This window comes from Malus domestica, chromosome 12 (genome assembly GCF_042453785.1).
Source record: "Malus domestica chromosome 12, GDT2T_hap1".
In the NCBI taxonomy this organism is placed as follows: domain Eukaryota; kingdom Viridiplantae; phylum Streptophyta; class Magnoliopsida; order Rosales; family Rosaceae; genus Malus; species Malus domestica.
Window position 1 is genome coordinate 9,290,044 of NC_091672.1, and position 285,777 is coordinate 9,575,820.

Sequence of the window (285,777 nt, forward strand, 5' to 3'; positions counted from 1 at the left end):
GTAAACATTAGATAAACTAATTTTTTTTATACAATATATTTCGATGTACTTTGCCTTCTTCATTTAGGTACATTAAATTCATAATAATACATTTCGGTGTATACATTTAGGTACACACATTTCGGTACATACATTTCAATACAAACATTTAGTTACATTAATTCAATATAACACATTTCGGTGCATACATTTTGGTACACATATTTAGGTACATTAATTCGATATAATACATTTCGGTACTAAATTTTGGTACATTAATTCAGTATAAATACATTTCGATACTAATATTTAGGTACATTAATTGAGTCTTTCAAGTTTGAAGAATGCTAAATAAAACTATTAAATTAAAAAATAAATTGGTCAAAAAATAAATTAAAAAGTGTACATTAATAAATTTAAATATTTAATGGGAGATTGAATAAAAAACATGTTAATTAATTTGAATTAAGGACACATCAAGGGACTATAATCCATATGTAATCGAACACTAGGTTTTCATCAAATTTCAATCTTCTTGAAGGACTAAAGTTAAAAAACCCCTTAAAAAATATTTGTACAAATAAATTAAAAATATGGGTACATATTAAAATTCAAAACTATGGGTACAAATTAGATTGAAAATATGGGTACATATTAAAATTCAAAATTATAGGTACAAATTAAAACTAAAAATATTGGTATAAATTAAAAAAGGATAGAAATTATAAATAGAAATATATGAAAAAAAAAATACTAAAAAGATTATATTTGAAAATAATTAACAATTTTTCATTTTTAAATTGACATATAATGACTTTTAAATAATATAATATTCAAATAATGATATAAAGAAAAGTTAAGTGACCTTGATCAAGAATGAAAAATGAATAAGGTTTCAATTAATGAGAATAAGAAATTAGGGATATAAACTTAATTTCTCCAAAAATAAATAAGTAACGATTTTATTTTATTTTGTATATTTTTATGACACAAGCTACACATGTTAGTCCTTTCGTTTTGGTCACGTACACATTTGAGTCCTTAAAAATCCATGTTCAGCCCACACTTTATACATGTGTACTCGGGGGTAGCTTTTGCATCAACTCCAATCACTTTCGTCCAAATTCAATATGTGGGGTTATTTGAACGTATTTCTTTTTTCGGCAATTGCACTATTTCAAAATTGGTTGCTTTCATTTTCCTGTTGATTAGTAGGTGAGAAATATAGGTAGCTTTTGCATCAAGTCCAATCACTTTCGTCCATCTTCAATACGTGGAGTTATTTGAACAACGTGTTTCTTTTTTCGGCAATTGCACTATTCCAAAATTGGTTGCTTTCACTTTTATGTTGTTTAGTAGGTGAGCAATCAATTTTAGAATAGCCCAATTACCGAAATATATATATATTTCTCACTTACTAATCGACAGAAAAGTGAAAGCAACCCATTTTAGAATAGCGCAATTGCCGAAAAAAGAAATACGTTGTTCAAATAACCCCACATATTGAATGTGGACGGAAGTGATTGGAGTTGATGCAAAAGCTACCCCCGAGTACACATGTATAAAGTGTGGGAATCTCGCGTTGGAGCCCCTGCGATGGTTTCCTTTTCTTTTTTTTTTTGTACTTTTGTGGTGGTGGCATTGCCACGAAGGCACATTTGGTGGCTGATAGTTTCTATTCTAGTTTAGGATTTTTTTTGTTGTTATTCAGCTAGTTACTTTTGAATCTTTTTATTGTATTTTTTTTTGGTTGCTGAACTTGTATTTAAGTTGTGAACAGTCTTTTGAATTAATTTTTCTTTATACAAGTCTTTTTATTTAATGGAAGTAATCTAGTCATTTTTTTCAACAAGTATTCTTGCAAAATGCAATCTCTAGTTCTTTACAGACTACTTACTTGACATCCGCATGCAGTCATGCTAATATCTCGTCCGGGCACTTCTCCTAGTTCAGTTTATGTGAATCTGCTAAGAAATTTTTCCCTATAAGAAAATGATTTTCGCATCCCATTCTCTCTTTACACGCTCTTAAGTTTTCAAACGTTAAACTAATAAATTAAAAGAAAATCAAATGATAAAAACTAATACAAGTGTACTAAAAAAAAGTGCGAAGATCATTTTCCGTTCCATCCAATACCAATAACCAAAAACATAGCGTGACATGTGGGTCCTCTACAAGGTACTATTATCACTGTATAAATTAAGATTCTAAGTTTGATGTGATCTAGGAGGATCCTCTCCTAAGTCTCTTTATGAGGATCTTAGGGATCCTCAAATCGTATCCGTTCATCGTATATCGTGCGGTCAGTTTTCTTCAGATAATATTCATATTTAATTTAAAATAAAAATATTTAAAATGATTTCTGACTGCACAATGTACGATGAACGGACACGATTTGAAGATCCTCAGGATCCTCATTATGATGTGATAAGTTCATCTTATCACTGTTTTGCATGGTGGACCCTTAATTTTCCTGCAGGCAGAAAATAATGTTTTTCTACGTTCAGAGAAGCAAACTGTATGTTGAGAGACTGGTTGGTCCGGACAAGGACGTTGAATGACCAATTATTTGATAAATAATGCACAAAAAAGTAAATAAATCTGGATTTTGAGTAGAAATATAAATGGGACAGGATTGTAAAGATGTGGCAACAACTAAACTTGTGTTTAATACTTTGTAATGGTGGTGTCGAATTGGTTGCACCGTTGTAGATATTTCAACTCAAACGTTTAAATAGTTGTTACGTGCACGAACTTACTTACCATGCTAATAATGAAGGATGTGAAAGTTTACTAGAAGTTTATTCTTTAAATATTTTGTCGCATCATGTTCTTAGAGAGGCAATCATTGTCGGTAATATCATCATTACACGGTAGATGAAATTTATTGCATGTCACATATGTTATGAGGTGAAACAACGTTAGACACACCAAAAAGAACTTCAAACTTTTACGTAAATCCCACAAAACTAGTAAAAAATATTTATGGAGAAAACTAGACAATCACATATAAAACTTAATAACTTCTCATACATTTTTTTCTGTATTATCCTTGAGTCCATACATACACAATATATGCAAGCACATGATTTCATACAACCTAAGAAATATATAATAAGGGAAGCCGCGAATAGCTAAGGTGACTACTGAGAATTTCGTTTTCCACTATTTATGATATTGCCCAGCTCAGGAGCAAGTTCTCAAAAAATCTCCTTCACACATAGCTTCTGAAGGGCTAACTTGATAGCTAATGCAGTGGCTATACTTGGATATCAGTATCATCATAATTGCCACTACAAAAACAAGCTGATAATCGTCATTAGTATTATGGCTGGTTTGGTATTGTTGTGCTTTAAAAAAAAGCTGCTTCTGCTGTGCTGTGAGAATAAGCAGTTGTTAAATAAAGCAGCAGAGTGTTTGGTAAACTTTTTTGTAAAAGTACTTTTGGAAAAGAAAAAAACAGTATGATAGTGTTTGGTAAACTTTTATGCAAAACAGCTGTGACGGTGTGAAATGACCAAAACCAAGCTTATCTATCTATTACATTTTTTTCCTTTTCTCTTTTCTTTTACTTTTCTAGAACGCTCTCTCTAGAATCATCTCCATTTTTTTCTCCTTCCCGTCCAACTGCCTCTCTGTCTCTCTCTCTTCACTTTTTCTCTCATCACCAAATTCCATTCTTTTCGCCACTTTCTCCCTCATCATCAAAGATCTTTGGTAGAGATGAAGCTAGGAGGAGCAGAAACGGGATAATCGAGATGAAGGGAGAAGCTTCCTCCGAGAAATGGGAGAAGCTTCTGGAATTTCGAAGCTGATTTCGTACAGCGATGATCTGGTGAAGGTGTTGAAGGACCAGAGGGAGATCAACAACTTGGCGCAGTGTCTCCAGCACCGCAAGGCCTTCCGCTCCTCTTGCGATTCTGATTTCAATGAAGTCCAGAACTTGCTTCGAGGTTTGTTTCCTCACTTGGGTTCTGTTTGTTTCCCAAGAAAATTTCTGACCCAGAAAATTTTCAGTTAGTCGCTTATACTTTTTTCCACTTTCAAGCAAGCTAAAGTATGCCTTAGGTAAATCTGGGATCGTATAGTTTAGAAACTTACTTTGTGCACACCCGTAGAGAGCTCCACCTCAAAATGTAGGGTTCTAACCCATTATCTGGGAAAATGTTTTCTTAAAGAGGGGGACATAGGGGTTAGGTTCAATTTTTTTTTTTCTGGTTGATTCTCGTATTTCCCTTGCATAAATGTTTCTCAGAAAGAACATATTTGGTTGGTGATGTATGTCGATACGTGCATTGATTGATGAGTTCTTATATGAAGCAGACTATGAGATAAAGGGTAGGATTGCCAGAAACTTTCATTAAAGGGTCATTGTTCACCCGTGTTTTAGAGGTTTATGCAGAAGCTGAAAAGTCAGTTTTTCAAAGCTGTCTTTTGCTGCTTCTTTTTTTTGGCTTTTTTCACCTAAAACTATGAAAAAAAGCTGAAGCTGGAAGTTTACCAAACACCAAAAACTCTCCCAGCTTTTTTTTAAAATCACCTCAACCCCAAACCATACCTTAGTGGCTAATGAAGTGGGTAAATACGTATTTGTTGATGCACAAAATCAGTGGGGACTTTGCTACAACAGAAAGTGTTAAGTTTGTGACTTTCACTAGATTGCTCCGGTCACTAATGTGGATAAGTATGTAAATGGATAGAGACAGGGAAGCAAACACAAGATGTAAGTAGTTCACCCAGATTGGTTACATCCACGGAGTACAGGAGTTCTCATTAATTGTGAAGGGTTTACACAAGTACATAGGTTCAAGCTCTCTTTAATGAGTACTAGTGAATGATTTAGTACAAATGACATTAGGAAATATTGTGGGAGAATGATCTCCTTTTATAGAAGAGAGTTTCTAGCTTTGTTCTGACATTGACACGTGTTGTGTTGTGATTGGCTTCTGATGTTGACACGTGTTGCGCTATGATTGGCTTCTGATATCGACACGTGTCTCACTGTGATTGCCCTCCTGGTTGGAGGGAAACTCTTCTGGGTCCTTGATGGTATAACATTGACTGGTGCTCAGTAGTTTCGGGATTGGTCAAGTATGGTACAAACAGTGCTCCCCTAAGTTCCCGAGTGAGGGAAGCTCCTTGGTTAGGGATTTGCAAGATCCAAGCCGCTGAATAATCACGAAACTTCTAAGTACCGAAGTGTGGTATCGTTTTCACTTGCCTTATTTGTCTCATGGGTAGATGTGGCATTTACTCTGGAAGTACTTTTCCTCCATCCAGGGGTGGTATCTTTAATTGGTGGAAATGCACAAGGTAATGTATCAATCCCACTTGAAGCTTACTTGTAGTTTTAGGCTTGGTCAAGTCGATACAAACCATGTAGTAAGAGTCTCCCAAGTCGCTGAGCTAGGAGATTTGCCGAAAGAGGTGACAAATAAGGTAAGCAATCAGAGCTCCCAGCAATCAGACCCAAATTAGAAGTTTGATTTCAAGTTCCGGCTGATTGTTCTCATTCTCCCTATCTTGCAGGCAGCAGGAAGGATAAAGAGAAGAAAAAGGAGAAGAGATGATATAAGATACTTTTGCTTTTGAAGAAGTAACTTTACACATGGTTATTCTTGAACTGGGCTGGAGGGTTTTTTGGTTTCCTCCAGAGTATAAGGCTGACTCAAGAATTTGACGGTCAAAACAAGTCCATCAAATCAAGAGTGCGTTCGACCTTGATGATATGAGATACTTTTGCTGTTGACAAAGTAATAGATGAATCGACAGGTGTTCTGTTGCGCTTGTCTCCGCATGCTTCCTTGTATCATTCTCACTTGCCCTATCTGTTCTTCAGGTAGATGTGGTATCTTTTCTAGAAGCACAAGATGTTGAAGATGAGTACTCGAGAGCAATGCCAGGTAAGTAATCAGGCAAAGGGTTCCAGGCAGTCAGTTCCTGACTGGAAGCTTGATTCCAAGTGCTGACTGATTACTCTTTTTCTCCTTGTCTTGCAAGTAAGAACAAGGGCAAAGGAAAAGACATGGAAAAAGCATGATATGGGATACTCTTGTTTTTAACCCTGATGATATGAGATATTCTTGCTCTAGTGTAGCTTGTTTGCAGAGGTATTATCGAGGGGGGGGGGGGAAAGAAAACTGAGTATTTCAAGAGGCTTCTTTGAGAGTGCCCTCTCAGATATGAGGAAGGGTTGAGCATTTTTGCAGGTCTGCCTGTCTGTGGAGGATGGAGGTCGACATATATATGAGTTTCCCTAACAACAAGTAGTAATGATATTCTTTTACCCTTCTTGGTCATAGCAATGTAGTGGAAGCTGCAAGCTTCACGTGTTTTAACTTTGTCAGAGCTCTTTGAAAAAGTGGTCTGTGGTATCTGGAAAGCTGATGTTGCGTGTGAAGATTGCAGACAAATTTTATCTAAGGAAATCTGGCTCTTGAAGTTCGAAAGCGATGCCTCTTTGGTTTTCGAACAAGCAATCCTATTAGGGATCTAGCTCTCGAGATTCAGAGAGTGTTGAGCAATCCTATTGGGGATCTGGCTCTCGAGATTTGGAGAGCGGTGCCTCTTCGATTTTTAAGAAAGCGATCCTGGTGGGAGTTTGGCTCTCGAGATTCGGATAGCGATGCCTCTTCAATTTTTGAGAAAGTAATCCTGGTGGAAGTCTGGCTCTCGAGATTCGAAGAGCGGTGCCTCTTCGATTTTTAAGAAAGCAATCGTGGTGGGAGTCTGGCTCTCGAGATTCAGATAGCGGTGTCTCTTCGATTTTTGAGAAAGCAATCCTAGTGGGAGTCTGGCTCTCGAGATTCGAGGAGCGGTGCCTCTTCAATTTTTGAGCAAGTAATCATGTTGGGAGTGTTTTCTCAATGTGAGTAAAGGTTGGGCATTTTTGCCAGTCTGCCTTACAACGGAGCACGGAGGATGACACACATAGGGACTTTCCAATTATCAAGCAGTGGTGATGTTCCTTTACCCTTGTGGGTAATGGTAGGGTAGCTGGTCCTTCAAAGTTTATGTGTTTAAACTTTGTCAGAGATCTTTGGTAAAGTTATTTGTGGTACCCGAGGAGCTGATGTTGCGTGTGGAGATTGTCAACAGATTTTACTCAAGAAAATTCGGAGAGTGGTGTCTCTTCGATTTTTGAACAAGCAGCCATGTTGCCCTTTCTTTTATAAGGGCACTAATTGTGTGCAAGAAGTACGTTTAGAGAGTTATTGCTTGCAGGAATTTTCCCCATATTTTTGTACTTTAGAGATTTATTGCACCTCATTTCTCCTTCATCATTTCTGAGAATGTTTGGCCCATCCGACCTTCGTTTTGACTTGAAATTTGGTGAAGAGGCAGCCATGCCTCCTCAAGACAACATATGGCGCCCATCCTTCTTATCCCCTACTGGTCATCTTACCGTTAGGGACTCTGTGATGAAGAATGATATGACTACTGCGGTGGTGGCCATGAACCTTCTCACTCCCAGAGATAACAGACTACTTTCCAAACGGTCTGATGAGTTTGCTGTTAAATATTCTCTGGCTCTTAGTGTTTAGTGTGCAGGTTCTGTGTATAATATGGTCCAACACCTATTTGCTTGAACCCGACAAGTTGAATCATTGGCAGCTGAAGTGATAAGTCTCAAACATGAGATTAGAAGGCTCAAGCATGAGAATAAACAGTTGCACAGGCTCACACATGACTATGCTACAAACATGAAGAGAAAGCTTGACCAGCTGCAGGAATCTGATGGTCAAATTTTACTTGATCATCAGAGGTTTGTGAGTTTGTTCCAAAGGCATTTATTGCCTTCATCTTCTGGGGTTGTACTGCGTAATGAAGTTCCAAATGATCAACCTCCGGTGCTTCATCCTTCTGGGGTTCTGCTCAGTACTGAGGCTCCGAATGATCATCCTCCGGTGCCTTCTCTTTCTGGGGCTTTGCCGACTGCTGAGACTTCCCATGAGCAACCTTTGTGAAGGCTCCCTCTTGTTTGTTTATTTTGATTCATGTATATGTACATATCTGTAACTTATTAGATATATCAATAAATAAGCTTTGCTTCATTTCAGCGTATTGTGTTAAATACACTAAGGCATACTTCACTGAATTCTTTTAATTTCCTTTTGTTGAGGTTTGCATGTTGAAACTTTGTGGGTGGATCCTGTAGGTTGAAATAGTGCTACCTTAATTTTCCGACTAAGGAAATTTTCTCGGTTGCAGACTTGAAAAATCCAAGTCACTGAGTTGTCATGAGACTTCCGAGTATCAAGGTGCAGTAGCATATAGTAGCAGTCCCCCAAGTCTCCGGTCGAGGGAGTTGACGAAGGAGGTGTCTTGCTAGTGGCCATGTTTCCAAAGTAACAAAAATTCACCATTTTCCTTTCTAAGTGGTAGCTCAAAACTCCTCTTTCATGTACATTTGTTATGAAAGTTGTTAGGCCCAAAGAAGGGGAGGCCTAGGCTCTCCTTTTTTTTTTTTTTTTGAAACTTTTTTTCTTTCGAATTTTTGAATATATATATATATATATATATATATATATTTTGAAGCTTTGTAAGTGAAGCTTTGGTGTTGAAGCTTAGTAGGTGAAGCTTTTGCAGGTGAAGCTTTGGTGTTGAAGCTTTTGTAGGTGAAGCTTTAGAGTTGAAGATTTTGTAGGTGAAGCTTTGATGTTGAAGCTTTGTAGGTGAAGCTTTGAAGTTGAAGCTTTTGTGTTAGCTTTTGTGTTGAAGCTTTGTAGGTGAAGCTTTGGAGTTGAAGCTTTTGTAGGTGAAGCTTTGGAGTTGAAGCTTTGTAGGTGAAGCTTTTGTGTTGAAGCTTTGTAGGTGAAACTTTTGTGTTGAAGCTTTGTAGGTGAAGCTTTTGTGTTGAAGCTTTGTAGGTGAAGCTTTGGAGTTGAAGCTTTTGTAGGTGAAGCTTTTGTAGGTGAAGCTTTAGAGTTGAAGCTTTGTAGGTGAAAATTTGATGTTGAAGTTTTGTAGGTGAAGCTTTGAAGTTGAAGCTTTTGTAGGTGAAGCTTTGGTGGTGAAGCTTTGGTGTTGAAGTTTTGGTGTTGAAGCTTTTGTAGTGAAGCTTTTGTGGTGAAGCTTTGTTGGGTACCATGAATTGATTTTGCTTCACACTATCTTGATCAAGATAGTGTGAAGCTTTTGAGAATTTGTAGTTGCCCTCCATTTGTTGAAGCTTTTGTTGGTGAAGCTTTTATGGTGAAGCTTGTAGGTGAAGCTTTGTTGGGTACCATGAATTGATTTTGCTTCACACTATCTCGATCAAGATAGTGTGAAGCTTTTGAGAATTTGTAGTTGCCCTTCATTTGTTGAAGCTTTTGTTCGTGAAGCTTTTGTGGTGAAGCTTTGTAGGTGAAGCTTTGTTGGGTACCATGAATTGATTTTGCTTCACACTATCTTGATCAAGATAGTGTGAAGCTTTTGAGAATTTGTAGTTGCCCTCCATTTGTTGAAGCTTTTGTTGGTGAAGCTTTTGTGGTGAAGCTTTGTGGGTGAAGCTTTGAGGTTAAAGCTTTGTTGGGTACCATGAATTGATTTTGCTTCACACTATCTTGATCAAAATAGTGTAAAGCTTTTGAGAATTTGTAGTTGCCCTCCATTTGTTGGTGAAGCTTTTGTGGTGAAGCTTTGTAGGTGAAACTTTGAGGTTGAAGATTTGTTAGGTACCATGAATTGATTTTGCTTCACACTATCTTGATCAAGATAGTGTGAAGTTTTTGAGAATTTGTAGTTGTCCTCCATTGATGAAGCTTTGTTGAATTTCCCAATTTCCTTTTTTTATTTATTTTTTATTTTTTATTTTTTGGGAAAACTAGAAATTTGTTGAATTTCCCAATTTCTTTTTTTTTTTTTTTGGGAAACTAGAAATTTGAAAATGTGGGAGAGACAACATATACAAATTTTGCTTCCACACTGTTGAGTAAGAGATTGTGATGCAAGCCACACCTTGTAGTAGTCAAAGGTTTGGATGAACCATATAAATTGAATTTGCTTCGAACAGTCTTGATCAAGAGTGTGTGAAGCTTTCTACGAGTTGTAGTGTTTGCATTGTTACAGAGGAGAAATGTCTGAAGCAGATGCAAAATGGTTGAAGAGCTTGATATTCGTATACCATGCACTGAAGCCGTTGTTGGCTTGCAATAACACTTTGTTGGTGACTATAACTCTTGTTAGGCATAAGTGCTCCCCTAGTTGAGTTGTAAAGCTTGAGGGTTTTTGATTATTTGTGAATGCTAGGAGTTCACATGTACAAGTTGTACCACTCGTCTTCTGGTTGGTGGAATGAATGGTGAGTTGCTTTCATCACTTGGTTGGTGGTACGAAGGTGAGTTCATTCATCACTTTTCATCACATTTCATCACCTAGTTGGTGGCACGAAGATGAGTTCCTTCTTCACCTGGTTGGTGGCATGAGTGGCAAGTTGCCAAATGATATTAGAGTACGGGTTGTACATTTCATCACCTGGTTGGTGGCATGAAGATGAGTTCCTTCTTCACTTGGTTGGTGGCATGAGTGGCAAGTTGCCAAATGATATTAGAGTACGGGTTGTACATTTCATTACCTGGTTGGTGACATGAAGGAGAGTACGGGTTATACATTTTATCACCTGGTTGGTGGTATGAAGATGAGTTTCTTCTTCACCTGGTTGGTGGCATGAAGGAGAGTACGGGTTGTACATTTCATCACCTGGTTGGTGGCATGAAGATGAGTTCCTTCTTCACATTTCATCATCTGGTTGGTGAGAATAAGGGCAAGGTGTTAAGGCACATTGTAGCAAATGTCGAATGACACAAAGTATGTTGAACCCTTTCAAAGCATAGTTGGCTTATGTATGGATGTGTTGGAATGTATGATGTTTATGTATGAACGTGTTTGAATGTATGATGTTTATGTATGAATGTGTTGGAATGTATGATGTTTATGTTGATTGACATGAGTGATGCTTATGAATGTTTTGCTATGCATGAAGGGATTCATGCTTTCGATATATGAACCATGTTGGTTGTAACACTTAGTATCACATACTTTGTGTCAAAGTACGCATGTTGAAGCTCTGGGTTGGAGTATAGGGGTAGGTCAGTGTAGACCAAGTGTTCCAGTGCTAGGAATGCAAAAGACTCAAGAGAAGTTGTTTGAATTCCCTCTTCTTTAAATATTTGCCAAATGGCTTGTGTGACAAAAGATCTCAAGCGGTTGAGGGTCAAAACATTTGTAATGTGTATGCCTTCTTATAATAGCATTTCCTTCAGTACCTAGTCCTCCACTTTGAAAGAGTGAGGCTTGGTCCCATAGTTATAATGGTCGACGGTACGTTCACCCCTGGTTGTCTTGATACGAACTTTTATCCTTCTTGTTGTAATAGGCTTGCTAAGAGTAAAAATCCTTCCTCTTACCAAGAGACAAATACGTTTGGTGACTTAGCAAGTAGCTAAATGAGGCAAGAGATGATGCAATGGGTGTCTGAATGGTCAAGATCTCCTCACTTGGTAGAACTTGACTTCCATTTCCCACTTGTTGATAGGGGTTAACCATATAGGGGTTCCCTTGGTATGTCCTTGCTTCGGCGGAGGCGTGGTTGTAAGCTTATGCCATCACCTCAGAGTAAGTCCTCCAAGTGTTGGCATTAATCATGTACTTGAAGAAACAATCACGTAGGCTTGCCGTGAAGGCCTTAAAGGCGGTCTTGTCATCTGCTTCAACATAGCGAGAATACTCATGGCTGAAGTGACCGGCATACTCTCGTAGTAACTTGTCCGGCTTTTGGCTAATAGTGTACAAGTCATCAATTTAGAGCTCCGCCAGAGAGGGTGGAAGGGAAGAGAAGACATCGCTCTTCGTCTGTGTGCATCTGATATGCCATGGTAGACTCAAAGATGTTAAGGTGTTCAATCGAGTCTTCCCTTCCAGTATAGAGTTGTAAACCAAGCTTTTGTTTTGTCTTCGCTTGAAGAGGGTGTCGAGGATCCTTCTTGTGAGAGGGCCAGGCCTGGATTGGTTTCAGTCAGGTATCTCGGCCTGACGTTTGGCCTTCAACTTGTTTACTTCCTTAATGAGTTATAGGATAAGGGGGTCCTGAGTGGAGTCATGTACCACTGGAATTTTCTTCCGTAAGTCTCCATCGCCTCTTGGAAGTAGGAAAGTTTGAGCAAGAGCGTGTGGTTTTTCCTTGGACTTGCCGTATTGACTTCTAAGGCGAGTCTGTCGGAATACCTCCGAGTCCCTTGTACCTTCATGTTTCTCTAGGACATGTCATTCCTTCCCTAGATTGACAGCTGGCCTGGGTCGTGGGAGGGGACCGAGTCTTTCAGAAACCCTTGGGTCATTGATTTTCGAGCTTATGTGGAAGGGATTCTCTTGACGTTGCTTTAGGAAGTCTAGGCAGTCACGATAAACGGCTTTCAATCCTTCTAACCCTTCTACAATGAGATGTCTTCCTCCACTTCTCTTGCTTCGGATCGAAGCAGCTGGGTTGAGAGAAGTCTCATGTTGATCAATGTTTTGATGATTAGCTCGCTCCTTATCAGGGATACCCATGTCAAAGGAAGGTGACCCTCCGTGTTGAGGGGCACCCAGATGATGATTGATGTCCACAGGGGCAACAAGCTTGCGTGTTTGAGCACGCCTAGTTTTGTGGAGCATCTCGAAGAGCTTCTCATATTATTCCTGAAGGATCTCATTCTCTATTGCTATCTTGTTGTTTTGAGCCTCCAACTCACCGACTTTAGCTTCAAGAGCAACCTTTTTTCCTTCCTTCTTTCATTGCTTCGCACTATGTGCAAAAGGGGTGTCATTCTGTGTGTTGTGGCTTCCTTCACTCCCCATGTTAGAAAGGGATGCCTGGTCAAAAGAGAGTGTACGAATGGTGGAAACCAACTTGACAAAGTTGAAGAAAGTGGGAATAAGTGTCGTTCCCACAAACGGCGCCAAATGTTGATGCACAAAATCAGTGGGGATTTTGCTACAACAGAAAGTGTTAAGTTTGTGACCTTCGCTAGATTGCTCCGGTCACTAGTGTGGATAAGTATGTAAATGGATAGAGACCGGGAAGCAAACACAAGATGTACGTGGTTCACCCAGATTGGCTATGTCCACGGAGTAGAGGAGTTCTCATTAATTATGAAGGGTTTACACAAGTACATAGGTTCAAGCTCTCCTTTAGTGAGTACTAGTGAATGATTTAGTACACATGACATTAGGAAATATTGTGGGAGAATGATTTCCTTTTATAGAAGAGAGTTTCTAGCTTTGTTCTGACATTGACACGTGTCGTGTTGTGATTGGCTTCTGATGTTGACACTTGTCGTGCTATGATTGGCTTCTGATGTCGACACGTGTCGCACTGTGATTGGCCTCCTAGTTGGAGGGAAACTTTTCTGGGTCCTTGACCGTATAACGTTGACCGGTGCTTAGTAGTTTCGGGATTGGTCAAGTATGGTACAAACATTATTCATTTTTTTGAAGCACTTATAAGGACTTACTCATCTCATTTTGTACAACTGAAATCATTGGAAGACTCTGGTTGTAATTCCAAGCTCGTTAGAAAAAAAATTAAGCCGATGACATATAACATCAATTTGAAGTTTGTTATACCATATATTGGGCCTCAGTATTTGGGCTTCATGACTTAGCCCATGATTCATGTAAAAGGGGAGGAAGCCATTATTCTATAAAAAGGCTCCCTCACACTTACTTAAAAGAGGGGAAAAATAGAAACGGGAGAGCAAACAGAAGCAAAGAGAGCAAACACTGCCTCTATAGCCTCCATGTATATTCAATTTTCATTTACATAGTGAAACGGAATCGGCACTAGTGTGGACGTAGCCTCAACTTGAGGTGAACCACGATATATCTTTGTGTTCTTGTGCGTTTGTGTGATTCATGGTTGGATTTACGTTGGTTCAAAATCGACCCGATTTTGTGCATCCACATTTGGCGCCTTCTGTGGGAAATGATACGAAAAGCTATGTCGGTTCTCTCTACTTTTTTCATCTCACCACCGTGAAACCCTCACAACCTCCACCGTGAATCTACAAAACCCAAAAACCCATAAACAGGATCCCTTACCTGCGAGTCCCTCTCCTCGTTTCTCTCACGATGAGAGGCTTAATCTCAAACGTGAAGCTCCTAGCAAGCAGCAGGCCATAGGCCTCATCTCTGCGCAGCTACAGCTTGATTTCGATGGTCATTGAGCACTCATCCCGAGGGGAACGCGCGTACGATATCTTCTCCCACCTTCTCAAGGAGCAGGTCATCTGCACCAACGACCCCATCAACGACGACACTTCCCACGTCGTCGCCGCGCAGCTTCTCTTCTTGGAATCCGAGAACCCATCTAAGCCCATCCACATGTACCTCAATTCCAACCATGAAGAAGTGCATGGTAGTTGGGTTTAGTTACGACGGGATGGTGGCGTTTAAGCTAGCCGAGCTCTACCTGGACCTGGTAGGAACCATGGTAGTGTCCGGTTCGATCCTGGGCATGACTTGCTTGTACCGCGACGCTATCATGGAGAGGCTCGGGTTCTCGTCGTCGTCAGAGCTTTTACTGCCGAGCTCGGTGAAAGGGCTCAAGGCTCTGCTGTCTGTTGCTGCTCACAAGAAGCTGTATTTTTTTTATCAGCTTCACAAGGACTTCCCTGAGTCGCCGTGCAGCGCGTTCCCATCAGCAACCTCGTGGTCGGCGTCGACTTGGTCCCTATCGCTCCCTTCCTCTAACGCCATGAGAAACATGCACCATAACTATGCCAATGCTGCATAGTTGTTCACAAGCTTGGCAAGATGGATGAGTGGGTTATTAGATTGTATGCGTACTATGGTGCAGTGTGCAACATGAGCATGACAGCATGGCGCTAGAATGAGGGTGTCGACCACCAACATGGAAGAAGATAAGAACTTTATCTTTTCTCAAATGATTTGTTTAATATTATCACTGTTTATTTAATATTTTATCATTTATCTTTAATCATTCCTCACCACTACATTCATTATTTCAGTTACATTCATTATTTAAGTGTTAGAGTGAAACTTCAATCATTCATGACAGGTATAAATACAAAATATAATATAGTCCCACTATCCCACTATTTGGAAAAAGTCTTCCTTTACAGCTCGTTGTTTAATATTATGTTGACCAAAAACATATCACATCACTTACCATTTTATTATTTTAATCCATTAGACACAGGGTTGGGTGATCACATTCACCAAAAAACCCTCTTTAATCAGTACACCCACTACACCATTTACATTATTTAATTGTTTTATCACATTACAATTACTATGCCGATGCTGCTAACATCATGATTATTCCACAATATGGTCCATACTTGTTATTATAATGCAACTTTATCATGATTATTCCCCAAGTAGAAAGTTTGACCACATCACATATTTTCACTTTTCACTATTAGGGCACGGTCCCTATAGTCATCATGTGTAAGACTATTATACTCAGATTGTTTTCCATTATTTTCACTAGTGACATGTATTTAGCCCAAGTACTTGTGCAATATTTATTCATTGCCTAGTGATATGTGATTGCCTTTAACTATGTCACTTATACAACATGTGATTTACCACACAACTGAATAAATTATTTACTTGTAGTAGGCACATAGTACAATATTTTGCCTTGACAAACTTTGTCAATTTGATTTATTTATTATGCATTCATACTTATACAATCATTTATTGTCAGGAATTATTGAGCAACTAGCTCTATTGATCAACATTGTTACTGATTAAAGAAGCCTACTAACACTATTGATCAGCCTATGGATCACTGAGCCACATGCTTATGGTGACAAAGATTTAGTCTGAACGGTAATCTCTTGTCTGACCGGACACCCACTTGCTTGGACACTCGCTCATTTGGACACCTATGTGCTTGGACACCCTTGAGCTCGAACCCCGACTCACGAACCCAACTTGTGGAATGGCCCCAACTCAAAGACCCCACAAGCGGACCCAAGTCATGTCAAGAGTTAACTCATAATGAGCGCACGCTGACGTCGAGTGCATACTCACAATGAAGAACGCCACAAGTCGAGCTGTCTCGCAACGAGCACCGCCTCAAGCCGAGCAACCGCCTCGCCGAGAGCATTGCCTCTAGCCGAGCAGCCTTACAACGTGTGCTACCTCTAGCTGAGTATTGCTTGACGTTAAGCACCGTCTCATGTCGAGTACTAGTTCTGGACGACATCTAGTCACTTTGGCCCACTCATGGATTGGATTTGAAGTCTCTAGCCAAAAGACTCTCTTGACTGAAGACTTGGGGGGACTCCTGTTATACCATATATTGGGCCTCAGTATTTGGGCTTCATGACTTAGCCCATGATTCATGTAAGAGGGGAGGAAATCCTTATTCTAGAAAATGGCTCCTCCACACTCACTTAAGGGAGGGGGAAAACGGAAACGGGAGAGCAAATAGAATAGCAAAGAGAGTAAACACTACCTCTATAGCCTCCATGTATATTCAATATTCATTTACATAGTGAAACGAAATCGACACCAGTGTGGACGTAGCCTCAACTTGAGGTGAACCACGATATATCTTTGTGTTCTTGTGCGTTTGTGTGATTCACGGTCGGATTTACGTTGGTCCAAAATCGACCCGATTTTATGCATCAACAAAGTTAAATTAATGACATAACATTAATTCGTAAGAGTAAACATAGGCTTTATGTTAATACACTTAGCCAAGAACACAAGAATTTACTAACTAAATCACAACCAACGCATCAAATATGTTCTACATATGCAGATACAGAAGTAATATTTGCAACACATACCTGCAGACTGTTTCACAAAGTCTTTCCTATGTGTGCTATCAAAAGACAGCAGATGGTGCTATTCCATTAAGCCAAAGGACGATGGGTTTTCGAGATGCATCATCTTGGGCTTGAAAAACTAGTAGAACAAGGCTTTCCCAAATTGGGTAGTCAGACGTAGCTGGCAATTAAGGATGATTTTGATGGAGACTGGCCTTGAGAGAATGGCCATGACTACACCCTTTGGAAGTTGTTGAATTCTGCAAGGACCTCTGGGTTGCTACCATTCTTTTTTCTTACGGTCTATCCCTGCTCTTTTTATTGCTACTCTCTTTCTTAGCTTGAATAACTTCATGTTTCATGACATTGATCACAGGAAAGAGTAGTACTAGACACCATATCATAACTATGTTCGACAAACTTGGATTAAGAGCCATTGGAGAAATCTGAACACAACCTTCTCCTCTCTGCAAAACTCAATGCTCTCCAAGTTATAGGTAATTGGAACAATAAGAACATGTTTTTGTGAGAACATGGGCTTGTGGTTTTATCCTATAAGACTCGGATTGCCCTATAACAATCCTACAAGGAATACAGTACTGCATTCCTTATATCAGTATGAGTCCTATAAACAAGCAAACACAAGAGTCTTCAATATACCAATATGATTGGATTAACTATTGTCAACATGATTTAGACTTCTTTATAATATCAATTATCCCAAGACTTGTAAGAATCATACACATATTCTTACACAATTTACACACACATGTATATATGTGTAAATATATACAGTGTGCTGATCCTAAAAATTACAATGCTTACGTGGCGTGCAAGTCGAGTAACTATGAGTTAACTACGTCTTTCTTGTAAATGTGAGTGTGCTAACTTGCAATTGAGCTCGGTTAAGCGAGTAGAATAGATGTGGTGGTGGTGTCAAATGTGATGCTGACTTCTGCACTTGAGCGATTACGACCGAGGAAGAAACATGTATGGGCTTTGGGTTCTAGAACCTGAAAACAAGGTTGTCAGATCACTGCGAAGTCCAATAATTGATTTAGCTTTCGATGTGCCGAACACAAGATAACACCTCACTTCACCGAGAAGCTAATAAGGTGACCTCTTTAGGCGAAAGAATTAAAAACTCTTCACCAGCCAAGACTTGGATAGATAACCAACCAACCAGAAACAGTGTTGTTTACTCGTCCAAACTAAAGGTGTTGTTGAATCATCTGCTTTTTCATAGTGTTGTTTACTTATCCAAACTGAAGATGTCGTCGGTTATCAATACAATGCTGCTTACTTATCTCCAAGCTGAAGATGTGTTGATGAGAGGGTTAAGATAACTAGTGTTTTTTCTCATGGGTGTAACAAGAGTTTCGCATAAAGCATTTGAGTTGGCCGAGTTCACACTCCAAAGCGTGCTTTAAATATATGGATGTTCGTCGAGTCTACGCCGAAAAAACGCTCTGGAAGATATGGCTTAGGCTTCATTATCTTCTTTATCTTCCTTTTCAGCCATACCTTCCTGAGATTCGGAATGGGCGGGCCTTGTTGTCTTTTCAATAGACATCGCCAATTACTTCTAGCCGCCAAGAGTTATTTCAACCTTTCAATGCGTAGTGGGGCCTGGTGTGACGACAATACAATGGTCATGTTCCAGTTCTACACTGATTGGCACAATTGCCTGGTTTTCAAACATATAATTTGTAAATGCCTGATTTGCAGATGATTTCCTCATCATTATTTTCTTCTTGACAAAGAAAGTTTCTATGATCTTCATAGTTATTTTAGCACTAGTGCCACTGAATGTGCCAAAATGTTGACTCTAAAATTACAAAGCTTACATGGCGCATATGCCGAGTAACTATGAGTTAACTACGTCTTTCTTATGAATGCAAGCATGCCAACTCACAACCGAGCTCGGTCAGGTTGGTAAAATAGATGTGGTAGTAGTATCGAATGCGCTACTGACTTCTACACTTGAGTGATTACAGCCGAGAAAGAACACGTCTCGACGTTGGGTTCCAAAACCTAAATACAAGGTTGCAGATCACTGCAAAGTTCAATAACTGGTTCAGCTTTCAATGTGTCTAACACGAAGTAAACTGGTACCACTTTACTTCGTCGATAAGTTAATGAGGTGACCTTTTTAGGAGAGAATTGGAAACTCTTCGCTCGCTAAGACTTAGATAGATAACTAACCGACTAGAGGCAATGTTGTTTACTCGTCCAAAATAAAGATGTTGCTTAATCATTTGGTTCTGCAGATCCAATACTCCTTACTTATCCAAATTGAAGATGTCGTCGGTTGTCAACAAAGTGTTGTTTGCTTATCCACAATGTTCTAAAAATCGATCTAGACGGTACCTGGCGGTGGAGCTCCGATTCGAATTAAACCAAAACGTTAAGTTAAGGCGGGGAAGATTTAGGCGGCCACCTAGACGCTTGCTAGGTGCTCTCGACAGCTTTAATCTCGCTACAACTCCTAAACTCGTTATAACCCTCACACCGGATCTGCAACTCCCAATCTCGAATTATATCAGCGGAGCCTCAACAAAAATTCTACAGCTCACCGTTTGTGCATAGAAGGAAAACGAGAATGCGAAGAATATTCCACTTTCCAAGGGTCAAAAGGTTGTAATTAGATGTTGGTTCGTTATCGATTACCATAACTAACTTTCGGTTTGGCAAAATATGTGCCAAACTTTCAGTATACTTAAATTTGGTATACCAAATAGTTCGGTTGGTATGATATGGTAGTGGTAATTGTTATTTATAGCACGTTAAACATAGTTATGGCATGGTAACTGACAACATCATCTTGTTTGAAGACATGTTTATGGCGCTTGGCAATGGTGAACCCAATTATTTTTTACTTATAACATCCAGATCACACCTACTCCTTCCATATTACAAGAAGCTTCATAAACCCAATTAACTTTAAAACAAAACCAATTACAAAATTAATTAACAGATATGGATGAGTGTAGAGTCAACGACGGAATGGGAAAGTGTTCAAAGAGAAAGAACCTGAGTTACTAAAAGGTTTTATTTTCTTTCTTTTATTTTCCAGTCATTAGTTAGGTCAGGTGGGGGGCAATCAAAGCATACACATATTGTAGATAAAATTATAAACATATATATTATATGTTATATAATTTATAAATTTTGTTGATGCACAAAACCGGAGGGGTCTTGGAACAACGTAAATCCGACCGTGAATCTGCAAAAAAGTAAGGAACACAAGATGTATCATGGTTCACCCCAATGTTTGGGCTACGTCCACACTAATGTTGATATTTTTGCACTCTAAATGATGAATATACAAGAAGGGTAGAGGCAGTGTGCTCTCTAGCCTATTTTCTCTCTTCCCATGACCTAAATGCCTAAGACTTGGCCTCTCCTAATGAAGAGAGTGAGGAGTCCTTTTATAGAATAAGGGCTCGTCACTTATTACATATTTGCCCCTTCATTTATTACATAATTACATTTGAGTCCCCCGGGTATTTATACAATGTCTAAATACAGAGGCCCTAAGTATGGTACAAACAGTGGTCCCCCAAGTCTTCAGTCAAGAGAGTCTTTTGGCTAGAGACTTGAAATTCAGTCCATGTGTGGGCCGAAGTAACTAGATGTCGTCTGGAACTGATACTTGATATGAGGCGGTGCTCAAAGTGAAATGATGCTCAACTAGAAGTAGCACATATTGCAAGGCTGCTCGACTTGTGGCTAATGTTCCCTTGGTTGGCTCGGCTTGTGGCGTTGAAGGTGAGGGAGTCCCTTTTATAGAATAAGGGCTCGCTCCTCAATACATAAATGATGGGCTAGAGTTGATGCTCGCGGCGAGGCAGTTGCTCAGCAGGCAGCGATGCTCTCTAATGATGGTGATGGAGTCCCTTTTATAGAATAAGAGCTCGCTCCTCAATACATAAGTGATGGGTTATGAGTGATGCTCGCGGCAAGGCGATTGCTCAGCTGGCGGCGATGCTCTCTAATGAAAGTGAGGGAGTCCTTTTATAAAATAAGGGCTCGCTCCTCAGTACATGAATAATGGGTGCTCTTTAATGAAAGTGAGGGAGTTCTTTTTATAGAATAAAGGCTCGCTCCTCAGTACATAAATAATGGGCTAAGTCCCCCAAGTATTTTTCATGAGGCTCAGTTGATGCCCAATATATGGTACATAATGTAGTCCCCCAAGTCTTCAGTCAATAGGGTTTATTGGCTGGAGACTTCAAATTGAATCCGTGTATGGGCCGAAGTGGCGGTTGTTCGGAGATGGTATTTGTATACCCTGCACTGAAGCTTTGTAGGTGAAGCTTTGCAAGTGAAGTTTTGAAGCTGGAGCTTTTGTAAATGAAACTTTTGAAGTTGGAGCTCTCGAAGCTGAAGCTTTGTAAATGAAGCTTTTGAAGCTGATTGACATGAGTGACGCTCATGAATGTTTATTTTGATTGACATGAGTGATGCTCATAGATCTTGACATGAGTGATGCTCATGAATGTTGACATGAATGATGGTCATGAATGTTTATGTATGATTGACATAAGTGATGCTCATGAATGTTTATGTACGATTGACATGAGTGATGCTCATGTATAATTTTGGAGTACTAGACGTACTTTTGATCACCTAATGGGTGATAATAGCAGTAGGCTGCTGAATAATTTTGGAGTACTGGACGTACTTTTGATCACCTGGTTGGTGATAATAGCGACAGGCTGCCGAATAATTTTGGAGTATTGGGCGTACTTTTGATCACCTAGTTGGTGATAATAGCGGTCACTTGGTTGGTGATAATAACGGCAGGCTGCCGAATAATTTTTGGAGTACTGGACGTACTTTTGATCACCTGGTTGGTGATAATAGCGGCAGGCTACCGAATAATTTTGGAGTATTGGACGTACTTTTGATCACCTGGTTGGTGATAATAGCAGCAGGCTGCCAAATAAGTTTTGAGTACTGGACGTACTTTTGATCACCTGGTTGGTGATAATAGAGGGTGAACTTTTAAGTGGAGGGATGGAGGTTGGAGTTTGACTTGCTTTTGGTGCACCTGGCATCATCATTACTTCCTCTTTTCTTTTTTATTCCACTCATTTTCCTTCTTTTTTTTCTTGCTCTTTCTTTTTCAAAGTGGTGTCTGGCACTATAATTCCATTCCCTTTTTTTTTTTCGGTGCACCTGGCACCATCATTATTTCTTCTTTTCTCTTTTTTCTTTTGCTTTCTCTCTGTTCACTACGTATTCTTCTCTTTTTGCTTTTGCTTTCTCTCTGTTCACTGCGTATTCTTTTCTCTTTTTGCTTTTGCTTTCTCTCTGTTTTTCTTTCTTTTGGCAGATGGCAGACAAAAGGAATAATAATAGACTGATTATTAAGAAAGCTTATCTTCTTCTTCGATCTGGTGGTCGGTTTTCCATGCTGGATGATGGGAGTTTTGGGAGGCAGCATCCATTGAGGAAGCAAAGGTAGCGGTGAGGAGAGGTGAGACTCCAGCATTGGAGAGAATGCCCAACCACACTGTGTAGTCGCATCAGAGATGAACTTCGCAGCCTCGCTCTCACCTTGTGCCCGGATAATTGTAGCCCGCCTCTTCCCTCCCTAAAACCTTTCATTTGCAAACTCCCACCTGTCCTGATCAACCTTTCTGAACCCATAAGTGTTGAGCTGGCGAATGAAGCTTGAGAAATTGTTATGCTTGAAATGTTTGGGCAACAGAGGCTTGGAGAATTCGTACAAGTCCCAAACAATGAAGCTCTGCCGAGCATCACTCCATGAAACGATCGAATTGGTTTCTGGGTCGTCCACCATCTGAAATGTCTTGTTCAAGAACAGTGGTGGGCCCGCCTCGTGCAAACCCTTTATGGGTTTAGGTAGCTCCATGGAAGAAGATGAAGAAAGCAACCCAAAATCACCACCGCCACCGCCGCCGTTGATGATCTTGCAATGATCTCCACCCTCTAAGTCATTGTCCACAACCATAACATCTACAGTTTCTTCTTTCACCTTTAGCAATTCGGCCGTTGGGTTCAGCGGAGTGGTGGAGGAAGAGGAAGAGGATGACCGGTCAAAGTTTCTGCCTTTGGAAAAAGTCACCGCCTTTTCCTTTTTTTTTCAGTTCAGTCACTTCTTCTTTGGCACAATCAAGCTCGTTCTCAGCTTCTTCTAGATCTTTGGCACAATCAAGCTCGTTTTGTCAACTAGGTTTTGCCTCATGAATGTCAACTGGGTTCTGATCATACCGTCACCATCACTGTCGACGCCGCCGATCATCTTCCGGCACTCGTCGATCAAACATTCGTCTCCCAAGCTCCGGAGCACTTTGTACAATTCCTCCGTCGAAATAGACACGTTCCTATCAATGTCGTAGACAGAGAAAGCGTCTTTGGGATTTTCGAGGGCCTCGACAAAGTCGACCCCTTTGGTGTTGAGCTCAACGAACTCTTTGAAGTTGATGAAGCCGTCTCCGTCAGAATCGACCTTGGAGAACATGCTGTTTGAGCTCCTCGTCGAAGGACGACTGCCCCAGGCTGCTCATGATGGCTCTAAGCTCGAAAAACGAGATCTTTCCGTCGCCATTGACGTCGAATTTCTTGAAAACTTGGTCGAGCTCGGCGATCTAGGCGTGCGAATGGAAGGAGGGGGTTCGCAAGTGGGCTGAAGTGGCGGCGGGGTGGGCAGTAACGGCGAATAGCAGCTTGTCTGAGTTGGGGTGAGTTGGAACAGAGCCGATTCCAACCGAGTTGAATACTTCATCTTTACAGGGAAGTGGGTCGGGAAGGACTGAGCCCAGGGTTTTAGAACCAATACAGGAAAGTGGGATCAGGGACTCTTTGGGAAAACATGGAAAGCTCAAGCAAATTTGTGAGGAAAAAATGGGCTCAGAGATAAAGGATGATAAAATTTTAGATTAAACCCATAAGAGAAAAAAAACGTGTCAGCTTAAAAAAGTGAGCTTTGTAGACTGAAGAGAGAGAGAGATAGAGTATTTGGTTTCCTGGGTTTTTTGCAGATTCACGGTGGACAGAGGTGAAGTTTTCACGGTGGTGAGATGAAAAAATGAAAGAGAACCGACATAGCTTTTCATGTCGATTCCAACAGACGGCGCCAAATGTTGATGCACAAAACCGAAGAGGTCTTAGAACAACGTAAATCCGACTGTGAATCTGCAAGAAAGTAAAGAACACAAGATGTATCGTGGTTCACCCCAATGTTTGGGCTACGTCCACACTGATGTTGATATTGTTGCACTCTAAATGATGAATATACAAGAAGGCTAAAGGCAGTATGCTCTCTAGCCTATTTTCTCTCTTCCCATGGCCTAAATGCCTAAGATTTGGCCTCTCCTAATGAGGAGAGTGAGGAGTCCTTTTATAGAATAAGGGCTCGTCACTTATTACATATTTGCCCCTTTATTTATTACATAATTACATTTGAGTCCCTTGAGTATTTATATGAGATCTAAATACGGAGGCCCTAAGTAAGGTACAAACAAATTCTATATTATTATATTTTTCGATACGATAGGGTAATATTGTGGTAATAGTGTTGAATATAAAAAATGTACGATAAAATTTTGGTTCGGTACAATACCATGCCATTACTAATTGGCACAAAATCAATATGATACGGTTGGCAGTTCGGTTGGCACAATACTTCGATAATAAAATCCATCCCTAGTTGCAATGCAATGGGCTCCACTGTTTGGAAATCTTGGGTGACATGAGAGAGGTCAAATGGGTTATTGAATAAGCATTTGTTTTTAATTCTTTAAGAAACAACCCACTACGTCTATGTTTATGTGGGGTTTATCCCTTTTAAAAGCTTGGGATATTGTATATATGTGTTATATATGTACTTATATAAAAATTATTTGGATAATGTTTCTTTTTTGCTTAAAAGGGGGGATCGCGAGTATTCTGGAATTGATGTGGCGAGTCAGACTGAGGAGGGGGTTTAGGGCGTCGTCAGCGGGCTCGGTGAAATCGGTGGTCCAGAAGACCTCGGCCTCTTTGAGGTCCTCGTCGTCTGTGAGGGATGAAGGCAGAGAGAAGGAGAAGAGGCTGAGCAGCCGATCCGACAACAGCAATCGCTGGCTGCATAAGCTGCTGGAATCCATGGTTGGGATTTTTGAGGGGATAAAAAGGGGGGGGAAATGAGGAGATTTATGGGTTTTGATGCGGCAGAGGGACGCAAAGTTTGGTAGAAATTGAATAGAAGAAAAGAGAAGGAAGGAAGGGCACCTAAAAATGTTGGGGGTGGGAGTTGCTTTCGGGAAAAAAGAATGTGGTAGGCGATGTGGTGTTCCTCATTGGCGTGGAGATAGAGGAAGAGAGGGTAGTGGTGGGGTGGTGAAGGAAGGTTGGGGGAGCACGGGAAGAACCAAATGAGGGGTTGTAGGGGTGGGTCCCCCATTTAAAAAAAATTATTAAATAATTAATTTTATTTTTTTAGTTTTTATTATTTAATTATTTTTTTTATAGAAAGTGGGTCCCGCTTCAAGCCACGTCAGCATTTAACGGAAGAATTGACAGACAAACTGACAGAAGGTATGACATTGAAAAAATTCGTAAGATAATGTATGACATTGAAATGTTTTAAAGATGAGGTATGAAACTGTGGTTGACCTAATAGTTGAGGTTGTTTTATGTAATTTACCCTTAAAATAATTATTCAATGTTTATTTATATATTATAAAGAAAATTTAATTAATTTATATTATATACTACTTAAATTCGCCTAGTCCTACCTAGGTGCCTAAGCGCTAGGCTTCTGCCGTCGCCCGATTAGCATCTAGCGTATTTTAGAACCATGCTTATCCAAGTTGAAGGTGTGTTGACGAGAGGGTTAAGAAAGTGAATGTTTTTCTCAGGGGTGTGATAAGAGTTTCACGTAGAGCATTAGAGTTGGCCGAGTTCTCGCTCCAAAGCATGCTTTAAATGTCTGGTATGTTCAGCGAGTCTACGTCGAAAAAACACTTTAGGAGGTATGTATGAGGCTTCATCGTTTTCTTCATCTTCCTCTTCGACCGTACCTTCATGAGGTTCGAAATCCACGAGCCTCGTTTTCTTCTCAATAGACATTGCCGATAACTTCTGGTTGCCGAAAGTTATACCTCTCGACGCGCAGCGGGGCTTGGTGTGACGGCAACAGAATGATAATGTGCCTGTTCTACGCCGGTAGGCACAATTGCTTGGTTTCAAACATTTGATTTGTAAATGCCTGATTTGCAAATGATTTCCCCATCACTGTTTTCTTCTTGACAAAACAAGTTTATGTGGTCATGATCTTCATAGTTATCTTAGCACTAGTCTCACTAGGTGTGCTAAAATGTTGACTCTAAAAATTATAATGCCTACATGACCTACATGCTAAGTAATTATGAGCTAACTATGTCCTTCTTGTGAATGCGAGTGTGTCAACTCGCAACTAAGCTCGGTTGGGCATGTAAAATAGACGTGGTGGTAGTGTCGAATATGCTACTGACTTTTGAACTTGAGCAATTACAGCCAAGGAAGGAACACGTCTTGATCTTGAGTTCTAAAACTTGAGACAAGGTTGCTAGATCACTACAAAGTTCAATAACTTGTTCAACTTTCAGAAGCTTTGCCTCCAGTTGTTTGATTCTTTTGGGGAACTTTCACGGTAGACTTAGGAGATGCACCACTGAATCTCATATGTTTCTTCTTGTCTGATTTTGGAGATTCCTCAGTCTGAATCTAGCGAATCCCCTTCTGAACCTCTTCAGTGCTGATCTAGTCTGGATCAATGATTGGGGATTTGGAGCAATAATATCATTGCCATGATCCACAAGCTAAGTAAGAGAAGTTAATCACTTCCAGTTACAATGTTTAGAAGGAATTTAGAAGGCACGTTCTATCAACTCCTGACGATAAAGTCTAATGTTTTTCACATCGTTGTCTGGCCAAAGATTAGTCAAATAGGCGTTCTTAACTCGTACGCTAAAGATGCCACCCTTCCAATTTCCATCCATAACGAGGATGTCCTTGTACCAGTCTTTGTCTTGCCATGGAAGATTTGTTATGTACACCCACCATACAAGGTTGGGCCTTGGTTGGAATAAGTAGTAGTTGTCTGAACTTTTTCGCACATTATACAACATATAAAACTCTTAAAGCCCAAGGCAGCCTCAAACCATTTGTTCAACAATTCGAAGCAGGAAATGACTCTAAACCCTGCAGGAGCCAATTTCTTGAGAGTCATGTCATAACTGATTAAGTTTCCTTTTAGGAAAGCTGACAATGAAAGTTTTAACCATACGTCCAAGTGCTAAGGATGAATTCTGATACATGGATGTGGGGGATTAGAAGGTTTAGGTAAGTTGCCTGAGTGTTGTAACCAGACCAAACCTTCCATTCGTTAAGAAGGTTCCGAAGATGTTGTACAAAGGCTTCTCCTTCCTCCTTACTATGAACCCTAACCATTGAAAGGTCGTATTGAGAGTTGTAATTGGCAGTTAGGGCAGGAATGATGCTTGATGAAGCATATATACTTTGTGGATTAAAGAATTGAAAAAAAAAAGGTTGAAAGAGCAAAGGATTTTAGATGAGTAGAGAAGAAAATGTTCTGAACTTTTTCTTAAGCTACAGACTTAGGGATTTTGAAGAAGATGGAGAAGGAAATCCGATGATATTTTAATATCATCCTACCGTAGAATTAGGATCATCTCGCCTCGAGATCAACAAATTCGACGGCCGAATTTAATTGTGAAAGTAACGGACAGTCCCTCGTTCTCCGTGCACACAAAACTAAGACATCATCATCATTGTGATATTAATGGCACGTCTATCAAGACAAGATGCCTGAAAAACGTCTCGATTGCTTTGCGGCATTCAAAAGGTTGAATAACCATGCGTCAGAAGATTTGAAATAGTATGTATTCCAATTTACTTTGAAAGACATAAGCTTTAGATAACTATCCATCCTCAATGGGAATTTCAGATATATAGTTAGGGGCTATTGCGGGACGAGATTTTTCAAGGTCCAAGTAAGGTGGATCATAATACAAATACCTCAGAAGTCCGGTCATGTACTTAACAGTTCCCACAACCATTGTTCTAAAAATCCCCACCTAGCCCCGCCTAGGCGCTAAGCGGTTAGTCATTGCCCCGATTAGTCCATAGGCGTTTGAAAATTAAGAAAGTGCTCTTGGACATGCTTAGGCATTTGTCTAGCCTGCCTAGGCGCCCGCCTAGGTCTTGACTCTCAATTAGACAGAAAATCGATAGAGACTTGTTGAATACTTAGATGAACACTTATTATATGCTTGTTCCCTATGTTTTCAATATGTTATGTACTTTATAATATATGTCATTTTATTTTGCAATTTATGTATTCCAATATAATTATGTGTCTTTTTTTTAAGTATAAATAGACACTTATTTATACAATGCATAATAAATTTACTCAAATCAGCACAGTCCCCCTAGGCCCTCACCTAGCCGCCTAAGTGCTAGGCGCTAGGCCCTAGCCTGCTGCCCGACTAGCGCCTAACGTCTTTTAGAACCTTGCCCACAACGGAGCTACACAGACGGAGCAGCAATGCTACCATTATCTTGTTTGAAGTAGTGTGCGAAGTCTGATGACTTCGCTGAGATTGACCATGCTTGTTCCGCAAGACACGAAAACCTAGTCTAGTAAGGAATAAACAGGTTTCCTATATTCTTAGAATCCTTACAATATAAGGATTGGCATGCGCGGCAAGTAATTACACTTCTAAGATGATGCAATATTTACTTTTATCCTTTGGGATTCTCCTAGTTTAATACGGATTTCATATCCTAAAGGGCCTTTAGCTCTGGTAACTTAATTGTCACACACTTAATATTTTGCCTACTGCTTGAGTCTCAAATATTTGCTTACTAACTTGACTGTCGAAAAGCTTTTGGTCGGCACCCCCACCCCCCCTCCAGTCCTTGGTTACTTACGATTGCTTATTCCTTTACAGATTAACGAATTTGTGCATCATCATTCACACACGATGGTGTGCGACTTTGGTTTCAACAATTGGTAAGTCCATGCTCGGATTATGACTAGTCAAAACTAATTTTTCATTGTCAACAATAAATTCAGGAATCCAGATCTTCACCGGATCCTCTTTGTAAAGATCTCGGGGATCCGTCGTGTCCGTTCATCATACATCAAGCGGTCAGAAATTATTTTAAATATTTTTATTTAAAATTAAACACAAACAGTATTTGACAAAAACTAACCGCACGATATACAATGAACGGATAAGATTCACAGATCTCTAGGATCCTCACAAAAAAATCCGGAGAGAATCCTGTTGGTAAATTCAGCATCTAATGTTATTACACGTGTCATTATTTATAACCTTTAAATGAGATATTTGGTTGTCGGGTTAATAAATGTAACGATAGAGAATATTGACTATTTGGATGTAATGGGAAATGTGGCCTCTACCATGATATTTTTTTTTTTTTTTTTTGAAGGGAACCTCTACCATGATATTTTGAAACATTAACCGTTACACGGTTTAACTGAATAATGCTGACGGAAAAACATTTACCGTTATTCAGGCCATCTATCAAACGTTTGTGCTAAGAGTCACCAACAAATGCGACACGCCATTGATTACCTTAAGCATGACAGTGGCATTCAACATGAGCTCATGTGCATGAGCGCTGTAGTTACCTGGAGCCATGATGTTAATAAGCTCCTGCATCTGCATTGCACTACCAACGCTCATGACAAACGCATAATCCATCAACCAGACACAATCCAGCTGTTCATGCATTTGCCTTCAATCGCTATGTCAAGATTCAACGAGTCCGAATTCCCGCTCGTGTTTCTCTTGTTCTGACATGACTTCAAATTCGACCTCAACCTCACCTATTCTTGATATTCCTGCTTTTGCATCGAGCGGGAAGAAGAAGAATTGATAATCTGTTTGGATTCTGATGTTGATGATCTCAACTACAGCGAACGGACATAAACAGTTGCAACCCTGGAGGAAATGAATGAATGTATGGCTTATCTATGACAAAATATGAAATTATTTACTGAACAAAATTTCCTTTAGTAAAAATAGAGAAGTAGGAAAACCTACCAACATATCAAAAGAGCCTCCCTAGTTATTTTGGGGGTCAAATGAATAAACCTATGTTGAACTGAGGAGATTAGCAAAAGTAGACAAGTTGTACAAAAACAATGCAGGATCTGCTTCAAGTAACTTGAAGAATACAAATATGCTTTTAGCAAAGATTGATGTTAATATGTTGTTGGTGTAGCGTTGACTCGTGTAATATAAAACATTACCAAATCCAGGTATCAAGGAAGAATTGGAAGTTCCACCTTGTCAAAGGAAAATAAACTCACAATCCCCTGCTCCACATGACAAACCTTCACGGGAATGTTCCCGCATCGTCTCTCGAGGGCTTCTAGGTCTGCTTTGGATGGTGGATGACCCCTAAAAGAGAGAAGGCAAGCGTACATTTAAATATAATTACATGAGAACGAGACACTTATCGGATCATTCAATAATACAGAGAATTAGGAAAGAACTTTTTTTAAGAATGTTGAGTTCCAACAGATTTGTTCGGGCAAATGTTCAATTCCCACCACCTATTCATATTGGGTGAAGAATCTAAACTCTTCAAATATGATAAACAGGGATCCATTAAAACTTTCAAGATGGCAATATCTGTTAATTACTGTTAATTACTAAACATGTTTTTGTATTTATAAAGGAATTATATGTTCATACTCACAAAATATTAGTACTCATTTGGATGTGCTTTTAAAATGACTGAAAGCGCTTTTAAAAAAATTATTTTTGGGTTCTAAAAGCACTTGAAGTGCTTTCTGCAAGAAGCAAATAACTGGTGCTTCTTCCAATAAGCACTGCACTTTAAGTGCTTTTCCAGGATTTACTTGCATTTTTACTAAAGATTGGTTCTAAAAACATTTTCATCAAAAGCACCTTCAATCATTCTTTGGACTATTCAAATAGTAGGCATATCTGATGATAATGATTATCAATATCTAAAAGAAAAGGAAAAATGGCAGCTAATCACAAACAGAATCAACTTCGTTAAATTCTTACGATTTACCAAAATATGAATACCTGGTAAAGCAGAGCACAAAACTTGGGTCACCAGGAGAAGACTTCCTGAACTTGCTGTTTGGGAGATAAACATCAAAAACCAGCCTTACTTCATTAATTTGCATCTCATTGAACAATCCAATGACAGACCTAGACTCTTCTGAATCCAAGTCCACTGCCTCATCATGGTCACGGCAACCATAAGAAGAAACAGATTCATGATTACTCTTCACAATCTTCATAGACCAGGGGACACCATGCCGCCCAACAATGTAACCAAGAGATTTGAGTTGCTTATAAGCTTGAAATTCCTCCCAACTGCACCCGTGCTTTCCATTTGAAATCTTCACATACATGTCTTCCAAGGAAAGGCTAATATCACCATTATCCATGAGAAGCAAAGCCCCTATTTCAATCAAAAACCTTTAAAAGGACTGTTACAATTTGCTAACACTTCCATTTCAATGGGACAATGCACAAATTTCATGATCATTACCAGAATTCACATTTACATCATGCTGACAAGAGATGCTTTCAATTTGGTGAATTTACAACATCACTGGCTTGCCAATAGATGGCAAGGCAGTGATTGCCAAACATGTAAACGGCATTAGCTTTTGAAAAGGCTTTTGGCAGAGTCCCTAAGGCGGATGAGATTTATTCTAATGGTTTGAATTTTGTAATTTCCCATTCTATATTATTTTGTACCTTTTGAATCCCTGTCATTGAAGTTTTATCCTTAATATTAAATTGTGGTGTCAATCGGTTTGCTCTCTTTAGGTATTTGTTTTTTGGCACACAATACGGTGTTTAGGCAATTATGTGAAACTTATAGAAAATCATCTTCTAAAGGAACGATCAATGCTCCCGCAGTGATCAAGCATTTTTGCTCATTATTTGAGAAATAATCATACTCGTGTTGATGTGTTGATGCTGAGTAGTACATAAATCTTTTGAGGCTATTAACAGAAAAGATGCAAGTCCTTCGAATTTAATCTCAATCTTCTTTTTTTTTTCTTTTTTTTTTTTTTGATTGCTTATCATCATTTGTTTTATTTGTATAAAATTTGTTTCGTAGATCTCATAGGAGTTGTATCGACGGTTTGGAAAAATTTCAACGTCCGTCACAAATTTGATAAACTTTCATATTGTGGTCCCATACCAAGCAAATCGCTTTCCCAGACAGTTTTGGAATTTGACGAGATAAAAGAGATTGTTGTTTCACAACTAGTTACACTGCACCCCTTTACCAGACCATAATATGAAAATTTATCAAAACAGTTACACTGCATCCCTTTAAGACCAACCTTAAAACTTTCCCAAAACCCCAATATGGGGTCTATGAGTAATTCGAAGCAAATTATATACATATAAAACCAATAGTAATAGGCAATTAAAGAAAAACAATGAGAGATCAAGCTAGCATACATCTTTTCAGTTAATTATCTCAAGATTTCTACAATGTCAACATCACCATGAGCATAATTATTTCTCAAATGGTAACCAAGAAGACTTAACCAGTAAAGGAACAATGACCAGTTATTTGGGAGATAATTTTCTAAAAGTATTGCATAATTGGCTAAAAGACCTGTAGACTGCTAAAAAAATACCTAAGAGAGGAAATTGTATGACACCGTAATTTAATATTCAGGATAAAATTCAGTAACAAAGATTCAAAAATTACATAAAAATACAGAAAAGTGAAATTACAAAATTCGTTACATTCGCAAGGGCCCTACACCCCATGCATATGTTCTAATTTCTAAAATTTGATCCAACAAAGTAACGTGCATAGGCCATGCCAGGTGTAGGAACCAGTACTACATACAACCCTAACATATTCCCTAATTTTGTTTCCAATCCGCATCAGAAACTTTCCCAAAAGCCTTTTCAATAGCTAATTTTCCGTTCACATATTTAGCAATCATTACCTTTTATTGGCAAGCCAGTAATGTGGTAAATGTCTTACAAGCTCAACATCAACTTCAATTCACCAAAACAAAACCATCACTTCCCAGGCTGATAGATGTGCAGCTCAACATTAGTTTCACTACATTTATTTAAATGTCCCATGTTTTGATAAATCTGCTGGTCAATTGAAGCTGGTATTAAAATACGCAGCCTAGACTTGTTCCTTTTCATTCAAATACCAATACCTTTTTAAATCTTGCATAAAATTATTGAAAGGAACAATTTCATAAGGTAACTATTAGGCTATCAAGGCATTGAAAGGCATATATTCAGCTACAAACAGCATGTCCAAAATCTAAGGCTTCTCGAAGCAGAAAGTAAGACAATGAAATGGAAGGAAATCAAGATTGTTATAGTTGGGTTACTTCAAGTCCAATCTATTATATTTTATGGTTTTACCTAAACAAAATCTTTCAGTGATTTGCATGAAACCCCGCATACATTACGACAACAATCAAAATTAAAATATAGTTTTTTCACTTACAAAACTTCCTCAATGGAGAAATAGAGCTTGCTACTACGAACAATTCCCGTGGTCCTCCAAATTGTACCCTTTTTATCTACAACCTCAGCCATGCCCGTCTCATCACTCCAGCGAGCCTTCAATGTCGCTTTCCTGAAAATAAAACTCAACATCAGAACTGTACATAAACAAGCTATTCTCTAACTTTTTCATAAAGTTAATTAATTACCTGAATTGTGACTTGGAAGAAGACGCAGAAGCATAGTGATCTTCTTGTTCATCAATGTCATTGGATTTTTGTGAATAGGCCTCAATAACACCCTCTCCTAAATAATTCTCTCGGTCCGTGACCTCCATTATACCAAATTCCAACCCAGAAGTTTGTTTTTGAAGTATAATTCTGAGAAAATAACAGTTCTAGCACTTTAAGAATTAGCATCATTATACATATTGATCAACTGAAAAACAACAAATGCCTTCCCATTTAGTGTTATCAATCTAACATGAGGAGATTAAAAGAATTAATTGTCTATGGTACCTGACAGTTGCCAATGTTGCTATTGATGCCGTCGGCCGGTGAATCTTGGACGGCTGCCGGCGTGCAGGGGTTGACAGTCGACAAACCTGCGCCACCCACCCCAGCCGAGCAACCAACTCCAGACCCCGCTTAGAGTCTTCAATGTTTTGGAGATCCTTTCAAGTAATTAAAACTTCTTACCACATCCTTCCCTGCTGAAATCAAAAGGTAGGGAGACAAATATATACGTATACAGATAGAGAGAGAAAGTTTTTGGGGGACGGAGGAGGAGATAAACAAGGGTGGGAAGAGTAGATATAAACGCCAGGGGAGGGGTGGAGGGCGGGGTAAAGAGACTGAAAATGGTGGGGTGGAGGAAAACACAGCGCCGGGGCGAGACGGGGGAAGAGTGAGAGGAAAAAGGATTTTAGGTTTTCTTGGCGGATTTGGATCCCATCCGGATCCGGCACCTAACGTAACTTGGGAATTGGATCCTCTCATGAGCACAAGCTCAGGATACCGGTTCACGTGAACAGTTGGATTTTGATCCAACGATTACAAATAGAAGATCTCTTTAAAAATTATAATGATTGTAGCCGTTTAATCAAAATCCAATGGCTCACATGGGCTGGTCAGAGGATCCTGAGCTTGTGCTCAGGAAAGGATCCAATTCCCGTAACTTGACCGCACGATGTGTAATGAATTAATAAAATGTGAGATCTAAGATCCTCACCAAGAGAATTCGAAGAGCCTCATCCCTCTTTTGGCTAATATCGTCTTCTAAAACGTCCAAGTTTTGATATAGGAGCTATATTTTTTAATTTTTTTATTAAACGTTTGCTCTTTTTATGAATTTGATTAAACATTCTTCCTCCACCAATTAAGGTGCCACATATTTTATATGTAATACTTTTTAGAGATATTTTGATATAGGCGCCTCAGTTTTGAATTTTATAGATCAAACATCCATGTCTTCTAGTGATTTGATTAAACTTTTTTTTGTCATAATTTTGGTGCTATATGCACATTATATTGTAATAAATTTCCTATAATCTAGCATTTTGATTACACTCTCTACCGTTAGAGATAATTGTAAAAATAAAAAATAAAAAGTTAGATTGTTGTAGGCATAATTTACTGAATAATTATGGAGGCCAGAGAGAGAGTGAAGGTGAGGCAATAGTAGAGAGAAAGATAGATGTGTAATTGTGAATGTGTTCTATTCCACCTCATTATGCCTTTATTTATAGTAGTAGGATAGGTAAAAACATTTCCCTTTAGGATTACAACATTTAATAGGTAATCAACTCCTAATAGGAATATAAGAGGCATTCCAAGATATACTAGGATTTACAAAACCACATTCCTAATCTAATAGGACTGCAACACTCCCCCTTGAGTGTGTAAATACTCAAGTAAATAGCACATCAGGTCTTCAGTGATGAAGCAATATAGTTGATGAAGTCGTCGGCACAATGAGCGAATGCGAGTCTCAGATCAATGGAAGAATGCATAAAAAGTAAAACTCACAAAACCTCGCTATGGTAAAACCCAAGGTGGGAGAAAAACTCATAGTCTAAGGAGAAAAGTGAAAAGTTGCATTAAGTCAAAACTATACGTGTTTTGGATGCAAGTAGAATAGCTCACAAGGGTATGATCAGCCCAGGATGGGTGCCTCGTTAAAACCTAGTTAGGTAGCAAAAACTCAGTAGGAAAAGTGCTCCTAATCGTAGGGAAAAAGAGTACATTAAGATCAAGTGAGTATACTTCTGGATACTCCCCCTGAGTTTGACATAACTTCCAAATGAGAACTACAAGCATTGCATATGATAGTTAGGCATACCAATTCCTCGGACAAGCTTCTAGAAGGTTGACTTCGGCAATGATGTCGTGTAGAGGTCGGCAAGGTTGTTTGGGATTGGCTTGTATGACTTCAATCTCATGATGCTTTGCTGATGTAGATGTGGACGCAATATGTCTCGACATTGACTTCGTTGAAGTATCATGGCTTGGTATGGTTGATACATGCAACATAGTCTTCATGGATCGTCGTCAGGACTCAACGATGGATGAAAAACACAACAAGTACTTCGAATATGCTCAACAAGAACTCCTAACCATGTCTCACTTATGGCGTAGTGAAGTGAGGTGAGTCTTGGAATGATTCGAAGATTTCGCAACTAAGGTCATATCGTGGACCTCCAAGATATTGCGATATCCCTAACGGTAAAGACATAACCATTTGGGGATTTTGCCTTGTGCGAGTTTGATAAGTAACCTGCGTCAGCATAACAAACAAGGCAAACATCATTTCGAGGATCAGGGGGGTTGGATCCGCTCGAGGCGTTGGGATTTGCCCATGTAGTACCTTCAGGGTACGTCTTTAATACCAATTCAGTGGTTACGTGTAAGCGCGGTGCTGCATCTTTACCAAGATCAACAACGAAAGAGATGTCATGTCTAAATACAATGAGTTATGTACAATAAAGCGCAAAGTTGAACTTTAGATATGGAATTTCGAATTCCATAATCTCTTCAAGGGTCTCATTTGCATATAACGTATGGATGATCATAGGTATACTTAAAGGTAACACATTTGGGGTGTAGTTCGACTAGTAGACCAAAATACCATCAGAACAATGCTTCAACTTCAAGTCAAGGCATAAATGAGTTTTCCCAAGATCCTTCATCTCAAATTCCATCTTCAGGTGCAAGGCAGTTTTCTCAAGCTCTTCTAGAGTCTTAGTGAGATTCGTGCCAACGACATAAACTGTAACTCTAGCAATTTGGAATAAGACTTCATAGTTTAACACCCAAAGGCATAATTCATATCCCTGACTGATCATCACTTAGACGGGTATACCACATCCGTCGGATTGTAAGTGAACGCCTCAAACAAGTTAATAGGGTGTTCTGTATCTATATCCCCATGGAGAAAACACTAACCACATTTCATCATGTTGTTATCAATCACAGGACGTTTTGAGAGAAACCTTGCGTCGTAAGGCGTGCATCATATTGCATTATTTCATTCATCCCATAACGCTTCCTTTCCCACTGGTAACACAACAGGGTTATCTTGGGAAATGTAGGGACAACAGGTGCAATACACACTTTGGTAAAGAATTTGACCTGGATTGTAATTTCAATTGTCCAATCAGTTCTACATTGTCACTTAATCAACGGAACACGGTTTGATATCGTCGCTTTTCATTTATGTCGGTAGCTACCATATAAATGATAACATCATCGATGATAATCTCATTTCAATTCCATTTAGCTCATCCAAACTAGTATACTGGACCAAGAACTTTAAGTCTCGGGAGAAATCCGGATTAATAATGATTTGAGACAGCGATCGAGTTTAGATTCATTGTTGTGTCGTATCTAGGGAAGTGAATCTTACGAACCCAATGATATGTCGTGCTTCAGGTTAAGACAGATTGATTGGCTATCTGCCGGTGTACCAGACCGTCCAACAAGGGTGTTTAAACCGTCCAACAGGGACGACACACCCTCCAGGGATGTTGACTCTACGTCCATTAAGTACGTATATCCTTACAGGCATGTTTGCAGCTGGTATATAATCTCGTCACTTTAGTTAGATCAGAGGAATGCTTCTGGAGCAACATTCTGAAATCTAGAATTTTTTGCACTTGCTTATCATACTTATGCAGTATTGGGATCAAGATGAGACATAGTGGGCAACGTCCACGCAAATTCGCGCCATTCTCCAAGAACGTTGACGTTCTTATCTCCCCTTAATGGCGGGAAGACTGTCTCATTAAAGTGACAACCCGCAAATGAACAATAAAGAGATCACGTGCAAGGGCTCTAAGAGAGCTAAGGTGAAGGAGAATCATGATCGACAAAAGATGCATATCCTTTTTTTTTTAGGACCCATGGTGGTACGTTGCGGCGGCGCAACTTAGTGCATGGTGTCATGCCCCGATCCCGACATACGTCCAGGATCGACACGTGACGTTACCAAATACTTGTATATCTCACATACCCCATCTCCGGGATATGGCAAATCACAACTCGAAAATCAAATTGCAAAGTAATTTTTCGTTTACTTTATGGCTGCATCTAACCTCCTCGTTAGACTGCCTACATAACCTCAATAGGGATCAAGTCATTCGTAGTTCACTTATCACAAAATCAGACGTTTATTCCACTAAATTCAAGCAAAAAAGCATACCATTCCTCAATCATTTATTATAAACTGACAACATGTAATTCCTGGACTCATGCTACATAACCAACTCCCATGAAAACATGATTTCTCTCCTATCCAACATATAAATCATTATGTCTCATCATGATATCGTAATTCACAACATACATCATATTTAAGAACCGACGAAACACAAAACCATTCTCTAGCCGCATTAATTAATTAATTTGATCAAAGTAATAACAATTATTCTCATATCTTCTAAATTCATACCTTATGAAATCATAATCGAATCGTAGAAAATCTTGAAAGAGTCACTCAGACGTCCAACATCTTTTCTAACTCAATTGACAAGATTCTCGAAACCATTGACACAAATATGTATAAAACTAAGGCTAGAGTGACACAGTTAAGCCAAGCCTTCTCCAAATAATGGGTTTTTAGACTACTCCACAAAATTCAACAACCTCGGGTTACAGACCACTCAACGGAACCAAACTAAATATGATCGCCTATCAAATGTACCAAGTACAACTAATCATCATCACCTCTAGAATGTGTATGGTCCCCCATCGCGGATATACCAAGCGGAACCATAAGCATAATCTCATCGTGCAGGCAGTGATCACCCATCGCGGATATACCAAGCATGATCACCCATAACAGTCCCCCATCGCGGATATACCAATCAGGACTGTATCATATAGCTCTAGGTAGTGATCACCCATCGCGGATATACCAAGCATGATCACTCCTAGCATGTGTATGGTCCCCCATCGCGGATATACCAAGCAAGACCATCCATGTACCACTACTACATGGTGCAATCTCATCATCACACATTATACATAATTATACGCATACATGCTATCGACTCCCCGTATCAACCAGCATCTAGTCATATGGAGCACAACACAAGGAATTCCCTTAATTACTATTTCTACTAAAAACCTAATAAAGTACCTAACTCATCTCCTGACTTTCATCTCCATCTCATGCTAGGTAGTAATGCCAAGTTCAAATAGGTATTCAGTTGGCAATCATATCTAAATAATTATCAAACAATATTTAGATCCCATAATTGTCATAACATTCATCATAATTATCAATCACATTATTAAAGAGATAATTAAACACATATATATCACAAACATCATCAGTACACAAGCCAAATCCTATTTAATAAGCATAGGTCTATGGCTAAATATATAAAAATCACATTTCAATAGAAATCATATTTATAAGACCAAATCATATTCACAAATGATACCAATATAAGAAATTAAGATAATAATCATATCTCATATATTCAAGTCACTATCTAACCAATATAAGCCCACTAGACTTCAATTAGTCTCGTAGTACTAATTTTATTATTTAGAACGTTTCGAGACATGTTGACCACAAGTCAACTCTCAGTCAACGATAGGGTCCACAACTCTACGTAATTTGATCCTGAAGATCCGCATATCGGATTTCTGATCCATAACTTCCCAAAGTCCACATTATGCTTCTAGAACAACATACTAAAATTCCATCGCGATCCGACGGTCGGATCTTCGCCAATTACTAGAATTAAGTGGCTGTCAACAATTTATTTTACAAACTTAGAAATCCAATTAGGGAAGATCCGTACGTCGGATTCCTGATCCGTAAGTTTCTATGATCCACAAATATTATGGTCTAACACGCATTAAGGTTTAGTGACGATCCAACGATCGGATCGTTGATTCATATTTTGACCAAGTAAGGTATCGTAATGAAACTAAGTCCAAACAATCAAATTACGTCATACGGATATCAATTATGAAATCAAGGCATCTACTTGAACTTAAAAGGACATCGTCGGCCCACTGGCCAGGCCGCTGCCGCAAGTGGCGGTTGGCCGCCCCGACTTGCCGGAAAAATTCAACCATTTTTTAAAATTACCAAAATTTACAGAAATGAAGATCTCAATGAGTAGAGTAAGTTTTATACCTGTGGCCAAGTCCAATTTTTCTGGGAAAGGCCCCAAATCAGCTCGCACCCGTTGGAAACCCTAGAATGGGTGAGCTTCAATTCGTCCACTCCGGTGTTCCGTCGCCCCTAAAACTGATTGGGCTTTGTTCCATGGCTCAAGGGGAGTCTAATGGTGGTGTAGATCAACGGGATTACATTCAAAAATGGTGGATCGCCATCAAACCCTCCATTGAACTCCGGTAATGTTCCTCGTGAATTTGGACCTAAAAACCCACAATCTTGGGCGGAGATGATAGATGGGAAATCGTGGAAGAGGTTTTAGGGGGTGGATGTGGCGTTTCAACGAAAAAATGGCAGGAGGAAGCCGGAATCAAGTCGGGTTGAAACCAGGTTGGTGGTGTGTGCACGGGTTGGAAGGGAGATAACCCTTTTTTTTTCCTCCCTTTTTCTTATTGGTCCTTCTTTTCCCCCTCCTTTTCTGATTGGCTCCCTTCCTTACTTCTAATTGGCTACCTTAAACTCCCACATGGTGGGGGTTTATCTCATTTAAAAACTATAGTTTAGTAGAACAACTTCAAATGTTTGTAACTATACCGTTATAATCCAGACTCGCAAACGGCTTTCACCTATGCGTTCGTGGTTTCGAGATCTATTCGACAATATAAATTGAGACCTCCAAAGGTCTACAGATTTTAAATAATTAATTTCCAAACTTCAACTTCGTAACTAGTTTAATTGAAATCTAAATTCAAATAAATTAATATAAATTCTCGAAAAATAATATAAAATCTCAATAATACAAATACGTAGATTATAACAATGAAATCCAAGAACGAGATTTCACACATGGAATGCACACCCAAATGCGTAAATACGAAAATCGTCAAGTTCATACCTAGTAACCAACTATAACGTCATATAGGTTGGGTGGCAATGGGCCTCAAGGCAAACCAATATAACTGCGTACAAGATTGCATAGCCCTAGGCAGAAACTGAAAACTTGGTACGTTTACCAAAATTCGGGCGATCATTTAAATTCCACTTTATGATCGTTAGGCGAGGCTATTTGGGGTGAATCATGGGAATTTGATGTTCAATTATAAACCCAAAATACATGCAATATGTTATCGAAAATCGTCGATATAAACTCTCCGGCATTATCCAGTCTCCCGGACCTTAAGGGATAAGTAGGGTGGTGAACCCTTAATCGGTCATGAGGTTTAGCAGCAATGTGTGTGGACAAACATGTGACCAGTTTGTCGATTCATGATCGGATCATATTTATATATTTTTTTACTTCGAATTCACTCGTCTTTTCTTAGTTAGTTCCTTATATTTTTGAGCTATTTACGTTATTTTTGTGTTTATAGGATTTGTTATGCAAAGAAAATAAAAATAGAACAAATGAAATTTTATGTAATAATTTCGTCAAAACTGTCTGTGTAGATCAGCTTTTAAATAAAATAAAATAAAGAAAAATAATAATGATAAGTCATGATGATGTTTGAAACATCATCATGATTCATGTTTTGTAGAAGAAGAGAGACACGACAGACAGAAAATAATGGGATGGAAGTAAGGCAAAAAGAAAGGAAGTGAGTGGAGAGAGTGGAGGGTGGTTTGAAAAGAAAATAATAAAATAGAAAAACAAGGCAAGGTCAGAGGGCAGATAGAAGGAGCACGGGGAGAGAAGTCGGAGACAGCTACGGGAGGACACGGATTGGAAGGAATAAAAAAAAAGCTGTCTGAGTAGTTGGAGGAGGATAGACGGAAAGGAGAGAGCAGGTCAGAGACTTGCCAGGCGATAGAGAGCACGAAGGCAGAGAGGAGAGACTGACAGAAGTCAGGTGGCGAGCAGCTGGAGGTCAGCGAGAAAGAACGAAGAAAAGGCACAGAAAAATAGAAGGCAGCAAGCTGCCTTCTCTCTCGGTTAAATCTTTCCAAACTTATATTTTATTTCTGTTTCAATAATGTGTAACTAAATTTATTTTGGCTAGAGGTTAATTCAAAGCCATGAATATATTTGTAATATGAATTGATTACCTTCAGTTGTGATTTCTGAGTTGTGATTTAATTTGCTTAACTGTTTGATTGATAACTTATTTTTGTATGTCGATTAAGAATGCATACTTAATTTACATGCATGAATTTGATGCTAGAATATAAGTGAATTTCACCTAATCGTTATGAACTTATATTCACAAGTAGTGAAGGTTGTTATCCACAATCGTGTTAAGTGAATTCTAGGCTGGATTAACATGCGTATTCCATAGTTATGAATGCCTAGTCAATGTTTATGATTTCCGTTGAACTTAATGATCTTTGTTGAATGTCTCTATCATGCGTATTCCATAGTTAGGGACTTTGATGAGGAATAATTTGGTTGTAATGCGTATTCCATTCAATCCAATGAATCTAGGGAAATCTAAGAGTTAATTTAAGCGGACCTAATTAACTTGGAACATTGTCATTCACAATTTATTGAAAGAACAACTGAAAATCAATTTAGGTTGCATATGTGTCATGTGTGGAGAAGAACCCTCTAGCTAGTCTGTCACCTATCCTTTCACCTTAATTTCATGCTTTTGTCAATTCTGTAATTTATTTAAGTTTAATTTACTTCTCGTCAAAACCAAACCCCCCCATTATTAAATATTATTTTTTAGTTAGTTTTCATTGTTGTTAGTCTTTTAATTCAATTTCCGTCCATTTCAGTTCTTAGTGTCTAATTTGATTGTTTTCATTATTTTGAGTCATTCTAAGTGTGTTTCGAGTTATTAGAGTTTTTAGCCTAGTTTTGTGTCCTTGAGTCTTGTTTAATATTTTTAAATTAATTTAGAATAGATTAGCAATCCCTCCTAATCCCCGGCCTAGAACGATACCCTACTTACATCTATACTACAATTGTCAAAAAGAGGGTTTAATTTGTGTGTCAAGTAATTTTCGCATCAATTCATCAACTAAAACCATAAGTATTTATATGGTCCGCATTTTGGTTAGATTAGTCCACATATATTCCCTTGAATCCACTGTGAAAAAAAAAAGGTGATTTCGTATCTTTGGTAGGGATGATTTAGAAATCAAATTTCCCAAAATGAGTGGGTTTTGGCAAAGTGTGCTTTTAGGCACAAGATCCTTCCTTCGGGTAAGGAGATGCGTCGTAGCATCATTGTGCGACCTAAGTGTCCCAAAAGGTCGTGCCAAAACAAGTAAACTGCTAAATCACGAAGCTCCAGGCCAGCCACATGTGGCGTGTTTCCAGTTGGGAGACAATCCATTGTCCCCAAATCAAAAGTTCAGGCTCATTTTTGGAGGTGGTGCAAAGATATTTCACTCTATTTTCTTCAGTGGTTTCATTTATAATCATTGTCATCTCGAATATCCTTAAAAACTCAACGTCAGGGAGAATTTAAGGTCCCTTAAATGGTGATTCAATACCATTCATACAACGAGGAGCGTGCCAATGCTCTTAATCAAGTTGGATAGACCTGAAGTTGTTGTTAGAGATGTGATTTAGGTGTAAAGTTAGGGTGCGTAGTACACATTCATCCAGACAACTAACTTTCCCACATTCCTACCTAATCACGTGTTTCATTGAATCGGTCACATGTATTAAGAAACATGATTCAATTAACTCATATTCGAGGACAATATCAATAAGATTATCCGTAAGTAAAACATACACCAAACTTGAATCCAAGAACATGGAAAAATGTTCACAAAGTAAATGGTTTACTAAGGGGATTTGACCAACAAGGCCATCCATGTCAAAATTCTACTCTTCCAACGATGTTTGGTAGAGCAAAATTAGTCTCACATATTGACTACTAAAATGGTACTCCTTAACAACATTGGCAGGGGCACAAACAGGTGCATAACCAATGGTTTATTGCATCAAGATAGAAATAGATTCTTCTTCGGTGAAGGTTACCCCTAACCTCCAAGGAGGACCTGCAGCATCGCCAAATGAAATACTTCATTTTATTTGGAACCTCCAGTCTCCAAATCTCCATCCACCGTTTGTCTGGTTCGTCCCTCCGACTACAACCCCCGGTTCCTTTCCGCCCTAGTTCACCATTTTCCTGCATTTCCATTGCAATACCATAGCCGGTCCTTACCGTGTAGTCGCCATTGCTAGTATGGTGCCAAATAATTCTGTCATTGCAACCCTCCAGGCTAGTTGGGATGCCAAGGATAATATTACTCTTCTCCTCCTCAAAGCACCCCTTAACTAATTCGACCATCCAAGAGCCCGTCACAGGATTGATTAGATCCTTTACCATCACCGGCATATCCGGGTGTTTTGATATAACTCGAAAGGTATGAGGTCTTGGAAGCCAGGGGTCATTTTTCACCCGAATGCTGCTCCCATCACCAACCCTCCATCTTCTCCCTCTTTCCAAGATCCTTTTGCCTTGCATAATTCCTTTCCACCCCCACGATGATCTTTTCCCCACCTTTGCCTCCATGAAAGAGCATTCAGAAAAGTATTTTTCTTTAAGAATCTTGCCAAGCAAGCTAAGAGGGTTGGTTAGAATCCTCCATCCAATCTTGGCAAGGTAAGCCAGATTAAAGGATAGAATGTCCCGGAACCCCAGCCCTCCCACTTTCTTTCTTCTCTTCATTTTTTCCCAGCTAATCCAATGCATCCCATTTTTCTCCCTACTGCCCCGCCACCAGAAATTCGCAATATTTGATTCCATTTCTTTACAGAGGTTCACTGGCAGTTTAAAGCACAACATCGCATAATTTGGTAAAGCCATTGCCACAGCTTTAATCATCACTTCCTTCCCAGCAGGAGATAAGAATTGTTCCGCCCATCCATTTATTCTTCCATCTAGTGCCTCACGAACTCCTTCGAAAACAGCCTTCTTAGATGCGCCAAAGTCTGCACTAAGGCCCAGGTACCTGCCGAAAGTCTCCTTTCCAACAAAATTAGTGCAGGCCTCAATCAACCTCCGTTGATGCCGTGGACACTGGTTGCCAAAGTACAGGGAGCATTTCTCTCTATTAATGATTTGTCCAGAGGCAGCTGCGTAGCATTTCAACACTTCCAATATTTCTCTGACCTCCACCTCAGTTGCCTTACAGAAGATGACCGCATCATCTGCGAAGAATAAGTGGGAAATTTGCATCCCATCAGGCGTGACTCTTATCCCGTGTAGGGAGCCTTGCTTCTCCCTTTTTCGAAGCATCGCCGATAACCCCTCGGCACAAATTAGGAATGGAAAGGGGGACATGGGGTCTCCTTGTCGAAGGCCGCGTTTTGGTTGAATAAATCCAGTTGCAGAACCATTCAGTAGCACACTATAAGACACCGTAGTTATACACTCCTCAATTCTCTTACAAAACTCATGAGGGAAACCCAGAGCCCTTATCATTTCCAGTAGAAAACTCCATTCAACCTGATCGTAAGCCTTTGCCATGTCAAGCTTCATGGCAACACATTTCTCCTCCCCGTTTTGTTGGTGGTTCATTGAGTGGAGAATCTCATGCACAACCAAAATATTATCCTGGATTTGTCGGCCCGCCATAAAGGCCGATTGGTTAGCACTGATCAGATGGGGAAGGACATTTTTCATGCGGTTCGTAAGAATTTTGGCAATCACCTTATACACCACATTACATAAGGAGATGGGCCGTAGCTGAGACATATTCCTCGGGCTGGTTACTTTAGGAATGAGAACCAGATGAGTATGGTTTAATTTCCTTAACATTTTTCCGGAGATCCAAAAGGCCTGGACCATAGCCACAATATCACTGCCAACCACATCCCAGAATTCATGATAAAAACTACCTGTGAAACCATCCGGCCCCGGAGCTTTGTCCGCCGGGATTTGGAACATAAAGAGCCGCACTTCTTCCTCCGTTATCGTTTGCATAAGCCTTTGAGCATTTTCCGATGAGATCCGAGGTTCCACACATTCCGTAATTCCCTGAGTACCTCGTGGTTGACAGGTGCGGAAGAGGTTCCTGAAATACCTCACTGCTATCTCATCCACCTCGCTAGGTCCCGTGCACCAATTTCCTTGCTCATCCTCCAACCCCACAATTTTATTGCATCTGCGTCGCTTCATAGCCTGAGCATGAAAAAACTTAGTATTCTTATCCCCCTCTTTCATCCATTGGTTCCTAGATTTGAGCTTCCAATATCTTTCTTCCTCCCTGAGTAAATGTTTAAGTTCCCCCTCCATGTTTCGAACAACCTCACTAGCAAACTTGTCCGACTTGTAAGTGTTCCTCAGGTCATTTTTCAGAATTTCAATCCGCAGTTTTGAGTTTCTTCCACTTGCTTTACTCCATTTTTGTAGCCCTTTGCGAACCCATTTCAATTTCTCCACCACTCTAAATGCTTTGGATCCCACAAAATTATACTTCCAGTTTTTTTCCACAATACCGTGGCAATCCTTTTCCCTATTCCATCGGGAGTCGTAGATAAACCGTTTCCTCCTTTTAAAGGGAGTGGAATCAGTGTCCAAAATTAGCATAGCATGGTCAGAGCCTTCCAAAACTTCATGCAGAATTTTAGCCTCCGGATAGGCCGAGACCCATCCTTCCGAAGCTAATCCCCTATCAAGCCTTTGTTGGATGGGTCCCTCATCTCTTCGATTTCGCCAGGTAAATGGGTATCCCGTAAAGCCCAAATCAAGCAGCTCATTGCCAGAAACGAAGTCACGAAAGTCCTTCCTGCTTGCCACAGATCGGTAATTCCCCCCTTCCTTCTCAGAGTCATCCAGAATATCATTGAAGTCTCCAATGACAACGCAATTCACCTCCGCTACCCCCAACCGTTGAGATAAAATGCGCCACTGGTCCCTTCTTTTCTTATCGTCCGTACTTGCATAAATCGCAAACAATCTCCACTCCTCATCCTTGAGCTTATCACTGATACCTACCTCAATGAAAAAATCCGAATATTTGACAAGCATCACCAGGTCGTAGTTTCTCCAGAAAATACACATACCTCCCGCAATGCCTCTTGGTTCGACCACGTGCATGAAATCCATCCCAAGTCGCTTCTTCAGGAAAACATAGCGATTACTCCGATTTTTTGTTTCTAGGAGTATCACTATGTCAGGGGTGTGGAGTTTGTTTTGCTCCATTAAATTGTCAACTGTCAAGTCACCCCCGATACCCTGACAGTTCCAGCAGATTAGCTTCATGGATTCCTGGAAGACCCCTCACGGCTGGTCTCCTCCGCCTCCGAAAACACAATCAATCTTTGTTTTCTCCCTTTTTGTGCCCAAAGCTCCCCTGTATCCTCCTGCTCCACCTCTGAATACTGCCTTTTTTTTCCCTTTTGTTTCCCTCATTACAGCTTCTATAATTGGGTTTAGCTCAAAGGGATCGTCCTCTATAGTCCCCTTATCCACAATCTCATCCTTCTCGGTGCCCTGTTGGTAGGGGTGGGTTCAAAAAACCGAAAACCGAAAAAAACCGAAAACCAAACCGGACCGAGGCCGAAAAAAACCGAACCGAAAAAAAACCGAACTGAAACTGTCAAACCGAACCGAACCGAATCTGGTCAGTTCGGTTTCGGTTTTTGAGGTTCGAAAACCGAACCAAACCGAACCGAACCGAATTATATATATTTAATTATTGTTTTCAATATTATAAATAGTTTATTCATACAATCATAACAAAACAAAACCTGTTGCCAAGTTGGTTTCAGGGAAAATTTTGAAGTTGCAGCGCAAGGGTTCGAACCCTCATGCCTCCAACATTTCAGAAACGTTTTTTAATTTTTTTGAGAAATCCCCTTTAAGTTAGCCCTAGCAGCCACACCTTTTATTCATTCCCCTCTTCTCTCTCTCGTTCCCTTCCCTGCCTCCAGTGTAACCCTAACTAACCCAGTAACATTCTCGCGCAGCCGAGCCTCCTCTCTGTCTTTCTCAAACTCTCTGTCTCTCTTGGTCTTGAATCCCAGGCGACCCGCGATGGTGCGACCCTTCTCACTCTCAATCTCTCACACCTCGCCCTCGTCGTGTGCTTCGGCGACCTCGAACAAGTGAAGGCGATGATCCTGATCCAAGTGGAGCTCACCAACATGGACCTCAAATCCATCTCCTCCAGGTCCTTGCCCGACCTGCATACCCTCCGAAAGTCCTCTCACCTCCTCGGCCCCAAAGTCCTCCAGGTATTGACTCCTCTCCGTAATTTCTCTCGTGAATTTTCTAGGTTCTCTTTTGTTGCTGAGAAAATAGATAAACAGAAAGAAAAATTAGGGGCTCATCGATACATAATGTTGATGCCAATGTTGAATACTGTTATGTGATCAAAACAAAATTAGGGGCTCATCGTATTCTGATGGGTGCTGAAATGGATTGCTGTGATTCAACTGATGATGGAATGAGATTTTATGTGGAATTAAAGACAAGCCATGAGGTTGAGATCTGTTTTTCTTCACTTTCCGTTACATGCAAATTTTTTCTTCTCTGAGTTTTCTTATGTAACTGACTGTAATTTCTCATTCAATTGTGCAGTTGGACAACCATAAGATAGAGTACGAGTTTGAGAAAGAAAAGCTCCTCAAATTTTGGGTACATTACTGTTTTAAAGACAAGCCATGAGGTTGAGATCTGTTTTTCTTCAATAGCTTTTGTTAGAGATTGACATGCATAGTTGTAATTTTTCGTGAGAAACAGCCCCATAATTTGGGTTCTTCTTGAAAGTAATATACTGGTAAAAGTTTTTAATGTAACCATACTTCTACCTTTAGTTTTACATATTGCATCAGGTACTGATGGGCTTGATATATGTTGATCGAATATTGAATGACACTTATGTATTGCTTAAGAAAAGAACCTTGATTTGTTATTTTTTGGTTGATTGCTTGCATTACATTTTAGGACAATTGGCCCTGCAATGCCATCAGCTGAGTTACTTGCAGCAGCAGCCAAATTGACGAAGGCACAGGCTGAGCTAAGGTATTTTATTTGACAGATTATTCAGCTAGCAAATTATTTTGAAACAACTTTGCAATTACTCTAGTCTTGTTTATTTTGAATTACAGTTATAATTTGGGTTACCTGTTGACGTGGTGGTGGATTATAGTATTTTCTCATTGTGACTGCTTGAAATGTTGTGGTTTTTATTACATATGTACAGAGAAGCTGAGTTGGAAGAAGATTCTGAATATTTTATAGGACCTCCACCACCTGCCGTGGTTGCTGAAACTGAATCAGCTAATGAAGCTGAGCGGTTTGAAGAGGTATGGTTGTCTTACCTCGCTGACACTTAAACAAAATTAATAAGGAGATTGTATATAGCCTTAGGTTGAGTGAGAGTTCATTTTAAATCATTACATTCATCTCTTCTTAGCCTTCAGTATTGTCCTTTATAGCGTTATGCTTGTTGTATTAATCTTACCTGTTTTACATGGTTGTGAACTTCTGAGCTTATGCAATTTGTTATGTTGCCTCCTAGGCCGCCTATGCGATGAGCTTGAGCTTGAAGACTTGGAAGATTTTATTTGTGCAAGACATGAAGTGATGAAACCTTGAAGGTTTATTTGACTTGTGTGATGTTTAAATTTGGACTTTTTGAAGACTTAAACTTTGATGTTTAATTTGGACTTTTTGAAGACTTAAACTTGATTGATGATTGATTCTATTTCTAGTTGGACTTTAAATGTTTATTTTCATTTTTTGAAGACTTTTAGTTTTATGAGACTTTATGTTTTTAGATTAATTAGTAAGTAGTAACTTCCCTCATGAATATTGAAAAACCGTCCTGGAGAGATGGAAACATGTCATATTTTCTATTTCTATCTTATGTTGTGGTTGTTTTGCATTTTTTGGAGGAAAAAAAAAAAAACCGAAAAAAAACCGAACCCGAACCGAAAAAAACCGAAAAAAATATGGGCCGAACCGAACCGAACCGAAATTTCGGTTTGGTTTCGGTTTTGGCAAAAAACCGAACCGAAAAGAACCGAACCCAGCCCTACCTGTTGGTTCTGCCTTCCCCTTCCGTTCACCGCATGTCCATCGGTAGTATCTGCATTTTGCAGTTCCACATTTAAGTCAATGCCTATGCCCGTTCTGTTTGGTTTGTTAGCCTCATATTGTCTGTCCTCTAGTTCAGGAAGTTCTTTCAGAATAATGTGCCTTGCCTCCTCCGCCATCACTCCCCCCGGTTCTATTAGTCCTGCATCGAAAGCGGCCTCTCGTGCCCGTCTTGCTTCCTCGGCCCTCATTTTTTGGCATCGAATTTCCCCAGCTAGCGTTTTACCCCTACTCCCTTTTAGAGTTGAAGAGGCTCGCGGTTTACTTGGCGAGGATGCCGTATCAACCACCTCTTCTTCCCCCCGAGCTACACTTTCCTCGCCGCTGAGGAGGCTCCGGTCTCTAGTTTGTGCCAGATCTCCTATGCCTGAATCCAAAGATGAGCGAGAGCTTCTTCGGTTCTCATCTCCGTCGTCGATCCGCTCTCTCCTCCATCTTCCTTCGCTTTTTCTCCCGCCGTTAGACCCAACGGAAGCTTTACTGCGTGAGTTAGATCCCAAAGGTTTCCCTCGGATATCAGTTTCTGCTTCCAACCCACGGTATGCAGGGGTATCATCGATATCCCCCTTACCATCCCCATCTGTTCTTCGGTCCAACTGCAGTTCCTTGCAAACCCGGGTAGCATGTCCCAGTATACCACAAATGAGACAGTATCTTGGTAGGAATTCATATTTGAAATCCACCCATACAGTTCCTTCATCCGGAAACTTCACAAAGGTCCCTCGCATGAGAGGTTCCCGCATATTGAAGCAAATTTTGACCCGCAGGAATCTTCCGATACAATCTCGGCTACCTGATGCATCTACCTTTCTAACAATGCCCATTAGTCCTCCAATGGTTTCCGCTACCACCGCCGTCATGCTTAGCGGTGGTACATTATGGATCTGGACCCATAACTCCCCGCTAGATAGTGGTGCCCATCTATTCTGTCCTTTCCCCGTTCGGTCAGCTACCAGTACCATATCGCTTTTGAAAGTCCATGGCTGGTCCACCTCTAGCACCCTTTGTAGATCTCTCATCCCAGCAAAACGTGCTAAGAATCTGCGCTCTCCAATGTCGCGGATTGATACTCCTTCCTGCCCCCTCCATAGTGACGAGAAGCAGTCAATGAAGGCCTCACTACACACCTCTTTGGATGTGAGAACTTCCGCAATTAGGGTGAACTGGAACCCTAACAGAGCTCCTTCGACAGCCTTTCTGTCGATTTTTCTCCCGTTCCTTATCAGACAGTTTTAGTCTTGAACCAAATCTTGCCCCCAACTCCTCGAGATCTCGTTTTTCGTCTCTCTCAGCCATGGAAACACCTCGCAGCCCTTCCCCGAGCCTTCCCTTCCAGATCTACCCTACACCCACCCTTCCTCCCCTCCTCACCACTCAGATCTCCGCGCCGCCGCGCCCTGCCGGAAGACCACCACTGCGCACCCCTGTACTTTTACAGCAACCCGATTTCCAAACCTAGCCACCCTCCGAATTACACCTATGCCCTTTCCTACACCCCTGCAGGACTGAAGCACCGAGACAACCTAGCCAGTCTCCTAATCAGAGATGTTTAGGCTCCTCCATGGTCGGCCGCTCAATCGCACCGAAAAACCTCCTTTCGTGGCACGCTCGTGTAGCTTTCGTACGCTTCCTTTGTTTGTTATTTGTGTGGACTAACTTAAGTGGGATTAAGTTTCACTCACCCAGATTGGAGGCCTCACTAAACGGTCTTAGCGAGACCCCCCGAAATTCATAGGACTGCTAAGACCGTCTCTCTCTCGCATTCTCGTCCTCGCCTTTCGAAGCTACTCAACATCGTCGTCTTCCTACCGTCCTCAACCATTTTCGACCGCGATGACGACGACATCCAATAAATCAGAAACGTCTCTCTGTCAACGCACCTCCCCTTCACGATCTAGCAACCACCAAAAACCCTAAATCTTCAAATCAGATAATCCTTCGAATTCCCACTCAATCCCTATCAGACCCTAACTGAATGGTCGAGCCCTAATGTTCAGACAGAATGGCCTTCGCCTATTCCTTCTCCGCTGGAATATCTGAATCTGCAATTGGAGAAAAACTGATTTGCATCTAAACCAAAGTATGAGGGAGAAGAGGAGGATGAGAGGGTTGATGGGCTCGAATCGGTGGTCGAGTAAACAAAAAGGGATTGAAGTTTGGATTTATAAATTGAAAATTATAAGGAAAAAAGGCTTGGAGAAGGAGAGGGGAGTAGCAACTCTCCTTTGTTGCTGATGCTTCTAATTTCCAACGAAGAAGAGAGAGTCCTGCTTGATTTTGTTGTAAAATTTTGGATTTGATTGTGGGTCAATCATGTTATATTTTCATTATCGTGCTTGGTTTTGTGGTTAAATTTCTTCTAGGTTCCTTGATTATTGTAGTTTTGTTGCTAAATTTGAAGACCCAGTTCTAGTTTTTTGTTCATGGGTTCTCTGTAGCTCTGTGAAGAAGCAATGTGGAAAAGGTAATGCCTTACATATTATGGGTTTTGCTTTAAAGCTTGAATATTTGTAGTGGGGGTAGTCTTTACAGAGCCACATTCGTGTGATTTACTGCTTTGAGCTGTGTAGTATGAAATGGTGAAATAATTTTTGTTTTTCTTTGAGAAAGAGAATCTGGTTCTTTGAAGCTCTTCAAAGTTCAAAGATCTTTTTTGTCGGAATTTTTTAATATTATTGTGATGAACGTTTGGGGTTCTGGATGCATGTTTGATTCCAGTTGTGATTGCAGAAAGTCCGAAAATTAGTTGAGTTTATATCCTCTCATCTTAGTCCGACACTGCACCAAACGTTTCACTAAGTTAGTCTAGCTTAGTCTATTTTAAGCCAGTCCAGCTTAGTCCCTAAAATTAATCAAGTCTGAGATAGTCCGATGCAACAAACGCACCCTAAGAGGCAACAAACGAACAATTTTTTTCTTCTTGCAAACAATCAATACCAACTAACAATCTGAACACAAACGACAACAGAAACAAGCAAACAGATACCAACCCGAAGCAGATTAAATCCCGAAGGATCAAACCTGCTCTGATACCAAGTTGAATATCAGAGTATGCAACGAACAAGACTAACAAAATAATAGGAATATTATTAAATAAACGAGAATGCCGAAACGGCTACAAAACCCTAAGAGATTACATTGTGACTAACTTGATTCTCAAACTAAATTACAAGCAATATTTATAGAAAACTAAATCTAAGAAACCCTAACTCGGATGGGCTAAGCCCAAATCCTAAACTAACAAGCAAAACCCAAATACTAAAATAAACCTAAATACTAATATTTTCCAACAATATTCACTTCCTTCATATTTCATTTTATGTACACCTCTTGATCTGAGTATCTGTACCAAAGGGTAAGTTTTTTGTTTTGGCACACTTTATACCCATCTTTCCATCCTTTTCACATATATTTGGGAAATAGAATTTAGTGGTACATTTCATTTTAAAGGATAGCTTGAATTGTGTACATTTCAATTTAGCCGATATGTTGGTACGTTTCAAGTTGGAATAGGTACGTTTCAATTTAGCATTAGTATGTTTCAAGTAGGAATGGGTACGTTTTGATTTAGCATTGGTATGTTTCAAGTTGTTTTTGGTACGTTTCAAATTGGCATGGGTACTATATGATTAACAAATGATCTCATTTTTTAATATTTTTTTGTAGATATGATCATTACAGGATAATTTATAATATAAACCGTTTCGATCATAAGAACAAAATTTCGTAAATCGATAAGACATATTAAGGAGGTAACATCTCATCTAATTCCAAAATTAATAAGTAAACTTTTGAAAAACCAAACGCACGTAGCAAAAAGAAAACACTACCCGCTCACTCAATCAGTCAATCTTGCGGTTGCATTTGGTCACTCCACTCTAACCTCTTCTCCAAATTCGTTTCATCCCAGCAGTGCAAGTTTTTAATTTCCATTTTTTCATCTTTTTTTAGATAAACGATACAAGAATCTACAATAAACTTTGGGAATTGGGATTCAAACACAAGACCTCGGGTGCAAGGGCGAATGTTAATAATCAACTGAATTACAAGCCACGTGCTCCATCTTTTCGTTATCTAATTGTGTGTTTGTGCACTAGATTATGGTTTTAGTGCTTGTTTAAGTTTTGTTGGTAATCAATCAATTTGCTGATCGTAATTCTTTTTTAAAATGCATTATGGTCGTTCAAATCCATCAAATTCGACAAGGAAGTGATTTTTACATCCTTTTTAGCTTCTCACACACTACCCTTTATTTCTACCATCTGATTAAATAAGTCAAATAAATTAAGCTGGAGTGTATAAAAGCTTAAAAAGGGTGTGGATTTATCAGACCAAGAAAATGGAGGCGCATCACTCCTTGCCGCTCCTCGTATCGTATGATTATCCTTTAAATTTTACTTAGGAGCTCATTTCGGGAGCTAATTAGTGACGCTCCACGAGAATAATATTAACTTGGTGAGAAAGCGATCAGGAAGGGAAGCTGATAGATTAGACTTAGGAATAGTTATGGATAATGCTAGAAAGATCAAATGACGTTAAAGAACACTTAAGTAATAATCCAATCATCAACCACCATGTCATTTGGTTCACAAATTTGGTTTAAAAATTTGGTCTCCTAGCATTACCCGTTAGTTATTCAAATCCTTTCGATGTAGCAGAAAGAGATCAATACAAAATCAGGGTCATTTTTTTCCGAACATATGCTATAAAATTGGGAATGAGGGTGACTTTGGTGCTCATATTCCACATGACAAATCAGACCCCATCTCACTTCAGGTCGCCCAGTTGAATTCAAAACAGAGGAAACCGCTAATATCGAATTAACAATTCACTCGTCAAAGTACAATTGCTACTTCAGATTGTCTTTTACAATTGGTAACACGCGTTGTACTATCAACCAAACCGTACAGGCGTCTTCCATCTCTCGTGGTTCATCGGCTTCACAAGCTCCGTGCAACTTTCTCATACAAATCACGAGGCCAGTTCCTATTGGAATTGTTTGCAATGAAGCTAGCAATCTGCATAAACCCAATGGACAGGATACATCATGAAACAGACAACAATACATATGTAACGGAAGATGATTTCAATACAATTAAGCTTCTAATCCATCAACTTTATGAGTATCCGAAGTCACGCCTTAATTTTAACAATCAAACAGAGAATTGCATTATTTTTTACCAAAACAGAAAACAGGCATAGATTAGGATCTCATTAAGGTCTTTTATTTTGGGTGGCGGAAAAAGAATACCTTAGCCCTCAAGGCACGGAGAGACCCATCAGAATCCACCATGTTGTCCAGACAAGTGAGGGCGACCTTCAAGAGGTCTGGAACACAGGCTTGGACATGTGGAGATAAATTCTGGAAGACATCAGTGGTAACATCTGGTGTCCCGGGAACTAAGGGAAGAAATTGAAGCCTGGCAACCTCCCTTAAGGCATCAGCGTAATGGCCTCCTCTTGCCAACTTATGGATTGACAGTACGGCCTCGAGTTGTCTTAAAACAATGTACTGCTCTGAAACACTTTCCCTCTCTTGAGGACTGCACAGTACACTCAAATGACTCTTGCGTCAGAAAAATTGCATACACAAAGAAAGATTATCAGAAATCATCTGAAAAGAGTAAGTACGGTATGATTTGAAAATCCATCAAAAGATACAGTTTCCAAATTTATATTCTTTACAAAATAAACACGACCCTTTGTATGCACTTCACGTTCTTGATGATGTTACAATCTAAAAGTAGGAAAAACTCCAAATAGAAACTATTTAAATAGGATAGTGCTATACACACACCCATTTTTACTTCTCACACACCCTTGTTAATTTTTAGCCATTGATCTTCGATTCATTCGGTGAAACGGCCGAAAATTGAGATGGGTGTATAAGAAGTAAAAATAGGTGTGTGGATAGCACTACCCTTAAATAATTAATTGACTAGAACTGAAAAATATAAAGGGCCCAGGGTATTTTTTCCAATATTTATGGTGAAATAATTGCCGGTCATATGAGTAAGCCAGAGAAAGACATGTTTATTTCAATCATATTTTCGTAGTTATTGAAATTAGATTTACATATTCAAAGCATTCCCAGTTTAAAAGACCAACCTCTACATGAAGGTCCGTCGTGCTAAACTATTTTTATTACCAGAATCCATCAAAATTAGCACCAGTATAAACAGAAACATTATTCAACCTAGCTGAAGTTCAGACTAAACATAAGATGTTGAGTGTCAAAATGACCTGAAATCAGGAAAGTATTTATGCATTTCCAAGATCTCGTTTCCAGAGTGAATGAGGCCAGCAGTTCGACTCTCACCATCCAATCTACCACGTGAAAGGGCACAAATTGCTTCAGAGAGGCACTTGTTAATAGTATCCAATGCCATCGAGAATGCTCCTATTCGTTTCTGAATTTCTATAGACTGAATGGACAGAGAAGAGGGGGAGAACACAAGATTCAAGAAAGAGCAAAAGTAATTAAAGCATCAGAATATTTTTTTTCTTAAGAAAGAAACAGCATATCAAGAAGGAAGTACTAATACAACAACAACAACAACAACAAAGCCTTTTCCCACTAAGTGGAGTCGGCTATATGAATCCTAGAACGCCATTGCGCTCATTTGTGTCATGTCCTCCGTTAGATCCAAGTACTCAAGTCTTTTCTTAGGGTCTCTTCCAAAGTTTTCCTAGGTCTTCCTCTACTCCTTCGGCCCCGAAGCTCTGTCCCGTAGTCACATTTTTTAACCGGAGCGTCAGTAGGCCTTCTTTGCACATGTCCAAACCACCGGAACCGATTTTCTCTCATATTTCCTTCAATTTTGGCTACTCCTACTTTACCTCGGATATCCTAATTCCCAATCTTATCCTTTCTCGTGTGCCCATACATCCCACGAAGCATCCTCATCTCCGCTACACCCATTTTGTGTACGTTGATGCTTCACCGCCCAACATTTTGTGCCATACAACATCGCTGGCCTTATTGCCGTCCTATAAAATTTTCCCTTGAGCTTCAGTGGCCTACGACGGTCACACAACACGCCGGATGCACTCTTACACTTCATCCATCCAGCTTGTATTCTATGGTTGAGATCTCCATCTAATTCTCCGTTCTCTTGCAAGATAGATCCTAGGTAGCGACAACGGTCACTTTTTGTGATCTTCGCTAGATTGCTCCGGTCATTAGTGTGGATAAGTATATAAATGGATAGAGATAGGAAAGCAAACACAAGATGTACGTGGTTCACCCAGATTGGCTACATCCACGGAATAGAGGAGTTCTCATTAATTGTGAAGGGTTTACACAAGTACATAGGTTCAAGCTCTCCTTTAGTGAGTACAAGTGAATGATTTAGTACAAATGACATTAGGAAATATTGTGGGAGAATGATCTCGTAGCCACGAAACTTCTAAGTACCGGAGTGTGGTATCGTCTTGACTTGCCTTATCTGTCTCATAGGTAGATGTGGCATCTTCTCTGGAAGTACTCTTCCTCCATCCAGGGGTGGTATCTGTAACTGGTGGAGATGCACAAGGTAATGTATCAATTTCACTTGAAGCTTACTTGTAGTTTCATGCTTGGTCAAGCGAGATACAAACCATGTAGTAGGAGTCCCCAAGTCGCCGAGCTGGGGGATCTGCTGAAAGAGGTGACAGACAAGGTAAGCAATCAGAGCTCCGGCTGATTGTTCACATTCTCCCTATCTTGCAGGCAGCATGAAGGATAAAGAGAAGAAAAATGAGGAGAGATGATATGGGATACTTTTGCTTTTGAAGAAGTAACTTTCCACAGGCTTATTCTTGAACTGGGCTGGAGGGTTTTCTGGTTTCCTCCAGAGTATAAGGCCGACTGAAGAATTTGAGGGTCAAAACAAGTCCATCAAATCTAGAGTACGTTCCACCCTGCTGATATGGGATACTTTTGCTTTTGATAGAGTAGTGGATGTATCGGCACGTGTGCTGTTACGCTTGTCTCCACATGCTTCCTTGTATCCTTCTCACTTGCCCTATCTGTTCCTCAGGCAGATGCGGTATCTTCCCTGGAAGCATAAGATGTTGAAGATGAGTACTCGAGAGCAATGCCAGGTAAGTAATCAGGTAAGGGGTTCCAGGCAGTCAGTTCCTGGCTGGAAGCTTGATTCCAAGTGCTGACTGATTGCTCTCTTTCTCCTTGTCTTGCAGGTAAGAACAAGGCCAAAGGAAAAGACAGGGAAAAAGCATGATATGGGATACTCTTGCTTTTAACCCTGATGATATGAGATATTCTTGCTCTAGTATAGCTTGTTTACAGGGGTATTATCGGGGGGAAAGAAAGCTGAATATTTCGAAAGGCTTTGTTGGGAGTGCCCTCTCAGATAAGAGAAAGGGTTGAGCATTTTTGCAGGTCTGCCTGTCCGTTAGGGATGGAAGTCGACATATATAGGAGTCTCCCTAACATCAAGTAATAATGCTATTCCTTTACCCTCCTTGGTTATAGCACGGTAGTGGGAGCTGCCAGCTTCACATATTTTAACTCTGTCAGAGCACTTTGAAAAAGTGGTTTGTGGTATCTAGAAAGCTGATGTTGCGTGTGAAGATTACAGACCTGTCGGGGGTCTGGCTCTCGAGATTCGGAGAACAATGCCTCTTCGATTTTTGAGAAAGCAATCCTGCTGGGGGTCTGGCTCTCGAGATTCGGAGAGCGGTGTCTCTTCGATTTTTGAGAAAGTAATCATGTTGGGAGTCTGGCTCTCGAGATTCGGAGGGCCGTGCCTCTTCGATTTTGGAGCAAGCAATCTTGTTGGGAGTGTTTTCTCGAATGTGAGTAAAGGTTGGGCATGTTTGCTAGTCTACCTTGCCACGAAGCACAGAGGTTGACACACAGGGACTTTCCAATTATCCAGCAGTGGTACTGTTCCTTTACCCTCTCTTCGATTTTGAGAAAGTAATCATGTTGGGAGTCTGGCTCTCGAGATTCGGAGGGCGGTGCCTCTTCGTTTTTGGAGCAAGCAATCTTGTTAGGAGTGTTTTCTCGAATGTGAGTAAAGGTTGGGCATGTTTGCTAGTCTACCTTGCCACGAAGCACAAAGGTTGACACACAGGGACTTTCCAATTATCCAGCAGTGGTACTGTTCCTTTACCCTCTCTTCGATTTTTGAGAAAGTAATCATGTTGGGAGTCTGGCTCTCGAGATTCGGAGGGCGGTGCCTCTTCGATTTTGGAGCAAGCAATCTTGTTAGGAGTGTTTTCTCGAATGTGAGTAAAGGTTGGGCATGTTTGCTAGTCTACCTTGCCACGAAGCACAGAGGTTGACACACCGGGACTTTCCAATTATCCAACAGTGGTACTGTTCCTTTACCCTTGTGGGTAATAATATGGTAGCTAGACCTTCAAAATTTATGTGTCTAAACTTTGTTAGTGTTGTTTCTTTGCAATTCTTTTACCCTTCTTGGTCAGAGCGATGTAGTGGGAGCTGCAAGCTTCACGTGTCTCAACTTTGTCAGAGAACTTTGGCAAAGTTATCTGTGGTACCCATGAGCTACTGTTGTGTGTGGGAAGTGGGTGATTGAACAGTACGATTCATGTGCTTTCTACTTCGCCAGAAATCTTCGACAGAATGCCCATAATTTCCGCAAAGCTGAGTGTGCGTGTGACAGGTGCTGACAAGGCTGGAAAAGTAGGTGCCTCTTCGATTTCTGAAATCGGCCCTCGTGGTCTCTGAGCAGCCCAGCTTTTGAGAAAGCAAGCCTCTTCGATTTCTGAGATCGGCCTTTGTGGTCTTTGAGCAGCCCAGCTTTTGAGAAAGCAAACACCTCTTCGATTTCTGAGATCGACCCTCGTGGTCTCTGAGCAGGCGCCTCTTCGATTTCTGAAGCTTCGTCGAGTGCAGATTTTTATAGGGGCTGACATTTAGTTCCAAAGCACACTTGAATATCCACCAGTAGAAGCTCCATTCTTGCACTTCTAAGATCTTGATTTGTCCGACCTCTTCTCTCTTCAACACCTTTGAAAATGTCTGGCCCCTCCGACCGTCGTTTTGACTTGAATCTTGTTGAAGAGGCAGCCCCGCCTTCTCCAGACAACATATGGCGCCCATCCTTCGTCTCCCCTACTGGTCCTCTTACCGTTGGGGATTCCGTGATGAAGAATGATATGACCGCTGCGATAGTGGCCAGGAACCTTCTCACTCCCAAAGATAACAGACTACTTTCCAAACGGTCTGATGAGTTGTCTGTTAAGGATTCTCTGGCTCTCAGTGTTCAGTGTGCAGGTTCTGTGTCTAATATGGCCCAACGCCTATTTGCTCGAACCCGCCAAGTTGAATCATTGGCGGCTGAAGTGATGAGTCTCAAACAGGAGATTAGAGGGCTCAAGCATGAGAATAAACAGTTGCACCGGCTCGCACATGACTATGCTACAAACATGAAGAGGAAGCTTGACCAGATGAAGGAATCTGATGGTCAGGTTTTACTTGATCATCAGAGATTTGTGGGTTTGTTCCAAAGGCATTTATTGCCTTCGTCTTCTGGGGCTGTACCGCGTAATGAAGCTTCAAATGATCAATCTCTGATGCCTCCTCCTTCTAGGGTTTTGTCCAGTACTGAGGCTCCGAATGATCCCCCTCCGGTGCCTTCTCTTTCTGGGGCTCTACCGACTGCAGAGACTTCTCCTAAGCAACCTTTGTGAAGGCTCCCTCTTGTTTGTTTATTTTGACTCAAGTATATGTACATATTTGTAACTTATCGGGGATATCAATAAATAAGCTTTCCTTCATTTCAACGTATTGTGTTAAATACACCAAAGCCTTATTCGCTAAGTTCTTTGAATTTTCTTTTTTTGAAGCTTGTATGTTGAAGCTTTGTGAGTGGAGCATATAGGTTGAGGTAGTGTTCCCTTAATTTCCCGAGTGAGGAAAACTTCTCGGTTGGAGACTTGGAAAATCCAAGTCACTGAGTGGGATCGGCTATATGAATCTTAGAACGCCATTGTGTTCTGTCCTGTGTCATGTCCTCCGTTAGATCCAAGTACTCTAAGTCTTTTCTTAGGGTCTCTTCCAAAGTTTTCCTAGGTCTTCCTTTGCCCCTTCGGCCCTGAACCTCTGTCCCATAGTCGCATCTTCTAATCGGAGCGTCAGTAGGCCTTCTTTGCACATGTCCAAACCACCGTAACCGATTTTCTCTCATCTTTCCTTCAATTTCGGCTACTCCTACTTTACCCCGGATATCCTCATTCCTAATCTTATCCTTTCTCGTGTGCCCACACATCCAACGAAGCATCCTCATCTCCGCTACACCCATTTTGTGTACGTGTTGATGCTTCACCGCCCAACATTCTGTGCCATACAGCATCGCCGGCCTTATTGCCGTCCTATAAAATTTTCCCTTGAGCTTCAATGGCATACGGCGGTCACACAACACGCCGGATTAAATTCATCACCAAGGCCAAAAAATAAACTGAACAACGAGTAATAATTAATGTCCGTTTGAAACCATTAAAACAGCATATAAATGGAACAGGAAGAAGATATTTAAATAAATAACTAGTGTAAACAGGAAAGAGGATTAGTTCTACTTGCAACTTCTCCATACAAAACTTGCAAACTAAAAGCATGGAAAGCAGGGGAAAAAATATTACCTTTTCATACAACCCAGCCTCCTGACATTGGTGTGCAGCTTCAAGAAGAAATTGTTGCCTTGTTTTTACATCAGTCAAAAATCGCCCCAATTCACCTTCTTCTCCAGCACCTCTTGATCCAAGTAGTAGATAGATCCCACCATCCCGCAATAACAGCTCTGTAAGGAGCTGCTTCAGCATCAAATTTCTCTGCCTTTGCTGGTCCACGTTGCCTCTTCCAGACCATGACAACTCCCCACCACCAACCGCAGCAGCAGCTTGTGCATAATATTCTAATGCCACTGATAGATTACCAAGACGTAAATATACAGATCCATACTGCCTGATTATGCTCGATGCCTCTGCGTAACCATCCATCAAGCCCATTTTCTGTCCAGCACCAGCACCTTCAGAAAGGAACCCATGGTCTGCTAGCACAATTGATATGTGGGCAGCATCAATGTTATATCCCTCATCTCCAGTTTCTTTGAACAAGTATACCATGCCCGGTATCAACTGGATGCTTAAAAGCAAAACGTATGGGTACACAAGGGGGTCCTTCCCATTTTTTGTATAATATGATGGATCGAATTTATTTAAGTACATCTGCAAATCATCCAATGTGTATGGTACCAAGCTCTCATTCATAACAATGGGTGCAGCTCCACCAGGGCAGTCTCTTACAGCAGACAATTTGAACCACAAGAAATCCTCTATAGTGTTGAAAAGGGTTGGTAGATCTCTTAGTAGGCGGTCGATTTGCCTACGAGAACCAGAAACAAGAGCATATAGTAACAACTTTTTCTTGTCATATGCAGCTCGGCCCACACGATCACCCATTCTTAACATTTTTTCACATTCTTCTGAAGCAGAAGCTGCAATCGACGCAGGCACCATACCTCCAGTATTAATCCACTCCGTAAGCTGTACAAAAATGAAGCATGACTAAGGCACTGCATTTGCTATAACATTATATGCATATGCAAAAGTCTTTACCAGAGGAGCAAATTGGTGTGAAGCACGAGATGACAGAGCAACAGATCTTGCCTCATCGTAATACCCAGTTCTCAAGCAAAAGTAGATCTGCCACATATAATAATAGAACTTAGTGAAAATCAACTTATTTGGATAAAAAATGACTATTTCACAATAAAAACTACGATATATGTCCAATTAATTTTAATAAAGAAATTTTTGAAGGGAACAAAGGGAGCAGTTAAACATTCTATTAGAGATTCATTTTCTGCTTTCAAATTACTACTCACAATAGCAGGGAATGAACAACCCAAAGATACATTCAATTAATCATTGCGCCTTCTCCAAATTCTTAAAACAACTAAATGAATAACAAGAGGTAAAAAGATAGTAAAAGGCCTAAACAGTGTTAAGAATAAATAGAAGTTAACACCAACAAACAAATGAGACACTGCTATACGAGAGAATGAATATCTCCGTCAGCGCAAGATAGCCTCAAGGATCAAAAGGGCACAAGTTCCTATAGGATTCTTCATCCTATATACATAGCAAACATTTTCGTAGCATTGAAGACAAGGGCAATGAGAAGACTCTGACATAAGATTTAAACAAATGCATACGGGCAAAGTTTTGTCTAAACATTTGATTTTCAACATGCCCTTATTCTACATAAAAACTTTGTCGCACAAAAAAATTGATCAAATGACATACCTACAATTTGATCTAAGGGATGATTCAGATTTATGAAATGTGTACATACAACTTGTAAGCTGATATATTAGTTATATTGAAGTACATCTTCATAAATAAGGTCGACGTAAACAAGAAAGGAAATTGTAAGAAATGTAAAAGACAAAAACTGAAGACCTGCTGCCAAGTGGTATCAACAGGAGGCTGCCTGCGGGCATCGCCTGCATCAAAATCTAGAACTCCATAATCTCTTAAACGAATCTGCAGAAACAAACAAATACTGAATTGCATGATAAAGATTCTACAGGATAACAAAACGCGTAAAACATGAATGGTATCAAAGTTTATAGAAAAATATGATTACAAACCCGAAGAAAGGCACGGATTCTTTGTAAATTTCCAACAACTCCTCCAAGGGCGGCCTGCAATGAGATCAAGAGGCGACCATGAATTATGATGGTTATGATGAAAAGTGAAATGTGTTACAGACAATGCAAAGGAAAAAGTTACTGCAGAAGTATAATTGTCACAATAAAATTTATAGATCAGAAAGTCCAAGAAAGTAACAAAAGGATAGCATGTAACCATTGGGACCAAGCAGATAAAAACACATGTATTAATCTGTTTCACAACCAACATACAGAAAAAAATTTAGTACCTGCCCCGGATGACTTTGAATTGTATCCATGATGTATTTTTCATGCCCCCATTCTAGGTGCCGCCTTGCCCCAATAACTAATGACATCCTTTTTGAAACACTACGCGGTAGGGTTATATCTTCACCCATCAATGTCTGTTAACATAATGAGTATCAGATTGTCAACTGTTCATTATCTAATGAATATAGCTGTGGAGACCTCCCTAAAAAAATAAAAAAATAAAAAAATAAACACACACACATGCTAACATCCAGCAGATTAGAAGAGCACATGTCTACAAGTATACCTGAAGAAGGTGCCATATCTTCTGCATGTTAACTGATTTTCCACCAGATACATCAAGGCCTAAACTCTCATAAGCACCCTTGAAAGCTGTAGCAGGCTAATGAAAAGAAAATAAATTAACAGCAAACATTTATTGCAAATCTCATTATTTCGTAACATACTAACATCACACGCATCAAATAAAATTTGTAGAAGGACAAAGCCCACCAAACTGAAAGGTGAATGCATTCAAGTCAAGTATGCATACTCTGTCGTTACATTATAGTTTAATAATTCGAAGCAGACTCTTGGGCATTTATCAAACAATGGAGCATGATCAAATTCACTCGAGCTCATAATTTCAGATTCCTCACAATATGATAGAAAAAGAATTTTAAGCTTAAGAGAAAAACTTACTTTAAGCTCATAATTTCAGATTCCTCACAATATCATACATTTAAAAAGAAAAACTTACTTTAAATGGTAATCCATGCTGCCTTGCATTGTTCAGAATTTTTACAACTTCAGCATAGACAGAGGCTTTCTTGTCACGGATGGGCTTGCTAGCTAAAGGCACAAGCTCCATGCTAGATGGAGAAGATGACACTTGACGGCTAGAAGTTATAGATGCTATTTGACCAGAACGACTACCACTGCTGCTAGTATAAGTCATGTTGGTCCTGGGTAATGTCGAAATCTGGCTTAAGCTTTGAAGGAAATCACGTTTTTCCTTTTGCCAATCCTCCTGACAAATATCAAATTCCACCATAACCAACTTTGAACATAGAATGAGCGTAAATAATCATTCGACTGATTTAAAACACTTTGCCAATTCTTTTCCTTCTCTAAGTAACTACTTTTTGTCAAAACTAAGGCAACAGGATCTTTAAACTGAAGCAGCTTGCAATCATTCATTATGTTGTCCAACAATAACTAAAAAGCAACAGAAAGAGGGATTAAAATGATTCTCCAAGGATATCAGAGCATACACAGCTATGAGAGCGGCCATATATAAAAATAAATAAATAAAAACTAGTAAAATTTTAAACAAGGGAAACCCAGTGAATATGATATCGCAAAAATCCATTGGGGTACACTAACCTCCAAAACCTTTAACATGTAATCATTAAAACTTCTAAGGTTATCCTTCTGAGCTTCTTGGAGAGCCGAGACCATTGCCATTTGATGGACCTAATGAGGAAAAAAATTGTATACATTAAGGTCAAGGAATCACCATCAATCTCTAGACATCAAAACGGGTAGGCCTTAGAAAAGTGAAACAAAGCATTTTAAGGTATGAAAGAAAACAAATGGGTGCAACCATATTATATAGACCGTGCTCATACACCAATGAAAAATTAAACGCATGTCTCTAACAACATTATAAGGTATCCAAAAGAAGGCAAATTCGTAAGGCCATATAAATCATTAGTAAAATTTTTTAGCTGCACTCAGACATCACAATAAATAAATAAAAACTTGTGTATATAGCAAAAATAAAAAATAAAAAAAATTAGCTGACCAAAAAAAAAAAGTCATAAAGAAAGAAAATTAAGAAAATGAAAAATAATGAAACACAAATTTATCTCAATTATAGATGGAAATATAATTTCTCTGTATGAAGGACCATTAGATGCCCCAAAGACAAATATTCAAAAACGAAACACAAGCATTTTTCTTGGAGAGTAAATAAAACAAATGTACATAGATTTTTACTTTAGAGAATGAAAACATAATTAGATAAAAATATAAAACTCATCTAAATGGTCCAACATTCAGTTTATCCATACTTCATTACATTAATTACAAAACCTGAGTCCAGTCAATATGTACGGACGCAAAATAATAATTAACCAGTAACAGGCATGATGAATAGTTGTATATGTTGGAGTTCCATCTTGTAATACCGACATTAATAGCCAAATTTTCTATAAGAAAATCTAGCTAAATAAATGCATAGTTTCTAATGTCTATCACATTAGTTCCATCATGTTACCCCACAAGATTTAAAGCATGTATCAAGTAAAATCATCTTTCAGAAGATCAGGGAGGACCCAATGTTAAAGTAATGAAAGAAACATACAGCAATCTAATCAGATCATTAGTAAAAAGTTATAGAGTTAAATCTACCTGCTGCAGATACTCTTCAACAGTTGTTGCTTCAGACGGAAAAACATCTTCAAATGTTGTCTTTTAATGAAGAAAGGGAAAACAACAGAAATAAATTAGTATAACAGGATGAGGAATGAGAAAGTTTTTCAGAATCTAGAAAAATTGCAAGAAAATTGTTCTCTGGAGGCATAAACCCAGGATTTCTAAGCAGCCATTGACTTCACCTAAGAAAATAACTCAAAGCAAGTACAGTTAATTTTGAGCTAAGAATTCCTTGATCACTATTGGACTTAGACAATAAATGAACTTTGTGTGTTAGTATATGAGGAGATTCTTCTCAATATTAATTCTTCTTTTTACATAGTTCTACTACTTAGCTCTCTCTCTTACAAATATTGTTGAACACATGGAAATGCCTTGAGATTCATGAAATAAAGAAAGTTTTAAAATGTAGCATCCAAATTGAATTATCAAATGATTTAGTACAGTTGACAAATTTCAAGAAAAATTCTGATGACGCACATTTCTACAGAAAGTAGAATGCGTAGATATTGATCATATTAGTACCTTCAATTCAAAGGACTTAAGGTCGCGTGCAAGCTGCTCTGCATTTAGTCCCTCACGTGCAAGAAGCCTGTAAAAATGAATAGGATAAAGTTGAACACATATACTACCTAATAAATTAAGCACAGGACACAAAACACAGAACAGAACTTGATATATACCCTCAAACTTATCTGCAATATCAAGTTTTGATTCACATTCTTATATTTTAAGAGCAACTAGAATTAAAGTGACTTACGAAAAGAAGAGATTTATCAACATGAAGGAAAGTGAATCTGAGAAATACAATATATTTTTGAGACAGAAATCATTCTAGTACCTTGTGGCAGCAACGGATTGTTGAGGAGCCTCATTTCGTAGGGTTTTTGCTTTGAGTTTCTTAGATAATGTTTCTAACTGATCTAAATTTCTCTGAAACAGATAAATATATCAAAACAGAGCCCATAAAAACAAGATAATTGGATCCATAGAAAGTATATCTCCTTTTGGTCTCATTGTTATAATGTACAGAAAGTTTTACTGTTTTTAGTCAGGATCATAGCCTGATAGCTTTGCTAAGATTGTGAACAAGAGTGGGGAGTGAGAGAGGGAGGGTTGAACCTGACCGCTATTTTTGGGCATAAATCAGTGGTTCTTTATGTCCTCTCTGACAATTAATTCTTTTTATTTATTTAACAAATAATGTGAGACTCATAACTAAAATTCAAAAGAGTTGAAGTCTCAATTTATTGCTTTCCATAGGGTTTTTTCAGCTGCCTAATGAGCATAAATGGAAAATAAAAAAGAGAACCTAAAAATTTCAATATAAATGTATAAATTTGTTGAATTAGCTGAACTAAGAAAGGACTATTAAAAGATTCAAAAACTCATATCATGTCAGCATTTTTCAGCAATAAAACAAGATAAGAACCTCGCTATTTGTATCCTGCTAGTTTTCTTCCTCACAAAAGTGTTTCAGCAATGAGAAGAAAGTTTTCAAAAGAACATCTCATTCAAATAGACATTTATACATTTTCAGTCAAGGAATACCGCATACGAGAGAAAAAGTCACAAACATAAATTTCCATTCAGTATTGCATTCCCGTTTGCGGAACACTAATAAGTTGAACCTTAATACATTATTACTATAGTAAAAGAACTTAATTTTGAGTCCTTATTAACAAATTAAGTGCATTCGCAGCGAACCTTTATAATCGCATCAGGCTGAAGATAACTGTATGCTCAAATTTGAGTAATGAATCATCCAAAATACAAATTTATCAAAACTCCCAATAATGAAAATCAAACACTACAAAATGAACTTTCCTCTCTTTTCCCGAATTTTCTAGGAAACCAAACACTGCAATTACAAATCTGAACAGTGGATTGACAATGACTAAGCGGATTAACTACTTCCTCAATTGTTAGAGAACCCTAACACTAGAAATTTCTCACCGAGTCCTCAAATTCCCTTCGTTTTCTCGGTAACAAAACAAATAAAAAGTAAAAAGAGAAAATGGGAGAAGCTGAACCTGTAGCGGAGGGAACTGAGCGGAAGGCGCCGCTTGTTCGAGAAGCTTGGTGGAGGAGTGGAGCAAATCGGTCCAGCTACTCATGTTTTGCTCCGTCGCCATGGCTTCTCCGAGAGAGGTAAAGGGTTTAGGACTTTTTCAAGGCCCTAACGAAACGAAATTTAAACAGGCACTGTAAAAACTGCAGACAAATTCGGAATGTTTCCAAAAAAAAAAAAAAAAAAAAACCTTTCGGAATTTGTTTCATCCCAAAATTATTATTGGGAAGATTTTAAACCAAATTTTGTAAATTAATAATGGTTGATGATTGGATTATTAAGTATTAAAGTGTTTATTTTTCATTAGTGACACATTTAAGGATGGCAATTCAAACCCTTAAACCCAATAACTGAAATGGAACGAATTTGAGATGTAAATTCGGGTATATTTCAGATTTTCTAGAAATATTATCTAGTTATCGTTATAAGGGTTTTTAATCTGTATCCGACTCCGAGTCCAATCCAAATAACACACATTATGTATAGTATAATATAGTATTGTATAGAATATATGTATTTTCATGGAACTACTTTTGAGAATAACAAGTTACATTATGTGAGAAAGTTCAAAAAATTTGAACCAAAACCAATGAAAATTCAATGGTGCTTACAAAAGGGATCAAAAATCAGGCAACGTCATTAATATTCTAAATTCAAAGCTCTAATTTTGTTGTCGCAAATTCTAGAATTATTTGACAGTGATTGTTTGCTTTTGTCATCCTTTCCTTTTTTCATTAGATCAATTTATGATATTTACTTATCATGAACAACTACAAAAATCAATGTTTTTTTACGATTGGACATGGATATCTAATAACGAAATTAGTATCTATTGTTGCAATCCTAATTAGGTTAGAAATGTAATTATGTAAATCTCAGAAAATCCTTACGGGATTCTACCATATTTTATACTTTAAATATTATCATGTTAGAGTTGTAATCCTATATGGGTAAGGAATTAACATTTCCTGCTACTATAAATAAAGGTGCAATGTGGTGAATAAACACACCACAGAGATCACGCAATGCTTGCTACACTCTCTCTCTCAATCTCTTTATAATTCTTCAATCAAATAGGCATACAACATGTTATTAGCACGCTCTTATGTTGTGTTAAAGAGAGTTTGTTCATATTCAATCAGGGGAGTATTATGTTTTAATCATTTTTTTTTATGATGAACTTATTATTTTATTAAATTGGTCTACATGCTATTGATGCAATTTGCTTGTTCTTTGTTGAACGTGATAGGATGCTTTGAAGATGAAATTCCAACTTTCCGATAAACATCTCTTACAAATTCAAAGGCTCAATTTGTTTTCTACCAATCAGGTTCTGCTAAAATCCAAGTTTGATATTTTCAACGACCATGATGTTTGAACCCCTTACTTTTATATTTTTTTCGACAAGCAACGATATTTGGTATTTCATTAATCAACCGAGAGTAATACATAGGTGCCAATTGGGTGCAATCCTCCAATGACTAAGAAAATAATCTTGAAGAATTTGCGCAAATGAGACAATAATAGTAAACCCTTAAGCAGCTACCACATGTATGAGAACTTTCCACAACACCCATACAAACTTGTCACAGAAACGATATATAACATATTTGTATAGGTGATTGCAAACAGTTGCTGCCAAATAATGTGGCCACATAAAGTCATCGAGGGAGCGAGACCACATAAAGTCATCGTTAGTTGACGAGACCACATAATACAACACTTAAAGCGAAAACCCAATATAGCCATCATTGCAGTGAGGCCACAATAGTCACTAGGCGAGACACTAGAGCTAGACTAAACTAGCTCAAAACTAAATTAAACTAAGATAAGCTAAAATAAAGTAATTCGAGAAGGGAACCACAAAATGACACATCCGATGGAATGATAGGACCCTCAGGCAAGGAACATAGTCGTGCCACGACACATGACAGGTCTAGTCGCCATGCCTCAAATCCAGCGGAGTGGCAATGAATCACAGGCGGCAGAGATTCCAAATGTAACCACCAACTAGAAGCCCAGACATAGCCGCTGCCAGATTTGAACACCCAAACCAAAGTAGCACCACCAAGGAGGCAACGCTCTAATCCGAACGTGGATTACAGCAAGTCCACCGCATCAAATTAAAGTGACGAAGTGTGGCTCCAACCCACCAACAACCCCAATCTAAGCCCAAATCACACGTCGTACCCTGAAACAAGGAAAAAGCCTTGAGTAAAGCATAACTCGGATCTAGGAAGAACGCGTGAAGCTAAGAGTCAAAACGGTGGGAGAGAAGGTCCACTTGCATCCGGAAACCCACACCTACACCCAGAGCACAATCGGCATAACAAGGTGCATCTTAAAAAGACAAGGTTCAAATCTGAAGGTTGGGAGAGAGACATGGGAGGGGGAGAGGAATGTGATGGGTTGAGAAGGCTGAGATGGGGTAAGACGACGTAAGAAAATAAGGGGGAGGTGGATGGCTAGGTGAGAGAAAATCTGGGATAGGAGGGGGAAAATAGAGGGGAATAGAGGGGAAAGAGAGAATGTGAAGAATAGAGGGAAGCTAGGAGGAGAATGAGAAGTTGCCATCGGCCTCCAACCTTAGCTAGAGACCGACAGCCATGGAGGAAACTAGGGTTTGACACGGAGCGAGAGGGTTTCTAAAAAGAGTTTTTGTCGAATGGATAGAGCATATATTTTGCTCTAGTACGTCGATATTTATATATTGTATATTGCATATATTTTCAATATATATATGTATTCATGCATACACAATTTATAAATTCACTGTGTGGAATTTGTGATCAAAGAAACATAAGAAAATAGAGGCAAAAACTAGGGTTTTGAAAACACTAAAAGCGAAAAAAATTAGAAAAATTAAAAAAGATCTAGGTATTTTTCACGGCTTCAAGTTGCGCCTTCGCTGAGCAGAAGCCAAGCCGAGCTAGCTGCTCAGGCCTGGGCTTCTGTGGACTTCAACAATCCTCCGTGCTGTATTGCGCATGTAACGAACCAGGCCTTCGGCCTTGGTTCCTGCTTGCTAGGTCTATAGCCCTCCAGCCCACACCTGAAGCGGGCAAGCTTGTTGGGCTTCGATTTTCCCTCAAAAACCCCTATCATAGCTTTGATTTTTATTTTCTCACTAAGAGATTTTTTTTTGGCCAAATTTGAATGGAACCCAATTCAGTTGTTCAATTTTTCAGCCTATGGAGTTTCTGAAAATTTTAACCTTTTAGCTGAGTTTTGAAATTTGTATACAGGGGTTAAGTCCAAAACTGAAACTTATGAGAAAGTGGTAATGTTTACATCCCCTAAATGCGGGCAAGATCTTTTCTCTGATTATCGGACCAAAATATAGACTATCTTTTATGGCGTGTTTGTGCATCTGGAATGGAGATAGAAGAAAGGGAATCAAATTCTTCCGTGGATGATTCTGGCGTTTACCAAATTTTGGGAATGCAAAATATTAGTGGGCTCCACCCAAAGTCAGGAATCAAACTCCTAATATTCCCATAATTGAATTACTGACTTGGCTGAGATATTTGAATTCCGGATGAAAGCCAACATCCAGAATCAACCCCTTCGACTGAAACTACCCTTTCAGATTCAACCCCTTCCATCTGCCTCCCGCGATTCAACCACCCAAAGCGCACCCATCCCAACCCTTGAACCAACACACACCACCGCAACACCTCCCAAAATGCCAAAGTGCCAATACCCATCACCAACCCACCCTAAAAATTCTACCCAACAGACCCAAATCCAAACCCGAATGGAGAGAGAGAGAGAGAGAGAGAGAGGTTAAGGTTGAAGTGTCAGGAGCAGCAAGAGTTGGTGTTTGGGGATGATCGGAGAAACACATTGAGGAGGATGTAGATGGAGAGTTTAGAGGGTTCTGGTGGAACCGTGGAGGTTCCAAAAATTTATGTTGAGTTTTAACTCTTTAAAACACATATACTAGTGTGAAATTGTTTAAAAAAAGGTAAAATTTGTCTATTATAAATTAAGGATATTTTAGTAATCATACTAGTTTTCATTCTAATTGAAGTGAATTAGTAAACAATTTATATAGATTCAACATCATTTCGACTTCAATTCCAGACAATTTTAGTAAACAATTTTAACAGAAATCTGATTCTGATTCCACATCATTTCAATTCCTTCTCAATTCAATTTCTCTCAATTTGATTACGAATTAGTAAATATGCCCTTAATGTTCTGCAACCCGGTTATGGGACCCATTTATACAAAAATAACTCGGTGGAGGGGAAGAAAGAAGATGATCTCATCTTCTTCTTTTTTTTTTTTTCCTTTTTAAAAAAAAAAAATTATAGTATAATATAATAATTTAGAAATATAGCCATTTTAAAGACCAATTATTGAAAGATAGCCTACATCTTTTATATTTTATAAAGCTAACCAAAATTAGAGTTGAAATGACTTAAATTATCCTTAACTTTCTCTTCCACTCCTGGCTCCTGGCTCCTGTTGTTGTCTTTGAACTCATCTCCAACTAAAACACTACCTCTAAACTTCTCTTTACCCAGATGCAATTAAACCAAGTGATCACGCCAAGCACTAGCTCCATATGAATCTCCTCGGCGCGCCTCCAATGATTATCTGACGAAGACTCCCTCTGATCCCACCTCCTCTCTTCCGATTTCCCTCCTCATTTTTTCCTTGATTACCTCCCCAAATTCATCAACCTATAAATCCCTCTACAAAATCAGGTAAAAAGATTTGATTTTTTTTCTTGTATTATTTTGGGTTTATATTCAGCTACCACTTTAATATGTAAATTAAAAAATTCAGCTACAATATGAGAAAATAGCGTCCCATCGGACGGCGGTGTTGAGGAAGGAGAGTCAGGTTGTAGAACGGTATTTTAAGCTCTGGGATATGGAGACTCGATTGCCTGAAAAGACACAAAATGTGAAAAACTCTTTCTGAGCTCTCAAATAATCTGAGCAGGATCTGGTTCTTCTGGGAAAACACATTTTGAGGATATAATAGTACTTTTATATCAAATTATGTTTATAATTATCATAAACATAAAAAAATAGCTATAATTCTATACAGGATTTAAATTTGGGTTATTTTTCTAATTTTTTTTTGGTTTGTGGATCAAGTTATATGTCACATTAGCACACAAGAGTTTTTTACAGAATTGTGACTGAAGTACTATATTGATTTGCGATGCTCATTTTCAAAAACTACATTGATCGATTTTCAATTCCAATAATCATCTTGATATAGTAGATTAATTTCGAGAACCATTTATAATAAAAAACCCAAAATTGTATATAAGAAAAGGTTTGACAATATCCTAAATTTATAAAATATATGTTATTACATTCTAAAAAACCGAAATAACTCCAATCCAGAAAATTTCAAATTTGAAAATTCCGCTCCAATCCGAAATTTGTATAACAAAAATGGGAAATATTGTTTCTAACCAATCCTTCCAAAACTCACCCATAATTAAATATTTACATGAGATCTTAAAAATGGATTTCTAATTTCACGGCATGTGTACAAACTAAGCATTTGCATAAAGTTAATTATCACTTAAAATAGTCATACGTCTTGGCTTTATCATGCGCGAAATTAACATGGGTTGGTAACACATCTTAGGCAAATAAATAGGGTTCATAAGTCTATTTAAATGGAATATGTCATGAGAATAATCTAGTCAAAAGATTTGGTAAGTGCGGTATGGTGGTGGGCTGTTCTCAATTATAAATTCAATTAAACCTTGGGCTGCCTCTATATTAGGCCGGGCATGAAAAGTTGAAAACCATGAAATCAAGAAACCAAACCATAACAAAAAAAACAACCCAGAAAAACCAAGTTTACCAAAAAATTGAACTTTATTCTAAGAATTGAGTTGAACCGATTCAGATCGGTTCCACACTTCTTCTCTCTCATTTTTTTCTTAGCCTCTCCCCCCCCCCCCACCCCCCACCCCCCAAATACATTATCACCCTATCTCCCTTTTCCTTTTCCTCTCCCAGTTCTTCTTCCTCTTTTTTGTGAGTGAAACGCGTGGCAAGAGAGCTAGATCGACTCGCAAACTATTGAAAGGTGAACAAACGATCGACGTGCTTTCTCTTTTTTCTCTCTGCTTACACGTCATAAATCTTACATGGCATGAACTTCACAAGTTTGTTGTTTGCAGGTTTGTTGTTGAAATAGTAGGATCAAGAAGAAGAATATATAAAATTTTGGTTCAAAATCAGAAACTGGTCAAATCAAACCGGAATCGTTGTAAAACGAATGGTGCGCTTTATAAATAATTTTTAATATAACAGGACCGAACTGAACTGGTTAAATTAATTTAATTTCAGTTTCAATTCAAGGAGTAAACTAGACCAAATAAGATCGTCCCACCCCCACTTAATACGGAGGATAGAGATTTACATGACACCGAAACACGTAATGTGGCGGTGTTTTAAACCAATTATGTGTTAACATGTTCCGTCAAATGACTAGTTTGAGTCATCATCCCATGACATTCCTGCTTCATAGAGAGAGTTTTTCTTCGTCTTGGTTAAAACAAACCTTTGTTTTATCATTGCTCTTGGACTTCGAACGTAATCTTTTTTTTTTCTTTCTGAAAAAAGGGTAATGCTAGGGAGACTTTGTAAACTAAATGATATAAAAGTTGATGGTTGGATTATTCCTTAAGTGTTGATTAACGTGCTTATTTCTTATTGGTGACATATCATTTAGCTTGAAAATTTAGTCTACCTTCCATTACCCCAAAAAAATTACAGCCATGTTACACCTTGGACTTGATTTTTGCTCCACTTTGGTGGAATTTCATCTATTATGTCAAATTGACGTTAAATATGATGACATGTAAGGGTATACTATATTTTTCGCCTAATTAGTACCTTTAGATGAAAGCAGATCATCTCCTAATCTAGACATCCGGAGCCCAAGGATCCAATAATCCTGACCTTTAAAACGGATCCTATTGCCAAAAGCAAAGAACTTATTGAAAACTTTTGAAAATTATAATAATTTTTTACTGTAAGATCCAATTTTAAAGGTCAGGATTAGTTGATCCTTGGGCTCCGAATGTCTAGATCTGGAGAGGATCTACTTCCCTTTCAGACCACTAAAGCTGTCAAAACAGCCAACCAGAAGCTACCACGTGGTCCCTTCCCACGTCCTCAACTCCCACGCTTCTCTTCTTCTTATTCTCCAAGCTGGCTTTGAAGGCTTCAAAGGTTTGGAGCTCCTCCAATGGGAGATTGGAGATGATAGTCTCCAAAAGCTCTTTGTTGACTCTTCAAAGCTAAACATGATGATACGTCGGGGACAGAGGAAGAAGACAAAGGCTTTTGATTCGTTCTCGAAATTCTAGGAATAAATTGCTTGATGCCGCCATCGTTCTCACCACTTATCCTCCCTCTTCGCCATGAATTAAAACTACAAATTAAGAGCTAGCATATGAGATTTGATTTGATGGGTTGAGATTTGCAAGCAGTTTGCAAGGTCTCCAACATCTTCTTGGGCGAGATCCAAGCTTTGCAGTTTGCACCACACAATCTCCAACTTATGAGATAAAGTTTAAAATATAAGCTTTAAATTTCCTCCAAACCATCTCTAACCATTGGGTTAAAATAAGCCTTGCGGAAAATATATATCTTTAGGCTAGATTCCCCCAAAAAATTAAGCCTAACTTAAATTATTTTGGAGCCACCAAACTATCATATTTCAAACTTTTTTTTTGGTTTTTTACTTATAATCCAACGGCTGTGACTTAATAAGATCAAACCTAACGGTAAAAGATTTGACGACCCAAAATTAAATCTAACGTCGAAAATAATTTCACTTAAAACTTTATAATACCTAAGTATTTGTATGATTTTTAATTATTTATCGAAATTTAAATATTTTTAGGTTAAAATGTTCATAAAAATAAATTAGGATAAACTACATAAATTAAATCATTATTTAATAATTGTTGGCTAAAATTTTAAGCCATAACCATTGAAGGAGAAAAGTAGTTTTTGGGTTATAGCTTAAATTTTTTTGGCTTAAATTCTTAAGCTTTATCCCCAGGAGTTGGAGATGGTTTAAAAAACATAAGAGCTTTGACATTAGACCTGACATCCGTGTCGTGTTTTTCGTATTCGTGTCATTTTTGTGACATACCCGATATTTTAACGGGTCGTGTCGTGTGACACCCGTTAATATAAATGGGTAATATGACCGGACCCGAAATTGACCCGTTAATATTATCAAGTAATATGACTCGACCAGACCCGTTAAAGAAAATATATTTTAAATCAATAATTAATGAAAATGAAAACATAATTTGACCCCAAAAAAATGAAGAACATAATACTAAATTAGTATATGCATACTATATCATCACAATAATATTACTTCAAAACATAAAAAAAAAACATTTGTCTTTCAAGTATTACATACTCCAAAATATGAGCCTAATGAAAACATTAGTACATTACTACAAAATACCAAATGTTCAAGATATGCAAAAAGAAGGGAGTTGTGTTTCGTAAGACTTGGAGGGTTTTAAAAATCTAAACGACCATGTAACCATCGTAAACGTAATGATGCAATCACGAGCGTTTATATGAGATTTCACATGTTTTAGACTTGTACGTTAATGATTATGAACTTAGTTTATTTTGAACTCCCTTAAAAAAATAATATTCATGAGGGTTTGTGACACACCCCTACTCGGAATGTCCACTAGGACTCCGAATCGAGCTGTGTTGGCCTACACCTGGAAGGTGACAAAGCCATAAAGTGAAGTGATGTGGAAAATGTGAATCAATTTAAACCTAAAAGTGCCTAAATACAAGAGTGCGCTGGTGAGCGGGATTGAACCCATTTCACAATGTCATAGTGAAATGAGAATTATACCATCGGAGGTAGTCTCCAATACCAGATTTGCCAATAATCCTCGTCGATACAAAAGTTCAGCTGCTAAACCTAGAGGGGCGAAAAACAAAGGTGAGTGGGCCTAAAAATAAAGTTTTACAAAAACATTTTCGAAAACATAATAACCTCTCACTGTAAAACAAGTATAGTTTCCAAAACATACATACTACTTATAGTATAAAAATGCTTACCAAATCCAGCAATATTTCAAGGATGACATACGTCACAACTTTCGTAAATGAGTATATGACATCCGTAATCACATATTTTCCCATAATTAAACATATCACATCGAATGCTCATCGACAGATGCTGACACACAAGTTCATGTAGAGATATTCTGACATGAACAAGACTGGATGTAATAATGATATATACTCTAGTACTACAATCACGTGAAGACTGGTGCTATGTGCAACACATACAAGTCGGAGTTGCCTATTGCAACCTGTACGACAGGAATGACACCTACAATGGAACCAAAGTGTGCGTATGGTGCAATGTGCACATACATGTGAAAGACTGACCCTGGCCCGGGTGAGTAGTAACACCAATGTAGCAGTGATGAGCAAATAACTTCAATATAATCATGCCATAACAATTCAACAGTTTTAGTCAATATATATTAGTATTCATGACCATAAATATGATTAAGGCATCCCATAAGATTTATAATGACTTCCTAATTCTATATATGGAAACTTAAATAAATATGTGTATATACCAAAGAAAAGACCCACTCACAAATCATGTCGCCGAGTCAAACCCGCCTCGTAACATCGAGAGTTCTTGCAATGTGTTTCGCTTAGAAACGAAACCATTTATGTAAATACGTAACGTATTAACGTATAAATGCATTTTTGTACAAAGTACAGCTACTAAAGGAACTATTTTAAAATGATCAAATTTTGGAAAACGGAGGGCGGATTCGGGTCTGGCACGTCAAGAAACCTAAGGAGGGGCCTCAGGTTTCTCCACGCACCGCCACAAGGTGGTTGCACAAGCAGCCACGCGCCGACCACTCCACACGTCTACGTACACCCACTTGTCTGCGAGTACATATGTACTTGCCTTCCTCATGAGTTTCTGCAATTTTGCAGGTTTTTTGTCCAACTTTTAAAGCTCCAAATGAGCTCATTTCTCAGCCAAAATCAGTGATTCAAGAACCAAATAAAAGCTAGGAATGTGAGGAACATAGCTATACCAATTTAAGGCTGAGACGAGGTTGGCGTTGATCAGAAAAATGGCATGAATATGGCTTGATGGCCACGGTTATCCTTGAAAATCTGGGGAGTTTCTTTCCCCGAATCGTTTCTATACGAAACCTTACCAAAACAGACATCTAGCGTCAACATGACTTCTGAATCATTACAAGAGAGAGGGCAGAGATGATCTAAGGCTTACCTTAATCATAGAACTAGAAATCTTGCCGAAGTTCGCAAGATTGGGTGGCGGTGGTATAGTACATCCGTGGACCGAGAAACAAAAGAACAAGAAAGAGAGTTTGTAAGGGAAGATGGCGAGGTGAAGGACGAGGTGGTGTGATTTGGCTCGCCAGAATGGCCATCGCCGTGAGTGGTTGGCGGTGGTGTTGGCCATTGCAACTTCTCTGTGTTTCACCAAGAGAGAAGAGAGTTAAGGAGAGAGGTCAAGAAAAGATGAAGGAGAATGAATGAGAATAGACGAGAAAGAGACAGAGTGGTGGTGACCTGATGACTTGTCGGAGTACGCATCAAACGGTGATGAGGCTCGTTGCCCTGAGTTGCACAGAGAAAGAGAGAAGATGGAGCTGAGATAGGAGATAGCTGAGAGGGTTAGAGGGAGAAAAGAGTGATGTGGCAGTCATCTAGTAGAAGAGTGAGATGAGTGAGATTTGAAAAAAAAAATGAGAGAAAGTGTCCCAAGAGATAGGGAGACACGGGAGAGGTGAAGGAATGGGACGTGGGTCCCACATGTCTCACAAAATAATACCAAATATCTCTAAGCATGAAATTACCAATTTGCCCTCGATATTCGATGTTTCATAAAATATTTATCGTAGCTCCAAATTCGATTTTGCTTGCGCCTATGCGTTCGTATTGTCGAGTACTTCAAGAATATGATGAAATAGTAGCTTGTACACGTCATGAAAAGATGGTCAACGAAAGTCAACATCTTAGCATCTAAGGGCATTTTCGTCAATTCACTCATTTAAAATTTATAAAATCGTAAAATTAGGGACGGGTCGTCACAGTTTGTATGGTTTTAAAAATTCAAACGATGATGCACCCATCCTCAAAGCATAGAGAATGCAATCACGAGTGTTTGCATATTTTGTCGTATTTGTTAATTATTATAATATTTTTAATGTATTCAGTATTTTTAATTTACTTGATATTTTTATTTTTAAAGTGTTTTATAATTTTTTTTAATCTCACTCTTTGCCTATAATATACTATATAAAAAAATAAAACTTAAAATTTTAAATTTATATAAAATAATAATACAAGAATACACATTTAATATACAATATATATTCACACAATATGGCTATTGTAGTTTATAGTAAGTTTTTTTAGTAGTTTAAAAAATTAAAATCATCAAAATAACTTTTTCCTTAACGTGTCAAAAATGGTTACCTGCATGTCACTCTCGTGTAAACATGTTAAGGACCCGTTATTAACGGGTTCTTATTGTGTAACTCGATAACAACGCGATTAGTTATCGTGTCGATCCGAAACCCGTTATTTTCATGTCGTGTTAATGGTTCATGTAAGAAATTACCAAGTCTATTTGAGATTAGATTTGGAGATGGTCTTACAAAAAGATTTTATTTCATAGTTCGAGTCCCTGATACATTATGATTCTGTCGACTGTAAAAACATCCTACATATTTGCATATCAACAAACCCAGTTCATTTTTCATTTGAGAGCTGCTAGACCCACTTCATTGTCTTATTTTTTCACCCACCTTATAATTTCACTCACCTTAGAGAGTAAAAAAACTAAAAAGTTATTTCCCCACCCACTTTTATTCCCAAATAACCTTATATATATGGGTGGTTTTGGTACGATTACCTTACCAAAACCTCTGTACCGATTACCGTACCAAATATTTGGTATGCAAAATCTATTACTATTACCGTACAAACTTTCGGTATACCAAATAGTTTGGTTAGTATGGTATACCAATGGTAATTGCCACTTTATTTTAGGTCACTTAGTTTGGCCAAAATCTAATATTTTTCTAACCTAATTCAAGGCCCAAAAAATATACACAGTTAATGTATTGGTCTTTACAAGTCAATGAAAACCACGAAAACATAAACATGTTAATAAAGCTTTACAGTTTCAAGTGAGATTAACACAAAACTCACAAAACTGCTACTGCTGCTGATCAACGAACAGCAGCATGCAGCCGTATCTTCAACCTCGAGCTTCGACATATATCCAGTTATATAAATGTAAACAAAAGCTACAAAGCTACCCTAGTACTACTCACTAAATAATTCAGCTACACATCATCATCAATGTTTCTTTTGCTGCACTTTGCAAAAAATAAGCATAATAATACTGTTGCAGAGCTACTTCTGCTACTTACCATGACATGTGAGATCCACAGTATAACTATAACACACGTTTCCAATCCATAGAAGTTACAAGCCAAATCAAATAGAAGTTAAGTGTACAAACTAAATGAAAATTGAAAATTCGAATAGTAGTTAACATTTCAAACTAAATCAACTTAAAACTTTAAAAAGTAAAAATGCATTGATCAATTCTTCAAGCTTTGAGATATAGATGCATTTGGAGGAGACATTGAACTTGTAGAAGATTGAGGTTGAGCTTGTGTCAAGCCTACATTACAAAATACATATATATATATATATATATATATATATATTAATAAGATTTAGAATAAGAATTAAAGTTGGTAGGTATGGTATACCACCAATACTGGTTTTGAATACCAGTACAGTACCGAAACAGTATGGTACAGTACAAATACCGTACAGGAACATAAGTATGCGAATTCAAATTAAAAAGTTTGATGGCAAAAATATGTACTAATACTAATCGTAATATAGTAGGCAAAATCAAATATAAATTCAAAGCCACCAAGGTATGCAAATCCAAATGGAAAACCACAAAGGTATCCAAATTTAAAAGAAAAACTTCGACAACGACAAATTCAAATGTACAATGCAGCAAATTCAAATGACCAACACCCAAAATTATTCTTCTACCTCTTCAATAGAAATATAATCTTCAACCTCTTCCATAGAAGCGTCAACTTTTACCTCTTCAATGAAATAGTTATCTTATGAGTCCATTATTATTATTTTGTTGTTGTTGTTGCTTTCTTTGAAGGAAAGGAGATGGAAAGATGAGTTGCGGTTTAAGGTAAACAAATCGTCTTTAGACGGAGCGTGGGAGTTATCATGCCCAACTGTTTGTTATAAAATAAATAACACAAAAGAAGATAATTAATGTCCATATCAGTCATTTGAAATTAGAAAATTCATTCAAAGGTGAGTAGGAAGATAAGACATCGAGGTGGGAATAACATCACTCATTCATTTTTTTTAAATTAATAAATTACAATAGAATTTGACAGATATACCCATCTCATTTTTGCCATATGGACGCGCGTCAACAAATTTGATGGAATAGACAGAACACCGCTAAAAAGTGGAACACAAATTGAGTTCAAGAGTATAAAGCGGCAATACTTTTGTTCCACGAAGGAAATGAAATTAAGTTTCAGTTTCAGAGAGCATTGAAAAAAAAAAGCCTTAAAGTGAATTGAGGAGGAACTCCTTCTCAATCATAAGCAACAAGCTCCTCTCATTTACATATAGAGACATGAATTGCAAAAATTTTAGGAGTAGCTCTTTAGTTTTGCCTTCCAAATGTCATCCCCTCAAGATGGTCTAATAAACGTTGGGTAATGCTAGGGAGACTAAATTTGAAAACTAAATGATGTGTCAACAATAAGAAATAAGCACATTAATTTAATTAACACTTAAGTAATAATTGAACCATCAACTTTCATGTCATTTAGTTTACAAAATCTAGTCCAACAAAAAAAAAAGTTTACAAAATTTAGTTTACAAATTTAGGATACAAACTTTCTTCTAGTTTAGGAATGTTGTCACTTAGTGTAATGCTATTTTTCTTTATTTGTAAGTGAGAGTTTTTGGTTCAAATCTCGTAGATGTTGAGTTCGTTACCAATTTAGAACTCATTTGAAAGTACCTTTAAAATGATTGAAATTGTTTTTAGTCATTTATGCAAGAAACACTAGTTATGTGCTTGTTCGAGGAAACACTTTAAATGATTTTCCAGGATTTACTTGCATTTTTACTAAGAACGGGTTCCCAAAATATTTTCACAAAAAACACTTTTAGTTATTTTAAAAGCATTTTCAAACTAACTCTTATTTTTCAAATTTAATATAAATATATTATTGTATAAAAGAAAATGGCCAGGTGGAGGAGCGGCAGCTCAAAAGATAGTAGAAAGTGGGCCAAACCAGGCATTAAAAGTGTATGGGGATGGAATAGGATGCTTTCATCCAATTCCCAACATTTGATAATGTGTTACAAGAAAATTTCTTATCTCATTAATGTTTGTCCAAACTTTGGATAGGGACATTGAGGTGCCTTTCCCTATCATTTTTTAATCACGTATCATTTCGTACTTTAGGTTAACGGCATTCCGCCCCTCTTTCCAAAGTTCTTTTGCTAAAGTGTAAGGACACTTCCCTACTTAAGACAAACGTGGTACAAATTACACTATAAAAATATTAAACTACAAAGAAAGGTGTACCTTTTTAATTTGTCTATTTTTTAATAATTTCTTTTTATTGAGCATCTCTAAAAGTGATGTCAAAACTGTCACATAGAATTTGACAGTAGCTGTCAAATTTATTTTTATAATTCTTCAATAAAGGTGAGGCAATATATAATAAATGTTGGGTGTTTTAAGTATTTGATTGGTTGCGTCAATAATTGGACTCTACAAAGAGATGAAAAAAAGAGGATATTTTGGATGTGATTATTAATTCTTAACATTTTTTTTATTAAAACCTTAATAATATTCAAAGTTTGATCAAAGTCCCTTGACTTTGTACACCTCATTATATTACTATTAATATTTATAGTTTTATAGTTTTGACATTAATTGTTTGATATTTTATGAGATTTATAATCCTATAAATTTAAAATCCCTCATTATAATATTATTAGAAACGGTTACAATAAAAAAATTCAAACATTTTGATTGAATAAATGGATAAAAACTATGTAAAAATAAGAAATAATAAATGGCAAAAGAATGTATCCATAGTGTTAAAAAAAGGGTACATTTTACAAAAAAAAAGGGTACATTTCACATATAACAAAATTGTACATTAATAAAGAAGAATGGATACATTATAAATAAATTAGGGTACATATAAAAGATTAAAAATTATGAGTACAAATGAATTTTTAAAAATATAGGCGCTAAAAGAAATTAATACATGGGTACAAAATAAAACTAGAAAGAAAATACTACAAATTAAAAAAAAAAGTTGCAAATTAAAAGTGGGTACAAACTAAAAATATAAATATATGATACAAAGTTTAGGCATAAAACATAAATATACCATATGTAATTTTTCTATCATTGATTAAATATACAATGTCACATGACGATATACACATGGGTACAAACACAAATAAAACTTTAAAAAATATGGGCACAAAAAGAAACTAATATATGGGTACAAATTAAAAAAGAAAAGAAAATTGGTACAAATTAAAAAATATTTGCAAATTAAAAATAGGTACAAACTAAAAATAAATATATATACTAAAAAATTTAGCCATAAATATAAATATACCAATTGTAACATTTTTAACACTAAAGGAATATATTTAAAAATAAAAATATTTTATTATTTAAATAATTAATGATGTTATTAATACCCAAGGACCTTGATCAAAAATTCAAAATGAATAGGATTTTAATCAATGGAGTAACAAAAAGAAAGATATGAATCTAATTTTCCCTTTTAAATATTAGGATAAAACTAAAATGTTATACCGAACTTGTAACAGCCCGTCCCAAAATATTGGAATATTTTATTTTCTAATGGCGTGAAAAGACGATTTTGCCCTTGGGTTAATGAATTTTGTTGTGGCGTTGTATGGCTTAAGTTGTGAATGTGGACAAATAGGTTAAGTCCCTAATATTTCGGAACCAATTAGGGACGTAGACTTGAATTATTTTTGTTGTTGTTTTGCCTTGGTTGGCTGGATCACGCACGGACCACACATTCACCCACCCGTTGACCTTTTCTCTCTCCTCTCCCTTTCGATTTTCTGCAACGTCCGTACAAACGTACGGACGAACCTCAAACCAACCCATTTATGCACAGATCGAGCTTGTGATTAGTACCATCTCCTTCCTCTCGTCATCGCGAACTCAACCATACCAATTGTTGGACGTGAAACCGTTGAAAACCCGAGAACCCAGGCACCCCGAAGAAGGCACTGCTTATACTCTTGTGATCGTGGGGGTTTCAGTTGATTCTGAGCTTATGGGAAGCTTTAGATCACCCTCATGATGCTCGGAGTACCATTTTCACGAAGTTTGGACGTCGGGATTGTGTAGAACCAAAGAACCCAATATTTGGTACTGTTCATGTGCTCGTGGAATTAAAGGTTTCAAGGTATTTGGAGCTCATAGGGAGCTTAAGGACCTCTCCACGAAGCTCGGAGAGGAAGAATGAGGTGATTTAGACGTCTGGAGACCGAGATCGAAGCATCACGGTTTGGCCGGAATTATCGAAGGATCTCTGGCAAATTCTCGAAGGTTTTAGGTCCAAATCTTGGTAAAGTTTTGTTTCTTATGTTGTAAGCTTCATTTTGGTGAAGATTTCATGAAAAATGGTTAAGAATTGACTGAAATACGAAGCCTGGAAAATTTCCAGAAACCGGCGAGTTGCAGCGGCACCGGCGACGGTCTCCGGCGAACCAAGGAAGAAGGAGGAGTATACTCCGTCAAGTCTGACGGAATATGCTAACGGCGTCAGTTATATTAAACGGTATATTCTGATTTTTAACGGAATATTCCCTAACTGCCGTTACTGTTACCGTTAGGGTTCCTCGCGCGTGGCGGCGCGTCTTGCCGTGCACTCGCCGGCGCGTGGCGGCGCGTGGGTGGTCGGAAAATTTTTCTAAAATTATGGGGTTGTTCGTGAGGTTGAGTAATCACTGTGGTATATTCATATACCCAAATTGAGCAACGTATGAGAAGTTATTTCCAAGGTTTTGATTATGTGCTTAAATAACGTTATTTCGGTTACTTCTCATATAGGCGAGGCTTATGCGGACGATGAGCAAAGTTAAGGGAGGCTCGGGGGCTACGACCCTTCGACATATCTGTGTGTGGGCAGTTTTGTTTTCGTATTACCTATATACTACTGTTTTCCCATAAAATACGTTTATATGAAAATATGATTTAAATTGCCATGCATGCAATTGTTGAGATATTTAAATTGATAATTGATGCATATATATGTGAATTGACGCGGTGGACGCACAGGTGAGTCTTTACATTATTCAGACGATTTATTTTATGTGAATTGCATTGGAAGCTCATAACCTGCACCCTAGGTGTTAGTGCTTATATTATTCACCACACCGCACGCTCGCCTTGGATCCAAGTAGGTGGATGTCGTACAGACCACTAGAGGTGGTTCCGACATGCCAGTCGTACAGACCATTAGAGTGGTTCCGACTGGTGGGTGACCTTAGATTACGTGCACAAATGATTGATGAGAGAAGCACTAGAGCGTATTATTACACCATTATAGTCGTACAGACTACTTTAGGTAGTTCCGACTTATGTGCAGTGTAGCGCCGTATAGGTCACAGTTGGTGACTCCGGCAGGGCAGTACAGGTCACAGTTGGTGACTCCGGCTGGATGAGATTTTGAGCTATAGTTTCAGCCGTACAGGACCATTGTAGGATCTCCGGTTGATTTATTTTTCACCTGATTTATATTGATGCATTCATATTATAGTTTGGCATGGCATGGCATATTTTTTTCCGAAAAGTGTTAAAGAAATGAGTTTTGAGATTTATGAAAGTATATTTGTACATATGCTATTTTTCTGGGAAAGTACAAGTTTTACGGAGAGGGGTTACAACGTTTTGAGAAATGTTTTGTCTTGAAAAGATTGGTTTTACTGACCCACTCAACTTTGTTTTTCGCTCCTCCAGGTTCGAGACAGAGCAGAGCTTTGGTGGCCACGAGGAATCCAACGGTGTTCTGACAGAATTTCAAAAACGTAGGTTTCACTTTCGGGTATTATACATTAGTATTTATGTCTTTAAAGCTTCCGAACCGTGTAAATGGTTACGTCACTCTCACGTGATGGCCAACATACCCTCCTTCGGGACGAGGTGTGTCAGTTGGTATCAGAGCCCTAGGTTGCAATCCTGGACATCTTGAGAATTCCCTAGTGTCTTCTGTCAGAACTATACCACCTCGTAGGGAGCCACGCCATTTAGATGAGCTTAGTTTCCCTAATTTAGCAGTTTAGGGGAAACTATTGCTATTGTGATTCAGTCTATTATCTAAGAAACCCTTTGAGACTGGTTATAAGTTGAATTTGAATCACTTTATGGAATTATGAACCTGAGGGAGCAGAGTGTTGGCTTACTCACTTGGAAAAGACGTTTTGGATTATGCAAGTTAAAGGAATCTTCCTTCTGACAGGTGGGTCGAGACGACTACCTGGTTGTGGGTTATGAATTTGTATCCTGGTGGAAACAGGAGTATTATTCGTTGTCACCGGAGGAAACAACCGATTGAGAATTGTTTAAGGAATTGTTAAAGAAAAGATTTATTCCTCCGACATATTATGATGGTAGTAAGCAAGAGTTTGCAAATGTGAAACAAGGAAGATGACAACAAATGAGTATTATAGAAAGTTTTCAGACTTGCCTCGTTTCCATTCGGATATTGTTGCTAATTTGGTTGAGTTGTTATGTTGTTTTAGGCTGGGTAATAAGAAGAAGTGGCATTTTTGGGGACCACTATCCATTGTACTGATTATCAAGAGTTTACGAGATGTTGTTGAAAATTGAGGATTCTGAGAATATGATCAGCTAGAGTAAAGAGGAATAAGAAAAAAAATGGGAATTAGAAGAAAGACGATAAAGATGATGATCCGTCATATCAAGGACCTCGAAAGATTCAGAGTTCCATAAGTGAAGCTAGAGCGAATTCTCCCAGCTGAGGTTTTAATGCCACTGGTCAGAGGTGAAGTGATAGATTTATTGGTGATCCCAGATCTCAGAGACAAGGTGATTTGAATAAGGGAAATGTACCTTTGTACAGCAGGAACAATATTAGACACTTGGAGAGTGGGAATCAATGAATGTGTCATGTGGACAGGTGGAACATAGAGTTATGTGTTGCCCCTAGAATCAGTTGTTAACCAGCAGTTTTCCCTGACACCACAGTATCGATCCAGCAGGTTTACGGACTTAGTAGTTTTGGTCAGATTGACCGTGGGTACATGGATAGATGAGTTATATGTTCAGCTGTACAGGCCATAAGAGGTGGATCCGGCTGACATATTATTTGGATAGTTGTTGAGTAAGTTGTACAGGTCACTATAGGTGACTCCGACTTAATCGCTAGCATGGATGGTTGAGCTTGAGAATCAGCCGTACAGGTCATTCTAGCTGACTCCGGCTGATATGTATCTTATTATGGATGATGTTGCCAAGGAAAGTAGCGAATGAGCACGATCGAGGCGTGAATATGTATTTTTCCCTGTGAGGAGTAAGATGGTAATGTTGCACCCTTTGGAATTGTTGCTTACTTACCGAGACAACGATAATTTATTAATATTGTGGGCTGCAGACCGTAATATTAATAACTTATTCGTTGGATCCGTTAAGCAAGTAAACAGGTAGGTTACCCTACATGAGTTTGGTGTTATTAAGAGTGTTCAGTGATGGTCGAAAATATAGTTATGCCAGTGAATCTTATTTCGTTGGAGATTTGGATGTGATTTTAGGCACATATTAGTAGCATTAAATCGTGCCATCATAGATTGCTACGAGAAACTAGTTACTTTCCATTGATCTGATTGACTGGAGTTTACTTTTGTAGGTATGCAAAGTGGAGCGAGGCATGTCGTTAGTTGCTGGGAGAGCAAATAGATTGTTATCGAAAGGCTGCCAAGGATATTTAGCTCATGCAGTACTAAGAGATGTTGCTCTGAGTAGTGTGAAGGATGTCAAGGTGGTTGGACATTTTCTTGATGTTTTCCCTGAGGAATTTCCTGGATTACCATCAGGCGGAGATGTGGAGTTCATTATTAATTTGTCTCCAGGTACGGACCTTATATTATAGATTGATGTCTTCTGAGTTAAGGGAATTGAACAAGTTCAGTTACAAGAATTGATTGATAAAGGTTCCATTCAACATAGTTTGTTGCTTTGGAGGACCCCAGTTTTGTTTGTAAGGAGGAAGAAAATGAACGTTAAGACTATACATTAATTATAGGAAACTGAATCGGGCAAATTTTGAGAACGATTATCTATTGCCACGCATGGATGATTTGTCAATCGATTTGGAGGTGCCTGCGTATTTCCTAAGATGGATTTGAGGTCTGGTTATTACCAATTGGAGATTGAGTGACGATGTTCCTAAGATTGTTTTCAGGACTCGTTATGGTCATTATGAGTTTTAGTGATGCTATTCGGACTGACGAATGCGCCTGCTGCTTTCACGAGATTGTTAAGACTTGATCAGAACATATCGGACATCTTAAATTGGTATTACAAAGATTGAAGGAACGTCGATGTATGCTAAGTTTAGCAAATGCTAATGTTGGGTGAGTCATGTAGCATTTCTGAGTTATGTTATATCTGCTTAAGGTACTCAATTGAAATCTTAAAATGTAGCAGAATTGGAGAAATTGGAACAACCGTGAACCGTGGCTGAAGTTTGAAATTTTCTTGGCTTAGTAGGGTGTTATAGATGGTTTGTTGAGGGTTTTTCAGTTATTACCTTGCCATTGACGAGTTTGATAAGGAAAGAGGTTATGTGTGAGTGGGAAGGAAATTGTGAGTAAAGTTTCCAATAGTTGCAGTATTTCCTCACTCATGCGTATGTTTTAGCACTTCAAGACGTTAACGGTAATTATGAGGTCTTTAATGATGCTTCTTTGAATGGTATTGGATGTGTTAAGGCAAAAGTGTTAGGGTAATTGCCTATGCTCCGCGACAAATTGAAACCTCATGAGATAATTTACTCTACTCATAAGTTAGAATTTGCACTATCATCCTTACTTTGAAGTTATGGAGACATTACCGCTATGGTGAGAAATACAAGATTGTTATGGATTATAAGAGTCTTTAGTATCTGTTTACACAGAGGGATTTTAATCTTAGACAACGAAGGTGGATTGAGTTGCTTAGTGTTTATGATTGCATGACCAGGGTGATCGTGAAATTTTTATAGCTGATGCACTTGATAAGAAGACTGCAGTGAGGATTAATGCCTGGTATGTTTGCCATGTTCATCTTCTTGTGGATTTGAGACCTACTGGAATAAAGTTGAGAATGGAAGATCGGGAATAAGCCGTACTTGCTAATTTTCAAGTTAGGCTTTTTTGGTAAATCGTACTCGAGACTCAAGCGTTTGACGAAGAAATTCAATTTAAAGCAAGGAATAACGGGAAAAAGAAAGATTTCAGAATTCGAGAATCGGATGACATGTTTATGCAAGAAAACAAGACGTATGTGCCTAATGACGTGGAATCAAAGAAAGCAATTTTGGACAAAGAGCACTATTCAGCTTATGCAACGCATCCTGAAAGTATTAAAATGTATCATACCATTCGACAATTTTTCTATTGGCCGGGCATGAAAAGAAAAATTACGGAGTATGTAAGTTTGTGTATTATTGGTCAGCAGATTGAAGCAAAAAGAAAGAAACCTTTGGATTGAGACAGCTATTTTCTGTTTCGCAGTGGAAGTGGAAACAATATTACTTTAGATTATGTGTACAAGCTTCCTCGTACACGAGATGGTCATGATTAAATTTGAGGCTATAGATGGTCGGTTTACCAAGTCAGCGCATGTTACGCCAGTGAAGAGTAGCAACCTTTCCAGACAGTGCAACAATTACTTATTTGTTTATGGAAATAGATTTGGACTTACGGAGCTGCGGAGCTTTTAAGTGTGTTGGTTACGTCAGTTTTCCGAAAGTAGCACCATTAGGCCCATGAAAACAGTGTCATGTGTATCGATTTTTGTTAACTTGTGGACGGAATGTTTCTGGGGAGAAAAAGATTCGACCGCGAAAGGTACAATAGTAGAGGAGACTACTCAGAACGCTCAAGTACTTAAGCCTAACCGACTGACATGCTATTGTTCGAGTATGCATGGTTAATGATTTGATATTTTTGAAACTTTCACCAAGGAAAGAGATAGTAAGGTTTGGAAGAAAGACAAGCTAAGTGCTAGTTACATCAGACCGTTTTTTATCACTGAAGGAATCGATGAAGTTGCATACAGGTTTGAGTTGTCTTCAGAATTGGCTAAGGTGCCTAATGTATTTTTGTTTTGATGTTTCGTCACTATGTAGCATATCCGTCGTATGGGATTCCAGTTCAACCTTTGGAGATTAATCGAATTTGACTTATGTTGAGGAACCAGTGACGATCTTGGGTTGGAAAAAAGAAAGTTCTGAGAACTAAGATAGCGTACTTAGTAAACGTTTTGTGAAGAAACCATTCAGTGGAAGAAACTGCATGGGAGACAGAGAATTGGATGAGAGAGATGTATATCAGTTTGTCTTATGTTTATTGGTGGATTATGATCGTATGAAATTTCGAGGACGAAATTTTATAAGGTGGGTAGATTGTAACAGCCCGTCCTAAAATATTGGAATATTTTATTTTCTAATGGCGTGAAAAGACGATTTTGCCCTTGGGTTAATGAATTTTGTTGTGGCGTTGTATGGCTTAAGTTGTGAATGTGGACAAATAGGTTAAGTCCCTAATATTTTGGAACCAATTAGGGACTTAGACTTGAATTATTTTTGTTGTTGTTTTGCCTTGGTTGGCTGGATCACGCACGGACCACACATTCACCCACCCGTTGACCTTTTCTCTCTCATCTCCCTTTCGATTTTCTGCAACGTCCGTACAAACGTACGGACGAACCTCAAACCAACCCATTTATGCACAGATCAAGCTTGTGATTAGTACCATCTCCTTCCTCTCGTCATCGCGAACTCAACCATACCAATTGTTGGACGTGAAACCGTTGAAAACCCGAGAACCCAGGCACCCCGAAGAAGGCACTGTTTATACTCTTGTGATCGTGGGGGTTTCAGTTGATTCTGAGCTTATGGGAAGCTTTAGATCACCCTCATGATGCTCGGAGTACCATTTTCACGAAGTTTGGACGTCGGGATTGTGTAGAACCAGAGAACCCAATATTTGGTACTGTTCATGTGCTCGTGGAATTAAAGGTTTCAAGGTATTTGGAGCTCATAGAAAGCTTAAGGACCTCTCCACGAAGCTCGGAGAGGAAGAATGAGGTGATTTAGACGTCTGGAGACCGAGATCGAAGCATCACAGTTTGGCCGAAATTATCGAAGGATCTCTGGCAAATTCTCGAAGGTTTTAGGTCCAAATCTTGGTAAAGTTTTGTTTCTTATGTTGTAAGCTTCATTTTGGTGAAGATTTCATGAAAAATGGTTAAAAATTGACTGAAATACGAAGCCTGGAAAATTTCCAGAAACCGGCGAGTTGCAGCGGCATCGGCGACGGTCTCCGGCGAACCAAGGAAGAAGGAGGAGTATATTCCGTCAAGTCTGACATAATATGCTAACGGCGTCAGTTATATTAAACGGTATATGCTGATTTTTAACGGAATATTCCCTAACTGCCGTTATTGTTACCGTTAGGGTTCCTCGCGCGTGGCCGCACGTCTTGCCGTGCACTCGCCGGCGCGTGGCGGCGCGTAGGTGGTCGGAAAATTTTTCTAAAATTATGGGGTTGTTCGTGAGGTTGAGTAGATCACTGTGGTATATTCATATACCCAAATTGAGCAACGTATGAGAAGTTATTTCCAAGGTTTTGATTATGTGCTTAAATAACGTTATTTCGGTTACTTCTCATATAGGCGAGGCTTATGCAGACGATGAGCAAAGTTAAGGGAGGCTCGGGGGCTACGACCCTTCGACATATCTGTGTGTAGGCAGTTTTGTTTTCGTATTACCTATATACTACTGTTTTCCCATAAAATGCGTTTATATGAAAATATGATTTTAATTGCCATGCATGCAATTGTTGAGATATTTAAATTGATAATTGATGCATATATATGTGAGTCTTTACATTATTCAGACGATTTATTTTATGTGAATTGCATTGGAGGCTCATAACCTGCACCCTAGGTGTTAGTGCTTATATTATTCACCACACCGCACGCTCGCCTTGGATCCAAGTAGGTGGATGTCGTACAGACCACTAGAGGTGGTTCCGACATGCCAGTCGTACAGACCATTAGAGGGGTTCCGACTGGTGGGTGACCTTAGATTATGTGCACAGATGATTGATGAGAGAAGCACTAGAGCGTATTATTACACCATTATAGTCGTACAGACTACTTTAGGTAGTTCCGACTTATGTGCAGTGTAGCGCTGTACATGTCACAGTTGGTGACTCCGGCAGGGCCGTACAGGTCACAGTTGGTGACTCCGGCTGGATGAGATTTTGAGCTATAGTTTCAGCCGTACAGGACCATTGTATGGTCTCCAGTTGATTTATTTTTCACCTGATTTATATTGATGCATTCATATTATAGTTTGGCATGGCATGGCATATTTTTTTCCGAAAAGTGTTAAAGAAATGAGTTTTGAGATTTATGAAAGTATATTTGTACATATGCTATTTTTCTGGGAAAGTACAGGTTTTACGGAGAGGGGTTACAACGTTTATATAAATGTTTTGTCTTGAAAAGATTGGTTTTACTGACCCACTCAACTTTGTTTTTCGCCCCTCCAGGTTCGAGACAAAGCAGAGCTTTGGTGGCCACGAGGAATCCAACGGTGTTCTGACAGAATTTCACAAACGTAGGTTTCACTTTCGGGTATTATACCTTAGTATTTATGTCTTTAAAGCTTCTGAACCGTGTAAATGGTTACGTCACTCTCACGCGACGGCCAGCATACCCTCCTTCAGGACGGGGTGTGTCAGAACTCATGGATCATTCTAGCTAAAAAACCTAATTTTTATTTACTTAATTTTGTTATTATTTTATTTGCAGGGATATATTTGGAATTTAGCATGAGAAAAATTTGTTGGTTTTTATTTGAATTTTTGAAGAGAAACACTTGTTGGTTGAATTTACTTCAAAATTGGTTGCCAATAAAGACTCCGTATGTAATATAGTACCGTCGGGCGTCCGCCTAGAAAGTCAACCATGTGATTGTGAAAAAGTTTTACAACTTTTCACTTTTCAGGCCATAATGTGAAAAGCAAAATATTTTCCCGTTGAATAATATGCCTATAACACGTGTCCTCTACTAATTGGAGGCAGCAGCACATATCTTTTGCGCATACATGTATGGAATCTTCGTCCTCAGTCCTATCCACGCTTTTGCTCTTCGCTCTCTTTCTCTAAGTAGATGTAGCTGGTGTGAGAAAAAGAAGAGAGATTAACGTGTGGAAATGGAGAAGTTCTTGAAGGACTTCGAGGTGGAGAACAAGAATCCATCGGAGGAGGCTATAAGGAGATGGAGAAGCGCCGTCGCGCTCGTCAAAAACCCTCGCAGAAGGTTTCGATTCGTCGCCGATCTCGCCAAGCGCTCCGAGGCCGAAAAGAAGAAGCTTCAAATCCAGGTCTCTCTCTCTCTCAAATCAAAACTGCACCGTTTTAATATCTAGAACCGGTAACCTGGTATTTTGAGGCGTTTTGCTTTCTTGATTGTTTGGCTGCCGAGAAAACATGCTCGGAAAATGAAAGAAACTGAAATGATTTTCAGCATTATGCTTTTGCTTGATTTATTCTTGATTCCTGTTTACTTTTTCTTCCCTTTGAAGCCAGTTGGAGGATCAGTACTGCTAATTAAGACTGATAAAACTTCACTAATCGCTAGTCTTACATTCTTAATTCAATCGTCATCGTTGTACTGAATCGTGGGTGAGATTTAAAATAGTATTTGAATTTAGGGCGAAAAAAAAAAAAGACGAGTTTAAATTTCTTTGTTTTTTTTGCCCCCAAATCTTCGTCGTCCGGTTTGTATTTTCGGTACACTTCAAAAAATTTCGCCTATATTCTTGAAACAAAAGTATTCTCCTAAATTTTGGATATACACAAAAAATTAGCACATGCTTGATCAATTTTGTGTTTTTGGGAGCTAGTGATTTCTTCATCACGTGATTGATCAATTTTGTAACAATTGAGAGTATCGGCGAACAATGCGTTACGCGTTCGTGGTCCCACGCTCGTCTGAGTGTGTAGGCGGTGATTTCTAATTTAAAAAGAGATCAGCCTGCATTCAGAAGATTCAAACTTTAGGAAAGATAATTGTTATTGGTATTTTAAAAATTTTATTTTTTTTTACTTTAAATTTTTTATAATTAGTAAGAAAATTACACTTATAAAGGTGTAAAATGAGATTTTTGAAATGTTAATAACAATTTTCTTATAAAAAAACTTATAATCTTTGAATAAACATTTTTTATTGTCCAAAGTCCTTGAAGAAACGTTGAGAGAGGCGAAATTTGCTGCGGATGCCGTGTTTTGCTAGGCCGGCCACTTTGGTCCCATTTTCTGTTGACAACTGCTTTTCATTTGGTCTATTTGGTCGGTCTTTGTTTTATTGACTTTTTTGTTTAACCGTATTCTCTAATTTATCAACGGCCATAGATTTATTATTAGAGCTTCAAAATCGACAAACTTTCAGATTTTTTGATAGGAAATATAGGCTAATTTCTAGTTGCTTGCTTAACATGGAATTTGCAAACTTGCTGGTCAGAAACGTTAAAAAAATAAAAGGGGTTTTCTGTTCCTTTTTGGTTTAAAACAAAATTGTTATACTATAGAATATAGATAGCTACGTTGGTCCTAATTTCAGCTAGCAGTTAGTGGGTACGAATATAATAATGCGACTTTCTGACTCCATCTTCCAATAACGACAACGCAGGAAATTTCTGGGAAATTTCGTGTGGGACCAAATGGACTAAATTGAAAACAATGACTTAGGGTAGGGGCAATTAAAAATGTTGGATTTACCACGAAAGTAGTGGATGGTGGCTGTTAAATAAGATTGACTTGACTCCCTTTTTTAAATCCTTGGAAAGGGTCAGGCCAACAAATGGGGTTATCATGGGCTCCTTTTCCTACCTCATTCACCCCACCTGGACACCCGAAATATTAGGATAAGTTTTGTTTATGTTTTCATCTCGTAAGTGGATGATGGACCATATTTTGAAAATAGATTAACGTTATGCGATAGATTTTGTCATCTAACTACTATTTAACTAGCATATGCGAACATTTAAGGCCTGGGTTGGTTCCAGTCAGGTATCTCGGCTTGACGTTCAGCCTTCAACTTGTTTACTTCCTTCAGGAGTTGTAGGACAAGGGGGTCCTGAGTGGAGTCGTGCACCACTGAAGTTTTCTTCCGTAAGTCCCCATTGCCTCTTGGAAGTAGGAAAGTTGGATCAAGATAGCATGATTTTTCCTTGGACTCGTCACACTGACTCCTAGAGTGAGTATGTCGGAACATTTCCGAGTCCCCTGTACCTTCATGTTCTTCTGGGACTTGTTGCCCATTCCCTAGATTAACTGCTGGCCTGGGTCGTGGGAGAGGACCGAGTCTTTCAGAAACTCTTGGGTCATTGATCTTTGAGCTTATGTCGATGGGATTCTCTCGACGTTGCTTTAGGAAGTCTCGACAATCGCGATAAACGGCTTTTGATCCTTCCACTCCTTCTGTGAGGAGGTGTTTTCCTCTACTCCTTCTGCTTCGGGTTGAAGCAACTGGATTGAGAGAAGTCTCATGTTGATTATCACATTGATGTGTAGCACGATCCCTATCAGGGATATCCATGTTGGATATCGGTGACCCTCCGTGTTAGGGGGCATTCAGATGATTGTTGACCTCAGCAGGGGCGACGAGCTTGTGTGCTTGAGCATGCCTAGCCTCGTGAAGCATCTCGAAAAGTTTTTTATACTGCTCCTGGAGGACCTCGTTCTTCATCACTATCTTGTTGTTCTGAGTTTCTAACTCATCGACTTTAGCTTGAAGAGTAACTCTATTTCCTTCCTGCTTTCGTTGCTTCATACTAGGTCCAATGGGGGTGTCATTCTGTGTGCTATGGCTTCTTTCGCTCCCCATGTTGGAGAGAGATGTTTGGCCAAAAGAAAGTGTACGAGCGGTGGAAACCAGCTTAACAAAGCTGAAGAGAGTGGGAGTAAGTGTCTTTCCCACAGACGGCGCCAAATGTTGATGCACAAAATCAGCGAGGACTTTGGTACAACAGAAAGTGTCAGGTTTGTGACCTTCGCTTGGTTGCTTCGATCACTAGTGAAGATAAGTACGTAAATGAATAAGGACAGGGAAGCAAACACAAGATGTACGTGGTTCACCCAGATCGGCTATGTCCACGGAGTAGAGGAGTTCTCATTAATTGTGAAGGGTTTACACAAATACATAGGTTCAAGCTCTCATTTTGTGAGTTCTAGTGAATAGTTTAGTACAAAATGACATTAGAGATTATTGTGGGAGAATGATCCCTATTTATAGAGGAGAGTTTCTAGTTTTGTTCTAACATTGACACGTGTCGTGTTGTGATTGGCTTCTGATGTTGACACATGTCGAGCTGTGATTGGCTTCTGATGTCGACACGTGTCGCATTGTGATTGGCCTTCTGGTTGAAGGGAAGCTCTTCTAGGTCTTTGATGGTATAACGTTGACCGGTGCTCAGTAGTTTCGGGATTGGTCAAGTATGGTACAAACAATATATATATATATATATATATATATTAATAAGATTTAGAATAAGAATTAAAGTTGGTAGGTATGGTATACCACCAATACTGGTTTTGAATACCAGTACAGTACCGAAACAGTATGGTACAATACAAATACCGTACAGGAACATAAGTATGCGAATTCAAATTAAAAAGTTTGATGGCAAAAATATGTACTAATACTAATCGTTATAGTAGGCAAAATCAAATATAAATTCAAAGCCACCAAGGTATGCAAATCCAAATGGAAAACCACAAAGGTATCCAAATTTAAAAGAAAAACTTCGACAGCGACAAATTCAAATGTACAATGCGGCAAATTCAAATGACCAACACCCAAAATTATTATTCTACCTCTTCAATAGAAATATAGTCTTCAACCTCTTCCATAGAAGCGTCAACTTTTATCTCTTCAATGAAATAGTTATCTTATGAGTCCATTATTATTATTTTTTTGTTGTTGTTGTTGCTTTCTTTGAAGGAAAGGAGATGGAAAGATGAGTTGCGGTTTAAGGTAAACAAATCGTCTTTAGACGGAGCGTGGGAGTTATCATGCCCAACCGTTTGTTATAAAATAAATAACACAAAAGAAGATAATTAATGTCCATATCAGTCATTTGAAATTAGAAAATTCATTCAAAGGTGGGTAGGAAGATAAGACATCGAGGTGGGAATAACATCACTCATTCATTTTTTTTAAAATTAATAAATTACAATAGAATTTGACAGATATACCCATCTCATTTTTGCCATATGGACGCGCGTCAACAAATTTGATGGAATAGACAGAACACCGCTAAAAAGTGGAACACAAATTGAGTTCAAGAGTATAAAGTGGCAATACTTTTGTTCCACGAAGGAAATGAAATTAAGTTTCAGTTTCAGAGAGCATTGCAAAAAAAAAAAAAGCCTTAAAGTGAATTGAGGAGGAACTCCTTCTCAATCATAAGGAACAAGCTCCTCTCATTTACATATAGAGACATGAATTGCAAAAAATTTAGGAGTAGCTCATTAGTTTTGCCTTCCAAATGTCATCCCCTCAAGATAGTCTAATAAACGTTGGGTAATGCTAGGGAGACTAAATTTTTAAACTAAATTTGAAAACTAAATGATGTGTCACCAATAAGAAATAAGCACGTTAATTTAATTAACACTTAAGTAATAATTGAATCATCAACTTTCATGTCATTTAGTTTACAAAATCTAGTCCAACAAAAAAAAAAGTTTACAAAATTTAGTTTACAAATTTAGGATACAAACTTTCTTCTAGTTTAGGAATGTTGTCACTTAGTGTAATGCTATTTTTCTTTATTTGTAAGTGAGAGTTTTTTGTTCAAATCTTGTAGATGATGAGTTCGTTACCAATTTAGAACTCATTTGGAAGTGCCTTTAAAATGATTGAAATTGTTTTTAGTCATTTATGCAAGAAGCACTAGTTATGTGCTTGTTCGAGGAAACAATTTAAAATGATTTTCCAGGATTTACTTGCATTTTTACTAAGAACGGGTTCCCAAAATATTTTCACAAAAAACACTTTTAATTATTTTAAGAGCATTTTCAAACGAACTCTTATTTTTCAAATTTAATATAAATATATTATTGTATAAAAGAAAATGGCCAGGTGGAGGAGCAGCAGCTCAAAAGATAGTAGAAAGTGGGCCAAACCAGGCATTAAAAGTGTGTATGGGGATGGAATAGGATGCTTTCATCCAATTCCCAACATTTGATAATGTGTTACAAGAAAATTTCTTATCTCATTAATGTTTGTCCAAACTTTGGATAGGGAGATTGAGGTGCCTTTCCCTATCATTTTTTAATCATGTATCATTTCGTACTTTAGGTTAACGGCATTCCGCCCCTCTTTCCAAAGTTCTTTTGCTAAAGTGTAGGACACTTCCCTACTTAAGACAAACGTGGTACAAATTACACTATAAAAATATTAAACTACAAAGAAAGGTGTACCTTTTTAATTTGTCTATTTTTTAATAATTTCTTTTTATTGAGCATCTCTAAAAGTGATGTCAAAACTGTCACATAGAATTTGACAGCAGCTGTCAAATTTATTTTTATAATTCTTCAATAAAGGTGATGCAATATATAATAAATGTTGGGTGTTTTAAGTATTTGATTGGTTGCCTCAATAATTGGACTCTACAAAGAGATGAAAAAAAAGAGGATATTTTGGATGTGATTCATAATTCTTAACATTTTTTTATTAAAACCTTAATAATATTCAAAGTTTGATCAAAGTCCCTTGACTTTGTACACCTCATTATATTACTATTAATATTTATAGTTTTATAGTTTTGACATTAATTGTTTGATATTTTATGAGATTTATAATCCTATAAATTTAAAATCCCTCATTATAATATTATTAGAAACGGTTACAATAAAAAAAATTCAAACATTTTGATTGAATAAATGGATAAAAACTATGTAAAAATAAGAAATAATAAATGGCAAAAGAATGTATCCATAGTGTTAAAAAATGGTACATTTTACAAAAAAAATGGGTACATTTCACATATAACAAAGTTGTACATTAATAAAGAAGAATGGGTACATTATAAATAAATTAGGGTACATATAAAAGATTAAAAATTATGAGTACAAATGAATTTTTAAAAATATAGGCGCTAAAAGAAATTAATACATGGGTACAAAATAAAACTAAAAAGAAAATACTACAAATTAAAAAAAAATTGTTGCAAATTAAAAGTGGGTACAAACTAAAAATATAAATATATGATACAAAGTTTAGGCATAAAACATAAATATACCATATGTAATTTTTCTATCATTGATTAAATATACAATGTCACGTGACGATATACACATGGGTACAAACACAAATAAAACTTTAAAAAATATGGGCACAAAAAGAAACTAATATATGGGTACAAATTAAAAAAGAAAAGAAAATTGGTACAAATTAAAAAATATTTGCAAATTAAAAATAGGTACAAACTAAAAATAAATATATATACTAAAAAATTTAGCCATAAATATAAATATACCAATTGTAACATTTTTAACACTAAAGGAATATATTTAAAAATAAAAATATTTTATTATTCAAATAATTAATGATGTTATTAATACCCAATGACCTTGATTAAAAATTCAAAATGAATAGGATTTTAATCAATGGAGTAACAAAAAGAAAGATATGAATCTAATTTTCCCTTTTAAATATTAGGATCAAACTAAAATGTTATACCGAACTCATGGATCATTTTAGCTAAAAAACCTAATTTTTATTTACTTAATTTTGTTATTATTTTATTTGCAGGGATATATTTGGAATTTAGCATGAGAAAAATTTGTTGGTTTTTATTTGAATTTTTGAAGAGAAACACTTGTTGGTTGAATTTACTTCAAAATTGGTTGCCAATAAAGACTCCGTATGTAATATAGTACCGTCGGGCGTCCGCCTAGAAAGTCAACCATGTGATTGTGAAAAAGTTTTACAACTTTTCACTTTTCAGGCCATAATGTGAAAAGCAAAATATTTTCCCGTTGAATAATATGCCTATAACACGTGTCCTCTACTAATTGGAGGCAGCAGCACATATCTTTTGCGCATACATGTATGGAATCTTCGTCCTCAGTCCTATCCACGCTTTTGCTCTTCGCTCTCTTTCTCTAAGTAGATGTAGCTGGTGTGAGAAAAAGAAGAGAGATTAACGTGTGGAAATGGAGAAGTTCTTGAAGGACTTCGAGGTGGAGAACAAGAATCCATCGGAGGAGGCTATAAGGAGATGGAGAAGCGCCGTCGCGCTCGTCAAAAACCCTCGCAGAAGGTTTCGATTCGTCGCCGATCTCGCCAAGCGCTCCGAGGCCGAAAAGAAGAAGCTTCAAATCCAGGTCTCTCTCTCTCTCAAATCAAAACTGCACCGTTTTAATATCTAGAACCGGTAACCTGGTATTTTGAGGCGTTTTGCTTTCTTGATTGTTTGGCTGCCGAGAAAACATGCTCGGAAAATGAAAGAAACTGAAATGATTTTCAGCATTATGCTTTTGCTTGATTTATTCTTGATTCCTGTTTACTTTTTCTTCCCTTTGAAGCCAGTTGGAGGATCAGTACTGCTAATTAAGACTGATAAAACTTCACTAATCGCTAGTCTTACATTCTTAATTCAATCGTCATCGTTGTACTGAATCGTGGGTGAGATTTAAAATAGTATTTGAATTTAGGGCGAAAAAAAAAAAAACGAGTTTAAATTTCTTTGTTTTTTTTGCCCCCAAATCTTCGTCGTCCGGTTTGTATTTTCGGTACACTTCAAAAAATTTCGCCTATATTCTTGAAACAAAAGTATTCTCCCAAATTTTGGATATGCACAAAAAATTAGCACATGCTTGATCAATTTTGTATTTTTGGGAGCTAGTGATTTCTTCATCACATGATTGATCAATTTTGTAACAATTGAGAGTATCGGCGAACAGTGCGCTACGCGTTCGTGGTCCCACGCTCGTCTGAGTGTGTAGGCGGTGATTTCTAATTTAAAAAGAGATCAGCCTGCATTCAGAAGATTCAAACTTTAGGAAAGATAATTGTTATTGGTACTTTAAAAATCTTATTTTTTTTTACTTTAAATTTTTTATAATTAGTAAAAAAATTACACTTATAAAGCTGTAAAATGAGGTTTTTGAAATGTTAATAATAATTTTCTTATAAAAAACCTACAATCTTTGAATAAACATTTTTTATTGTCCAAAGTCCTTGAAGAAACGTTGAGAGAGGCAAAATTTGCTGCGGATTTTGCTAGGCCGGCCACTTTGGTCCCATTTGCTGTTGACAACTGCTTTTCATTTGGTCTATTTGGTCGGCCTTTGTTTTATTGACTTTTCTCTTTAACCGTATTCTCTAATTTATCAACGGCCATAGATTTATTATTAGCGCTTTAAAATGGACAAACTTTCAGGTATTTTGATAGGAAATATAGGCTAATTTCTAGTTGCTTGCTTAACATGGAATTTGCAAACTTGCTGGTCAGAAACGTTAAAAAAATAAAAGGGGTTTTCTGTTCCTTTTTGGTTTAAAACAAAATTGTTATACTATAGAATATAGATAGCTACGTTGGTCCTAATTTCAGCTAGCAGTTAGTGGGTACGAATATAATAATGCGACTTTCTGACTCCATCTTCCAATAACGACAACGCAGAAAATTTCTGGGAAATTTCGTGTGGGACCAAATGGACTAAATTGAAAACAATGACTTAGGGTAGGGGCAATTAAAAATGTTGGATTTACCACGAAAGTAGTGGATGGTGGCTATTAAATAAGATTGACTTGACCCCCTTTTTTAAATCCTTGGAAAGGGTCAGGCCAACAAATGGGGTTATCATGGGCTCCTTTTCCTACCTCATTCACCCCACCTGGACACCCGAAATATTAGGATAAGTTTTGTTTATGTTTTTATCTCGTAAGTAGATGATGGACCATATTTTGAAAATAGATTAACGTTATGCGATAGATTTCGTCATCTAACTACTATTTAACTAGCATATGCGAAATTTTTTATTCTTGTTTTTAAAATTGAATGAAAGAGGAGAGTGAGAGAGAATGCGGGAGTGGGGGAGAGAGGGGACATGTTTAATACGTCTAAGGGTGACAGTTCTTAACAATACTTGAAACCAACATGAAATTAACATATTAGGGTTGAATATTACTTGACACGAAACCTGTATATGACATTACCCGCCAACATGGATTATTTTGACATGACATCCATCTAACAAGTAATATAGAAAGAAATGATTTATTTTTTTCATTTCTAATACGTTTTGTAGGAATCCTTATAGAATAATAAGTCATTTCTTATGGATTTGTTAGTAGCAACGGCAAACCAATTTACTCTTATTTACTAATGTATTGCTAGGTTTGGTGTAAAATTATATTAGCTTAGTTTCAAGTTCTACTTCTCAACAGTTGATCTCCGTTTGGTGATATCAATTTTTTGTTAAAACTTCTGTCAATGTTTGTATTCTCTTAAGTTCCTTGAAGGAGGCCATGTTTCTCATGTATAGACAGCTGAGTTGCATTGATAGTAGCCATATCTGATTTCACAACTGATAATGTGACTTCATTAAAGATTTTATTTAACGACTATATGAGAAAAATAACTGCATATGATGTGTGTAGAACTGCAGACACACACATGTAGCTATAAGCTATGTATTTTTTAAGATATGTATTCATGTATCTATGTAGGTAATCCAGCCGCCGGTTACTATTATTGTCAGTTGAAGTTTTTTCACCTTTTAATTGTTCCTGCAACTATAGGTCTGTATGACATGGTTATCATTACTTTTTTTGACTTTGTTATTCTTATTTGATTTACCAGGAAAAGATTCGAGTTGCTCTTTATGTTCAAAAAGCAGCACTGCATTTCATTGATGGTATCGTCTTTAAATTTATAGCTCAACTGAAATTTCATTGTGTGTTTGCTGACCTCATATATTGAATCCTTTTTCTCTCTTTGTTTGGTGATGTTGTGAAGCTGGTGATCGTGGATCTATTGAAAAGCTTGGTCAGGATGAACTCAAGCTGTCAGAAGATGCCAGAATAGCAGGTTTCAGCATTCACCCAGATGAACTTGCATCTATTACACGTGCCCATGATATTAAGGCCTTGGAAAGCCATGGTGGAATTCATGGGATTTTAAGGAAAGTCAATGTCTCGGTAGATGAAGGTGTCAAGGATAGTACCATACCAATTAGACAAAATGTTTATGGCTTAAACCGTTACAAGGAGAAAGCTCCCCGAACTTTTTGGGTGTTTGTATGGGAAGCACTACAGGACTTAACATTAATAATCCTTATGGTCTGTGCTGTGGTTTCACTTGGAGTTGGAGTTGCCACTGAAGGCTGGCCCAAAGGCACGTACGATGGTTTGGGAATTTTAATTAGTATAATTCTAGTGGTTATGGTTACCGCCATTAGTGACTACAAGCAGTCTTTGCAATTCAAGGATTTGGACAGGGAGAAGAAAAAGATTTTTGTTCAGGTCACTAGGGATGGAAAAAGACAAAAAGTTTCCATTTACGACTTGGTTGTTGGAGATATTGTGCATTTGTCGATTGGGGACCAAGTTCCAGCTGATGGACTTTTCATATCTGGGTACAGTTTGCTGATTGATGAGTCAAGCTTGTCAGGTGAGAGTGAGCCGGTGAATGTATCTGAAGAGAAGCCTTTTCTTCTTTCCGGAACTAAAGTGCAGGATGGGTCAGGTAAAATGCTAGCGACTACAGTTGGTATGAGGACTGAATGGGGAAAGTTGATGGAAACTCTGAGTGAAGGAGGAGAAGATGAGACCCCACTGCAGGTGAAGCTTAATGGAGTCGCTACAATTATTGGTAAAATTGGTTTGACTTTTGCAGTGTTGACATTTTTGGTATTGACAGTAAGATTTTTGGTGACAAAAGGACTTAACAACGAGATCACTGATTGGTCTTCAACTGACGCCGTAACCCTTTTGAACTACTTTGCTATTGCGGTAACTATAATTGTTGTTGCAGTTCCCGAAGGATTACCATTAGCAGTGACGCTGAGCCTTGCTTTTGCAATGAAAAAATTGATGAATGATAGGGCACTTGTAAGGCATCTCTCAGCATGTGAGACAATGGGTTCTGCTAGTTGTATTTGCACAGATAAAACTGGAACATTAACTACAAATCATATGGTAGTTACCAAAGTATGGATATGTGAAAAAATTGTAGATGTAAAAGAAAATGACAGTAAAGAAACATTGATATCAGAAATATCTGGAGCATCAAGCATCCTTTTGCAGGTTATATTCCAAAATACGAGTTCTGAGGTTATTAAGGATGATGGAAAGACCTCCATTTTGGGAACACCAACAGAGTCAGCACTATTAGAGTTCGGTTTACTTTTAGGTGGCGATTTTGATACCCTGCGCAGAGAGGTTAAGATTCTTAAGATCGAACCTTTCAATTCTGTCAGGAAGAAAATGTCTGTGCTTGTAGCTTATCCTCATGGTGGAACACGAGCTTTTTGCAAAGGTGCATCAGAATTAGTACTGGGAATATGTAACAAGTACATTGACTCTAATGGGGAATCTGTTCATCTCTCCAAAGAAATGGTAGACTATATCACGGATGTCATAAATTCTCTTGCCTGTGAAGCATTGAGAACTCTCTGCTTAGCTTTTAAGGATATAGATGACTCTTCTATCGAAAATGTTATCCCAGATGATGGCTATACATTGGTAGCAGTTGTCGGTATTAAGGATCCTGTGCGCCCGGGGGTCAGGGAGGCAGTTCAGACTTGTTTAGCTGCTGGAATCACTGTACGTATGGTCACCGGTGACAATATAAATACAGCCAAAGCCATTGCTAAAGAATGTGGCATACTCACAGAGGGTGGTATAGCAATTGAAGGACCTGAGTTTCGTAGCATGTCTCTAGAGCGGATGAAAGCTGTGATACCGAAGATTCAGGTTAGTAAACAATTGCTTGAAAAATTCACCCTCAATATATATCAAAAGATGCTTCAAATTTTCTAAATGTTCCGTGTTGATACAGGTAATGGCCCGGTCTTTACCGTTGGATAAGCACACATTGGTAAAAACTTTGAGGGATGAATTTGGTGAGGTTGTTGCAGTGACTGGTGATGGGACTAACGACGCTCCCGCTTTGCATGAGTCAGACATTGGACTTGCTATGGGCATAGCTGGAACAGAGGTTTGTATTCTGCCACATGATCCTTTTCCTTCAATCCTGTGATGTTTTGCTTCTAATTAATTCTTTTTTTCCTCTTTCCATTTCCACATCCATTAACATGTAATTCAGAGAGCCTAGTTAAAAATCTCCTACCTTTCGAAAAACTCTCTTATTTTACCTCTTACTGTATAGTTTTCACTATTTATTAATGGGTTTTACTGAATACTAAAAGTGCATAAGATTAACTGCCATTTTCTGTCCCATTGCTCGATAATTGAATGTTTTCAATTCTAAATTATTCATGGATATGTGTACAGGTTGCCAAGGAAAATGCTGATGTCATCATATTGGATGACAATTTTAAAACTATAGTAAACGTGGCCAGATGGGGACGTTCAGTGTACATAAACATTCAAAAGTTTGTGCAGTTCCAGTTAACAGTTAACGTTGTCGCTCTAATGATCAATTTTGTTTCTGCATGTGTCTCAGGTATGTTGTCCAGCAGATTTTTCTTATATGAAATGCCGTTATATTTGTTTGGAGCTGAACTGACACGAATAATTACAAATTCCCCCCCTTCTCTTTCAGGATCTGCTCCCCTTACAGCGGTGCAACTGCTTTGGGTGAACATGATTATGGACACTCTTGGTGCTTTGGCATTGGCAACAGAGCCTCCAAATGATGGACTTATGAAAAGGCCCCCAGTTGGGAGGGGTACCAGCTTCATCACCAAGGCTATGTGGAGAAATATCATTGGTCAGAGTATCTATCAACTGGCTGTCCTTGGAGTTCTCGATTTCTCTGGGGAGAAGCTACTAGGACTTACTGGTTCAGATGCAACTGAGGTTCTCAACACTGTGATATTCAACGCATTTGTGTTTTGCCAGGTACATATTACTGGTTTAACCAGTACCCTAGTTTCATCCGTGCTGCCGTGCATCTTCCACATGGTTAACTTTAGTACTTACCAGCATATAACTTATAGTTTTGATGTTATTATTCCTAATTACGCAGATGGTTTTGGGCCTGTGGTTGTTATCTCCCCTCGTGTTTGTTTTCCGATATCGAAAGAATGCTGCTGAAAAGCTTGTATTAGTAATACTCAAGTCCCACGCATGTATGATCTTGGCTTTCTTTTGTTCTAACAGGTGTTCAATCAGATAAACAGTCGTGACATAGAGAAGATAAACATATTCCGTGGAATGTTCGACAGTTGGGTATTTCTAATCGTCATGGTTTGCACAGCGGCCTTCCAGGTTATCATAGTAGAGTTCTTGGGAGCTTTTGCTAGCACTGTGCCACTAAGCTGGCAACTATGGTTACTCAGCATTTTACTTGGAGCAGTTAGCATGCTTGTTGCAGTTGTTCTCAAATTAATACCTGTTGAAAGGACAACTAAGCACCATGACGGATATGAAGCGCTTCCTTCCGGTCCTCCAGAGGGCATAGTTTGAATAGGAGCGTTTCAGACGCCCTTTTTTCCTTCCCAAGGCTAGACGACGTCTACTGACTGAAACTAGTACGCCCTGAGATAGTCAAAAGGCCGTTTTAAGTTGCAGAGTTTTTTGTGTTGTTGAAAGTGACGGTCCTGTGAAAGCTCTGCTCGGTATTTTGTTTTTGTTTTCAAAAAGCTAGAAAGGTTTGGTTCAGTCAGTAGATTTGGTAGCATTTTTCCTTCTACGAATTCCCCACCCACAAAGCAATTTGAAGCACATTGCGAGGCTTGAGATCTTCGAAATCGTTGTTTAGAATTTTCGGTTATCTGATTGAACCTCGGTATAGTTGGTTAGAAAGAGAAATTTATGCTGTTCTTAAACGCATGTGTGAAGGTTTTACGCGACGCCATAGTGCTTACAGTTGCAGTATCTATCTGCGTATCATTTGTATTTCAGTGAAGATTATAAATTGAAATTGTGTTCATATAAGACAATGAATTGTGTTGGAATAGTTTTGTGAATCTTTCCTATTTGACTGCATTCCTCTTCGTTTGTAAATGAGAGATCTAAGCTTTGAATTTCATGTAACTTGAAATCATCAAAACTCAAAAAAACTTACCTTTCAAGCGACAAGAGGTAATAACGAACGCAGTTCGAAGAGTTTTACTTGGAATGAACCGGAGAGACCGGAAATACATTAGCTCTATGAATAATTAGGATAGAATCTGGTACAAAAGGAGTTGCTTGTATACATAATAATACACCACCACAATGGATTCTCTTTCTTTCTCTAATACACCATCACAATGAATTCTCTCTCTCTCTCTGCTAAAACATTATTCGCTACGAATCTACGTGCACATAATCTCACTAACAAAATACTTAAGCCTTCAAAAACAAAGAATTTGGTAAATGTCAAGGATCGCTTATCTGAGTCTCCGTTTTGCTTCTCCATAGGCAACGACTCCCATAACAGTTATCATGTAACCGCCAATGCCGATAGTAAAAGAATTGAGATAACAACAGCCACTGCGCCTTTTGCATTGCCTAATACCTGATTGTAACATAATTACCATAAAACAAATTATACGAGTCCAAGAACGAGCCAAAAATAAATAAACATGTTGTTTCACCTACAAAAAATTGATTCGGCTGCATTCGAAATGTGTTTGTACTGCATTTAAGGCTTATGATTATGTGCAGACAGAGTTGCCATTTGACTGGCCTTTTACACTACGAGCTTACAGTCGTAACTAGCTTCAACTGGCAGCAGTTTAATCAATGTTTTGATCCTATTCCCAATAGAGTTGACACTTTACGGGTGTACAATCACACTACAAGTTGGATTTTAGGTTTTGATTGCCAGGTTTGGGGTAGTCAGTGTTTTTCTACAATAAAATTCAATTCTACTTTAGCGGATTTTTTGCGAACGTGTGAATTGTGGAGTAGCTTCTAAGATGAATGTTTGCATTCTTTTCGAAAACGAGGAGTCTGGTCATAATCGAGCAATGCTCAAGCTGCTACACTGTCAAGATGGACAACACATTCAAGAGTGGCATCTACGACATTGGGCTCCATTATAAGTGCAGCAGGCAACAACACAAGAACAGCAATCGGAGACATGTACAGCAGCAAATTCATTGAGTTCAACTTCTCCCTGTTCAGTGCTAAGACATATAAACAGAACAAGTAGTAAGAAAACACCACAGCAAGAAAATAGTGAATTAATTTGGCTTGGGATAAAGATGGAACGAAACTGAGAAACCTACAAACTGAACTTATATCACAACTATTTGGAAAATTATAGTTTTGATTGCAGCGTGTCCGTTGTTTGCCAATCAAATAAAGCAAGGGGAGCATATCTAACACGTATGTGTAGGCTCTAGTAACAGCCTTCAAAGAAAAAGTTTACAATTAAGAAATAGAATAACAGCCTTCAATATTAAAGAGAATGTATCTAACACGTATGTGTGGGCTCTAGTAACTACTAAAAGGTCGTACCCAGTGCACAAGGCTCCCGCTTTACGCATAAGTAACAAAATTAAATAAGCAATTAGGAATACAACACTTAATGGTTTATATTCAAACACTCATTGCTTTCTTTACCTAAGAAGAAAAATTCACGCTTGAGGTGGTCTAGCCCTCATCCTAATTGTAAAAGAGGTCTAACAGCGTGCGATTAGTTATTTATTTCAGTCTAACCAGAACCTTTTTGGACATCTATATTTATGTCCGTCCACAAAGAGATGATTTACATGATTCCTACAAGTCTGAAATCTCTGTAACTACAGCACAGGGTGTAGCATTCACACAAGGAAAGAAGACACGTAAGCCCCCGTATCTTGACAATGGCTTTTTTGAGCTCTCTCTTTCTACTGATGATTGAATTGTCCACAATGGTTTCCAAATGAAATATGAGTTTCAGGACTCTTCGGGGTTCAAGGTAACCAAGAAAATGGCTGTGCATGATGAAACTATAGAAATCTCCATTATCTCTGAGATCAGCCTTCATAAGTTATTACTTATTGGAATCAAAGCACATTTCTGATATAAAAAGTTAAAACACAGAATACAATATAAGCCAAAACAGTAAACTGAAAAAACAGGCTGTTACATTCTTAAAATTCATTAGATACATATATCATATGCCAACACAAACTTTAAACACCAGCCTCGCATAATAACAACAATATCCATGCATGGTTTTGGATATGAATGACCCCTGATTTCTCGAATTGCTTACTTCTGCCACGATAAAAGTAGCATTGTCCATTATTAATTACAACTACAAGTGACACTGTTTTAAGAGAATGGTGCTTCTCCGATATTTGTAATCTGTCTATACCAAATCTCAAGCCAAAGAACACTTTCTAGTGGCATTCCAAGTAAAAAACTGATGACTCACTACCCTCCAAGTGCTTTCGGGTAAGAATAAATTCGCAACAGTCGGGCTAATTTGCCTATAAAAGGAGGAAGAGGCCTCAAAGACAAGGAGACTCAACCAATCAAACAAACAAACATACAAACTCGGCTCTCAAGCTAGATTTGCATCCAAAAGCTGTAATCAGCCCAAATCTCAGATCTTCTTAGGATAATTCCCTACAAAAGCCATCTTTTGTCTAGTTTAAAGCTCTGCTATCTCCCTCAGCGGCGTAGTATCGATTCCCTTGTGTAAACTTGTTTACCATCCATCCTTTTTAGCGTATAAACCCTTGTTAGCTCAAAGAGAAGCGATTGCAAGAGGTTCAACTTTGCCAGACAAGGTGAAATCTTGATCGAGTCACTTTGTTTATTTGCTAAATTGTAGATCTATTACTTAATGCATTCTCCAGTATGTGTTCAAGTCATATTCACCTATTTTCCTACTTTAAAAGTCTCATTTGCATCTGGATCTGGTTTTGGTTAGTTTAAAGGATATGTTATCATTAAAATCAATCAAGAACCATGTAAACGGCTTAAGGGGCTCTAAACTCTCCTCCTTCGAACATACAAGACTATGAACTAAAAGTCTTTGTTTATAAGGCAAGAAAAAGAACTTAATGTGGACTTAACCCATCCACGACAATCTTTTGATAACAAGAAGTCTGAGTAACTTGGGGCACAAGTAATGGACTAAACACACTCTTGTTCTACATCTGCTATACTGAGATAACAGTGGCACGCCTAGCACTTAATTAGTTTTGATTGCGAGCCTCAATGCCTACATCTAAGGCCCCACAAATGTACCTTTCAGAACTAACTTTGTCCTCTTCTTGCAGCACATCAGCAAGTAAGAGCCCGACTACACATCCAAAATGCCAATCCCTTGGGGAACTGTGCTGAGTGCCAAGGAACCCTCTCAGGAGAAATCTTCGCCCAAACAGTTTGTTTGGAGGAACAAGTGCTTGGAAGCCTTAGATCATATTTGTTTGGAGAAGAAGCTTTGCTCTGAGCTTCAATGGAAAGTTATTATTTTTGCACTCTTGGTTTTGGATTTTTCTTTTCTTTCCTTTTTTTAATTTTCTTTTTTCATTTTGTGTAATTTTAATTTTATATCTTTCTTGTTTTATTATTTTACTAGCCTCTTACACACGCACACACATAAGTGTTTGGTATTAGTCTTTTTATTTTTAATTTGTTTATTTAAATAGCTAATTTATATTTTTATTAAAAATTATTCAAAACAAAAAACATGAAACATAACCACCCACTAATGTTGGATTTTTTTTTTCTTTCCTAAAGTTTTAATTCCATTCAAAATTAAAATGTGGTGAATTAATTTAACTTTTTTGGTTCAATTTGTATTTCTAAAATTTTGTAAGGGCACTTTATGATATTTTGAATGTTTTATTTTTTAGGGTGATCAATTCATATATAATAAGATTATTGTTATTTTTTTTTTCTCACTTTTATACTTCTATAAATCGAAGTTTATCAAGTGCTCATGAGGTAACAAAAGTCCTATCACGTTAGTAGTTAATAAACAAATTAGTGGTCAGACCAACTAAAGCTTAAAATAGTAAGAAAAGTTAAAGTTTAAGACGAAAATAAAATAAAAATAATATGAGTAGCGAAACATAGTAGTAAAATGGAAATTACTGTTGTGGCCTATATTTAATTGAGGGGTGTGGCATAGGGAAGAAGAGATTGGAGAATATGCTTGAGGAATTGTTTATTAATTCCCTAGTCCTTGTGCCTTTATTTATAGTAATAAGGAGAGAAACTTGCTCTCCAAGTAATACAAAGTCTATTAGGAAAGATCTTCTAGATCCTAAAGGATTCCTATTCTATCTCTACTTAGGATTGACACAATCACAATAATGATAAGAACATCACAACACTCCCATTTGAGTGTGCATATACTTAAGTAGATGGCGCATCAGATCTTCAGGCAAATGTAGAAGCAGCTGATGAAGTCGTCTCGTTTAGTCGACATAAGTAACGAATGCATGTCTCAAAACAAACGAAAGAATGCATGGGTGGTAAAACTCACAAAATCTCGCCATGGCAAAACCCAAGGTGGGACAAAAGCCCATAGTCAAAGGAGGAAAGTAAGAAGTTGCATTAAATCAAAACTATATGTCTTCGGGACCCAAGTAAAACGTACACAAGGGTTTAACCAACCCAGGATGGGCGCCTCATCAAAACCTAGTTAGTAGCAAAAATCTAGTGGGAAAAATGCTCCTAATCGTAGGAAAAATAGTACATTAAGGTCAAGTGAGTATACTTCTGGATATTCCCTTTGAGTTTGACAAAACTTCCAAATGAAACTACAAACATCGCAAATGAGAAAGTTACGCATACCAATTCCTCAGACAAGCTTCTGGAAGGTAAACTTCGGCAGTGACTCCGTGTAGAGGTCGGCAAGGTTGTCTGGGATCAGATTGCTTAACTTCAATATTCTGATGCTCATGCTGATGTAGACATAATATGCTTGGCGTTGACTTGTTGGATGTATCATGATTTGGTTGATACATACGACGTTGTCTTCATTGATTGTTGTTGGGATTCAACGATGGATGAAAATCTCAGGGAGTTTGAATATGTTCAACAAGAGTTCTCAACCATATCTTTCATGTGATGGGACAGAGTGAGTCTTGGAATGATTCAAAGGTTTCGCAACTAAGGGTCTATCTGGTTGACCTCCAAGATATTGCGGTGTTCCTTAATGGTAAAGACTTAACCATTCAGGAACATACCTTGTGCAGTCATATAAATTGTCTGATTCAGCGAATCCCACAAGGTAGACATCATTTCGAAGATCAAGGGGGTGTGATATATTATGAGATGCATAGGGATAGATAAGCCCAACTTTGTAGTAACGGAAAAACGTCTTTAACACCAATTTGGTGATGGCGTGTAGGCGCAATGCTGCTTATGCCAAAAGATTATCAGCACATAAGATGTTCAATTCTAGTGCATTGAGCTAAATACAACAAATGCCAATTGTACTTAGATATGGTTGCCTCACGTTCCAATATGGAACCTTATGCTTCATACCCTCCGTAAAGGTCTCATTTGCATCTAGCGTATAGACGATCAGGGTATACTTGGATATAACACCTTCTAGGTCTAGTTCGACTCGTGGACCAGAATACCATTAGAACTAGTTCGAAACTTCAGGTCGAGGTAATGTCGAGTTTTCCCAAGGTTATTCATCTTAAAGTCTGACTTTAAGTGCGAGTCAGTTTTCTCAACTCTATCAATTTCGGATTTTGTACACGTAGGGGCAGGGGCATATATCCCTAATTGATTAAATATTAACTTAGACGGGTATACCACATCCTATCGGATAGTTCTGTATCCGCAAAGTGAAGGCCTCTTGAGAATCGAGAGGGTGTTCTTGCTGTCTAGAACTATTTGAATCAGTACATGTAAGTCATTTGGAAACTCCATGTAGGTTCGTATCAGGATCCCAAAGATACTACAACCACATTTGTAATGCTGCAATCAATCACATGGTGTATGAGAGAAATCTTGCGCCACAATGCGTCATATTGCACTATTTCATTCATCTCATTTGTCATGGATTTCGAGCTGACCAATCAGTTTTACGTTGACATTAATCAACGGAGTGCGGTTCGTTATCGTCGTTTTTCATTTATGTTGGTAGTTACCATATAAACGAAACATCATCTATGATAATCTCATTTCAATTCCATATCTCATCCAAACTAGTATATTGGACCAAGAACTTCAGGTCTCAGGAGTAATCTGGATCTAATCTCATGAGATGAAAAAGATTAAGACAGTGATCGAGGGGGCAGATTCGTTCATGCCATGTTCTTCCAATTTTAGGGAAATGAATCCTCGAACCGAGTGATTTGCCATGCTTCTAGCGCAATATAGATTGATTGGCTACATGCCAATGTATGAGGGGTCTACGTGAAAATTAAAAATTCAAATTTTTTTATTTGGTCGTCTTCTACCTCCCTCGACTTTCCCTTCCTCCCTTATCCCTTCATTCTCTTATTTGCACCAACCCACCAAACCCTCATCTCCTATCCTCTTTGACTTGTCATACATCCACCCTTCCCTCTCCATCTTTGACTCCACCCATCCACCGACCCACCCAACCCTCCTCTTCTCTTCAACGACCTTCATGAGCTCGAACCTCCGACCCTTATCTACCTGATTTGACAACAGTGGAGAGCCACATGGTGCTAACCAAAACTACAACCCCTTCGCCGCCAATCTTCTGGATCCTGAAGCTCCTCCGATTGCAACTGGTTCCGGTGTCTTCTCCAAACCCCAAGAACCACCTCACCTCCTCGTATGAACCCTTCGATCTCTTCCTCTCCTCCGCCAGCAGCATCCAAATCAACAACACCACCTTCTTTCATTCCATCTTGTCGATGTCACAGACTCTCGATAGCTACCAAGAACAATATCTCCCCTCTCATCCCGTACGGAAAATCCCATTTCCCCAAATCCAATTGATTTTACAACCACCCAATCCTTTTTTTTACTTAATTTTGTTATTATTTTATTTATAGGGATATATTTGGAATTTAGTATGAGAAAAATTTGTTGGCTTTTATTTGAATTTTTGAAGAGAAACACTCGTTGGTTGAATTTACTTCAAACTCTCTATGTAATATGGTATCGTCTGGCGTCAGTCTAGAAAATCAACCATGTGATTGTGAAAAGTTAAACAACTTTTTCAACGTTTGGATAATGCCTATAACAGCAATAACATTACGCTTGTCCTCTACTAACTTAATAATGCCAAATATGTGAAAAGTAAAATATTTTCCCATTGAATAATAGAAAAACTAATGAAAAAAACTTAAAAACTTTGAATTTTAATGATAAGAACAAAATAAAGGATAAAGTAAATAGTACCATCATTAATTTTTTAGTGTAAAAATATGGTTTTTCGTTAAAGTAAACAATATCAGAGTTTTTCGTTAAACTTCGGATGAATAATGCCTATAACAGCAATAACAGTACACGTGTCCTCTACTAATTGGAGGCAGCAGCACGTATCTTTTGCGCTTACATGTACGGAATCTTCGTCCTCGCTCCTATCCCTGGTCAGCGTTTGGACTTCTGCCTATACGATGACAAAGCTGTGAACAGTATAAAGGGCGAGACTCACATTTTGCTCTTCGCTCTCTCTTTCTCTCTCTAGATGTTGATGGTGTGAGAAAAAGAAGAGATTAACGTGTGGAAATGGAGAAGTTCTTGAAGGACGTCGAGGTGGAGTACAAGAATCCATCGGAGGAGGCTATAAGGAGATGGAGAAGCGCCGTCGCGCTCGTCAAAAACCCTCGCAGAAGGTTTCGATTAGTCCCCGATCTCGCCAAGCGCTCCGAGGCCGAAAAGAAGAAGCTTCAAATCCAGGTCTCTCTCGCTCTCAAATCAAAACTGCACCGTTTTAATATCTAGAACTGGTAACCTGGTTTGAGGCGTTTTGCTTTCTTGATTGTTTGGCTGCCGAGAAAACATGCTAGGAAAATGAAAGAAACTGAAACGATTTTCAGCATTATGCTTTTGCCTGATTTATTCCTGATTCCTGTTTGATTTGCTGTCATTTGAAGCCAATCACTGATCGCTAGTCTTACTTTGTTAATTTCATCGTCATCGTTGTACGGCTGAGATTTAAAATAGTATTTGAATTTAGGGCAAAAGAAAATTTCCTGGATTTCTTCTGCTCTCATCTGTATTCTCGGTACACATAAAAATTTTCCACCTACATTCTTGAGACACATAAGTATACAAAACTTTACCACATGCTTGATCAATTATGTATTCTTGGGAGCTAGTGATTTATTCATCAAATGCTTGATCAATTTTCTAACAATAGAGAGTATTGGTGAACAATGCGTTACGCGTTGGTGGTCCCACATGCATAGGAGAGACCCCATTGCACTTGCAGTCACATTTCCATGTAAAATAGTTTTGCATTGCAATGACAGTTTGGTAATATTTCTGTGGCCTGGACACTTGACTACACACAAATATGAGGATTAACTAACTAAAAGCCGGATGGGTAGTTTTTGTTATTAGTTCTAATACTAATATGGGGAGGTGAAACATTGTGAGAAAACCCTGGCTTTAGCATTTTCTTATGTTATCCAAGGGTGACAATTAGAGGTCGCACTTGGTGCGATGGCAAGTGCCTTCGCCCATGAGCGGTAGGTCTCGGGTTCGAGACTTGGGAGCAGCCTCTCCATAAATGGGGGTAAGGCTAGCCGACATTCACCTCTCCCAGACCCTGCGTAAAGCGGGAGCCTTGTGCACTGGGTACGACCTATCCAAGGGTGACAATTCTTAACAATACTTGAAACCAACATGAAATTAACGTATTAGGGTTGACTATTACTTGACACGAAACCTATGTATGACGCGACCTGCCAGCATGAATTATTTTGACTTGACATCCATCTAACTAGTAATGTAGAAATCCTTGTAGAATAACAGGTCATTTCTTATGGATTTGTTAGTAGCATCGGGCAAACCAATTTACTTTTATTTACTCATGCATTGCTAGGTTTGTTTACAATTATATTAACTTAGTTTTAAGTTCTAGTTCTCAACAGTTGATCTCCATTTGCTGATATCAATTTTTTGTTAAAACTTCTGTCAATGTTTGTATTTGTAGACCTGAGAACAACTTTTATTACCCTGTGTACGAAAAATTCTCGTAAGCTTCTTAAAGGAGTATGTATAGAAAGCTGAGTTGCATTGAGAGTAGCCATATCTGATTCAACAACTGATAATGTGACTTCATTAACGATTTTATTTAAGGACCATATGAGAGAAATAACTGCATATAATGTATGTAGAACTGCAGACACACACATGTAGTTATAAGCTATGTATTTTTTAAGATATGTATTTATATATTTGTGTAGGTAATACAGCCACCGGTTACTATTATTAACAATTGAAGTTTTTTGGCCTTTTGATTGTTCCTGCAACTATAGCTCTGAATGACATGATTATCATTACTTTTTTTTACTTTGTTATCTTATTTGATTTACCAGGAAAAGATTCGAGTTGCTCTTTATGTTCAAAAAGCAGCACTGCAGTTCATTGATGGTATCGTCTTCAAATTTATAGGTCAAGTGAAAGTTCATTGTGTGTGTGCTGATCTCATGTATTGAATCCTTTCTCTCTCTTTGTTTTGTGATGTTGTGAAGCTGGTGATCGTGGATCTATTGAAAAGCCAGGTCATGATGAACTCCAGCTCCCAGAAGATGCCAGAATGGCAGGTTTTAGCATTCACCCAGATGAACTTGCATCTATTACACGTGCCCATGATATTAAGGCCTTGGAAAGCCATGGTGGAATTCATGGGATTTTAAGGAAAGTCAATGTCTCGGTAGATGAAGGTGTCAAGGATAGTAATATACCAATTAGACAAAATGTTTATGGCTTAAACCGTTACAAGGAGAAACCTCCCCGAACTTTTTGGGTGTTTGTCTGGGAAGCACTACAGGACTTAACACTAATGATCCTTATGGTCTGTGCTGTGGTTTCTATTGGAGTTGGAATTGCCACTGAAAGCTGGCCCAAAGGCACGTACAATGGTCTGGGAATTTTAATTAGTATAATTCTAGTGGTTATGGTTACCGCCATTAGTGACTACAAGCAGTCTTTGCAATTCAAGGATTTGGATAGGGAGAAGAAAAAGATTTTTGTTCAGGTCACTAGGGATGGAAAAAGACAAAAAGTTTCCATTTACGACTTGGTTATTGGAGATATTGTGCTTTTGTTGATTGGGGACCAAGTTCCAGCTGATGGACTTTTCATATCTGGGTACAGTTTGCTGATTGATGAGTCAAGCTTGTCAGGTGAGAGTGAGCCAGTGAATGTATCTGAAGGGAAGCCTTTTCTTCTTTCCGGAACTAAAGTGCAGGATGGGTCATGTAAAATGCTAGTGACTACAGTTGGTATGAAGACTGAATGGGGAAAGTTGATGGAAACTCTGAGTGAAGGAGGAGAAGATGAGACCCCACTGCAGGTGAAGCTTAATGGTGTCGCTACAATTATTGGTAAAATTGGTTTGACTTTTGCAGTGTTGACATTTTTGGTATTGACAGTAAGATTTTTGGTGACAAAAGGACCTAACAACGAGATCACTGATTGGTCTTCAACTGATGCCGTAACCCTTTTGAGCTACTTTGCTATTGCGGTAACTATAATTGTTGTTGCAGTTCCCGAAGGATTACCATTAGCAGTGACGCTGAGCCTTGCTTTTGCAATGAAAAAATTGATGAATGACAGGGCACTTGTAAGGCATCTCTCAGCATGTGAGACAATGGGTTCTGCTAGTTGTATTTGCACAGATAAAACTGGAACATTAACTACAAATCATATGGTAGTTACCAAAGTATGGATGTGTGAAAAATCTGTAGATGTAAAAGAAAATGACAGTAAAGAAACATTGATATCAGAAATATCTGGAGCATCAAGCATCCTTTTGCAGGTTATATTCCAAAATACAAGTTCTGAGGTTATTAAGGATGATGGAAAGATCTCCATTTTGGGAACACCAACAGAGTCAGCACTATTAGAGTTCGGTTTACTTTTAGGTGGGGATTTTGATACCCTGCGCAGAGAGGTTAAGATTCTTAAGATCAGACCTTTCAATTCTGTCAGGAAGAAAATCTCTGTGCTTGTAGCTTATCCTCATGGTGGAACACGAGCTTTTTGCAAAGGTGCATCAGAAATAGTACTGGGAATATGTAACAAGTACATTGACTCTAATGGGGAATCTGTTCATCTCTCCAGAGAAATGGTAAAGAATATCACGGATGTCATAAATTCTTTTGCCTGTGAAGCATTGAGAACTCTCTGCTTAGCTTTTAAGGATATAGATGACTCTTCCATCGAAAATGGCATCCCAGATGATGGCTATACATTGGTAGCAGTTGTCGGTATTAACGACCCTGTGAGCCCGGGGGTCAGGGAGGCAGTTCAGACTTGTTTAGCTGCTGGAATCACTGGTGACAATATAAATACAGCTAAAGCCATCGCTAAAGAATGTGGCATACTCACAGAGGGTTGTATAGCAATTGAAGGACCTGAGTTTCGTAGCATGTCTCTAGAGAAGATGAAAACTGTGATACCGAAGATACAGGTTAGTAAACAATTGCTTGAAAATTTTCACCCTCAATATATATCAAAAGATGCTTCAAATTTTCTAAATGTTCCGTGTGGATACAGGTAATGGCCCGGTCTTTACCGTTGGATAAGCACACATTGGTAAAAAATTTAAGGGATGAATTTGGTGAGGTTGTTGCTGTGACTGGTGATGGGACTAACGACGCTCCCGCTTTGCATGAGTCAGACATTGGACTTGCTATGGGCATAGCAGGAATAGAGGTTTGTACTCTGCCACATGATCTTTTCCTTCAATCCTGTGATGTTTTGCTTCTAATTAATTCTTTTTGTGTTACCTCTTTCCATTTCACATCCTTTAACCTGTAATTCAGAAAGCTTAGTTAAAAATATCCTTCTTTTGAAACATTCCCTTATTTTACCTCTTACTGTATAGTTTTTTACTAATTATTAATGGGTTTTACTGAATATTAAAAGTGCATAAGATTAACTGCCATTTTCTGTCCCACTGCTTGATAATTGAATGTTTCCAGTCTAAAATATTCATGGATATGTATACAGGTTGCCAAAGAAAATGCCGATGGCATCATATCGGATGACAATTTTAAAACTATAGTAAATGTGGCCAGATGGGGACGTTCAGTGTACATAAACATTCAAAAGTTTGTGCAGTTCCAGTTAACAGTTAACGTTGTTGCTCTAATGATCAATGTTGTTTCTGCATGTGTCTTAGGTATGTTGTCCAGCAGATTTTTCTTATATCAAATGCCGTTATATTTGTTTGGGGATGAACTGTCACGAATAATGACAAATTCCACATCTCTTTCAGGATATGCTCCCCTTACAGCGGTGCAACTGCTCTGGGTGAATATGATTATGGACACTCTTGGTGCTTTGGCACTGGCAACAGAGTCTCCAAATGATGGACTTATGAAAAGGCCCCTAGTTGGGAGGGGTACCAACTTCATCACCAAGGCTGTGTGGAGAAATATCATTGGTCAGAGTATCTATCAACTGGCTGTCCTTGGAGTTCTCAATTTCTCTGGGGAGAAGCTACTAGGACTAACTGGTTCAGATGCAACTGAGGTTCTCAACACTGTGATATTCAACGCATTCGTGTTTTGCCAGGTACATATTACTGGTTTAACCAGTACCCTAGTTTTATCCGTGCTGCCGTGCATCTTCCACACGGTTAACTTTAGTACCTACCAGCATATAACTTCTAGTTTCGAATTTATTATTCCTAATTAAGCAAATGGTTTTGGGCACATGGTTGTTATTTCCCCTCGTGTTTGTTTTCTGAGATCGAACGAATGCTGCTCCAAAGCTTGTAGTAGAAATACTCAAATCCCACATATGTATGATCTTGCCTTTCTTTTGTTCTTACAGGTGTTTAATCAGATAAACAGTCGCGACATAGTAAAGATTAACGTATTCCATGGAATGTTCGACAGCTGGGTATTTCGAATCGTCATGGTTTGCACAGCAACCTTCCAGGTTATCATAGTAGAGTTCTTGGTAGACTTTCATAATTTAGAATATCAGCATTATCAAAAGGTTTATAAGCCGAATGCATGTTACGAAATGTTGTGATACGGAAACTCTTTTTATGGTTCTAATCAATGTCTCCAGATAGGGCTCCACTTTGTGGTTCTAATGCATTTAACGGATTTAAGTAAATCTATTATATTTGGTGTAAATAAGTGTCTGTTTATTCTTAAAATATATATAATTTCATCATAATCTACAAAATAGAATGTCATATATATTATGAAGCATTGGAACATAATGAAAACATGGGGAACAAGCATATAATGTGTGTTTATTTAAGTATTCAACAAGTCTCCTACAATTTATTGAAAAGAATAAAATGCAAAATGAAAGTTATCTATTTTCTGTCTAAGTGAGTCACAACCTAGGCCGGTTCCTAAGCGGGTCTGGACGGGCTAGGCGGGTGCTTAAGTGATATAGGCCGGCGCCTCAGCAGGTCTAAATATTTGGCTCTATAATTTACGTATAAAGTTATTGATATTACAATTGTAATATTATTTCAATTTTTATTCTTGCCGTTTCTGAACTTTAATTATTGTAGATTTACCCTAGACCTGTAAACAGACCCAATTTGAATCTATAATCAGATCTATTTATAATCGGATTATTGGATTTGGATTTCGTACGTGCTTAGGTTATTGAATATGACTTGTCTATCCATATTCGTTAAGCATCTGATCCGGATCGGATTATTGTATTCTGATCAGATGCTAATTTGGATTATTTAATTTTTAAGTTAAAAAACCTTGAATTATGTAGAAAATAGTGTAGTTTGAATGCTTGGAAAAACTTATATTACTGTCTTTATTATAAAATAATATAGAGAATATGTGATATGTTATTGAGTCACGTCCGATTATTATTGGATCCCCCTGAAACCATAACTGGATTGATAATCCGATTATCGTATTCTGGTTGTATTCAGATTATTGGATTGCAAGTCTAAATCCATATTCTCTTAATTAAATTGGATTCAAAACAAATCATGATCAAGTTCCAACCTATTTACAAATCTACTTCAATAACCTACTTTTCTTCCATCCCTCTTTATTTTTTATTTTTATTTTTTGTAAATATCATTTCTTGTTTCGTTTTTGCTTTTCGGTAAATTGAATCATTTCTTATTTCGCTCGTTAGTGGGACCCAAAAACTCACAGGCCAGCAAGGCGAGAGCTTTCTCCGGTCGAGCAAAGGGCAGTGCCCAGAACACCCAGAGAGAGCTTTCCTGAAGCCAGTATGCAGACCAAGGCCAGCAAGGCAGGCAAGAGCTGGTCGAGCAAAGGGGCAGTGCCCAGAGCACCCTCAGAGAGCTCTCCTGACACCAATATGCAGATTGATATCTCCTCAGGTTCTATTCTGTTAAACTTTCTCAGTATGTATTAATTTTTTTAATTTTAGGGTTTTGATGGGATGCAAAATTCAAAAGTCTATTCTGTTAAACTTTCTCAGTATGTATTAATTTTTTAATTTTAGGGTTTTCGTGGGATGCAAGATTCAAAATTATATTCTGCTAAACTTTCTCAATATCTAGTAATTTTATAATTTTGGGGTTTTGGTGAGATGCAAGATTCAAAATTGTACTGTTGGATTATTTCTCACAGATTCCAATGGAACAACCTGTGCTGTCGTTCGGTATAAAAAAGGATTCCTTTTCGTTACTGATGGACGCCGCACAAAATCTCTAGAAAATGATGAAAGAAAAATCATCTGTGATGATGTCATAAAATTCAGGTATGTTTGCAAAGATCAGTTTGGACACGACATATGTTCTGTTTCGGCGGGATCGGTAAAAACGATAGGCCGTCTCTGGAAACGTGTGCTAGAGTGTGAATTGAGTCCTCGTACTGTTTCTGAAGTAGTAGATCTTGTTCAGAAGACACTGATGACAGTATACAGTCTGAAGGATTTCAAATCTGGTGAAACGTGTTCAATAATCATTGCTGGAGGACTTGGACAAGAGATTTTCCATGTTGGTGGTCGCTTAGCAAATATGCCTCATTATATAAGTTGCGCCTACCATGTCATAGGTTCAGGATCCCGATTAGTAAACGCTGCATTGGAAGTACTTTACTCTGATCAACATGATGAAGGGACACTTGTAAGGACTGTTGAGAAATCATATCTGTTTGCTAGTTTGCATGATCAATCTACAGGAGGGTTTATTAAATTTTATAATGTTCATGGTGAAATACATCAGCACCTATTCACTAAACACACTCTCGAATTATACAGAGACATATATGCAGATCATATTAAACCGGACGAGGTAGCGGTGCTTATCTTCTCTAAGGACTTTGATAAGAAGCGTATTCATAAGTGTTTCCACAGGGAGACAGTTTTGAGGCACGCTCATGTGTTGGGCTACGTGAGAGGCTATCAAGTGAATAGAGTGGTATTGAAAAGGACAGATTATGAGAACCACCTATGTACTGTTCGGTTTGTAAAAGAAAAGTTACTTAGCAGTGGATATGTACCTGAGTGTAAAGATTCCGTGATTAAAGATTTCAATTTTTCTTTTTACAAGCTGAGCCAAAAACATAGGAAAGGGCTTTACTATTTTACAGAGGTTTCTAGGGATATATTAAAGGATCTGGTTCCACAAGGGATGGTGGAAGGATTAATTGGGAGAAATGCATATCACCCTGGAAGAGAACAAAGTCTAGAGAATGTGGAAAGACGACTTGTGGTAAAAACTGGTCCTAAAGAATCCCCAGGGCTAGAGGATGTGCTGAATGAATTTCTTGGAGAAGAACCAATGCCAGAGGAAGTGCCAGGGGATGTTTATGATGAACTGGAAATCAATCAACTGGAGGTCCCTGCTCGTGCTGGTAATTATTATACACGCACACGCACACCTTTTTCTTTTGCCAATAATTGAGCTGTTTGATAAATTACTCTGCCACTAATGATTACTTAGTTCATATTTCTGCAATTTCAGCAAGGTGTTGTCATTATAGCAACTTAACTGTTGCATTGCCCTAAATCTGCAGCGAGCATTCTTTAATTTTGAGAGAAAAATATGTTTACAGCCCCACAAACTGCGCATTTGGTCACACTTTAGTCTTCTTATGACATAATATCAATGTGTCTTTATGTTCAGTGTCATGTGGTCGCAGTACCTGGTTTCATCATCACCTTTTCTTTTTTAAGGAAGGGATCTAGGCTACCATCTATATAAACATAAGTTAAGGTCCCTGTTACGCTAAACATACATGCACGCACGCACGCACTGTTAGGTTTTTCTAGCTCATGATAAGTTGTCCCAAGTCTATAAGGAATTATAGTCTTAGAGGATTAAATTGTTTTCCCAATTGGAGTTAGTTTCTCAATTGGAGTAGGATTCATAACTAGATTCCAATTAAGATTAATAATCCTTATTGAAGAAGACCTTTATTATGTCTATATAAAGGGGCTATTGTACTAGTTTTGAATTTAAGAAAACAATAAATTGTATACCACTCAAGGGATTAGAGTGAGAGAATATTGTAAAGTGTGTGCAAGAGAAAAGAAAAGAGATAGTGTATTTCTTGTTCTTTCAGGTTTTTCATCAAGTCCTAGTTCTAGAGATTTGGCAAGATTATTGGTTGTACTCATTATTGATATAGTGAAAGATTGTTGTTGCTGACCCGTGGACATAGGCACGTATTGTCGAACCACGTACATTCTTAGTGTTATTTATCTTGGTTATTTGTTTATGATTTTTGGAAAGAAAGAAAGAAAGAAAGAAAGAAAGAAAAATATGTTGTAAATCTAATTTGCAATTAATCTTCTGTAGGTTACTGAAGTCGATCTCTATCGTCATTTCCGTGATGTATCTGATGTTGGAGATGGAGATGTTACAGAAGTAAAGGAGTGCAACCATGAAGATAAACATTATGGGTATCTTGAATTCAGGACAAGAGATGCGGCATTATCGGCTATGGAGAAGGTGTTGAAAAACCCGCACACTAGACCTTGTTCTTTAATGTAACCAACGACAAAAGACTAAACTAGCAAATATTAGAAAACTTAGAAACACACAAAGAATTATATTGGTTCGGTAGAACTTTTGCCTACATCCAGTTGTGATTTCTCTAGGTAGAGAAATCACCGCTCCTTTGTTTAATAATAGAGATTACAGAACTTTTGCAAACCCTAGAACTAAACTCAAAACTCTTGGTTGTCTGGCTGTTTTCTTTCTCTATAAAAATCAGTCTTGCCGCACCCTATTTATAGACATAGGGTTGGCTTACATGTCCCAAGGTTGATTGAATTCCTATTTCTAAGTGGATTAGGAAATTATACTTATCCAAATCCAAATAGACTTCTATAAATCCAAACCTAATTTGAATAAGGAAACTAAAATTCTTTCCTAATCCCTCTAGGACAAGAATCGGTATACCTCTAGGTTTCCTAAAACAATCCTAAACCAACTAGGACATATTTGACTAGCCAAAACCCTAACAATCTCCACCTTGGTGAGTTAAACCAAGTCTTGATCATTGCACCCTAGAGTATCTTTGAACCTTCTTGAAGCAACTCTGGAAATCTTCAAGAGTCTTCACCTTGGCAATCTTCTTCTTGCCTCATTGCACCTCAAGTGAGGAGGTGCTCCACTTTAATCAATCAACGAGATTGATCAAGTTCAAGCAATGCTTGAACTTCTTGGCCAGCACTATCTTTGTAAGGAAATATGCGGCATTGTCATCCGTATGAATCTTTTCAATCCAAATTTCCTTAGACTCCACCCAATCTCTAATTCTGTGATACCTTGCTTCAATGTGCTTTGATCTTCTAGAAAAAACCTGATTCTTTGCCAAGTGAATGGCACTTTGACTATCACACTTAAGCTTCACACAATCTTGAGTGATTCTCATTTGACTTACCAAGCCACTAAAGCCAAATCGCTTCCTTTCCAGCTGCGGCCAATGCAATATACTCTGCTTCTGTGGTCGACAAAGCTGTAATTGGTTGCAGTAGGGCCCTTTATTTGATTGGTCCTCCTGCGCATGTAAACACATAACCAGAAGTTAACCTTCTCTTGCCCAAGTCCCTTGCATAATTGGCATCCACATATCCTAACACCCCTGCACTTTCCTTTTGCCTCTCAAACATAACCCTTTGTTGCCAGAACCCTTCAAATAACACAAAATCCACTTTACTGCATCTCAATGTTGCTTTCTTGGATTTGCCATGTATCTGGAAACGACATTGATGGCTTGAGCTATGTCGGGACGTGTGCATACCATTGCATACATCAGGCAGCCCACGACATTAGCATAAGGCACCTTCTTCATTACTTGTTGCTCTTCCTTGAACGTAGGACATTGTTGCCCACTTAACTTGAAGTGAGCCGCCAAAGGAGTTGAAACTACCTTTGCTTCTTGCATGTTGAACTTCTCAAGAACCTTCTGAATATACTTGGCTTGTGATATCTAGATCCTTCCAGCGGTCCTATCTCTCTGAATTTCCATGCCAAGGATCTTCTGTGCAGCACCTAGATCCTTCATATCAAACTCCTCGCTCAACATCTTTTTCAAGTCTTGAATTCTAGACTTGTCTTGACAAGCAATTAGCATGTCATCCACATATAGCAATAGCAATATGATCATCCCATCTTGGAACACATGATAGTACACGCAACAGTCATATAAACATCTTCTAAAATTGATTTTCAGCATGAATGAATCAAACCTCTTGTACCACTGTTTTGGAGACTGATTGAGGCCATACAGGTTCTTTCTTAGCTGACATACTAGGTTCTCTTTCCCATATTCAACAAACCCTTCTGGTTGAGCCATGAAAATCGTCTCCTCTAGATCCCCATGAAGAAATGCTGTCTTCACATCCATCTGCTCAATCTCCATGTCATGCTGAGCTGCCATAGCTAAAAGTAATATGATAGAAGTATGCTTGACTACAGGTGAAAAGATCTCATCATAATCCACCCCTTCCTTTTGTGAGTACCCTTTAGCCACTAGCCTTACTTTGAATCTCACAGCATCTAGTTCATGTAGTCCTTTTCCTAAATACCCACTTGCATCCAACTAACTTTCTGTCTTTGGGCTTAGGAACCAACTCCCAAACAGAGTTCTTGTAAAGAGACTCCATTTCTACTGTCATAGCACTTATCCAACTATCTCGCTCATCACTTGCTATAGCTTCTCGATAAGTAGTTGGATCTCCTTGACTAATGTTAAGAGCATAATTAACTTCGTCTTGGTTAAACCCAAACCCGTCAGGTTTCTTCTTCTTCCGCTTAGGTTTGTCTAGTGCTATGCATCTCTGGAATGCAGGTGGATTGTTGGTTGGAGTTCGAACCCTTTGGGATGTCTGGCGGATTGGAGTGCTTTCAATCTGTCCTGTTTCTTGCTCCACCTGATTCCTAATTGGTGACCAATGTTGATTTACTCCACCTGAGCTTCTTCTTCTTCCTCAAAACCATCAAATTTGGCCTCTTGCTTGATTTACTCCACCTGAGCTTCTTCATCTGAACTGATTAATGGAATCTTTGTTGCTTCAATTTCAGCATCGTCCGTCTTCTCCCTACTACTCTCGACTTATTCAGAGGCATGGTTGTCTCATCAAAGACAACATCTCGACTGACAACCTTTTTCCTGTTGTTGAAATCCCAAAGCTTGAAACCCTTAACTCCTTTCTCAAAACCTAAGAATATGCAATGTGTAGACTTCGGTTTGAGTTTGGACCTTTCATCATTTGGAATATGTGCATAAGCACTACAACCGAACACCCTGAGCTTGAAATAGTCCATCGGCTTCTCAGACCATACCTCTTCTGCATTCTTAAAACCGAGAACTGTAGATGGTGACCTGTTAATCAAATAACTTGCATGATTAACAACCTTTGCCCAAAAACTATTAGGCAATCCTGCATAAAATTGCATGCTCCTCTCTCTCTCTCTATAAGAGTACGGTTCATCCTCTCAGCAGCTCCATTTTGTTGGGGATTCTTCTTTACTGTGAAGTGCCTTATGATGCCTTCCTGCTTGCAGTAATCGGTGAACTCATTACTTGTATATTCACCTCCATTGTCGCTTCTCAGGTACTTGATCTTTCTTGCAGTTTGATTCTCGGTTTCTGTTTTCCATTCCTTGAATTTTGCAAAAACCTCGGATTTCTGCTTCATGAAATAAACCCAAAGCTTCGTAGAAAAATAATCCATGAAAGTAACAAAATACCTGGCTCCACCATTTGATTTAGTTGGTGCAGGGCCCCAAACATCTGAGTGAATATAACTGAGTTGCTCCTTACTTCGGTTATATGCATTGCTACTTGCGAATGATACCTTTATTTGCTTTCCGAGAACACAGTATTCACAAAAGTCCAGTTTGCAAGATGACATGCCTTCCATCAGGCCTTGCTTGTGTAATTCTTGCAACCATTTCTGGCTTATGTGCCTGAGCCTATGATGCCAAAGTTCAGTCTTGTCTTCTACACTCTGATTTATAGAAACAGCTGCTCCCCTGACTATAGTGGTCCCAATTAACTTATACAACTTATTGGGTTGTAGGTCACCTTGCATTACTACTAGCGATCCTTTGGTTAACCCGAGTCTTCCTTTTTTAGACTTGTACCTATAACCGGCCTCATCTAAAGTACCCAAGGAAATCAAATTCTTTCTTAGTCTAGGGACATACCTGATGTTCCCCAAAGCTCGTATCATCCCATCAAACATTCTGATTCGAACAGTGTCGATTCCTCTTACAGGACATGAAGAATCATCGTTGCTGACTTCTTTGTAAGTATCGAACCATTCTCTTACTGCACACATATGAAAAGTGCATCCGGTGCCTTGGAGCCTGATGTTACAGAAAGAAGCTCCCCGTTACTCTCATGCTCGGTGACTACACTAGTTGAACCTGAGCTTCCTTCCATCTTGGCTTTCTTCTCTTTCCAAATCTTGTAGTTCCTCTTCCTACCTCTATTGCCGATTCTCTTCCTTTGTCTTTTCCCGCCCCCTCTCCTTGCCTTTGGCATAAAGGCCTTGAGAGCTTTCAGTTATATCATCTAGTTTAGCATATGACTGAAGAGCTTGAAATACGTCTTCAAGCTTCAGGGACTCTTTTCCAAACATTAGAGTTGTTCGAAAGTGCTTGAAAGACAAAGGTAGAGACCTCAGCAAAATGATAGCCATATCATCATCTTTGTAAGTTTCTTCGACCTTCTGAAGATTAGCTATGCAATTCTGGAACTTGCATACATGATCTTCAATATCACCTCCTCCTTCTAGTCGAAGCCCGAATAGTTCATCCTTTAGAAAAAGTTTATTGGACATGGGTTTGCCCATATAAACATTCTCCAACTTTTCCTATGCTTCCTGGGCAGTAGTTTTTTCAATGATGTGTGACCGAACTGATTTTGTGAGATGGATCTCGATGGAACTCTTGGCCTTCTTGAGAACCTTAGTCCATGCTGCTTCTGTCATGTTTTCCGGCTTCTCACCATCGAGTGCATTGTCCAAATCCTGCTGTATCAGTACGTTATTCATCATCCTTTGCCAATCCTTGAAGTCATCCTTGTCATCAAAGGGCTTTTACGCAGGTCCTTGATCTGCATTCATCTTCCCTTTTGAACACCTTGATCCTAGCTCTGATACCAATTGTTGAAAAACCCGCACACTAGACCTTGTTCTTTAATGTAACCAACAACAATAGACTAAACTAGCAAATATTAGAAAACTTAGAAACACACCAAGAATTATACTGGTTCGGCATAACTTTTGCCTACATCCAGTTGTGATTTCTCTACCGCTCATTTGATTAATAATAGAGATTACAGAACTTTTGCAAACCTTAGAACTAATCTCAAAACTCTTGGCTGTCTGGATGTTTTCTTTCTCTATACAAATCAGTCTTGCCGCACCCTATTTATAGACATAGGGTTGGCTTACATGTCCCAAGGCTGATTGAATTCCTATTTCCAAGTGGATTAGGAAATTACACTTGTCCAAATCCAAATAGACTTCTAGAAATCCAAACCTAAATTGAATAAGGAAACTGAAATTCTTTCCTAATCCCTCTAGGACAAGAATCGGTATACCTCTAGGTTTCCTAAAACAATCCTAAACCAACTAGGACATATTTGACGAGCCAAAATCCTAACAGAAGGGCATCATACTATTCTGTGTGTCAAGAAAATCAAGGTACATAGAGTCTGGTTGGAGATTATAGTTAACGGTCTAGCTGCTTGTTTTTATTCATAGTATGCCGGGACTAGATTATAATTAATTTTCGAGTGAAGCAAACACATACAAATTATAATTCAAAGACAGTTATAGCCCGTAGCTAGCAGTGCATGCAAAGACAGTCATTATATATTTTCACACGATGATATACGTGGAAATAACTTTGTAACTGATCTGATCGTCCAATATTAATCCCTTTTTTTTTCCTTTTTTTTTTCTTTCTGTTGCAGTGCTACCCTACCTCATTAGTGAAGGAAGATGTGGAGATTTATAATTCCCTCCGCCTCCATGAAGTTGAGGAGCAGCAGCAGCTTACATGCCAGCCAGAGGCCCGCAATTTAGTATTTAGGAGGACGTCTAGTTTGAAGTTAATTTCCATGTGTTGTAGTCTTTAAATGGTTAGATTGTATCGAATATCTATCAGTAATCATGTCCTGACTGACTGCGTGCATTAATGAATGATTATAATTTCGGAGCTTTCAGTGCAGGGCTGTTAATATTTTTTCCTGAACTCTTGATTATTCTAACGATCCAGGGCAGGGCAGTGCAGGTGAGGGCCGATCCGCACATAAATTCTTGTACTAGACAGTGTTTACTTGAGTAACTAATCTACTTGACAGTGACAGGAAGCTAACCAGGAATCCAACAGCTTGATTTTTCATCCATGATAAAATAATGTTCCCACCCCCTGATTTTTCAGCCACGAACCGAACAGCAGCATCTATGGCTTGTCCTACTGGGAAGCATCCAGGTCAGTTAAAAGATGATGTAACATCACCTGGTGGAACTACCATTGCTGGCGTCCATGAGTTGGAGAAGGGTGGATTTCGTGGAATATTGATGACTGCAGTCCTCGCTGCTGCCGAGCGCAGCCAAGAATTTTCTCAGAGCTAGGCATAGATAGTGACTTTCATATTTCAACACATATTCATGACATTGCAATGAAATCCAATTTTTGTTCTCTTCCGTAGCTTAGGGGATAAACAAATCATTTTCAGAGAATATTATTAGACTGCATTCTTCTGAATTGAAGGTTGATTGAATTACAGGTAAATTTACCATCGCACCAGTGTCTGGAGGCTCATATTCTCCTGTCAAACCTCAAGTTGGTATTTCTACTTTCCATTATCTCAGATATGTTTGAAAATTTACTGTTTTATTTTGGTTTTGTTCTTATTTGCCGAATGATTGAAATTCTGTGTGTTGATTGAAAGATATATGGGGCATGAATGATTAGGTGGTGATTTTGTGGTTGTTTACTAGACAATGATATCGTTGCGGTTTTAATTTCGTGCAGTTAAAATGTAGTTTCAGTGGAGGCCGCTTCTTTCAAGAAAGAAACTGCTTGTTTCAGTTGTTGCTGGAGTCAAATTGAAAGATCTGCAGGTCTTTCACTTACAACTCTTCTTACTTTTATCCTGATTGACTCTATGAATTGCCAAAAACCCTGTATTTCATTTTTGAACCTCTCGTTTCCAATTAATGTGTTTATTTTGATTGTTTTCTATTCCCTTTTTGTGGAAAATCATGTACTGAATCTGTTACATGCGTCAACTGATTCAATTGTTGTACGCTGTGTAGCCAAAAGTTTTTAAATAAGCTCTATTCTTAAGTGCTACGTAAGAGTAGATTCACTTGGCTGTGGGGCACAAACAAGAAGAAAACAACGAGAAAATATGCAATGCAAAAAGTAGCTAAGAGTTGGGAGTGAATGGCTTGTTTACACATTATCGCAGCCACATTTGGCTAGCCGCAGTCCACAGAATTAGCTCCCCTTCTCTCTACTATTCCACAGTGGCCAACCCTCTTTCACTTCTCTGCCCTTTTGCGATTCTATAGAGTGAATATGAGCGGCGGGGTCAGAGAGTGGGGTTGCGGAATGACAGAGAGTAGGAAGTTTTTACTTTGTGCAAAGGGGGAAGGGAGGACGAAGAGCTGGGCTGGGATAGATAATGTAAGTCTTTCATGCATATGTAATCTTTTTGATTCGTAGTTCTTTCTCTGCCCTCTGGATCTTAATAGAAGTTGACAGCAAACGAGGACAGTTTTTTCCCCAAGTGCGTTGAGGGTCACCCTTTTATTTATTTGTCTAAATCCGTAGGTGAATAAATATATTTTTCTGTTCAACCTTTGATTTCTGCAGTGTCAAGTGAATGGATTATACGATGCTACTGTTTACCAAATTTTAGTCATAGAAAAGAAAGTAGGACTGGCTTTTCTATAGTTGGTAATTTTTCCCAGGTATTCTAGACATTATGACTGAAAATAAATATTGAAGTTTGAGAGATGTTGACGAGGCATTCATCTCTTTGCACATAGTGAATCAATTGCCAGACTTATAACAGTTAGCCACTCCCAAGTTTATCCCCTTTTTTCACCCTTCAAGTTTCTTATCCTTTTAGTTCCCGAAAATCTAGAGCCATTTTAGTAATTTGGGGTTACGAGTTTTATGATTTCAGGAACAGAATAATTTGTTTTGGCCCGTGCATGTTGAAGTAATTATTAGGGGTGGAATTTTTTCCCGAAAATCCCGAACCGTCCCGATCCCGTCCCGAAATTTGATCGAAAAATTCCCGAAACATTTGGTACTTGAAACCGAACCCGTCCCGAAAGTTTTGGGTTGGGATTCGGCTACAGCTTTGAAAGTTTTCGGTAATCCCGAACCGAACCGATTATTATATATATATTTATTTATTTTTAACTTTTAATTAGAAATTACTTGAACCGTTGGATTTGTTAAAATCTAATCCAACCGTCCATTAGTTAGGTCATTTTATTAGGTTGGTGATCAGATCTCTCGTACTCACTCACTCTCGGTCTCTCCGCTCCGCTCTCGCTCACTCTCTGCGCTCCGCTGTCACTCACTCTTTCCGCTCTCTCTTGCTCACAGTCTCAGTCTCCCTCACACGCACTCTCACAAACAGTCTCGCCGCCCGTGCTCCCGCCGCTCTACTCCTCCGTCGAATCCACGCTGCTCCTCATCCTCCACGACTCACGTAGACACAGTAAGGAACCAATTGAGTCCCAAAATCCAGGTTAGGGTTTTTAATTTTCACTGGGGTTTTGTCCTTTCTCTCTCTTTAACTCTTCAGACAGCATTTCACAGAAACCCAATTAAACATATGAAAATATACAAGCAACAACCTGTAAAATTTAACATAAAAATTAACATAAAAATTGCTCACACAGAGAGAGAGAGAGAGAGTTCTTACATGAGGTGCTGCAATTGCTTGAGAGAGTTCTTACATGTGGCTTTGTAGCTAGTGTGGATTGTGACCTACTTATTTGTGTGTTTAGATACGCAAGCTAAGTGTATCTGTTTGAGATTTTTATTTTATTTTATTTTGCTGTCATAATGTGCAGGACAATCCCAATTTCGAGGGTGAAACATGTAGGATATGCATGAATGCAATAATCGACAGGGGTGTTCTCGATTGCTGCCAGCATTGGTATGTGCTCTAGTGTGGCTTTGTGTGTGTGTGAGAGAGAGAGAGGAATTTTATTTTATGACATGGGTTCATCTTGGGGTTTTCAGGTTCTGTTTCTCATGCATTGACAATTGGGCTACCATTACAAACCTCTGCCCGCTTTGCCAGAATGAATTTCAAATGATCACATGTGTTCCGGTGAGTGATGCAAATAAACAGTTATCGCTTTAGTATTATTTCTGTTATGATTGCTATGGATTATAGAATGGTATTAATGTACAACTAGTTTAAAGCACAGTTGTTACTTTGATTTCTTAACTATCTGTTTTCAATAGTTTTCTTTTTGTTGCAAACAGAATTTTTATTTTGAAGTTTTCTCAAAATAGCGATTTGATGCTGGTTTGAAGTGGCACTAAATCATAAGAGTTTGATTTGTATGTGAAGGTATACGATACTATTGGGAGCCGCAAAGCGGACGAGGACTCAACTTATAGGTACTTTCATAATTATGGATAATGTGTTTAAGTCTATTGGTGAGGGTTCTTTATTCACATTTATATGCGGCACATGTTCCCAATTTGGAAGTTTGGTTTGTAAAACTTAACTTATTTCATTTTGGTTGCATGCACTTTTAATTAAATAGTTTGGTAGACAAATACAATTGTGAACTTAAGCTTAACTTGTTAGTTGCTTCCTTTGTATGAAAATTGAAACATGTGGTATTGTGATATTCATATTGTGGTGAAATTTCTTCTCAAAAAATATTGTGGTGAAATTGAAACAGGTGGGCTGGGCAGTGGCTGTGTAACCTTAATATTTTTTTTTTGGCAGTGGCTGGCTGCAATCTTAAAAGCACAACATTTTGGGCTTCAAGGCCCAATCCCGAAGTATCCCAAAAATCCCGAAACACTTTCGGGAATCCCGAATTTCGGGAAATGCACATATTCGGTTTGGTTTCGGGATATAAAAGCCCATTCTGAAATGTTTTGGTTTGGAATTCGGGAAAGGAGTTTCGGTTCGGGATCCCGACCCGAACCACCCCTAGTAATTATTGGAGTGCATGCTTTTAATACCACCGGGGAGGCATGGTCCGGGAAATGACTTTTGAGGATCTAATTGCTTTTGTTCTGCTCGTACGAGTACATTCTTTATTTATTTATTTTTCCCCTTTTCTGTCTTTCGTGCATTTTGTTCAATTTTCTACTTTAATACTTTTGAGCTGTTAATCTTACTTAATTAAAATAAAAAGTTGAGTCCATGGCCTCCAGTTTTTCATCTATTTTTTTCAACAAAATTATTCCATCCTTTTCAGGAATGGGCCGGTCACAGCCCATTTATTAGGGTAATGCCAAACACTCCTTCAGCTGTCGGTGCAGCAGCCTCAGGTACTTATGTTATCCTTTTAGTATTTTACTAAAAATTAGGCCTGTGCGTTGTTGCAGGAACTAGCTATTTCAAATGTAATCGGATGGATAAAACACATTTAAGTTGAATAAATTCAAAACAATTATGAACAAATAGAGGAATACATAAGTGAATGAGGTCGATAAGATAAACAGTTTTGTTTTTATACACATTTAAGTGAGTTGGCATATAAACATATTGCACAATGAGTGGGAAGAAACTGCATGTGTTTGATTAGAAAGAGATGGTTTCGAAAAAATATTTGTTTGCTTAAGAAACAGAAGAAACACATATAACATGCGTCCTGGCAGTGTAGGTAGCTAGTTCAACAACAAATTTAAAACATAAAGTGTTGAGGACTTGTTCAAGTAGCTAATTTTAGAACCACAACTGTTCAAAAAAAAAAAAAAACAGAAATATCTGTTTTCATATTAAACTGAAGAAACAGAAGCAAGCTGCAGTTTACACATATTTTGCCCCTGCAATTAAGATGGCAAAATATATGCTCTACAACCTACATACCTCACTTAGCAGTTAGCAAAACACAGGAAAAGTGGTGTTTGAGCAAGTAAGTCGTCAACCATAGATGTTAAAACAAAAAAAATATGCAGTATGGTGTGCAGCATTCGATCACTGAGGGCATGGCTGTTCACTTTTTTGGGACCGGACATCTTCGACACTACAGCAAAAAACATCAATCATAATGTAACAAAGGCAACCATTATGAATGCTATTCAAGCATGCGTGCAAAAAACAAATTGTAATTTACGTATCTTTATTTTTTTGGGCTGAGTTTTTGTCCTGAGGGTGGCAATTGGAACTTTGTCGACAAGTTCAATCTTGGAAACAACCAGATTGTGGAATTTTGCAGAAATTATGACAACATTTGTTGTGGTTTTTTGCTCGGTGCGAGGTTTTTTGCTTTGAATGAAGCCAAAATTGATAAGCGTAAAGATAAAAGTGATAGTTATGGAAAAGAGTGCGAAAGAGCGGTTGACACCTTTTCATGATTACAAACATATAACCAAGAGAAGCAAGAGCGGTTAAATAAGATTGATAGATAAGAGCATTACTCGGAAGGAAAAGTTTACATGACAGATGTGTTTGGTTGATCAAGGAACAAGGTTCTTTTTGAAGTCCTAGCAGCTACAATTGATCGAGGTTGTTGATCTAACAGTTGGGAAGGCATAATGGGGCGGGAGTGACATGATTGATAATTATTTTTGCTATGGTAGAAGCAGGCGTTTGTGGTTTGATTGAGGGGATTGTTGGCTCGGACAATGGCTTATCTTCAAGCAATCCGTGAACGATAAAATCTATCTCTTTGAAGTTGCTGTTCTGGTTTCCAAAAGAGACTCGAAATGTTTTTGATTGGCCTACTAAATTTGCAAGAATTGGTGGTGCCACAAAAGGATCCTCATATCCTTCTTGCATCACCAAAGTGTGGCAAGAAACACGAAGTATTTTTTCGGCGTGTCTTCCTATCATGAGGAAATTGTGTTGATTCGTGTTATCTTCCACAATAACATCAATTTTGAACCAGTGCAAGAGAAGGATATTCTTATGTTTGACAACCATCACTACTAATATCAACTTTGTGAGCAATCTAGAAAATTCATTAGAATTGTCGTAATGTAGGGTATGTATGAATAGCATGGACATAAAGACACGTACATCATTTAGATGGATATCACTCAACATGAATAAGTTGTGCAACTAAAGAGTGTTTATTGAAAAGTTTTAGCTGACGAAATCTGTTACAACAAAGTACACAACATTTGTTGCCTAGTTTTATAAAACCAAAGCAGAAACGGAAACAATGCTTCTCAAAGCCTGCAACGTAAACTCCACAGTTGCAAGGGTCAAACAACAGTCAAAGTGTAGTGGGGATGGAGACTACCCCAAAGTTAATTGCATGCATGCATTGAGACTGTGAACCAAAGTTCAATTAAGGCATCATATTTATTGCAAAAGCATATACCAGCTAGATAAATATTTGTGTTAGCGATTTTACATAAAAGTGAATTGGAGATACCATTTGACATACAAAAATTAACGATTTATAAACATAAAAACTGTAGTTTCATGACACATTCACAGTATTTTTATAAAGTTGAAAGAGATATGTAACAGTAGGTTTGTCACATGTTGAAATTTGTTGCTGCATAGAATATTATAAGCATAAAAACATTATTTTGTATGAATTTCATAACCATTAGAAAAAAAAAATGGAGTCGGCAAATTAGTACAATGAATGGATGAAAAACAAATGCGAAAGAATATTACCATGGTTTAGGTAATTTATTTAGTAAACCATGTTCATTGCACTCAAATGATCCAGATGTCTTTTTTACAGCTTTATGGCAGGATGGACAGGACTTGTACCACCATCCCTTGCCTAAATCAAATCCAACAACAGTCACTTGGCATGCGAAACTTTCATTCTGTTATCGTATCACAGGTTTTCAAATCATTAAACATATATAATCGTCACTTCGCAAAGATGGAGCATAAGCAAATAGAGAAAGAAATCAAGAAGCAACCAAGGTAGATGCAACAATTTTTTTCTTGTAAAAAAGAAGAGGTAACTTCTATTAACATGTTGATGACGAGAGACTAATCTCGTGCAATGTAGGATCAAGTAAAAGTAACTGGTCGATTGTTTTTTACTTAGAATTAGCGCCGATGGTACGACTTGTATACATGTCAGCTGAGGTGGGCAACATCCGAAGAGGTGATCTCAGATGCTCAAACCTATTTTGCGTATGTTTAGGGTGAGAAAGATGAAACGAATATATAAAAATGTAAACGTTATTAAAGAATGGTTGTGTATTTACTTGCGTTTATATTCAGAGAGTTGTGGAATATTTGGATTGAAAAAATAAACAGTTGATCCTGTGGTTCCAAGAACAAGCTTTCCTATTGATAAAAGAAAATGATCAATAAGGTGAAACTTTAAGCAGCTAAATAAAGCATGTTGAGGTATAACCTAGGTATTGCTTCACTTTGAGATTTGTCAAAGCAATAAAGATGGGAGGTGGCAACGATTGATATCCACTGTCTTCAAAATTGGTGGCAATCTCTTCCCATAAGGTCACCCTAACAGTTTCACCCCTGTAATTTATTAAAAAATTGGCAGTTAGCTATATGAGTCAGTACAGTGCGATATGTAAAAATAATAATCAGAATTTAATGTAGACTTCACCTAATATTTTGTAGGTTAAGATTTATCTTTTTTTGCAATTCTTGTGCATTGGATAGTCAGCTCTTCAATCGGCTGCACAACCGTCAAGCAACCAAATATATCTACAGATGATATTCATCAGCGATAATCAGTGTGCACAGAAGGCAATAAAAAAACTAAAATGATTGTCTCAGTTTATGAAGCAGTGCTTAAAACAAAATTTGTTACCTATAAGTTCAACATCCCTATCGATTATTTCATAAAGCTGTTCAAATTTAATCAAATTGAACCACTGCATCGGAATCTCCTGCGTTGTTTTTTGAACTTGAATGATTGTGGTCTTCTTGTTAAACTCAATGATCGCATCATGAGGTACAACCTTGTTTGATGCCCTGTTATGAACAACACGGTATTTGTTGATCTTGTACACATCACCGACCCTCAGATGGTCCAAAAAATATTGAATATCTCGAGCATTTGTTGTTACATGAATCGCATCCCCCTTTCAGAAAAAGGAAACCAAAATAAGACAATACTAAATGAGCAGGAAAGATTTAGCACAGACGGTGATACAACCACGCAAATAGTTAAGATAGGATGATTGTTTGTACAGAGATAGCATGTAAGATCACATGCAAGATAATAACGAAGATTGTTTTAAGCAAGATACCTGCATCCATCAAATCAACATTGTAAAAAGATATTCAGTTTAATTTGCACAAGTGCAAAAAAAAAAAAAAAAAAAAGAAGGAATAGAACGGTTGATAGTTGATAATCTGATGGCACGTGTTTGTGCTGCACTTTGATTATTTGTTTTTAAGAAAGAAATTGATCCCAAAGCATGCTATTACATGGAGAAAATGGAGTGTTTATTTGTTGTTCACACTACTCAATGATTGCTACAAAAACGAAAAAATTCAAGAAAACCAAGAATGGAACAGCAATGATGTGCTTCTTATAAAAATAGATACAAATAGCTAATGATCGCTATAAATATACAAATTAAATTTGAATACGGATGGGGAGGTAAAGACATAAATGGCTAGTGAAGAAAGTTACGAAGGATTTAAATTGTAATGACAATAAATCACATTGATGAGATAACAACCCTGAATTAAAACATATGCAATTTTAAAACGATTTTTTAAAATTAATATCTGATCAGATTGTATAGCAGCTTAAAGCCTCATTAAATAAAGAAAAAAAATGCAGAGTGACAGAATACAACAACATAATCAATCAAGCCGATGTATATTTCATTCAAATTGTTGCATATTGCAATCAAGGCTGATTAACAACAGAAATTCAACGATGTGTCAAAAGGTGTAAGAATCAGACCTGTTTATCAACGATAACATAGTCAAAACCTATAGGTTGAGGATCATCTTCGATGCTCTTTGCGACCCACATCCTACAAACTCTAATCTGGAGTCTGCTCCTTGGTTGGTAGGGCTTCAGAAAACGAACCGGCGTCAGGTCCATCAATCTAGAGAAAATAAAATTTAAAAGCAAATTAAATTCAACATCAAATAAGGTAATTCATTAAAGAATAGCTGACCCATATTTCAAAAAATAAACAAAAGCACATAATGTTAATATAAATGTATACTGTCATGCAAATGTTTCAAAACATCTTTATAAACGATGTTTTTTGTATAACCGTGAGGCATGTCAGTATCGTGAGCAATAACAATTTTGAGACCTTTTTCTGAGGTGCTCCTGACAGTACATTGGAACAAAACATTCAAACTGATCTACAGAACCTGCAGCGATGGAAACAATAGCGCGCCTTAGATCGAAACTCAATTGATGTATTTGACAACCACTACCTTTAGATCAGCACTTGTGGATTAACAAATTCCTTTGATTGGATTTAAATTTTCAAAAGGTGTGCGTCAATGGGGTACACATTTTAGGTACCATTGGGTCTCATTGCCCAAATAAACAACTCAAAGTCTTGACGTATGACTCTTAGGCCTAGTCAAAAGATCTTATTCCATATCCAGATGGGTTTTCTTCAAAAACCAATCTCTCAGTTATCCTTTTCTTTTCTTCTTTCAAAAGTCAAATCAAGCCAGAGTTTCGCAGATAATTTATACCCAGAAAAATAAAAAGGAAAATTCATGTGTTTCATAACTGAACATCGGGTCGATGTTGAACCTTTAAAATCTGTAAACCCAGCGAATCAAATGAGCAAAGAAAAAGCAATGGAAATCCTACTGTTTTGAATTCATTTTTTCTGTTTGCTAATCTAAAGATGAAGGGAAAGTTTTCATAATTTCATAAAGATGAAGGGAATGTTGGAGGAAGCTGTTTTAGAAGGGAAAGGAAGTTCTTCCAAAGTAAGATTCTAGTTATTACTTATTCTAAAGTAGGGGGGAGGGCATGCACTATTCACCTTTGTTTTGATTTTGCTTTATTTACAACAATACCAGCCGAATGTGGCTGGGTTGGGGGGTGATTCTCAAAAATTCAGAGGGTGATTTTGTCTTTTGAGGTCAATTCCTCCCCCCTCGATTTTGCTTTATTTACAACACAACCGTGTGATTTGGGGCTGGGTTGGAACGTAGTTATTAAATGTTAGGAGGGTAATTTTGTCCTGTATGCTTGAGACGGATTGGGGTGGGTTTGGGTATGCTGTCATTCAGTGAGGGATTCGGGGATGGGAGGCCATGCCTCCGATAGAGAGAGAGAGACAGAGCGAGAGAGAGGGAGAGGGAGGAGTGGGGATGTCAGTGCCATTGCTGCAGATCCTCGATTTCATGAGTGGGAGAGGGGGGACAACCAGAGAAAAGTATGGGGGTACTCCGATCTCTCTCTCTCTCTCCTCCGTTTCTCTCTCTTAATTTCCTTTTGGTTTTGGAAATCTCTGACCTTTTGGGTGAGTGAGAGATTATTGATGATGAGAAAAGTATGGAGGTCTGACCTTTTGGTTTGGGTATGCTTTCATTCCTCAATTTTCTCCATCCGAGCAATGAAAAATCGAACTGGGTTTTCAGATTATTGATGCACAGGGATTCACGGACAGAGAAGGGAGAGAGAGAGAGTTGATTGAGGGAGTTGGTGAGTATGGGCTTGCACAGAGGGAAGATCAAAACAAACGTGAAAAGCGCCTGCCCTCCCTCCTAAGTGGGAAATGGCGAGCGCAGTGGACCCAATTTCATGGCAGGTTGGTTTAAAGCAATTCCAAAATTTGGGATCGTTTCGTATATTTTTAGGTTTTTCAATTTTTCTGATTCATTATATTTTAATTTTTATTGAATTCAGGTAACCATCTTCAATTTTTCGGTTTGATTTAAAGGAATTTTTTAGGCAGAAAAGCTATGGCTTTCCGGTGAGTTCTTCGGGTTGTACATCCGGGTGGCTTTAATTTGTTTAAATTTGGGGCTTTTGTGATTTGGGACTTATAAATGGTGAAATTTACGTTTTTCTAATTTCAATTCCCACTCAGAAGTTTGTACTGCCTCATCATTAGAACTGTTTCTTTCTGCTCTTCTTCTCGAAACAAGGTCGCAGATCCACAGGCCATCAAGGTATGTCATTTAATTATATATTGTATATGTATGTATATTTTCTTTGAGTTCAAATATATTTGTTTTTTTTGTGATATATTGCCGATGCCAAAATATCATATTTACAAGGACAAAGATAGCAAGGTTCTAAATCAAATTTGTATCCTGGTTCTGCTGCTAGGTTCACTATCAGTAAAAGGCACATGAAATACGGTATTGATTTCAGAGCCTTTGATTTCTCAGATTGTCTTTGTATATCGAATGTCATCTTAATTTAATTGTAGTTAATTTGTCAAAGTGTGTTGTTGTTTGGCTTTTTCAAATGGCAGTCTTAGTATTTACCCAGTATTTTTCAGTAATTGAATTCTTCAATTGGATTTTTCTCTTCCAGGGGCTCCCTAACTCATCTTTTAATAAAATCGCCCACCTGGTCTTTGTCAAACACTTCAATTAGTTTCAATTTGTGATTAATCCTTTTATTAAATTTAAGTTTGATTCTATCAAAAAATATTTATACTTTATGTGCAAATACATATATGATACTGTCTGTATAGATTGTATAATGTTGGTAAGAATATTGAGTGTTTTTTGTGTGCGTACAGAATAGACAATGTGTTGTTCAGGAATACGAAACATGAGACGTGGTTTACTTCATATGGCATAGACAGGTTAGTTTGATTGTAATTGCTTTTTTCGTTTCATTGTAGTTGTTTTTGTGATTTTGGGTTTGTAGGTTTTTCAGATTTTGGGTGTTTGTTTGTAGGTTGCAAAACCCTCTGTTCTCAAGGTAAGTAATTTAAAATTCTGGGCTTATTCTATTGAAAGTTTCAATTTATAGTTTAGTTTTTTTTTTTTTATAATTGGAGTTGAGTTTGGTATTTTCTTTGTGTTTGATTATATATTGAAATTGGAGTTTCAGAGGATTTCTGTTTCATAGTTTAGTTTAGGTTTTTTTTTTTAATCAGAGTTCAGTTTGGTATATTGTTTGTGTTTGATTATATTGAATTCAGATTTCAGTGGACTTATGTTTGGGCTTGATATTTTCCTACAGGTCGTGATTGAGGGGAGTTTGAAATGGCAATTGGAATTAAGGTCATAATACATAGTAAGTGTTTGGTTTTTTCTTCTACTACAAAGTAGAAGTTGAAAAGTCCTGTTTTTTATTTTACTCATCTTTCGAGATAGTATTACGGAATATATGATGTTTTTTTTTTTTTCTATTGCAAAGTGGCGATTTCAATGCCACAACAAGATATGGCTTTTGAGCCAATTTACTGGTATTGCCAACCAGAAGCTAATGGAGTGGGCAGCCAAGATATGGCTTTCCTCTATTTGTATATGTTTTTGGATCCAGCCTTTGATTGAAAAATATCATCAGATATAAAAGTCCCCATATTTAATTTTATTTCTGCTGCAAAGTGGCAATATCAATGCCACCACAAGATATAGCTTTTGAGCCAATATGCTGGTATTGCCAATAGAAGCTAATGGAGTGGGCAACCAAGATATGGTTTCCTGCATTTGTATATATTTGTGGATCAAGTGTTTTACTGAAAAACTTAATAAGATATAAGTTTCCTAATTGCGTTGCGTTCTGTACAGTGATTCATTTTTTGTAAACTCTTTTGTGATGAGCAAAATGTAAAAATTAACAAAAGATTGACTATAGAAAACTGACAAAAGAGTTGACCTAATGAATGTAATTTGACAGCCATGGACATTGTGAAGTATAGATGAATTCGATTACAGCTTCCCTTTACATTTCTAGATGGAATGCCATTGAAAGTAATCATTCTCACATTCATATGAATAAATAATGTTTCACATGTTATGCCTGGTACACAAGTTTCCAACACTGAGTCCTAAGTATAAGAAGTGATAAGCTGTCAAGGTTCTTATTTCTTCACTTATCTGACTTCTTGCATATCGCTTAACACCTAAACCCGTATTATCTCATCTACAACGTGTACATTACATTTTGTTTGTGCTTAATGAAATGTTGAATAATGCTCAAATGCATGGTAAGTTTATATGAATTTACTTTTAACACTCAGGTCATTTGCAACCAAGTATTCATATTCAACTTATGCGTGGTTTACTCTTCTTCAGCCTATTTTTTCACACTTTCAGTCATCAGTAGGTGGGCTAAGGAATTCCCACATGTAGCATTGTAAGATGATCTTCTGTTCAGTTTTAATAAATTATTTGTCAATCATTTTAGTTTTTAATAATTTTGATATTATTTCTTATTGTGCCTCAACATTAGTTGACATAAGATTTGTTTCTTGATGAAAGAATTGCAAAAGTGTCTGATGGTGTTTCTGTGATGCAGGTAAGTTTCTAAATACATGCAGACAATGTGGATTATTATGTATGATCAATGGTAATTCATTTGTTTAATTTTTTTTCTTAAATGTCCCAAGCTTTGATCACAAATTGAGATAGAACTGAAAGAAAATAAACTAAGAGTTGAAGACGCTCTGAGGAAATTGGCCTTTCCTGGTCCGTTTTGCGATCACAGATACTCACGCCTAAATTCTCTATCGGTTTCATCGGTACTCTATCCCTCCCTTTCTATATCAATCTCCAAATATATACGTTTCTAAGATATACATATGTATACAAATTAGCTAGATTTTGTTTTGATTGATTTGGGGCTGTCCAAATTTTGCAGAGGACATGAAGACTAGGTTAATGAGAAGGTTTGTATCTCTCTTTTTGTATATCCATGGAAACCAATACTTGGGTTTGATTAGTTTACTACAGGTGTTGAATTCTTTTAATTTCCTTTTGTTTTACAATCTACAATTTACTGTAAAGTTGAATATTTGGTTGGTTTATGTTTTAGAATCCATAATATACTGTGATTCTTTATTGTTTTTAATTTCATTTGTGTTAGATTTTGGAATTTACTGCAAAACTAAATTTTATTGTTTTTTCGCTTGGTGCCTATTTCGAGCCAGACCGTGTGAGCACCCAAATTGTTGTCCGTACCTCGGTTAAGGTCTATATTTACTTTTTAATGCCGAGTATTAGTCAAAATAAGAAGTTTGTGTTTGTTATATTCATGTGCAGTCATAATACATAGTAATTGTTTGTTATATCAGTTTTTGCGGTTATTGAATTCTGACTTTTGTTTGGTTTTTTATTATATTGGAGTAGAATTTTGTTTTTGTGTGTGAGTTTGATTATATTGAAATCAGAGTTTTGTTTTGGACTTTCTTTTGGGTTTATTTATAATTTTCTATGCTAATTAAATTTGATAACCCCAGCATCAATTAATTATGGCTAGGTTTGACAAGCAAATTTGATAACCCCAGCATCGATTATTGGTTGGGTTTGACAAGCGAGGGAGGGAGGGAGGGAAATCGAGGTTTGTCATTTAAAATTACCGGTTAGGTTTGCAGTATCCAGTGTGTACATAAATGCAATAAAAATCAGATAATGTGGTGCTCACTACTTTTAGGCACCACAATTTCTAAATTAATGGTACCTGTACTTTCAGTTCTGTATCACATTCCATTTTAATTGATCATAAATGCAATGAAAATCATATAGTGTGGTGCTCACTGTTTGTCATGTATTTTCTGATCAAATATTGCCTGTGGTATTCACTGTATCCTTACCTGTGGTGCTCTTTGTCATGTTTTTTTCTGTTCAAATTTCGTTACATTTGGTTTAATTTGGTTTTGGTTTCAACTTCAGGAGTTAAAAACACTTTTTAGGGTTGTAAATAGATTTCCACATGTATGTAATTAATATTGTTTTAATGGTTCGGGGAGTATGGAGAATATATTTCAAAATTAAAATTCAATGGTAGTTTATTGGTGTAAATTATGTTACTCAAATCATTTTTCTGTCAATTTTTGCAGTGCCTTTTATTTTTTTATAGCTTAGATAAAGCTCAAGGCTTACAACTACGTTCACTATTTATTCTGTTTGATGCATTTTTAGTCTTTGTAGCTGATGGAATTACATCATTTCCAAAGTTGCAGATAAGGATTACAAGGTTTTTTCTGTTATCTGTTATTCATTGGTTGAGTTTGTTTGCAGCTGAAAATGCTATCTCAGTTAAGACTTAAGAAGAACAACATATTTACAATATATGTTCAAGAATGTGTGGTTGGTTGTTTATAATGTTATCATTTCTTATCAATTTAAAAACTGTGGTCTGTATTTTTTAGTATTGTTTTAGCATTTTGGCCTGATGGGTTTTCTTGCACCTAATTGCAAACCTTTCATTTCCTCATGATTTAGTAATTCACTAAGTATTGATGCTTAAACATAGACTTTAATCAATTTTTTTCCAACATGTTCATATGGGTGAAGATTAGAAATATGCCGATTGTTCTCCATTTAACTTTGGTAGTCTTTTAAACATAATTATTCATGCAATTTGTAATCGCGCAGCAGAAAAATGCGGTGTTCATTCTACTCTTACATTTATTGTTTTGCTCTCTGTGGTTGTGGGTTAATCTGTTGGTATAACTTAAAAGCAAATTGAAAAACCTTGACAATGTCTATTGCTTTAACTTAGAAGGAAATTAAGAAACTATGGTTATTTGTTTCTCGACTTCTTAATTGGTGATTAATTTGTGGACATTTAAATTTAAATTTGTGTGTATTAAACTTGGGCACAATTTTGTCTATTATAGCTGTGAAAAAAGGAAGATGGATTTTTTTTTGTTTACTGAGAAAAAGGGGGAAGATATAGATATAGCTGAAATTATATTAACAAATAGGGATGGTGGATTGTAAAGTTGCATAAGTTAGGGTGTTCCGTTGTCCATTACAAAGTATATTTTGTTCAGTGACAGTGAGTTTATGTCAAAAATTAAATATGAACAAAATAAGTTGCTTGATATGATGATTTGTTTGGTGGAAAAAAAAATTCGAATTTGATCCTGTTCTTATACTTTGTTTGTTTTGTTATTCATGGTTGTGCAATTGCAAATATAATGTATTGTTATAACTCTAGAAAAAAAAATTGAGGAGATTTCGTGATTTACTTCCAAACATTTTAATTTCCTTACTCATTTCTTTTTGTTTGCATGCATTAATCTAGGATTTCTCTCTTCTTTTTTTTTTTTCAATTTTTATAACATGTCGTTTTCTGCAATGTAATTGCATCTTTCAAAAACAGAAACATGACCTTTTCAATTTAGCAACAGAGAAAGGGAGGGTAAACACGGTGGTAGATTATCTATAGAAATAAGGATGTTGGGTTGAGATTAGTATATTTTGTTGCGAGGTATAGTCTATAGTTGGATTAATTCTGTTACCAGTTCCATTCTTCCGAATTTTTTAGTTCGAAGCAGATCAATTTTTACATTTTTATGTTTAATTTTGGGAAGAAATGAAAATGAGTTTTGCCTTTTTGAGTATTTCATCAGTACTAGCTTGCTGCATATGCTGTTCTCCGGGTGTAAAGATAATTCTCTTCTAAGCAAGCTTGCTTATCTTTGAACTCTTTAACTGATTTGTGGCTGCAACAAGATTTTTTTTTGGGACTTTTTACAGTCTTTTTAACAGTATCAGGTCTTTGTCTTGCATGTCACTAGGCTTATTCATTTTTCAATTCACATTGATCACGGATTTATAGTTGATTGCATTTCATTTTGACTGCTTTAAAGGGGTTTTCATCAGCATGTCTGAAATGATAAAATCTTTTCTATTCTAAAGTAGGGGGAGGGCAGGCACTGTTTTATTTATTTATTTTGCTTTATTTACAACAAAACCATGTGATTTGGAGATGGGTTGGAAGGTAGTTATTAAAAGTTAGGAGGGTAATTTTGTCTTTTGAGGTCAATTCCTCCCCCTTCGATTTTGCTTTATCTACAACAAAACTGTGGGATTTGGGGCTGGGTTGGAAGGTAGTTTTTAAAAGTTAGGAGGTTAATTTTGTCTCGGACCAGATTTCAAAATATTTACGGTTTTACCAGGATTGCTCTGCTTCAGAAATTTTTTATTGTGTTGAATGACGAGACTGCCCATCTCATCTTCAGATCCCACGGTGAGGATGATGAGATGGAGGGGTAGAATCATCTTTTTATCATGAGACTGCCCCGTCACTTCGTTTTGTCTTCGGCACAGACAAAGCCATGCCAATCCTGGCATGGGTGAGTGGGAGGGCGACAGTGTGAGAAGGAGAGATTTCAGGTATTTGGGGGTAGGGAGAGTGATTTCAGGGATTGGCAATCCCATCCCGTGTTTTCCTCTCATCTCTGTCACACTCCTCTCTCTAGCCCTTTCTCTTTCACTCTCTTTCAAAGTCTCCCTTTCTCCCAACTCTCCATCTTTCTCAACTTTAGTCCTAGCCCTAATTTGTTCTTTCATTCCTCAATTTTCTCCATCCGAGCAATGAAAAATTGAACTGGGTTTTCAGATTATTGATGCACAGGGATTCACGGACAGAAGGCAGAGAGAGAGAGAGAGAGAGAGAGAGTTGATTGAGGGAGTTGGTGAGTATGGGCTTGCACAGAGGGAAGAACGCAGAGAGAGAGGTGAGAGGCATGGTTCACAGAGGGGTTGATGGGTTGCAGGTGGAGAGGGGGGTTGACAGGAGGGTATTAATCTTGGATGTTTTCATTCTTGGTTCATTTAGTTAGTGAAGGTATTAATCTTCTGCAGATTACGACTTACATTTGGTTGTTCATCTGGTTTTGTTTTTCTTATTTGTAACACACCCTGATCAGTGGCTGCCAAGCTTACTTGAAAGGGTTTGGCATTTTAATTACCTTAGATATAATTTGAAATTTATGTTTTATACACCAATATTCCGAATATATATTCTGGATTATGATTAATTTTCTTCTCCTTCCACGCTTGCTTTATATGATGGACAATGTGCCCTTTTTTTTCTTAGATAAACTGTCTTTTCACTATCTTGCATGCTTCGGCAACAAAGATTAATAAAACTGCACATCTATTATAGACAGAGAGATGTAGGGAGAAGTTGGAATTGGAGAGAGAGAGGGTGAGGGAGGGATGGGGTTGCTTTCCAAAGATTTGTTTTGAATTGTTTCTCCAGTTCTTTCTATTTGTTTGGGATTGTTTCTTTTTTACTGATTTATTTTGGTCCATGCCACTAAAATATGATTTATGCTATTAATTGCTACTTGAATGTGACTTTTGGTATTAATATTTTACCTTTCATGTTTATGCTGCGTTTGGATTCCATTCGAATCAAATAATGTAGTTAATCTTGATATGAATTCTCTCTGCAACAATAATTAGGGACTTTAGTTTAAATTATCACTAATTTGTTCTTGCTTTGGCCTTGAATCTTGGTTAATTTGGACTGCAGGTGGTTCTGATATGGAGGAGAAGCTGCAAGAGCTTATGATCTTGCTGCACTTAAGTACGACTGTTCTTAAACTCATATAAACTTTTCAGTAGGGTTCAAACTGTTAAGAGTTTTATGATTTTGCAAAAGCTTTTAGTAGCAATAACTTGGTCTATTTGCAGTTGCATTATTACACTATACAAAACTAGCAGCAGCTTAACCCCATTCACAAATACATATTTAGTTCCTCCCTCATTTTTCAGGTACAGAGTGGTGCTGAAAGTTTTCCTCATTAAGCTCCTATGCCCAGTTGGTCGGGTGTATATGACATGCAGTGAGCACAGGGACACAGATAGGTTAGTTTATCCATGATGCTGAGCAATGTCTTGAATGGTATCTGGGTTGCCACGTTTTAGATGCTTAGATATGTGATTGAAGTGTTATATGTAGTTTCTCTTTTTGGAATTCATAATGTTTGCAACTATAAAAAATAATATTCTTTTATACCTGTGTTTCTCTTTTCTTTTTTTCATGAGAAATTAATTGTCATTGGTAGCACTATAGAAAACCATCTTTCTGCATTATTCTCCACTTCATACAGAATTACATGATTTTAGGTTTAATATCAGATGTCTTATATGTGTAAAATTCATGTTGCTTTTGTTTCTCAGGGAAGCAGAACATTTTTTACAATCACATTTTTGTAATCAGCTTGGTTGAATGTATATAAAAGCTAAGTTGTTTTTCTTACTAACACTGTTCACTTAGCTATCCCTTTTGTTTGTTCACGATTATATTGAATTTTTTTCATGTTAAATGTGTCTTATTCATGTTGTTAAGGCTGGTGCACTCAAGTCCCGCAGCAGCGCGCGGGCCTATTACTAGTTAATCCTGTAATGATTTAGATCAATGGGCAGAACCGATTTCTAATATGTGATGGACTTGTTATTTCTCTCCTGAGTCATGTTTTCTAATGATTTTGATCAATGGCTGATTGTCCAAATTGTAATGACATTCAACTTTTGGGGCCTATGTAAACTTGGGGCAAAAAAAAAAAAAGTCAATATACCGTGGCTTGTCATTTTTCAACCAATCCAATTCAAAGTAGCACATCTCTAATTCAACATATCCAATTCATGTCGGCACATATTGAAATTCCAGTTCAATAAACCACATACCCAAATCAATTCAAACTAAATACCTAAAATTCAATCACATATCCAATTCAAACAACATGGCTGATATTCAAGAACATGCCCAATCTTTAAGCACATTTACAAAACAGATTTAGAACACTATAAAATCCTCTTAGTAGCAGAACATAAACATCAAAATCCAACAGAAAGACAAACCAGCATACTAGTTCTCTATCTTTTATGCTATTTTCGATGGATCTTCCCAACTCATCCCAAAAAACCGTGCATATAGTTCACTTGCAAGCATCATCCCACAACCAGAGTTCATGAAATTTCCAAAGAAAATAAATCCGTTAGCAATTTAGAGAAATTGGAGGACCAAATCATATTAAATTTGAGTTAAATGAGCAAAGGTACACCAATTAAATGAGATACTAAACACATTTTGAATCTATAAAATAGAAGAAGAATTTAATGAGGACCAAATCTTTTTCCTCTCCCTTCTCTCTCTGTCTGTTTCAATTGCTTTCAAATGACAGACAAATACAACCAGCGCAATGCTTTAGTATGCTCGTCTCACTATTGAACACTACTGGAGCAATAAAAGACTTGCAGTGTTTAGTGTGAGCATGATGCATAGGTTAGTTGTAACGATGTGACAATAACATCAGGGATTGAGTTTAATCGTAAAAATATGACCGCATGAAGCTTTATCTGGTAATGTTTTAGTTGAAGATGATATTAATTGGTGGTGGTGTCTGTGTGTGTGGGTGGGGTGGGGCAGAATTTTGAACGGACACTTACCTAGTAGGATAATAATTTATAAGAGTACACTTTTTAAAATTTCTTTGATGTTTTATTAACTTATTTCACAAATCAGAACTTAATTTTTGTTAGAAATAAAGAGTTTGAATAAAAATTAAAACATGAGATGAGTGATATAAACCGCACTAAATTTGAATACTAATTAGGAGATAAACAGACAAATTCCTAATCAATCAAGTTACGAAGGTCCTAAATCCTAATCCCATGACCCCACTTTCTTTCCAAATTTTCCAGCAACCAAACAGACCCCAACCTAACCCTAATTAGCAAATTTCTCAATCAAACACCACTCAATCACCCATCAAAAACCAAAGAAATTCAAGAAAATGAAGAATGCAATAGTTGTAAGGTCTTGTTTCTTATCAAAATAGATCCCTCTTAAGAAAGTGAATGAGGCAATTCTGAGAAGCAACCGTTGGGTAAGAGTACAAAATTGCATGCTTTTCATTTTAAAATTTAAAGTTCAAATTTTCATTTCTATTTTGAAGATCAATATTATGTATCGTCTCATCTTTTTCATGCATTTAGATACCTTTTGAAAGAAAGTCCCATGCTATTTTATTTCCATTTTGTGGTATTCTAATCTTTCAAAAGACTCCACACAAGCAGCACTTCTTCAAAAGTGGAAAAAACAGGGAAACAACGCACCCAGTATGATTTTAAAGTAAGTTTGAAAGTCAGTATACCTCCTGTGAGTTCCTCCTATCCTCACTTGGGCTCCATATGGAAAGATTTTCTTGACATTTCCTTTTAAAAGTGTTCCCTCCTTAAGTGTTGAGAATATCGCATTTAAGAATGGGAAAAATAAAACAATCTTCGGAAATAAAAAACAAATGACCAAGATAAATAACACTAAGAATTTACCTGGTTTGGCAATATGTGCCTAGGAACAGCAACAACAATCTTGCCAAATCTCTAGAACTAGGACTTGACGAAAAACCTGAAAGAACAAGAACAAGAAATACACTATCTTTTCTTTTCTCTCGCACACACTTTGCCCCTTCCAATATTCTCTCACTCTAATCCCTTGAGTGGTATTTGTTTGTACCATACTTAGGACATCCGTATTTGGATCTCGTATAAATACTCGGGGGACTCAAATGTAATTATGTAATAAATGAAGGGGCAAATATGTAATAAGTGAGGAGCCCTTATTCTATAAAAGAACTCCTCACCCTCACAATCCTCAAGCCTCATATCCCCAAATAGAGGCTCTCATATTCATAGCAAAGCTCTCTCAAACTCTCTCTGAGGGACTCCCCCTCACATTTGTAATTCATGCATACAGTTACAGAGAAACAATATCAACATCAGTGTGGACGTAGCCCAAACATTGGGGTGAACCACGATACATCTTGTGTTCTTTACTTTCTTGCAGATTTACGGTCGGATTTACGTTGTCCCAAGACCCATCTGGTTTTGTGCATTAACATTTGGCGCCGTCTGTGGAAAACGACACGAAAAGCTATGTCGGTTCTCTTTCAAATTTTCATCTCATCACCGTGAAACCTTCACAACCTCACCACTGTCCATCGTGAATCTGCAAAATCCAATCGACTAGCTACTGCTTCCACCATCCCAAGCTCCTAACACCCTTTATTTATTCCGACCTATGGATCTACCATTTCTCAGCAAAATCCAACTGTTGGGTTTTGTTGTGAAGATCAAAGATACCAAATATGGATGCCTTCTCTTCCTCATTTCTATCTACATTTCCCACTCAAAAGATATCAATCTCTCATGCCATAACATCCCCCAAGCTCAGCAGCATTTCTGCTGTCAGAATTGAAGAAAGACCCACCTCTCAACCACCAGCTTCAAGGCCGCCACCGCCACCTCCTGAAAAGCACTCCACAGCCTCTGTTAGAGGTGAAGACAGATCGTGCACTTCAAAACAACGCTTCAACTTTCACTGCGGCAAAACATATAGCTGTGTGATGTGATTGGGTCTCAATTTTATGGTGAAAAACTTCAGATATTTCCGCATTCACAATTTTTCTGGATTTTTCAAAAATTCAGATTCTAAAGTCTGAAATTAAGAAATTGTATCAAGGTAGCAGCAGAATCCGCAGCAATGTCGAGCGACGGCGACAACCTGGACGAGGACGATGACTCCAAGTCAAACCGACAGCTCTCCGACTTGGTGGGCCCACTTCGGCTCCGGCTCCGTCTTCTTCTTGCTCGGGACTCCCTCACTTGCATCTCCGGCTCCGTCTTCTTCTTGCTTCAGATCTCCGCCGAGCTCAAGAATCTGACCGACCTTCAGCCGCAGGACGGCTACGACAACCCAAACTACTCCTATCTCTTTAAGCGGAAATGTGAGTGGTGTGGAGAACTGAGCCCGAGAGAAACTTTTGTGAGCTTAAACGAGACTATTACTCTTCCAGCCCGCTGTGGGGATTTATGAGAGAAGACCGGTACTTGCAGACCTTGGATGGTGCTTCTCCTTTCCCAAATTGTTTTCTTCCTGCTTAAATACACGAAAAGTTATGTCTATGGCTTCTCCTCCACAGCATCCTGGAAATATGGTGACGATGGGGCGTTTGTAACGTGGGAAGAGTACAGTGCGAAGCTCAGATCTCTCTCTCTCTCCAAAAATCATTCCATCATATTGACAGAGTAAGCTTCAACTTCACTAACCTCCTAGGTCCCACTTGCCATCCCGATATTTGATGATGAATATAGATAGTGGGAGCAATGAGTTTTGGGACTCAAATCAAAACGGTGCCAGCACTGATTCGTGCTACCAGAGAATGATGAAATTTTCATGATACAACCCACTACTCGATCAGTCTCAGAGATCATTGCAAACTATCAGACAGCTCAACCACTCCCACAAAAGAAAAAGAAAAAGAAAAAGGATGTCTGGAGAAAAGAATAAAGAAAAGCAGAAAGTAAAAACAGAAAGCAAAAGCAAAAAGCAAAAGAAGATAAAAAGAAGCAGACATAATTGCTGTGGTGATGGCATGCAGAAAAGGGAATTATGGGCGTGACTCATTGAGCAGAGGGTCAGATTTATTTTTGAAAGATGTGATTTATTTTTCTTATCTTTCGGAGACATCTGTATAACCCAACCAGAGGGTAATCATAAATAAAGAAAGAAGAGAGCATGCCAAAAATAAAAAAAATAAAAAAAAAAAAAAAACAAAAAAACGGCAAGCCCAAAATAATGGGCTGGATTGTTATGTGGAGGGCGAAAACCCATATGTCCAAAAGAGCCAGGTCTTATGACTTCAAATTCCAAACTTCATCCCTCCACTTAAAGTTCACCCTCTATTATCACCAACCAGGTGATCAAAAGTACGTCCAACACTCCAAAATTATTCGACAGCCTGTCGCTATTATCACCAACCAGGTGATCAAAAGTACGTCTAGTACTCCAAAATTATTCGGCAGCCTGTCGCTATTATCACCAACCAGGTGATCAAAAGTATGTCCAATACTTCAAAATTATTCGGTAGCTTGCTGCTATTATCACCAACTAGGTGATCAAAAGTACGTCCAGTACTCCAAAATTATAAATGAGCATCACTCATGTCAATCGTACATAAACATTCATGAGCATCACTCATGTCAATCATACATAAACATTCATGACCATCATTCATGTCAACATTTATGAGCATCACTCATGTCAACATTCATGAGCATCACTCATGTCAACATCTATAAGCATCACTCATGTCAATCAACATAAACATTCATGAGCATCACTCATGTCAATAAGCTTCGAAAGCTTCATTTACAGAGCTCCAACTTCGAGAGCTCCAACTTCGAGAGCTCCAACTTCGAAAGCTTCATTTACAAAAGCTCCAGCTTTAAAGCTTCACTTTCAAAGCCTCACCTATAAAACTTCACTTTCAAAGCTTCACCTACAAAGCTTCAGTGCATGGTATACAAAGACCGCTTCCGAACAACCGCACTTTGGCCCATACATGGATTGAATTTGAAGTCTCTAGCAACAGACTTTATTTACTGAAGATTTGGGGGACTACACTATGTACCATATATTGGGCTTCCGCAACTGGGCCTCATGAAAAATACTTAGGGGACTTAGCCCCTTATTTATGTACTGAGGAGCGAACTTTTATTCTATAAAAGAGACTCCTTCACTTTCATTAGAAAGCACCTATTATATATGTACTGAGGAGCGAACCTTTATTCTATAAAAGGGACCCCTCACCATCATTAGAGAGCATTGCCGCCTGCTAAGCAACCGCATCGCCGCCTGCTAAGCAACCGCATCGCCGCGAGCATCATTCCTAACCCATCACTTATGTATTGAGGAACGAGCCCTTATTCTATAAAAGGGACTCCCTCACCATCATTAGAGAGCATCGTCATCTGTTGAGTAACCGCCTCGCTGCGAGCATCAACTCTAGCTCATCATTTATGTATTGAGAAGCGAGCCCTTATTCTAAAAAAGGGACTCCCTCACCTTCAAACGCCACAAGCCGAGCCAACCAAGGCAACACAAGCCACAAGCCGAGCAGCCTTGCAACATGTGCTACTTCTAATTGAGCATCATTTCACATTGAGCACCGCCTCATATCGAATATTCAGTTCTAGACGACATCTAGTTACTTCGGCCCACACATGGACTAAATTTCAAGTCTCCAGCCAAAAGACTCTCTTGACTGAAGACTTGGGGGACTACTGTTTGTACCATACTTAGGGCATCCGTATTTACATAAATGAAGGGGCAAATATGTAATAAGTGAGAATCCCGTATTCTATAAAATGACTCATCACCCTCACAATTCTCAAGCCCTATATCCCCAAACAGAGGCTCTCACATTCAGAGCAAAGCTCTCTCAAACTCTCTCTTTCTCTAAGGGACTCCCTCTCACACTTGTAATTCATACATACAGTTACAGAGAAACAATATCAACATCAATGTGGATGTAACCCAAACATTGGGATGAACCACGATACATCTTGTGTTCTTTACTTTCTTGCAGATTCACGGTCGGATTTACGTTGTCCCAAGACCCCTCCGGTTTTGTGCATCAACAGTATTCAATTTATTTTTTTGCTCCCTTCTCAAAACTAGTACAATAACCCTTTTATATAGACATAATAAAGGTCTTCTTCAATAACGATTATTAATCCTAATTGAAATCTAGTTATGAATCCTTCTCCTATTGAGAAACTAACTCCAATTGGGAAAACAATTTAATCCTTTAAAACTATAATTCCTTATAGACTTAGGACAACTTATCATGGGTTGGAAAAAACCCAACATTAAGGTATAATAGTTCCTGAAACATTATATGGCAAACCAATGTCAGTTCTTATGAAAAATAAGATCACAGAATATCAGAACAAACAATGAGAGAACATTGCAAGCAACAAAAAACATGAATAAATCAAATGTCAAAATCCAATTGACCCAAGCTTTTTTCTCACTCAATACTAAGTCATTCTTAGCTTCGTCTATTCGAGTAATCTGCACATGCATCCGGCAACTCACCTACACCATTAGGAAACATGTGTAAGAAGCAGATTAACAAAACAAACATATGCAACTATCAAAGGGAGGAAAAAGTTAAACAATGAAAAGTTGTCAGTTGAGGTAAATCATACTCCACAATGAAAATTAGTAAAAGATTAAAGTACAAAACAACTGAGGTAAATCATACTCCAGAACAACAAATTTTTAGAAATACAAACTTAAAATATTACCCATCATGCTAGCCACTTCTTCTAAACCCTAAATCATACTCCAGAACACAAATTTTTAGAAATACAAACTTAAAATATTACCCATCATGCTAGCCACTTCTTCTAACATAATTACTTTCACCTTTCTAATATCATAGTTTTTTTTTTTCATTTCTTACCCCACTTCAATATCGTCCAATCTTTGAATTTTCCAATAGTTGCTGTAGAGTGGGTCACTTATAGCAAGTTTAACATAATGAGTTAGAACACTACAAAATCTACCCAATGGCAGAACATAAACACCAAAATCCAACACAAAGACCAAGCAGCATACCAGTTCTCTATCTTGCATGCTCTTTTCAGCTGGATCTTCTTAACTCGCTTAAAAAAAAATGTTCATATAGTTCACCTGCTAAGATTATCACACAGCCAAAATGTAAATATATTTGTACCAAGGAATACATAAGGAACCAAGAAATGAGAAAAATATCTACCAACAGAGGGATGAGAAGCAAACACCATCAAATTATGAAGAAGCAGAGAAATGAGCACAATGAAACCCAAAAATTCAAATGATGGTTTTAAGAACAAAACAATAAAAAAGGTTTTTCAAACAGTTTATAACTTGTTGAATCAGAAGAAAGAACTGACAACCCATACCCTCCCACACGTCCCTCCGTCACTCGATCACTCAACCTGTGCACCAACCCATTAATTAACACCCAAAAATGCACACATCCATGCTTTCTCCTCTCTCTCTATCTATCTCTATCTCCTTGTCCATCTCTCTCTCTAAAATGATAAATCCCCCAAAACTAGACCTAACATACTAAACAATTCCAAAAGCTAAGCTACCATTAAAGAATAAAAAAAAAAAAAAAAGGTCGTACCTAGTGCACAAGGCTCCCGCTTTACGCAGGGTCTGGGAGAGGTGAATGTACAATAAAAAAAAAAAGAACTATCTTTGATTTGAGGCATGCAGCGCAAGATCCGGCACCCACTCTTAGCAGGGTTCGTTCATGACCCCTACCCGTTTCCCTGAAATCCTAACGACCCATATGGTCTTCTCTGACCATACCCACTCTCCCACTTGTGAAATCCACCTGCAGCAACAGTGCCGAGAACCATTCCCCTCCCCCTTGCTCTCCTTCCATCGCCATCTCTCTCTCTCTCTCTCTCTCTCTCTCTCTCTCTCTCTCACAGAGCCTTCATCCCCGAAACCCTCATTCAACGACAACAAATGAAACGTACCCGGTTACCCCTTATCTGGCCCAAAACCGAAAGGACAAAATTGTCCCTCCCGATACACCATCCCCACCATCGAACTATTATTTTGTATGGGCAAAATTGTAATTTAAAAATTTGGGCTTGACCGAGGGCCAGGCTTCTCAGCTAAAATCAATACATTTGGGCTTGGCTGCAAGCCGGGCTGCTCACCTAAAGGCAACACAAAGAGCAATGGCATTGTTGTAATTAAACTGAAATTCGGATTGGAACACTATTCATTTCTACAGTGCCAATTGAGAAACTTTCTTTAGACTAAAGTAATAATGCCAAATACTCCTTCAGCTGTCGGTGCAGCAGCCTAAGGTAATTATGTTATCCTTTTAATATTTTAGTCTTTCATATTGAATGTTAAAAATGTATGCTTTATTGTTTTCCCTTATGAACCTGTAAACTGTGTTGGCTGCTCATCCAGCTTTCCTATTTGATTGTAATCAAACGGGTTGCCCTAGGGGCTTTTCTCTTTAATTTAGTTCTTTCCTTTCCTAGCAAAAATAAAAAAGTAATATTTCTTTATGGCGAGCCTTTTCTAAAGTAATATTTACTAAGCCTTATGTTGTACTTCTATCGCCCTGCCCTTGGAACTCTCCTTATACAAAAACTATCAGCTTTTTACATACTAAAGACAAGTATATTTTCCAGTATTAACTAGATAAAAGCTTGGAATAAGATATATGTGACCGTGGTGACAAGACTTGTGAAATGCCGATTACTTATGTTTAGTCTATGTATTTTAGAATTCTTCAAAGACTCCCTCCAGCTTATGCACATTTTCCTTGGATTGTTTTCATATTATTTATAATTTGGTGTGCCAAATTTGTATACAACAACAACAACAACAACAAAGCCTTTTCCCACTAAGTGGGGTCGGCTATATGAATCCTAGAACACCATTGCGCTCGGTTTTGTGTCATGTCCTCCGTTAGATCCAAGTACTCAAGTCTTTTCTTAGGGTCTCTTCCAAAGTTTTCCTAGGTCTTCCTCTACCCCTTCGACCCTGAACCTCTGTCCCGTAGTCACATTTTCGAACCGGAGCGTCAGTAGGCCTTCTTTGCACATGTCCAAACCACCGGAACCGATTTTCTCTCATATTTCCTTCAATTTTGGCTACTCCTACTTTACCTCGGATATCCTCATTCCCAATCTTATCCTTTCTCGTGTGCCCATACATCCCACGAAGCATCCTCATCTCCGCTACACCCATTTTGTGTACGTGTTGATGCTTCACAGCCCAATATTCTGTGCCATACAACATCGCTGGCCTTATTGCCGTCCTATAAAATTTTCCCTTGAGCTTCAGTGGCCTACGACGATCACACAACACGCCGGATGCACTCATACACTTCATCCATCCAGCTTGTATTCTATGGTTGAGATCTCCATCTAATTCTCCGTTCTCTTGCAAGATAGATCCTAGGTAGCGAAAACGGTCACTTTTTGTGATCTTCGCTAGATTGCTCCGGTCATTAGTGTGGATAAGTATATAAATGGATAGAGATAGGAAAGCAAACACAAGATGTACGTGGTTCACCCAGATTGGCTACGTCCACGGAATAGAGGAGTTCTCATTAATTGTGAAGGGTTTACACAAGTACATAGGTTCAAGCTCTCCTTTAGTGAGTACAAGTGAATGATTTAGTACAAATGACATTAGGAAATATTGTGGGAGAATGATCTCGTAGCCACGAAACTTCTAAGTACCGGAGTGCGGTATCGTCTTGACTTGCCTTATCTGTCTCATAGGTAGATGTGACATCTTCTCTGGAAGTACTCTTCCTCCATCCAGGGGTGGTATCTGTAACTGGTGGAGATGCACAAGGTAATGTATCAATTTCACTTGAAGCTTACTTGTAGTTTCATGCTTGGTCAAGCGCGATACAAACCATGTAGTAGGAGTCCCCCAAGTCGCCGAGCTAGGGGATCTGCTGAAAGAGGTGAAAGACAAGGTAAGCAATCAGAGCTCCTGCTGATTGTTCACATTCTCCCTAGCTTGCAGGCAGCATGAAGGATAAAGAGAAGAAAAATGAGAAGAGATGATATGGGATACTTTTGCTTTTGAAGAAGTAACTTTCCACATGCTTATTCTTGAACTGGGCTGGAGGGTTTTCTGGTTTCCTCCAGAGTATAAGGCCGACTGAAGAATTTGAGGGTCAAAACAAGTCCATCAAATCTAGAGTACGTTCGACCCTACTAATATGGGATACTTTTGCTTTTGACAGAGTAGTGGATGTATCGGCACGTGTGCTGTTACGCTTGTCTCCACATGCTTCCTTGTATCCTTCTCACTTGCCCTATCTGTTCCTCAGGCAGACGCGGTATCTTCCCTGGAAGCATAAGATGTTGAAGATGAGTACTTGAGAGCAATGCCAGGTAAGTAATCAGGTAAGGGGTTCCATGCAGTCAGTTCCTGGCTGGAAGCTTGATTCCAAGTGCTGACTGATTGCTCTCTTTCTCCTTGTCTTGCAGGTAAGAACAAGGCCAAAGGAAAAGACAGGGAAAAAGCATGATATGGGATACTCTTGCTTTTAACCCTGATGATATGAGATATTCTTGCTCTAGTATAGCTTGTTTACAGAGGTATTATCGGGGGGAAAGAAAGCTGAATATTTCGAAAGGCTTCGTTGGGAGTGCCCTCTCAGATAAGAGAAAGGGTTGAGCATTTTTGCAGGTCTGCCTGTCCGTTAGGGATGGAGGTCGACATATATAGGAGTCTCCCTAACATCAAGTAATAATGGTATTCCTTTACCCTGCTTGGTCATAGCACGGTAGTGGGAGCTGCCAGCTTCACATGTTTTAACTCTGTCAGAGCACTTTGAAAAAGTGGTCTGTGGTATCTGAAAAGCTGATGTTGCGTGTGAAGATTACAGACAAGCTTTATCCAAGGAGATCCAGCTCTTGAAGTTGGGAAAGTGGTGCCTCTTCGGTTTTCGAACAAGCAATCCTGTCGGGGATCTGGCTCTCGAGATTCGGAGAACGATGCCTCTTCGATTTTTGAGAAAGCAATCCTGCTGGGGGTCTGGCTCTCGAGATTCGGAGAGCGGTGTCTCTTCGATTTTTGAGAAAGTAATCATGTTGGGAGTCTGGCTCTCGAGATTCGGAGGGCGGTGTCTCTTCGATTTTGGAGCAAGCAATCTTGTTGGGAGTGTTTTCTCGAATGTGAGTAAAGGTTGGGCATGTTTGCTAGTCTACCTTGCCACGAAGCACAAAGGTTGACATACAGGGACTTTCCAATTATCCAGCAGTGGTACTGTTCCTTTACCCTCTCTTCGATTTTTGAGAAAGTAATCATGTTGGGAGTCTGGCTCTCGAGATTCGGAGAGCGGTGCCTCTTCGATTTTGGAGCAAGCAATCTTGTTGGGAGTGTTTTCTCGAATGTGAGTAAAGGTTGGGCATGTTTGCTAGTCTACCTTGCCACGAAGCACAGAGGTTGACACACCGGGACTTTCCAATTATCCAGCAGTGGTACTGTTTCTTTACCCTTGTGGGTAATAATATGGTAGCTAGACCTTCAAAATTTATGTGTCTAAACTTTGTTAGTGTTGTTTCTTTGCAATTCTTTTACCCTTCTTGGTCAGAGCGATGTAATGGGAGCTGCAAGCTTCACGTGTCTCAACTTTGTCAGAGAACTTTGGCAAAGTTATCTATGGTACCCATGAGCTACTGTTGTGTGTGGGAAGTGGGTGATTGAACAGTACGATTCATGTGCTTTCTACTTCACCAGAAATCTTCGAAAGAATGCCCATAATTTCCGCAAAGCTGAGTGTGCGTGTGACAGGTGCTGACAAGGCTGGAAAAGTAGGTGCCTCTTCGTTTACTGAGATCGGCCCTCGTGGTCTCTGAACAGCCCAGCTTTTGAGAAAGCAAGCCTCTTCGATTTCTGAGATCGGCCTTCGTGGTCTTTGAGCAGCCCAGCTTTTGAGAAAGCAAACGCCTCTTCGATTTCTGAGATCGACCCTCGTGGTCTCTGAGCAGCCCAGCTTTTGAGAAAGCAAACGCCTCTTCGATTTCTGAAGCTTCGTCGAGTGCAGATTTTTATAGAGGCTGACATTAAGTTCCAAAGCACACTTGAATATCCACCAGTAGAAGCTCCATTCTTGCACTTCTAAGATCTTGATTTGTTCGATCTCTTCTCTCTTCAACACCTTTGAAAATGTCTGGCCCCTCCGACCGTCGTTTTGACTTGAACCTTGTTGAAGAGGCAGCCCCGCCTTCTCCAGACAACATATGGCGCCCATCCTTCGTCTCCCCTACTGGTCCTCTTACCGTTGGGGATTCCGTGATGAAGAATGATATGACCGCTGCGGTAGTGGCCAGGAACCTTCTCACTCCCAAAGATAACAGACTACTTTCCAAACGGTCTGATGAGTTGGCTGTTAAGGATTCTCTGGCTCTCAGTGTTCAGTGTGCAGGTTCTGTGTCTAATATGGCCCAACGCCTATTTGCTCGAACCCGCCAAGTTGAATCATTGGCGGCTGAAGTGATGAGTCTCAAACAGGAGATTAGAGGGCTCAAGCATGAGAATAAACAGTTGCACCGACTCGCACATGACTATGCTACAAACATGAAGAGGAAGCTTGACCAGATGAAGGAATCTGATGGTCAGGTTTTACTTGATCATCAGAGATTTGTGGGTTTGTTCCAAAGGCATTTATTGCCTTCGTCTTCTGGGGCTGTACCGCGTAATGAAGCTCCAAATGATCAACCTCTGATGCCTCCTCCTTCTAGGGTTTTGTCCAGTACTGAGGCTCCGAATGATCCCCCTCCGGTGCCTTCTCTTTCTGGGGCTCTACCGACTGCTGAGACTTCTCCTAAGCAACCTTTGTGAAGGCTCCCTCTTGTTTGTTTATTTTGACTCAAGTATATGTACATATTTGTAACTTATCGGGGATATCAATAAATAAGCTTTCCTTCATTTCAACGTATTGTGTTAAATACACCAAAGCCTTCTTCGCTAAGTTCTTTGAATTTTCTTTTGTTGAAGCTTTGTGAGTGGAGCATATAGGTTGAGGTAGTGTTCCCTTAATTTCCCGAGTGAGGAAAACTTCTCGGTTGGAGACTTGGAAAATCCAAGTCACTGAGTGGGATCGGCTATATGAATCTTAGAACGCCATTGTGTTCTGTCCTGTGTCATGTCCTCCGTTAGATCCAAGTACTCTAAGTCTTTTCTTAGGGTCTCTTCCAAAGTTTTCCTAGGTCTTCCTCTACCCCTTCGGCCCTGAACCTCTGTCCCATAGTCGCATCTTCTAATCGGAGCGTCAGTAGGCCTTCTTTGCACATGTCCAAACCACCGTAACCGATTTTCTCTCATCTTTCCTTCAATTTCGGCTACTCCTACTTTACCCCGGATATCCTCATTCCTAATCTTATCCTTTCTCGTGTGCCCACACATCCAACGAAGCATCCTCATCTCCGCTACACCAATTTTGTGTACGTGTTGATGCTTCACCGCCCAACATTCTGTGCCATACAGCATCGCCGGCCTTATTGCCGTCCTATAAAATTTTCCCTTGAGCTTCAGTGGCATACGTCGGTCACACAATACGCCGGATGCACTCTTCCACTTCATCCATCCAGCTTGTATTCTATGGTTGAGATCTCCATCTAATTCTCCGTTCTTTTGCAAGATAGATCCTAGGTAACGAAAACGGTCGCTCTTTGGTATTTCTTGATCTCCGATCCTCACCCCTAACTCGTTTTGGCCTCCATTTGCACTGAACTTGCACTCCATATATTCTGTCTTTGATCGGCTTAGGCGAAGACCTTTAGATTCCAACACTTCTCTCCAAAGGTTAAGCTTTGCATTTACCCCTTCCTGAGTTTCATCTATCAACACTATATCGTCTGCGAAAAGCATACACCAAGGAATATCACCTTGAATATGTCCTGTTAACTCATCCATTACCAACGCAAAAAGGTAAGGACTTAAGGATGAGCCTTGATGTAATCCTACAGTTATGGGAAAGCTTTCGGTTTGTCCTTCATAAGTTCTTACGGCAGTCTTTGCTCCTTCATACATATCCTGTATAGCTTGGATATATGCTACTCGTACTCCTTTCTTCTCTAAAATCCTCCAAAGAATGTCTCTTGGGACCCTATCATACGCTTTTTCCAAATCTATAAAGACCATGTGTAAATCCTTTTTCCCATCTCTATATCTTTCCATCAATCTTCGTAAGAGATAGATTGCCTCCATGGTTGAGCGCCCTAACATGAACCCGAATTGGTTGTCCGAAACCCGTGTCTCTTGCCTCAATCTATGCTCAATGACTCTCCCAGAGCTTCATTGTATGACTCATTAGCTTAATACCCCTATAGTTCATGCAATTTTGTACATCGCCCTTATTCTTGTAGATAGGCACCAAAGTGCTCATTCGCCACTCATTCGGCATCTTCTTCGTTTTCAAAATCCTATTGAAAAGATCAGTGAGCCATGTTATACCTGTCTCTCCCAAAACTTTCCACACTTCGATTGGTATATCGTCTGGGCCTACTGCTTTTCTATGCTTCATCTTCTTCAAAGCTACAACCACTTCTTCCTTCCGGATTCTACGATAAAAAGAGTAGTTTCTACACTCTTCTGAGTTACTCAACTCCCCTAAAGAAGCACTTCTTTCATGTCCTTCATTGAAAAGATTATGAAAATAACCTTTCCATCTGTCTTTAACCGCGTTCACTGTAGCAAGAACCTTTCCATCCTCATCCTTGATGCACCTCACTTGGTTTAGGTCCCTTGTCTTCTTTTCCCTTGCTCTAACTAATTTATTGTCATGCACCTCTAATCTTCTGGTGAAATAGTTTTGAGCTTAGGAGGAGGTGCAACAGAACAAGATGGGGACCTCATAGCTAAAGTATTTGGATCAATACGCAAGACATGGAAAGCTGATGAAAAATACTTTTGACGCACTTACTGGCCTGAGGTTTGTGGCTTTGTGTCTATTTGATTCTGGGGTGTAGCCCACACGACTAAGAGTATCCTGCGCAGTAAGTTTACAGAACAAATCCAGTTCCAAATAAATGAAAAAAAAATAATATTGAGATTATAAAGCCCCATATATCATAAAAAGCCAGGAACTTGGATGAGAAAATGCATTCTTCTTGTGACTTTAATATGAAATTTCAATACACTAGCCAACAGAGACAGATGAATTAATTTTTACCATCCACCAAGCAAAAAATTTTACTTGCTACATTTCTACCTAAATTGTGATGGCTCTCAAACTAAGCTATTCTTGGTCAATCACCAAAAGTAAGAATTGCTTAAAGCTGCGACAGGTTGAAATCCCATATTTTCTATAAAGGCGACCATTAGCAAAACTCACCTATTTTATGATCAAGTCAATGCAGATGCTTTATGAAATGCACATTTTGTCAAAACCCTGAATATTTCTTTGTTGCAGCATTCTGGAAACATGGACTTGCATTCACAAAACAACAGTATAATTTGTTATTCAAATTCACGCAACTTGAGCTTAATTATTTCCACAGCCGTAGAATTTGTAATTTTATAGGATACAGAAATACATATCTCAATTCTATACATATCTTTTCTTTCTCCAACTCCAAATTTTCTTCACTTCATAGGAGGCATTTTCTTCATTTGTATAAAACCCTCTTCCTCTACTATCACTGCCCAAAAACACTTAAATGCAAACATGAATATTATGTGTGTGTGTGTGTGTGTGTGTATTCACACTACTTCACTAAAATGGTGCTAAGGTTTATAGCTTCAGTTTGGACATATAACAAGATAACTCCTCAGATATTGCAAAATGTTCTATACTCTTCTGTACTGATGCTCAAGTAATATCCATCCAGATGAACTTGAACATGCAGATTCCATTGAGTTTTGTGCCACCAGTCTGGTTATATAAGTGTCTTACACAGAGCTTCATTATGCTCACCTTCTAAAAACCACCTCTTACTTACTATATACACACCTAAACACGCAAATAGTGCCAGTACCATCTACTTATTTCAGACTCACCCATTTCATGTTACTTCATCATAAATCAATTTGATTTGAGTGCATGCAGAGAACTATTAGATACCTATGGCGCCCAGGCAAGAGTTTCCAATACAAAACTTTAATGTATCACTTTTCTATACTTTACCAAGCACAATATCTATGGGATTACCAGAATTTAACTCTACATTCAATCAATCAAGTTAACAGGACAATGTTGTCAATAGTTTGAGACCTAAATTTTGTTCAACAATATCATCCTCATAAAAGGCTATCACAGGTTCTTTCTCCTCTAAAATAGTGTTTTCATGTACCAATAAGTTTCATCTCATTTCTTCAGGTCTCATTCGTTTTCTAACAATCATTAACCAAACTGTGAGACCAACAAAAAAAATGCAGGAACCGAAAAATAAATACCTTGAAACGGACGGTCTCTTGATTGTATTGTTTCTCATTGCCAAGCATCAAAACCAAATTGTTCTTCCAATGCTCAACATGCTCTGGCTTCCATCATCTTCTAGTTGGGCAAGTGTTCTACCAAAGTTTGAAAACTTAACACACTCAGAAAAACCAACATCCCACATTAAAATCCACTCTTAACTTTACAGTTCTTGGAACGTATCCAACAAGACCATACCTTTTCAAATAAGTTAACCTGGATATCGCCTTTCGAGTATAATCAAGAAGAACATTAGACTCTTTTTGCACTTTAGCCCTCTTCTCCTCCACACCCGTCTTCCTCAACGATATATCCCCCATTGCCACAAGAAAACTAAAACCCAATTCTCTTATGTCAGTCCGGCATTCAAACAACAATGTACAACCCGCATTTCATATGGCATTCAGAATTCAAACAACAGTGTAAAACCGAAATTTCTTATAATTATTTAAGCACAACGGGTCAGTATTCGAAGCACAATGTAACACCCAGGATTCAAAAACACACACCTGCTGAGCTCAATGTCTCTTATATTCAACAAATTGGCTACATTGGCTAAAACCTGAGCTGAAGACACTACGTTCGAACCCAAACCCTACTGTGCCAAACCCACACTCCCCAATATCTCTCTGATCCTCGCAGCTAACACCCACAAACACAAAAATTCAAATTTTGAAGAGAAAAACTCATACAGATATACAAATTCAACAACAACGTATCTAACATGGACTCTCCCTCCACGGAAACAAACCCGGAATATTTCAGTTTTAAACAGATAAAGCTCCAGAGTTTTTAGAGCTTGATTTGTCACTTGGTTTTGTGTAATTAATATGAGCCCCGCCAAAGTGTCCTTAATCTGAGAATGTAGCCCACGAATCACATTAACCTTCACGATACCAGGGCCACAGTAAATGACAAGCATCTGCAATTCAAAAATTAATCATAGATACCAATTGCTCATAAGTTATTACTAGAAGATCATGTGCACCAATTTCAAGTGAAGAGCATAGCAAATACATCAGTGCCACTGTTTATGCCTTTGTCTACTATCCATGCATAAAACATTAAAATTTCAGCTGGATGGTAAGTGGGAGAAATCACATTGACCTAAGTGTAAGTGGAAGGGTGGAAGCAACCGAGGTTAAGCAGTCACATTCTGGTCTGGATAAAGTCTGCATGCATATCACTAACAACGTATCTAACATGGACTCTCCCTCCACATCCCCTGTAAGCTGTAAGGAGGACCTTCCAGCAGTTCCGAGGTATGTCTAGTATGCAATTGGCCACATCATTTACATTTAATTAGAATATGACACTAGAGAACGATACCAAAGCATGACAGTATACTAATACATCCACATGAAGCATTATACAATACGAAAAATTGTTTACTCCACATGACTTTGTTCATATGAAGTCAATCAGGGAAGTTGTAACTTGTAACCACCGCTTAAGATGCAATTCTAAAGACAAATCAGAAATCTATTACCAACTGTTACATAGGTCTGTCCAAATGAACAACCGGTTTGGGGATAAAGCATAGATAGGGATAGAAGAACAATAAGAAGAATACAGAAAAATACATTCTGAAGTTTAAAAGGAATCACTTTTCTACATGATATACAGACATTGAACTCTTCGACAAAAGAATACAGACATCAAACTCAAACAAGCTTCTAAATATGAAACAAACACTGGAAACTACGCACGTGAGCTGCTTGCCAAACAACAAAAGGATGCTAAAACACATTATACAGATCTAATCGTAAACCTCAATTCTAACATCAAGTAATTTCATATCCTTCAAAGGAAAATCCAGCATCTTTTATTTTCACAAGACTTTTGTGAATTCCTTAAATCTTATATCATTTATTGTAATCTTCAAATGAAATTACGCCATCGGTGGCCTGGTAAGAATCTGGTTACAACTAAGCATGCATGCATAGGTTGCATTGAGATTTATCAAAAAACAGAAAAAGGTCATCGCACCAAAGAAGTCACAAGCACTGAATCAGCCTTGCTTCTTCTTTTAGGACCATAGATAAAAAAAATCTGAGACGCATTCATGAGTAGCGCAATCATACACATATTGCTAAACCCCATTGCAGCTCAAACCTTAAAATTGCCAAATTCGTGAACGCATAAGATTTCGAAACTCGACACAAAATTAATCCAAGTGCAAGAATGAAGAAAAAGAAAACAGCCCAGAACCCCGAAAGTCTTGTTTCTTTGATTCTTCGTCACTAGATAAAGCAGTTATATGACATGCAAAGTAAGATTTGCATGAACATTTGCTTTTATTGTGTTCCCAAACTGAGATGGACAACATTCATAATAGTCACCAAAACAACATACCAAATAATTTTAAGGACAAGACACATATTGCCAAAATCTTAAACCCTAAACCTCAAAATTTCCAAATTCGTGAGCACATGGGTTTCGATATCCGACGCATGATACAAGTACCAGAAATTCCTCTATCTTTGATTCTCTTCCATTTCCAGTAAATAAAAATAAATAGAAAAAAAATAAAATTAAGGAAAAACAAGGCATGAATTGGTTACCCTGTCAGAAGGGTCGGTGCAATGAGTGGTGGAGAAGCGGAGGCGCCCGATATAGGGAGTGGGGCCGTGGAGGAAGCGGAAGTCTTGGAGAGAGAGGTCGATTTCAGAGGCGGGAACAGAATAGCCTCTGTCCCTCAGCATCTCCAGCACCGTTCTCCGTGACAGGTAGTATCTCTGGCTCTCTGCGCTACCTTCGTCTAATGTGGCTGGTCAAGCAAGGCCCCAGAATTTCCCCGTTGCTTTCCCCATTCGCTGGCTCTCCCTCCACCTCCATCTCTCTCTTTCCACGGTCCACCTGTCGGTGCAAGGCAAGGGTCCGGGCCCTAAACTTGCCCTCCAACCCAAAAACCATCCTCCACCGGTCCAGTCCAAATTAGAAGGGCAAGTGATGGGCCTATTAAAGTCCGGCCCTGCACCAGCGGGCAAGGCTGTCAGCCACGTTCTGATATTTATTTGTCGTTGGCGCGTGAATGCACACGTGAACTCGAAAAGACTACCAAGGTTATCTTCCTAGTTCTGATGATCCTCTTGCAACCAAACTATTGAAAAGAGTAATTTAACTTCAACAATAGCAATCAAACATAACTGGAGCCATCCTTTGACGTCGTAAAAAAACGGTAACGTTCCAAAATAAAAGGGCCAATCGTCAAAGTAAAGGTAGATGGGATTCAAATGAGGTGGCTAATGTACACAAAATTGATAGCTGCCTAATTGTGTAACCCATCATTACCCGTGTTGTGACTCACCAAATACAAGAAACAATGGCCAGTTACAATCTCAGTTTCTACGGTAGCTAGGTTATTGGGATTTCTTTTGTATATGGATAAAGGCACTATACCTACAAACAGCCTGCTTTCCAAGGATATCATGTGTGCTAGGTAATAGGGATTTCTTTTGTATTCAGGTGAGTGCTTAACGGATTAACCCATTAATCTTCCGTTAAATAACCGATCATTTTGGGTCAACTCCTTATTAATGGATCAACGTGTTAATCCCCGTTAAATTGTTAGTGGGTGTTAATAGGTTGAGTTTGAGTCCCGTTACCTTAATAGATTGGATTCCAGTGACCCATTAACTTAACGAGTCAGATGAAACCCAACCCATTTACTGGTCTAGTTTCTGGATATGGTGAGCTTATGACACGCCCCGACCCTGATATTCCCCGAATACCAGTATAGACACGTGCTGGCTGACACCCGAGGGTGACGAAAGCCATTTATTGATTACAAGAGAAATGATTAGGAGGAAATATTCATGAATAAACATTAGAATCTAGAAGTAATAAACAAGGTTTAAGGAAATGTCTAGAGTGTACAGAACACTTTCTGAAACAAGATCACAAAAGGAAAGATCATTACAGGATATCACATAAGTGAGTGATAGATTGCTACTGGTAGGGGAATGCCTCGTACGTCGTGTCGTAGTCCTCGTTTCTAAGACTTGAATGGAGGTGCAAAACAAAGGTGAGTGAACCAAGTTCATATATACAATAATAATAAAACAGTTATCAAGATACTAACCCTCACAGTTTATATAAAGAAAACTACTAACATAATAAGTGATGGTTTTACTGAAAATCCTAGCATGCCAAAAATATCTCAAGAGACATCCGTAGCTAGGGATTATTTCTCCCGGCCTATCTGCCAACACCAGATCCTCGCCCCAGACGGCATAGTGTTCACTAGGTACGCACAAAGAGTTACGCCTCTAAAAAATAATCACTTCATAGTATAAAGTCATCCATCGTTTATACTATAAAAAGGGGTTTCGAAAACATGTTCTAACATCCTATCGTCATCCATCAGATAGTCTACCAGTTTATGGTTTTTATAGAAAATACGATATATTAAAATATAACTCAATATAGGCTAACAATTAATTCCTCACCAAAAACGCAAGACGAGAGTCAACATATTAAATAAACATGCTTAACATAAAATCAAATTATAAACTCGTAAGACATGCTATTCATTTATGAAATTGAACTATAAAATCATGAAAATTTAGAAGGGGTCCACTCACAGTACTTCTCCATCGAAAAGCCGTGAAGTTAGCAAATATGCAAAAACCATAATAATTGCCCCTAAACACAAAAATGGTAATAAATAAATAAAAGGGGTTTTTAAAGAATTTGGGCTTGAATTAAATAAAATAAAGGATTTAGGTTGGATGGTTAGAGCCTAATGAGTTTAGGGCAAAGGGTTTTTGGGTTAAAAAAATTTAGGGTGCAAAGGTGGTTTGGGCCACACAACCAAAAAAAATTTAGGGTGCAAAGGTGGTTTGGGCCACACAACCAACACACACATACACTACACTACACACACACATACACTACACTACACACACACACACACACGCACTACACCATGCACACACACACATACGCACTACATAACACACACACACGTGCATGCACATTACACATGCACCCACCTGCACACACATATGCACACATAGCACAACACACACACACACACGTGCATGCATACACCCACACACATGCACGACAAACACATAACACACACATGCACCATCACTAAAATCTGCAGAAGACCCAGATTACGGCCTGAAGGCCTGGTGCTCACCGGAGAAGAACACCGGAGCTTTTACAGCTCAGGCCGACAGCGAACACATGACTTAGGCTCTTATCTAGGTACTAAAATGTAGAGGAAGGTAAGAGGAGTATTTCTATACCTTGGGCTTGCCGTAGAATGACTAGAGGTGATCGGAAAACCTCTTCAATGGTCACGGTTCGCCGGAGATGGGTGAACTCTCCCTGTGCCGATTTCATTCTTAAAACCTTGATAAAAACAAGATGAAACCCATTAAACATCATGCATGCATCATCAACAACGATTTAAAAGGAGATCTAAAGTTTCCCCAACCGGAAAATTTAGGAAAACTCGTCGGAGGTTCATTTTCCTGGGTTCGCCAATCTCGTTGTGACGGGGGAGAGAGACAAAGGCTAGGTTTGACAATGATGATGATGTCCTCGAGCATATGCAACTGTGGGTGTGAGTGTGCGATCACGGTGAAGAGAGGGAGAGAAGTATACGGGAAAGGGAAGAAGGAGAGGGAGAGAGAGATGAGTGAACTGAGAGAGATGATGGCTCGGGGGAGCAAAAATTAGGGGGTGGGCCCCTTGGGCTCACCAAATAAGAATTAAGACTATTTTTTTTAAATAAAATGGAGGGGTGGAGTGTTACAATCTACCCCTCTTAAAAGAATTTCGTCCACAAAATTTAAAATCAATTACTAAATTAAAATAGGAAAAAATAGGAAAAAGAATGTATGTATACATATAAAGAGAAATCAAGTTAGACTGGGTGCACAAAAGAGAATATGCCACACCGTCACGAACGGGTTCCAAAATCCTCTATCATGCCTCAAAGCTCACTTTCTTCTCCATAAGTGTAAAAGTAAAAAACATACTTATAAAGATATAAAGTCGAAAACACAAAATAGCTTAAGGTCAACAATAAGTACGCAAAATACGATAACGTCAAAATATATATTTGATAACATATAGGTCAAAAACTTCATGCTGAACTTAAAATTGAAAACGGAAAACACTTTCCTCAAAACATTTGTAACGACAAAAACAAATAACTAACTAAAGGAAGTTAAAATACTTGTACTGAAACACATCGCCTAAGGGAGTGATCCTTAAATATATATTCTCATTTTTACCTAGCATGAGGCATTTTGGGAGCTCACTGGCTTCGGGTTCCCTTGGAACTCCGAAGTTAAGCGAGTAGCGCACGAGAGCAATCCTATGATGGGTGACCCATTAGGAAGTTCTCGTATGAATTCTCAGAAACAAAACCGTGAGAACGTAATTGAGGCCCAAAGCGGACAATATCGTGCTACGGTGGTGGAGCGATCCCAGGATGTGATGGATCATGGGTCGGGCTGTGACAGATTGGTATCAGAGCCAATCCTGGACCGGAAATGTGCTGATGAGGACGTCGGGCCCTTAAGGAGGGATTGTGACATCCCACATCGCCCAGGGGAGTGATTCTTAAATGTATGTTCCCATCCCTACTTAGCATATGCCTTTTTGGGAGCTCGCTAGCTTCGGATTCCCTTGGAACTCCGAAGTTAAGCGAGTAGTACGAGAGCAATCCCATGATGGATGACTCATTAGGAAGTTTTCGTGTGAGTTCCCAGAAAAGAGAGTGCATTTTTGCTCACCACCATTTAGTGTGGTGTATGCTCACCATCCTATTTATCACCGTTAGATGAGTTTGAATTTCGAGATTCGTGTAGTAGATAAGTACAAATCTCGAAATTCAAACTCATCTAATGGTGAGCATACACCACACTAAATGGTGGTGAGCAAAAATACTTCCCAGAAACAAAACCTTGAGGACGTACTCAGGGCCCAAAACGGACAATATCGTGCTACGGTGGTGTAGCGGGCCCGGGATGTGATGGACCCCGGGCCCAGATGTGACAAACCCCAGGCCTGGATGTGACAGCTCAAGGTCCCGTGTCTCTGGTTTATCCTATGTTGACTCCTCATATTTAGCAACCAATACCATTTGCCAAGTCCGTTGGTGGACCTGTGCTTTTCATGACAAATGCATTGCAGTGTCCTACAATTGCGAATCAGCCCTCGCCTGCCCTGCCCTCGATCCTTGGAATTATCAAGAGTTCAGGTAAAAAATATTAACAGCTTCCTGATTGAGAACTGTGACTTACGAGTACTCTCAATGAAAAACAGACAATTTTCGACAATAATTACAGATAGATGTTCAACAGTCTAACCGTTTAAAAACTACAATACAAGGAAATTAACTTAAAACAAGAGGTCTGTCAAATACTTATTGCGGCCCAGTGGCTGGCATATAAGCTTCTCCTGCTCCTGAACTTCATGGGGAAAAAACAACCAGATCTTGCTTTACTAATGAGGTAGGGTAACACTGCAACACAAAGAAAAAAAAGGATTAAATTGGACCAATCAGATCAGGTACAATGTGATTTCCACCACATCACTAGAAAAATATATATAATGACCGCCTGAGCATGCTACTACTAGCTACGGACTATAAACTCTGTCAATTACAATGTATCCGTTTGCTTCACTCGAAAATGGATTATAATCTAGCTCCCGGCATACTATGATTAAAATGAAGCTAGACCATCAACTATAATCTCCAACCAGTACCTTGATTTTCTTGTCACAGAGAATAGTATGATGCCCCTTCTCCATAGCCGATAATGCCACTTCTCTTGTCCTGAATTCAAGATACCCATAATGTTTATGTTCATGGTTGTGCACCATTACTTCTATAACATCTCCATCTCCAACATCAGATATGTCATGGAAATGACGATAGAGATCGGCTTCAGTAACCTACAGAAGATTAATTGCAAATTAGATGTACAACATATTTTTCTTTCTTTCTTTCCACAACAAATATGATCAACCACCACCAAAATCATTCACCCACATATATGTATACATATGACCTTGTGACACTGGTTAACTAATAGTACAGTAAAACGATTAAAACAACTAACGTAGGGCTAGCTCGTGTTTGGATACTCTAAATCATTATTATATGTTCTTGAGACAAATGAGACCTAAGCATTGTTGGGTTTTTTCCAGCCCATGATAAGTTGCCCTACGTCTATAAGGAATTATAGTCTTAGAGGATTAAATTGTTTTCTCAATTGAAGTTGTTTTCCCAATTGGAGTTAGTTTCTCAATTGGAGATGGATTCATAACTAGATTCCACTTAGGATCAGTAATCCTTATTGAAGAAGACCTTTATTATGTCTATATAAAAGGGCTATTGTACTAGTTTTGAGGAGGGAGCAAAACAATAATTTGTGTACCACTCAAGGAATTAGAGTGAGAGAATGTTGTAAGGGGCAAAGTGTGTGCGAGAGAAAAGAAAAGAGATAGTGTATTTCTTGTTCTTGTTCTTTCAGGTTTTTCGTCAAGTCCTAGTTCTAGAGATTTGGCAAGATTATTGGTTGTACTCATTATTGATATAGTGAAAAATTGTTGTTGCTATCCCGTGGACGTAGGCACATATTGCTGAACCACGTAAATTATTGGTGTTATTTATCTTTGTTATTTGTTTTTCGATTTCTGGAGTTTGTTCTTGCTTTTCCCATTTTTAAACGCGATATTCTCAACAAGTGGTATCAGAGCCAGGTTTGGCTAATATCGGTTTAGAATGGAGGGTGCAACCTGTTGTAATTGAGTTATGTGGAAATCAAGAGGAGGACATGCTTTACTGAAGGTGTTAAGAGCAAGCCAGCAAGTATGTCTGATGCTGATTGGACCAAGATGAAGATAAGCGATGTTTTCTGGCAAAGAGGTCTATAACTGCCTTTGCCAATGACGATGGGTATTGCGATCAGGGGGAGCCAGGTCAAGAGAAGTCTAATCAAGAGGGTCTTGGTTAATGAGTAGATCGATCAGGGGGAGCTTGGTTATGGGTAATTCGATCAGAGGGAGTCTGGTCATGAAAAGTTCGATTAATGGGAGTTTGGTCAAGAGGAGCAATCCTATTTTGATATACCTTCCTCATGGTCTAGAGGGGAGATTGTTGGGTTTTTTCCAGCCCATGATAAGTTGTCCTATGTCTACAAGGAATTATAGTCTCAAAAGGATTAAATTGTTTTCTCAATTGGAGTTGTTTTCCCAATTGGAGTTAGTTTCTCAATTGGAGAAGGATTCATAACTAGATTCCAATTAGAATTAGTAATCCTTATTGAAGAAGACCTTTATTATGTCGATATAAAGCGGCTATTGTACTAGTTTTGAGGAGGGAGCAAAACAATAATTTGAGTATCACTCAAGGGATTGGAGTGAGAATGTTGTAAGGGGCAAAGTGTGTGCAAGAGAAGAAAAGAGATAGTGTATTTCTTGTTCTTGTTCTTTCAGGTTTTTCGTCAAGTCTTAGTTCTAGAGATTTGGCAAGATTATTGGTTGTACTCATTATTGATATAGTGAAAGATTGTTGTTGCTGTCCCATGGACGTAGGCACATATTGCTGAACCACGTAAATTCTTGGTGTTATTTATCTTTGTTATTTGTTTTTCGATTTCCGAAGTTTGTTCTCATTTTTCCCATTCTTAAACGAGATATTCCCAACAAGCATATTGCTATTTTCGTCATTTTCACATTAAGGAAAAAGTACGAACGTATGATAGTATTACCAAAATTCACTGGGCACGCAAGCCCACAATTATCTGATCCTATCCCACAATCCCTTGCTTTTTTCTGTCATTAAATTCTAGCCAATTAACCAACCAACTACCAAAAAAAAAAATGGCAACGTACACAACTCGAAAATGTATGCATCACCCAACTCAACCTTCTTTCCCAAAACATAATGTGCCAGCGTCCTTTACCTATAGCTTCAAAGTTCAAACCAAATCTTTGGGATAATGCACTAGTTGGTGGGAAAATAAAAAGTTTTCAAGTTATCCTAATCCTATGTGCCCGTGCGTAGACAATAAAATATAAAACCGTAAATCTGTATACAAGAGATATTTAATCACCAACCAGAGAGAGAGAGAGAGAGAGAGAGAGAGAACACAAAAGCATGATAATACCATGAGTTAAATAAGAAATTCTAAGAAATTCACTTGCCTGTGGAGCTAGATTGGCCACAAAAAATGAATAACGAAACCGTTGGAATTCTGTATTTGGCTTCTCATTATCATCATCCTGACCATTATTGCCATCCCCAGCATTTTCTAGTTCTATGACAGCTAGGAGATCCTTCACCCGAGAAGGGCACACCTGAGGAAAGTGTCCCTTTTCGTAACAATAAAAACAGTCCTTTAACTGAGCAAATGTATGATGATCACGTTTTATGTTGCAATATTGCGATTCAATGGAGCACATGTAAGTATGACAGACACTACACATTATTTCAGAGCCAGGTTCCACTTTTGTGCTAGGAGGGCACGATCGAGCCAATGGGCACCATGCAATGTGGTGGTCATTTTTACCACAAATGCTGCAAATATAACTTTCTTTCACAAGAGGGTGAGCAACCCAAGTGTCTACGGGCTTCTGATAATTGGGGCACTCCCAAGAGGTGTGCTCACCAACGTAGTCACAATAAGCACAAATCTCGCCACTGCTGACACTATCATCAGCACTATCGTAATCAGAGTCGAGATCCATTGTATCCTCTGATAGCTCCTCCCCCATAAAAGAAAAGGTGATGATGAAATGACACTGAATAATAATAGACATACATACTTAGTGGGAAAAGGCTTTGTTGTTGTTGTTGTATTCATATTCTATCTTCTCCATAAGCAGCATGTATGCAAAAGTGGAAATGGGGATGCTAGGTTAACTCTAGGTGCGTGTGCGCGAGCATGTAACTTAAGGTGCGTGTGTGCAAGCATGTAAGTTAACTTTAGGTGCGTGTGAGAGAGAAATCTGAGAGAATGAGCCGAATTTACCACCGAATCGCCCCCGAATCAATTCGGCAGTACTGGTACGGAATTCGGATGGTGAAGGACCCTATCCGGCAACTATGGCCTAGCTAGGTTCCTAACCCCTAACCTTAACCCCTAATCCCTAACCCTAACCCTAACCCTAACCCTAGAGGAAGGAAACAATCTAGACTTGGGTATTCATCACAGATAAATGATAAACCATATCTTCATGGGTAATGGAACTAATGCGGAATTTATTAGGATCCGTAAATAGCCAAACAAGCAGAATTGATAAAAAATAAATAAAATTAAAAAAAAAAAAAGTGTGCGTGTGTATAATAATTACCAGGACAGCAACGAATCAGGTGCACTAGATTGATTATTCGTTTTCTCTTTCTAATTTCTTTCTCCCCTGAAATCATAAGATAAAGAAATTAAAAAAGATTAAAAGATTAAAAAAAAAATTCGTTGGATAAATTGATTGAATCCACAAGTTTTAGCTAGATAGATCGGTCAGAGGCGGAGGAGAGGAACTTACTCTTGCGGCGTTTGAGAATCTCCTTAACTGAAAATCACAAAAAAAAAAAAAAATAATAATAATTAAAAAAATAATAACGATTATTACTATTAGGCAAGGGAAAGAAAAAGAATTACCCTTGCACGGGCTTGACGAGAGAGAGTTGCTTTCCATCGCACCGGCTTGACGAGAGCAGAGACCAGACGAGACCAGACGTGTGTAGTTGCAGAGGGAGATAACACGGTGCCCAACCTTCAAACAACGGCACAGAACAGATCCAGAATAAATAATTCAGGGTTATCGATTTTGTGCTAGGACCCTTTTCTCCTTACTTTTGGCATTTTATATTGGGTAAGCCGTCATCTGACTCATGAACTAAAATTGACCCCTCAACTATATTTTTGCTTAAATTAAGGACTTGAATTTTTTAAAATTAGCCAATTGGCCCATTCGGTTAGATTCCCTCCAATTTGTCTTTAACATGTCAGCATGTCACAAAACGCACCAATAAATTACACCATGTAGTAATAAAATAAAATAAACTTGTAATTGAAAAAACAAATATAAAAGCATAATTACTTATGAAAATAAAAGCAAAATCGTTCCGCAAACTGATTAAGAATTTTCATACCAAAATACAGTGATTTGAACAAAATGGACAAGATGGAAAATGAACTGCAAAAAAATGGGAACCGCATAGTAGCTTTGAAATCATTATTATTATTAAAAAACGTTCAAATGAATCTAAACATTTTTCAAATGAGTCAAATTGAATTCATTTGGCAAACTAAACGTTCAAATGCTTGGATTCAATCCTTGATAAAAATGAGTGTAATAAAATTTGAAAAATGTGGAGTGTAAGGAGATGTGGGGTATATAGAAATGCAATGTGTATGTCAAGAATGTAGGGTGTGAGGGTATTGTGGGTAAGCATATGTGGTATATTAAGATAATTTTTAATTGAAAAGGCAAATGTAGCGTATGTTAAGTATGTGGGGTTTGTTCAGTAGTATGTGGGGTGTTAATATAATAAGCCCTTACTTTTTTTCATTTTCACCATACCAAACAAAAAAGGTTAAATTAATGTGTCTTCCCAATTGACGCGTGACACCTCACTGGAGCAGTAGGCTGAACTTAAAATGGGCTTCATTTGCAGCTCTAAAAGGGATTTGTTATTTCTGTTAAGTATTATAAGTTAAGTTAGGTATAAGGTTAATTATGCATGTTCGTGGATGTAATTAGGTGGAATTTGTCGATTTACATGATTTTTTTTTTTTTTTTTTTTTTTGCAAATTAGGGTGTGTTGCGAACTTATGAAGCTATGTTGACATGTTATGTAGATGCTGGGGCGTTATTTGTAGTTTTGGTAAATTTGTAGTTTTGAGTAGGGATTGATTTTGTATCTGAATTTTTGTTAATTTAATAGTGATGGGATTGATTTTGTATTTGAATTATTGTAAGTTTTAAATTGGGGATTAAGACCTGGTTTGATATTGAGGTGATTCTAAAAAAAGTGGGTATAAAAAAAAGCTGGGAGTTTTATTGTGTTTGGTAAACATTCAGCTTCAGTTTTTTTTCACAGTTTTTGGTGAAAAAAAGCCAAAAATACAAAGCTGCAAAACCCAGCTTTGAAAAACCGACTTTTTTCACATTTGTTTTACATAAAAGTTTACCAATCACTATAATACTGTTTTTTTTTTTCAAAAGCACTTTTACAAAAAAGTTTACCAAACACTCTGCTGCTTTATTTCACAGCTGCTTATTCTCACAACACAGCAAAAACAACTTTTTTTCAAAGTACAGCAATACCAAACCAGTCCTAAAATTGTTGAAGTAATGATGCTCTGTTCACAACAGATGTAAAGCTATGAAGCTTTGGTGACAGGTTATTGTTAGGTTATGTATCGTTGATTGTTGGTGTGTGTGTGTATTGTTATGTGTACATGATATGGTAACCTAAGGCGTTTTACTAACAACCAGAGAGGAAGAAGGGTACATGGGAAGGCTTAACAACCTATCCCAAGCCCCCATATGTTAGGATTAATTAGGAAGAAGTTTAATGAGGCACATCTTGGTGCCTTTGGGGTAACCTACTTTAGTTACCTTCAGGGCGTGGATGAATTGGCCTTTAGTGAGCAATTGGTCCATGAGTTGTCGCTTCGTAGAGTGGAAAATCAAGGGGTTAAAGACCTAGAAGGGCTAACTTATTTAATAGGTTGTGAATTGACCCGGTTCACAATGCAAGACTTTTGCCTCATTACCGGGCAACGAGACATAAAGGTTGAGCCATAAAGTATTTAGCTGTTAAGGGAGTATTTTCCCAGAAAATTAGCATTGGTAGGTGAAATATCAAGCGTAGAAAGAAAAGGGGAAAGGTAAAACGAAGGCCATCCCCAAGAAAGTCAGCAAAAAAATATCCGTTACTTGTGATGAGCTTGAAAGGGAGTTTAAGGAGTGCAAAAACAGAGGCAATGCCTTCAAGCTAGGTATGGTATACTTTGTTGATGATGTATTAATAGGGCCAAAGAATAACGTTGATGTGAATCTAGACTACCTCGACATTATGGAGGATAATGGATAGGTTCAATAGGTTTGTATGGGGTTCCATCTCCTTTGAACAACTTCATGACAACCTCTCGTTTACTGCTTCAAGGAGAGGTAGAGGTAGAGTTGAGGGGGATGGTGAGGGAGATGAAGAGGAGGAAGAAGAAGAAGAAGAAGTTAGGGAAACGAAGAGGGCGTAGTAGTCTGAATTAGGATGCAAAGGAATTTCATACTCTTTTTAGGTAATATGTGTTGCTTTCAGGTAATATTGGCTTTATTAATGTGATTGAGTATTCATTTATTAACAAATATGTGCAGGTGTGGGCATACGGAAAAATTTCCTAACTTGAGAGGTGCCTAGGTTACTGCAAGGTGGTAGATCTGGCAGCTACACCGAAAATTTTACGATGCAAGACAACGAAGAAGCAGCCGATCCACGAGCAACTGCAGTTGTATATTGTTGATGCATAAAACCGGAGGTATTGGAACAACATAAATCCGACCATGAATCTGCAAAAAATGTAAATAACACAAGATGTATCGTGGTTCACCCCAAGGTTTGGGCTACGTCCACATTGATATTGTATTTATCTGAAAGGTGAGGGAGAGAATGTGAGAGCCTCTGTAATGAGAGTGAGGCTTTGAGAAGGGGTGAGAGGGCCTAAGAATTGGCATCTCCTAATTGTGAGGGTGAGGAGTCCTTTTATAGAATAAAGGCTCCTCACTTATTACATATTTGCCCATTCTTTTATTACATAATTACATTTAAATCCTCCGAGTATTTGTACGAGATCTAAATACAGAGGCCCTAAGTATGGTATAAACAGTAATCCCCCAAGTCTTCAATCAAGAGAGTCTTTTGGCTGGAGACTTGAGATTCAGTCAATGTGTGGGCCGAAGTAACTAGATGTTGTCTTGAACTGATGCTCGATATGAGGCGATGCTCAATATGAAATGATGCTTAACTAGAAGTAGCACATGTTGTGAGGCTGCTCGGCTCGTGGCTTATGTTGCCTTGGTTGGCTCGGCTTGTGGTGTTAAAGGTAAGGGAGTCCCTTTTATAGAATAAGGGCTCGCTCCTCAATACATGAATGATAGGCTAGAGTTGATGCTCTCTAATGATGGTGAGAAAGTCTCTTTTATAGAATAAGGGCTCGCTTCTCAATACATAAATGATGGGTTATGAGTGATGTTCGCGGCGAGGTGGTTGCTCAGCTGGCGGCAATGCTCCCTAATGAAGGTGAGGGAATCCCTTTTATAAAATAAAGGCTCGCTCCTCAGTACATAAATAATGGGTTAAGTCCCCCGAGTATTTCTCATGAGGCCTAGTTGAGGCCCAATATATGGTACATATTGTAGTCCCCCAAGTCTTCGGTCAATAGAGTCTGTTGGCTAGAGACTTCAATTTGAATCCATGTATGGGCCGAAGTGGCGGTTGTTCGGATGTGGTATTTGTATACCCTGCACTGAAGCTTTGTAAGTGAAGCTTTGTAGGTGAAGCTTTGCAAGTGAAGTTTTGAAGCTGGAGCTTTGTAAATGAAGTTTTTGAAGCTAGATCTTTTGTAAATGAAGCTTTTGAAGCTAGAGCTTTTGTAAATGAAGCTTTTGAAGCTAGAGCTGTATAAATGAAGCTTTTGAAGTTAGAGCTTTTGTAAATGAAGCTTTTGAAGCTGATTGACATGAGTGATGCTCATGAATGTTTATGTTGATTGACATGAGTGATGCTCATGGATGTTGACATGAGTGATACTTATGAATGTTGACATGAGTGATGCTCATGAATGTTTATGTATGATTGAATGAGTGATGTTCATGAACGTTTATGTATGATTGACATGAGTAATGCTCATGTATAATTTGAAGTATTGGACGTACTTTTGATCACCTGGTTAGTGGTGATAGCAGCAGGTTGCCGAATAATTTTGGAGTACTGGGCGTACTTTTGATTGCCTGGTTGGAGCTATTTTGGGCTTATGGGCCTTCGCCCTCTACACAATATTCCAGCCCTTTTAATTTGGGCTTTGCCCTTTTTTTTTTTTTTAATTTTTTTTATTATTACCCTCTGATGGGTTTATACAGATGTCTCCGAAAGATACGAAAAATAAATTACATCATTCAAAAATAAGGAAAGTAAATCACATCATTCTGGTGGGGTGTTTATTCCTTGCTTTTGCAATGTCGCCATGTGCTCTCGCAGAGGAAAACCTTCATTTTGCTTTATGCTTTTTCTCGAAATGATTTTCTTTGCTTTTGTTTTTTCTTTTCTACTTTGCTTTTCCCACTCTATTTCTTTCTCTTTTCTCTTTTCTCTTTTCTTTTCTTAGTGCTCCGTGGTCCACGAGTCCACAACTTGTTATCCACTTGCACTCTTGATTTAAAAGTTGTTGCACCAGAAGCTAATTGCTCCCAGAGACTGTCCGTAACCCGAATAATCATACTCCACCAAGTTGACTCGGAGGTGGAGACTCAACTCACTGGACAACTCGTACATCTGACCCAGATCAGTTGCATTCCCCTTTCATCTAAATGCTTTAGCTTACTAACCTTCCTGTCATGGGCCACCCGCATCTTTTCCTCGGCTTTTACTTCATTGTATAGTTTCTTCTCCTAAAGATATAGCTTGTGTAAGGTGGAAGAGAGATTTTTGGATCTCAACATCAATTCTTCATCGAACCCCAATTGAGCAGGAACAGCCACTTCAGCAGAGGTCGATGGCTCGGCACTCGAGCATCTTGGAAATTTCGTTCCCCGACTCCGAATCTCTCTGAAACTGAACTTTAATCTCACGAGCAACTTCGAAAGCATCTCAAGACCCCGATCGAGCTTTAGCTGCAGCTCCACCATTGCCATGGTCCTCGCGCGTCTCCTCCTCATCATGCAGTTTTCGTTGTTGCCTGCGCTCAGCGTTTGCTGCGGTGGCCTTCATCGGTCCGCCGCGCCGTCCGTAGCCATAATATTTGACCTTTCGTGAGAGAGATTAGGGATTTTCAGAGAGATATAGTGACTTACTTTGAATCACGCCGACGAAAGACACAAGTTGAAATTTGGAATTTTGATTTTCGTCTGAATCCGATTTTGCTTTCTCTGAATCTGTGACCTGGTTAGATCGTAGTCGGATCTGCGGTGGTTGTTCACGATGTTTCATTTGTATGAACAGGCATAGAGGAGGACGCCATGACGAGCCTCTGGAATGGATACGATGGTGTTAACCTAGAACATGCCGGAGGCTATAACTTGGGTGGGATCCTGCTTTCCAGTGCCGAGGTCTCCTCGCTGAGAGTAATTGGAGCCTCGACTCGCTTCCAGATCCTGAAAGCTCATCTTGATGTTTCCCTCCCAAACCTTAACCTTTACTTTCCTGAGAAAATCTTGATGCGAATTTCGAGGATGTGGAAGGAAAGTTGGTGTTTGGGTACGGAGATCTTGAAGAACCAGGTGATTTTTGGGGAGGAAGAGAAAGAAAGGAGAAAGAGAGAGAAGTTGTGGGATTGCAGAAAGAGACTGGATTTTTAGAGAAAGAGATAGAGAGTTTTGGGGTCCGCGAAGGTTTTCTGGAAAAGCCAATGAGGGAGGTTCTGGGTTCCTGGGTTTATGCAGATTTTGCAGATTCACAGTGGAGGTGAAAAAATGAAAGAGAACCGACATAGTTTTTCATGTTGATTCCCACAGACGGCGCCAAATGTTGATGCATAAAACCGGAGGTCTTGGAACAACGTAAATCCGACCATGAATCTGCAAGAAATGTAAATAACACAAGATGTATCGTGGTTCACCCCAAGGTTTGGGCTACGTCCACACTGATATTGTATTTATCTGAGAGGTGAGGGAGAGAATGTGAGAGCCTCTGAGGCTTTGGGAGGGGGTGAAAGGGCCTAGGAATTGGCCTATCCTAATTGTGAAGGTAAGGAGTCCTTTTATAAAATAAGGGCTCCTTACTTATTACATATTTGCCCCTTCCTTTATTACATAATTACATTTAAGTCCTCCAAGTATTTGTACGAGATCTAAATACGGAGGCCCTAAGTATGGTATAAACATATATAACTGAGAGCCGAGAAGTATAATTGTGTTGCAAAACTTCTGAATTTTATGAATGAAAGTGAATGTGTGTGAATATTGTATGTGTGAGAAATGTATTTATGATGCATGGCTTTAAATAGCAAGCTGTGGGGATTAGAGAAATTGTTCCGACTGAAGTGAATACGAACAAAGCATACTGGACTTGGGGGGACGATGCAGATGTTGTGATTCCTAAAAACCTGACTCTTGACACAAATGATATCGGCAAGTTGAAAATGCAGTTTAAGGAGTTGAAGGTGTCATTTGTGTGGTTGGCCCACGAGAAGGAGATATGAGACAAGAATTTGGTGAAGAAAGTGGAAGAGCTGTCGAAGATGGTGGAGGATTAAAGAGAGTAGTGAAGGAAGAACTTGTCGAGGAGAATACCGAGGAAGAAGATGAAGGAAAAAAAAAAAAAGTAAGAGAAAAAGTTAAAGAGGAATGAGAAGATGAAGAAGAGGGAGAAGAAGAAGAAGAAGAAGATGTAGAAGCAAAAGAAGAAGAGGCAAAAGAAGAGGTTTGAGATAAATATAAGGAAAAGGAAGAAGACCATGGTTGTCAAATTGGCTTGTAATGTACAATATGTTATGTAAGAAGAAGAAAAAGCAAAAGAATGAGAAGATAAGGGTGGGGAAAAAATGGGTGATGAAAAAAAAAAGGAATAAGATTACTCTGCCTCTCTTTAGCGAACAAAAACACCCCCAATGAATGAAAAAAATAAATTAAAGGCATAAGATTACACTACCTCTTTCTAGTGACAAAAACACCCCCAGTGAAGAAAAAAACTTCAAGGTATAAGATTACTCTACCCCCTCTCTTTGTTTCCCGCTTCAACACGCGAAAGTATCATTCAGCTGCCCGCCTTCAACTTTCTCTCGAATAGATACATACCTACCGATTTTTTTAAAAATGTTTTAATTACATCGGGTTACAACAACTCGGTCCAACACATGAAACCGGGTCATAAATGACCCATCACTTATTCAAAATGGTACTCGACATCATTTCAAAATTTCTGCAATTTAAATTGTCCCCCATCAATAGTTTCCATCATAAAGTTGCCTTCTCATCCCAAAACTCTCCATCTCCTACCAGCCCTCAAACATCATTATAGTCGAAAAGTTTCATATTGTTGAAAACATTCCTTGCCATTTGAAACCCAGTCGTAGTTTTGTTGTGCTTCTTGTCACTGGCCTGACTGCAATTTGACATAAAAATTTAAGAATTTAGGCAAGTTTGGTTGAAGGGTGAACCGTCGGTTCCACAGACAGTATGTGGTGCTTTCTTAATTTGAGTTAGGTTAAGAGTCGTGGCTTCCCAAAAAGTCGACATCATAGTTCATTGCTCAATCTAGATTTCAAATTTGGTGAGTTTGGAAATATCGAACCCTACAAATAAATTTGGTTATTTATGTTAATGTGATTAATTATGGAAGTTGGTTAATGAAATTAGTTCAATTTGGGATCAGGGTTGATGAAATTATTTGAAAGTATTGGATATTTATGTAATGTTAGGAAAATTTTTGTGGGATATGGGTTATGAAATGTCATTAACAGGTTGTGTGTAAAGGGTAGGTCGTTCTATTTTTGTTTTCTTTTAGTTATATTGTTCAGTTGTGAATGATTTATGTTGATGAAATCCATTGTTAACCACATGAATTAAGTTTGGTGTTTTTCCTTTACCCTTATGGGTAATGGTAGGGTAGTTGGACCTTCAAAATTTATGTGTCTAAACCTTGTCAGAGATCTTTGACAAAGTTATCTGTGGTACCCGAGGAGCTAATGTTGCGTGTGGGGATTGTCGACATATTTTACTCAGGAAAATCTGTTTCTCGAAATCCGGAGAGTGGTGCCTCTTCGATTTTTGAACAAACGGCCCTGCTACCCTTTCTTTTATAGGGGCACCAATTGTGTGCAAGAAGTACATTAAGAGAGTTATTGCTTGTAGGAATTTTCCCCTTGTTTTTGTACTTCAGAGATTTATTGGACTTCATTTCTCATTCATCATTTCTGAAATTATCTGGCCCATCCGACCGTCGTTTTGACTTGAACTTTGGTGAAGAGGCAGCCATGCCTCCTCAAGACAACATATGACGCCCATCATTCTTATCCCTTACTGGTCCTCTTACCGTTGGAGACTCTGTGATGAAAAATGATATGACCGTTGCGGTGGTAGCCAGGAACTTTCTCACTCCTAAAGATAACAGACTACTTTCCAAATGATCTGATGAGTTGGCTATTAAAGATTCTCTGGCTCTTAGTGTTCAGTGTGCAGGTTTTGTGTCTAATATGGCCCAACGCCTATTTGTTCGAACCTGTCAAGTTGAATCATTGGTGGCTGAAGTGATAAGTCTCAAACAGGATATTAGAGGTCTTAAGCATTAGAATAAACAGTTGCAAAGGCTCACATTTGACTATGCTACAAACATGAAGAGGAAGCTTGACCAACTGCAGGAATCTGATGGTCAGATTTTACTTGATCATCAGAGGTTTGTGGGTTTGTTCCAAAGGCATTGATTGCCTTCGTCTTCTGGGGATGTACCGCGTAATGAAACTCCAAATGATTAACCTCTGGTGCCTCATCCTTCTAGGGTTCTGCCCATTACTGAGGCTCCGAATGATCACCCTCCGGTGCCTTTTATTTCTAGGGCTTTGTCGACTATTGAGACTTCTTCTGAGTAACCTTTGTGAAGGCTCCCTCTTGTTTGTTTGTTTTGATTCATGTATATGTACATATTTGTAACTTATCGGAGATATCAATAAATAAGTTTTGCTTTAGTTCAACGTATTGTGTTAAATACACCAAAGCCTTCTTCACTAAGTTCTTTGAATTTTTTTCTTTTGTTGAAGCTTGTTTGTTGAAGCTTTGTGAGTGAAGCATGTAGGTTAAGGTAGTGCTCCTTTAATTTCCCGAGTGAGGAAAACTTCTCGGTTGGAGACTTGAAAGATCCAAGTCACTGAGCAGTCGTGAACCTTCCAAGTACCGAGGTGTAGTAACATATGGTAGGAGTCCCCCAAGTCTCCGGTCGAGGGAGTTGACGAAAAAGGTGTCTTGCTAGCCAAATTTCCAAAGTAACAAAACTTCACCGTTTTCCTTTCTAAGTGGTAGCCCAAAACTCCTACTTCATATATATTTGTTATGAAAGTTGTTAGGCCCAAAGAGGAGGAGGCCTAGGCCTTTTTTTTTTTTTTTTTTCGAATTTCCGAATTCTCGAATTTCCGAATTTTCGAATTTCCGAATTCTCGAATTTCTGAATTTTCAAATTTTTTAATTTTCGAATTTTCGAATATATATAAAGCTTTATAGGTGAATCTTTGTTGAGTACCATGAATTGATTTTGCTTCACACCATCTTGATTAAGAGTGTGTGAAGCTTTTGGTATTTGGTGTTGAAGCTTTGTAGGTGAAGCTTTGTAGGTGAAGCTTTGGAGTTGAAGCTTTTGTGGGTGAAGCTTTGGAGTTAAAGCTTTGTAGGTGAAGCTTTGGAGTTGAAGCTTTTGTGGGTGAAGCTTTGGAGTTAAAGCTTTGTAGGTGAAGCTTTGGAGTTGAAGCTTTTGTAGGTGAAGCTTTTGTGTTGGAGCTTTGTAGGTGAAGCTTTTGTGTTGAAGTTTTGTAGGTGAAGTTTTGGAGTTGAAGCTTTTGTAGGTGAAACTTTGGAGTTGAAGCTTTTGTTGGCACCATAAATTGGTTTTGCTTCACATTGTCTTGATCAAGAGTGTGTGAAGCTTTTGAGAATTGTAGTTGCCCTCCATTGATGAAGCTCTTGTTGGCACCATAAATTGGTTTTGCTTCACACTATCTTGATCAAGAATTTGTAAAGCTTTTGAGATTTGTGGTTGTCCTCCATTGATGAAGCTATTGATTTCCACCATAAAGTGGTTTTGCTTCACACTATCTTGATCAAGAGTGTGTGAAGCTTTTAAGAGTTTGTAGTTGTCCTCCATTGATGAAGCTTCGTTGAATTTCCCAATTTCCCTTTTTCGATTTTTTTTTTGACAAAACTGGAAATTTGAAAATGTAGGAGAGACAACATATAGAAGCCACACCTTGTAGTAGTCGAAAGTTTGGATTAACCATATAAATTGAATTTTCTTCGAACAGTCTTGATGAAGAATATGTGAAGCTTTCTACGAGTTGTAGTGTTTTAATTGTTACAGAGGAGAAATGTCTGAAGCAGATGCAAGAGGGCTGAATACCTTGATCTTTGTATACCATGCACTGAAGTTGTTGTTGGCTTGCAATAAGACTTTGTTGGTAACTATAACTCTTGTTGGGCATAAGTGCTCCCCTAGTTGAGTTGTAAAGCTTGAGGGTTTTTGATTATTTGTGAATGCTAGGAGTTCACATGTACAAGTTGTACCACTCGTCTTCTAGTTGGTGGAATGAATGGTGAGTTGCTTTCATCACCTGGTTGGTGGTACGAAGATGAGTTCCTTCATCACATTTCATCACCTGGTTAGTGGCATGAAGATCAATTCCTTATTCACCTAGTTGGTGATAAGAGTGGCAAGTTGCCAAATAATATTAAAGTACGGGTTGTACATTTCATCACTTGGTTGGTGGCACAAAGGTGAGTTCCTTCTTCACCTGGTTTGTGATAAGAGTGGCAAGTTGTCAAATAATATTAGAGTACGGGTTGTACATTTCATCACCTAGTTGGTGGCACGAAGGTAAGTTCCTTCATCACCTAGTTGGTGAGAATAAGGGCAATGTGCCGAGGCACATTGTAGCAAGTGTCGAATGACACAAAGTATGTTGAACACTTTCGAAGCACAGTTGGCTTATGTATGAATGTGTTGGAATGTATGATTGAATGAATATACTTTGAAGCTGTTCGTTTATTTGTATAGTCTTGTTGACATATACTTAGACTTTGTTTCATGTTGGAAGCATTCATGTTGAAGCTTTGAACCCGAGTGTTTCATTGCTAGGAATGTAATAGGATTAAGACCGAGTTGTCTAAATCACCTCTTTATTGAATTCATGCGAAATGGTCTTCGTTACATAGAATGTTGAACGGCTGAAGCTTAACACTTATACAATGTGAGTTTACTTGTAATAGTACTTCAAGTGAACAACGTTCCATGAATGGCTAAGGGTCTTGCCATTAGAGCTTCTAAGCTTGTAGGAGCCAGGGCGACTGATACCAATAACTTTAAACGGTCCATCCCAGTTTGGACTAAGTGTTCCTTCATTCGGGACTCTATCGTAGAGTAATCTTTTCTTCAATACCCAGTCCCTCACTTTGAAAGAACGAGGTTTGACCTTTGAGTCATAGTAGTTGGAGATGCGCTGCTTGTAGGTGACATTCCTCAAGTGAGCCTGGATGTCTTTTGAAGTTACCGGCTCCTTGATGTCGAGGATTGTTTGGATCTTCTCGGGATTAGCTTTAATGCCTCGTTGGCTAATCATGAAGCCCAAGAATTTACTAGAGCCTATGTCGAAGACACATTTGTTGGAGTTCAACCTTATTCGATACCCCTTTAGAATGGTGAAAGTTTCAGATAGGTTGGTGATGTATTGGTTAGCATGTTTGCTCTTGACTAGCATATCATCAACATAAATTTCCTTGCTCTTTCCAATCTGTTCAGCGAACATTGAATTGACTAGTCTCTGATAAGTCGCCCTTGCATTCTTTAGGCCGAAGAGCATGACTTTATAGCAATATAGTCCCCTGTCAGTAGTGAAGACTATGTGTTCTTAGTCCGGAGGGTTCATGAGAATTTGGTTGTATCCTGAGTAAGCATCCATGAAACTCAGGAGTTCATACCCTGTTGTAGAGTCTATAAGTCTGTCAATGAGAGGAAGAGGAAAGCTATCCTTCAGGCATCTTTTGTTTAGGTCAGTGTAGTCGACACACATTCTCCACAAGACCTTTTGGAGTAGAAGACTTTCTTTGGTCTGATTTTTCTTAACAATGACCACATTTGCTACCCATGTTGGGTAATTGACTTCGCGGACGAAGCCTATGCCTTTGAGTTTTTCAATTTCTGTCTTCATTGCTTCGTATTGTTCAGCGTCATAAGATCTTCGCTTCTATCTCACCGGCTTGCTCTTGGGGTCAATACTCAAGCGATGACAGATGATATCGAGAGAAATGCCTGGCATGTCCTCTTATGACCAGGCGAAGACCTTAGTGTTCTCTTGCAAAAAAAGAGATCAATGCCAACCAAATGTGTAGTGACAAGGTGGTACTAATCTTCACCATGTGATTCAGATAATTTTTTGAGATAGAGACATTTTCCAACTTTTCAGTGGGTTGTGCTTGCTGGGTAAAAGAGTCATATCGAGGATCGTCGAGTTGATGGTTGCCATCGTGAAGATCCAAGGTGGCTTCGTCCAGGCTAGTTTTTATGACTTGGTCATGTACAGAAAGGGTTTCTTTGGGCACATGCAGGTGTTGTTGCTTGACCGAAGTGTTGTAACATGACTGTGCACTAAGTTGATCTCCTTTGATATAACCATTGCCATAAAGGGTTGGAAATTTCATCAACAACATATGTGTGGATACCATGGCCTTAAGATCATTGATGCATGTGCGTCCAAAGATAACATTGTATGTTGTGTAAGGGCATGTACCAATGGTGAAAGGTAAGTGTATACTCCCTAAAAGTTGCACGACATCATCGGAGAAGCTTATCAGAGGAGAAATCGAGCAATCAAGCAAGTGTTCAGCTACATTAAGTGCCCTGAAAGCTTCAGTAAACATGATATTAACCTAAGCCCCCGTGTCTACCAGGATTCGTCGTACTTCAAAGTTGGTTATGTAAGCTTTCACGATCAGTGGGTCGTTGTGAGGGTAGATGATACCTTTTTCTTCCTCAGGGTAGAAACATATTGGATCCTAGTTAGGCTTTTAATACTTGCCTCCCCTGATGTCTTCCACTTGAAACACTTGGTGACCATGCTTTAAAGCTCGTTCGTTGTTTTTCATGGCTCTGTTGGAAGATTCAGATATGGGTGTGCCGCCGCCGCTTATGTAATATATCACATTCACTTGGCGTTGGTTACAATTATCCCTTGAAGGGTGAAAGAGGAATTGATCAATTTTTTCTTCATGTGCCAAAGCTTCAATATGATCACAAAGGGTGATACATTTCTCGCTGTCATGGTCGTTATGCTAGTGGTAGCAGCAAAATATGCCCGTGTTCTTCGTGGGCTTGTAACCCGACTGCCTCAGCATTAGCTTCGGTATCAAGTGTGATATGCTAGGGTAAATGGCCACGCATGTGGCGTTCAAAGGTGTGTATGTGTCATACCTCGGGGTAGGGCCTGTGCTGACAAGTGCTTGGCCCACTGTGTTGACTGTCTGAAGGCGGGCATTATCGTGGTGATACCCTTGGTTATCGCACTAGTGTCCCTTACTCATTTTACTAAAATGAGACTAGTGAGGATGGGAATCTTTCCTTTTGCCTTGAGATTGATATGTCTGTTGACTTGGTGAAGTATTAAGTAAGGCAGGGGGAGGCACCGCTGCAGTTTGGAAGGTTAAGGTCTTCTCATTTGGGTGGGTCTGGCTTCCGCTCCCCACTTGCTGATAGGGGATGGTTGTTGGGGGTTTCTCTTGGTATGTCCTTGCCTCTGTGGAGGCATGGTTATAAGCATGCGCCATCAACTCAGAGTAAGTCTTCCAAGTGTTAGCATTGATTATGTACTTAAAGAAACAGTCACGTAGGCCTGCTGTGAAGACTTTGGGGCAGTCTTGTCGTCTGCCTTGGCACAACGAGAATACTCATAGCTGAAGCGGCTAGCATACATACGTAATGACTCGTCTGACTTCTAGCAAATAGTGTACAAGTCATCCGCAGAGTGCAAACGATTGGTCTGGAAAATGTGTTAAGAAACAAACAGTTTCCTCAATTCCTCAAATGAGTCTACCATCTCAGGTGGAAGACGGCAATACCAGTTTAAAGCTCTGCCAAAGAGGGTGGAGGGGAAGAGAAGACATCGCTCTTCGTCGATGTGCATCCAATATGCCATGGTGGACTTGAAAAGGTTAAAGTGTTTAATCGGGTCCTCCTTTCCAGTATAGAGTTGCAAGCCAAGCTTCTGCTTTATCTTTTCTTGAAGGGGGTGTCGAGGATCTTCCTTGTAAGAGGGCCAGGCCTAGGTTGGTTCTAATCAGGTATCTTAGCTTGTCGTTCAGCCTTCAACTTGTTTACTTCTTTAAGGAGCTGTAGGACAAAAGGGTCATGAGTTAAGTCATGTACCATTGAAGCTTTCTTTCATAAATCTCAATCTCTTATTGGAAGTAGGAAGGTTTGATCAAGAGCATGTGATTTTTCCTTGGACTCGCCGTACTGACTTCCAAGGTATGTTTGTCAGAACATCTCTGAGTCCCCTATACCTTCGTGTTTCTCTAGGACTTGTTGCCCCTTCCTTAAATTGGTAGCCGGTCTGGGACATGGGAAGGGACCGAGTCTTTCAAAGACCCTTGGGTCATTGATCTTGAGCTTACATGGATGAGATTGTCTCGACGTTGCTTTTGGAAATCTCGACAGTCGTGAAAGACGGCTTTCGATCTTTCCACTCCTTCTGTAAGGAAGTGTCTTCCTCCACTCCTCATGCTTCGGGTCGAAGCAGCTGCGTTGAGAGAAGTCTCATGGTTATCAATGTTTTGATGATTAACTCGCTCCTCATCAGGGATACCCATGTCAAAGGAAAATGACCCTCTATGTTGGGAGGCATCGAGATGATGATTGATGTCCACAGGGGTAACGAGCTCGCGTGTTTGAGTACGCCTAGTTTCATGGAGTGTCTCAAAGAGCTTTTCATACTGCTCCTGGAGGACCTCATTCTTCATTGCTATCTTGTTGTTCTGAGCTTCTAGCTTATCGACTTTAGCTTGAAAAGCAACCTTTTTTCCTTCTTTCTTTAGTTGCTTCGCACTAGGTACAAGAGGGGTGTCATTTTGTGTGATGTGGCTTCCTTTGCTCCCTATGTTGGAGATGGATGCTTAGTCAAAAGAGAGTGTACGAATGGTGGAAACCAGCTTGACAAAGCTAAAGAGAGTGGGAATAAGTGTCGTTCCCACAGACAGCGCCAAATGTTGATGCACAAAATCAGTGGGGACTTTTGTGCAACGGAAAATGTTAAGTTTGTGACCTTCGCTAGATTGCTCCGGTCACTAGTGTGGATAAGTATGCAAATGGATAGAGACAGGGAATCAAACACAAGATGTACATGGTTCACCCAGATTGGCTATGTCCACGGAGTAGAAGAGTTCTCATTAATTGTGAAGGGTTTACACAAGTACATAGGTTCAAGCTCTCCTTTAGTGAGTACTAGTGAATGATTTAGTACAAATGACATTAGGGATTATTGTGGGAGAATGATCTCCTTTTATAGAAGAGAGTTTATAGCTTTGTTCTGACATTGACATGATTCGTGTTGTGATTGGCCTTTGATATTGACACATGTTGCGCTGTGATTGGCCTCCTGGTTGGAAGGAAACTCTTTTGGGTCCTTGACGGTATAACGTTGACCAATGTTTGGTAGTTTCGGGATTGGTCAAGTATGGTACAAACAAAGTTGATATTACTTTAGTCATGAAGGTTTGTTCACTGTAGATGTAGCATTATGATGACTTGTTGACTTGTTGTGTTACTGTCATAAATTGTTGAATTTGGTTGTTATCAGGGTATAAATTGTTTAATTTGTTTTTGTCCAATGCTTGTATTGTTATGTGTACATGAGATGGAAACTCAGGGGGTTCAACTAGCAACAAAAGAGGAAGAATCGTAAGGGAAAGGTTAACAACCTTTCACAAGCAAGCCATGTGCTAGGTGTTATGCATAAAAAGTGTAATGATGGACAACTTGCTGGTTTTAGGGCATCATGCTTTAGACATTTATAGAGTGTCGATTGACTTGCCTTTAGTGGCCAATTGGTGCATGAATTGTCGCTCTGTATAATGGCTAATCAAAAGGTAAAAGATTTAGAGGAACTTAAGTATTTAATAGGTTGCGAAGTAACGCGGTTCACGAAGAATGACTCTTACCTCATTACAGGGCTTCGTTGTGATAAACCCTATGATATAGAGGTTAAGCCTTCCAACATTAGGCTTTTGACTAAGTATTTTCCTAAGAAATTTGGTTTTTTTGGAGGAGCCAGGTTAAGGATAAAGCAAATTCCATCCCGAACAAAGGTAGCAAAAAAGTATTGGTAACTTATACAGAGCTTGAAAGGGCTTTTCAAGAATGTGAAAATGAGGACAATGCATTAAAGATGGAGTTGCTATACTTTGTTAAGGGTGTCCTAATAAAGGAGAAGAGTAATATGGGTGTGAACCTAGAGTACTTTGAGCTCATATACGATATGGATAAGTTCAACAGTTATTCATGGGGTGTGATTTCATTTGAACTACTACATGACAACCTCTTTTTTGTGTTTTCTAGGAGAGGGAAAGGAATAATGGATGGTGATGTAGGATATGAGGATGAGGAAGAGGAATGAGGCAGGGGAAGTAAGAGGCGACATAGATCCTGATGGAGCTACAAAGGGTTTAGTTATGCTTTTTCAGGTACTATTTGTTTGTTTGATTGAGAGTAATAATGCTTAAATTATTATGTTGAGTACTAATTCAGTTTACGTGCAGCTATGGCATATGAAATAATTCCCCAATTGGTGAAGCTATTACGGTATTGCAAGATGACTGATCCGGTAGCCATCCCAAGAATTCTTCAGTGGTCGACATCAAAAAACCAACCCATCCATAAGCAACTACAAATGCACATAATTGAGAGTCAAGAGGTATGCCTTTATTTGAAAATTTATGAACTTGATGAATGATGTGAAAATCTATAAATGTTGATGAATGTTTGTGAAAATTGTATGTGTGACAAATGTAATTCTGACAAGTTGCATTAAATGGCAGTATGTGGGATTCAGGAGATTGTGCCCACTGAATCAGATAGGAACAGAGACTACTAGACATGGGGCGATGATGCCAATGTAGTGATGCCTGAGGCGATGATGCCAATGTAGTGATGCCTGACACTTTCGCTCCCAACATAAATGATATGGGCGGGTTGAAAGTACAATTAAGGGAGTTGAAGGTAGCTTTTGCACGTTTGGTGTAGGAGAAGGATGTTTCAAATATGAAGGTCTTGAGAAGGTGGAAGAGTTGACCGAGGAGAGGAACATAAAGATGTGGAAAAAGGAGAGGAACACAAATATGTGGAAAATGAAGATGAAGAGGATAAAGAAAAAGAAGATGGAAATGAAGAAAAATATGAAGAGGGAGAAGAAGACAAAGAGGGTTGATGAAGGCAAAATGGGAAAGGTCGAAGGATCAAGCGGGAAAGAGGTTATGAGAGGTGTGGAGGATGAAGGTTTGAACCAGTTTCTATGTACTATTGAGTGAGATAATCTTGACGTTGTATGCGAAGAGATGGTTAGACTGATTGGATAACTTGTACCGACCTAGTATGAAAAAAGATGAAAGTTTCGATAATGAGGTTGTTATTTACACCTGAGGGTGGGCATGTGGGAATGAAGAGGAAGGGCCGGTACATGAGGGGGAAGTCAAAGACTATAGGAACGAAACGGGGGGAAGAAGAAGACGAAAGTCCTTCTCCATACGACGTTGATCTTTGACGTCACAAAGTGTAAAAAATTGTAAGAAGGTGAGTCGAAGGACACCGTTCTACAAATGAGATACATATTTAAATCAATGGACAAAAACTGCGTGGTTAAGGCGATTAAATATTTCTATCAATTCAAGAAGGTGAAGGAGAATCAGAAAAAGTAAGCGATAATTGACGTTTGGATTTTATGCATTGAAAATTATATTGATTAAACTACTACAATGATGAGCCTTAATGTTTTATTGTCCGGTTGCCCAGTTGGAGAATATGGTGATTGGAGACATCGATTTTTGGAGGCGGTTCCTTGACAAGGCAGAGTGGCTATCAACCAATGTAAGTGACTATACTCTATTTGGTTTGGAGTTATATAAATGTGCTAGGATTGCATTGGTGTCATAGTTTAATTACAATTTGTGTATTGCAACACATTCATTTGCAGCTGTATCTTCTGAAGAAGCATGTAGAGAAGGCTCGAAGGGTAGGGAAAACAACGTTGACCACGAACAGAATCGACTAGTTTATGATAATTTCTACTAATATTGTAAAGTTTGAAAATTATGATGTTGAAGGTGTTTTAGAATGTTTTAAGTGTTGTACATTTTTTTTAATTTTCTAATTATAGACAATCATACTGTGAGCGCTTTCATAATGCGATGACAGCTAAAAGAACAACTAGAGGCCACAAAGGCGATGTATCCAAAGAATTCTTATCGTGCTGTTAAAGACAATGCATGGGGTGGAGAGAGCCGTTTTCTACATCATGGTTGGTCGATGTGGAAAGGGTCTACAAATCTTGATCACCATTGGGTTGTTGTTGAGGTGAATCTTGCAGCTGGAAGAATAATGGTGTACGACTTATAGACGTCTAAAACCCACACACATAAAGCGACTGCCAAATTGGCTTCCATCATTAACGTGTTTCCCAATGTCATCCGAACCCTGTCCAAGGAGGTGAAGAATGGACTTTGGCCCATCATTATGAGTCCAAAGTCCCCACAGCAAGGCAACGGGTGAGTTAAAATTTTGTTAAATTGTTAGTGAGTTTCAATTGAATTGTCTGTGAATTGGTTTTGAAACTTGTTGAATTATTGTATGCCACATGAGAGATTGCAGTATTTTCACTTTAAATGTGATTGAGTTCTTGTCCTATGGCCTTCCTTTGGATAGAATTACGCCCGCCAATGTCCCCGAATACCAACTGAGGATAACAATCGACATGTTGCATGACCTTCACAATGTTTTTACATACACTATGCCGCAGTTTCTTTCTGCACATGCTACTTCCTCGGATATATATACATTATGCACAAGTAATGTTTTTACATTTTTAGCAACGTATTGGATTGTTCAAGAGCCAATGAGGTTGTTCCTATATGTTTTCGAAGCATTTATTGAAGCAAAGGTATCATTATCTCCGATTGTAATGTTCTTTGATGAACCGGAGTTGGATAGTAGACATAAAGAGAAAGGTTGAACATTCCATTTTATTTGGATGTTCTGAGATTTCATGGGATAATAGTGCTATAAAGGCTACATTAAGGAACATAATTTTGATGGTGAAACATTTTTTTTGGGGGGGGGGGGTAGCAAGTTTCTCAGTCTGCATGGATTCAGAACTTGAAAATATTTTGTTTCATGAATATCTCTTTCTCTATTTGATTATAGCCGTTTCATAATAGTTATAGGATGACTTATGGCTGTTGACAAGTTTTTAGTTTCTAGATACTTGGATGCTGGTTATTCTTTTCCTTGTGTAGAAGTTCTCTGTTTTGTTGTTTTTCTTTTTCTAATATCTCTAGCATTTCTCCTTCAAATTTCAATGACTAGGGATTTTATTAGCTATAGGTAATATTATTGCAAGCTATAATAGCATCCATGTTCTAACCTTCACTTGTACACTAATATTGCTTCTGTATTATTCAACAACTTTTACAAGATACATGCCCTGCATTTGCACAAGTGTTCAATATTTATACCAAACTGCAAGCTAAGGCAGTTACCTGCAAGCTAAGGCAATTACAAAGATATTTCCCACATCTTATCTCTAACCAATAGATTATTATTAAAACTAACAAACAACAACTACTAACAGATAGGGTGCTTAGCACTAACACTTAATCAATTACTCAAATACTAGCAACATCCTATCATTACCCCACCCTAAATAATGAACCTTGTCCTCAAGGTTGGAATGCAGGAAACTTGTTTACAAACTCTGCATAGTTTTCCCATGTCGCATCCTCCTTAGGCTAATGCTTCAATTGCACCAAAACCTCGGTTGTAGATGAACTGCCATGACCTATTAACCTCTTCCTTAATATTGCCAATGGATAGTCCTCCAAGAGTTCATCCTCTATAGCTACAGGTAATGGAATTGCATGAATGATATCAGAGCCCAATTGTTTCTTCAAGCAAGAAACATGAAAAACTGGGTGACGTTTTGATGTGGCAGGTAATTCAATTTTACTTTACCAATCTTCTACAACACTTTAAATGGACCATAAAACCGTGGCTGAAGCTTATGAAAATGATGTTTAGCAAAGGATTGGTGTTGATAAGGTACCAATCGCAAAAAAACCATATCTTTAACCTTAAAAGATCTCTCTACTCGATGTTTATTCGCTTGCTGTTTCATCCTTACTTGAGCCGAGACAAGATTAGTCTTGAGTTAGGACAAAATTCTTCCCCTTTTCTCTGAACACCTATTAACCAAATCAATCTTAGTTGCTCCAAATTCATAAGTAGGCACAGCGGGATGTGGCTGCCCATACACGACTTCATACGGTGTAAGTTTGGATGAAGTATGAAAAGTAGTATTGTAATGCCATTTCGCCCACAGAAGCCATTGAACCCACTTCTTTGGTTGATGACTGCAAAAACATCTCAAGTATGTTTCCAAACCTCTATTAGTAATCTGTTTGACCATTGGTTTGAGGATGGTAACCTGAACTGAGACACAATTTAAAGCCTTGCAATGCAAAAAAATGCCTTACAAAAAGAGCTCAAAAAAACAGGATCGCCATCACTTACTATTGTGGAGGGCATACCATGGAGTTTGAATATATTGTCAACAAATATCTGTGCTATTGAATGGGCAGTGTATGGATGGAATATTGGTAGGAACTGAGAATACTTGGAAAGGTGATCAACTACCACAAAAATAATGGTTTTACCTTTGCAAGGGGGAAAACTAACAATAAAATCTGTTGCTATATTTGTCCATACAGTAGATGGGGTGGGAAGTGGATTAAGTAGGTCAGGGGAAGCCAAAGTTTCGGTCTTGTTTGGTTAACAAACTGAGCAAGCTGCCACCCACTGCATAACATCAGATTTCATACCCTGCCAATAGAAAGATATGGAAGTTCGCTCATATGTTTTAAGAAAACCAAAATAACCTGCCACTAGAGTACATTGATGCTCATAGAAAATCTTGTCCCGCCAACAATTAGATGGACTTAAAACAATCCTCCCTTTATACTTATGAAAGCCATTATCAAAATGGTACCGAGCTGTGGACGTGGAAGCACCATCAGAAGGTAACTCCCTAATTTTTGCTTTTAATTTAAGGATCTTGTTCATTATGCCTCCTTATATCATCCAACCAACCCATGTAAGGATAAGAGATGGTCGACAATTCCACAGCCGAATGCATCCGAAAGAGAGCATCATCAGCAACATTATAACAACCTTATTTATATTGTATCTCATAATCAAAACTGAGAAGTTTAGAAATCCACTTCTGTTGAAAAAGGGTGTGAGCTCTATGTTGTAAAAAGAACTTCAGACTATGGTGATCAGTTTTAATTATAAAATGCCTCCCTTGAATATATGACTGCCACTTCTTGATTGCATGTACTATAGCCAACATTTCCCATTCATATGTGGACATTGCTTGAGCTCATGGGCCTAAAGCTTTGCTTGTAAAAGCAATTGGCTTTCCTCCTTGGTGTGAAACAACACTAATTCCATTATTGGAAGCATCAATTTCAATAATAAAGGCTTTGGAAAAATTTCGTAAAGCAAGAACTTTAGGAGATACCATGATATCTTTGAGAGCTTAGAAGGCCCTACTAGCTTTATCAGTCCACTTGAATGCATCCTTTTTTGTTAGCACAGTAAGTGGTCCACAAGTCTTTTTGTAATTTGGAATGAATTTTCGATAATATCCAGTGAGGCCAAGAAAACCCCTGAGAGCCTTAACCGAATGAGGAAGAAGCCAATCTTGGATAGATTTAAGCTTATTTGGATCTGCAGCCACCTTTTGCCGAGACACCACATGGCCCAAATATTCGATTTGTGATTTGCCAAAGTCACACTTTGTTTTCTTGACAAACAATTGATGGTCTTAGAAAACTTTGAAAACCAGAAACAAATGGTGAATGTGGGATTCCCAAGAGCCACTGTACACTACAATATCATCAAAGAAAACCAAATCTTCTCAAGTAAGGTCGGAAAATCTAATTCTTCAAACTTTGGAAAGTAGTCGGGGCATTAGTAAGCCTAAATGGCATTACTAAAAATTCATAGTGACCATCATGGATGCGAAATGCTGTCTTCTCAATGTCACTAGGATAGACCCTAATCTAATGATAACCTGCCCGCAAATCCAACTTCGAAAAAAATTGAGCACCAAACAACTCATCCAACAATTCATCAATTAAGGGTATTGGATACTTATCCTTGATTGTTATCAAATTTAGAGCTCTATAATCCATGCACATCCGCTAACTATTATCCTTCTTCTTAACTAGCATAACTGGTGAAGAAAATGGGCTATTACTAGCTCGAATAAAACCCGAATCCAATAATTCTTGAACACACTTTTAGATTTCAGATTTTTGTAAAGGACCATACCTATAAGGCCTGGCACTTGGAGGCTTGCTGCCTTCCAAAAGAGGGATTCGATGGTCATGGGATTTGAAATGAGGTAGTGCGGTTGGTGTCTGAAAAACCGAAGCAAATTAAGACAATAAGTTATCTAACTCCAATTTATGACGAACCGTGAGATCCCCAACCGTAGTAATCTGAGTCTCGGGTTCAATGAAGAAAATAAGTACACCAAAGGGACCCTGAGAAAGCAATTTCTCCACTTGACAGGTTGAAATGGACATTGGTGAACGAGGTGGAGAACTAGAAAGACAATAGTGTTTTTTGCCCAAAGTAAACTCCATTTTGAGTTTGTCAAAGTCCCAAAGAATAGGACTTAGAGTTCTTAACCACTGAGCTCCCAAAACCACATCACAAACCACCCAATTGTAGAACATAGAAATAAAAAATATACTTATATTGTTGAATCTGCAACTTAATCTGAGAACAACAACCCTTACTGGAAATAGTGCCCCCATTTGCGATCATCACCTCAAAAGAATTGTTAGAGCCACCCTTCCACCCTAATTGTTTGGCAATAGACAAATTAATGAAGTTATGTGAGCTAGGGTTGGGCAAATAGGCCTAGGACCCGCGGGGTGGGCCGGGTTCATTCAGTTCGGGACGGGTACAAATTTTGTAAACTCAAAATGGAGCAGGGCGGGGCGAGTCCATGTAATTGGTGGGGAGGGCCGGTTTCAGATTTCTGAAGAAAAAAAGGCCCCAGGCCCGAACCGTTGGTACTATCCATTATATGGAGATTAAATCTCCACCATTGATTTAAAACAAATCTTACTCTCGGTTCCTCTCCCCACTATCGATATTTCCTAAGTCAGTGGACTCTCAAATCCCCAACTCAAGCATCAATCGTCGTGACTCTGGCAAAGATGATCAAGAAGGATGAGGACAACACCGCCTTCCTTGACGGCCTCACGGAGAAGAAGATCGATGTCTTCGCCGACTGGGAGAAAAATTTCGAAGCTTACCCAGTTATCGAGGTCTTCCATTGGTGGCTCCAACCACATCGCCATGCGCGCTTCTATGGCCTCCACCTCAGCTCGGCTCGTATAGCAGTCGTCGGCAATGTCGTAAGTCTCTCTCTCTCTCTCTCTCTCTCCCTCTCTCTATCCCTCCATCTGTGAATTCCGAAACCGTCGTAGGTTGATTGAATTAAATTTCGTATTTATATTCTCTAAATTTTCAATTTGTTTGTTTTGGGTTTGCGAAGCATAATCAGTGGAATTTAGGGTTTCTGATTTAGGAATTTTACAGGTTTCTGATTTAGTTTTGATTCTATGTAATCTGTAATGGCAAGTGTGTGGAGGTCTTAGATCCGTGAGGAAGACGACGTATTTGGTTCTATTTGTGCGTCAGGGTCTACGAGAAATGCTTGAAGACAATGTCTCTGGTTCGATTCGTGAGGAAGACAACGTCTCTGGTTCTCAAAGGGATTCAGATTTATTTTATTTTTTTATGAATTCGAAATTGTATTTGAAGATTTTGTATAGGAGGTGCTTGATGGAAGTGGCGGGGATCTCCAGGGTTGTGAATGTTAGGGTTAGGATTTTTCCCTCCAAAAGGGTCACGAATAAGTTCTAGGTGTTGGATTTGGCAATGGTGGATACTGGGAAGAATCTGGATACTCAAAATTAGGGGAAAAAAAAAGAGTTTGTACCCGTAGGAACCAGCCTATTTTATACGGGCCGGGTTAGGTCTGATTCTTAGTTTTAAAATAATAAAATCTGCCCTGTCCCGGCCTGTTGTATTTTCAAGCGGGTTCGGTCCGGTCCCTTCAATTTTGGGCCCGGCCCGACTGGTGCCCACCCTTAATGTGAGCACCAAATCCAACAACCCAATAACTGGGCAGTTCTTGATTAACTTAGAAACCTTTATAATCTGAATATGTTGATGAGCCAATGTACCAAAAACTGTACAAGCTGTGATTTCGACCTATTGGTCATCACGATCCTCACCATCGATATCTTCAATCCTATTAGCAGAGACATCTAGTAACAATAGTTGTTGAGTAACACAAACATGCCCTCAAACCTATTTCTCTGGACAATAATAACACAACCCTTTTTTTTCCTACGATCTTGAAGTTCTTCAAAGGACATTTTTCTCACATTACTAGCCCTAGATGTGTTAGAAGAAGAATTATTACCAGAGAACAAAGGCACAGATTTTGAGGTTGTAACATTACTAAAAGAAGAAGCAGGATTTCGGGAGAAATTTCAAACCTTGGTATCTGATAGTTTGATGTCCAATTGGAAAGCCAGGGCAATTGCTTCATGTACATCAGATGGGCGAAGCAATTTGACGTCATGACGTAACTCTAGTTTCAGTCCTCCGATGAAACAACTTTGTAGCATAATTGAACCGATCTCTGTAGTCCGATTCGCCAATCAACAAAACTCATAGACATATTCTATGAGAGAACCCAACTACTTCAATTGAACTAGGGCTTCAGTAAAGTCTTTGAATTCAGAAGGCCCAAATTCTTTACAGAAGGCATGAACAAAATCTTTCCATGTTGGGTGATTCTTGATGCAGTTCCTCCATTGAAACCATTGTAAAGCTTCATTGTCCATATGAAAAGAAGCCATTTGTACCTTTTGGGCCTCGTCAACCGAGAAATAATCGAAATAATGCTCTGCCTAACAAACCCATGCCAAGGGATCATCGAGGAAACTCTAGCTTGATCAATGGCAGCCTTGGTTGAAACGACGAATCTTGACGGAAAAAACGTTGACCCATATGATCAATTGGATCCAACAAGGTTTCTTTAGAACTACCCATTGGATTTGAAGAACTTCCATGGTCCACAGGAGCACGATGAGGATGATCAGCACCAAAAAAATGGTTGCGAATCGAGACTCCATTGATGCGATTACAGTGGACAAATTCTGCAATGTCGACCCGATCGTCACGACGGAAGATTGGATTTCCTGAACCTAACCTTCAAGAGCTACTACTCGTGTATCCATGGTTTTGGCATGCGTCGTTGCTCGCGTCATACAAGAAGGGAAACGTGGAGGATTGTTACTGGCTAATACCAATAATAGCACCCCTATTCTAACCTTCACTTGTACACTAATATTGCTTCTGTATTATTCAACAACTTCTTTTACAAGATACATGCCCTGCATTTGCACAAGTGTTCAGTATTTATACCAAACTACAAGCTAAGGCAGTTACAAGATATTTCCCACATCTTATCTCTAACCAACAGATTATTATTGAAACTAGCAAACAACAACTACTAACAGATAGGGTGCTTAGCACTAACACTCAATCAATTACTCAAATACTAGCAGCATCCTATCAAGCTCCTGCCATATTGGATTTATGCTTGATTTTATTCTTTATATAATATGTAATGCTTTATTGTATATTTTGTACTAGCTATGGAAGAAAGCTCACGCCACTGCAAAACATCAACACTCGAGATGATAGTATCCGAATCCAGCGGATCGAACTGTCCTCCATGTTCAAACTTTTCAGGTAAACTTTGGACTTTCTTGTTGTTATTGCATGGTAAGTAGCTCGTACTCCCAAGAACATCATGAAATATTCATCAGTGATGTTGGAATGCTCTTGATTTTTTTTTTTTTTTTTGGATTGTGGTAGATACATGGTGCATGAGTTTTTTTATTTTCAACATTTCATCCATGAAGTTTTTTCATCCCAGTCTGGTACAAGGTACTAAAAACGCTGGGCGACGAAGCAATTTACAATATCCCAAAAACCCTACTTTTATGTGCAACCATATTCTATTCTATATCATATGTGCATTTTATATGTAACCGTCATACATGCAGATAAATAGATCTTTTGAGCTTTCAATTTGGACACCAAGTTATGTATCAACATTAGAATTTTTGTGGATTTTAGATGTTTATAAATATTAAATGCATTAAACTCTGCATTTTAGTTAGATTTTGAAACGAACAGGTATATAATACATAGGAGATACCCCATTGCACTTGCAGTCACATTTCCATGTAAAATAATTTTGCATTGCAATGACAGTTTGGTAATATTTTGTGGCCTGGACACTTGGCTACACACAAATATGAAGATTAACTAACTAAAAGCCGGATGGGTAGTTTTTGTTAAGAGGTCTAACACTAATATGAGGAGGTGAAACATTGTGAGAAAACCCTGGCTTGAGCATTTTCTTATGTTGTCCAAGGGTGACAATTCTTAACAATACTTGAAACCACATGAAATTAACATATTAGGGTTGACTATTACTTGACACGAAACCTATGTGGGACGCGACTTGCCAGCATGAATTATTTTGACATGATATCCGTCTAACTAGTAATGTAGAAAGAAATGATTCATTTTTTTCATCTCTAATACGTAGTGTAGGAATCCTTGTAGAATAATAGGTCATTTCTTATGGATTTGTTAGTAGCATCGGGCAAACCAATTTACTTTTATTTACTAAGGTATTGCTAGGTTTGGTTTACAATTATATTAACCTAATTTGAAGTTCTAGTTCTCAATAGTTGATCTCCATTTGCTGATATCAATTTTTTGTTAAAACTTCTGTCAATGTTTGTATTCGCAGACTTGAGAACAACTTTTTACCCCGTATACGAAAAATTCTCATAAGCTCCTTAAAGGAGTATGTATAGAAAGCTGAGTTGCATTGAGAGTAGCCATATCTGATTTAACAACTGATAATGTGACTTCGTTAACGATTTTATTTAAGAACTATATGAGAAAAATAACTGCATGTAATGTGTGTAGAACTGCAGACACACACATGTAGCTATAAGCTATGTATTTTTGAAGATATGAATTCATATATCTATGTAGGTAATCCAGCCGCCGGTTACTATTATTGTCGGTTGAAGTTTTTTCGCCCTTTAATTATTCCTGTAACTATAGGTCTGTATGACATGGTTATCATTACTGAATACTAAAAGTGCATAAGATTAACTGCCATTTTCTGTCCCATTGCTCGATAATTGAATGTTTTCAATTCCAAATTATTCATGGATATGTGTACAGGTTGCCAAAGAAAATGCTGATGTCATCATATTGGATGACAATTTTAAAACTACAGTAAATGTGGCCAGATGGGGACGTTCAGTGTACATAAACATTCAAAAGTTTGTGCAGTTCCAGTTAACAGTTAACGTTGTCACTCTAATGATCAATTTTGTTTCTGCATGTGTCTCAGGTATGTTGTCCAGCAGATTTTTCTTTTATGAAATGCCGTTATATTTGTTTGGAGCTGAACTAACACGAATAATTACAAATTCCCCTTCTCTTTCAGGATCTGCTCCCCTTACAGCGGTACAACTGCTTTGGGTGAACATGATTATGGACACTCTTGGTGCTTTGGCATTGGCAACAGAGCCTCCAAATGATGGACTTATGAAAAGGCCCCCAGTTGGGAGGGGTACCAGCTTCATCACCAAGGCTATGTGGAGAAATATCATTGATCAGAGTATCTATCAACTGGCTGTCCTTGGAGTTCTCAATTTCTCTGGGGAGAAGCTACTAGGACTTACTGGTTCAGATGCAACTGAGGTTCTCAACACTGTGATATTCAACGCATTTGTGTTTTGCCAGGTACAGATTACTGGTTTAACCAGTACCCTAGTTTTATCCGTGCTGCCGTGCATTTTCCACATGGTTAACTTTAGTATTTACCAGCATATAACTTCTAGTTTTGATGTTGTTATTCCTAATTAAGCAGATGGTTTTGGGCCTGTGGTTGTTATTTCCCCTTGTGTTTGTTTTCCGAGATCGAAAGAATGATGCTGAAAAGCTTGTAGTAGTAATACTCAAGTCCCACGTATGTATGATCTTAGCTTTCTTTTGTTCTAACAGGTGTTCAATCAGATAAACAGTCGTGACATAGAGAAGATAAACATATTCCGTGGAATGTTCGACAGTTGGGTATTTCTAATCGTCATGGTTTGCACAGCGGCCTTCCAGGTTATCATAGTAGAGTTCTTGGGAGCTTTTGCTAGCACTGTGCCACTAAGCTGGCAACTATGGTTACTCAGCATTTTACTTGGAGCAGTTAGCATGCTTGTTGCAGTTGTTCTCAAATTAATACCTGTTGAAAGGATAACTAAGCACCATGACGGATATGAAGCGCTTCCTTCCGGTCCTCCAGAGGGCATAGTTTGAATAGGAGCGTTTCAGACGCCCTTTTTTCCTTCCCAAGGCTAGACAACGTCTACTGACTGAAACTAGTACGCCCTGAGACAGTCAAAAGGCCGTTTTAAGTTGCAGAGTTTTTTGTGTTGTTGGAAGTGACGGTCCTGTGAAAGCTCTGCTCGGTATTTTGTTTTTGTTTTCAAAAAGCTAGAAGGGTTTGGTTCAGTCGGTAGATTTGCTAGCATTTTTCCTTCTACGAATTCCCCACCCACAAAGTAATTTGAAGCACATTGCGACGCTTGAAATCTTCAAAATCGTTGTTTAGAATTTTCGGTTATCTGATTGAACCTTGGTATAGTTGGTTAGAAAGAAATTTACGCTGTTCTTAAACGCATGTGTGTAGGTTTTACGCGACGCTATCTGCGTATCATTTGTATTTCAGTGAAGATTATAAATTGAAATTGTGTTCATATAAGACGATGAATTGTGTTGGAATAGTTTTGTGAATCTTTTCTGTTTGACTGCATTCCTCTTCTTTTGTAACTTGAAATCATCAAAACTCAAATAAACTTACCTTTCAAGCGACAAGAGGTAATAACCAACGCAGTTCGAAGAGTTTTACTTGGAATGAACAGGAGAGATCGGAAATAATTAGGATAGAATCTGGTACAAAAGGAGTTGCTTGTATACATAATAATACACCACCACAATGGATTCTCTTTCTTTCTCTAATACACCATCACAATGAATTCTCTCTCTCTCTCTCTCTCTCTCTCTCTCTCTCTCTCTCTCTGCTAAAACAATATTCGCCAAGAATCTACGTGCACATAATCTCACTAACAAAATACTTAAGCCTACAAAAACAAAGAATTTGGTAAATGTCAAGAATCGCTTATCTGAGCCTCCGTTTTGCTTCTCCATAGGCAACGACTCCCATAACAGTTATCATGTAACCGCCAATGCCGATAGCAGTCACGGGGTTCTTGAATAAAAGAATTGAGATAACAACAGCCACTGTGCCTTTTGCATTGCCTAATACCTGATTGTAACATAATTACCATAAAACAAATTATACGAGTCCAAGAACGAGCCAAAAATAAATAAACATATTGTTCACCTACAAAAAATTGATTCGGCTGCATTCGAAATGTGTTTGTACTGCATTTAAGGCTTACGATTATGTGCAGACAGAGTTGCCATTTGACTGGCCTTTTACACTACGAGCTTACAGTCATAACTAGCTTCAACAGGCAGCGGTTTAATCAATGTTTTGATCTTATTCCCAATAGAGTTGACACTTTACATGTGTACAATCACACTACAAGTTGGATTTTAGGTTTTGATTGCCAGGTTTTGGGGTAGTCAGTGTTTTTCTACAATAAAATTCAATTCTAATTAGCGGATTTTTTGCGAACGTGTGAATTGTGGAGTAGCTTCTAAGATGAATGTTTGCATTCTTTTCGAAAACGAGGAGTCTGGTCATTATCAAGCAATGCTCAAGCTGCTACACTGTCAAGCTGGACAACACATTCAAGAGAAACGAAAAACCAGCCTGATCAATGGTGTGTGTGTGTGTGTGTTGGTTTTTATCAACTAAATTAGAACAATCAACATATTAATTCGAGAAATAATTAGATGAGGCAATATGAATTAGGAAACTCAAGGTGAAAGAAGTCCAAACCTGAAGCGTTAATGCACTTGTATGTTTGGTCACCAAAAAATTTGACAAATTAGCAGAATATGCCATCACTGAATTAATCAAAAGAAGTAACCACATGAATTTATGCTCCCTTCCAAGTGACAGAGTGGCATCTACGACATTGGGCTCCATTATAAGTGCAGCAGGCAACAACACAAGAACAGCAATCGGAGACATGTACAGCAGCAAATTCATTGAGTTCAACTTCTCCCTGTTCAGTGTTAAGACATATAAACAGAACAAGTAGTAAGAAAACACCACAGCAAGAAAATAGTGAATTAATTTGGCTTGAGATAAAGATGGAACGAAACTGAGAAACCTACAAACTGAACGTATATCACAACTATTTGGAAAATTATAGTTTTGATTACAGCGTGTCCGTTGTTTGCCAATCAAATAAAGCAAGGGGAGCATATCTAAATGCATCTCAAAGAAAAAGTTTACAATTAAGAAATAGAATAACTGCCTTCAATATTAAAGAGAATGTATCTAACACGTATGTGCAGGCTCTAGTAACTACTAGTACTATGTAACAAAATTAAATAAGCAATTAGGAATACAACACTTAATGGTCAATATTCAAACACTCATTGTTTTCTTTACCTAAGAAGAAAAATTCACGCTTGAGGTGGTCTAGCCCTCATCCTAATTGTAAAAGAGTTCTAACAGCGTGCGATTAGTTATTTATTTCAGTCTAACCAGAATCTCTTTGGACATATATATTTATGTCCGTCCACAAAGAGATGATTTACATGATTCCTACAAGTCTGAAATCTCTGTAACTACAGCACAGGGTGTAGCATTCACACAAGGAAAGAAGACACGTAAGCCCCCGTATCTTGACAATGGCCTTTTTGAGCTCTCTCTTTCTACTGATGATTGAATTGTCCACAATGGTTTCCAAATGAAATATGAGTTTCAGGACTCTTCGGGGTTCAAGGTAACCAAGAAAATGGCTGTGCATGATGAAACTATAGAAATCTCCATTATCTCATCCCTTGCTTGAATCTTATGTGAAGAGAAAATAGGTAATAATAAAGTATTTTAAGCACAACAGTAGGATTCTATTACATTCTGAGATCAGCCTTCATAAGTTATTACTTATTAGAGTTTAACCAATCCACAGTATTTACTTCCTTCCCTACAACCGGCACAGGTCTGGGTATAAACTAAGAAATAATTGCATTAATAGTTATAATATTATTTTTAGTTGTGAATGTTATTTATAATAAGTTATCATGCCTTGCTTTTTTAAAAGATTTCCTTACTATGAAAAGAGTGAGATTTAATCCCTTCTTAAGGATTCTCAGGTGGTAAAGGTTGTCCAAATATAGAAGGTTAAATATAAAAGAGTTCAGATGACAGATTACACAGTGAAAAGCTTCAAAGTTTTACCCTTCAGAAGAAAGTAGGATACCCTGAAGAACAGACTTAAAGGCCCTTGCAGCAGTTGCACTAATGCACATAACAAACCCAAAGAAGTGAAAACTTGGCTCGCCCTGCCACCAACCGAGAAATTTCCATCATTCCATTAAAATTGGAATCAAAGCACATTGCTGATATAAAAAGTGAAAACACAGAATACAATATAAGCCATAACAGTAAACCGAAAAAACAGGCTATTTAATTCTTAAAATTCATTAGATACATATATCATATGCCAACACAAACTTTAAACACCAGCCTCGCATAATAGCAACAATATCCATGCATGGTTTTGGATATGAATGACCCCTCATTTTGCGAATTGCTTACTTCCGCCACAATAAAGGTAGCATTGTCCATTATCAATTACAACTACAAGTGACAATGTTTTAAGAGAATGGTGCTTCTCCGATATTTGTAATCTTTCTATACCAAATCTCAAGCCGAATGCATTTCCGGTTTCAAGTTTAAACCAGATAGAATATCTAGAACAATGCATCGCTGGTTAATCCCGGTAGCTGAAATTCAGATCTGGATCAGCAAGTATCATATCTTAACTACATTTTCGACCGAAAACTAATTAAACCAGCTAAATCAATAAATCTCATACCAAATTCACAGCAAGATATACCCGGGAAATTAACAGCATTGTACAGAGACCAAATCAAAATAATCCGAAAAACGAGCTTATGCAGAAGCAAATAAAAACCAATGTCAAACAATTAAATAGCGATTAAAACTCATGATCCAATTAACAAAAACAAGCATTACCCCACTGGCAATCACCACCCCAGCAACAACAGGCACAAGAGCAGCATAGGTAACCCAGGCCTCCCTCTTCAAGGTCGCCAAATACGCAAACAGGGCGGTGAAAAACGGCGTCGTTGCACCGACAGCCTGATTGAAAGAAACAGCAAGGTACCTGAGAGAGATATTCCCACCCACGACCGACCCACAAAAGACAACGCTCAAAGTGGCAATCTTGAGGAACTGGGACCGAGATTTGATGGTCTGGAGAGGCACAATCTTGAGGAAGACGATGGAGAGGTAGCTGAGAACTGCGCAGGCGGCCATGTGGCACATTGTGAGGAAGATTGGGAATCGGAAGCCATAGTTGGAGAGTAAAAACTTGTTGAGTAGGAGGACGCCGATGTTTGATGAGTACCAGAGGATTATGAGGGAAGATATGAAAATGGCTTGCTTCTTTGACGACATTGCTCAAATGGGTTGAAGGAGGAGGAGAGATTTTGAGGTGTTTGTTTGGTGGAACAGGTGCTTGGAAGCCTTGGATCGGATTTTTTTTGAGAAGAAGCTCTGCTCTGAGCTTTAATGGAAAGTTATTATTATTTCGGGTTTTTATCGCAAATAATCCTTCACATTGATCAAACACATCATTTTGGTCCCTGACATTGAAAATTAATAGAAATGGTCCCTGACATTGATAAAAACCATCACAAATGGTCCTTCCGTTAAAAACTTTTTGGGCAATTTTCAAAGCTTTGTAACTCAATCGTTTCTTAACCAAATTCGACCCATGATATATCAAAATGAAGATAGGAACGTGTAGAACAAGATTATACCTATTTGGAAGCCCAATGGTTGCCAGAGATGGTCAGAAAATAGCCTCAAATGTGACTGGTCAGCAAAAAAACTAGAAAACTCGCCTGAAATGGGGTAAACTTTAAACATTCATAACTTCTTCAATAATCAACGAAATCGAGTGATTCAAAAACGAAAATCATACTTTTCGACGAGACTAAGAGAATGGTATCTTTTTTTATGGCTAACTCGTCGTATTTTGGCCGGAAAACGACTCGAAATTGGCTAACTCGAAAATGGTTATCCAAGTTCGAGCCATTTTCCGGTTAAACCACGGTAAATTAGCAGTCAATAAAGGTACCATTCTCTTTGTCGCGTTGAGAAGTATGATTTTAATTTTTGAATCACTAAATTTCGTTGAGTATTGAAGAAGTTATGAATGTTTAAAGTTTACCCCATTTCAGACGAGTTTTCCAGTTTTTTCGCGGATCAGTCACATTTGAGGCTATTTTTCGGCCATCTCCGGCAACCATTGGGCTTCCAAATGGTATAATCTTGTTCTACACTTTTCTATCTTCATTTTGATATATCATGGGTCGAATTTGGTTAAGAAACGATTGAGTTACAAAGTTTTGAAAATTGCCCAAAAAGTTTTTAACGGAAGGACCATTTGTGATGGTTTTGATCAATGTCAGGGACCATTTCTATTGATTTTCAATGTCAGGGACCAAAATGATGTGTTTGATCAATGTTAGGGACTATTTGTGATAAAAACCCTTATTATTTCTACATTCTTGGTCTTTGGCTTTTTCTTTGGCTTTTTATATTAATACCCTACAAAATGTTGAATGCACCCCACATTAAAATTTAATATTAATGACTTATTTACTCTATTATGCAATGACAATTTTGACCTTATTAGGTTTAAAAAATAATAAAAAAATTTATAAATACACCCCAAATCACTTTTAACGTATTATTTATGTACTTCAATTATCAAAACCCCTCCCACCCTCCATTGTTGAATAAAACCCTAAACAATGAAACTACAAACATGTTGATTGAAAAAAATTATTTTTGACAAATGGAACGCGAAATCGGTGTTTCGAAAACTTTGAAATCATTATTATTGTTATTGAAAAACGTTCAAATGAACCTAAACATTTTTTCAAATCATTCAATTTGAAATCATTCAGCAAACTAACGTTCAAATGGTTTGAAATCATTCAGCAAAATAAAAAATGAGTGTTATAAGATTTGAGAAATGTGGGGTGTATAAAAAATGTGAGGTGTGTGTAGAAAATGTAAGGTGTGTATTAAGAATGTGGGGTGTGAGGGTATTATGGAGAAGGAAGTATGGTGTATTAAGATAATTTTTAATTGAAAAAATAAATGTGAGGTGTATTAAGTATGTGGGGTTTATTCAACAAGTTGTGGGGTGCTAATATAATAAGCCTTTTCTTTGCTTTCCTTTTTTTCATTTTCTTTTTTCATTTTTGGGTAATTTTAATTTTATATCTTTCTTGCTTTATTATTTTATTAGCCCCTTACACACGCACATGCGCGTTTTTATTAGTCTTTTTATATTAGATTACTAGCATATGGCCACACACAAAATGTGTGTGTGATATTTTTATTTTATTTTTTTAATTTTTTAATTTTTATTAGATATATATTAGAATCACATGTATGTGAGGTTTTAAAAAACACAGCAAATTTTGGTTGTGGAATACTACATTTCTGCCCGTATTTCTTATCCATATTCAGTTTTAATTAGAGGATTAATTTAGTAATTTTATAAAATTTTGATTGAAATGAAAATGAGAGTTCTATTAATATGTAATTTAGATGTTTTGTTTTATTATTATTTATTTAAATAGCTAATTTATATTTTTATTAAAAATTATTCCAAAAAAAAAACATGAAACACAAACACCCACTAACGTTGAATTTTTTTTTTCTTTCCTAAAGTTTTAATTCCATTCAAAATTAAAAAGTGGTGAATTAATTTAACTCTTTTTGGTTCAATTTGTATTTCTAAAATTTTGTAAGGGCACTCTATGGTATTTTGAATGTTTTATTTTTTTTAGGATGCTCAATTTATATATAATAAGATTATTGTTAATTTTTTCGTCTCACTTTTATACTTCTATAAATCGAAGTTTTTCAAGTGCTCATTATGTGACAGCTAGTCCCAAAATAATTATTTTCGACAGCATGAAATTACTTATATACCCTTGGACGTTTTGTGTGGTGGTGTGGTAAGTTAGAGTTTGGACCAATTAGTGCTAAGTCCTATTACATTGGAACCAATTAGGACTTAGATGGTATTTTCTTTGGTTTTGGTTGGTGACCCCGTGGACCACACACACACACTCACTCTCTCTCTCCTGTGTACTCTCTCTCTCCTCCCTCTCAGATTCTCTTCATTATCCGTACAATCGTACGGACGATCTTCAAACCAACCCATTACTTCACAAATCGAGCTTGTAGACACCATCATCATCTTCATCTCATCGTCACAAACCCATCCATACCTTTCTTTGGATGTGAAACCCTTGATTTCACGAGAATCCAAATTCGAGGTACTGTTCATGCACACGTAAACGTGAAGTTTTCAGAAGATTTTAAGCCTCTAGGAAGCTTTAGAACGTCTTCACAAAGCTCGAAGAAGAAAAACGAGGTGTTTTGGACGCCGGGAAGTCGAGTTTAGCGAGTTTGAAATTTGGCCATAACTATCATGCTTTCTCCGGCGAGATCCCGTGATTTTTGGAGCTTGAAATTGGTAAGATTGTGTTCTATTTGTCATAAGCTTCAATTTGGTTCAAGTTGCATGGAATTTGGTTGAGAATTGGACAAGATATGAAGGTTTTTGCATTTTCTAGTTTTCCGGGGACGGCGACGTCTGGCGAGGTTCACCGTAGAAGAAAGAAGAATATTCCGTCAAGTTGACGAAATATTCTTAACGGAAGGTAACGGTGTCAGGTAATTTGGACGAAATATTCCTTTATTTTAACGGAATATTCCTAACGGTAGTTAGGGATTCCGTTAGACTTCCCTGCGCGTGGCCGCGCGTGTTGTGGTGCACTTGCCGGTGCGCGGGACGTCGGAAAACTTTTCTAAAAATATGGGGATGTTCGTGAGGTTGTGTAGATCACGTTGGTATATTCAAACATCCCATTTGAGCATTGTATGAGAAGTTATTAGCTAGTATTGGTTATGTGCTTTAAATTAACGTTTTTATAGTTGTTTCGCATATAGGGGAGACTTATCCCGAGGACGAGCGCAGTCAAGGATGACTCGGGGGCTACGACCCTTCGACATACCAGTTAGTGGGCTTTTGGTTTTTAGTATATATGTATATGCTTGGTATCTTTCCCAGAAAATGCATTTAAATGAGTTATGATTTAAATTGCCATGCCAAATGTTTTACATTTAGATTATGCATATGATGTTTGCATATATATAATTATGGTGCTGTGGACCTTCAGGTAAGCCCCAGGTGAGTTATGAATTGTGAAAATGAATACCAGTTGTGATTAATTGAGAAACATAGAGCTCATAAACCTGCACCCCGGTGTTAGTAAGTTAGCCAAAGATATGGCACAGGCCTGTATATAACGTCACCTCCCGCACCATATGCTCACATTGGATCCAATTTAGGTGCACAGTCTTGTCATACAAACCATTATAGGTGGTTCTGACTCGTAGGTGACTAGCGATTTATCGCACAGTTATAATGAGAATGTAGTAATGAGCATAATTATATTACACCCAGTCCTGGCGTACAGACCATTACAGTGGTTTCGACTCGTATGCAGTAAAGTGCCGTATAGGTCACGTACGGTGACTCTGGCTAGATTGACTAATGAGTTATAAATTCAGCTGTACAAACCTCTGCTGGGGTTCTGGCCAATATGTTATTTATCCATGAATTTATTTCCACTTGAGTTACTATTTTGTTTCATAATTGGCATGACTTACTTATGTTTATGGTTATGTGAAGCATAAATTGAAATATACATATATATATATGCTTATATTCTATTTCTAGGAAAATTATACATGTTTTACGGCGAGGGGTTAGAGCATTTGATAATGAAATGGTTTTGAAAAGCTTTATTTTTGCCCACTCACGTTTTCTGTTTAACACCCTTCCAGGTTTTAGGTAAGCTTGATCGTTGGTGGCTCACGAGGATTGAACGGAGGTTCTGACAAACTATCACCATGTAGGACATCTTTAGGTGTCGTCTAATTAGTACTTGTTTCCCGAATTGAACTTAGGCTATTTATGCTCTGATTGTGAATTCACACATTTTCTAGCACTTACCTTAGCTAGTACTCTTATGAATTGGTTTTTAATTATTCGTATTCTCTATTATCCTTCTTGCTTCCACACTGTGCACTTGGCTACGTCACCCTCACGTGACGGCCAGCATAACCTGATTCGGGTCGGGGTGTGTCACATGAGGTAACAAAAGTCCTGTTACGTTAGTAGTTAATAAACAAATTAGTGATCAGACCGACCAAAGCATAAAATAGTAAGAAAAGTTAAAGTTTAGGTTAAATGACAAAAAACTACCTCAACTATTGAGGTCATGACAGTTTCATACCTCATCTTTTAAAACTGACAATGTCATACCGCATCTGTAGAATTTAGTCCAATGTTATACCTCCGTTAGCTTGGCCATGAATTTCTCAGTTAAATGCTGACCTGGCTTAATCCGTGGCCCAGTTCGTCGCCCAAATGGATTCCATATGGCACCACATCCAATGTTTTCCCGCCAAATGGCATCCAGCTGAGATTCCCAATACACGTGTCTTTCTCACAGGACGACACGTGGATATTCCCTTAAAAATATTAAAAATTAAAAAAAGGTAATATTAAAAATTAAAAAAAGGTAAGGGAACATTGTAAAGTGTGTCTTTCGAATTGGTTTTCCCCCCGATACACCAAAATCCTGTCAATCTAATTCCATTCCCAATTCCAGAAAAACAAGAACCCTAACCTTAGTTCTCGCAGCTCCAAATCTCGAACAAACGGATTAGAAATTCAGCGAAAAACCCAAATCATCTTGTCGACTCGCTTCTCTGACTTTGTTGGTGTTGGAAGGGGGTTTCATCTGGGTTCCATTGGCTTCGGAAAAAAATCGAAGGATTCAACATGGGGTGGTACGTGCGAAACGATCCCGATGAAACGACACCTACCTATTTAAGTTTTTTTTGTGCTTTTGATGATTCCAAATGCATACTGAACTTATTATTTGGAATGGGTTGAAAGTGGGTTTTGTTTATTCTTGTAGCATTGTTTATTCTTGTTTGAAAATATGGATTTATGCTTCGAAATGGTTCCTGAGGTGTTGGAATGGGTTGAATGTGGGTTTTGTTTATTCTTGTTTGAAAAAGTGGATTTATGATTTGTTAATTCGAAATGGTTCCTGGGGTGTTGGAATGGGTTGAATGTGGGTTTTGTTTATTCTTGTATAATTGTTTATTCTTGTTTGAAAGGGTGGTTTATGCTTTCTTAATTCGAAATGGTTACTGAGTTGTTGGACAATGGGTTTGTTGCTTTCTTGCTTTGTTTACTAAGTTGTGGTTTGTTGCTTTATTACTTTGTTTATTCCTGTTGAGAAATGCTTAATGTGCTTTGGTTGTTAGCATATAGTTGTGGTTTGTTGCAATTTCATATAGTTGCATATAGAATGTTGTGCATTGGTTTTTGTTGTTGGCTTTTAAAATGCAATTAGTTGCATATAGAATGTTGTGCATTAGTTGCATATAGTTGCATATATAATGGTTTGTTAGGTTAAAATGCAATTGCTTTTGTTTGTTGTTGGCTTTTAATTAGGGTTTGTTTTTGTGAATTTCAATAGATCCAGAACTATTCTATATTGAATTGCATCACGGTGGGGAGATAAGTTATGACCTCTACGCTGGGGGAAAAGTGACATATATAGATAACTATGATAAAGATCTCATGTCACTGACGGTGATAGATGATATGGTGGAGGCACTTGGATACAGTGGGCGGTTCATGAATTACTATTACAAGATTCCCAACATAGACCTTTCCAATGGTTTGAAGCCGATTCAAAGTGATTCTGATGTTCAGTCCATGTGCAATTTTGTTCCAAATGATAAAGTGATTAAGATGTACATCGAAGAATTGAAGACAGAAGAAGCCGTAACCCAAAAGCAACAGTTTATGAAGTCCATGGAAGTCGGTGGTCCAAGTAAATTGGTTATTGAGGAGATAAGTAGTTCAAAGGGGGTTGTTGGGCCAATAGCAGTTAAACCAATCAGATCTAGGGGCTTGCTAGCTATTGAAGCGCTAGAAGTGGATGATTGTTGCACATCTCAACTAGTGCAAACATGTGTAACTGAGGTAGGAGAGATAAATGCTTATTCAAGGAATGGTCAGAGAACTTATGAAGGGCCAGAGGAGAATAAGGGGAAATATATGGCTAAGGTAAAAGGAGAGGATACGCAGGTAGAAGAAGGGGATACTGAGGTAGGAGTAGGAGATGGGGATACTCAGGTAGAAAAAGGGGATACTGAGGTAGGAGATGAGGATGTAGGAGAGGGGGATGTAAGAAGGAGGGATGTTGAATTATTCTTTGATGTACCTATTAGTTTTAAGGGGAATGTTGAAGAAGAGAATGAAGAAGTTGCTCAAGAAAATGATAGTGAGTTTGAAAAGAGCGAATATGGGAGTGATGATGATAACCCCCGTGTTTTCCAAGTTTGATGGTATTGTGGAAGAAAGGGAATCTGAGCACAGAAAAAAAAGGAACACGGAGCAAACAGATGAAAGGGATTTTGAGGAAAGAAGTGCAAGACAATCTGAGCAAAGTTAGAAAAGAAAACAAGAGCAAGGGGAAGAAGAATTTGATACTGAAAATATGGAACAAAATGTGGTTGATGATCCAAACTATAACTCTGATGCCCTTGAGAGTGTACACTCTTCAGATGATGAAAGAGGCAAAAAACATGAGCAATTTCCAGAGTTCAATGAGAAAACAGACATGAAAAATCCCACTCTTACACTCGGGCTTGTTTTCAGGGATCATGTGCAATTCAAACGAGCTCTCATCATGTACTCCTTAGTGAATAGATATGGGGAAATCCATTTTCCTAGGAATGAGAAATTGAAAGTCACAGCAAAATGTGCAAAAAGGTGCCCTTGGAAGTGTTGTGTTGGAAAAATGTATGGTTCAAAAACCATACAGATCAAGACCATACTTGATGAACACACATGTGGGAGAACTTGGGCAAACAAGAACATGAAGTCCCATTTGCTGACCGATTTGTACATGGACAAGATAAAACTGAACCCCACATGGCTTATGGATTCTTTTTTAGCAACTGTCAAATCAGAGTGGAATCACGGTTGTGGAAAAATGAAGGCTATAAGGCTTTAGATAGGGCTTTGAAGATCATTGAGGGAAAACATGCAGAGCAATACACTAAGTTGTGGGACTATGCTGAGAAAGTGAGGAATACTAACCCTGGAAGCATAATGAAGGTGAAGTTGGATAGGGGGAGGTTCCAAAGGATATATGTGTGCTTGGGGGCTTGCAAAGAGGGGTTTAAGTCAGGATGCAGACCATTGATAGGATTAGATGGATGTTATTTAAAGAGTGTACATGAAGGTCAGCTACTTTGTGCTGTTGGTATTTACCCAAATGATGAAACATGGGATATAGCGTATGCAGTTGTAGAAATGGAGAATAAGTCTAGTTGGATTTGGTTCTTAGAGTTATTGGTCGATGATGTTGGGGTTGTCAATCAAGAGGGATGGACATTTATTAGTGATCAGCAAAATGGGTTAATTCCGGCCTTTCAAAAAGTCCTTCCTAATTCCCATCACAGATTTTGTGTGAGACATTTGTATACCAACTTCAGAAATCTGTTCAAATGGAAAACATTGAAGGATGCTTTGTGGTCAGTAGTCAAAACAACAGCAGTTCCCCACTTCAAAAAAGTAATGGAGGATATGAAGAAGCTCGATGAAAAGGCCTACAATTGGTTGATGAAGAAGCTTGCACATCATTGGAGCAAGTCCCATTTTGAAACATATCCCAAGTGTGACATGTTGCTGAACAATCTCTGTGAAAGTTTCAATGATGTCATACTTGTGCCAAGACAAAAACTTATTGTCATTATGCTACTCCTTATTCACACACTTTTGATGAAGAGAATTCAGATGAGAAGGATACAATGGTGAACAAAGTTGGAGATCTCTGTCCTAAAATCAAGAAGTTGGAGGAAGCCAAAATTCAAAGTGGCAGGTGCATTTCACTATGGTCAGGGGGCGCTAAATTTCAAGTTGATGCTAGAGGTGGGGAGCAATATGTGGTTGACTTGGTTGAGAAGACTTGTTCTTGCAGAAAGTTTGGCTTGACAAGAATCCCATGCAACCATGCAATAACGGCCATAAATTTCAAGAGAGAAAAACCGGAGGACTAAGTCGATGCTTATTATTCGAAGGCACGGTACTTGGAGGTGTTTTCTCATTTAGTAATGCCGATGAATGGGATGTCTTTGTGGGAGGAAACTGACAACCAACTAATATTGCCTCCTACATATGCAACTTGGAAGGCCGAGAAAGAGGAGAAACAAGGAAGCTGCTGAAAGGGACAATGAGGGTGAACAAACTCCCACTAACCCAACCAATAATCCTTAAGGTCCTCATCAACCACTTAAGCTAGGAAGGAAAGGGCAATGCACTTTGAAATGTACTATATGCAAAAATGAAGGTCATAATGCAAGAACCCATCATAGACATCTTCCTCCAAGGGACAAACAGGTACCATTTTCTACTTTATGTGGGTTTTTAAATCCTTTAACATCATATCAGACTCTTAATCCTTTAAATTGCTTTATAGGCATCCACATCTGCTCAAGGACAATCATCATCCACATCTGCACCTAAAAAGAGACAAGGAAAACAAAGGTAAAAACTGAACCATTTCCTTAGTTCTAAAACATTTGGATTTAGTTAAAAAGCTTGCTTGGTCTCTAAATGAACTTTGGATTTAGGCATCACAATCAGTAGTTAAATCACCTAGAAGCACCAAGCAGAGAAAGACTAAGCAAACCCACAACTGAATCATCCAAAGGCACGAAGCACAGAAATACCAAGCAATCCAGGCACGTTTTTTTGCACATATGGTTGTTTTTTGTAAAGGAATTGTAAAGTTATAACAGGTTTTATGCATCCAGTACGTATTTCGTGAATTAAATGGATGATGTAGCAGGTTTTTATGAATTCAGTAGGTTTTGTAATGTTGGTTGGAGATGCTAGATGAATTCTGTTAGTTTTTTTAACAAGTTTATGAATTTATGGATAATTAAGTAGGTTTTATGCTTAATTTGGTCTATTTCATGTTTTTCTTGGAAATGATGAGTAGTTTGTGCTTGAGTACACTTGTTTTGTTGTGGTTATATCATTAATTTTTGGGTGAGATTTTTCTAATTTGAGGTCAAGGATGATAATCTATGCTTAAAATGGTAAATCATCTTTGTCTCAATTTTTGGCGAGAAAATTTGAATTTCAAATTTGAAATTTTGAAATTCAAATTACCAAAAAAAAAAATCAAATATATTTTCTAACATGGATGCCATTTGGCGGGAAAACATTGGATGTGGTGCCACGTGAAATCCATCTGGGCGAGGAACTGGGCCCCGAATCAAGCCAGGTTAGAATTTAACTGAGAAATTCACAGCCAAGCTAACAGAGGTATAACATTGGACCAAATTCGTGATCCCTGCTTGTCAAGCCTCCCAAGCATGTCAAGCAGGCTGCATCCATCGGTTTAGGGATGACATTCCCGCACATCATCACGTGTTGCCTCGGTATATATGATGTGTCGGGTTTGGGACATTCCCGACCATGGTGGCGGCGGCGGCGGAGGTCAAACTATGCCCATGTGTGTTCATAAAGAAGTCATATTCCGGATTTTCAATCGTTGCAGTTTATGTCGATGACATGAACCTCATTGGGACTCCAACAGAGCTTGAGGAAATTGCTACACACTTGAAATTGGAATTTGAGATAAAGGATCTTGGGAAAATTCGATACTGTCTCGGCTTGGAAATTGAGCATTGTTCAGATGGAATCTTAGTACATCAATCAAACTATACCCAAAAGGTGTTGCAACGTTTTAATGAGGATAAAGTGAAGCCTTCAAGTATACCCATGGTCCTTCAAGCTCTAAATGCTAAACGAGATCCCTTCCGTCTAAACGAGGATGAGGAAGAGATTTTGGAACCCGAAGTTCCTTACCTAACTGCAATTGGGGTTTTATTGTACTTGGCTCAGTGCACTAGACCTGACATCTACTTCATTGTGAATATATTGGCTAGATACAGCAATGCGCCCACACGCAGGCACTGGAATGGTGTTAAAGACATTTTCCGCTATCTCAAAGGTACTACGGATTTGGGTTTGTTCTATACTCGCGAATCTCCAAATGTTGCCGTCCCCTATGACCTTCGGATTAATTTTCGCCTTGTTGGTTATGCAGATGCTGGATATATGTCTGATCCACATAGAGCACGTTCTCAAACGGGTTATGTCTTTACCGTTGGAGACACCGCTATATCTTGGAGGTCTACCAAGCAAATGCTAGATGCGACTTCGCCTAACCATGCTGAGATTCTCGCTTTACATGAAGCATCACGTGAGTGTTTTTTGCTAAGAAAAGTTATGGAACATATTCGAAGCACAAGTGGTCTTACATCAGTCGTTGACCTTCCTACGATGATCTTTGAAGATAATGCATCATGTATCGAGCAGCTGAAGAAGGGATACATCAAGGGAGACAACACCAAGCACATATCGCTAAAGTTCTATTACTCACACCAGCAGCAGCATCAGAACATTGAAGTCAAGCAAATCCGTTCCCAAGACAACCTGGTCGATCTCTTTACCAAGTCATTGCCCAAGTCTACATTTCAGAAGCTCGTGCAAGGAATCGGTATGCGTAAATTATCTGAGTTGAATCGCTTGTAATTCTCTTATTTAGAAGTTATGTCTAACTCAGGGGAGTCTCTAGAAGCATACTCACATGATCTTAATGTACTCTTTTTCCCATGATTAAGGGCATTTTTTCCCACTGGGTTTTTGCTACCTAACGAGGTTTTAATGAGGCATTCATCCTGGGATGATCATACTCCGTTAAGTTTACTACCTTCGTCCAGTTTGACGTTCGTTTTAGACATTATACATACTTCTCACTTTTCTCCTTAGTCTATGGGTTTTCCCCATGCCTTGGGTTTTACCATAGCGAGGTTTTGTGAGTTTTATTACAAATGCATACTTCACTTAAATTTGAGACTCACGATCACCCGTTGTGCCGATGACTTTATCAACTATTCTACCTTATCTGCTGAAGATCTGATGCGATTGTTTGTTGAGTATTTACACACTCAAAGGGTAGTGTTGCAGTCATATTTAGAACAGGAATGTGATTGTGTAAATCCTAGGGAATCTGGGAAAGTATCTTAGGGTCTGTTTGGTATCATATTTGAAATTTTTTATCATTTCTCAAAACATTTCTTAAAAACATTTCTTGAAAATAATTTTCTTTAAAACTAAAAAACTTGAGTGGTTTGAGATTTAAATTTTTTAAATCTTACGACTTAAACTAAATAAAGAGATCTAAAAAGAGGGGTAGCAGGAGAGGGAGAAAGAGGAGAGAGGATGAAAGAAAGTAAGAGATGATTGAAGGAAAGAGAAAGAAGAGAGAGGATCAGACGAGATAGAGAGGAAGATGAGAGTGAGATAAAGAACCGAGAGAATGAAGAGAGTGGATTGGAGGAGAGACGAAAAAGGTAAAAAAAAAAAAAGGAGAGATAAAGAAGAAGAGAGAGAGAGAGATATTTGGAGTGAGAAGGGAGAGGGGAGAGAAAAGAAAGGAGTAAGTTTAAAAACTCTAAAAACTCACTTTTTATGTTTTTAGAGCAATTCCACCCATGGAGCCCTACCCCCTGGCAATCCACTATTCAATCCACCCTATTGAACAGTAACTGCCTTAAATGAATAGTAACTACCATTAATGAACAGTAATTGCCATTTACATCTCCATCCTTGGAACCCTCCCCCCTAGCAATAAGCAATTAAAATAATAGTTTTTTTTGTTTGTTTAAATAATAAAAAAACCCCCCCTCTCTCTCTCTCTCTCTCTTTCTCTGACACAAAAAAAATAAAAAATTGCAAAGCCCTCGGGCCACAGGCCTATCGACTCCCCACCCCCCCTTCGCTCGGGCTCCCACCGTCGCTCGGCCTCCACACGGCTGGACCTCTCTCCACCGGGCCTCCGGCCCCTTCTTCTCCACTGTCCCCCGAGCAACCCACATGGGTGGAGTTGCTCTTAGAGAATATACTATATTTTTGAGTTAGTCTTGAGTTCAGTTTTTGAAAATAGTCCTACCAAACAAGTTTTTAAAGCTTAAAACTTGAAAATTGTTTTTTAGTTTAAAAAGTTGGTTTCAAGCAGAGTACCAAACAGGCCCTTATATTCCTATTAGGATTATATTACCTATTAAATATTGTAATCCTAAAGGGAAGAGTTTTACCCTACCTACTACTATAAATAAAGGCACAATGAGGTGAATCAAACATACCTCACAATTAAATCAATCTCTCTTCTCTCTCAATATTGCCGAACCCCTCTCTCTCTAAACCTAGATCGTTCAATCAAATAAGCTTACAATAATTGCATATTTTTTTCTTCAGATTTTTATTTATATAATTTTACTTGAGTATTCGAATAAGCTATGTGGGTTTGTGTATTGTTGTTGGACGGCGACGTGTAGGTGGAAGGAACATGCAAACGTGGCAAGCAAGTAATAACCACCGAGTTGCTCTGACAATTCATGTTCCAAAACAAGTATTGACGCGTGACAATTGTAACATCTTGCTTCAACAATGTAACCTAATATCTTTAATAGACCAAATTTTAAGCTTAAATTTGCAACGTATGATCAAGTATATTAATTAATACTTAAACAATAATTTAATATAAGTATATTACTCAATATTTATAATATTTCAAGGGCTTTTTAGTTAAATTGTTTTCAAGGTTGACTTAACTCATCAATTTGGTCCCTCATATATGACATCAATAGACATGAGTTTGTCCACCATCAATCATTTTGGTGTGAAAATTCTGTTAAATAAGAACCAAATTACGAAAATACCTTAAATTTGATAAACAATATACCAAAATGATTTGCAAAATTAAGAGTATTTTTGTCATTTTAGTCTTATTTAATAAAGATTTCTCACGAAATCACCAAAATGATTGATGATAACAAACTCAGGAACCAGTTATGTTGATTTTAAATCACAGAGACTAAAATAAGGAGTTTTGCTAAAACCTACTCCAGCCCTTGGAGTAAAACTCAAATTTTAGGTTCTAAACTTACACCAACTTGCTCCAACTCTTGAGACAAATATGAGTTAAAACCTAAAACTCATTTCTGGGCCAAATTTAGCCTAAGATTTCCTCTGGGTTATTGGGGGCTGGCCCACCATATATTTGTTATTTTTTTTGTTTTATATTTATAGATTCATTGAATCCAATTGCTAAAATATAATATGATCAAATTCAATGATAAAAAAAAATTATAACGGTCCAAGTTTAAATCCAACAATTAAAGTAATTAAAAATTTTATTTTATATGTTTCATATTTTTTCGTAGTGTTCCATGAGTTTCATGATGCTATTGTAGTGATTTTTAATATTTATAGGAATCTAAATATTTTTAAGTTAAAATATTTATAAAATTAATTGATGATAATCTACATAATTTTTTCTTTTAAAAAAAGTTACTTTAAAAAAATTATCCTAAATTTACTTTAATAATCGGGTTAAAAATTTAACCCAAAAAAGTTAGAGAAGAATAACTATTTTTGGATTAAAATCTAAATTTTCTGAGTTGGAGACGGTGGATCATTTTGACTGAAATGTGTATTTGAAATGTTGGGTCTATTTGAAGGGACGTGTTGTCTCCGCCTCCAACCGAGTCTCCCCCGATTCGATTCAGTGCCCGCTTTGCCACAGATGAAGTACTCGACAAGCATACCATACCGTCGTGTCGTAGAAGGTGTAAGTGCCATTGGAAGTGTTAAATTTGAGTAATAATTCGAATAGCAAAATTTGGGAATTTTGGCCGTAAAAAAAAAAGCTTGTGTGTTGGTTTTGCAGATCAACTGGATCCGGCAGAATTGATATTTGAATCGGGTCATTTGGCAATGTTCACCTTTTTTTGGTTTTTCTGTCTCTGAATCGTACTCTAGTGTCAAAAGACGATGAGATTATCTACTTTAAGACATACATACATGTATATAGATAGGATTAATTCTTGGAAACTTCTGACATTTGGTACATTGTTGAAACGCTCGAGGGCAGACAAGACAAGCATCGTGTTCTCTTGTTTGCGCAAATGGCGAAAATGCTGAATATTCTTGAGGTAATTAGTCACTACAAAGTAAATTCAAGAATGGTGTGTGTGAGATCATGTCAGTCAGCAGCATAAGGTGGTGATGCCTTGTTTATGTGCGGATGTTAAGGAAATCAAATGCTTATTTAGGTTGGTTGGAGCCTTTTATTTTTTGCATCTGTTGATTGAGTGAAGAAATATGTTGTGAAAAACTTGAATTCGATGTTCTGGTTGTGCTAATGTTAACCGAGTTATTTCGTCCTTTTGGAAACCTTCACCGCACCGCACCATATAGTATTACCACTTGTGTTCCAACTGTTTGCCTATATTCTCTTGTTGATAACTCTAGATGTGCAGTAAAGGAAATGTAAATACCTACAACGACTTGATGGATAATGGTGGTTAGAGATTTGCAGCAACGCTAGGGACTTCATTTATCACATGAGCTTTCTTTTCTCAACTCTTATGCTTTGTCTTCTTGCAGGGGTCATATTTTACCAAAGTGATTGGAACCCAACACTGAGACTACAAGCAATGAATCGATCATAGAGCCATCGGTTGGGTCGCGCAAAAGCTCTAAGTTTTGTTTGCCAAATCCATTCCAACCCTAGACTTCCTGGTTTCTTTAGAGCCATTTGTTTGTGTGCTTCTTTGGAGACCCCATGCTTGCTTGTATGGTATCTCTCTTGTTCCCTCTAGTCATTTAAACAAACAGTTGAAGAGAAGATTCTGCAAAGAGCTAGTCAGAAAAATGCTGCCTCTATTCAGGTTAAGGGTAGACAAAAGAAGAAACAAACAAAGGGTATACGGGTCGATACAGAAGGCAATGCCTCATTAAATGATCTAACAAACCCTGCATCTGCACCTCAAGGTACTGGACATGAAGGATTCTTTAGCTGCAACTGGCGCAAAAACTCAAAGGTCGAAGAATCTACAAAGCATGGACGAACCGGATAGCTATGATTTGAATGATGCCTTACAAAATACTGATCAACAAGCTACGAAACCCAAGAGGCCTAAGAGGCATGTGAACGAAAAATCTTGATCCGGCATACTGCCACACTTGGTGTGGTTCCAGAGCAAACCCAATATCCACCATGGAATTAGTCTGGATCTGATGGTTTCAAAGCAGAACCAAACCTGGGAAAAAGGTCTAAATCAGAAGGTTCTTTTCATGATTCTTGATAATATCATCATGTAATGGAGAAGACTCTTTCCGGTTCAGAAAATGTTAGGCAGTGGCAGGCCAAAGGACAAGGTCATCACTGTATGTGAAATTTGGGGAATGGTGTGTGGCGGATTTTCTGTTTGACACTATGGTTGAGAGATTTTATTGCTTCGGGTGCTTTCGTTGCGATTTGTGGGCAGAAGAATGGACGTGCCATTAAGGTTCTTGCATTGTTGCGCAAGATGGATACGAATGGTATTAAGCCTAATGATGTTAGTGTTGTGAGTGCCTTTTTGGCTTGCGGGCAACTAGGGTGTTTGGAGAATGGGGAAGAAATCTACGAGATCATGAGAAAATATGGGATTGTATGCAATATAATGTTTGCCCATGCGTGTCTTGATATGCATGTGAAATGCGGTTGCATTGACATGGCTGAGACTTTGTTTAAGGGTATGCCTCAGAGGAATATTAGCATACACTGTAAACATGGAGAGTGGAAAGGCATTGGATATGTTTTCAAGGATGCGAAAAGGAGTGAGACGAAACCATGTCATCTATATGGGAACTTTATCTGCATATAGCCATGCTGGGCTAGTAAATGAAGGCAAGGCTTATTTCAGTAACATGGTCCATTCTGGTGACAAGAATATTCAACCGAAAGTTGAGCACTGTGCTTGTATGGTAGACCTGCCTCTATAATTTCATAAAAAGTTTGCCCAGATTCTGGAGGGTGGGGAGCTATATTGGGTGCCTGGCGAATCCACCAAAATATTGTACTGGGCCAGCATGCAGTTGATTTGCATTTCGAATTAGCTGCTGATATTGGTTGGTATCATGTCTTAATGTCAAACATGTAAGTGGCTGCTGGAGGGTGGAACTTTGTCAATAAGGTGAGGATGTGAAAAAGTCAAGAAAATAGCTGCATACATCTCAGTTGAATGTAATGGAAACTTCCAAAAGTTCTATGGTGGAGACAGGTTGCCAGAGTCAGCAGAAATATATGAGAAGTTTAAGGCCTTACTGAGACAAGTGAAAAGCTTTCCGTCGCATTGTCGTATAAATCTAAGAACTGAAACCCCCGTTAGGGTGGTGAAAATTTGAGGGTGTGATGAGATGACTGCCATAGTTTTTGTAACTTTGTTTTGAAGGCTACCAAAAGCTAGATAGTCATGAGAGATAAAGTCCGTTTTCATCATTTTAGAAATAGAGATTGTTCGTGCAACAACTTTTGGTGATGACTTGGAATTTATTAAGGTACAGAGATGTTAGGGACTTCAGTTTCACAGTAGTAAAAGAAGATGGAAGGTACTTTCCCACTTACTGCAGAGATTAAAGGTTTGAATGTAGATTTAGGGTTGAAGATTCACACAAGGTTGCAACTGATGGTGGCATCATGGAAGATCTTCAGAGTGCAGTCTATCCAAAAAGGACGATCTTCAGAAGGAGAACGTAATTGAACTGAAGCAGTTGGCGACACAGGCAATCAACCTGAAAAATTATTCTAAAGTTTAGGAAAGATGTTCTGGTTGAGAAAATAGCCGAAAGCCTGGTTGTCCATAATTTTAGAGTTTGGTGTACAGTTTTGTTTTTCTCTATTGTCTCTCCATTTTGTTGGGAATAGGTCAGATTTGCGCTAGCTACTGTTTTGTTCACAAACTTTTACTTTCACATTTGAGATTCTGTATAGCGCATACAAGATTTGATGAAACAAGTTTCTGCTGAGTAAATGGGTTATATTTTGTTTGTAAATTGCACTTGTTATTCAAGCAAGTTGAATAAAAGGGATGAAAATAAGAAAATTGAACTGATTGAAAAACTTTATTCCATTAATTGAATGAATGAATGAATGAATGAATGAATTGCAATGTATGGACAATTACAAGAGTGTTACAAATATGGATATCATATGAACCGTATATTCTAACTACATTAATTCACATGTGAATGTGGTTTTCAGGAAGGGCTTGAGGCAAAGCAGGAAAAGGACTACATGGACGCCGATGCAGAAACACGGGAGGAGGAGGATGGCGGTAAAGCATAACTGGGGCAGCATGATGGCGGCTCTGGCATGATTTATCACGGGAGAAGGGGTGGCGGATGAGAATGATGGGTCTTGTGGGGACCGCAGGGACAAGAATCACCGAATGAGGAGGAGCTCTGTGTACGGTGTGTACAGAGGAACAAAGATAATTAGAAGCACCACAAATCTTTGGACTAAGACTATATAGAAATCCCTCGTACATTCCAGGCTTCAACCCAAATTGACTCCTCATCTTCAGGAATAACTCAGCCGTCAACAGACTGTCGGAACCCGCTTGATGGGCATCCCCACAACGCTGCACTCCGAGGATTTTCGCCATTCTTTCGAGCCCAATTTCGCCCCCAAATAGGCCCGGGCAGTACTTGGCCATAAACTTCAAGTCGTAGACCCTCTCGAACAAACGACCTGCCATCTTTGCGAATTCAGTGGGGGAGCTGGGGATGGTCTTCCTCGTCACCAGCTTCATTACATAGGCCGAGTCGTAGAGGCCGTGGAAGCTCACCCATACGAGCCGCCCCCTGTGCACCCTTAAAATCTCAACGAAACCCTCCACAAAAATATCCGAATCGATGCCGAACTTCCCAAATTTCTCGAGATCCAAGCCATTGGTTTTGAGGAGGGCGATGGATTCTGGAACATGGGGGTCGGTTTCCTCGTCAAAACCCCGAAAGTTGAACTCCCAGGTGCCGCCGACGTTGCCGCCGTCGTCGAACAGGGTGATACCCAGTTGGATGAGTTTGAGAGAATCGACGTTAAATGCGAGATCTTGGTAACAGAGGCCCTCGGAAGCCCCTCTGGGGGTGTTGCGGAGAAACCCCGGAAATTCGGTGTCGAACGAGACGATCGGAAAACGGCAGAGACACCGATCGACGGAGGAGATTTCTTGCTTAAAATTGTGGGCCCAAACAGATGTAAGTTTCTTCCTCATCGCTTTGTTCTTAGAAGTAACCAGATTGGTATTGCGATCAAATCGATGGAGATTGAAGGAGAAGAATGAATGACGATCGAAGGAAGAAGAAGACAGTTGTTTTTTCTGCTCTCTATATCTCTCTCTCGCAGTAGCAAGTTGCAAGTGTTTGTAAGAACTCCACTCTTCCCTTTTTATAGGTTAAATCATCAAATCCCAGAAGGAGAAGGAGACTCAGACCGCTTATGTTACCGTTACGCGTTAGGATTTGCCTCCAATTTGAAACTTTGGCGTCAAAGTAGCGCGGTGTTATACTTTTAATTACCAATTTGTCCTTTCTTAAATTACTATTTTCTTTTGTCCTCGTCTCGCTAATGTAGTTCACTTCACTCTACTTTCTCATTTATAATCTTGTTCTCTACTTGCACACTTGATCTTTTTTTTTTCCTTTGATTTTCTTTCCATATTCGATTTAGTGGTCAGAATTAAACATGAATGGATGTACGAAGAGAAAAAAAAGTTTGTTGAAATTAGTACCCATACTATTTTAGGAGAATATTTTTGCTCACCACCCTCAAGTGATAGTGATACTTATCACCCTATTTATCACTGTTAGATGAGTTTAAATTTCAAGATCTGTATAATGGATAGACACAAATCTAAAAATTGAAACTCACCCAACGAAAATAAATATTCATCACCATTGTATTTTCGTTTTCTATTTCAAATGAGTATTACTCTTAGATCAGCATATTCATGAGTAGTGGTAGCAGGGTTTTGCCTAAAATTAGACTTTGATCTTGGTGTTTTAGGGTTTCCCTGCAACGCTCAATTGAAATTGAAACTGGGCTGTCGGATCTCCCTTTGTGTTCATAGTTGGGTACTGCGATCAAAAGTTAAATTTTAAGTGTTGATTTCATTACTTTACTTACTATCTCTTTAAGACCTTTTGTTTATCCTTAACCTTTCATTGTTAGCCAATACCTGAGCCTCATTCTTAAACTTTTATCTTGATTGTTGTGTGTTTGAATATGTGGAGTTTGAAATTAGTATGAGCATGTAGGATCCCTAGTTCTCGCTTCTAAGAAGTGACATTTAGTTTATGAGATCATATATATATGAAGTATTAGTAATTCTAGAAAGTGTCTTCATTGTTATAACATATGTGAGTGCTAATCTACATGTTTACATCAAACTTCTCATGTACACTTAGTAAGTATAAAGAGTGTAGCTAGAAAATCTTTGTGAAAATAGAGAGGATATCCGGTAAGGAATTGGTTGAATTCTCTAAGACATGTTACTACTTTCAAATGTTGTTTTAATTGATTAATGGCGAGCTAGTGAGTGGTTGCTGAGGTTAAGTATAAGCTCAAGTGTAAGATGGCTAAAATCTATGTAAGTACTAAGTAGTGATTTTTTATATGTCATGGTTCGTTGGAAATCCCTGAGGCAATTGTTGGATGGTTTAGGTTTTTGTTTTGTTTTCTTTGTTTTGCTTGGGGACTAGCAAAAGATAAGTGTGAGGGAATTTGACAGGAGCATACTTATACAACTTTGTTATCTTATTTGTTTGCATTTACTTAGTCAATTTCCATTTGCTATAGTGATTTAAGTTATATTTTGTTCTATTGTAGGTCTAGTTGGTGAAGTTGACAATTAGAGGTCAAATGGAGCAACTAGGAGCAGTTTTGGACTTGGATTGGATAACATGCGTGAATAGCATATGGGCGGGACATTTTTTGAGTTTAAAAGGTGAAATCTGGAGGAATTAAAGTTGAGACTTGGAAGACAAGGAATTAAGGTGTTAAACATGTACTAAAATATGGAGGAATTAAAGTTGAGACTTGGAAGACAAGGAATTGCACAAGGAAGATGAGTCCTAGTTGGAGTGAAACACTATCAAGAGATAAGCAATTTTTGTGCACCTTATCTTATCTTACCTTATCTTATCTCATCTTATCTTATCTTATTTTTGAAACAAAGTACGATATTCATTAGGCAAACAAAGAATACGTATATCCTGAGGATAGTGTGCTCACTGGGCCTCGATAAAAACCTTGCCAGGGCTTTCAACCCGGTCTAAGGAAAAAAGTATCTCGCACAAACTGGAACCTATCCTCAAATGAACAATCAACATCAATGAAACAATAAATTACAATCCCTCCTCGACTAATATAACCTGAATCAAATCCGGAAGTTCCTCAAACCACACGCACTCCTGAGAGCTACTAAGACCCATCCTAGCAAGACGATGTGCCGCCTCATTTCCTTCCCGTTGAGCAAGGTTGATCATCGAGTGCGGCATTCCTGCAATAAAGCATCTCAAGTCGTTGACAATCGGTCCAAAAGCGGAAGAGTCATCCCCCTGCCCCTTCATAGCAGCCATCACGAAACTCGCAGCTGCAACGAAAAGTCCTAATCATATTCAAACACTCTCCAACTCTTTCTTTAGAGCCCTAAAATAAGTCTAGCCGCACGATTCCTTTCTCTTTTAGATTCAGCCGTGCCCCATTTAGGGTTGAACGCCCAATTCACATACACATAAGCTCTTCTCTCCCTCTCCTTATCGGTCCTCTCTCTCACCCACTCCCAATTTATTTTGTAATTTTGAAATTCTAGAAACTCTCGATCGAAATACTCAAAATTTTCAGAATTTTCAGTATTGGTAATAATTTGGACCTGTCGGAACTTAACTTGGAACCCCCCATGTCAGTTGAAGGGGTGGCCGTAGGGTTTGGCCCTCCCTTCTTTTGCATCCAAATTCGGATACATCTCCGTGTAATTTAAATTAGATCAGAACATCGCTGGATCCTCTGTCCCTCCCTATTGTCCATAATTTGAAGCATCTCCAAATAAGTTGGAAATTCATGCATCATTTTTTCAACCATTTTCTCTAGTTACCATATTACAGGGTTAAATATTTATTAGGCTGCCATTTTACCGGTGCCTCAGTTGATATCGCGCATTTAGGATCTAATGACGATATCAGCTGAGGCACTTGCAACATTTTGCAGACATCAATTCAATGACAATATCACGCAACGGAATTTGGCAAGAACAGAACTCCTTATGTCAATGTTCCTAACAAATATACAGTGGCTCACTAAACTTTAGCTACGCATACTTACTACTGTCATCTTTTCGTTTCATCACAATTCCCTCCAGAATTCCATCCGTCCCAAAATTACCAGAAAACTGCTGCGGATTAACTGGACCAGGTAGCTGAAACGAGATGGAAAACTGCCCAGAAGGGCAAAGATTCTGTGTTTGCATTTCAAACATCTGAGAGTACCTGTGGACTGTCTTCTCGCCTGTTACCGTCACTCCTCTTATCAATACTTGGCCCTCATTTTCAACTTCACAGCTGAATTCCCCTGCGGATCATCACTCTACATCATTTGATTACGTATAAAAGTGGTAGTATCAAAGAGGCAATACAGGTGGCCACAGAGATAAGTATGTGACTGCGATATGAGAGAGATACAAGAGATATCTAAGTTGTATAGAGAAACTTACTTTCATCTCTTCTCACTCCAGGAAGAGATACACGAAACAGGTAGGAGTCATCACATTCTCCAATGTCAATGAGCCCTATCGTTGGTCCCACCTTCGCCATTGCCGCACTCCCAGTCAATGCAAATCCATCTCTGGTGGCAGCTACAATATTGGACAACTCTTTTTTAGTTGGAAGAGAAGGAAGAAAAATCATAGCACGATCAAGTTTCTCCACAGGCTCAGAGGTTGTTTTATTCGTGTGCGGGGACATATAACTATGCATCATAGGAGTACCACAATCTGGAACAGTACTGATAGGTGCTTCAACATGCATAGGTTTCAGAGGATCCTTCAATTCCATGAGATCCTCTAAATGTTTCGTTCCCCTAGAACTTTGACAAGAACTAGCAGGAGGTGACTCACCATTGGACTTCAGCTCCTGCTCCAACACATTATGTAAAACACTTCCATCAGGAACAGTATGCAGCCTTGCAGCATCTCTATCCAGAAGAAAATCCTCCAGCCCAGTAAGCCTCTTAAATCGTTCGATATCCTTTGGCTTAATGTAATATATTTCTGGGTTATGAATAAATACAATGTTCTCAAAGATATCATCTTTGTTATTGAACTGTGAATGGGGGTGGAGTAGAAGAGGAAAGAGATCCATAAACTGAGGGTAATTGGCTGTGGCATCTTCTCTACGGGTACGGAGGCTACCATGGAAGAACTGGCTTAACAAAGGTAATTTAACAATGGCAGATTGGTCAGCCTTCCGAAGAACATAATAGTACACCTGCCCTACCTCTGCCATTTTCAGGCGGGAGCCACCTAGTTGCTCAATAGTATATGGTGGAAGTCGCTCAGCTATTCTCTGCAACACTGACTTTGATGGCCTCTCTCCTTTAAGATCAGGCCCAAAGTAGGTACCGATAATGAAGTACAAGAGAAAGCGCTGATCATCATTTGCCACCCCACTTTGAAAATTGTTAAAATCTAACCCTATGGCAGGATTAGATCCTGTCGCCTGAGACAAGCCATCCATCACTGCTGCGGATTAAAATTTTGGAATCTGCAACAAGTTCAAATTAGTAGGTTCATATAATCAAGCAATTACTGTGACAGTGAAAATATTTTAAAGTTTTATTTCTCTGTGAGACAAATGAATATGGTGCCATCCTTGTTCCAGACCAGCCAATGTTTTCACTTACATGGATTAGCTCTCGTTCTTTCTTCACATACCCCGCAACCAACCCACTCACACATAAGAATGCTGTGAGACATTTGAAACGTTACCACCAGCAATCAAATCCCTTTCTCTCAACTCACCAATAGCATACTTTAACAACCTTCTTGAAGATTACGCCTATCTCTCTCACCCACACAAAGCAGATCAAGCGCAAGAAATGACAATGTAGTTCGCATAGAACACCATTATTAACGGAATTCATATGTAGAATGTCTTAATAACCACTAATATCGCAAAGGAAAACAATCTGATCGAGAAACGAAAGAAAGGAAACGACTGAGGACCCAGATTCAGCATGCATTTGTTGCATGTCTTTCGAAAAGCATCAGTGAAAAAACTGACAATGAAATTCTACATGAAATATATAGAGTGGAGAAACCCACATGCAAATCCCAAAGAAGCATTTCATTTCAGGCTAATCCTGTCCACATGAGTGGCAAGAAATACAAAGTTAAACATATGCAATTCATCAAACACTTATCAGGCAAGTTTTCACATGCATTATCATCACAACAATTTCCATAATTTTTTTTACCAAATTGCAATAAAAGCAACTTGGTTTTAACCAAGTAAACAAATTGGTGAAATAAAACCCAGGAATTATTAAACCCAATTGGTCTTAAGCCATTTCGGAATCATGGAAATTAATTAATGAGAGAAAAGAACAAAAATCAAGCTACCCATTTGCTGCAATGCAGAATCAAAAACAGAGAGGGAGAGAGAGGGAGAGAGAGAAATGTGCTCAAAAATAAACCCCAAAGAGAAAAATTAAGGAAGAGAGAGGAAATGACGGATACCGGTTGCCTGAGTGGAGGAGGACCGGAGGAGCCGCTTCCGCCTGGAGAAAAAGAAGTGGTGGAGAGATGAGCGTCAGAGAGGAAGGAGGAATTGGTTATCGCGTCGGATTATTGCTTTTAGCAGCTGGATGGATGGTGGTTGTAAATTATTGAACAGTGTAAGGGTAACTTTGGAAGATTAGTTGTGTCATTTGACTGTGGTCAAGCTGGGCTGAAATGCTTTTTGTATTTTTGGGCTCCACTAGGATTAGTCTTAACCTTCGCAGTGTAGGAATATTTATGCTCACTGTCTTCAAGTGATGATGTAATGTTATTCGACGTTCTAGTTATCACAATTTGATGAATTTAAATTTTAAAATCTGTGCAATGGATAGATAATTTTAAAATTTAAACTCATTCAATAAACTAATAGTGGTAAATAGGTGTTGAGCATCATCTTTACTTGAGGATTGTGAGAAAAAATGCACCTTCTGGGGTGTGTGCGATACCATAGGATTTGTAAAAAAACATTGGCCATGTAGTTAAGAATTTTCTCTTCCTCCATTATATCCGGGGTTCAAACCCTCATTCCTATTTTGTATAAAATTACTAGTAAAATGTGATTCGTAAACAAAGACGGTATTGCAATTGACACCCACTCATTATATTTTTCTACTCACTTTGTATATCAAGAACATTTTCATTAATAACTGACGGATGTAGCGTCACAAAAATGTTGACGAAGTTCATTCCAAAATGCCTAAAAGTGTCCTCGAATGAATGGCTAGTCAATCTCCTTGAAGCACGAACTCACCAAGACTGTTCTCAAATATATGAGTGAGTCTCACAAGTCACTATCTTAACAATAAAGATTATAATTCAAATGGAGTCAACAAGGAACAGTCTACTTGAATTGTTCATGTGAATGCCTTGAATTATTCACAACACCTCAATGTTTTATTCTGCATTTTTATATGTATTTTCTTTTTAAACACAAAAAAAGTTAGTGTGTTTAATGAGCATTTTTAGAGTGTAAGTAACAACACCCCTTAAAGTAATATGTAATACAAAATGTTTTATTTTATTTTATTTTATTTTTGTATAATCAAACTTTGTAGAAATGAAATAAGGACAAAGGTCCAATGTCATTTTTACATTAGGACAAGCTAGTCTTCTAATATTTCCACTGTTTTAAAAATCCCCATCTAAGCACTAGGCAGTTAGTTACCGTCCCGATTGATCCCTAGACATTTGAAAATTAAGAAAGAGCGCCTAAACCAGCTTTGGCGTCCGCCTCGTCCGTTTAGGCGTCTGCCTAGCCCGTCTAAATTCAACTAGACACCTGTCTAGGTCACAAACCTCACTTTGACAGAAAATCGGTAATTCTCATTTTGCATTTTTTTGTCAATAAAATATAAGAGACCTGTTAAATGTTTAAATGATACTCTTTATATGCTTGTTCCTTAGATTTTCAATATATTCTAATACTTTATAATCTATATGTCATATTATTTTGTAATTTATGTATCCCAATAAAATTATGAATATTTATAGGTATAGTAAATTTGCTTAAATCAACTAGTCCGCCTAGACACTAGCCTAGCATGTTTTAGAACCTTGAATAATTCATATTATGTTTAAAATTTGAGAAATATGACAAAGGGTTGAGATCTCCTCAATCCTAAGTAGCAAGGCAACATTATATATTCTAGCATCTCTCTGCCGGAAAGGCAAAGCTAAAAAAATGTACAAGATGTTGGAATCATGCGGTATAACATTTATCAATAATTATATATTTATAATGTAGCAAATCCAGCTCAAATCTGTTAGCGAGGAATAATTATATAGGTTCACGATCATATGCATCCGACTTCCATGTCTCCAGTTACTCGTGCATCGTTTCCTGTCGAATTAAAAGGAATTAATTACATACACGCACAAAATCAGATATAGATATTAACTGGATGCGCCATGTATGGTATAAAGCTTAACAAAAGCATCTAAAACGGACTGAAAATATCAAACTGAAAGACAAATCATCCTTATGACCCCCTTTTCAACAACCAATACTGCAAATATGTATTTGCGAAAAGAAAATGGAGGAATTTAGTGAAACTAAAGAAAAGTGTTTATAGTTATTCGTAGTATCGTACTATCTAAATTTGACTCAGTCAGTCAAAAAAACCCAGGTGATTGACTTCTTGCAGGGATATTCAACTTCTATTATTATTATCATACAATTTTTTTGCCTCTTGACACGCTCTGAATGCACACGGGCGAGAAATTTTGGCAACAAACTGATTCACATATAAAACGCAAGAAAATTTCACAATGAACAATCTTCCCAGTAACTAAAGGGAGATAAACTATTGCTCAAACCAGTGATGCTAACAAGAACACCTACATGTTGGGGTTGTTTGGCTAGATAAACAAGCCATGGATGTGATGGGCATAATCCCACATTGGAGATGTACCACAGCAATCGACAAGTTAAAAGTAGGTGGTCCACAACTAAGAGCTACAAAACCCAAACCTAGATGAGTCCACCGGGTCTAACTCAACCCGGTATTGGTTCTAGGTGCTTAAGTGAAGGTGCTGCATCGGAACTAGGCATGGGACGCACTTGATTAAATGCAAGCAAACCAACGGTCAAAAAGCCAAGGTGTCAACTCAAGTAAAATTTGTAGAACGACTAAAGGTTGGCATAGCATTGTGACCTCATCAACCCAAGTCCAATAATAAATTCAGTTTTTATCTCTCTTTTTTCTTTTCCAGAATAGATGCTATGCTATATTTTCTAACATATCATAATATTTTTTTCTATAGGAAGCAAATCCCCAATCTGAAAGGACGATGAAATACCACTATAACTTTTTCCACACAATCCCTACAAGTTATAAGTTATAACTCACTTTCATTTTCTCCAACTTGTCATCACCATCTCTCACTGCCTGAACAAGATGCTGTATGCGGTATTGGAGCTTTGCATTTTCAGCAGCAAGCTTCTTGTTCTGCAAGTCACCAAAAATGAAGAAAAAAGGATCTTCATATCTCCTCAGTACTTTCCAACTGAGACAAAAAAAAAAAAAAAAAAAAAAAGATACAATTGATGCAATAATACCTTTTCTTCTTCTAAAGACACCTTCGCACATGCATCTTTTATCTGTGACTGGAGTTCGTTGATCACCTTTGAAGAACCATCTGTTGCAGAATCTGCAAGGTTCCATAACCAGCATCCAACAAAAAAAATTAAAACAAAAGAGAATAGAGGAAAAGTAAGGTCCTGTGTTCTTGGCCATGAACAAAACACTATTGCGCAATGGGTGCCATAAAACCTACCCTTCTTGCTTGCGAGGGCAGCTTCAAGTCTTGATAAGCGGTCCTATGTAACAAATATGCCAAGTTAGCAAGGTTACAGTGGAAAAACCAAAAGTTTCAGTCATCAAACATGCTACATAAACTAGAAATATATACTTTTCTCGTAGAAAACAGCTCATCTACGAAGATGATAAGGGCTACATTGGAAGCAATGAAACAGAAAATTATTCCAAATAGGAGAAGGTAAGTTTCTATCATCAAACATTACATAATCAATCAAATATTATTCATCAGCATATCACTAGTCTGTGCACGATAGAGTTTTATGCCTACTTTCATAGAGTTGGCTTTCAGATCAGTTGGAGCAAAACAAATAAGAATGTGGTGGTAATAAATCCCTTGGGGGATAACGATAAGTCAGAGTGAATCGACAATTATTGAAAGCTGTGAATTTAAGAACAAGGTCCTGAAACCATCACTATCAAACTATAGCTTCAAAAGCTTTAAAAGCTTCTCAACTACAACTCTATAAGTAGTTATGTACTATCAATGTCTCATTGGAATAATGGAATGTGAAGGGTAGACATTATTTTTGCATTCATGAATTACAAATAATATTACGTTTCCTTTTGTTTTGTACTTGTTGAAACAAAATTATCGATGTTCTTTCAAACAAACTTACGCAGAAAAGTAAGGGATTCATTTGTTTCTTCCCAATCATGGACTTGTGGTATATTTCAAATACCATTAGACAATTGCACTGAACATGAAGACTTGTAAACACAACAGTTCTTAATCCAAAAACTGAGTGAGAGAAATTGAGACTTATCTTCATCCACTGACCATGAAGATGAAACCCTAAATTTTTTATTTTGGTTACATTAGAGGGAATCGAACCTATAAACTTTCCTAATCCAAACCCTAGACTTCCTCTTCTTAATTAAAGAACCTACAACATATAACCTATCCTAATCGAACGCATGATTCTCAGATACAAACCAATCAAAACCCAAATCGCCAATTACTGGCACCATTAACGCTCCACCTTCACGATAAATATATATATATATATATAGATACACACACACACACGCATGTATGTATATATACAGAGTTGAGCAGAGTTGAGAAGCAGAAGGATATCAAGGCTACAAGTAAAAGGTGGGAAACATACCTCGGCTTCAGAGGCCCTCTGGTAAAAGGGCTTCAAGGTCTCTTCGGGGACGCTTCGACTCTCACTCTCCGCCATTGCTGGAGGTTGGTTGGGTGGCCCTACACTCTCCGATACGACAGAATAGGGCGCCGCAGTGTTCAGGTTCTTCAGAACGGCTTCAACTATTCAAACTGATATTTTTTACCAGAACGAAAGGTTTTTGTTTTCTTCTTTTGGAAATTGCACAAATGCCACCTTAATTGTTTCACTTTGTGAAACTAGCCACATTAAACTAAATGTTTTCCATTTAACCACCCGAACTTTGTGCGGGGTGACAATTGGCCCCTCTGTGCACGTCCCATCCATATTTACTTCAACTACTGCTAATCCATGTGACTAGGGATGGTCAAAATATATGCGAATATGGGTAACCGCGGTTACCCATTCATTTAAATCTTATGGTTAAGATTATAAGTAACCGTTTAGATAAATAAACGGATATGGGTATAACCATTTACCTTTGAAATTTAAATGGGTGTTTATGGGTATTAACCGTAGTTATAAACGGGTAACCGTTTACCCATTTATTTTATATATGTAAAATTAACACAAACCATGTTCTCTATCGAACAAAACTTACATCAATACTATTGACTATAGTGCATGGTTTATATAGCTAATTATATATATTATGTTAATACTTTACATTATATAGGTTAAACAACTCAAGAATATTGTCTTCTAAACAGTTTTTGTAACAAAAAATACTTAACAAATATTATATTACCTTCATTGGTAACATGGATTAGTCGTAAAAGTTTTCTCAAAAAATTAGGAAAATAAATAACAATTCCCCTTGCCCCACTCACTTAATTCAACCCAAGATCTGTTCCTCAAACATGTTGCAACTCACTATTTCAGCTAATCCCTCTTTGTTAGCATTGTTACGGTAATTTATATATCCTATATTCCAATTTTGTTTTATAAAACTAATTTTCTTGCTTTTTAATTCTATATCAATTAAAAATATCGTTCGTAATTATTATTTCAATTATTGGAATGATATAAGGATTTAAAAAATTAAAATATGGAAATGTACGATGAATGTACCTATAACTGTGTTTAATTGTTAAAAAAAATTATGACAATTTTTTTTTGTTTTTTAAATTTCAAGTTGTTAAAAAACATGTAAACGAGTGAAAAAGGGGTAATGGTAAAAAAAAAAAAAAGATAAACAGGTTAAAAAGGGTAAATGGGTATTAAACGGTTATGGTTAAATGTGTATGGTTAACCGTTTATAAATGGTTATAGGTATGAGTATAACAGTTTAGGCAATTACCCAACGGGTAAACTGTTATGCGGGTATGAGTATAAACGGTTATGGGTAAATAACCGCGGTCACCAGCTCGCCATAACCGTTGCCCATCCCTACATGTGACAAGTCGAATACATTTTTATAAGAGTGTAATTCCCTTAAGTTGGTGTAGTTAATATCATTTGTTAAAAAAACACGCCTCATAACCGTTGTTTGCAACATGGTCTGATGACGGTGCAGACTCGATGATTAGACTTTATTGCCACTAAAAGGAGAAGAGAGGATTGCAACATGGTCTGATGACGATGCAGACTCGATGATTAAACTTTATTGCCACTAAAAGGAGAAGAGAGGAAAACGCTTTTAATTGGTGCACGTTTTTGAATCACAGTAGTCAGTTCTGAATTTTTTGCTCTGCTCTAAAATTATATTGTTAAATTGTTGTATGTATCCTGTGTCTACTGAAAATGGTTCTCAATCATAACTTGGACATTATACTATTGATTCTTCTTTGTTCTCCTTCCTATTCAATTCACATTCAGTTCGTATTTTAACGAGTAATACGAGTAATTTTCCAATGTGACGATAACACCAAACCAAAACAGTCAATCTCGTCTTAAAAATGCCCACCCAAACCACGACTTCGCACCCAAACCAAGACTTTGCACCAACTCAAACCACCTCCAAGCACAAAGAGCCTCTTCCACCAGGAAATGACACAATCCCAAAATTTACCTAAAGCATTCAAGACAACTAGTATTGGATTTCTTGGTTGTGAACGAAAATGTTCATGTTAACGCAAGAAGAAAGCGTTTTCGTCCTTCAGTTCCAAGGGCTTGAGATAATTTACGTTGTACATAAGCATGCAACCACAAGCACCTACACTATTTTAGGCAGCATTTTACTCAAAAGAAAAGATGATCAAGACCTAAAAACGATGTTTTTCTGTTACCGTATGGTCGGAAAATGGTATGCCTTCATCTATACAAATATGTGATACATCGGTTTTTTGTATCTTAATAATATGATACACAAAACAATGCAAATCCAGCTCCCATACAAGAGCTATGAAAATCAATTGGGCTACTCGCAAGTTCACAACCAAAAACCAAGCTATCATATCCTTAGGAAGCAAAAATAAGTTATATATATGATTAACATTTATCGAAACCAACATGCTTATTTTCACCATGCAGTCCTGTGATACCATGCTTTCACAGGGATTATATTACCACTTTATCTTGCAACCGGAAACTAGTCAAAGGCTGTCCGAGAAGGGAAGGCCTATAGAAGACATGGCTCTGTGCAATCTCAATGCGTTCCCTGGGATCGTTCAAGTTTTCATCCCTCAACGCTTGAAGAATAGCTTGTGATGATTGCTCCCTGGTGATCAAACAATACACATGGCCAAGGATTCATATACTTGTAAGAGTTATTGAAAAATAAACGCAATCTAGGCTTAATTTACACATGCATTGGCAGAACATCTGATTCGGGTTATACCAATGCAGGGTGATCTTTTGAATTACGCAAAAGCCTCTTAGTTAATTTTCTCATAGTCAATATTTTTTTATGACTTTAGTGTGTTCTTTTAGCCTTCGGTAAAAAAAAAAGGGAAATGATAAGTTTGCAGGACATTACCTTGTTATCAATATTTTATATAGTGTCTTCAAGATGGGGCAGAGCTCTACGGGAGCAACAGGCTTGTTTTCCTCAGGATGCAACACATTTAGGCTCGACTGACTGAGAAGTTCATAAAATGCTTTGACTGCAGAGACACCCTAGAAGGAGAGGAGACAGAGCATTATTGATCAGTAACAAGTTAGAAGGAAAGTGCTTTTAACCACATCCGAATAAATTCCTCAACAGAATGACAAGGGCACGTTTTAGTGAGACCAGATATTTGCTAGTGCTCTTATGCAGGAGCATTCACATTCTTCGTAGATTCTTACACTTCAATATAATGTCATACATCTTCTTGAAATGAAAATAACAACTGATACCTGAATCATTCCCTTGCCACTGATGTTTTCACCCATATCCCGGTTTAGTTCTCCTTTGGCTAACATTTGCCCATACCACGCATTGCGACCTTTCAACAAGGTTACATATGTGTCAGCCAGCAAAGGCCCTGCAAGTTTCTCGGGCTCTTCCGCCAGCAAATGAGTGATAAATATCATCTCCGAGGTACAATGTGCAAAGTATACAGATTTGCTGGTAGCACTTTCCTTTGTGAGAGCTGCTACCATCCCTGAGAAAATTAAAATGAAAAACGGCTGTAAGTTGCAAATCAGAAGGTTCATTTATGACATCCTACTACAGTATGTATACCATATAATTTGAAATTGTATTGTTTCCTGCACTTCCTGGAAGCTTCGCTTAGCATGCAGGGCAACTACGGTTCATAAACAAATCTCATGTTTGTTCCAGCACAAATTTTCTGGAAGTGTGCCTGAACAAATTCTTGCCAGGACAAACATGAAATTCGTTCAGGCACTGTGAATTATTCCATTTGAAATTGTATAGTCAGCATATAAATAATGGAATCAGGATAACCTCTTAGAATAATTCAGAGCTTCATACACCTGATACCGTGTTAATGAGGACAGATTTGATGAGTAGTGTTCTCATAAAAACAGGACTCTAAATCATATAAAAGCAAACTACTCTTCAGATTGTCCTCATTAACACATATCAGGTGTGCGTAGCTCCAAAATTTGATGAAGCTGAACAAAAATTACCACTACTGAAATGAAGATGAACAACAATAACCAAGCAGAAAATTTGACGTCTCGTTCCCTTTATTCCTTTTTCATGTTTCTGAAAAAGGACATTTGCACATTAACATGATTGGTACCAGAAATAGTTCCTTGTAATTACCTTCAATCTATGACACCTAAAATTCATTCCTTTTTATTAGACGCTGCCTTTATTGTTTGAGATAGATCTATCAGAATGAATTGTAGATTTACCTGCTCCGATGGCATAGACATTCTTTAAGCCACCCATGACTTCATGTGTAACAAGATCACTATTGTCCCAGACAATAAAATGGGGTTGCCTTAAGAATTTTGCAAGAGGTTTTCTCCACTTCTCAGCTCCGCATATTCGAGCATTAGCATATTCCTTGTTGTAGATTTCTGAGGCAATGTTTGGGCCACCCAGATAAAGTATGTTCTCTATAGGTACACCAGCTGCGAGTCATATAGAAAAGAATGAGCGGAAATGTGAAGTCGAAATAACATTATAACAGTGAAGGAAAAGTGTAAGATAGTAACGTATCATCATCCAATTTCCATGCAATGTTAGTTGAAAGTTGAAACATAAACAATCAACATGATTTATCAGGTTTTAAAAATGCAATAACACTTAAAATTCGTGTAGATATAAAAAGAAACAGCGTAATAACCCATCCAAAAAGTTCCATAAGATTGTCCGTGCAAAAATCCATTAAACATCTACCAATTCTGCTAAGGATAAAACCAGATCAAATAAACCATCGCTCCTTCCATTCTTCCACCATACTGTAAAGTTAAACCAACATGCTAAAGGGTGACAGTTAAATTTAAAAGAAAAGGAACATACTCGCCCGATGAATAATTCGCGTGGGAGTTATGATATGCGGGAGAGGTTCCAGTGCAGCCTCAATACCTTTCGCCAAAGAGATGATAATAGGATCTGTGATTCTTTCCTTCCAATAATTACTTATCTCTTCAAACACCTCTTTTGTTTCCGTTGATGGCAAGCCATTCACCACAATATCAGCATCCCAAACAGCCTCCTGTAAACTGGTTACAACCTTCAAAGGACACAGAGGGGTATCGATCATGTTCAAACAAAATCCATCTTTTAAAATCTCATCGGCATAAAGAGTTCGATCCCCCAGCCTTGCCTCCACATATTTCAAATACGCACAACGCCGGATCAACCTCCTCAACACATCCTCCCTCGAGTTGATCACTTCAAAAAGATGTTCAGCTGTGGCTCTATCAACAGCTCTTCCCGGTCTTCTCCATATCCTTATCTGAACCTTGTCTCGAAATTGACCATAGCTATCCTGCAACACAGCAGCAAAAACACTGCCCCATGCACCCGCACCGACACCAACAATTCTCAAAGGATCACCATTAGCCTTTCCAAGGCGGATTCGGAGCTCGTCAAGCTTCTCCTCCAATGCATTAAAGTTCTGAACAGATCCGTTCGAGTATAAATTACGATTCACAGCCTCAATGCTCCCCACCATCTCCAACTGTCAAAAAGAACACAGAAAACCAAAATTCCCCACTACTTACTTCCTTATGCAGGATCTTCTATAATTCCATGCAACTTGAAAAATTCTCAAACTAGACAGATTTCTACAACAACCCACCTTTAATATTTATATCGTCTTTCTCTCCCAATACACACTATTCATCTTTTCACTCAGATTTTCCGACCCACCAATCAAGATTTGTTGCCAACCAAATCCAGCTGAAAACTGATACAAACAAGAAAAAGGATAGGACTTTATTCAATGCATGCAAGTATCTTTCTTCATTTTTTATTTAAGAGTTCCAAAGAACATGCCAAAAAAATAAATAAATAAAACCCAAATATTCAAATAGTGACATTGTTATCTCCGCCTGAGGTTGTTCATCTACCAAACCATAAATTTCAAAAAACACTATGTGAAAGCTCATAAATTAAATAACAAGAAAAAGAAAGAGAAAGTCCAATAAAAATGCCAACCTTGTCGGATGAGGCTTTCTGGTCATGAAGTTGTTTTATGTTGTTCACTTAAATTCCTGTGAGTCCAGACCCGCCAGCTTTGGTGGTGGTTATCATGCTGGAAAATTGAAGCCGGACAGACACCGAAAAGTGCAATGGAGGTGAGAAAAATGTAACTTGCATGAAGAAGCTTTGAATCATTGAAGGGAGAAAGCGTGACAGCAGAGACAGGATGAGGAGCATAAAAAACAAAACATAAAGGGCATTAATGGGTGCAGTTGAGGTTGAGTTGGGGGCCATAGTCATTATAGGTTTTAGACTCTGCCAACTTCCCCAACGGTCATTAATATTGGATGATTTTGGTTGGTGTTTTATCACAAGTCTAAAGAGTAATGTTAGGTAAACTAAATTTACAAATTAAATTATGTTACACTAATAAAAAATAAACACGTTAATCAACATTTAGATAATAATTTGAACATCAACTTCAATGTCATTTGATTTACAAATTTGATCTACAATTTAGTCTCCCTAACATAACCAGCGCTAAAACCCCATGATAGCACTATATTAGTAGCAAAAGACAGGGGTCGGTTCGAAAAACCGAAAACCGAAAAAAACCAAACTAAAAAAAAAATCAAATCGATAGTGTAAAACCGGACCGGACCGAACCGAATTATAAGCAAAACAACATCGTTTTATATTTAATTATAAATTAATGATTTTTTTCCTTGAACGGCGTCGTTCAGAGTTCACTTCGGTCACTCTCTCTTCACTTCATTCTGAAAGATTGAAACCTTAAACAGATCCATTCCCTTCCCTTTCCCTTATCAGCTTATCCTTCTCCTCTGTACTCTCACAATGGAACATCTCCCTCCCAGCTTTGCCGCTCTTCCGCTTCGTCTTCTTCCTTCCTAGTGACCTGCGACTTGTCTCACACATCTCGCTGACGCAACGCCGTCTCACTCTCAATATCTCACCCCCGTGACCCACGTGCGACCCACGACTTCCTCTCGCCGTTTCAAGTCTCGACCAACAAATTCGCTCCTTTGCAAGGTTAGTCTCTCACCTAGTCACCCTCGTAATGCATTTTGCAGATTTTTTTTTCTTTCAATTTCATTGGTTCTGATTTGTAGCTTTTCAATTTCATGGATTTTGCAATTTGTTTTGGGTATGCTGGATTTGGTTGGGTAATTTCATTTCCCTATTGGACTATTAGTTGAGGTTTGGATTAATTTGTGATAAAGTTTGGTTCTGCACTGCAATTTGTTTTGGGTATAGGGCGTCTAGCATTTTGCGTTCAATTGGTAGAAGCCCTTCGTAGAAATATTGAAGAAGAAGCTCCTCCTTCATCTGGTGTTGTGGACATGAAGCAACAAGGGTTTTAAAACGCTCATAGTAAGTGGGAAAGGATTCACCTTGGTTTTTGCTGAATGCCACTAATCCTTTTGCGTAATAGAATGACTCGAGAGGTTGGGAAAAACTTCTCTAAAAATGCCCGTTTCATACTCTCCCATGATGTGACAGTTCCGGGGGCTAGCTCATACAACCAATCTTTAGCCTTTTCTAAGAGAAAACAGGGAAAAGCTTTCATTTTCAGAATGCTTCCATCAACGTTCATAGGGGTCATGCTCGAGCAAACAACCTTAAACTCCTTTAAGTGTTTATTAGGATCTTCCATGGACATCCCGTGGAACTTAGGAATGTGATGCAACAAACTTGATTTCAATTTGAACTCGTTCGTCTTCCCTAGGGCAGCCATGGGGTATTGGATGCATAGGGGAATGGCATTGTCCAATCCCAAAGCGGAAAGCTCCTTGATTGTTCAATTGTCCGCTGCCATGTTGGGATCTTCCTCTACAACCTGTGTCGTGGGCTCCTCTTGCTCTTCTACTTTGTCTTCTCCAAGATCCGGTGCAGGTTGAGATGGTTGGGGTTCTTGTTGATTCCTTATTCGTCTCAAAGTTCGTTCAAAATCATCGTCAAAGTCATGGATGTGCTTATGAATAGGTTAAGAACTTCGAGTCATAAACCACCTAAAACAAGAAAACAGGTAAAGTCATCAACTAGGAACAAAAACACAGGAAAAGAAACAAAAAGAAATAACAAGGGATTAGCAACGGCGCCAAAATTTGATGCGATGAAAGTTAAGCACTCAAATTAATCCCTCTTGTTGTCAAATTGTAGTATAAATGCAAGTAGGGATCGTTCTAAACCGGGGATTATGAGGGCTTGCTAAAACCTCTAAACTAACTCAAAGACATAAAAACAAAGTTAAAAACGTTTGAATAGACTCAAATGACTCAAAACAGATTCTAAAGACGCAAAACAACTTAAAAAACACTCAAAATTGCCTAAAAACACTTACTGGCCAGATTTGACTCTAACACAACTTTGGACGAAATTTGGGTTTTGACTTGAATCAAAACACTAAAAAACACTAACGAAATATAAATTTAACACTTTGAAACAACAAAGTAAAAGGGGGATTTTGGTTTTGACGAATTCGAAACGAACAAACAACTTATAAAATTAGACAAATTGTAAAGCGAATTTAAGAAATGAGATGATGGATGGATTAGTTAGAGGTCCGTTCTTCGCACATGACACACTTGTACATAAATTGATTTCCAATTGCTTTTCAATAAACTATGATGCTCAACACCCCAAATTAACCGTGATGCACAAATTAACCCTCAGATTTTCCTTTACTCATTGAATTGGATGAATGCATGCGACAACCCAAATCATTCTCTAAAAGTCCCCTATATGAATGCATAATAGAGATACAATCAGAGATCATTACATTCAATGAAAATCATAAGTGTTGACGAGGCAATTATAACTATGAATGCATGATACAATTGCCAAGAATTCAATTAACGCGATTGTGATAAACAACCTTCACTACTCATGAATATAAACTTGTAACGATTAGGTGAAACTCATTTATATTCTAGCATCTAATTCATGCATGAAAACTAAGTATGCATCCTTAATAAACATACAAGAATCAGTTATGAATAAAATAGATAATTGAATTGCAATCACAACTTATCAAATCACAATTGGAAGAAATCAATTCAAATCTCAAGCATATTCATGGCTTCAAACTTCCCCTTAACTAAATAGGGGTTTAGCCACTCATAATTGCAACAAAATTAGAAAATAACAAAGTAGACATTGAAAGCAAGAACGAAGTACACCTAAAACGCTCTAAAGTTCCAAGCTTGAAACGCCAAGGACCTTTGTTTTCACCACCTTGTTGTAGGACAAGTGTCTATGATGTGTATGGATATATGGATGGAATGGATTTGCACGGCTAAGAGATGAAAGTGTATGGATTGGTGAGATGTAGTATGGCTAGATGAATGGATGGAGGTCACGGCAAGGAAATTGTGTTTGTGAATGAAGTTGTGAGATGTGAAATGTAGTGTCTTTGGATGATGGCCCCCAAATTATGGTGAAGGGTGGATGTATTTATAGGCTAGGGAGAGGAGTGTATGGAGTTGTAATGAGTGGATGTAATGGGTGTAGTGGGTGGATGTTTGGTAATGAGTGGATGTAATGGGTGTAGTGGGTGTAGTGGGTGGATGTAATGGGTGTAGTGGATGAGTGTTTGGTAATGAGTGGATGTAATGGGTGTAGTGGATGGATGTTTGGAGAATGGATGTGTTGGGTGAAATGAGTGGATGTAGTGGTAGGTGAATGTGTGTGTTGGGTGAAATGAGCGTGCTAAAATGGTTATTTATAGGGAGAGGATGATGCACAAACTTCAAATTTCGTCCATTCCTTTTGGTCCAAGCATATGCCATCCATTCCATGCCTAAAAATGCTCCAAAATGCACTTATTTGCCACATTAACCCTTTGGACCTACAAACACACGAAAATAGCTTAAAATACTAAAATAACTACGAACTAACAACATAAATGCCAAGAAACAAGCTAACTAAGTCGCATAAATATGCTCCTATCATTGACCAACTGACCAACATTTTCTTACCAACACATTTGTGGTTGACGTTGAGAATTCCTCTCATAAAGCCACATATGATTGTCCACAACTGAAAACAAGATTTGGAAGGTAAATTTTATTGGAAACATATGATTCTAACTACATACATGCATGTGTTATTGTTTTACTTTGAGATTTGTTTAGAATGATAGTTTGTTAGAAAAACCTAAATTTTATTGGAAGCTTTTGGCTTTTAAGTTCAAATGGAATCTTAGCATTATCAAATTATCAATAATCCACATATTGATTGTTGGTAGATAGTCCTTAGTTCTAGCAAAATCTAGTTAGAATTTCAGCGTCACTAAAATTTTGGTATGAACTATGACACAGTAATCTTAATCATATACCATTACACAATACCAACTTTAGAATATATGTTAGAACATGGTTGAAGCACCTTTCCTCAAAGTTAATATATGTGGGCAAACAACCAATTGAGATTGCGTTAAAAAATTATGGCTAACAAATCTTTTGTGCGTCATCCTTAACTCAATCAAATGACCAATACATTGTCTCTTCTAAACCTATAAACATATTGTAATCTTTTCATTCAACATGTTAAGTAACAACATTTTAACCTTAAACTACAAACACAACCTTGAGCAACATCTACTCACAAGAATCCAGGGTTCCATACCAACTCAATGAAACCAAATAGGGAAAGGTATTACAGACCCCTCAACAGAATCCAATGAAGATAGGGTTTCGAGCCACTCAACGAAACCAATTATGGTAAGGAATTCCACACTACTCAACGGAATCCAACGAAGATAGGGTTTCAGACCACTCAATGGAACCAATTAGGGAAAGGGATTCCAAGCCACTTAACGGAATCCAAAGAAGATAGGATTATGGGCCACTCAATGGAACCGACTAGGGAAAGGGATTCTGGACCACTCAACAAAATCAAATGAAGATAAGGTTCCGAACCATTTAACGGAACCAATTAGGGAAATGGATTCTAGACTAACTTTGGAGTGCTTATGGTTCCTCAATGAGGATTAACCAGGCGGAGTCACCCTTAGAATGTGTATGGTCTCATAGTGCAGATTAATCAGGCGAAACCATAGGCATGCATTCAATAATGTGATTCCCCAATGTGGATTAACCAGGCAGAACCACCTATGTGTATAATGAGATCAAGTAGGCAGTGATGCCTCAATGCAGATTAACCAGGTGGAGTCACTCTTAGAATTTGTATAATCCCCAATGCAGATTAACCAGGCAAAACCATAGACAAGCATCCAATGCAAATTAACTAGGCAGAACCACCTATGGGTATAATGAGATCAAGTAAGCAATGACACCCCAATGAGAATTAACTAGGTGAAGTTACTCCTAAAATGCGTATAATCTCCAATGCAAATTAAGCAGGCATGATAATGGGCAATAGACATAAACATAATAACATGGTCCACTAACCAAATTAACCAAGCAGAATCATCCATGTACCACATTGCTACATGGTGTAGTCACATCATCACACAATATACATTCTACAACATACATTAGTTTACCATGAATCACAATTGCAAGCACACATACATCTAGCCAACCAATATTTAATCAAACTGACATATAAGATATGCGGAATAATTCTAATGTGGTCCTTGACTTATCTCTTCATACTAGAATCTACACATTATCATTGTTGTCTCAATAAACAGGTAAATTCCGATAAGGTGCCACTTGCATGCAAATTGAGATATACATCCCCAAGATGGCTCGCTGACCAAGGTAGGCCCATAAGACTCTTATCTGGTTTCTTGTGATTCTAATTTCAGTATTTAAGACCAATTCGAGACAATTGATCAAAAGTCAACCTTTGGTTAACGTGGTCATCTGTAAGGTCAACAAACCCTACATAAACCAATATGGAAGGTCCATATATTTTATTTCCAATTTGTAAGTTTCTAAGATCCTCAAATAATGGGCACAACAATATATTAAAATTTCATAACGATCCAACAGTCAAATCTTCGCCTACCATAAAGGTTTAATGGCGGCCATTTACGAAACTAGGCTCAAACGACGAAAGCACACCAAACAGATATTGAAAACAGATTCAGGGCATCAATATTAGCTTAGAAACACAACTTGTCGGAATTAAAGACCAACACCAAAATTCCCATAAATACACGAAAACAAATATCGTGACGAGTGGAGTAAGTTTTATACCTGACACTAAGTCTGAAAGTGGACAGAAGACGATGAAATTGTCAAAAGTCCCTCGAAAATCGTGAATGGCGCACGCACGGTGTGTCGTCGTTCGACGTCTGATTGAGGAGCTAAGCCTAGAGTTTGTAGCTAGATCTAAGGTGAGTCGATCCCAAGTTGTTTGGGTTATTGTAGTTTTGCGAGCTTGTCGAAAAAATGCGAGAAACTCATTGCATCACTTAAACAATGTGGCCTCGAATTGCCACCTCTAGTTGTTTCTTGAGTGAATCTTGGATGGGTATTGATCTTGGGGTCACGAGCTGCATTTTGGTGGTGGTGGCGACGATCATAAGTGCAAGAAAAGGAAGAAATCGACATTTTAGGAACTAGGTCGTGATCAATCACCTCTCCTCCACGTATGTTGTCGTTTAACTTTCTAAAAGAGGAAAGGCTACTCCAGCCTTTTAGGGTCTTCCCTATGTGGACTCTGTCAAAAGACAAAAATGACCTTGACTTTAGCGACTGGTAATTTCTTCATTAAAGCTCTATTTTGCAAACGGTTTTCGTCCACGTGTTCATGGGATTGAGATCTATTTGAAAAAAGTCTATAGAATTTTAATAACTAATTACGAAAATTCAAACTTTGTAACGAATTAACTAAAGCTCTAATATGAACGAAAAGAAATAATGTAAAATCTTGCAAATACAAAATACGTAAATTACAATTGTGAAATCCGAGAACATATTTCATTTGATATGTAAATAAATTGATTTAGTGAAGCTGGTAGAAAAGACAAAGGCGATTTTCTGGTATAAAGCAAAGAAGGTGTAACTTCGTATCTTTGGAGCACTAAATTTTACTTTCAAACCTTATTGGATATTGGGAATGAACGATGTGCACATGATAAACTGGACAAGATTAAAAAGAATCGAGTTTAAGGATTTCTTCACACCTTTTTTTGTGCACATGATAAATTGGATAAAAACACAAAAATATAAATTTGAGAATGAAAAATGCATAATTCAAAACTGATAATGAGTTAACAATGAAAATACAAAAGATGGAGGGATCGCCATGCAAAATTCCATCGGTGCCAGTTGCTAAAAATAATTTTTTTATGAGGAAGTTGGTTGTTTCTTCAATATTCATTTCTTTATTATAACTAGCAAAGACAACACAAGTAATATAGGTAAAATAAATAAAATAGAGTTTAAAACCACCGAAACTAGAATGAAATCAAAACAAGACATTTAGTATTGCAATATAAGTGGTTTTGACATACCCTTTACTAGATAAGCACATGAAACTAATAACAAAAAAAAAATTAACTTGTATGTCGATTACATTGCCCCTTCTCTATCCCAACCAGCTATTATGACTCCCGTATCATCAACCACTCCATAATTAGCTAAATCATCAAAAGTATCACCCATTTTAATATCAACGTTTTGATCCGTAGGTAAGTTGATTTGTTACTTCATCTAGTTGTGTTAAGTAAACAAGAGTTAGCACATATCCTTAACCCCTGTAACTATGAGTTTCTACCATCTAGATAAGTTCCTTTACTTACATTTGTTCCCACATCGTTAAACTTTTTTTTTTTGTAAGGAAATAGTCATCAAATACTACACTAACCATCTTACTCGATAATGAAAACACTTTAGGTGTGTTGTCAGTATCTACAAGGGGTATCATAACACAGCAACGAAACAATAAGAAAATATCAACCAAATAAATCATGAACGAAAAGTCATCTTTATCAAGATATCAACCAATTGATAGCCTTAGTGTCAATCATGTTTCTCTTAGATGGAATGTCTATTGGTAGCCTTACTATACATAACAATGTCGTTGAAATCACTAAAAGAATGAAAACATATGAAGTGCTATATAATGTTAAGCCTCCAAACATCGATAGTAAAAAATAACAGTTTTTTTATCAACATGTTTATGCTTTTATTGGTTAGGGTTTTGTTCTACAATAGTAGATGCAAGTGACTTTGAAACTTGAAAAAAGAAATGGTCTTATGACATAAACATTGAAAGTGATTTTGGGGTGTGTTTAGAATTTTTAATTTACTTTTAAAACATTATGAGGTCTAAATAGTCATTTTATGTAAGGGTATACAAGTTACTTAATAATAAGTTTTAATATGGGGCGTATTTAATAATTTGTGGGGTGCTAACAAAAAAAAACTCTATGAAAATAAAGGTAGTCGCTTATATTTGACATTTGCACTATGTAGGAGCCATCGATGGATCATTTATAATTTTGCACATTTGTTCAAATATTAATTATTATGTTATAATAATAGTGATTCATTTGTTTATGCTTCGTTTGCACCATTTGTCAATACTTCATAATCTCAGACAAAATTAAAGCATAAATACAACAAACTTATAGTACCACCTATTCCTTACGACGTCTAACAACAATTGAGAACACTTTTATCCATAAAAATCATCTCCAAACAGTATACACTTGATGTAAAGCATGTTACATATCATGAAATTTTTTAAGTCAATATTAATTTTTATGGTCTAATAAGTAATATTTTAATGTCATCATAAAAAATGTTGCTAAAACTAATATTTTCGAATGAAGTTGGTTGTATCTTTAATTTTCATGTAATTATAGAAACTACCAAAGACAACACAATAATATAGATAAAACAAATAAAGCAGAAATTTAGAATCACCAAAACTAAAATAAAATCAATACATAAAACTTAGTATTGCAACATAGTGGTTTTGATATACCCCTTTACTAGAATTAGCTCAACTCTTTTTTATTATTTATTATTATCCATTTCTATAAGTGAATCATGAAGTATATGACTATCGATTTCCGAGAAACAATTGTAAAATATAGTAAATAAGAACATGAAAATAATAACTAAAAAAAATCAAACTTTATGATGCATTACATTACCCCTTCTCTATCTCTACTAGCTATATGACTCCCGTATCATAAACCATTTTTCTCCATTATCATCTAAATCATCAAAAGTATCACCGACTTTAATTGCAACGTTTTCATTTGTAGGTAAATTGACTTATTAGTTCGTTTAGTTGTGTTAAGTAAACAAGAGTTAGCACATATCCTAAACTCATGCAACTATGAGTTTCTACAATCTAGATAAACTCGTTTACTTACTTTTATTCCCACATCATTAAACTTCTTTTTAATAAGGAAATAATCATCGAAGCAACTATGAGTTTCTACAATCTAGATAAACTCGTTTACTTACTTTTGTTCCCACATCATTAAACTTCTTTTTGATAAGGAAATAATCATCGAACTCTGCACAAACCATTTTACTTGATAATGAAAACACTTTAGTTGTGTTGTATCATTATTTATAATCAAGTTAGAGGAAAATTGATGTTGTTTTCCATTCTTTTTACAGAAATCGTATTGTTAAGAGAATGATTTGATATAGTAGGAAATATTTGCATGATAACCTTTTAAAGGTTACTGCTTTCATAACTGTAAAGGAGTGCATTTTTATGACTATAGACCAATCACTACCCTCATTGAGTGGATTGATGACTCCCGCAATGACATTATGGATCACAAATTGGGCCACATGTCTAAGCTGGTTAAATATTTCATTAGGGATGTCCTGATTGCTTGTTCATACTTAGAGTCCCAAAACGTCTTTGGTGTTACCATAGAATTAGGGACCATATTTATATACAATAGTCAAGATAAGGCATTTTTGCTCTCTTTCCCATTCAAGGGGTCTTCACTACCTAACAATCCATATTCTCAACAAGTTTTTGCTGCAATTGGGGATCTCTTCAAACGCAGGAATGAACAACTGCCTTTCGATGTTCAACATCTATGCTACATTCTGTTCAAATCCTCTTTGTATGTGTTGCTATTCTGATTTAATTCCTGCTATATAACATTTTGTTTTACAAAGCATTATAATCCTTTGGTATGAATTAATTGCTTTTATTTCCCTTAATTCCACTCTTCCTTTATCTGTCTCTCTTAAATTTTTGTCCGCTCTCCTTGTAGTGGATGATTTCGGATGATATTTTCCCTTATTTGTCTCTCTAAAAAACATAAAACTATACGATGCATTACATTACCCATTCTTTATCTTTACCAGCTATATGACTCGTATCATAAACCACTTTTTCTCCATTATCATCTAAATCATCAAAAGTATCACCGACTTTAATTGCAACGTTTTCATCTATAGGTAAATTGAATTATTACTTCATCTAGTTATGTTAAGTAAACAAGAGTTGACACATTTCCTAAACCCATGTAACTATAAGTTTCTACAATCTAGATAAGCTTGTTTACTTACTTTTGTTCCCACATAATTAAACTTTTTTTTGGGTAAGGAAATAATCATCGAACACTGTACAAACCATCTTACTTGATAATGAAAACACTTTAGTTGTGTTTTGTCATTATTTACAAAATATAACATTAAAGGCACTTGTGTTTGACATTCTTATCATGTTTGAGTCATCGATAGATCATATTTGCAGCATTTGTTCAAATATTAACTATTACGTTCTAGTAAGTAATGATTCATTTGTTTATGTTTCTCTTGTACATTTGTTCAAATGTTAACTATTATGTTATAATAAGTAATGATTCATTTGTTTATATTTCTCTTATACCATTTGTTTATACTTTACAATCTAACACAAAACTAAAGCATAAACATATCAACCTTTTAACACCACATATTGCTTAAAACATCTAAACAACACTTGAGAACATTTTTCTCCATAAAAAAAAAAACACTTTATTTTAGTAGGAAAATAATCATCAAACACTATATTCATTTGTGTACTTAAAAAACTCTTTGAATTTTCTAGCTTGACAATATAAGTGCCCTTCAAAGAGCGCAACATAAATAGTACTTATATCTCAAAGTAAATTTTTTTATAAGCTTCTAAAACATCGTGTTTATGGATTTATTCGCACCTTTGTATGTGCATATGATAAACTGGATAAAAAGCACAAAAGTTATATTTGAGAATGAACAATGTATATTTCAAAATTGATGATAAGATTAACATTGAAAATACAAAAGATGAAGAGATTATCATGCAAAATTCATCGATGCCATGATCGGAAAATATTGCTAAAAATAATATTTTTAGCAAGTACATATTATTATATTCTAATAATGATGATTCATTTGTTTATGTTTCTCTTGCACAATTTTTTCATACTTTACAATCTTAGACAAAACCAAAACAAACCTATTTTTTTTTTTAACATCTAACAACAATCGAGAACACTTTTTTTCATAAAATCATAAAAAAAATACACTTTATGTAACACATTATGAAATTTGTTAATCAATATTAATTATTATGGTCTAAAAAGTAACATTTATGATTGAAAAATGTTGCTAAAAATTATATTTTTAGAGCAATGTTAGTTGTAACTTCAATTTTCATGTTTTTATTATAACTAACAAAGACAACACAATAATATAGGTAAATAAATAAAACAAAAGTTTAGAATCACCCAAAGTAGAAGTTTTTATAAGCTTCTAAAGCATCAAGTTTATGGTTTATTCGCATGTATGTGCATATGATAAACTGGATAAAAAACACAAAACTTATATTTGAGGATGAACAATGTATATTTCAAAATCGATGATGAGTTAACAATGAAAATACCTAAGATGACGAGATCATCATGCAAAATTCATCGATGCCATGATCGGAAAATATTGCTAAAAATAATATTTTTAGCAAGTACAAGTTATTATATTCTAATAATGATGATTTATTTGTTTATGTTTCTCTTGCACCATTTTTTCATACTTTACAATCTCAGACAAAATTAAAACAAACCTAATTTTTTCTTTTTAACATCTAACAACAATCGAGAACACTTTTCTTCATAAAAATCCTCCAAAATTTTTCTTTATTATAAGAGCATGAAAATAATAACTAAAAATTTATCTCAAAAAATACATTTATGTAACACATCATGAAAGTTTTTAACATCTTGGGTTCAATCTCAAAGCTCTTTCTTTGAGATACTTATAAGATGTGAAGGCACCTTGATTAGATTTAAAGCAAATCCTATAAAAGATAAACTTTTTAGTTTTTGTCACTTCAAGAAATTGAGACACTACCACATATAACATGTCAAAAATTTAATAACTAAATATTTATTTTTCTCAATTTGGAAAAATCAATAAAGGAATATATTTATTTGTGTACTTCAAATAGCACAACAGAAATAGTGCGTCATCTGTCCAACTTTTTTCATCAAAATAGAATTTTTTATAACATTCAAAGACATTGACTTTATGGATTTTTCACACCCTTGTATGTGCACATGATAAACTGGATAAAAACAAAAAAAATTATATTTGAGAATGAACAATGTATATTTCAAAATTGATAATGAGTTAACAATAAAAATACAAAAGATGGAGATATCATCATCCAAAATTCCATCGGTGTCAAGATCGAAAAATGTTGTTAAAAATAATATTTTTACCAAGTACAAGTTATTATATTCTAATAATAATGATTTATTTGTTTATGCTTCTCTTGCACCATTTGTTCATGCTTTACACACATAATAAATTTTTAACACCGCATATTACCTACAACGCCTAGCAACAATCGAGAACACTTTTCTTCATAAAAATCATTCCCAAACAATACAATTTATGTAACATATCATGAAATTTTTTCAAATCAATGTTAATTATTATAGTCTAATAAGTAATATTTTGGTGTCATGATCGAAAAATATTGCTAAAAGTAATATTTTTAAAGCGAAGTTAGTTGTAACTTCAATTTTAATGTCTTTATTACAACTAGCAAAGACAATACAATAATATAGGTAAAATAAATAAAATAGAAGTTTAGCATCACCAAAATTAAAATGAAATTAAACAAGAAACTTAGTATTGCAGCATAGTGATTTTGACGTAACTCTGTACTAGAACCTTCTCAACTTATTTTTACCAGTACCCATTACTATAAGTGAATTATGAAGTATACGACTATCGATTCCCAAGAAACAATTATGAAATAACTATATAATAACATGAAATTAATTAACATTGCTATTTTTAAATTTTCATTATTTAAAATGTTGACTGTAACCATAATGAAGTGGTCATATAGAGTGGCGGAAGTGCCAAGCGGTGGCTTTCGGCAATATAGTGGTCGTGAAGGTGGTGCCTTTGGTGGTGATGATAATAGTATGGGTGAAATAGTGACAGCGGGTGGTGGAGTAAGGGTGCGAGCGGTACAAGTGATGGGGTGGTGATAGTGGTGGTAAAGTTGGGAGTCATGATGAAGGTGGCGTCGGTTGTGACGACAACCACAAAATGTAACCGATGTGATAAGATGCATGGTAGTGGTGGCAGTAGTGATGAAATCATGGTGATGGTCATGATAAAGTGGTAGTAGTTGAGGCGTTGTGGTGGTGGTGTCGGTGATGATGCCCATGGGAATGACTATGGTGATGGCAATGGTGACAATTGCTGTAGTGGAGTGGATGAGATGGTCATGGTAAGGTGATGGTGGTGGCAACATGGTGGTGGAAGGATAAATGAACTCCATCAAAATCTTAAAGAGATATGCTGGATTTGATGTGACAAAAACTTATTACAAAAGAACTAAAAGTCTATGAAAATTCTTTAAAATCAATAATTTTTTTAATACAAAATCATAATTAAATATCACAAAATTTTCATAAATTTTATGAATTCATAAAGTCTTTATTCTATACAAGATGACGTACTCCTTACAAGTCTAATCTTGAATACACTAGATTCCAGAGTCGAGTCCATAATACTCCATATACGATACACTCACCTTAGAATATCGTTGGGTTAAAAAGGAGCTAATTAGGCTTTGCACCCCTTTGGTGTAGAGTCAATAACATTTTGGTCCATTTATTTTAACATTGACACTTTATTGCCATTCTTTTAGTGCAACTTTCAAGTTAACTTTATATCTTGACATATCACTCGTTTAATTTTTTTCTTGCATGAAGTCAAACTATATTACTAATGACAAATACATTAACAATTGTTGTATGACTATTGGTATTATTTGTAACTTTAGGTATTAAAATGTTAATTTTTAAAAGAGATGCACCAAAGTTTTACATAGACAAAATTACAAAGGTGTAAAATGCAATTACCAAAACAGTGAAACTGACAATCGGAGAGCACCGATCACTACTTGTACCGAAGAAAACTTCACTCAGTTCTGAAGAAGCTCAGCGAGAGAGAGAGAGAGAGATGGAGACGAAGCCGAATGAGATCAGCCGCTCGAAGATGTTCGGAGGGTACAACAAGAGGTACAAGCATTTCAGCCTTACGCTCGGCTGCTCCATGACCTTCCACATCTACTTTCCTCCTTCTCCTTCCCTTTCCCACCGATTCCCTGTAAGTTCTTTCTCTCTCTCTCTCTCTCTCTCTCTCTCACCCATGTGTAACCTCTTGAAATTTCATTTCCCAATGAATATACTATTTGGGTTTTTATCTGATTGTTATATTGTAGGGTTATGTGGCTGAAATCTATTGTATTTGTGAGTATATGGTGTTAATTGATAATGGTTTTGCTATACTTGATTGAGAAATTTTGAATTTAGTATCCCTTAATTTAGTTTACAGACCCGCCCGACAGCTCGGGTTCTTATAGGGCAGACTAGTAACCGAATTTATTGAAAGTGAAATTAGTTATATGGTACATACAACATTATAGTTGCAAATTCAGTCATCCCTTATTACCATCATAGACAAGGAATTTAAGATAGGGAAAAGGAAGCTTCCTCGATTTATTATTTGAATCGATAGTTTTGTCTCACTGTCTTAAAATCTATGAACAAAATGAAAGAGGAGATGTTTGTCTTCCTTAGAATTAAAAGTAGGGACAATCGTTGATGCTTGTAGCACTACTTGACTTAGTTTTACATCATAAAATTTTCGCTGGGTGCAAATAATTGTAAGCTGAAAAGTTTTTCATAAAGTTTTCACTGGAACCTTCTATAGCTGAAATGATTCGCATAAATTTTCTCTTGGCATTGTTTGTTTAGCATTTTGAAACTACTTTCCCGTACTTCTTCATGTTCTTGAATTTATTTTTCGAGTTTTCTTTTGTCCATATGATGCTATCAAAGTTTGTATGTTGCAATGTGTGATAATCAAGTTTTTTGATGAGAAGGTACTTTACTGGCTCTCTGGCCTTACCTGCACAGATGAGAATTTTATAACTAAATCAGGAGCTCAATGTGTTGCCTCAAGTGAGGGTGTTGCTCTGATTGCCCCTGATACATCTCCAAGTAAGTCGGCAGCCCTTCCTGCTTTTAACTCCAATTGATTATTGTGTCTGTGATGCTAGCTTTAATTGCTTTTTGTGGATGTGAAAAAATTATTATTGTTGTTTGTCCTTTGGCTAGGCTTTCAGGGAAGTAGGACTGATGTTAGTTGGTAACCTTTTAAACAACTTGACTAGCGACCACAATGGGCAACTGCTTGGGTCATGTATTCAAATGTCGTAGAATGTGACATAATCAAGTAATTTGATGTAATAACCATGGTATTTCGCCATTCTGAGCGATTGACATCCAAAAAGAACACAAGTTGTTAACTTATAATGTGAATTGACCGCAGCCGTGAGTTTCATGGCACATTTTGTTGTTAGTTTCCCATGGATAATAATGACCTTTAAACGTTTTTATATCATAAATGTTCACTTTTTGTTGTAATATAGTTGGGCTGGACCTTGTTCCTTGTTGTGTGTCCTGACAAGTAGCCAAAGTCCCTCCAACTTTCATCCAACTTTGTCTAATCACTATAAGTTAATTACAGCCACTTCCCACAGACACAGAAATACAGAGGAAAAACAAAATAAAAATTAGGAGTGTCACCACCAGTAAAAATGCAAAAAACTGGGGATAATATTGTAGATTATTTGTAAATATAAAAAAAATGCAGTAAATAGTCAAAACTACATTTGCTGTTAGTAACTAACCCATTATTTCTTTACGGTTACTTTTTCATTTTCTTATGATAGGCTGTCATTTTATATGTTCCATTCTAAACCACCATATATCTTTTGTTATTATGTTCCTATTGTGCTCACTACTTCTGCATGTAAACTATTAATAGGAGGCTTGTCTATAGAAGGAGAGGCGGATAGCTGGGATTTTGGTGTAGGTACGCAACATTAGACTGTTATATTTCATTTTATGAAGTATTACTGCAAAAATTGCCTTACGTTGTATGGGATTTGCGAACTGTTACTTTACTCAGGACAGATAACCTTTATCTTGCAATTGTATTTTAAATTGTTAAAATGGAAGCACTAATAGTTCTATTATTCGGAAAGGGAAAACAATATGGTCAAGTGTATCTTAAAGGTGGAGGGAGAGTCAATAGGGATCCCCTAGATAAGGCCTAAGTTTAAATCTAGTTAAGATGAATTAGGGGTCACCGCCGCCAACACCCCCCCCCCCCCTCCTCCTCCTCCTCCTTCCTCCTTCCTCCTCCTCTCCTCCTTCAAATACTGTATGCCCTATTATTTTATTTTTTTTGGGCAAGATGTTGAACCAGTAAGAAAAATGTGCATAAAATGAGTAGAGAGGAGATGAGGATGTTTGAGGTGTATAAGCAGTAATACTGGAAAAGGATGTTTGTTCACGTACAAGGTGGATATAAAAATGTGTAGGTTCTAAAGAGGCAGAACTCTAGAGTTTCCTGCAAAATTTCTGATTTCTTGAGAGTTTCCATGCAAAAGGTTATATATATATAAATATAAAATAAATTACTCAATGCATTGCTATAATGCAAACTCCTTTTAGTTAGCAAGAGGGACAAGTTTTGCCGGGTAGTGGGTTTAGGGTTTAGCTGTTAAGAACCATCACTGAGTTTTGTGTATGTGTGTGTGCATTATCTCCTCAAACAGGTGCTAGATTTTATCTCAACGCTACTCAAGAGAAATGGAAGAACTGGCGCATGTACGACTATGTTGTCAAGGAGTTGCCACAGCTTCTGAATGAAATTTTTTCACAGCTTGATACATCGCGGGCATCTATATCTGGTCATTCTATGGGTGGGCACGGTGCTTTGACAATTTACCTGAAAAACCTGGATAAATATAAGGTAGGACCGTAGGAGATATAAATATTTTACCACAATTTAGCTTGCTTTTTTTTTTTTTTTTTAAAAGAAGTTGACTGTAATTTAACAACTTTGGAAAGTTCAATTTTTCTATAAAAGTTACTGAGTTGCAGGGGAGCTTTATGCAATTATTGGAGTGGATTCATAGGAGAAACTTACATTGAATCTAACTCGTTTGTGTAATTCATTTTCCAGTCGGTATCTGCCTTTGCACCCATTGTGAATCCTGCAAACTGTCCATGGGGCCAGAAAGCTTTCTCAAATTATCTAGGTGGTAATAAAACCGATTGGGAAGTAAGATAAAAATCTAATTGTTTTAGTTCTTACCCATAATCCTATGGTCTTTAGTTTGTAACAAGTTGAATGCAAAAATGCAGGAATATGATGCCACTTCCCTTGTTAAGAAGTTTAATGATGTGTCAGCTACCATTTTAATTGATCAAGTAAGATAATGATGTCATCTAATCTTCATCATGTTCTTTGTTGTTGTGACAATTGTTAAATTTTTGTGGTCCACCACTATTTTTGAAAGCTTGAGCTGTTACTTGTTAGGATGCACCCACGAGAGTATTAGAATTTTTTTAGGGTAGGTGAAGAATAAGGTGGGGGGCATAGAAGCACTCAATAAGGATTTTAGTTACTTTATGATCATGTGATTCAGGACAATTGAAGTTGGAGCTGAACGATTCCAGATCCCTGAAATTCCTTTTAGCCCATCCATGGTTCAGGTAGATTTCTTATACGCTACTTGGTGCCAACATATTATCATCTGTTTTCTGATTCCGTTTAATTGAGGATTCTGAATCCAGTTTCATCTTAGTATGTGAACCCTGGCTAAAGTAAGATATGTGATTCATCTTAGCATTTGTTTACTATGCAAAAATCTCAAACATTTGTTTATGGAAACAAAATTTATGGCTTGAAAAACATGTCTTGAGTTTGTTTATGTGGATTGTTATAATATTTCTGATCAGTAAGTAGTTATCAATTGGCTTTAACAGAATAATTCTAATATTAAGTTATCAACTTCTTATGAATTGTGGGAGCTTGGCCAGTTTCATAATTTTTTTATGGAGTTGAAGCATTTTATATTGCAATATAAATATGAAAAAAATAGTTGGACCCCATCATAAATTTAGCTTTTAGTTGCACCTGATAAGAAATTTTGGATCCCTTATGACAGATGTTACTGTGATGTCAACTTTAGCAAATGCTTTTGATGATGTAGTTTGTGGATGGAATAGTTGTAATAATATGTAATATGTCAATGTTAGCACATTCTTCTTTTTATTTTCTAGCCTGTTGCATCTGTTATATTATGTTTATCTATTTTTTTTGTTGAAAATATCAGGAGATTGATGGTATCGAGAATGCTAAGAATATTGCTAGTCATGCTGGTTTAACTGAAATGGTACATTGTGCTTTATTTGACGATGAGTGTCTACTTCACCATCATTTTATGAACTTATGGTGAAATTCTCGTGTTTGTTCTCTCCAGGTTATAAACTGCATTAACAAGTGTGAGGGGTGTCATCATGCTGAACTTTATAGCAATATACTGGTAAAATGCATGAAACCACTTTTTTTTTCTCCCAAGTAATTAACCAAAAAAACAATAGCATAAATCAATTTATTATATAGACAACAAGATGTAAATGAGTATCTTTTGCTGACCTAAGGCCCCGTTTGGGGTTTGCTGTGCTTTTAGAATAAGCTGTTTATTTTGAGGACCTAAAGTGTTTGGTCGTTGAAGATGTAGAAGTTGTGGGTCAAAACAGGGGAAAGAGTGCTTCTAAAAAAATGATTTGAACAGAAGCGGAGCCGTTTAATTAAATATGTATGTATTGTCCTCGCTTGTTTTCAGAAATGACGTGAATTACCCTGCACAGTTTTCACCCTCGGTGAAAACTAGTTTCAAAGGAAAATGCTTGGGTACTCACTAGTAAGTACTCATCTTTTGGTTTTGTCAAATACTATTTTAACACTTGCTTTATTGTTTAAAAAAATAATGAACATGTTATTTAATTTTTCTTAGACTTAAAAACAAGAAACACGTGCCTTTTTTTATTGGGCCAAATAGAAAAGTGAGTACATAGAGTACTCATTAGTGACTACTGTATTATCTGGTTTCAAATATTGAACCTTGAGGTGTTGATTGACAAGTGTGGCAAGAGAAAGTGTGGGGCATCCAATATGGAGTTGTGAAACTTTACTTCACAGCTCATTATTCTTTTTTATTTTTTCTTTTTAAGCTCAACAATATCATATGCTAGGCTTAGTGTTGCAAATTATAATGGGCATATAATATGCAGACTTCCTATTCGCAATAAAAGTGCATTCTCTCTATGGGATTCCTTGTCCTGCTTCAGGAACTAATTTGGTTTCTTGTGTTTTTATATTATACAGCTTACTTGAGGCACAACTTCAGTGCCACAGTTGAAGGAGCGTCTTCAGAAAGATGTGTAGGAGGTATGGCTTTTCAAAGAAGCACTGTAATGGCTTTTGATCTTTTATAGGTTTTTCCCCACCAATGTTTGATTCTCGCTCCCTTAATCAGTGACAGATTGAGAGGATTAAAATAGGTGAATTCTGTAAAGGGGGAAGTTATTGCCCATTCCCTAAATTTCAATTGACACTCCTTTTTATTATACTTTTTTATGCACAGAAACTTTTGAATAATTTTGAGTGGAAGTAGTTAGATTGATAAAATTTTGGGGAGTGCCAGTTTACATTCTAAAATTATTCGTACTCAGTCTTGTATGAGCCACTTTGACTCTTGGAGCAAATTTTGGTGATGTGGCTCTACATATTTAGTTGGAAAGTGGATTTGTGGAGTTTGTTGGAGATGCTCTTATTGTATGGATGAAGCATCAAAGTGTCATCTTCTATTTGCAGAGGTCTTCTTCCCATCAAGTTAACGTATTAACGAGACCGAGTAAAAGTATGCAGTGTTTCTAGTTCTTCACTCTCTTTGTACATGCTACAACAGATAAATTGTGTTCTAATTTATGTAGTAAACCTTCATGCTGTAATAATAGTGGTATTATGAAATTTAATGTACGGAAATACTTCCATGCAATTTGTCTTCCCTGCCTTGTTATTTATGCAGTGTTTGGGTAGGTGGTAGTCTATTGGCATGTCTTGGTTCATTCCAGCGCATGTGGTTAACCAATGAGTAAGTGTCATATTTTAGTGTGTGCTTGCACTTTGACTAGTATTGGAGTTACACATCCTTATTCTATGAACGTTTAAGCCATCATGACATGTGTGGCAGTTACCTAATCATATTGTTGGAAAGCGTTACCTAATCATATTTGGTATCATGTAAATGTTATTGATATATTTGAAGACTATGGGTATGTCAAGGCAGAAGAAAAATGGGAGTTTTATAAGGACATCTAGTATGAATTCGTATTTGTATATGCTTGAATCACAGCTTAAAGCTATAAGCCAAAGACCTGGGTTTAAGCTGTGAGGTCTTTGGCTTATAGCTTTAAGCTGTGATTCAAGCATATACAAATACGAATTCATGCTAGATGTCCTTATAAAACTCCCATTTTTCTTCTGCCCTGACATACCCATAGTATTCGAACCTATCAATAGCATTTACATGATACCAAATATGATTAGGTAACACTTTCCAAAAATATGATTAGGTAATTGCCACACATGTCATGATGGCTTAAACGTTCATAAAATGAGGATGTGTAACTCCAATACTAGTCAAAGTGCAAGCACACACAAAAATATGACACTTACTCGTTCTTGGTTAACCACATGTGCTGGAATGAACCAAGAGATGCCAATAGACTACCACGTACCCAAACACTGCATAAATAACAAGGCAGGGAAGACAAATTGCATGGAAGTATTTTCCGTACATTAAATTTTATAATACCACTATTATTACAGCATGAAGGTTTGCTGCATAAATTAGAACACAATTTATCTGTTGTAGCATGTACAAAGAGAGTGAAGAACTAGAAACACTGCATACTTTTACTTGGTCTCGTTAATACTTTAACTTGATGGGAAGAAGACCTCTGCAGATAGAAGATGACACTTTGATACTTCATCCATACAATAAGAGCATCTCCAACAAACTCCACAAATCCACTTTCCAACTAAATATGTAGAGCAACATCACCAAAATTTGCTCCAAGAGTCAAAATGGCTCATACAAGACTGAGTACGAATAATTTTATCATGTAAACTGGCACTCCTCAAAATTGTATCAATCTAACTACTTCCACTCAAAATTATTCAAAAGTTTCTGCGCATAAAAAGGAATGTCAATTGAAATTTAGGGGATGAGCAATAACATCCCCCTTTACAGAATTCACCTATTTTAATCCTCTCAATCTGTCACTGATTAAGGGAGAGAATCCAAATTCAAGAATCAAACATTGGTGGGGAAAAGCCATTACAGTGCTTCTTTGAAAAGCCATACCTACTGCACATCTTTCTGAAGACGCTCCTTCAACTGTGGCTCTGAAGTTGGGCCTCCAGTAAGCTATATAATATAAAAACACAAGAAACCAAATTAGTTCCTGAAGCAGGACAAGGAATCCCATAGAGAGAATGCACTTTTATTGATAATAGGAAGTCTGCATATTATATGCCCATAGAAATTTGCAACACTAAGCCTAGCATATGATATTGTTGAGCTAAAAAAGAATAATGAGCTGTGAAGTAAAGCTTCACAACTCCATATTGGATGCGCCACCCACTTTCTCTTGCCACACATGTCAATCGACACCTCAAGTCCAATATTTGAAACCAGATAATACAGTACTCACTAATGAGATAACATGTTCATTATTTTTTTAAACAATAAAGCAAGTGTTAAAATAGTATTTGACAAAACCAAAAGATGAGTACTCACTGGTGAGTACCCAAGCATTTTCCTTTGAAACCCAGTTTTCACCCATTTTCCTTTGAAACCTAGTTTTCACTGAGGGTGAAAACTGTGCAGGGTAATTCACGTCATTTCTGAAAACAAGCGAGGACAATACATATTTAATTAAACGGCTCCGCATGCTTCTGTTCAAATCATTTTTTTAGAAGCACTCTTTCACCTGTTTTGACCCACAACTCCTACATCTTCAACGACCAAACACTTTAGGTCCTCAAAATAAACAGCTTATTCTAAAAGCACAGCAAACCCCAAACGGGGCCTTAGGTCGGCAAAAGATACTCATTTACATCTTGTTGTCTATATAATAAACTGATTTATGCTATTGTTTTTTTTGTTAATTACTTGGGAGAAAAAAAAAGTGTTTTCATGCATTTTACCAGTATATTGCTATAAAGTTCAGCATGATGACAACCCTCACACTTGTTAATGCAGTTTATAACCTGGAGAGAACAAACACGAGAATTTCACCCTAAGTTCATAAAACAATGGTGAAGTAGACACTCATCGTCAAATAAAGCACAATGTACCATTTCAGTTAAACCAGCATGACTAGCAATATTCTCAGCATTCTCGATACCATCAATCTCCTGATATTTTCAACAAAAAAATAAATAAACATAATATAACAGATGCAACAGGCTAGAAAATAAAAAGAAGAATGTATTTTGAACCTAGAGGCAACTATCCAGAAAATATATTTTGTTTTTTGGGTAGATACTTAATAACCATTTTAACAGCGTGACAAGATGCAAAATATCAAGCATTGATGTAGCAAACAGAAAAACCAAATTGGCTAATTGAAAAAAGAAATTCGCATCAATACTAGAAAATAAAAAGCTTTAATAATGCAATAGACAAAGTACACTCGTAAAATCATTGAAACACATGAGAAATAGGAAGAACAACAAACCGTGATGTGGAGCTTCAGAGAATCTGCACAGTTTTTCCTTCATTGCACTAGCAAATTTCCTCTGCCACAAGAGAAAAAACTCAAGAGAATAGATAAATAAAATGACTTCTAAACTTAAGATCTTATGGTCAACTACAAACCTTGTAATAGTTTCTGTAGCTTTCCGTCCAATTAAAAAAAAAAAAAAAGTGTGTTAAAAGCATGGTAGAAAAAATCGATAATATCGGCAATATTTCGCCGATATTATCGTTTTTTTGGAAGTTCAATCTTTTTTTAACTATCCAAACGATTTTGTTAAAATATCACGATAATATCGCAATATTTTTAAAATTATCGATAATATCGCGACATAATACTAAAAAATACTTAAATAAGTTGAGAAAACTCAACACATACTTCACTTGATCATAGCCCAAAGACCGAACAAGCTATGCTTCTCTCAACAGGGGAATGTGGGTTTTATAGGACTTCATGATTGCCCACTGCCCTCGCATGGGCGACGTGGGACTCGCCCAATGGGAGAGAAAATCAGAATTTCGGCCGAAAATTTACACTCACTTTAAACGGCCATAACTTTGTCAAAACTCAACGAAATCAAGCAATACAAAAAACGAAAGTTGTAGCCCTCGAAGAGATGAAGAGAATGGTACCTCACATGACGTCTGACTCGTCGTGGTTTGGCCGAAAAATGCCTCGAAAGTCACTACGGTCGCCGGAAACTGGGTAAGATTCAAATGAGTATAATTTTTTCAATACTCAACGAAATTGAGTGAAACAAAAAGAAAAGTTGTACTACTCAACGAGACGAAGAGATTGATACCTTGTACGCCGGCCAACTCGCCGTGGTTTGACCGGATGAATTATAAAACAATTGACACACTCCTGGCTTCCAAAATTCAATTCTTTTACTTTATATAAACTTGAAAAAACATAATCGGCATCCAAATTAAAGTTTAGTCTTATTCAACCTATTGATTTTCAATCGTTAATTGATATACTATAATTTGAAACTTCAACGCCTAGACACATGCTTATGTGTAAGAAATTTAAAGTGTCAAATTCGGCACATTATTCTTCATCATTTTATTCAATTCCTTTTTTTTTTTTAATATCCTAAATAAAACCTCCCAATATTGTACTAATTAATTATATATAAATGATTATGGTGTGTTTAAACTTCTTTCATTAATTACTACATATTTTCTACACTCACAATGTTTGCCAGCTCGCTATATAATCAACTTAAATCAGTTAAATCCATCATGCAATGCATTTCCTTTCAATTTTTTGTGATAAACTAATAGATATTTGACTAAATAAACATCCTGCAAAGTTTCATTAAAAATTTCCAAGTTTTTCTTACAATTTCCGTGGTTTCCATGTAATTTTTATCGATATCGATATTATCCCGATATTTCCATCGATATTTCCGTGTTTTCGGACTACCGATATTTCCGATATTACCGATATTTTCTTCCTTGGTTAAAAGCAGGGGTCAAAATTTGGCACTTGAAAACATAAGGCATTCTTGAACTGTCAGCTAATTAGTCACACATTAACAGCAGGTTAGTCACATAAAGCATTCTTGAACCATCAAACATTATTCTATTCCTCTCTAGCTAGACCACCATAAACGGATGTTTGCCCATAGTATATATCTTTCTCGTCAAGATCTCAACATATGCACTCATGAATATCTAAAATTACACTTCGGTTAATAAGAACAATCAAATAGATTCACAATTTATAAACAACCACTCCTTCCGCTTAGGGATCCCAAAGTCTATATATATACCTTTTATTGAAGAAAGAAACAATATTTATACTTTGGGATCATGCGAGCGTATACCAGTGTTTTAAAAGGCATTTACGGATGAGACAGTGGCAATTTTCCTCAGGTACAAGGGTATTCGGCAGTTTACCTGAGAAACTTTCTGCAAGTTTTGAATACAATTTCAAACTATTACTATCTATTTTAATTCAAACATATGCAAACAACAGCATCCAACTTTTTCATGCCCTAAACAAGTCATATCATTTAGTTTTTGGTCTGCTTCGGGTTAACCAAAACTTGCAGAATGGCAGTGTTTACAACAGGGCAATATACCCCGTCCTCAAACTCTACAACTCAACCTCCATCTCCATCTGATGCAGAATGTGACAATTAAACAGCACATCTTCCCGCCTCAATTTTGTACCCTTTCATAATACTTGCAGAAGCTCTCTCAATATGTAATTTAAAACAAAATTCGCAGGAGGTTAGTCATTTAACTCGGTCGGAACATGATTAATACCTGTGCAAGAGATCTACAATGAACAACTGAAGTAACTATAGTTGATCCTCCTCCACTGGATGAATTTATAATGACAGGTAACCTCATATATTAGTTGTGTTCAGAAAAATCAATAAAAAGTAAAAACTATGAAGGGACAATTATTATTATAAAGCTATTACAAGCAATACTTAAAACTTGAAGTTTGATAACCAATTTCAGACCAAGATGGAAATTCCCTTTAATAAAATATCCTAAAGGGCAGGAAGCAAAACCATGGTTTATCCATATTTCATTGCAAACAAATGGTATTTCAAATCATAGTATTGAAAGAACAGAAGTTCAAAAAATTTAACATCCCTCAGGAAAGAAAACTTTTGGTTTTTCTTCCTAAAACATGTATCAGGATTCAGGACATGAACTAAATTTTTCCACTTCCATTAAACCATGAACTTCCCTTCAGAAATATTGTTTCACCGGGAATTTGAATCTACTGAGTCAAGTTTCTATTCCTCTATGATAGCAATGATATTGCTTAGTAAAGCACACTAAAAGAAGAAAATAAATAATCAGCTGAGCTTATCCAAATACAGTTGATCGACATATAATGCTTTGTTCAAACAACAGACGGGAGAACAACATCTAAGATTTGGACAGGAATAACAAAATGCAATCAAATTTTCAAAATTTTAGACATCCTAAGGGATTGAAGGATATATAAATATAAATATATATATACATATATATATACACTTTTTTTTCAATAAGAAGATGGTATTTCCTTCTAACTGCAGAGATTATTGTGACTTCCAATATTGACGGAAACCCAAGCAAAATGCCCTACTTCCCCTGAAATTTTTATAAATGCCAATTGAATTTTAGCTTCAATAAATGTAGACCAAAATATCTGGATATTTTAAAAGTTCTTTTCTCAAGTGTGGTCCAAAATGGAGGACATGGTCATGCGCCCAAGTTTACATTAGATAAGTAAACAACCGGGCACTGGGGAGAGGGGAAAGAGTAGAGGTTAATTCTCAGAGGAAAAGAAGACAATGGTGTGAGATAGAGAATTATGAAATGAATTTTATGAGCCTTACTTTTCGAGTTAATGGTTTTTCAGGGTGAGAGGCAGTATTATGGGCCTTAAATAACCTTCTTTATTTTTATAAAGAGACTGTACTATTGAAACGAAGAAAGAGGAACACAAGGAGGTCGTTGTGGTTATTTAAAATAACTCAATTGTCTTTCTTGTATGACTAGAAAATAAATAATTCGCTTTTGTAGGATGACTTGTTTTTAAGAATAGGCAAAGCAAATGTATAGTATAAAAACTCTTCTAAGAGAATTACGTATAAAAAGTGTTATTTAATGCCCCAAACTATAGGAAAAACCAAAACAATGATTTTTGAGAGATTGTTATGTTTACAGTCAAGTTTAAAGTATAAAGGAATGCTTGTTCACGTTAGTATAAGTTCCAAAGCATGGTCAATGGCGACCTATCAGCCATCAATATACTACTCCATGTAAAGAGAACGAGCTGTGTTTCTGGTGAAATGGTTATGCAAATTCCAAGAGGAAAGGGGATTGATTATGGCATTTTTTCATAAAGAGAAAGTCCGGCTGCATGCAAATGGTTGGAATTCCAATATTGTACATCAGGGTTCAGGCCGAAGTCCTTGCAAAAATATTTCGCAAGGAATCAACTCATTTTCTGGTGGGCAATGGGAAAGGGTAAGGTGGAAGAGAGGTAGGGAGGTGGGGAAAACAGCATTTTGCTATTCTTTTCCTCGAATTTATAGGTTATTTCAGTATCATAATTTTCCAAATACAAGGGTGTGTTAATTCCTTACTCTTCCTTTAAGAGCTTGATTTTGGAGAAATTTGAATGAGAGGGTGAGTCTGCAAGTAGCACGGGACTCCTAAATGCGGCTTCTGGCAGCAGCCCAACCGAGTACTACGAAAATATAATAAACAAGAAATAAATGATCGGGAAATCGAAATTGCCAGACAGACAAATAATCGAAAAAGATAAAAAAGAAAGCCTTCACGTCAAATAAAGACATCGGTACCTACCCAACAAAGTAAAGTACGTTCCGGTAAACTCGGAGGTCGATATCTGCTTCATCCAGGGGCGAAAAAAGTGGTAAAACCTGATCAAACACCAGTTCTCAATCAAAATCTTATTGCAAAAGATATGATTTTTGCTTCAAAGAAAAAAGTTAATCAGTCAAACACTAACCTCCATATTACATTTTATAGCCTCATCTCCTACACCAAATTTATTGCGATCCCCCAGAAATCCGGCATGCTACACAAAAATTCACAATTAGTTTAAATTTTTAATTTGCATATGCACTTATAATGCAAATTTTCAATAAACGGATTGAAACATAGTAAACAAATTATACCTATGGTCGCTACCAAATTAACACAGAAGACTCCACACCAAAATGAACAATTGTGAATTAGGAGGGATCAATATGAAGCACCGATGCCGATTCACGCTCCAGGAGCAGGAGCGAGAGCCGAGGGAGTCGCCCAGGTTACGGCTTTCTTGCTTGGGTCCGGCATAGGTATTCCGTAGCTTTAAATTTTTCACAGCCATTTATTTTTCATATCACACGGTACTCGGACAACAATTAGACTGCAACTCAATACAAATTGGCCCAAATGGAGATTCAAGCTTGAACAAAAGCAGGAGGAAGTCTTCTTGGGCCCAAGACAATTAAAAATTCACTAATAAAAAGCCCAATATAATTGAAAATTCACTAATAAAAAGCCCAAAACCCATCACTATATTGTGATTTTGTATATTATTTACACTAAAGCAGTGAAAGAGTGTGCTAAGTCATACAATGGTCCAGTAATAATGTGATTTTGTACTGATACTCGATATGATGCGGTGCTCAATGTGAAATGATGGTTAACTAGAAATAGCACATGTTGCTCGGCTGCTCGGCTTATGGCTTATGTTGCATTGGTTGGCTCGGCTTGTGGTGTTGAAGGTGAGGGAGTCCCTTTTATAGAATAAGGGCTCGCTCCTCAATACATAAATGATGGGCTAGAGTTGATGCTCGCGGCAAGGCGGTTGCTCAGTAGGCGGTGATGCTCTCTAATGATGGTGAGGGAGTCCCTTATATAAAATAAGAGCTCGCTCCTCAATACATAAGTGATGGGCTAGAGTTGATGCTCGCGGCGATGCGGTTGCTCAGTAGGCGGCGATGCTCTCTAATGATGGTGAGGGAGTCCCTTTTATAGAATAAGGGTTTGCTCCTCAATATATGAATAGTAGGTGCTCTCTAATGAAAGTGAGGGAGTCCCTTTTATAAAATAAGGGTTCGCTCCTCAATACATGAATAATGAGTGCTCTCTAATGATAGTGAGGGAGTCCCTTTTATAAAATAAAGGTTCGCTCCTCAGTACATAAATAATGGGCTAAGTCCCCCAAGTATTTTTTATGATGCCCAGTTGCGGAAGCCCAATATATGGTAAATAGTGTAGTCCCCCAAGTCTTCAGTCAATAGGGTCTGTTGGCTGAAGACTTCAAATTCAATCCATGTATGGGCCGAAGTGACGGTTGTTGGGAGGCGGTCTTTGTATATCATGCACTGAAGCTTTGTAGGTGAAACTTTGAAGTCGGAGCTTTGTAAATGAACCTTTCGAAGCTGGAGCTTTTGTAAATGAAGCTTTGAAGTCGGAGCTTTTGTAAATGAAGCTTTCGAAGCTGGAGCTCTTGTAAATGGAGCTCTCGAAGCTGGAGCTCTGTAAATGAAGCTTTCGAAGCTGATTGACTTGAGTGATGCTCATGAATGTTTATGTTGATTGACATGAGTAATGCTTATAGATGTTGACATGAGTGATGCTCATGAATGTTGATATGAGTGATGCTCATGAATGTTGATATGAGTGATGCTCATGTATAATTTTAGAGGATTGGACGTAGTTTTGATGACCTAGTTGGTGATAATAGCGATAGGCTGCTAAATAATTTTGGAGTACTGGACGTACTTTTGATCACTTAGTTGGTGATAATAGCAGCAGGCTGTCGAATAATTTTGAAGTACTGGACATACTTTTGATCACTTGGTTGGTGATAATAGCGGTAGGCTGCCGAATAATTTTGGAGTACTGGACGTACTTTTGATCACCTAGTTGGTGATTATAACGGCAGGCTGCCGAATAATTTTGGAGTACTGGACGTACTTTGATCACCTGATTGGTGATAATAGCGGCAGGCTGCCGAATAATTTTGGAGTACTAGACATACTTTGATCACCTGGTTGGTGATAGGTGATAATAGCGGCAGGCTGCCGAATAATTTTGGAGTACTAGACGTACTTTTGATCACCTAATTGGTGATAATAGCGGCAGGCTGCCGAATAATTTTGGAGTACTGGACGTACTTTTTTTTTTTTTTTTTGCCTTCTTTACACATCAGTATAACTATACAATAATTGCTCCAGTTTGCAGAAAACAACTTAATAAAATATTCATCAATGACAGTGGGTATGGGTGTGCCATGCTTTCCACTTCCTCGGCTTTTCTCCATCTTCAGACATCTTTTCCTTTTTCATTATTTTCCTCCCTTTATTTCTTGCTTTTGCTTTCTGCTTTTACTTTTCTCTTTTCCACCGCACCTCTCTCTGTCTCTCCACCTCCAGACATACTTTTCCTTTTTCATTATTTTCATCCCTTTATTTCTTGCTTTTGCTTTCTGCTTTTACTTTTCTCTTTTCCACCGCACCTTTCTCTGTCTTTCCACCTCCAGACATACTTTTCCTTTTTACCTGCAGACTTGCCTTTGCTTTTTCTTTCTTTTTATCTTCTTCCCTTTAATGTTTTTCCAATCAAGTACCTGACAGCCTTCTTCATGAGTGTTTCCACTGGTGGATGGTAGGTAGCCTCTGTAACAGTTTTCTTCTTGGCTGTGGGACTTATTCTGGATGACCATGACTCCACTATCAAACTTTCGAAGCATTACTGGGACGTCAAATTTCTCCCAGAGCGAACACGCTTGCAGCATATCCTCTGGTGAGATTAGTTTTGTGCATCCGAGACCTCGGTCCTCTCCTGTTCTTCTTCGCCTGCTGATACACAGCTTCAGCAGTATCCTGCAATTGTGCATAGTGAGGAGACCTAATCGGTAAACGGGCTCGATGGAGAAGACGGGAGCGGACAGGCCGAGTTGCTTCATGGCGTACGGAAGCGCGCCGAGGTGAAGTGTATCCGAATGCGACAGCAGGACTGTATCCACCGTCGAAGCTACCCTGGAGAGGGGTTGAAGGAAGGAGGGGTCAAAGTGGTCGTTCCAGCAGCAGTCAATGAGGAAGTTGAAGCCGTTGATTGGGACCAAATACGACAGAGGATTCTCGTTATATACGCCGCACAGCGGCGTCACCTGAACTGAAGTCCCCATTCGAATTTTTCTTCCAAGAGTTGCCCTCTCTTCAAATCTCTGCAACTGCGGCAATTGAAATGTTTGTTGCTGACGGCACCGTTTCTGGTTGCCTTCTCTCGAATGGAACACGACAAGTCGTTTCCACCTTTGTTTTTTTTTTTTTTGGGCTTTTGGGGGCTTAATTTGAGAGAGAGAGAGAGAGAGAGAGAGAAATGAACTTGGTGTCTCTGTGTGGGTTAGTGAGATGAGAGAGAAGGAAGGAATGTGACTGTGTTTCCATTAATGTCGCTGTGACCGGGAGCTGAAACGGAAGACCTGGGTTTTGCAGTGATTGTGCAGGTGTTTGGTTCGTGGGTTTCTGCAGATTCACGGTGGAGTGTGGTGAGATGAAAAAATGAAAGAGAACCGACATAGTTTTTCGTGTCGTTTCTCACAGATGGCTCCAAATGTTGATGTACAAAACCGGAAGGGTTTTGGAACAACGTAAATCCAACCGTGAATCTGCAAGAAAGTAAAGAACACAAGATGTATCGTGGTTCACCCCAATGTTTGGGCTACCACACTGATGTTGATATTGTTTCACTTTGAATGGTGAATATACAAGAAGGCCAGAGGCAGTGTGCTCTCTAGCCTATTTTATGTGTACTCTCTTCCTATGGCCTAAAACCTTGGCCCCTTAACGAGGAGAGTGAGGAGTCCTTTTATAGAATAATGACCCCTCACTTATTACATATTTGCCCCTTCATTTATTACATAATTACATTTGAGTTTTCCAAGTATTTATACGAGGTCTAAATACGAAGGCCCTAGTATGGTACAAACATATTGTATATGTTTTATATATTGGTCGATAGATAGATATATATATATATATATATATATATATATATATATATATATATATATATTTGTTTCATGTATTGCGCAATTATATTTGCAAGTATAAAATCAATTTAGAAGTAAATTTAGGGTTTCTTAAACCCTAACAAAATCGGAAAAAAAAAAAAAAAAAAAAAAAAAGGAAAAACGCACTCACCCCTAGCCGCCAAGCCAAGCCAATTTGTGAACCGTGTCCAAAACCTAGACGCCGAATTAAACATAACGGCGTTTTGCTGTCGTCTCTGTCGTCTCATCAAGTGCCAGACCGCCTGCCGTCTTTCTCTGGCATCTCCCTTGAACTTCCTGGTGAAACCCATCACCTCCGACGACCTGCAGTCGTCAAACGAGGACACCATGTCATCTACGACGACTGGATCCGAGATCACCTGGGAATCTCGTGAGATTTCTTTAAATCTCACCAATTTTTTGGACCCACTTCACGAATAACGGCCACCACGTGCTTGATTCTTCGTTTCACCGTAGAGGACCACTTCGAACAGTCGCCTGAAGCGTCCCGTTTGATTTCTCTGGCGAACGGCACACACCCAGCCACGTTGGGTTGCCTAAAACGAAGCCCATATTGGGCTATCACGCACAAAGACCATGACCCATGATTGGACCTCTGCTGTTCGGACAAGCATGAAGCCTGTTGTCATCTGTTGGGCTCTTTTCCCTCAGCCCACTTCCTAATTGCAAGCTTGCAGCTTGCATGCCTTGTTGGGCTACTTTTTCCTAATAACCTACTCTTTTTTGCTTGGCCCGTAACACTGCAGCAAGCATGCAACTTGTTTTGCATGTTATTGGGCTGTCAATTGCAGCCTACTCGAGCCCAAATTTGGGCCTAATTTATTTTTGTGGTCTGCAACTAACATTAAATAATTAATGGACCTTGACAAATTTTATTTTGCTTCTACAATTGACCATGTTTGGTTCTAATGTATTAAATTAATTAAAAGTGACTTGCAGTCAATTAATCTGATAATTCATCCAAAATTATTAGTCTGAAGCCCACTTTTTGACATTAACAATTTAATAATTTATTTTTATACTTTGAACCGTTGACATACTTTCGTAGTCCCAAAGCACTCACACACCTAAATCCACTACACTTAGTTGTATATTGCATTCTGTGTTCTTGCAGGAACCTTTCTTTTATGAACTAAACGTTCATAAACTAAATTGAACTTGTAGTTTCAAATTTAGTGCCTTTGAAACCCGAAGTTTTCATAAAACAATACACCCATGAAAACCTGACATTTTTCATGAAAATCATGTCTTAGAACTCGAATGTTTTAACTTTGATGCTTATGGATGATTCATTCCCATAGCACCAATCACAATCTTGTTCCCTCCAATTCAGTGGATTGTCGAACCATCACAAGTTCGATTTTCTTGATTTGGACGTTTCTAATAGAAACCACTTTATGTGGGGTACAAGACGTGAATCTCTACTTGACTATTAAGAAGCTGAGAAACCATTGAAGCCAACAATGGCATGGAAGAGCTGAATAAGCCTCTGCCATGATCTTCATTCGAAGACTTATGCTCGAAGCATTACAAATGGAAATACCTCTCACTCGAGGATTCCATGGCTCTTTGGCTCGCTCATATGGACTATCTAATCATGAAAGACATTGCCTGAAGCACACCATGATTACGTCCACGAATGAGTACAATTCTAAATTTTATAAATCCAATCGAATTTTGACTGGAGAATACTTTTCTCGTCCTTCCTTGTTTCTAACTTGCCCCTGAAGCAGCAGTGTAAATAGCAAAAGTTTACCAAATTCTCGGATCTGATTACTACCACAAACGTTAGAGAAAGGTATGGACCCAGTTCGGCTGGAGTCTACCGAATAGCTCGACCCAATTCGGTCAAAGCCTACCGAATGGTGATGCACTGCTTCGGCAGGGATACATCGAATGTCATATTCTCTCACAATCCAATTTCGAGTTTGTTTTTACAACATATGGTAGAATCAGGGTCTGCCAAGGTATGACATCATGCCCCGAAGCATGATCCTTGGTACCTAAGACTTAAAACTTCAAGAATAAGGGAAAATAATCCCGAACCTTAACCCTGCAGAATCTATTTCCATCTCGATGGAATAGACTATTGGTTATGCACCTGTTCGTGCCCCTACCGATGTTGTTAAGGAGTACCATTCTAGTTGTCAATACGTGAGACTAATTTTGCTCCACCAAACACCGCTGGAAGAGCAGAATTTTGACATGGATGACCTTTTTGGCTGAATCCCTTTAGTAAACCATTTACTTTGTGAACATTTTTCCATGTTCTTGGATTCAAGTTTGGTGTATGTTTTACTTATGGATAATCTTATTGATATTGTCCTCGAATATGAGTTAATTGAATCATGTTTCTTAATACGTGTGATCGATTCAATTAAACATGTGATTAGGTAGGAATGTGGGAAAGTTAGTTGTCTGGATGAATGCGTACTACGCACACTAACTTTACACCTAAATCACATCTCTAACAAAGACTTTAGGTCTATCCAACCTAATTAAGAACATTGGCACGCTCCTCGTTGTATGAATGGTACTACATCACCATTTAAAGGACCTTAAATTCTCCATGTCGTTGAGTTTTTAAGCATATTCGAGATGATAATGATCATAAATAAACCACTGAAGAAAATAAAGTGAAATATCTTTGCACCACCTTCAAAAATGAGCCTGAAGCTTTGATTTGAGGCCAATGAGTTGTCTCCCAACTGGGAATACACCACATGTGGCTGGCCTGGAGCTTGGTGATTGAGCAATTTACTTGCTTTGACATGACTTTTTAGGACATTTAGGTCAAACAATGATGCTACGACACATCTCCTTACCCGAAGTAATGATCTTGTGCCTACAAGCACACTTGCCAAAAGCCCGCTCGTTTGGGAAATTTGATTTTTATATCATTCCTTGCAAAGATACGAAACGACTCTCCTTTCACAGTAGATTCTAGGGAATTTATGTGGACTAATCCAACCAAAATGTGGACCATATAAATACTTATGGTTTTGGTTGATGAATCGACAAACTGGTCACATGTTTGTCCACACACATGACTGCTAAACCATTTGGCCGATTAAGGGCTCACCATCCTATTTATCCCTTAAAGTCCAGGAGACTGGATAATGCTAGAGAGTTTACATCGATGATTTTCGATAAAGTATTGCATGTATTTTGGGTTTATAATTGAACATCGAATTCTCATGTTCATCCCAAATAGCCTCGCCTAGTGATCATAAAGCGCAATTTAAATGATCACTTGGATTTTGGTAAACATACCAAGTTTTCGGTTTTTGCCTAGGGCTATGCAATCTTGTATGCAGCTATGTTGGTCCACCTTGAGGCCCATTGTCACCCAACCTATATGACGTTACAGTTGGTTACTGGGTACAAACCTGATGATTTTCGTATTTACGCATTTGGGTAAGCATTCCATGTGCTAAGTTGCACCGCCGCAACGTACCAACATGGGTCCTCAAAGAAGGAATGGAATCTTTGTCGATTATGATTCTCCTTCACACTAGCTCTCTTCGAGCCCTTGCACGTGATCTCTTTAACACTCATTTGCGGGTTGTCACTTTAATGAGACAATCTTCTCGCCGTTAGAGGGAGATAAAAACGTCAACTTTCCTGTAGAACAGCGCGAATTTGCGTGGACGTTGCCCACTATGTCTCATCTCGATCCATATACCGCACAAGTGTGATAAGCAAGCGTGATAAATTCTAGATTTCAGAATGTTGCTCCAAATGCATTCCTCTGATCTAACTAAAGTGACGAGATCACATACCAGTTGTAAACATGCCTGCAAGGATAGACGTACTTAACGGACGTCGAGTCAACATCCTTGGAGGGTGTGCCGCCCCTATTGGACTGTTTGGACGCCCTTGTTGGACGGTCTGGTACATCGGTGGATAGCTAATCAATCTATTTTGGCCTGGAGCACAACAAATCACTCGGTTCGTAGGATTCACTTCCCTAGAAGAGGAAGACACGGCACAACAATGAATCCATACTTGATCGCTATCTTAAATCATTTCCATCATATGAGATTAATCTGGATTACTCTTAAGACTTGAAGTTCTTGGTCCAGTATACTAGTTTGGATAAGTTAATGGAATTGAAATGAGATTACCATCGATGATGTTTTCACTTATATGGTAGCTATCGACATAAATGAAAAGCGACGATATCGAACCGTGTTTTGCTGATTAAGTGACAACGTAGAACCGATTAGACAACCGAAATTACAATCCAGGTCAAATTCCTTATCAAAATGTGTATTGGACCTATTGTTCCTACACTGCCCAAAGTAACCCTGTTATGTTACAAGTGGGAAAGGAAGCATTATGAGATGAATGAAATAGTGTGATATGATGCACACCTTAGGATGCAAGGTTTCTTTCAAACGTCCTGTGATTGATAGTAGCATTATGTAATGTGGTTAGTATTTCTCCATGGGGATATAGATATGGAGATTTACATGTAAGTTCCCGAAGAATTACATGGACTGGTTCAAATAGTTCCAAACCACGGAACAACCTATTAACTTGTTTGAGGCGTTCACTTACAATCCGACGGATGTGGTATACCCATTTAAATGTGTTGATGCACAAAATCAGTGACGACTTTGGTATAACAGAAAGTGTTAAGTTTGTGACCTTCGCTAGATTGCTCCGGTCACTAGTGTGGATAAATATGTAAATGGATAGAGACAGAAGCAAACACAAGATGTACGTGGTTCACCCAGATTGGCTACGTCCACAGAGTAGAGGAGTTCTCATTAATTATGAAGGGTTTACACAAGTACATAGGTTCAAGCTCTCATTTAGTAAGTACTAGTGAATGATTTAGTACAAATGACATTAGGAAATATTGTGGGAGAATGATCTCCTTTTATAGAAGAGTTTCTAGCTTTGTTCTGACATTGACACGTGTCGTGTTGTGATTGGCTTCTGATGTTGACACGTGTCGCGCTATGATTGGCTTCTGATGTCGATACGTGTCGCACTGTGATTGGCCTCCTGGTTGGAGGGAAACTCTTCTGGGTCCTTGACAGTATTACGTTGTCCGGTGCTCAGTAGTTTCGGGATTGGTCAAGTATGGTACAAACAGTGCTCCTTTAAGTTCCCGAGTGAGGGAAGCTCCTCGGTTGGGGACTTGCAAGATTCAAACGGCTGATTAATCATGAAACTTCTAAGTACCGAAGTGTGATATTGTCTTCACTTGCCTTATCTGTCTCATAGGTAGATGTGGCATCTTCTCTGGAAGTACTCTTCCTCCATCCAGGGTGGTATCTTTAACCGGTGGAGATGCAGAAGGTAATGTATCAATTTCACTTGAAGCTTACTTGTAGTTTTAAGCTTGGTCAAGCGCGATACAAACCATGTAGTAGGAGTCCCCCAAGTCGCTGAGCTAGGAGATTTGCCGAAAGAGGTGACAGACTAGGTAAGCAATCAGAGCTCCAAGCAATCAGTCCCATATCAGAAGTTTGATTTTGAGTTCCGAATGATTGTTCTCATTCTCCCTATCTTGCAGGCAGCATGAAGGATAAAGAGAAGAAAAATGAGAAGGGATGATATGAGATACTTTTGCTTTTGAAAAAGTAACTTTCCATAGGCTTATTCTTGAACTGGGCTGAAGGGTTTTCTAGTTTCCTCTAGAGTATAAGGTTGACTCAAGAATTTGAGGGTCAAAACAAGTTCATCAAATCAAGAGTGCGTTCGACCTTGATGATATGAGATACTTTTGTTGTTGACAAAGTAATAGATGAACCAACACGTGTTCTGTTGCGTTTGTCTCCACATGCTTCCTTGTATCCTTCTCACTTGCCCTATTTGTTCCTCAGGCAGATGTGGTATCTTTTCTGGAAGCATAAGATGTTGAAGATGAGTACTCGAGAGCAATGCCAGGTAAGTAATCAGGCAAGGAGTTCCAGGTAGTCAGTTCCTGACTGGAAGCTTGATTCCAAGTGATGAATAATTACTCTTTTTCTCCTTGTCTTGCAGGTAAGAACAAGGCCAAAGGAAACGACAGGGAAAAAGCATGATATGGGATACTCTTGCTTTTAACCCTGATGATATGATATACTCTTACTCTGGTGTGGCTTGTTTGCAGAGGTATTATCAGGGGGAAAATAAGCTGAGTATTTCGAGAGACTCTGCTGAGAGTGCCTTCTTGGATGTGAAGAAAAGTTGAGCATTTTTTTTTATTTACAGGTTTGCCTGGCTGTGGAGGATGAAGGTCGACATATATAGGAATTGTCCCAACATCGAGTAGTAACGCTGTTCCTTTACCCTTATCGGTCATAGCAATATAGTGGGAGCTGCAAGAACTTTGTCAGAGCACTTTGAAAAAGTGGTTTGTGGTATCTGGAAAGCTGATGTTGCATGTGAAGATTGCAAATAAGCTTTATCCAAGGAAATCTAGCTCTTGAAGTTCGGAGAGCGGTGCCTCTTCGGTTTTCGAACAAGCAATCCTGTTAAGGATCTGGCTCTCTAGATTCGGAGAACGCTTTGATATCTGTAATACTCCAAGCTATGACAGTTTTGTGATCCTTCAGTACCCGGATCAATTTCTCCCTCTCTTCTGCTGTGAGTTGTGATGATATGATAACTGGTAATGTTTCATCCTCTCCCAAAAATGCATACTTCAAATGTTCAGGAATCGATTTAAGCTCCAATTTGGGTGCCTGAATCACATAAGGAAGAGTTTTTTCGTTAGAAGTAGGAAGAGAAATAAAATAGGAAGAAGACTTACCACGAATTGGTGAAAGTGACTCAAAGGCTGCCACTGTCTGGATTAATTCTTCTTTACTGTGCTCGGAATAATTAAGTTGTCCATGTGTAATGCTATGCACTAATGCCTTCTCTAAATTATCTTGTCCCACACCTTTATTAAAACAATCCTGCACAAAATAGTCAAACACATCAATAGACAAACAAGATTCAAAATCACTAGGGTACCTCATAGCATTGAAGATTCTGAACTTGACGTTATCTCCATCAATTTCCGTGGTTAAGGTACCATCGTAGACATCAATCTTCGTACGTGCCGTTCTAAGGAATGGTCTTCCCAATATAAGAGGAAGTGCAGTAGGCATAGGGTCATGTTCCATCTCAAGAACAAAAAAGTCAGCGGGAAAAATGAGCTCATTCACTTGCACAAGTACATCCTCCAATAGGCCTTTAGGATGTCTATTTGAACGATCTACCAACTAGATTACTACCTTGGTTTCCTTCAAGTCTCCAAGGTTCAATGATTCATACACTGAAATTGGCATCAAATTGATGGATACACCCAAATCACACAATGTTCTCCCAAACTCTTTCCCTCCGATTACACATGGAATGGTAAAGCTACCGGTATCTTTCAACTTCCGTGGCAGATTCCTTTGCAAAACAGCTGATACTTCCTCGCTTAATGCCACAGTTTCTTGATCATTGAATCTACTATTGTTCGTACAAAGCTCTTTAAGGAACTTTACATACTTGGGCACTTGTTTTATGGCATTTAAAAGAGGTAAGTTCACTTGGACTTTCCGGAAAGTATATAAGATTTCTTTATCAGTTTGCTCTTTCTTAGACTTCATAAACCTACGAGGAAAAGGAATAGGGACATATGAGTTAAATGAATTTTGAACTTCTTTATTACCTATCAGAATCTTTTATGTTCAATTCTGTAGCTTTATGAGACTTTTCAATTTCTGTTGAAGCCTCATCTTGCTCAAGATTCTTGATTTGTAGCTCCCCTTGCTCATTTGTATCTTTCTAGTCCTCTTTTGCATCCTTAACTGCTCAAAAACTTCTTTTCCACT

General features: G+C 38.0%; 17 protein-coding genes and 7 long non-coding RNA genes across 101 annotated transcripts; 11 read left to right on the forward strand and 13 right to left on the reverse strand.

The window, feature by feature from the left end:
* Positions 1 to 29,168: 29,168 nt before the first annotated feature.
* LOC103423269 (tRNA-splicing endonuclease subunit SEN54-like) lies at positions 29,169 to 34,255 on the reverse strand. Of its 4 annotated transcripts, none has more exons than XR_527572.4 (7): positions 33,805 to 34,255; positions 33,496 to 33,666; positions 33,288 to 33,419; positions 30,854 to 31,255; positions 30,046 to 30,196; positions 29,837 to 29,887; positions 29,169 to 29,734 (listed from the first exon to the last, which is right to left on the reverse strand). XR_527572.4 is itself a non-coding variant. In XM_008361337.4 (7 exons), the coding sequence occupies exons 2-6, from the start codon at positions 33,621 to 33,623 to the stop codon at positions 29,858 to 29,860; spliced, it is 807 nt and encodes a 268-aa protein (XP_008359559.2). In that variant the 5' UTR covers positions 33,624 to 33,666; positions 33,805 to 34,255; the 3' UTR covers positions 29,169 to 29,734; positions 29,837 to 29,857. The 4 variants fall into 4 exon arrangements, 2 of the variants coding, with proteins under 2 accessions (XP_008359559.2, XP_070665838.1); XR_011574012.1 differs by having other exon boundaries at positions 33,496 to 33,683; positions 33,805 to 34,243; XM_008361337.4 differs by having other exon boundaries at positions 30,082 to 30,196.
* A 20,261-nt stretch (positions 34,256 to 54,516) lies between these two features.
* LOC103449755 (nuclear pore complex protein NUP93A) lies at positions 54,517 to 68,764 on the reverse strand. Its single transcript, XM_008389082.4, has 15 exons — positions 68,291 to 68,764; positions 67,099 to 67,190; positions 66,783 to 66,849; positions 66,234 to 66,293; positions 65,205 to 65,294; positions 64,579 to 64,848; positions 64,126 to 64,221; positions 63,839 to 63,973; positions 63,549 to 63,602; positions 63,358 to 63,441; positions 62,512 to 62,598; positions 61,537 to 62,439; positions 56,167 to 56,348; positions 55,175 to 55,466; positions 54,517 to 54,941 (listed from the first exon to the last, which is right to left on the reverse strand). Exons 1-15 carry the CDS (start codon positions 68,390 to 68,392, stop codon positions 54,864 to 54,866), a joined length of 2,592 nt encoding a protein of 863 aa, XP_008387304.3. The 5' UTR covers positions 68,393 to 68,764; the 3' UTR covers positions 54,517 to 54,863.
* Positions 68,765 to 72,748: 3,984 nt separating this feature from the next.
* LOC114820122 (uncharacterized) lies at positions 72,749 to 73,526 on the forward strand. The gene is made up of 2 exons (XR_003767524.2): positions 72,749 to 73,043; positions 73,126 to 73,526. It is a non-coding gene; the product is annotated as an uncharacterized lncRNA (long non-coding RNA).
* Positions 73,527 to 84,609: 11,083 nt separating this feature from the next.
* Positions 84,610 to 86,575, forward strand: LOC139190160 (uncharacterized). Its single transcript, XR_011574206.1, has 4 exons — positions 84,610 to 85,096; positions 85,196 to 85,309; positions 85,582 to 85,648; positions 86,491 to 86,575. It is a non-coding gene; the product is annotated as an uncharacterized lncRNA (long non-coding RNA).
* A 5,232-nt stretch (positions 86,576 to 91,807) lies between these two features.
* LOC139190143 (uncharacterized) lies at positions 91,808 to 93,709 on the forward strand. Its single transcript, XR_011574184.1, has 5 exons — positions 91,808 to 91,941; positions 92,041 to 92,154; positions 92,428 to 92,494; positions 93,312 to 93,379; positions 93,574 to 93,709. It is a non-coding gene; the product is annotated as an uncharacterized lncRNA (long non-coding RNA).
* A 6,328-nt stretch (positions 93,710 to 100,037) lies between these two features.
* LOC103423267 (calcium-transporting ATPase 4, plasma membrane-type-like) lies at positions 100,038 to 107,890 on the forward strand. Of its 2 annotated transcripts, none has more exons than XM_070809956.1 (7): positions 100,038 to 101,157; positions 103,638 to 103,692; positions 103,794 to 105,751; positions 105,837 to 105,995; positions 106,292 to 106,463; positions 106,563 to 106,861; positions 106,989 to 107,890. In XM_070809956.1, exons 1-7 carry the CDS (start codon positions 100,987 to 100,989, stop codon positions 107,136 to 107,138), a joined length of 2,964 nt encoding a protein of 987 aa, XP_070666057.1. In that variant the 5' UTR covers positions 100,038 to 100,986; the 3' UTR covers positions 107,139 to 107,890. The 2 variants fall into 2 exon arrangements, with proteins under 2 accessions (XP_070666057.1, XP_028946437.1); XM_029090604.2 differs by having other exon boundaries at positions 107,123 to 107,890.
* Positions 107,891 to 115,391: 7,501 nt separating this feature from the next.
* On the forward strand, positions 115,392 to 130,679 carry LOC103449754 (putative calcium-transporting ATPase 11, plasma membrane-type). 3 transcript variants are annotated; one of them, XM_029090607.2, is made up of 11 exons: positions 115,392 to 115,735; positions 117,382 to 117,436; positions 117,538 to 119,480; positions 119,567 to 119,725; positions 120,023 to 120,194; positions 120,291 to 120,589; positions 120,851 to 120,958; positions 122,150 to 122,360; positions 122,614 to 123,840; positions 124,788 to 124,940; positions 130,426 to 130,679. In XM_029090607.2, exons 1-10 carry the CDS (start codon positions 115,565 to 115,567, stop codon positions 124,793 to 124,795), a joined length of 4,353 nt encoding a protein of 1,450 aa, XP_028946440.1. In that variant the 5' UTR covers positions 115,392 to 115,564; the 3' UTR covers positions 124,796 to 124,940; positions 130,426 to 130,679. The 3 variants fall into 3 exon arrangements, with proteins under 3 accessions (XP_028946440.1, XP_070666056.1, XP_028946441.1); XM_070809955.1 differs by lacking the exon at positions 124,788 to 124,940 and having other exon boundaries at positions 115,407 to 115,735; XM_029090608.2 differs by lacking the exons at positions 122,614 to 123,840; positions 124,788 to 124,940 and having other exon boundaries at positions 115,416 to 115,735.
* Positions 130,680 to 131,117: 438 nt separating this feature from the next.
* LOC139190142 (uncharacterized) lies at positions 131,118 to 164,834 on the forward strand. 5 transcript variants are annotated; one of them, XM_070809975.1, is made up of 6 exons: positions 131,118 to 131,304; positions 131,493 to 131,581; positions 133,559 to 133,644; positions 133,731 to 133,821; positions 134,068 to 134,117; positions 134,408 to 134,881. In XM_070809975.1, the coding sequence occupies exons 3-6, from the start codon at positions 133,598 to 133,600 to the stop codon at positions 134,601 to 134,603; spliced, it is 384 nt and encodes a 127-aa protein (XP_070666076.1). In that variant the 5' UTR covers positions 131,118 to 131,304; positions 131,493 to 131,581; positions 133,559 to 133,597; the 3' UTR covers positions 134,604 to 134,881. The 5 variants fall into 5 exon arrangements, 3 of the variants coding, with proteins under 3 accessions (XP_070666076.1, XP_070666077.1, XP_070666075.1); XM_070809976.1 differs by having other exon boundaries at positions 131,175 to 131,300; XR_011574183.1 differs by lacking the exons at positions 131,118 to 131,304; positions 131,493 to 131,581; positions 134,408 to 134,881 and adding exons at positions 132,963 to 133,230; positions 134,936 to 135,008; positions 164,713 to 164,834.
* LOC114820175 (uncharacterized) lies at positions 137,929 to 139,988 on the reverse strand. The gene is made up of 5 exons (XM_029090612.2): positions 139,914 to 139,988; positions 139,550 to 139,697; positions 138,440 to 138,713; positions 138,233 to 138,333; positions 137,929 to 138,141 (listed from the first exon to the last, which is right to left on the reverse strand). The coding sequence occupies exons 1-4, from the start codon at positions 139,940 to 139,942 to the stop codon at positions 138,248 to 138,250; spliced, it is 537 nt and encodes a 178-aa protein (XP_028946445.1). The 5' UTR covers positions 139,943 to 139,988; the 3' UTR covers positions 137,929 to 138,141; positions 138,233 to 138,247.
* On the forward strand, positions 140,746 to 149,847 carry LOC139187475 (uncharacterized). Of its 43 annotated transcripts, none has more exons than XM_070809968.1 (15): positions 140,760 to 141,149; positions 141,226 to 141,380; positions 141,663 to 141,744; positions 141,905 to 141,936; positions 142,326 to 142,391; positions 142,487 to 142,510; positions 142,775 to 142,828; positions 143,778 to 143,893; positions 144,019 to 144,055; positions 144,147 to 144,278; positions 144,398 to 144,425; positions 145,678 to 145,732; positions 149,030 to 149,083; positions 149,272 to 149,364; positions 149,680 to 149,847. In XM_070809968.1, the coding sequence occupies exons 1-4, from the start codon at positions 140,874 to 140,876 to the stop codon at positions 141,917 to 141,919; spliced, it is 528 nt and encodes a 175-aa protein (XP_070666069.1). In that variant the 5' UTR covers positions 140,760 to 140,873; the 3' UTR covers positions 141,920 to 141,936; positions 142,326 to 142,391; positions 142,487 to 142,510; positions 142,775 to 142,828; positions 143,778 to 143,893; positions 144,019 to 144,055; positions 144,147 to 144,278; positions 144,398 to 144,425; positions 145,678 to 145,732; positions 149,030 to 149,083; positions 149,272 to 149,364; positions 149,680 to 149,847. The 43 variants fall into 43 exon arrangements, 13 of the variants coding, with proteins under 13 accessions (XP_070666063.1, XP_070666065.1, XP_070666062.1 ...); XR_003767564.2 differs by adding an exon at positions 141,479 to 141,545 and having other exon boundaries at positions 141,148 to 141,380; positions 142,466 to 142,510; XR_003767558.2 differs by adding an exon at positions 141,479 to 141,545 and having other exon boundaries at positions 141,148 to 141,380; positions 143,990 to 144,055.
* On the reverse strand, positions 156,214 to 169,176 carry LOC103449749 (uncharacterized). 10 transcript variants are annotated; one of them, XR_011574177.1, is made up of 7 exons: positions 168,884 to 169,164; positions 167,427 to 167,587; positions 166,518 to 166,652; positions 166,298 to 166,414; positions 164,826 to 164,891; positions 156,968 to 157,042; positions 156,214 to 156,442 (listed from the first exon to the last, which is right to left on the reverse strand). XR_011574177.1 is itself a non-coding variant. In XM_070809972.1 (5 exons), the coding sequence occupies exons 1-4, from the start codon at positions 169,022 to 169,024 to the stop codon at positions 166,345 to 166,347; spliced, it is 507 nt and encodes a 168-aa protein (XP_070666073.1). In that variant the 5' UTR covers positions 169,025 to 169,164; the 3' UTR covers positions 157,848 to 158,070; positions 166,298 to 166,344. The 10 variants fall into 10 exon arrangements, 1 of the variants encoding a protein (XP_070666073.1); XR_011574178.1 differs by having other exon boundaries at positions 156,968 to 157,045; XR_011574181.1 differs by lacking the exons at positions 164,826 to 164,891; positions 167,427 to 167,587 and adding an exon at positions 166,829 to 167,241 and having other exon boundaries at positions 168,884 to 169,176.
* A 4,363-nt stretch (positions 169,177 to 173,539) lies between these two features.
* Positions 173,540 to 178,189, reverse strand: LOC103413616 (uncharacterized). Of its 2 annotated transcripts, none has more exons than XM_029090610.2 (6): positions 177,956 to 178,189; positions 177,840 to 177,866; positions 177,648 to 177,713; positions 176,499 to 177,049; positions 174,054 to 174,242; positions 173,540 to 173,808 (listed from the first exon to the last, which is right to left on the reverse strand). In XM_029090610.2, the coding sequence occupies exons 1-6, from the start codon at positions 177,990 to 177,992 to the stop codon at positions 173,758 to 173,760; spliced, it is 921 nt and encodes a 306-aa protein (XP_028946443.1). In that variant the 5' UTR covers positions 177,993 to 178,189; the 3' UTR covers positions 173,540 to 173,757. The 2 variants fall into 2 exon arrangements, with proteins under 2 accessions (XP_028946443.1, XP_028946444.1); XM_029090611.2 differs by having other exon boundaries at positions 176,499 to 177,095; positions 177,956 to 178,112.
* Positions 178,190 to 201,677: 23,488 nt separating this feature from the next.
* Positions 201,678 to 207,478, forward strand: LOC114820174 (putative calcium-transporting ATPase 11, plasma membrane-type). The gene is made up of 4 exons (XM_029090609.2): positions 201,678 to 201,962; positions 205,900 to 206,071; positions 206,168 to 206,466; positions 206,728 to 207,478. The coding sequence occupies exons 1-4, from the start codon at positions 201,762 to 201,764 to the stop codon at positions 207,031 to 207,033; spliced, it is 978 nt and encodes a 325-aa protein (XP_028946442.1). The 5' UTR covers positions 201,678 to 201,761; the 3' UTR covers positions 207,034 to 207,478.
* Positions 207,479 to 207,642: 164 nt separating this feature from the next.
* LOC103423268 (UDP-URONIC ACID TRANSPORTER 1) lies at positions 207,643 to 211,517 on the reverse strand. The gene is made up of 4 exons (XM_008361336.4): positions 210,899 to 211,517; positions 210,098 to 210,201; positions 208,685 to 208,913; positions 207,643 to 208,042 (listed from the first exon to the last, which is right to left on the reverse strand). The coding sequence occupies exons 1-4, from the start codon at positions 211,340 to 211,342 to the stop codon at positions 207,896 to 207,898; spliced, it is 924 nt and encodes a 307-aa protein (XP_008359558.2). The 5' UTR covers positions 211,343 to 211,517; the 3' UTR covers positions 207,643 to 207,895.
* Positions 211,518 to 218,568: 7,051 nt separating this feature from the next.
* LOC103434097 (uncharacterized) lies at positions 218,569 to 219,893 on the forward strand. Its single transcript, XM_070809033.1, has 2 exons — positions 218,569 to 218,975; positions 219,029 to 219,893. Exons 1-2 carry the CDS (start codon positions 218,569 to 218,571, stop codon positions 219,891 to 219,893), a joined length of 1,272 nt encoding a protein of 423 aa, XP_070665134.1.
* A 5,733-nt stretch (positions 219,894 to 225,626) lies between these two features.
* On the forward strand, positions 225,627 to 229,084 carry LOC108170282 (uncharacterized). Its single transcript, XR_001786648.3, has 3 exons — positions 225,627 to 225,783; positions 225,883 to 226,267; positions 226,602 to 229,084. It is a non-coding gene; the product is annotated as an uncharacterized lncRNA (long non-coding RNA).
* Positions 229,085 to 229,219: 135 nt separating this feature from the next.
* LOC103408619 (putative CCR4-associated factor 1 homolog 8) lies at positions 229,220 to 230,254 on the reverse strand. Its single transcript, XM_008347457.2, has one exon. The coding sequence runs from the start codon at positions 230,252 to 230,254 to the stop codon at positions 229,220 to 229,222; it is 1,035 nt and encodes a 344-aa protein (XP_008345679.2).
* A 3,026-nt stretch (positions 230,255 to 233,280) lies between these two features.
* LOC103433955 (increased DNA methylation 2) lies at positions 233,281 to 235,904 on the reverse strand. 7 transcript variants are annotated; one of them, XM_070809636.1, is made up of 4 exons: positions 235,772 to 235,892; positions 234,152 to 234,797; positions 233,750 to 233,890; positions 233,281 to 233,607 (listed from the first exon to the last, which is right to left on the reverse strand). In XM_070809636.1, the coding sequence occupies exons 2-4, from the start codon at positions 234,768 to 234,770 to the stop codon at positions 233,348 to 233,350; spliced, it is 1,020 nt and encodes a 339-aa protein (XP_070665737.1). In that variant the 5' UTR covers positions 234,771 to 234,797; positions 235,772 to 235,892; the 3' UTR covers positions 233,281 to 233,347. The 7 variants fall into 7 exon arrangements, with proteins under 7 accessions (XP_070665737.1, XP_017187210.1, XP_008370489.1 ...); XM_017331721.3 differs by adding an exon at positions 234,937 to 234,998 and having other exon boundaries at positions 233,750 to 234,797; positions 235,772 to 235,862; XM_008372267.4 differs by having other exon boundaries at positions 234,937 to 235,859.
* A 1,528-nt stretch (positions 235,905 to 237,432) lies between these two features.
* Positions 237,433 to 240,483, reverse strand: LOC103433954 (uncharacterized). Its single transcript, XM_008372263.4, has 5 exons — positions 240,243 to 240,483; positions 239,090 to 239,132; positions 238,872 to 238,963; positions 238,663 to 238,761; positions 237,433 to 237,653 (listed from the first exon to the last, which is right to left on the reverse strand). Exons 1-5 carry the CDS (start codon positions 240,315 to 240,317, stop codon positions 237,636 to 237,638), a joined length of 327 nt encoding a protein of 108 aa, XP_008370485.1. The 5' UTR covers positions 240,318 to 240,483; the 3' UTR covers positions 237,433 to 237,635.
* A 1,982-nt stretch (positions 240,484 to 242,465) lies between these two features.
* LOC103433953 (glycerol-3-phosphate dehydrogenase [NAD(+)] GPDHC1, cytosolic) lies at positions 242,466 to 246,522 on the reverse strand. Of its 4 annotated transcripts, XM_070808964.1 has the most exons (7): positions 246,265 to 246,509; positions 245,906 to 246,013; positions 245,122 to 245,785; positions 244,509 to 244,730; positions 243,540 to 243,787; positions 243,178 to 243,317; positions 242,466 to 242,919 (listed from the first exon to the last, which is right to left on the reverse strand). In XM_070808964.1, the coding sequence occupies exons 3-7, from the start codon at positions 245,777 to 245,779 to the stop codon at positions 242,760 to 242,762; spliced, it is 1,428 nt and encodes a 475-aa protein (XP_070665065.1). In that variant the 5' UTR covers positions 245,780 to 245,785; positions 245,906 to 246,013; positions 246,265 to 246,509; the 3' UTR covers positions 242,466 to 242,759. The 4 variants fall into 4 exon arrangements, with proteins under 4 accessions (XP_070665065.1, XP_008370481.3, XP_070665066.1 ...); XM_008372259.4 differs by having other exon boundaries at positions 245,122 to 246,013; positions 246,265 to 246,522; XM_070808965.1 differs by lacking the exon at positions 245,906 to 246,013 and having other exon boundaries at positions 246,265 to 246,482.
* A 3,543-nt stretch (positions 246,523 to 250,065) lies between these two features.
* On the reverse strand, positions 250,066 to 252,568 carry LOC114820135 (uncharacterized). Its single transcript, XR_003767532.2, has 3 exons — positions 252,438 to 252,568; positions 250,248 to 250,308; positions 250,066 to 250,117 (listed from the first exon to the last, which is right to left on the reverse strand). It is a non-coding gene; the product is annotated as an uncharacterized lncRNA (long non-coding RNA).
* Positions 252,569 to 260,515: 7,947 nt separating this feature from the next.
* LOC103408545 (S-formylglutathione hydrolase-like) lies at positions 260,516 to 269,318 on the forward strand. 7 transcript variants are annotated; one of them, XR_003767571.2, is made up of 11 exons: positions 260,596 to 260,828; positions 261,607 to 261,724; positions 262,554 to 262,601; positions 263,350 to 263,546; positions 263,760 to 263,858; positions 263,942 to 264,007; positions 264,226 to 264,292; positions 264,916 to 264,975; positions 265,063 to 265,125; positions 265,429 to 265,506; positions 265,971 to 266,273. XR_003767571.2 is itself a non-coding variant. In XM_008347386.4 (7 exons), the coding sequence occupies exons 1-7, from the start codon at positions 260,682 to 260,684 to the stop codon at positions 264,232 to 264,234; spliced, it is 684 nt and encodes a 227-aa protein (XP_008345608.1). In that variant the 5' UTR covers positions 260,516 to 260,681; the 3' UTR covers positions 264,235 to 264,491. The 7 variants fall into 7 exon arrangements, 2 of the variants coding, with proteins under 2 accessions (XP_008345608.1, XP_070665067.1); XR_524984.4 differs by lacking the exon at positions 265,429 to 265,506 and having other exon boundaries at positions 265,971 to 266,643; XR_003767572.2 differs by lacking the exons at positions 264,916 to 264,975; positions 265,063 to 265,125; positions 265,429 to 265,506; positions 265,971 to 266,273 and adding an exon at positions 269,112 to 269,318.
* On the reverse strand, positions 267,945 to 270,182 carry LOC114820177 (uncharacterized). Its single transcript, XR_011573644.1, has 5 exons — positions 270,043 to 270,182; positions 269,393 to 269,453; positions 269,010 to 269,069; positions 268,860 to 268,922; positions 267,945 to 268,077 (listed from the first exon to the last, which is right to left on the reverse strand). It is a non-coding gene; the product is annotated as an uncharacterized lncRNA (long non-coding RNA).
* Positions 270,183 to 272,999: 2,817 nt separating this feature from the next.
* On the reverse strand, positions 273,000 to 278,097 carry LOC103450229 (uncharacterized). The gene is made up of 4 exons (XR_531523.4): positions 274,074 to 278,097; positions 273,905 to 273,973; positions 273,739 to 273,815; positions 273,000 to 273,619 (listed from the first exon to the last, which is right to left on the reverse strand). It is a non-coding gene; the product is annotated as an uncharacterized lncRNA (long non-coding RNA).
* Between the last annotated feature and the right edge of the window lie 7,680 nt (positions 278,098 to 285,777).

Bases quoted from the DNA above. Each gene is read 5' to 3' on its own strand.
- LOC103408619 (XM_008347457.2), bottom strand. From the start codon at position 230,254: ATGAGGAAGAAACTTACATCTGTTTGGGCCCACAATTTTAAGCAAGAA.
- LOC139187475 (XM_070809962.1), top strand. From the start codon at position 140,874: ATGGGAGGCCATGCCTCCGATAGAGAGAGAGAGACAGAGCGAGAGAGA. The intron at 141,150-141,225 runs GTATGCTTTCAT...ATTGATGCACAG, and splicing joins GGTCTGACCTTTTGGTTTGG to GGATTCACGGACAGAGAAGG. The intron at 141,381-141,662 runs GTTGGTTTAAAG...ATTCCCACTCAG, and splicing joins TGGACCCAATTTCATGGCAG to AAGTTTGTACTGCCTCATCA.
- LOC103449754 (XM_070809955.1), top strand. From the start codon at position 115,565: ATGGAGAAGTTCTTGAAGGACGTCGAGGTGGAGTACAAGAATCCATCG. The intron at 119,481-119,566 runs GTTAGTAAACAA...GTGTGGATACAG, and splicing joins CTGTGATACCGAAGATACAG to GTAATGGCCCGGTCTTTACC. The intron at 122,361-122,613 runs GTTCTATTCTGT...TATTTCTCACAG, and splicing joins GCAGATTGATATCTCCTCAG to ATTCCAATGGAACAACCTGT.
- LOC103433953 (XM_008372259.4), bottom strand. From the start codon at position 245,779: ATGGTGGGGAGCATTGAGGCTGTGAATCGTAATTTATACTCGAACGGA. The intron at 244,731-245,121 runs GTATGTTCCTTT...TATGACTCGCAG, and splicing joins GCGAATTATTCATCGGGCGA to CTGGTGTACCTATAGAGAAC. The intron at 242,920-243,177 runs GTAATGTCCTGC...TTTGATCACCAG, and splicing joins TATAAAATATTGATAACAAG to GGAGCAATCATCACAAGCTA.
- LOC103434097 (XM_070809033.1), top strand. From the start codon at position 218,569: ATGGAACAAAATGTGGTTGATGATCCAAACTATAACTCTGATGCCCTT. The intron at 218,976-219,028 runs GTACATGGACAA...ATTCTTTTTTAG, and splicing joins TCCCATTTGCTGACCGATTT to CAACTGTCAAATCAGAGTGG.
- LOC103408545 (XM_008347386.4), top strand. From the start codon at position 260,682: ATGGAGACGAAGCCGAATGAGATCAGCCGCTCGAAGATGTTCGGAGGG. The intron at 260,829-261,606 runs GTAAGTTCTTTC...TTTGATGAGAAG, and splicing joins CCCTTTCCCACCGATTCCCT to GTACTTTACTGGCTCTCTGG. The intron at 262,602-263,349 runs GTACGCAACATT...CTCCTCAAACAG, and splicing joins TAGCTGGGATTTTGGTGTAG to GTGCTAGATTTTATCTCAAC.
- LOC103423267 (XM_029090604.2), top strand. From the start codon at position 100,987: ATGGAGAAGTTCTTGAAGGACTTCGAGGTGGAGAACAAGAATCCATCG. The intron at 101,158-103,637 runs GTCTCTCTCTCT...TTGATTTACCAG, and splicing joins AGAAGAAGCTTCAAATCCAG to GAAAAGATTCGAGTTGCTCT. The intron at 106,464-106,562 runs GTATGTTGTCCA...CTTCTCTTTCAG, and splicing joins TGTTTCTGCATGTGTCTCAG to GATCTGCTCCCCTTACAGCG.
- LOC114820175 (XM_029090612.2), bottom strand. From the start codon at position 139,942: ATGTACTGTCAGGAGCACCTCAGAAAAAG. The intron at 138,714-139,549 runs GTCTGATTCTTA...TTTTTCTGAAAG, and splicing joins ATGTTATCGTTGATAAACAG to GGGGATGCGATTCATGTAAC. The intron at 138,334-138,439 runs GTAACAAATTTT...TATCATCTGTAG, and splicing joins TAGGGATGTTGAACTTATAG to ATATATTTGGTTGCTTGACG.
- LOC114820174 (XM_029090609.2), top strand. From the start codon at position 201,762: ATGATCAAGAAGGATGAGGACAACACCGCCTTCCTTGACGGCCTCACG. The intron at 206,072-206,167 runs GTATGTTGTCCA...CTTCTCTTTCAG, and splicing joins TGTTTCTGCATGTGTCTCAG to GATCTGCTCCCCTTACAGCG. The intron at 206,467-206,727 runs GTACAGATTACT...TTGTTCTAACAG, and splicing joins ACGCATTTGTGTTTTGCCAG to GTGTTCAATCAGATAAACAG.
- LOC103423269 (XM_008361337.4), bottom strand. From the start codon at position 33,623: ATGGAGGTCACGGACCGAGAGAATTATTTAGGAGAGGGTGTTATTGAG. The intron at 30,197-30,853 runs GTATTCATATTT...TCTCTCTTTTAG, and splicing joins TTTGTGCTCTGCTTTACCAG to GGGTCATCCACCATCCAAAG. The intron at 29,888-30,081 runs GTGGAACTTCCA...AGTTCAACATAG, and splicing joins GTTTATTTTCCTTTGACAAG to GTTTATTCATTTGACCCCCA.
- LOC103449749 (XM_070809972.1), bottom strand. From the start codon at position 169,024: ATGCTGAGGGACAGAGGCTATTCTGTTCCCGCCTCTGAAATCGACCTC. The intron at 166,653-167,426 runs GTCAATGTGATT...ATTGGGTTTTAG, and splicing joins ACCCTTCCACTTACACTTAG to TTTTCTTGTGGCAATGGGGG. The intron at 166,415-166,517 runs GTATGGTCTTGT...AAACTTTGGTAG, and splicing joins AGGTTAACTTATTTGAAAAG to AACACTTGCCCAACTAGAAG.
- LOC103413616 (XM_029090610.2), bottom strand. From the start codon at position 177,992: ATGGAAAGCAACTCTCTCTCGTCAAGCCCGTGCAAGG. The intron at 177,867-177,955 runs GTAATTCTTTTT...TGTGATTTTCAG, and splicing joins CTCGTCAAGCCCGTGCAAGG to TTAAGGAGATTCTCAAACGC. The intron at 173,809-174,053 runs GTACTGGTTGGA...TTTGTGTTGCAG, and splicing joins TCTGTGACAAGAAAATCAAG to TGTTACCCTACCTCATTAGT.
- LOC139190142 (XM_070809975.1), top strand. From the start codon at position 133,598: ATGAATGCAATAATCGACAGGGGTGTTCTCGATTGCTGCCAGCATTG. The intron at 133,645-133,730 runs GTATGTGCTCTA...TGGGGTTTTCAG, and splicing joins CTCGATTGCTGCCAGCATTG to GTTCTGTTTCTCATGCATTG. The intron at 133,822-134,067 runs GTGAGTGATGCA...TTGTATGTGAAG, and splicing joins AAATGATCACATGTGTTCCG to GTATACGATACTATTGGGAG.
- LOC103423268 (XM_008361336.4), bottom strand. From the start codon at position 211,342: ATGTCGTCAAAGAAGCAAGCCATTTTCATATCTTCCCTCATAATCCTC. The intron at 208,914-210,097 runs GTAAAACTTTGA...AACACTGAACAG, and splicing joins ATCCTACTTTCTTCTGAAGG to GGAGAAGTTGAACTCAATGA. The intron at 208,043-208,684 runs GTTTGGACTTCT...TGTTACAATCAG, and splicing joins CAAGTGCATTAACGCTTCAG to GTATTAGGCAATGCAAAAGG.
- LOC103449755 (XM_008389082.4), bottom strand. From the start codon at position 68,392: ATGGCGACGGAGCAAAACATGAGTAGCTGGACCGATTTGCTCCACTCC. The intron at 65,295-66,233 runs GTAGATTTAACT...TTTCCTCATTAG, and splicing joins TTGAAGAGTATCTGCAGCAG to GTCCATCAAATGGCAATGGT. The intron at 63,974-64,125 runs GTATACTTGTAG...TTATGTTAACAG, and splicing joins AGATATGGCACCTTCTTCAG to ACATTGATGGGTGAAGATAT.
- LOC103433955 (XM_008372265.3), bottom strand. From the start codon at position 234,770: ATGGATGGCTTGTCTCAGGCGACAGGATCTAATCCTGCCATAGGGTTA. The intron at 233,608-233,749 runs GTAAGTTTCTCT...GATGATCCGCAG, and splicing joins TGGAGTGAGAAGAGATGAAA to GGGAATTCAGCTGTGAAGTT.
- LOC103433954 (XM_008372263.4), bottom strand. From the start codon at position 240,317: ATGGCGGAGAGTGAGAGTCGAAGCGTCCCCGAAGAGACCTTGAAGCCC. The intron at 239,133-240,242 runs GTATGTTTCCCA...TTTGTTACATAG, and splicing joins AGAGGGCCTCTGAAGCCGAG to GACCGCTTATCAAGACTTGA. The intron at 238,762-238,871 runs GTATTATTGCAT...GGTGACTTGCAG, and splicing joins TGTCTTTAGAAGAAGAAAAG to AACAAGAAGCTTGCTGCTGA.